The sequence below is a fragment of the Mytilus edulis genome, chromosome 3 (assembly GCF_963676685.1).
Source record: "Mytilus edulis chromosome 3, xbMytEdul2.2, whole genome shotgun sequence".
NCBI classification, from domain to species: Eukaryota; Metazoa; Mollusca; class Bivalvia; order Mytilida; family Mytilidae; genus Mytilus; species Mytilus edulis.
The window spans coordinates 24870233-25111690 of NC_092346.1; the positions used below are offsets into that span (position 1 = coordinate 24870233).

At 31.4% G+C, this 241458-nt stretch overlaps 8 protein-coding genes across 12 annotated transcripts; 4 read left to right on the forward strand and 4 right to left on the reverse strand.

Moving 5' to 3' along the window:
- Positions 1–236: 236 nt before the first annotated feature.
- LOC139514243 (kinesin-like protein KIF6) lies at positions 237–33009 on the reverse strand. 2 transcript variants are annotated; one of them, XM_071303125.1, is made up of 21 exons: positions 32802–33009; positions 28741–28850; positions 28425–28499; positions 25614–25656; positions 23821–23925; positions 23232–23341; positions 22563–22692; positions 22066–22184; positions 21423–21510; positions 20916–21059; positions 20364–20554; positions 18661–18766; positions 17940–18084; positions 16753–16971; positions 11661–11819; positions 8348–8398; positions 6565–6643; positions 5184–5319; positions 1358–1719; positions 1119–1213; positions 237–536 (listed from the first exon to the last, which is right to left on the reverse strand). In XM_071303125.1, exons 1-21 carry the CDS (start codon positions 32859–32861, stop codon positions 520–522), a joined length of 2544 nt encoding a protein of 847 aa, XP_071159226.1. In that variant the 5' UTR covers positions 32862–33009; the 3' UTR covers positions 237–519. The 2 variants fall into 2 exon arrangements, with proteins under 2 accessions (XP_071159226.1, XP_071159227.1); XM_071303126.1 differs by lacking the exon at positions 32802–33009 and adding an exon at positions 31838–31880.
- Positions 33010–37694: 4685 nt separating this feature from the next.
- LOC139514242 (disheveled-associated activator of morphogenesis 1-A-like) lies at positions 37695–92911 on the forward strand. 4 transcript variants are annotated; one of them, XM_071303124.1, is made up of 27 exons: positions 37695–37760; positions 55397–55573; positions 60811–60900; positions 62065–62115; positions 62960–63048; positions 63351–63486; positions 64063–64260; positions 64998–65108; positions 65703–65806; positions 66243–66309; positions 66653–66770; positions 67219–67354; positions 67802–67928; positions 68411–68521; positions 69071–69239; positions 69982–70094; positions 70998–71042; positions 72004–72246; positions 72786–72892; positions 73185–73273; positions 73750–73964; positions 74686–74747; positions 77832–77892; positions 81842–81973; positions 82154–82324; positions 88340–88412; positions 88895–92911. In XM_071303124.1, exons 2-27 carry the CDS (start codon positions 55421–55423, stop codon positions 89059–89061), a joined length of 3138 nt encoding a protein of 1045 aa, XP_071159225.1. In that variant the 5' UTR covers positions 37695–37760; positions 55397–55420; the 3' UTR covers positions 89062–92911. The 4 variants fall into 4 exon arrangements, with proteins under 4 accessions (XP_071159225.1, XP_071159223.1, XP_071159222.1 ...); XM_071303122.1 differs by lacking the exon at positions 37695–37760 and adding an exon at positions 44476–44919; XM_071303121.1 differs by lacking the exon at positions 37695–37760 and adding an exon at positions 44476–44608.
- Positions 92912–100930: 8019 nt separating this feature from the next.
- Positions 100931–106609, reverse strand: LOC139514250 (uncharacterized protein DDB_G0284459-like). Its single transcript, XM_071303140.1, has 3 exons — positions 106399–106609; positions 103013–103120; positions 100931–101567 (listed from the first exon to the last, which is right to left on the reverse strand). Exons 1-3 carry the CDS (start codon positions 106588–106590, stop codon positions 101001–101003), a joined length of 867 nt encoding a protein of 288 aa, XP_071159241.1. The 5' UTR covers positions 106591–106609; the 3' UTR covers positions 100931–101000.
- Positions 106610–110007: 3398 nt separating this feature from the next.
- Positions 110008–126556, forward strand: LOC139514248 (leucine-rich repeat-containing protein 74B-like). The gene is made up of 13 exons (XM_071303137.1): positions 110008–110289; positions 111601–111949; positions 114289–114461; positions 115174–115281; positions 115867–115960; positions 116222–116271; positions 116727–116808; positions 117574–117659; positions 117810–118004; positions 120812–120907; positions 122938–123213; positions 124126–124211; positions 126112–126556. Exons 1-13 carry the CDS (start codon positions 110242–110244, stop codon positions 126152–126154), a joined length of 1686 nt encoding a protein of 561 aa, XP_071159238.1. The 5' UTR covers positions 110008–110241; the 3' UTR covers positions 126155–126556.
- Positions 126557–138262: 11706 nt separating this feature from the next.
- Positions 138263–147793, reverse strand: LOC139516041 (proteasome subunit alpha type-3-like). The gene is made up of 10 exons (XM_071305848.1): positions 147668–147793; positions 144862–144944; positions 144368–144491; positions 142828–142929; positions 142247–142393; positions 141466–141531; positions 140411–140457; positions 139414–139481; positions 138942–139006; positions 138263–138432 (listed from the first exon to the last, which is right to left on the reverse strand). Exons 1-10 carry the CDS (start codon positions 147686–147688, stop codon positions 138388–138390), a joined length of 768 nt encoding a protein of 255 aa, XP_071161949.1. The 5' UTR covers positions 147689–147793; the 3' UTR covers positions 138263–138387.
- A 32-nt stretch (positions 147794–147825) lies between these two features.
- LOC139516040 (2-aminoethylphosphonate--pyruvate transaminase-like) lies at positions 147826–192017 on the forward strand. The gene is made up of 8 exons (XM_071305847.1): positions 147826–148127; positions 149221–149358; positions 150384–150484; positions 157002–157242; positions 158586–158750; positions 159237–159396; positions 159720–159880; positions 191856–192017. Exons 1-8 carry the CDS (start codon positions 147983–147985, stop codon positions 191996–191998), a joined length of 1254 nt encoding a protein of 417 aa, XP_071161948.1. The 5' UTR covers positions 147826–147982; the 3' UTR covers positions 191999–192017.
- A 2148-nt stretch (positions 192018–194165) lies between these two features.
- LOC139516039 (sodium-dependent phosphate transport protein 2B-like) lies at positions 194166–208967 on the reverse strand. The gene is made up of 9 exons (XM_071305846.1): positions 208619–208967; positions 205714–205767; positions 202702–202801; positions 202111–202239; positions 201519–201662; positions 200910–201101; positions 200026–200141; positions 197494–197689; positions 194166–197123 (listed from the first exon to the last, which is right to left on the reverse strand). The coding sequence occupies exons 1-9, from the start codon at positions 208649–208651 to the stop codon at positions 196240–196242; spliced, it is 1848 nt and encodes a 615-aa protein (XP_071161947.1). The 5' UTR covers positions 208652–208967; the 3' UTR covers positions 194166–196239.
- Positions 208968–218608: 9641 nt separating this feature from the next.
- LOC139516042 (uncharacterized) lies at positions 218609–231792 on the forward strand. Its single transcript, XM_071305850.1, has 13 exons — positions 218609–219317; positions 220766–221231; positions 221636–221722; positions 222219–222253; positions 222742–222832; positions 223201–223281; positions 223979–224066; positions 224459–224493; positions 224710–224806; positions 225131–225510; positions 225816–225992; positions 226506–226607; positions 227440–231792. Exons 1-13 carry the CDS (start codon positions 219067–219069, stop codon positions 231688–231690), a joined length of 6141 nt encoding a protein of 2046 aa, XP_071161951.1. The 5' UTR covers positions 218609–219066; the 3' UTR covers positions 231691–231792.
- Positions 231793–241458: the final 9666 nt, after the last annotated feature.

The following is a 241458-nucleotide window of genomic DNA, read 5'->3' on the forward strand; positions in this document are numbered from 1 at the left end:
AAAGACATGTAATTTGAATAAATTTATTTTTGAAAAGGCATTTATGCATTTTTTGCTTTTAGGGCAAAAGAGCAGTCTGTCCTTTTATTTTGGGCCAACAGGAGCACTATCATTATTATATTTTTCTATATGGCAGAGGAACGAATATCCATAAAAAAAAGGCTTCTATTAGCATAGTTTAGAATGTAAGAAAGAAAGTTAGTTTTCTTTCAGCAATAAATAAATCAAAGCTTTGCTTCCACGCACACTGTATGCTACAGCATTCATTTATTGTGTTTACACTCAAGAATTTCTCTCATACAAATGATGGTACACTTTTGCAAAACTAATGAATACTCATTTTGCCAAAAAAATTTGTATCTGAAATCCTGTAATCTTCCACACTGATATATCTTCTCAATATCCTGCTATGAATGAATGACGGATCTCTTTGCTGGCAAGATGTAGATCAGTTTATAGGAAGCACCAAAGTCATTAACATGGTTTGCTGGACTACTTCATTTGGTATGGTTACTGATGTCAACTTTTGTCTTGTGCTATTAAAAGAATATTTATAATTTATTTTATAAGGTATTAATTTTATCAAAGTATTTTATGATGTCTTCACTGTTTTAAATTCTATATATGCCAAAAAAATACAATAAACTCTATAGACTTTGGTTACAAGATAACCACAAGACTAAAATGTTAATAAATACAAATATGATGTTGAAATGTACAAACATTTGAAAAGTTGTATAAAACAGTGTACACTTGTGTATTGAAGTTATCTACATTTGTATTTGATACCATTTTGTTCCCAAAAAGAAAAAAAAATACATTAGCTGAGAATGACAGTGAATGTGTCCATAGTAAATGGATGTCCCAAACACACTTTCATTTTCTGGTCAGTGGACCATGAAATTGTGGTCGAAAATTTGTCCTTTAAATTAAAAAGATCATATCATAAGGAAAATGTATACTAAGCTTAAAGTTGATTGGACTTCAAATTCATCAAAAAATACCTTGACCAACTTATACTCACTGTAATAACAAATGATTTTCAAAACTGTGTTTTCTTAAGTAGTCGGACACATGTTCAGGGAATAAACATATTATTAATCTGATAACACTTTTACCTTGACGTAAAAGATTTTGTCTTGCTTTGATAAATGCCATAATATCAGCATCAGCCTTGGCATCTCCTGTCATTGGTAAATTTCCTGAATCTGACCTACAACAGAAAAAGTTCAATTACAAAGCATAAGAAATCTGGTATTTACTGGTAATTAGTGTTTTGTGTAGCCATATCAAATTGGGCAAGAGAAATTTGTTTAAAAAGATATAAGCAAAGAGTCTTATTTACTCAATTCAATACCTTGATTTTGGAAGTCCTGGTGGTCTTCTCTGTCCAGTATCATATTGTTTTCTGTTATCAGTGTCTACTGTATCATACTGCTTTCTACTATTGGACTCGTAAGGGCTTCTCTGAGATGGATCAAACTGTTTTCTGCCATCCATACTGAATTGCTGTGATGACTGGATTCCATTTTGAACTGACTGTTTTCTACTGTCTGCTGTATACTGCTGTGATGACTGGATTCCATTTTGAACTGACTGTTTCCTTCCATCTGGTGCATACTGCTGTAATGACTGGACACCATTTTGAACTGACTTGTTTGGTGTTGGTGTTCTCCAGGCTGATTTTTGCTCCTTTTGTTGTCTACTGCTGTTATTATTCTGAAATATACAGCTTGAATTTTTCACCTCCATTTTTCTAGGATCTTATTTTGTATCTTTCAGAAGTGAAAAACATACATAAATATTAGGTTTATCTTTCATTGTCCTATTAACACTTAACACGCAGGACCCGTCATATAAATCACCATTATTTGGCTCCAATGGCGTTCCATACTTTTAGAAGTCAGCTTTATTATACTTATTTTCGAAAGTTGTGCATGTTTCGTCAACCTGATGCTATCTATAGTCATGTTTCTCATGTATAAATTGCATTTTGAGCACAAATCAGACTTGGGGTAATTGTAATTGTAATCGTTAATCAGCTGTAATTGATTACAATTTTTCAAGTAATCAGTGTAATCATTAATCAGCCAAAAATCTGATTACATGTAATTTAATTTAATCAATTACTTTTCAAAATACCCTGTAATCATGATTACTTTTTGATTACATTCTGATTACAATGAAAAAATCTAAAATTGTGTTTTTGGTCATTAAATGAACCTCTTTGTTATTCATATTTGATAAATTTATAACATACTAAAAAGATTTGGTTACTTTAAGCATGTCTACTTCAGTAAAAAATAAACTGTTACAGTATTGAAAAGTCATCATTAGCCTAAGCAGAGACATATAATACAATTGTATACCTTTTATCTTAGTAAAAGATATTGTACATTTATGCATATTCATCGTTTTATAATGATCTTCATATTAATATTTGTTAATAACTGTTATGTATTCAAGTAATACTTTTCTTTAACCCTGAATTATAATCTTTTGTTAATTTTTGTGATTTTTGTCAACTTTGAATTGACAGGTAGGAGACTAATTAAGGTTTGTTTTTATTGCAATTACCAGTTGAGTATAGCTTTAGGGAAATATAAATGATAAAAGATAAATCAGACATGAAAATTTATCTAATTAGCACAAACTAAATTAAAAGTTGGACAAATATGTTGTTAAAAATTAAAAAAAATGTATTTGGACTGGACATGTAAAATGCAATGATTTTTAGTACTTACATATTGTTAACAATTTGATTAAACATTTCTATTAAAATTTAACATAGTTTTAACTGGTGACTTTATTTCATCCAAATTTAGACTTCCATAAACTGCAACTTGGAATACATATAAATTATGAAAGAGGTCAGAAGACAAACAAAAAAACTCTTGATTATGATATATCTTTATAAAATTTAATTCAAATTTAATTTAGAGATCATTGGTGATAAAGTGTAATGTACATATGTAGTGAAATTTGGTGTTTATTTAAATAGATGAAGTTTAATTTGAAGCTATCATTTTTTAATTGAACCAAATAAAATACTTTCTCAAAAATGCTATAGTTATATTGAACGTTTATTCATTCACATCATTCAAAATGTTTTGTTTTTAAATTCATTGTAATCAGATGTAATCATGATTACTTTGCCAATGTAATCATTAATTTAATCAGATACTTTCAGAAATGATGTAATCATTAATTTAATTTAATCGTACAAATGACAAAGTAATTGTAATTTAATCAATTACATTGAAAGTAATCGGACCCATCTCTGGCACAAATACAGACTTGGAAAATTGAAATCGGATGAAACTCAGTTTTCTGGAGGGGTGGGCTTTCCTTTTTACACATCAAGTTCAAAAGCCTGAAACTTGCAAAAATAGTGCAAACCGGTAGGTATATAACTACTGATCGTAATTATTATTAAAATGCGCATAGGAAATTACTACTTCGATTTTTGGGTCCATTTGAAGTCAAAAATTGGAAAAAATCGTGAAATTCCGTATTTTTGGTCCAAATGACCTTCTGTGGACTGCTGAACCAGTGTTCCAGCTAGGCCGTTTTCAGAGGGCGCGGCGCCCGCCCTTTTCCGAGTGGCGCCCTTTGCCCTTTTTACAGTTTCCAGGGCGCCTGCCTTTTTTGAAGATCGATTGCATATTAATTTGCGTATTGATATGATACGCTAATTACTTAATTTTACCTGGGGAAAAGATTATGACTTTGTTTACCACCCCAAGCTAATCAATGGTTACAACTGGTGTCATAATCTGTTGTTATAGGTAATCCGTTTATCGGATGGGTCATTAATGATCATCAACATTAATTCGTTCAAATAGAATCGGTCAGTCGGCAATTATCTTTGAAGAAATGTGCATACAACAACTTGGGCACAATTTGCGATGTTTACCGTAGTTTCATGGAAGAAACGTAATGACAGAAAGTTGGAAAACCATTATAAACTCGTTGAAGACATTGTTTTACTTGTTTTCTGTAAAATAAACAGAAAATTCAGACGTATTTGTCATTGACTGCCTTCATTTTTGATACGAAAATAACAAAATTGGCCGCCATATTGTGATCATATTTACATCATATTTACGTACTGTTTATAATCCTCCAAAGAAGGAGCACACCCGAATAAAGAATGATAACTCAATCTGATTTTTTCCTAGCATTGAGTAACCCATTTACATATTCTAAAATGTGTCTCCATACTTCTTGTTTAAGAATATATATGTTTAGGTATTTATTTTGAGTTATGGGAAAAGTTAAAGAGGGTCTTAGTAGCAGTGTTGGTAGGGTGCCTTGGTCATCTTTTTCTGTATTCTTTATTTTTGATACTATTTTTCACTGTTGCTTTATATCCTAAAATTGTGAATTTACTGAGCACAGCTGTTTTGTGCTGTATTGCCATCAAGCACAGCAGGGGTAGAAAGGTGAAACTGGTAAAATGTGGTAGACCATAGAAACAGTATGAAACAGATCTCCTTTCAAAACATACTGCATATAAAGTTCAACTGTGGCAAGCAATGATAAAAAAACTTGTGTGACATGCAGCCTTAAAAGTAGAAAGATAGAGTTCTATATGGGCTAAAAATGTTGTTCTTGTACATTTGTATAACCTGTGATTCAACGAATAAACACAAATGTTTGATTAACATCTTTTATTAAAATATGCCCTTTTCATATTATCATATCGCGCGTTAAATGCCCTTTTTCAGGATTGGCACCCTGCCCTTTTGAAAACCTAGCTGGAACACTGTGAACCAAGATCAGATTCACTCCCACCTTACAACTATTTGGGTCAATTTGTTAACTTGGGTCCGCTCTACATGCAGGCTACAGCTGGATACCTTTACCAGCATCTCTGGGTCTTCCGGGTCAAGTCAATGGATGAAAAATCATTAAAATTGACACTTTTTGCACCTGATGACCAACTTTGGGGCAAATTCCCGCCCAGCCTCCTTATTTTTTTTATAAAGAAGCTTTTCAGTATAATTTCTGGATTTTATCAACTAAGTCTTATAATTTTATGACATATGTAAATCTGTTCTATTGCTAAATTAGTGAAATTTACAGGACAAAAAAGTATCTACCTTTGAGGTACACACCACCACTATATAAAACAATAACAGTTGATGCTTTATCCAATTGTTATTCCGATATTTACTTACTTGTTGTAAATTGACTTGTTCTGCCCACCACATCTCAAAATCTTTCATTAATTTCACTTTTGACTTCTCTAACAAATGTTGTAAATGTTCTATTTCTGTCTTTAATGTTCTTAGTCTTGTAAAACATTCCTTGTAACTGTGAAAAAGAAAATCACCAGTAAAAGTTTCATTGCTTTTTTATTTTTTTCTTAACATCTAGTGGCAAAAAAACAAGAAAAAAACACCTGATAAGAGGTATACTTAAACAATTTTCCTGACGCAGCAAAAAGAAACAAGAATGTGTTCATAGTACACAGGTGCACCACTCACACTATCATTTTCTATGTTCAGTGGACAATGAAATTGGGGTTAAAACTCTAATTTGGCCTTAACATTTAATAGGAAGATCATATCTTAGGGAACATGTTTCTAAAGGAGTACGGGCAATAAGGCCCTTCTCAGGCCCAAAATTTACTGCAAATTTAAAAGTTATCATACATATTTTTAAATAACTGAAAATTTGACTAAGGTACAAGGTATTCAGAAAAAGAAAAAAAAATGGATATTGAACAAGTTACCATGGCAACAACTCATGACTTAATTTGCATATTTTGTAAAATTTCATGATTTTCCTTGTTTTTCATCAAATTTTAAGTATATTTTAGATTAAAAAAGTATGTGCGCACACAAGAAACAACTTTATATTTGGTGATATTTTGTCAATAGATATAATTAAGCTTGTGTTAAATCATTTTGATGTTTCTTGCTTGTGCACAATGTTTCCACAACGGAATTAAAGATAGAAAAACTGTATAAATTCTGTATTTTTCATCGTTTTTGTGAAAACAGTACATATTATGACGTAATTGTGACGTCACCACATAAAAATCTTAATGTTTTGCATTTATATTTCTTGACCAATTATGTGCTTATTTGAAAAAGTTATCAAACAATTTATTTTCTTGGGCCAAAACAAGATCCTTAATGCCCCTACTCCTTTCAAGTTGATTGGACTTCAACTCTATTTAAAAGTACTTTGACCAAAAACTTTAATGTGAAGCAGGCCAGACAGACCTTTTTTAAGGTCTTTAAAATATTCTGAACAATTTTGAAACATGATTCTTCAACAGCAAAACAATGATAAATTTTATTGATTACAAATGTATCATTGTTTTGCTGTTGAAGAAACATGTTACAAAATTGTTCAGAATATTTTTAAGACCTTTAATAGTCTTCACTTCTATTTTTACTTTGAAATTTCTTGTTAGTTCAAAGTTTTTAATATTATATTTTAATATCCATTTCAGTATAAAAATACTATTTTTTTTTAAAAGAATCATTTAATAAAAGTTATTCGCAAGTAAAATAGAAATAGAAAAAATAAAAAAATTATTTCTCTCACTTCATTTTTTCCTCTTCCATCTCGTTTCTCATTTCTTGTTCTTCTTCATCTGGTTCAGCATCTTCTGGATCAACAAGGCCTACAAATATTAAAGTAAAACAAATATTTGATGTTCTGTCTTCAAACCAAAATTCAATTTTTTCCATGTTAAGTTTGATTATATTCCATTATTCAAGCAAATGTTACTTGGCTCTATTTTAAAATCTAATAAAAACATCAATAAAATATCTTGATAGTAGACAATGAACCTTGTGAAATGTAGCTACCCTTGAAACCTATGAACAGAAGAATTTAAAGAAGGAACATGATGAATATCCACCACAACATTTAGCTCAAATCAATATAAAATATTTTCCAAAAGTTAATAAATATAATAGAATTTATTATCTGCCCCTTTTTCTTATGGTAAAAAAATAAATATGGGTAACCAACTATTATACAGAACTGGAAATTTAGAGAAAATATTTTTACAGGCAATATAGGAAACGTGTACTGACATAAGTAGTCTCTAAACACATTAGCTCCAAATGGAGCTTTCGTTAGTAGAAGCCATATTAACTATGTGTATCAGTGAGAAAAATGTAAAAGCATAAAAATATAGTATATACACCAATACACATAATTAACAGCGCCTGGTGATGTTTTATAGCCTGACTGGTTTCGGTCCGAAAAGGACCTTCATCAGAGGCAGAATGATGGATTAATGTTTGCACCCTATTTATATAGATATGGTAACCGGCGGTTGAGTTTAACCGGTGGTTGAGGTTAACCGGCGGTTCAGTTTAACCGGCGGTTGAGTTATCCGGCGGTTCAGATTTAACTGGCGGTTTGTTTAACCGGCGGTTGAGTTAACCAGTGGTTTAGATTTAACCGGCGGTTCAGAGTGAACCGGCAGATCAAAGTTATCCAGTGGATAAATATGTATCTTGTTGATATCTAAAAAGGTTCAATTACCCTTTCAGTGGGATTTTCCATGGTTACAGTTATCTATATTTAGCTAATGTACATGTTACAGTAAACTTTCTTTACATGTTACGGTAAACTTTTATACGGTAATCATGTGACATGATGATATAACCATATTTGGGCTTTAGCATTGGGTAAAGGGTGTTTTAATAATTTAAGAAGTACATGGTAATCATTTAGTCTTGATCTTTGGCTTATGATACACCTAAATATCAAGTCTTGGAATAGTATGTCATGGTAGTCATGTGATCTTGATATTTGGCTTATGATACACCTAAATATCAAGTCTTGAAATAGTACTTCCTAGTAGTCATGCAGTCTTGATCTCAGGCTTATGATACACCTGAATATCAAAGTCCTGAAATAGTAATTCATGGTGGTCATGCAGTCTTGATCTTTGGCTTATGATACACCTAAATATCAAGTTTAATAATAGTATTTCATGGTAGTCATGCAGTCTTGACGTTTTAGCTTGTGATACGCCAAAACATCAAGTCAAAACTATTACCCCCCCCCCCCCCCTAACCAAACAAAATTTGGTTAGGGTGGGGGGTTCTTATTGAGAATGCTTCATTTAAGCAATATTTTTACATTTTAATAAAAAAATATCATTGAATGAACTTCTTTTTTGATATCTCAAGTACAAATACTGCTATCCAATTATTGTAAACTATAAACTATATTTCTTTGGTACAAACTTCCAACACCCATCTCTTTTCTATGAACAAATTTGAAAAGTAGGATATGTATATTTACCTGTGACAGAATCACAATAACACAACATTAAGAAAGACATTTGATAGTTTTTTATACTTACCTCTCATTGCTAATTGCATTCTGTACTGTTCTATCTGGGACTTAACATGGTCTGTTAAAAACAAAATATGAAATATTTACAATTATTTCAAACATTATTATCTATACAATTATTTACAAAAGAGTGCACACACTGAAATGTCTCGCCTTCTTTACTAATCATTGATATTATGTTGATAGTCCTAAGTATAAAGCTTTATTACAACTGTCACATAAACTTAACATTAACCAAGATAGCTAAACAAAGACCAATGAACCATGAAAATGAGGTCAAGGTCAGATGAACCATGCCAGGCAGACATGTACAGCTAACAAAGCTTCCATACAACAAATATAGTTGACCTATTACTTCTATTTAAAGAAAAATAGACCAAAACACAAAAACTTAACACTGTGCAATGAACCATGCAATTAAGGTCATGGTCAAATAAAACCTGCGGGACTGACATATAGATCATAATATATTCCTATACACCAAATATAGTTTACTTTTGGCATATAATATTAGATAAAAAGACCAAAACTTAAAAACTTAACTTTGACCACTGAACCATGAAAATGAGGTCAAGGTCAGATGACATCTGCCCGCTAGACATGTACACCTTACAATCATTCCATACAACAAATATAGTAGACCTATTGCATAAAGTATGAGAAAAACAGACCAAAACACAAAAACTTAACTATAACCACTGAACCATGAAAATGAGGTCAAGGTCAGATGACACCTGCCAGTTGGACATGTACACCTTCCAGTCCTTCCATACACCAAATATACTAGCCCTATTGCTTATAGTATCTGAGATATGGACTTGACCACCAACACTTAACCTTGTTCACTGATCCATGAAATGAAGTCAAGGTCAAGTGAAAACTGTCTGACAGGCATGAGGACCTTGCAAGGTACGCACATACCAAATATAGTTATCCTATTACTTATAATAAGAGAGAATTCAACATTACAAAAATTCTGAACTTTTTTTTCAAGTGGTCACTGAACCATGAAAATGAGGTCAAGGACATTGGACATGGGACTGACGGAAACTTCGTAACATGAGGCATCTATATACAAAGTATGAAGCATCCAGGTCTTTCACCTTCTAAAATATAAACCTTTTAAGAAGTTAGCTAACGCCGCCGCCGGATCTCTATCCCTATGTCGAGCTTTCTGCAACAAAAGTTGCAGGCTCGACAATAAAAAAAGGGCACAGCTTGAGACAACCACAGTGGTTGAACTCAGAACAATTGGGGCCAGTATGGACACAACATTCAAGATTGATACAGCTCTGAATTTGGATTGTTTTTTTAAATATTTGACACAACATAGGTTTATGACACAAAAGGAATGTGGTCTAATGAACTTGAAAAATTTTGATTTATACTATTATGGTCCAATATCTAAAATATAAATACATGGATTGATTCAGCATATCAAAGAACCCCAAGAACTCAATTTCTATGAAATCAAACAAAGTTTAAAGGAGTTGGGGCAATAAGGCCCTTATTTGGCCCAAAAAGTTATCATACATATTTTTAAATTACTGTACAATATCTAAGGTACAAGGTATTCAGAAAAACAAAACAATTTTGTACATTGAACAGATTACCATGGCAACAAATCATGACTTACTTTGCATATTTTGTAAAATTTCGTCATTTTCTTTGTTTTTCATCAAATTTATAAGTCATTTTTAGATTGAAAAAGTATGTGCGCACCCAAGAAACAACTATATATTTAGTGAGATTTTGTTAATAGTTATAATTCTGTTAAAATATTTTGTTGTTTCTTGGCTGCACACATGATGTTTCCACAACAGAATTAAAGATAGAAAACTGCATAAATTCTGTATTTTTCATCATTTTTGTGAAAACAGTCCATATTATGACGTAATTGTGACGTCATCACATAAAAATCTTAATGTTTTTCATTGATATTTCTTGACCCTATGCATTTTTAAATATTATGTGCCAATTTGAGAAAGTTATCAAACATTTTATTTTCTTAGGCCAAAACCAGGCCTACTTCTTTGGACCCTTTTGACCTCATGATGGACCAATTTGATAACAGGGCCCAAAAATCAAAATCTAAATAAATGGTTACATTTAACATATCTAGAACCCCTAGAATTCTATTTTTGTTTCAATCAAACAAAATTAAATTTTGGACCCTTTCGACCTTTATGTAGACCAATTTGAAAACCAGACCAAAATTTAAAAATCTAAAAACACAATTAGATTTGGCATATCAAAAAACACCAATGATTTGATTATTGATCAAATAAATTTCAATTTTGGACAGTTTAGAACTCTATGTTGACCAATTTAGTAGAGGGCCCAAAACCAAATATAAATACATGTACATGGTTAAATTCAAGCATATCAAAGAACCTTAATTTTTGTTGAATTAAAACAAAGTTTAATCTAGGACCCCAATTTGGACCAACTTGAAAACTGGGCCCATAATAAAAAATCTAAATACATATTTTTGTTAAAACCGAACTAAGTTTAATTCAGGACAATTTGGACCTAATTGTACACCAATTTGAAAACAGGACCCAAAATTAAAAATCTAAATACATGGTTAGATTTGGCATATCAAAGAATCTCAATAATTCAATTTTTGATGAAATCAAACAAAATTTTATTTTGGACCCTTTGGATCTCGTGTGGACTAATTTAAAAACCGGGCCCAAATTCCAAAAACTTAATACACAGTTTTCAGCACATCAAAGAACCCCAAGAATTCAAGAATAAAACCCTATTGAAATTGGTCTAGAAATAAGTAATGTATACAAAGTATTAGAAAAGTATTGTTTTTGGCCCCTAATTCCTAAACAGTTTGGGTCATAACCCCCATAATCAATCCCAACCTTCCTTTTTTGGTATGGAACCTTGTACAATTTCAGAAAGATCCATACACTTACACAATTTATTGTCTGTAAACTAGAAAAATACTTATTTGACCATTTTTGGGTCCCTTGTTCCTAAACTGTTGGGACCATAACCCCCAAAATCATTCCCAACCTTCCCTTTGTGGTTTCTAACTATTTTGTATTCACTTAAACTAAAGTTATTGTCTGGAAACTAACTGTCTTCGGACGAAGCTGACAACGCTGACAACGACGACAACGTGATACCAATATGCAACCAAATTTTTTAAAATTTTTGCAGTCATATAAAAACTGAGTTTAATCCTTTAATCCATTGCTAAAATCTAGCCTAGTCGAAACTTATGGTTAGGAAATGTGGGGTATATGTCAATGAGACGACAATCTAACAACACAAAAACCCAAAAGAGATCTTGTTGTACTTACTTATTTTTGTCCTAGATTTGTTGACATATTCTCCCAATTTTTTAGCTTCCACATATTTCTGTTTTAGTGCGTCTTTATTGTCTTCGATGGCAGAATTATTTGGATAGTCTCTTTTAAATGTCTCAAAAGCTTCCTGTCTACCTGTAGACATGTCTCCCACTGAAAGATATATATACAGCAAAATAAAATATATTCCATTAGTCATGGTTAATTGTTTACTGAAGAAATTAATTGTCATCCTCTTCCACTCATTGGTCTTTGCTTCAGTTTCATATTTATAATTTAAAATACTTCTTATTAATCCCACAAATATTGGGTGAAAATAAGAGAGAAAAATCTGTAGCTGTTTCTGATCATGTGATGTTAACAATATTATAAAAACTTTGACAAAACTAACTGTAAATGAAAAAACAGTTTTTCACTTCAAAACTTATGATTCTTTTTATATGTTTGAGAAGGTAGTGTTATATACCACTGTAACTTTTACACATATAAGATCATTAATCACACCTGAACATATGCTTGCTGTTTTTAACATTAAATATTCAGGAATTGAACAATGAATCTGCCAACACCTTTCCTTAATCAAAGGTATATCATTAATTAAAACAGTAATTTGCCATTTATTGATTATCTTATAAAGCAGATAATTAAACTAGAGGCTCTAAAGAGCCTGTGTCGCTCACCTTGGTCTATGTGAATATTAAACAAAGGAAGCAGATGGATTCATGACAAAATTGTGTTTTGGTGATGGTGATGTGTTTGTACATCATACTTTACTGAACAGTCTTGCTGCTTACAATTATCTCTATCTATAATGAACTTGGCCCAGTAGTTTCAGTGGAAAATGTTAATAAAAATTTACAAATTTTATGAAAATTGTTAAATTGACTATAAAGGACAATAACTCCTTAGGGGGTCAATTGACCATTTAGATCATGTTGACTTATTTGTAAATCTTACTTTGCTGAACATTATTGTTGTTTAAAGTTTATCTCTATCTATAATAATATTCCAGATAATAAACAAAAACAGAAAAATTTCCTTAAAATTACTGATTCAGGGGCAGCAACCCAACAATGGGTTGTCTGATTCATCTGAAAATTTCATGGCAGATAGATCTTGACCTAATAAACAATTTTACTCAGTCAGATTTGCTCTAAATGCTTTGATTTTTGAGTTATAAGCCAAAAACTGCATTTTACCCCTATGTTCTATTTTTAGCCTTGATGGCCAGGTCACCGGACACATTTTTTTAACAAGATACCCCAAAAATGATTGTGGCTAAGTTTGGATTAATTTGGCCCAGTAGTTTCAGAGGAGAAGATTTTTGTAAAAGACAATTAAGATTTACAAATGGTTAAAAATTGACTATAAAGGGCAATAACTCCTAAAGGGGTCAACTGACCATTTCGGTCATGTTGACCTATTTGTAAATCTTACTTTGCTAAACATTATTGCTGTTTACAGTTTATCTCTATCTATAATAATATTCAAGATAATAACCAAAAACAGCAAAATTTCCTTAAAATTACCAATTCAGGGGCAGCAACCCAACAACGGGTTGTCTGATTCATCTGAAAATTTCATGGCAGATAGATCTTGACCTGATAAACAAATTAACTGCTGTCAGATTTGCTCTAAATGCTTTGTTTTTTTTAGTTATAAGCCAAAAACTATTTTACCCCTATGTTCTATTTTTAGCCGTGGTGGCCATCTTGATTTGATGGTGGGGTCACCGGACACATTTTAAAAATTAGATACCCCAAAGATGATTGTGGTCAAGTTTGGATAAATTTGGCCCAGTAGTTTCAGAGGAGAAGATTTTTGTAAAAGATAACTAAGATTTACGAAAAAATGGTTAAAAATTGACTATAAAGGGCAATAACTCCTAAAGGGATCAACTGACCATTTTGGTCATGTTGACTTATTTGTAAATCTTACTTTGCTGAACATTATTGCTGTTTAAAGTTTATCTCTATCTATAATAACATTCAAGATAATAACCAAAAACAGCAAAATTTCCTTAAAATTACCATTTCAGGGGCAACAACCCAACAACGGGTTGTCTGATTCATCTGAAAATTTCAGGGCAGATAGATCTTGACCTGATAAACAATTAAACTGCTGTCAGATTTGCTCTAAATGCTTTGGTTTTTGAGTTATAAGCCAAAACCTGCATTTTACCCCTATGTTCTATTTTTAGCCATGGCGGCCATCATGGTTGGTTGGCCAGGTCACCGGACACATTTTTTAAACTAGATACCCCAATGATGATTGTGGCCAAGCTTGGTTTAATTTGGCCCAGTAGTTTCAGAGAAGATTTTTCTAAAAGATTACTAAGATTTACGAAAAATGGTTAAAAATTGACTATAAAGGGCAATAACTCCTAAAGTGGTTAACTGACCATTTTGGTCATGTTGACTTATTTGTAGATTGTGCTTTGCTGAACATTATTGCTGTTTACAGTTTATCTCTGTCTGTAATAATATTCAAGATAATAACCAAAACAGCAAAATTTCCTTAAAATTACCAATTCAGGGGCAGCAACCCAACAACGGAAAATCCGATTCATCTGAAAATTTCAGGGCAGATAGATCTTGACCTAATGATCAATTTTACCCCCATGTCAGATTTGCTGTAAATGCTTTGGTTTTTGAGTTATAAGCCAAAAACTGCATTTTACCCCTATGTTCTATTTTTAGCCGTGGTGGCCATCTTGATTTGATGGTGGGGTCACCGGACACATTTTAAAAATTAGATACCCCAAAGATGATTGTGGTCAAGTTTGGATAAATTTGGCCCAGTAGTTTCAGAGGAGAAGATTTTTGTAAAAGATAACTAAGATTTACGAAAAAATGGTTAAAAATTGACTATAAAGGGCAATAACTCCTAAAGGGATCAACTGACCATTTTGGTCATGTTGACTTATTTGTAAATCTTACTTTGCTGAACATTATTGCTGTTTAAAGTTTATCTCTATCTATAATAACATTCAAGATAATAACCAAAAACAGCAAAATTTCCTTAAAATTACCATTTCAGGGGCAACAACCCAACAACGGGTTGTCTGATTCATCTGAAAATTTCAGGGCAGATAGATCTTGACCTGATAAACAATTAAACTGCTGTCAGATTTGCTCTAAATGCTTTGGTTTTTGAGTTATAAGCCAAAACCTGCATTTTACCCCTATGTTCTATTTTTAGCCATGGCGGCCATCATGGTTGGTTGGCCAGGTCACCGGACACATTTTTTAAACTAGATACCCCAATGATGATTGTGGCCAAGCTTGGTTTAATTTGGCCCAGTAGTTTCAGAGAAGATTTTTCTAAAAGATTACTAAGATTTACGAAAAATGGTTAAAAATTGACTATAAAGGGCAATAACTCCTAAAGTGGTTAACTGACCATTTTGGTCATGTTGACTTATTTGTAGATTGTGCTTTGCTGAACATTATTGCTGTTTACAGTTTATCTCTGTCTGTAATAATATTCAAGATAATAACCAAAACAGCAAAATTTCCTTAAAATTACCAATTCAGGGGCAGCAACCCAACAACGGAAAATCCGATTCATCTGAAAATTTCAGGGCAGATAGATCTTGACCTAATGATCAATTTTACCCCCATGTCAGATTTGCTGTAAATGCTTTGGTTTTTGAGTTATAAGCCAAAAACTGCATTTTACCCCTATGTTCTATTTTTAGCCATGGCGGCCATCTTGGTTGGTTGGCCAGGTCACCGGACACATTTTTTAAACTAGATACCCCAATGATGATTATGGTCAAGTTTGGTTAAATTTGGCCCAGTAGTTTCAGAGGAGAAGATTTTTCTAAAAGATTTACTAAGATTTACGAAAAATGGTTAAAAATTGACTATAAAGGGCAATAACTCCTAAAGTGGTTAACTGACCATTTTGGTCATGTTGACTTATTTGTAAATCTTACTTTGCTGAACATCATTGCTGTTTACAGTTTATCTTTATCTATAATAATATTCAAGATAATAACCAAGATAATAACCAAAATCAGCAAAATTTCCTTCAAATTACCATTTCAGGGGCAGCAACCCAACAACGAAATGTCCAATTCATCTGAAAATTTCAGGGCAAATAGATGTTGACCTGATGAACAATTTTACCGCATGTCAGATTTGCTCTAAATGCTTTGGTTTTTGAGTTATAAGCCAAAAACTGCATTTTACCCCTATGTTCTATTTTTAGCCATGGCGACCATCTTGGTTGGTTGGCCGGGTCACCTGACACATTTTTTAAACTAGATACCCCAATGATGATTGTGGCCAAGTTTGGTTAAATTTGGCCCAGTAGTTTCAGAGGAGAAGATTTTTGTAAAAGTTAACGCAGAACGATGAAGACGACGGACGACGACGGACGCCGGATGCCGAAAGCCGGACGCGGGATGCCGGAAGCCGGACTCCGGACGCCAAGTGATGAGAAAAGCTTACTTGGCCCTTTGGGCCAGGTGAGCTAAAAAGAGTCTTACATAAAGTCCTATTGGTGAATTGAATAGATTTGTTCTGATGAATTATAAGTTTTTATCTTGTTTGTGATTTTGTGGTAAGTGCAAAAGACTTATTTAATTTTCATTGATGATGTTTTTATTCATATCCTGCCATTTTTTTTGGGGGGGGGGGGGGGGGGGGGGATGTTATACATATTATAAAGTCTGGTAATTTTACTAGTGATTTGAAGTATTGTGAAATAGTCTACTGTAAGATTGTAAAATGAGAGAAATGCTAATCTAAAAGTCATTTTTCATATATTCTCATAAAATCACAATCAAATTATATTGGTAAATTTTCATTAATGCATTTTAACTGATTAAAAATTATTAAACTTTAAATTTAATCGTTTTCAAAGTTTCCATTTGATCGTTTTGAAAGGAAATATATAAAAAAAAAAACTTTAATAGAATTTCTCCCAACTTAAAGGGGTTTTTAATGACCTTGACTATCTATGAGGGTACATATTTGATTTGAGTTTAAACATCTATTAAGTTTTTGGTTGCTATGACACTCACCAATGAAATAAGATATAACATACAAGAATGGATTTACTTGTATTTAGTACTTACAAATTTTTGTTTTTGTTTGTTCATCCAAACTGGTACTACTACTGTTACGTTTATTAGCACTGAGACTTTCTGCTGTATTCATTCTACTTCCACGACTTCTTCGACCACTAGATGGACGACTGTTGTCTTCAAAGGATTTCATACGACCAAAACTTTCTACTTCTGCCATTGCATCTGCTGATCTTTTCTTTTCTTTCTTTAACATTCCTACTAAGATATCTTTATAACTGTTAAGGAAGAAAATTCTTACAATTCTTAAACTCATTGATACTAATAACAGGAGAGGTTGTTGAAAGACACTGAGACAACAACCTATGAAGATAACTGAAATCTGATTTATCATAACATGACAAATATAGGATCCTTATTCTTAATATCGAAACTAATAAATTAAGGTGGTACCTAACACTACAGGGAGATAACTCTGTAAAATCAGCTAAACGATTTAATTACGTTGGTTTGTTAAGGGAATATTAAGCTTCTCAATGATCAAAATTAGTGTTTGTCAAACTGCTATATAACCAGTGTAATTTTTCTGATAAATTCGTTGGTTCAAATTTTTTGAAATTTTTATATTTTTGTCAAAGGGTCAAAGTAAATATTTTGTCAAAATTTAAGAAAATTAAATGAGCCAAATAAATTTTAGTCAAGGTGTCTTTGGTACCACTTTAATACATAGAATTAGAATGGCAGACAGTCAAGTATTTTAAAAGGTCAAAGTGTACCAATTTCTAATTTTTTGAACAATGATTAATCTAACAGGAATATATCAAAAACAAAAATGAAGGAGCCTTTTTTTTCTTCCTCAGAAAGACTTGCAATTTTTATACATGTATATGTCTGTATCTAATTTTACAAAAAAATATTAAAGATGTAAAATATTTTCAATGTATGATTGTATAAGTATCTATATGTGTTTAACAGTAACTTAAGAAAATAACTTGTTGAAAGTTAAAAGTTTAAAACTTTATTTTAGCTGTTTAATAAATTATATTTTAGCTGTTTTTAGATAAACATTCCACGAAATGAAAACATTTAAATAACCACTGATCACCAGATATCATTGAATTAATACAACTTCATCTCAAAGTTAAATAATGACAATTAATATGAAAATAAAAAAAATCAGTCATAATTGTGTATTATTGATTACAGAAACAGAAACAATTTTGTGTATTAAAGGATACTGATTTCATTATCTCTCTGTAGTATAAGTTCTTTCAATCTGCCGTTTTCAGAATCTCTATAAGGACCAGTATCAACATCAGTGTAGGATGGGGATCTCTGCTGCGCTTCCACTTCAACAACCTTGGGTTTTTCTTGTACCATTTGCTAAGAAGAAATTTAAATTTGATTAATATATATTTGAAAAGCAAAGTAAAGTTATGAATATCATTTGTAAATAAACTCAGTTATTCCTGCTTGACCACAAATGTTTGGTGTGTTTTATCATTTGATTTTGCCATTTGATTAGGGACTTTCTGTTTTGAATTTTCCTCGGGGTTCAGAATTTTTGTGATTTTATTTTTTAATCATGTTTGAGTCCTTGGATATAAAGAAACCTTTTGGTTTCTGGTATGTTGAAATAAATTACACACGTAAGACTGCGATTATTATAGTTAAGAGAAATAATGTCAATAAAATGATAAGTAAACTAAACCATCTCTACTAGAATGATGTCAGAGGTTTAAAACCTGGGTTAATGGAAAAAAACTTATTTCATCAGTAATGTATTTTCATCAACCAATGCTTTCACACACTCCTTTTAAACAGAAGTAATTTGATCTATATAATCTAGAATCTTAGAATATCTTTACTAGAATGGTTTACACAACTGTGATACTTGGAGTTATCTCCCTTGATTTAGATCTACCTCCTTATAACAAAGTGTTGACTATGCATGTTTACCTTGAGGAGAGAATAACAATACTGGATCTTCCTCATATCAGCACCAATATCTAAAGTTGATTCTTTATCATTGTCAGCTAAATAGTTGTCTACTGCATATTTACATCTAAAATAGAAAAATAAGTCTAGTTAAATGATCTACAAACTCATCAAAATTCAGGCTTAATTTTTCTTTCATTAACATCTTTTATTTGCTTTACTACATGCTTTTAAGCAACTTTAATTATGGCAACAATTATCATTCATATTGATGTTTAACTGCAAATATAATTTCATGAAACTAGAGGCTCTCAAGAGCCTGTGTCGCTCACCTTGGTCTATGTGCATATTATCAATGGACACAGATAAATTCATGACAAAATTGTGTTTTTGTGATGGTGATGTGTTTACTGAACATTCTTGTTGCTACAGTTATCTCTATCTATAATGAACTTGGAACAGTGATTACAGTGGAAAATATTTCCTAACAAGAATGTGTCCTCAGTACACGAATGCCCCACTCGCACAATCATTTTCTAAGTTCAGTGGACCGTGAAATTGGGGTAAAATCTCTAATTTGGCATTAAAATTAGAAAGATCATATCATAGGGAACATGTGTACCAAGTTTGAAGTCAATTGGACTTCAACTTCATCAAAAACTACCTTGACCAAAAACTTTAACCTGAAGCGGGACAGACGGACGGACGAACGAACGAACGGACGCACAGACCAGAAAACATAATGCCCCTCTACTATCGTAGGTGGGTAGGTGGGGCATAAAAATTTACAAAAATTAACAAAAAATTATGAAAATTTTTAACAATTCACTACAAAGGGCAATAACTCCTTAAGAGGTCAATTGACAATTTTGGTCATGTTGACTTATTTGTAGATCTTATTTTGCTGATCATTATTGCAATTTACAGTTTATCTCTATCTATAATAATATTCAAGATAATAACCAAAATCTGCAAAATTTCCTTAAAATTACTAATTCAGGGGCAGCAACCCAACAACTGGTTGTCTGATTTGTCTGAAAATTTCAGGGCAGATAGATCTTGACCTGATAAACAATTTTACCCAGTCAGATTTGCTCTAAATGCTTTGGTTTTTGAGTTATAAGCCAAAAACTGCATTTTACCCCTATGTTCTATTTTTAGCCATGGCGGCCATCTTGGTTGGTTGGCGGGGTCACGCCACACATTTTTAAAACTAGATACCCCAATGATGATTGTGGCCAAGTTTGGTTTAATTTGGCCCAGTAGTTTCAGAGGAGAAGATTTTTGTAAAAGTTAACGACGACGGACAACGACGACGACGGACGCAAAGTGATGGGAAAAGCTCACTTGGCCTTTGGGCCAGGTGAGCTAAAAAGGCAAGACTCTTTTATCATTGCATTTCATTCAACTCATCCTTTTGAGCCTTCAATATGACAAATAAAATGTATATTTTCAAATTAAAATGCCTTTACAAGTTAAGGCTATTGAAGGTACTGTTCCTAAGTCGGTGTAAAGTATTGTCATGAACTAACACAGTAATGCCTACATTTCCACTACTTCAAGATAACTTCAAAATGAAGTTTTGAGTACTTCATTTTAAACGTAGACCCCCAAAATTAAACATTACCTAATTCATTAAATAGCAACTATTAAGATATCTATTGGTGAAATAATCTGCCTATAATTTATAATGGACCAAGCGGAGATAATTACAACATAATTACCTGCTTAATTCTTCTTCTGTAAGACTATCTGTTCTTTGTTCACCAGTAGCCATGGCCAATTCCTCTTTTAACTGTTGAACCTCTTTTTTTAATCTTGCTATCAGTAATTTTGGATCAAGTTCTTCATTGACCATGACGTCATTCTTAATCATTGCAACTCTTTGTGCAAAACGACAAGTTGAAATTGTCTCCTGTTTAAGAAGAAAAGAAAACCAATTACTAAAGACTAATGTTATTTTAAACAGTATTCTTTTCAAAACTCTAATATAACACATTATAATATTAAAGTAAATGATAAATTATATTCTTTTGTATTTCTCATATTATGTTTATATAATCTACATGGCTGTAAAAGAAATACCTTGACGCACTGTGCCTGTGATATTTGATGTCTTCCCAGTAGATAAAAAAAGAAAAATGTACCTGAAAACTACTTTCATTTTCTATCTTAACTGAAATAGACAACTCACATCAAACTTCTGATCACTAATTCAATATTTCAAGAAATTCCAAAATAAAATCATGGTCTCCAAAATATGTAAGTCAACTTACATCAACATTTTTCTTTTCCACAGAACATGTGGCTATCATGGTGGTCATACAATTTCCACCCAGACTGTCCCGTATTACTGAAGTCATCATAGAATTCCTGTAGGGGATGTGTTGACGACTCTTATCTGCTAAGGCTATTATCACCTGCAAAAGATAAACCTTCATAGTGAATGAGGTGAAAACTTGACCATATGGACCCCATTATTCTTAACACAAAGGAACAAGATGTTTTTTTTTCCAATTTTGGTCTAAGATCAGCAGTTAAAGAGTACAAATTTTCAAACATTTTCATGACTCTATCTAAATGAAGGTATAAATATTTAAAGAATATTTCACATTTCTACTTTATATTTTCCAAAAAAAAAACAAAAAAAAAAACTTTTCTTTAGAGAGTTTTGGTCGAAATAAATTCATTGCAAGTACAGTTTTATCCAAGTTTCCTTGAATCTAAAAAAAAAACACCATTATGTACCTTGACCCATATAAATATTTTATTTGAAGATTTACCTGTTCTAAAAAGTGTAATGATAAGTTGATATATTTTGCTTCTTTGAGTAGTACTCCATTAACACCAGTCTTTGATACCCTCTCAGATCTAAAATCAAAATTCTACAAATTATCACTCACAATTACACTACAAATCACATTTTTATTTTTCATTCTCCATGAGGTTTTATGAAATCATCAAGATCTCTGATTTACACATCAGAACTTTATACAAATATAAATGCAATTTATAAAGATAGTTCTATTATTCTATTCTGAATGGTTTTTTATTGATATAATATATACACTGAAAATTCTTATCTTCTAAAGACTTATGAAACTGTTTTCATTGCATTTAATCTTAGTTGTGTTTCCCATTTACCATGCATGTATAATGATGTGTATTATTATTGTCTGTTAATACTGTCTTTCTTAGGGTATTGTATAATTTTTCATGATTTCAGTAAGTTCCAGAAAAAATTGCAAAAAATTACTACATTTCCACTAATTTGTTATAGACTTCTTTAGTTTTCATAGTTTAATAGCTTTTTGGTTCCTTCAGGATTTTGACGGTTAATTCATTTACAGCTTGTAAAAACAAAGCAATACATCAACACTGATAGTAATGAACCTTTGAATATTAGAGTATAGTGTTATGTATTACCCTGCCAGATCCACAAGATGGAGTTTAGATCTTCTGATGGTAGCTGATCCAGTCTCTGTAGAAGTCAGATGGACAGTAAATATACAATGTGATCTTGTAGAGGCTTGATTCATAGGAGTCTGTAAAATAAAAATATACAAACACTTTACAACAGAAATTAATTAAAGAGAGAAACAGGACAAATAGGTAAATTTGTAAAACAAGGTAATTTTTGTTACTTTAAATAACTTAGATGCGAAGACAGGGGGAGAGGCCGTTTATTCCTTATTAGTTCTTATTATTTCATTAGCCAATGATATTTCAACGTTCAAATTTTTGAAGGTATGTATTAATGCAACAAAACTAGAGGATCCAGAAAGGTTTTTAAAACAGACGTAGAATGGCACCTTTTCCTTGCAGGCAAAACTTAGACACAGGATATGTATTTTAATCTGCTTGTGCATCAATTGCAATGAAAGGACAATTTATTAGAAACTGGGGTAACTATTGCACCATACCTCTGCAATCATTCTGTTGGTATCTCCAAGGAAGAGTAAATTCAATGCTTCCTCTTCACTGTTAGCAGGATGTACAGACAAATTCTTTAAATGGATATTCTGGTCTGTGTCCTCCATTAAACTCACTTTCCTACAACACAAAATCAAATCCATAAAATAAAATATGCTGCCAGAGCCCTTTATTGTATAATTTTGCATGAGGACTATTTTCAAGATATTTTCTATTTTATGAAAGTGTTGAAACATAAACTACTCAGATGGCTAAATTTAAGGTGAAGGAATCATAATAAAACTGCTTTGCATTGAGGATCACCATATATCTTCCTTATACAAATATTTGTAGATTCAAGGTTGGCAAAATATTACTCAGACAGGAAAATCCAGATGAGAAAACCATGGGAACCAAAATTTCAAGAAATAGCTTATTTTTACACAAAGTATGGAAGAAATTTTGTAGTTTCATATTTTTATTGCTAAATATACACATTTTACACAGATAAGCATAGAGTTATTTTCAGACAATGAAAATTTTTTTTACTCCCTTTCTTAAATAATTCTATAAAGTTTTTTCATTGGCAATCATATCACATCTCCTTATCTTCAAATATAAGATGTAAAAGATATCTTATTACAATAAGAACTTTTGTAATATATTTTATCAATACTTACGGAAGGTCTTCTAGCTTTGCTGCATCATGTTTAGGGTCTAATAAATCATAACCACTCTCATTATAGATTTCCAGGTAGGATATATGTAAAGTATAAGACCGACCTCCATCCTAAAATAATAACATTTTTCTACTTGAGAATGTCACAAAACTTAGTTGGTTAACAATGTACTGTAAATTCAGAAAATTTTAAGTGCATTTACTCTTGCAATTGTTGAATAATGGGGGAAAACTGTGAGATACACATGTTAATTTATCAACTTCACTAAATGCACAATACAAAATAATTATTCTAAAATTTAAATGCCAGATTTTAATATTTTGCCATAATAAAAACATTGCAGATATTTTTGAATTTACAGAAACAATTTACATACCAATATTAAGCAGTTTCTGATAACTATTTAACAAGTTTAAAAACTCTTTCTAAGACAATATTAATTGTGTTCTTTAAAATGTCTTCACTTGTTCAACTGATAATTTGGCTACCTATTAAAATTTTCCTTTCTACATTTTTTGTTCAAGAAAATATCAAAGACACAAAAGTCAATCTGAAAATACATACAATAAAGCTGTTATTGATATATTACCTGTTCAAATTGCTCAAAGAAATATGATAAGCACCTAGGAATTATTCCTCTGTCAGTATATCGCTCTGCCCCTCCAGTAATTGTGAAGGTTTTTCCACTGCCTGTCTGAAAAAATAATATTTTTATCATAAAATAAATTCCAACATTTCAGTTTCAAGTCATTCTGTTCAACTTCCAAAACTTTAACTGGACTTTTTTGTTTACAACTTTACAAATTATTATTAATATTTTGTTTATTTAACTAACATGCATTGGTAAACAAGAATGTGTTCATAGTATAATGTACACAGATGCCCAACTCCCACTACCATTTTCTATGTTCAGTGGACGATGAAATATGGGTCAAAACTTTAATTTGGCATTATGATTAGAAAGAAAATATAATAGGAAATATGTGTACTAATTTACAAGTTATTTGGACTTCAACTTCAACTAATAAAATTGAGAATGGAAATGGGGAATGTGTCAAAGAGACAACAACCCGACCAAATAAAAAACAACAGCAGAGGGTCACCAACAGGTCTTCAATGTAGTGAGAAATTCCCGCACTCGGAGGCGTCCTTCAGCTGGCCCCTAAACAAATATATACTAGTCCAGTGATAATGAACGCCATACTAATTTTCAAATTGTACACAAGAAACTAAAATTAAAATAATACAAGACTAACAAAGGCAAGAGGCTCCTGACTTGGGACAGGCGCAAAAATGCGGCGGGGTAAAACATGTTTGTGAGATCTCAACCCTCCCCCTATACCTCTAACCAATGTAGAAAAGTAAACGCATAACAATACGCACATTAAAATTCAGTTCAAGAGAAGTCCGAGTCTGATGTCAGAAGATGTAACCAAAGAAAATAAACAAAATGACAATAATACATAAATAACAACAGACTACTAGCAGTTAACTGACATGCCAGCTCCAGACTTCAATTAAACTGACTGAAAGATTATGATTTCATCATATGAACATCAGGCACAATCCTTCCCGTTAGGGGTTTAGTGTAATACCATCATAACATATATGAGAAGAACATAACCCGTGTCATGCCAACAACTGTTTTTAGAATAAATGTGTTTAGTTCCGATGCAAAGACCTTCCCGTTAGGAAGTGACGAAATACCTTCTGAAATCTAGAAAAGAAATATTCTCATATGTTAGAATAATAAGATAGAGTTGTCTCCCATTACTTTGAAGACCTGTTGGTGACCCTCTGCTGTGACTCAAAATTAACGCCAAAATATGCAATCGTTAATGACTTGACAACAGTATCATAATTATGTCCCTTCTTAATAAGTCTATTCAAAGGTTTTGTAAGTTTCTGAGGTGAATACTGACACCGTTGTGCTTTATAAAGAATATTTCCATAAAAAATTGGATGTGAAATACCTGAACGTATTAGAAGTCTGCATGTTGAGCTATATTTACGAATGATGTCTTTATACTGATGATAAAATTTAGTAAATGTTTTGACTAGTTTGTGATATCGAAAACCCTGGTGTAATAATTTTTCAGTAATACATAAATTTCTCTCGTTAAAGTCTAAAACATTGTTACATACACGAGCGAATCGTACAAGTTGAGATATATAAACACCGTAAGATGGTGACAAGGGAACGTCACTATCTAAAAACTAAAACTACCTTGATTAAAAAACTTTAACATGTAAAGGGACAGACACAGACGAACTGTCATGCATGTATCAACCTACCCAATTTTAATATCGGACCTAACAAAGATAAAAAAAAATAATAAAAAATTCTGTTAATACCTGGCTTAAAAATTTCAGTTAACTTACCTGGCCATATGCAAAAATGGTACCATTGTATCCCTGCATAACGCTAAAACAGAAATATCAAACTATAATCAAGAAAAATTTTGAATATTTGTTTGCGGTATAATTGAAACTAGAGGCTCTCAAGAGCCTGTATCGCTCACCTGATTCTACTTGGGTTTTTGAAATCATATAAAAAAATATAAATTTGGCTAAAAGTGACAACACAACCTCATTTATAAGGAAAGGAACATCTTTAATTTCATTCAAAAGTCCCCCACTGGCGGCCATCTTGGATGACGGATCGGCTACAAAGTAACAACACTTGGTCAGCACCTCATAAGGAACATTCATGCCATGTTTGGTTTTATTCCATTCAGTGGTTCTCTAAAAGAAGTCATTTGTATGCATTTCCCATAGGGTCCTATGTTAAACTAAGTCCCATGCTGGCGGCCATCTTGGATGATGGATCGGCTACAAAGTAACAACACTTGGTCAGCACTCATAAGGAACATTCATGCAATGTTTGGTTTTATTCCATTCAGTGGTTCTCTAGAAGAAGTCATTTGTATGCATTTCCCATAGGGTCCTATGTTAAACTAAGTCCCCCGCTGGCGACCATCTTGGATAATGGATCGGCTACAAAGTAACAACACTTGGTCAGCACCACATTAGGAACATTCATGCCATGTTTGATTTCATTCCATTCAGTGGTTCTCTAAAAGAAGTCATTTGTATGCATTTCCCATAGGGTCCTATGTTAAACTAAGTCCCATGCTGGCGGCCATCTTGGATGATGGATCAGCTACAAAGTAACAACACTTGGTCAGCACCCTATAAGGAACATTCATGCTATGTTTGGTTTTATTCCATTCAGTGGTTCTCTAAAAGAGGTCATTTGTATGCATTTCCCATAGGGTCCTATGTTAAACTAAGTCCCCCGCTGGCGACCATCTTGGATGATGGATCGGCTACAAAGTAACAACACTTGGTCAGCACTCATAAGGAACATTCATGCAATGTTTGGTTTTATTCCATTCAGTGGTTCTCTAGAAGAAGTCATTTGTATGCATTTCCCATAGGGTCCTATGTTAAACTAAGTCCCCCGCTGGCGACCATCTTGGATAATGGATCGGCTACAAAGTAACAACACTTGGTCAGCACCACATTAGGAACATTCATGCCATGTTTGATTTCATTCCATTCAGTGGTTCTCTAAAAGAAGTCATTTGTATGCATTTCCCATAGGGTCCTATGTTAAACTAAGTCCCATGCTGGCGGCCATCTTGGATGATGGATCGGCTACAAAGTAACAACACTTGGTCAGCACCCTATAAGGAACATTCATGCTATGTTTGGTTTTATTCCATTCAGTGGTTCTCTAAAAGAAGTCATTTGTATGCATTTCCCATAGGGTCCTATGTTAAACTAAGTCCCCGGCTGGCAGCCATCTTGGATGATGGATCAGCAACAAAGTAACAACACTTGGTCAGCACCTCATAAGGAACATTCATGCCATGTTTGGTTTCATTCCATTCAGTGGTTCTCTAAAAGAAGTCATTTGTATGCATTTCCCATAGGGTCCTATGTTAAACTAAGTCCCCCGCTGGCGGCCATCTTGGATGATGGATCGGCTACAAAGTAACACTTGGTCAGCACTCCATAAGGAACATTCATGCTATGTTTGGTTTTATTCCATTCAGTGGTTCTCTAAAAGAAGTCATTTGTATGCATTTCCCATAGGGTCCTTTGTTAAACTAAGTCCCCCGCTGGCGGCCATCTTGGATGATGGATCGGCTACAAAGTAACAACACTTGGTCAGCACCCTATAAGGAACATTCATGCTATGTTTGGTTTTATTCCATTCAGTGGTTCTCTAAAAGAAGTCATTTGTATGCATTTCCCATAGGGTCCTATGTTAAACTAAGTCCCCGGCTGGCGGCCATCTTGGATGATGGATCGGCAACAAAGTAACAACACTTGGTTAGCACCTCATAAGGAACATTCATGCCATGTTTGGTTTCATTCCATTCAGTGGTTCTCTAGAAGAAGTTCAAAATGTAAATTGTTAACGACGACGACGACGGACGCCAAGTGGTGAGAAAAGCTCACTTGGCCCTTCGGGCCAGGTGAGCTAAAAAGGATGATATTGATGAGATTTTTTAATATTTCTTTTTTAATAAATGTCCAGTGCGACCCTTTTGAAAAGTTAAAGATGAAAAAAATATAATTTAGGAGGTACAATGTACATAATTTTACTCAAGAGGGCCTGAAAGGACTGTCCGTCATCAATAATTTATGACAGCTATAAATTTAATCAACTTAATTTGATTAAATAAAATATCAATCTTTGATCCTTTGTTTTCTTGAGGGGCAATATTAAACAAAATGCTTTAATACCCTAGTAAGCTTTTCAGAACCAGCAAGTTCATTTTGACCAAGATTTTAAATATTTTTTACGTCTATTTATTCTCTGTTGAAGTTTGTGGTTATCTAATAGGTAGCTGTGCTATACAAGATTTTCAATATGTATTCAGATAGGTATAAGAGGTGTGTGGATAGGACAACATGGAAAACTAATTCATCCATACAATGGTTTGCCTATATAACTCCTTTCTCAGAAAATTTTGTAGTTTATTGGACGTTACACTGAAATTTTCAAGAAAAAATAATCTACCTTATAAGATTCAGTTGTTGTTGAATTCTGCTCTGTCAAATATGATTAAAGAAATGTCTGCTTTGTTTTGTGTGTATAAAGTATTAATAAAAGATAAAAACTGTATCTATATTTCAAAGTACATTGTGTTTAATAAATTATATAGGTACAAAATATACCTGTCTGCCACTGGCTTTGCAACATTATCAAATATTTCATCTTGTTGGCTGGATTGATCAAATACCTTCTGAAATCTGGAAAAGAAATATTCTCATTTATTAGAATAATAAGATAGAGTTGTCTCCCATTAGTATGAAAACTTGTTTTTTTTTCTCGCAGTATCTGTGAATAAGTGTTGATGAAATTTGATTATGCTTAATCCATGTGATTAGTTAAATCAGTCAATAGCTTTGGCAAAAAGATTTTTAAGGCCAAAATAAAATTTGAATTGTTTAATGATTAATATAAGCAGGTCACATTTTTAAAATTGTTTACCTAAATTTATAATTTTCCTTTTTATTATTTACAAAACCATCAGCAAGTTCTCTAGGTACAGTAATAGTCAGTCTAGGATGGCTCTCATCATCTTCATCAATTTCATAAAGCTGGAATAAAGAAAAATATACTATTTGTAACACAATATACAATCTAGACTACGGAAATGTTGTGTTGATAATTGTTGTAATTATCATAATTTCCAATTCAATGACTATAATGTAATGCCAATTGTAGAGACCAAATTTTAAGCATTTGAAAGGCTCTTAAATATTACTCGTGAACTGCACAGAGCCAAAAATCTTGAAAGCCATTAGAGTGAGAAAAAAAACATGAACTAACAAAACTATTTTACCAATGTCATTTATACTCTCTCTCTTCACTATACATATATACTGTAGATTTACAATGTAACAGTGGGATAGACGACTAGCTACCAAATCCAAATATACATGTTGTATTTTCAAAGTTCATAAGTACATTGTTGTAAGTCCTATTTCTCAAAAGAATTAATGGGTTCCACCAAATCTAGGGTCTCTGACCTTCTTTTGCTGTTAGTTGCAGGCTCAACAAAATGGGGAAAAAAATATTAATTAAAATTTTCCTCTAGATACTGATCATTAGAAGCTTCTGTCCAAGTTTAATAAACATAGAGTGAATATTTGTGGACGCTGCTGTCAACACCGAATGTAATATAGGAACATAGTGAGTCCCCAACTACAGAAGAAAAATCAACAAAAAAACAAACCAAAAAAAATTCAAAATTTCCTGAAAAATTTTCATTCTACTAATGAACTCAAAATAGTTAACTTGCTTTATCAGACTTTTTCAATTCTCTGCATCTGCGCAGATCGAAATCTACTTCCTTTTTCCGGTCTTGTTTGCATGAGACTTTGAATAAAATATATATTTATCAGTCTAGTAAAATATAGGAAGGAACTAAATACCAATTTCATTTTTAACCGGATTTTTGCGACAAAAATGTCGGTTATTGATTTGGGGATGTACAGCGGTCGGGCGGGCGGGCAGTCGGGCGGGCGGGCGGCAATCAAATGTTGTCCGTGCATTAACTCATGAACCGTTCAACCAAAGCTTTTAAAATTTTAATATGTTATTACTGACAACTATACGAAGGTCAAGTTCAATAATGGCGATTTTGACTTTTACCGTTCAGGAGTTATGGTTCTTGAAAGATTGAAAAATGGAGTTGTCCGTGCATTTACGCATGAACTGTTTTACCAAAACTTCCCAAATTTTAATATGTTGTTACTGATGACAAAATGGAGGTCAAGTTCAATAATGACGATTTTGACTTTTACCGTTCAGGAGTTATGGTTCTTGAAAGATTGAAAAATGGTTTTTCCCGTTGTGTCCGTGCATTTTCTCATGAACCATTCAACCAAAGCTTTTGAAATTTTAATATGTTGTTACTGATGACAAAATAGAGGTCAAGTTCAATAATGACGATTTTGACTTTTACCATTCAGGAGTTATGGTTCTTGAAAGATCGTAAAATGGCGTTTCCATTCAGGTTGTTGCATTTACTCATGAACCATTCAATCTAAGCTTTTCAAATTTTAATATGTTGATACTGATGACAAAATGGAGGTCAAATTTGATATTGACGATTTTCACTTTCACCATTCATCAGTAATGGTTCTTGTGATATTGCCAGGACACAAATAAATGTTAATAAATCCGGTTTGCTGTCGTTGTGACAGCCTCTTGTTAATAATTCTTTGATATACCTGATGATATTGTTTACATGTATGACGTCATAACTTAAGTAACGTCACAAATAAAATCCCTAACAATAGAACCAAAATCTGAAATGTCACATTTTTTCTGTTTCTTTTTTTCTATCAGATTTTAAAGTTCAAATATGTTTGATTTGGGAAAAAAATGAATCATAAAGACTTCATCTTCTTTCACAGGTAATGCCTGCCTCATATCATGGGGACAAAGTCCCCAATTACGGTAGAAAAATCAATAAAAAAAAAAAAAAATCGGGAAAATTTCCCAAATTTTTCATTCTACTAATGAACTCAAAATTGTTAACTTTTTTTTTCAGATCTACTTCCATTTCCGGTCTTCTTCCGTTTGCGGTCTTGTTTGCATGAGACTTCGAATAAAATGTATATTTATCAACATATCAACAAATATAGGAAGGAACTCAACATCCAATCAATTTTAATAATTGTTTGATATGAAAAAAAAAAACGTTACCTGGATAACAGCGTTTCTTTGTTTACATTGAATATGACGTCATAACTTAAATAACGTCACAACTAAATCCCTAACAACAGAACCAATATCGGAAACGTTACGGTATTTCCGTTTCTTTTATCAACATGTTCAGACTTCGTCCCCATTCACAGGTAATGCCTGCCTCATATTATTTATATGTATATATATACCTATTTTTTCAGAGAAAATGCTGTGCACATAATGTTTGCATTAATTATTATTGTTTACTCTGGCTATGTTGTGGGTGTGACAACTACATGAATATATATTTGATTATAATAAATTATTACATTGGTTGCAATGAATTACATTGATTTCCCAGTTAGATAAAAACCGATAATTTCACATGTGAAATAAACGTGGTTATTTCACTCTCTGACCTCATACAACAATAGGCGTTGTCAAGACGTCGATAACGTCTGATCAAAACAAATTGTCAATGCGTAGGAAAAAGATATAGTTTGTTACATTTTTTACATTAATTTCATAAAAAAAAGCCATTTGCCAATGTAATAAAAAGAATAACTAATTGCCGTATTTGAATATCAAAAATAAGACAACTTGTGACCGAACGCCGCTATGGATTAAACTCGTGCTGCGCACTCGTTTAATCCATGCGTCGTTCGGTCACGCGTTGTCTTATTTTTTATATTCAAATACGGGGATTAGTTATACTATAAATGTTATTTAGGATTTCTTAAGATTTTTTTTTCTATGGAAATGTCTAATCAAACATTAATTAAGCAGGCTGTCACTGTCAGGTTAAATATTTGACTATTGTCGTAGTATTGAGTATTGTGCATGAAAACACTTATTATCCTATAACAAAACATGTGGTGTAAATGTTTACCCCTGCTTTGGATCGAGTTGACTTTACTCTTCCAAATATCTGTATAGTTATAGTATACAAAACAAATTGTCAATGCGTAGGAAAAAGATATAGTTCCTTACATTTTTTACATTAATTTCATAAAAAAAAGCCATTTGCCAATGTAATAAAAAGAATAACTAATTGCCGTATTTGAATATCAAAAATAAGACAACTTGTGACCGAACGCCGCTATGGATTAAACTCGTGCTGCACACTCGTTTAATCCATGCGTCGTTCGGTCACGCGTTGTCTTATTTTTTATATTCAAATACGGCGATTAGTTATACTATAAATGTTATTTAGGATTTCTTAAGATTTTTTTTTCTATGGAAATGTCTTATCAAACATTAATTAAGCAGGCTGTCACTGTCAGGTTAAATATTTGACTATTGTCGTAGTATTGAGTATTGTGCATGAAAACACTTATTATCCTATAACAAAACATGTGGTGTAAATGTTTACCCCTGCTTTGGATCGAGTTGACTTTACTCTTCCAAATATCTGTATAGTTATAGTATACAAAACAAATTGTCAATGCGTAGGAAAAAGATATAGTTCCTTACATTTTTTACATTAATTTCATAAAAAAAAGCCATTTGCCAATGTAATAAAAAGAATAACTAATTGCCGTATTTGAATATCAAAAATAAGACAACTTGTGACCGAATGCCGCTATGGATTAAACTCGTGCTGCACACTCGTTTAATCCATGCGTCGTTCGGTCACGCGTTGTCTTATTTTTTATATTCAAATACGGCGATTAGTTATACTATAAATGTTATTTAGGATTTCTTAAGATTTTTTTTTCTATGGAAATGTCTTATCAAACATTAATTAAGCAGGCTGTCACTGTCAGGTTAAATATTTGACTATTGTCGTAGTATTGAGTATTGTGCATGAAAACATATTATCCTATAACAAAACATGTGGTGTAAATGTTTACCCCAGCTTTGGATCGAGTTGGCTTTACTCTTCCAAATATCTGTATAGTTTGCTTGACCATATTTTTTTATATTTGCAAATCTTTACTGGCTAAATTAGCAACAGGTTAATTAATTAGAAAAAAAACTTTGGTTTCCAAAATAGGCAGCCATTTTAAAACATTAAAGTACCGAGGAATCACATTCCTTCGTTTTTGATTGGTTAAATATAGTTTATAATCTTCTGTCCTGTCTCGGACAGATTACGGCACATGTTCCGAGATATCTCTTGAATCGAACACACGTATACATTTAAAGTACAATAATATACATTTAGGATAGAATAATTCATTGTATAAGGGTTTCATATACTTTTGATCACTGTTTTTTTTTAAGTTGCTTGTTTGTTGAAGAAAAAAGACCAATAACCAGTAATACAATATTTTGTTTTACTGAGATCGGACATTCCAAATAAAAAGATTAGTACTGTATAAGAACATATTGCGGTTTCCTTCAATAAATCAAAAGCACACAGCATTTCTCATTCCTAATTATCGTCTCTTTCTAACTCTTTATTTGAAGTACTGCTATTATATAGAACTGAGATGCTTTATTTCCATAAAATGGGCTCACAAGGAGTCATGATAATCATGATAATATCATTATAATTTTATTCTTTAACAAATATAATAAACAATACAGTATACATAATTACAAACACAAATAAGAAACAAAAGTTTTCATATATTAGTATATACAAAGGAGTATATGTAGGACTCGGAACCTTGCGCGATGGTACTCCGAACCGCGATGGTCACGCTGAAATGGGATTATGCGATGGTCTACGCTGAAATACGATGGTTAACACCAGAGACATATATGTGTATATATGTCTCTGTTAACACGCTGCAATGCGATGGTGAACACGCTGAAGTGCGATGGTGACATTGTGATGTTAACTTATTGATATCTACGCTGAAGTGCGATGGTGGTTACGCTGTAGTACGAATCGATGGCCAACCTAAGACTTTGAGTAAAAGCAACATATACATGAGCTGTTTTAAAAAAATAGCACCATTAAGATTTGACAAAAGTAGCTGCTAGCCTCTAATTTGGAAGATGTTTAACTTCTGTTTAGATCAAAACAAAGACTTTAATTTTTGTTTTAATCTCATTTTCCAAGTCTTCCATTTTCCTTGTAGCACGCAAGAGTATGAAATAAGGTGTTCAAGGGAGAAATAAACAAAAAAGACTCAGCGTGTAGGTCTTTATAATAGTACTAAAAAGTGTCTATCTCAACTTAAGTATTACAATAAAACTTAGTAATTGCTTAGAATATCTCAGGAATAAAACAGCATTATCAACTTGATATAGCAAAAACATTGAAACAATTGCTAATACTAGCATTTTATTTTATCAAATTGCCAAATCATGCATGTGACGCTTACGTAAAGATAAATTAAGGTTAATATTTAGATTAGTATACTGTATTTATCCTATAAAAAGTCTGCGGCATAATTCAGAATACTGATTAGCCCATTTGGGATTTGGTGACCAAGTTCATCTTTCAGCCGCTTTGCTGCCTAAAGTGTTTAAACATGTTTTGTAACCTCAACATGTATGTAATGCTTAACACTGTTTGAGACTTGAATCATTCGTTACTTTCTTTTCCCCTTACTTTCCTTTGTTAGCATGAAACCTTCATCTACACAAAACCAGTGGCGGATCCAGAACTTTTCCTAAGAGGGGGCCCGCTCCAGTCATGCTTCAATGATTCCCTATATAATCAACCAATTTTACCCACGAAAAGGGGGGGGGGGGGGTCTGGATCCGCCTATGAAAACCCTATTCTCTTGCCTGCGAATCCATGTTGTATTTTGAAAACGTAACAGTATTTAAACGTCATACACAAAAACCATCGCACTTTAGCGTACGGACCATCGTACTTCAGCGTGTACCATCGAACTTCAGCGTGTACCATCGCACTTCAGCGTGACCATCGCACTTCAGCGTCCCCATCACACCTCCGAGTCATACATATATATATATATATATATAACCTTCCGTTTCAGGCACACCTCTAGAAAGTAACAAAAAAGAATACTGTGAGTAGGCTAAATATATCTAGCTGAACTGCAGGAGGCACCAAGGGACGGTGCTATATGGCATGGTGGGTGCATATTAAAATGTGTATCGGGACATTAATGATATGGTAAGATATTGTTAGAAATTGGAGATAACTGGTATGTCATCCTCGTGCCTGGTGCAGAGGAGTCAGAACTATTTAAAGTGACACAACTGCAAGAGGCACCAAGGGACAATTAATGCTAATTGACATGCCAAACTGGTGCACATATTACGAAAAAGATAAAGTATTACCAGTTTAATAATTTTTTTTTATCACAAACAGAAAGCCAGTAACAGAACTTATACGGTGTGTCATGTATCCCATCATGCCAACCTCGTGCCTAGTGCCTGATTTAAATATTAACTTTCAAGTTATATTTTGTCTTCATCAACTAACTCACAGACAGATATCAAGATTCTCTACATTAAGAAGCCATATCAGTTTTTGACTAGGAAGCAAATGCGTAAAGTTTTAGCATAGTGAGTTAATAGTGGAATTTCAACAATTTCTCTTATCTTGAGATGATGTACACGAGAATAAAAAATGTTTTTCATCATCAACTTTATTTGAGGTGCACCTGAGACATATTCTGTCTTGTCGGAGAGTACCCTGACAGCGACCTTGTTCAATTCTTAGTCTGTGAGAAGAAATACGCAATCGAGTGAAATTTCTCCTCTGCTCAGGTGATTGTAATAAAGTAAGATATCTTTCATGAACAAAATGAGTCTTAAAAGTGCTATAGCTACAAAGCTTCCCATATATATGTTTGCTTGTTGTATGGCCTTTTTTAACAGACACCAGCTTCTGTTAAAGTAAATGGGTAAACAACATTACAGAAACAAATGTCTATAATGTTTTTAAATCAGATTTTGAATCTCTGGACTCATCTCGTTTTTTTTCTTTTTTACAAACTAACCATATCAGAACTCAATATAAAAAAGAAGATGTGGTATTATTGCCAATGAGACAACTATCCAAAAAAAAACCAAAATGACACAGACATTAACAACTATAGGTCACCGTACGGCATTCAACAATGAGCAAAGCCCATAAGGCGATTTAGAGCTTTTCGTCTGTATGACACCTGTTGACAATGTAAATGTATTGCTTGGTTGCTGTTTCATTGATGTTCTTTAATTCACAGTAAGAATCGATGCCGGTTGCTATTATATATTGCCAAATACATTGTCTTTAACACGGTGGGAGTGCATGCAGATGCCTTTTTCACAAAAACTACAGCGATAATCGATTTTGCAGTCAAAACGTTGAAATGTCTACCAGTTCTATTAACTTGATTTTTCAGTCGATTTAGCAACATTTGTTTTTCTTATCTATGGCTGTAAAAAAAATGTAGTTTCTGTCAATCAATTGTTCTTTATACATATATAATCTTGTTCTATTTCTATTTATCATGTCCTGTTCACTCAATTAGCTGTTGATGTCGGCGACTGAATGTTAAAGTGTTTTAAATCTTTGTAAATAAAAGAGCATTCAGTCGATATATGACAAACATGTATTTGGAGAACTTTCACAACTGTAACGGTCAGCAAAGTTTTCAGACCTTAAAGAGACGGTTATCTGAAGAAAAAATATGTTGGACTTCGTGTAACATAGCAGAAAAATTATGTATAGTTTAATGATTTTACTGAATGAAATCAAAGTATATTCACCACATTTGTGTCTATTTTGCGTACCTTCATGTCAAGTTTGTCTAAATGCATTTGTTTTACATATTTTTCACTTCTTATAAAATATTTACGGATTTGTTCGGTTCTGGCTGTTTAACCACAAGTCCTTAACTAGCATGCATTATGACTGACACTTCTAAGTATCTGATGTGAAGTTTTTGCATACAGATCGCATATGTATTCAAACTTAAAAAAACTGGTATGTAACTTGCGATCTTATAATTATGGGGGGAAATGGACACATTTTGTGATCATTTTTCCTGGCATTTTGCAACACTCATGATACTAATATTTGGTACCGTTACAAGCTTTTTTCCCCAAAGAGTTGAAAATTTAGTAAACAACGCACAGAAACTTTAGTGTACAACATGATGTCACTGTGAATCGGTACCGATGCATATACATGAACTTATTCTTAATATTGTGCCATCTTTATCTTAATTTAATCAAAATATGTTATGAAAAAAACTTCAGATTTGTGAAACACGTAAGTTTATTACGCAGACTGGTGCAACCTTTTTACTAAAATGCACAAGAGTATACATGAATTTGTGACAGACGGGGTAGTGCATGCTCAGAGTGCATGGCGTGCAATTTTGTAGTGAATATAAAATATGAAAGAAATCACCAAGACATAACTCGGATTCAATATGTGTTTTTATAGATAAAATGATATTTTTTCCATAAATATGTACAGAGGGGTCGTGCTTGCCATAAATTAATTTGGTACACGTGTATATAAATAATAAAATCAGTTACAATGTTACAATGAGCTAACTGCAGGGTCCAGTGCGAAAAATCGTATACTTTTTCACAAATAAATTATAATATGTCTCTTTTGTCTCCAAACATGATAAAACAGTATTGTACTGCAATTGCATTTGATGACATTTATCACTTTTTAACGAGTCTAGTCAATATAGATGATCACCACAAAATGACGAGTGACAATTTGTCTGTAGGGGGTACAGACAAATGAAACACAAGTATACCTGACGTAAATTACGAGGTGTTTTCAGGTAATACACACGCACCTCAATGGAAGTGTTAAGATGAATCACTAATTATTGTTTTGATTGTTTCATAGCACAGAGTGCATTTAACGCTTAAGTGTTTTGTGAAATAGACGGGAAATAATATATTTTACTTATAACTTTAATTTCAAGGTAAGACACTTAACATGAAAGAATTTAAGAAACCAGAGACATACATTTATATGTTTCTGCAGAAATTAAGAGAAATACTATTAGATTACTGGCAAATTTGTTAACGTTTTTAGTTTAGCTGATAATTCGTGAAGACAGTTCGATGTTAACACAGATTGCAAAAGTTGGGACACAACTATCTTTAAAGTCTATAATTTCTGGGGTCTTACACTTTGAACTCGTTGGATATATATGACATATATGTAACCCGAGGAATATGATTTCCAAGTTTTATAAACGTTTCCTGGAAATATACTAATTTCGGATAAGAAACATTTTTAATACTTCATAATTCTGAAGTCCATTTTAGTGAGATATATGCAGACATATATACTATAATATACTATGTATTCTCCGATATAGGTAAGCGACAATTAGTTCACGGCCGACACTCGGCTAACCGAGAGATAGTCGGTTAATCTATATTGAGTATGCGGCTATATCGGCGGTTGGTCTGTTAATCGGGTTGGTTATACGTCTGTTAAGAGTAAAACGCACAATTTTAATATTAAAATCTATTTAATATACAGATTTTAGGTACATTATAAGAATCAAATCAAAAAAAGAAAAGTGTCTGACAAAATGATATATATCATAGAACATTTTCCAACTGTAAAAACATTTCATAGTCTGCGCAGTTTTCAGTAAAACTAAAAGGCGTCGCGCAAGTATGTAGTATTTATGCTTATACGCATAGCAATTTTTGTAATGAAAGGCGAAAAAAACAATTTTAGATATCATTTAAAGGACACAAAATCGTACTTTGGTTCTAAAATATAAATTGAAATTAGTAAATATTTCATAATTGTAATATAACGTCAGTAATACCACGTTTTAGTGAACATTATGGAAATAAAGTCTGTTAATGGGTTGGACAATTGAAATTGTGTCAGTTAAGAGTTATTTAGCCACGACAATAGTTGTGCTACCTTTATATTTTCCCTTTGAAAAAGTTAAAAATGAGATGCTCTTGAGTAAAAAAAAATGACAGTATCCTTCTAGTAAGAACATTTTTATTTTGACTTCCTTTGCATTTTATTAAGGGGTGTTTCACTTCAATATATGGATATGGATTGCCTGCTGGAATATGCATGAATCTATTATTAACGTTTTCTTCAGCCTTAATTTTTGTGTCTGTTCAAAGTAGCACGTTCTCAAATCCGTCCGAAAGTGTCTTTCTAATACAACACAGGGTACATATAACGTGTTGTCGTTCTCATATGCACATGATATTTGTCACTGGACGTTAAACTCTAAATCGTCAACATCATCCGATTGGTTCTTTTCTTCTATTACTGAATCATCTGTTGTTTACAAATCAGTCTAAAGAAGTAAATGGAAAGGAGCGAATGCAGCTACATTTGGTTATCTTAAGTTTTAATTCATTTTATTCCGTTTAGTTCCTTTCTACATAAGTGCATAGGAGAACTGCAGTTGTCCGCATGTAAACTTTTAGCATTTATTACCAATATGAGTACATAGCAATCCGTTACTGTTTCAACACTCAGGGAAGTTTCATGTCTTTATTCTCAAACAGTTATTATTTTTTTCTATCTTTTTTTATTAATGCATCACTTCCTACTGTCCTTATCTATTATTCTATATATTCTATGTTTCCATCCAGATTCTCGTGTATACAATGAGGGTCCGGATTGGGGGTGTTGTTTATTTCTATATTCTTTAAATTGTCTGTTACTTTTCTCTACATTTTATTTTATCTTACTCATTATTATTTCTTTATTCTTTATATATTCTAGCATCCCAATATATTTTACTTACTGATGTTTAGTTACATTACGACGTTTATCTCTGATTTATATACTGGTTAATACCAATTTAGATACAAATTAGTGTCATTCATGACAACTAAACAGAATCCACATGATATATGCGACCATTCTTGGATGAAATCAATATGTATAGATTATAACATGCCCTTTTCTATATTAGCCCTGGTATCATCCCGAGACTCTCATATCGGCCTCGAGGCTTTAGCCGAGGGCCGATATGGGTCGAGGGATGATACCAGGGCAAATATGGAAAAACATGTTATAATCTTTAAGCTATTTATCACATATTCAAGTGTTGCAGAAAAGAGGGAAAAAAAGTTCAATTATAACAATTTAATGAAACATAACAGGTAAATCTTAAAAATGTATCCGTATCCGTAACAAATATGTGATAAGATATAAATAACACATAGCTGAGAGGGTGATAGAGCAGATTGGGTCCCGAGAAAAATGACAATGTTTTTTCGAGGGATACCGATCTGCTCTATCACCCTCTCAGCTATGTGATATTTGATTTATTATAATGAATGTCCTATCATCATTTTCTTTAACAGATGAGTTTTATTATAAAGTATTTTCTATGTAGTCACGTACTTGACAGCGAAACGGGTATTTGAAAAATCATCAGAAGTGAAGTAAATAGACAATAGTAGTGCATTGACTTGACATATAAACGATACAAGGATTAGGCCCGAAACGGGAAAAAAAGCTCTGCTATCAAGAAAAAAAAATATTTTCAATTGTTGTTATTTTGTTATTGTTATTTATTTTATTTAAATTTTGGGTAAATACCTCTTTCAAAAGGCCTCATATATGGCTGAGAAATATACATCACAATGAAAATGATGAAATGTACATCACCAGTTGAAACCCATCGATGGTGAACGAATGCGTTTAATATCAACAATAAGCATAACACACAATGATTTATAGGTTTTAAAGTAAAAATATTAACAAGTGAAATACGTTTTTCCAACAATTGTAAAAGAAATAAGTTTGAGTCGTTCCACGCTTCGTTGTATAGTAAATTAGAACTTTAAGCATTGTCTATAAAATAACTTGATGTAGATTCAATTCATTGTCGTTTAAACTGCCGATTTTTGATTGGTCTAGCCGAGAGGGTGACATTCCAAAAAATTGTCACCCGCTCAGCCATGTGATAGAGTAAATTAACACCTTCGTATTAGGCAATCAAAATATGGCATTTTAACATGATGTATAATAATACTTTAATATTACACTTTTTATATCAGTTTTCAATATTCATGGCCTAAATTCATTGTTCATGTCAGTGTTTCCGTATATATTATGTTTCATTGCTCATGTGTTGTTTCCGTATATTTTAGCCACTCGTCTTGAGCCTACCCATTTGATCCGATAACACCCCATACAGCAATAAAATTATACTTTTATTGCTATTCATAACTCTTAACAGACCAATTAACAGACCGGGTTTTATACATCCGACCCATCAACAGACCAGGTTTTAAATATTGATTGATTTATGTCACCAAAATACAGATTTTTGTGTAGATTTTTCACACAATGATATCAATTTGTTTGACAAACATAATGCCTGTCTTTGTTCGATGTTCAAAATATCACATGCAAGTAAATTCAACCAACGTGTCTTTTTGTGTACATTTTGTGTGTGTAAAATGTGTATAAATTTATTGATGAGTAACACGCCTTTTCATTTTATAGATCGTACATCGAAGCTAGAAAAATAATAATTACACCACTGGATTCGGTACATTGAATTGTTTTGTTAGACATGAATAATTTTTATGATAAACATATATTTAAACAGTTATACAATGAAACATGCAGAATTTCCAATGATTTCCTCGATAACACCTGATTAACAGACTTTAGCCAACCCGATTAACAGACCCACCGCCGATATAGCCACATACTCAATATAGATTAACCGACCAATCTCTCGGTTAGCCGAGTGTCGGCCGTGTAGTTACTAAAGTAGTTAAAAAGGTGTTTTTATTAAAAGCTTTTTTTCGCTCGTTACAGTGATTAACGACAATTTATTGCTCAATGTTAATTACATGTATTTTTCTTTATATAGTTACTGATATATTAATTGCAAGTCATGTGTTTATAGATTCAGATTCAATATTTATATCATACATAGAGAACTGATGTTTATATAAAAATGCTGCTTATATTGTAGCATATCTTCAGATATGGTACTATCTCTTTCCATCTAGGATTTTCAAATAAACTGATTTCTTTTGCATAAACTAATCACAGTTATCCGACTAAGCGTGCTAAAATTGCTCCTGGATGCGAAGAAACGGTCATCAATCATCTGAACATGCTATTTTTTGTACAAAGTTTAGTTTTCCCTAAACATCAGATCGCGTTTTCCTTACACTGCTATATTATATGAAACTGTTGGCAGTATGATATTTCATTGCAGGGGCGGATCCAGCCATTTTAAAACGGGGGTTCCCAACCCAAAGTAAAGGGGGGTTCCAACTTTCCACCCCCCCCCCCCCCTTTTGGATCCGCCAATGCATTGGACATACAATGATTTATAAGTAAACTAAAAAAATTCAATATCAACAAATTGAATGATAACTTCAGAATTTCATGCAAAAGTAACTTGTTTTAATACTTAGAGCACCTAAATATACGTCAAATGCACATGTGCATAAGTAAAAAGATATGATGGATATCCATGTACGTCAGAGCGAAAGCAACCCGAATATAAGCAACAGGAAATGAGACAATATAGAGGAGATGCTTTTGAATCATTATTTTTATTTAAATCTCTAAAGACCAAATGACACAAAAATTAACTATAGGTCACCGTACTGCCTCAAACAATGAACAAATTTGTCAGTTTTTCGTATTTCCTATTCATTTCGGCTGATTAAAGTCAGCACCAAGATTTGCATGTTTGCAAGCAATTTCAAGTATACTTTCCATGTCTGTAAACTGAAAAAAAATCTTTCTGTCTCATTCTTCATAGAAACACAGCGACCCGCGATATTAGAGGGAAAGAAAGCATAATGCATAATATATAATCAACCGATAATATATGTTCTTGAACTCCTTTGAAGAAAAGTTATATCATTATTGTAATTACTTTACAAGTATCTGTACTTTTGTTTGTTTCATGTATAAATGATTGTATTAATTGGATTGGGAATCTTTTCTGGATGACGTGTATTGGGTGTTTGACGTGTTTGATCCTCTACAGAACGAGATAATAGACGGAGGATTGCTTAATACCGACACATATGTTGTGTGCCTGTTCAAAGTCTTGCACTGGTTGTATCTGTCTCGCGGTCTCGTTTTATCATTTCACCTCAGTTTTCTTATTAATTGGTATGATGTAAATGACTGTAGCCAAACGAAGTCAGGCCAAGGAGGAATTTAATCAGACTAATCCGAAAGCTAATGTTAGCATTAATTCACAACTTGTCTAGAACAAGGATTTGTATAGTTAGACTTACTATACAAATCCTTGTCTAGAATATGACAACAGTGACATGTATGACCGGCATATATATGCAAGTTTCTATTAAATTGTACACAGGAAAAAATGCAACATATGTGTTTCATATGCTTTCAAAACATGAAAAACATATGATTTTTATATCATGTTTTTCATATCCAAACATATGAAAAAGATATGTTTACATATGTTTTAAAACATATTAAAACATATGGAAGCAAACTTATGTTTTCATATGTTTTATAAAATATGTTTACATATGTTTTCAAACATATGAAAAATTTATGTTACAATTTTTCCTATATGTATATAGTTGGGTTGCTTTCTCATTGACTTTTTTTCACCACGATTTATGTCTATCATGAGTGCATGGATTTAAGTCTAAAATATGTGCCTCTTAGAAAACACCTGACTCAGGCTATAGACACGGTTACATTGATGGGACTAAAAAAAATATATATAAACATCTTCTTAACGATGACAGGCACTACGATACATAAGTATGATAATGAAGATCCAAATATAGAAAAGAAAACACAAAAGCCCGAGTTATTAAAACATTTCCTTCCGATGACATGTGGATATAAAAAGGGGGCGAGGTGGGACTTGTTGCCGCTGTATAGAAAGTTCCTGGTGACACAGGCTCTTGTCTCAGATTTTTCTATCTATATATAAAATTGAGAAAGGAAATGGTGAATATGTCAAAGCGACAACCACCCGACCATAGAGCAAACAACAGCCGAAGGCAACCAATGGAGGAATTTAATCATCCAAATTTTCATATCCAAACATATGAAAAGTATATATCTTAATATAACAGCGGATGACATTTTTCAAAAGTCCTTGTGTTATATAAAGGTATATAGAAAAATACAAGTGAATGTGTTGAACAGTAGATCTCTACTGTAATAATTTATAAAAAAATTCAGACACATTGTCAAAATAATTAGTTTAAACATATTTATTTATAGTGGATTGGGAACTGACAAGTTTTGCAACTTATATTAACCCCTTTCCACTTTGCGGGTGCGAGTGATGCCTTGTAGCGGCATTAACATGCTTTTCGAAATCTACAAGGGTGTCTTTATTAACGTGGAAGAGATATGACTCTCTCTTAACACGGGTCAGCCATTTATCGTCTCCTTCCGACGGACTATCATCGTTTCCTCGAGACAAATAATTTGCCAAACAATCAATCGTGTTTGTTTTTTCCGCACATATAATATAAAATTGTGATTTAGGTGTTTTAAACACGGCATAATTTCTAATAAATATTTGTATCTTTTTAAATTTTAAACTTTTTAGGTTTACTCGATACCTAAATACAAAAAAAAACTAGTTTTTATTTTCTTTGAAATGGAAAGAGTCCGAAACCTATATAATCTTATTCGGAATATCTCTAGACTTTACTTAAAATCTACCTAACAAAAATTTGACAGATGGTTACAAATTGAGAGAACCACATGCACATAATCTCCTTCTAAGATGCTTATCATGTATCCTGTTTGTAATCTTACTGAGGTTATCACTTAACTTGGACGGTAAATTTATCAATGTACCTATTTTCGATAAAACATATCAATGCTGAAGATCGGAAAAAATACATAATTGTTATTGAATGATCGATTTTAAAGAGAACAATGTTGACATTCATAAATGTTAATCATATGTTGTCAGTAATGAGACAATGGTAGTGCCACAGGATAAATTAGATTTTACAGTCTATTACACTTGATTTAATCAGAGTTTAGATTCAGATTACAAAACACGATTTATTCTGGTACAGTTTTTACCACAGATGTGATTTTCTTCTTGGGGATTTAAACAGTTAAAACAGTCACCAGGTTTGTTAGTATGTACATTTTAAATTACAACTTGAAAATGGTACAAGCATCTCTGGTCTTTTTTGTTTTCATTGTGGTATAGTATTTCTCATAACATTCAACATGTAATATTGCATGTGGAGTTTAATTCTTTTTATTTAGTATAGCCAAGGATGTATATTATAGAGGTTAGCTGCGGAACTGTAGCTTTTAGGTCCTTATGTTATTTTATTACTATTTGAGGACCATACATGTAGGTCTACATGGTCTTTATGGATCCGCAGCTAATTAGACGTTAGTTATACGTCATTGGTATAGCTAATACTTATAAGTATATATAGAAGAATAGTTCTTCTATAAGTATATATGTTTATTAGTCATGTAATTATATAGTGTTCATTTCTTTATCTTCCACATCCAGCATTCCCTGTGTCAAAGACACCTGTTTAAGTGCACTGTGCAGTAAATGTTCCTATTTATTTTATGACGTTTTATAACTCCCGTCTTGGCAAGGTTCATTGACATGAGCGATAAAGAATTCAAAATGAATATTTCATGTCAATAAACATGATAAACGTAAACTGACTCTAATTTTGAATTATATTTTTTTTTGTACCTGATGTATGAATAAACAGCATGAACAGTATGCATTTGTATACATTTTGTACATATGTATCAATTGTAAGATACTAGTGTCTGAGTGCAACAGACAAATGTAGTGTCTTCATAGGAAAACATACATTGAATTCAGATCTAAACTGATCGAGGACCAGTTACATTTTTTTTATCATCAGATACCAGTTGCTGTCACCTGCCATCTTATTTTACATTGGATGCATTGTGTAAAAACAACATACTGCTAATATCATCAGACAATTGTTTTCACTTTTTTGTTTGGTTCAATTAAGATAGGGAAATGAACAATTTTCTTTATAAAATTGGACAATGTTGGATGAGTTACAGGAAGATGAACATGCAGGGGACATGATGTCATTGCTTTATGAAAGCAATGATGTCTTTGATTTTGGAAAAAAATAATTGGTAGACAAAGCAATGTCTAACCTTGATGAAGAATATACAATTTCTTTGAAAAAAAATTAAAACAACTTATAAATTACAAGAAAAAGTCTCTTTATATATATATATATAGATTGCCTAACATTGTAATTTTAACACATTAATCCACACTCCCTTAGATTTGTATGTCATGTGCTGCTATTTATAGGCACTTATATTATATATATATACCTCTCTTCAATACAGTGTTAGTGGTTATTTTCAAGTGACATAAAGTTTGAACTCACAGCAATAAAGAGATCTTTCAAATTGGACCAAATTAATGGTGATTTTTGTACGTGTACTAAGTTAAAAAAAAAATATATTGTGCATGTACATGTATTATAACAATAAAATAATGACCCGTTATATAAAAGGTCATGACCTCAGTATTTACTACATGTACATGTATGAGAGGTTGTCACATTGTTTTAAAAAACATAAAATTCATTTTGATGAATGACAAAGCTGCAGTTCCCTGTAAGTGAACAAAAATGCACATGGAGCAGTTGAGTTTTTGTTTATATTTGTGAAGCTTGCAATTGAAAAAAAATAAAATTATAAAAACCCATGAATATGTATAAACATCTGAAGATTTATAAATTTAATTAAAGGAAGATGATGATTTTGTGGGATTTGATTTTGTTAGGTAGTGAATTAAAGAGGAAATATTTAAACAGGTTTTAATTCTAATTAAAATTATAAGGAAGGTGAAAGGATAAGTATAATAGAGCTTTGTAGTACAGTTGTATTTATTCCTTGTACAAGTAAGTATCTATGTATTGACACTATTAGATATATGGATCATACCATAAACATGGGTTCATTTTTGATAATAGTCTTTACTATATCTTTTCAGTGCATTTTATAGCTGACTATGCGGTATGGGCTTTGCTCATTGTTGAAGGCTGTACAGTGACCTATAGTTGTTAATTTCTGTGTCATTTGGTCTCTTGTGGAGACTTATCTCATTGGCAATCATACCACATCTTCTTTTTTATATTAGCTACAATGTAGACATGGTAGATGTATATTTTTTTTTTTTAAGTTTTCACATGATTTTTGTTGCTGCCATTCTCTGGTTACAAAATGTATCATGTGTAATAAGAATAAGAAGATATGGTATGATTGCCAATGAGACAAATCCCAACTAGAGACCAAATGACGTAGATGTTAACATCTTTAGGTTAGCTTTATATACCACTGTTGTTTTGCTGTTTGTTTACCAATTTTTTGCTGTCATGTTTTTTGGTGTCGATGAAAAATCACTTTTAGGTTATCATATAAAAAAGAAGATGTGGTAAGATTGCCAATGAGACAACTGTCCACAAGAGACCAAAATGCCAAGACATTAACAACTATAGGTCACCCTACAGCCTTCAACAATGAGCAAAGCCCAGACCGCATAGTCAGCTATAAAAGGCCCCAATATGACAATGTAAAACAATTCAAACGAGAAAACTAACGGCCTTATTTTTATAAAAGAATGAACAAAAAACAAATATTTCACACATAAACAAACGACAACCACTGAATTACATACAGACTGCTGATGCATGTATTTGTTGTGTGTTATCTAGATATCGGTTTTTGGTTAGTATGTGTTCTGTTCTCAATTTTGTTGTTGTGTTATTGTCTCTGACATTCTTTTTTAACCCATCTTTGATCCAAAACAAAAATATAGTTTAAGCCCATTATTGTTGGGTTGCTGTCTTTTGGAATTTGACCTGATATCTAAGAAGATATATAGTTTTCTAACAAATACTTATGTATTTAAGAATATATAGAAGTGGACTCTTGATAATCATATAAAACTAACAATTTCAGTGCTCTCCCCTAGTTCTTAACCAAATAACTAAATTTTTGTAACTATAAACAGTGTTACAAACTTCGCTATGTTTGATGAGTTTTGAGGGATAAGATAGATAACATTATGTCTTAAATAGTAATTGTGTCAGAAATTTAGTATTATATTACTGTTTATAACTTTTATAAATCTAAAAGCTTCCGTAGTAAATAGAGCCACAAATTTGTGTCTATTATCTACCTGTCTTAAGGAATGTGATGTCTTTGTGATTGAAAAACAGGTAAATATTTATTTACCTGCATCAATGAAGAGACAGATAAACTTTTCATTTGGTGTCTAAAAAAAATATTCTGAAAAGTATTTCTACAATTAAATAACTAGCATTTCTTTCATCTTTTTTTTATTTATTAATAAAATGTTGTTTAATCTTACAAGAATCTTTACCGAGAAGTGTAAATATCATATAATAAATCATATCACAAAATCTTTGTCATGTACAAGTCAGATGCTTTCCAAATGCAATAAATTCCTATTGCTATTTGACATGTTGGAGAGAGCATACAAAGAACTGAATCTATTTATAGATACATTTTGATTCTTTAAGAAATCAATATATTTTCTAAACAGACTATAAGGGGTAGACTAATGTTATTATGCTTATTGTTTCCTACTAAGCCCCAAAATAAACAAGAAGAATTGCATATTATGATATATTTAATGTAATGGTTTTAGAATCATTGATTAAATACTCATATAATAGCACCTTAAATGATGTCGAATTCAGGCTTATTTATATATAGTCTGCAATTCAATTCTCTAAAATTGAACCTGCCAGACAGGGGGTGGACTATAGAGTTCAAAATAAGCAAGAAATAAGCGGCGTTTTGCATTTGCGCCGATCTGCATTTCATTTGCGCCGATTTTTTCTTTCATTTGCGCCGATTATTTTTTTTCATTTGCGCCGATTTTTTTTTACAGGTAAATTACAGGTGAATAGATATTAGAAGAAGTGGTATGAGTGCCAATGAATGAACTCTCAATCCAAGTCATGTTCTTTTTCATTTATCATTATAGACCTCCTCAGTTAGCCACTTGTACAAATTTAATGAATTATCAATCATAACTTGTATATAACTGTTGTCCCCTGCTCACCACGGGTAGTGGAAGAAGTCCTACAAGATACATCTCCAGAATTTACATTGACTGTACCCGCTGTCTTTCGGACATCTACCACATGGTTATGCTCGTTCTGTGTTTTGACAATATAATCCGTGGTGACTCTGGCTGTACACGATTTTATGGTACATTAGTAAAATGTGTTTCAGGACACTTATCTTTCGATATGTATGGCCCTCGATGATTAAAGAATTGACTCCTCGACTCGTTTCAGTGCGCAATATGTCTATCATGTTACTATGAAGTTTCAGAACAATATGAATCAAAATTAACATAAATGAACAGCATTTATAACCAGACTTTACCAATAGTATAGTACAGTACATAGTACATGTACAAGTATTATCTTACCTGTAAATCTAATTAGGAGCAAATATAAAATCGGCGCAAATGAAAAAATGAAATCGGCGCAAATGAAAGAATGAATATTTTCAAAATCGGCGCAAATGTCATACGCCCAAAATAAGATAGAAAAAAATCAATTTCATGAGGTTTGTTTATGTTATATATGCCAAGATTTCATGTCAGTGGCTTGAACAATGGACACAAATAAAACAGCCCTTGATTCATATGATCATTTTACTCTCTTTCTCATACATGCCATACATGTAGATTTTATTGTTCCTTCTTCACAAACATTATTAACACTGAAATGGCTAGGACAGAATTTCATAGTTACTTAATTGATAGGTATGTAAACCACCTACATGTACAATGTATTTATTATATTTTGGCCTTAAGGTAAAATATTCATTTTAAACTGAAAAAAAAATATAAAATTCTTCAAGTTCAGATTCCAATAAATCTTATTATTACATCTGTAAATGATAGTTTTCATGTAAAAAGTTCAAACAACCAAAGGCTTATTTTATGAGTTACTGAAACATTTTTAAATAAACTGTTCCTCAAAATATATAATTTGAGATTATGTTTTCTCAGTGTGCGTCTTATTAAACTAAATAAACTGTATTAAATCTCATGTAATGAATTATATACATTGTATACACCTGTTATTTTTAGGCACACCTAGCCAAGAAAGGGTCAATAGTATGCTTTTATGATGGATGGTATATATATTATGATAGCAATGAAATTAGAAATAGCCTATCAATAAAATAGTATATTGCCCCTTGTATCTGTTCATCATATTTTTTATCATCCAGATTATGATAAATGATAGATTATGAGGTCATTCTGTTGAAGGAAATGTTTAATTTTAGGCAATCTGACATTTGAAGCTGTGGTAACTGACTAGTATATCCCCAGCTGTGATTGTGTAGATATTGTAAATAAACAGTTCACTGAACACAGTCCTGCTGGACAACTTTTATGTTATTAAAAAAGAAAAACTGGTAATGTTAAAAATCTTATTAATGAGAAAATATAAGATATTTATAATTTTACAAACACCTGTGTCTTTCATAAAAAATGTTTTCTATAATGGTCCAGTACAAAGTGCACAAAAGGTTCATATATTAATATTCATATATCAAAGCATAGATGTAATACCCATTACATCTATATGATCAAAGTAACCTTTTCACCTCCTGAATAGGCCTGTAATGAACTATAAAACACCCCCATCAACACCCAGATAAAAAATCTCACAGTTTTGATTTTATATGTTTTTCAGTGCTGTGCAAATGTTACACATGCAGTTTAATTTTCAAGCAGTAACCTTGAAATAATACTGCTGTGGATATTTCCTGATTTACTATAGTTGCATATGTTCAGATAATAGGCTCACACAGTTTTAATATCTTTAACAGACTCTTTTTCATTTTCACACATTAACCCAACCCATCTTTAGTCATAGCTCATTTATATTTGAATATTTTGAAATCACAGTCTATTAACCTTTAGTTTACTGGGGTCTTTCATTTTAGTTTTGGTTGATACATGTAAATGTCTTTATTAGTCTTGTGTGTTTTTTAATATTGGTTGATTTATGTTTTGGATTAAGTTTGATGTCCATTTTCACTCAACTAAATTAATTAGTGCACATTTTTGTTTAAGGCACATCTGAAACCTGCCTCTGAGTGTGGGATTTTCTTGCTGTGTTGAAGACCCATTGTTGGCATTGGGGTGTTTTCTTCTCTTTGGACTGGTTGTTGTCTCTTCGATACATTCGCTATTTCCATTCTCAATTTTATTTAGATACATGTACATACATTTATATAGGATTTTATTTAGAAAACTTTCATGTATATATGGCCAGCTGTTCTACAAACTCACAGTATCTGAACACTGTGTGTTGCAAAGAACACTTGTTTGATTATAGGAGGTTTATTTAGATTCTAAATGAGTGGTCAATCATAAACTAACAAGTTTAGCTGGCTATTTTATTTACTGCTGCCAAGTTTTCTCTCTGGTTTATAGTTAAGTATAAAAATATGTTACCATTCTCTCATTAAGGTTGTGTGCTATAGAAGTTCGAAAACTTCAGAGCTTTTTCTGTACTTATTTACCAAACAAAATTTGATCTTAGAATATAATGTAAACAATTTAAATTGGTTGTTTTTTCTGATGTGTTAAAGATAAAGAAAGGAGACTGAGTTTTTTTTAGAAATTGATTGATTTGTCTGTACCTGGCAACTTGTAATTTGTTAGGTTGATGGATATTTTTACTGTGGCCAACTTGAAATATGAAGTGCTTTCATACATTTTGAGATAATAATACATTTGAATACTCTGACATTCAGAATTGAGAAATGTTTATATTTATTCAGACTCCAGTACTATGGTGTAGCGTGTTTTTATAATAATGCATTTTTTTGGTTAAGATTCATAGTCACTTTAATTTGAATTTCATGTTTTCACATTTGTGGTACAAAATGATGGAAATGTGCACTGGGTATATAAATAAATTTGATATAGGGTACCAGTTATGATCAGCACGACAGCAAGATTTATCTAGGGGTTAACACACAGGCTCCACCAATAAACAGGTGTCTATACAATGTATAATAAAAAAAATAACTTTCTTTATTGAAAAGCACTTTACGCCCATATGGACCAATGGCTTAAAACATTATACATAATATACAGTTTACATAAAACAATGAAAATAAACAATGGACACACTTTGAACTATAATTTGTCTTTTTTTTTTAAATCAATATATATATATATATAAGAGATTCAAATTATATCAAGGACTCCCTGCCCTCAGTCTTAGTGACTTTTTTAAAAAGGAGCCTAATTTGCAAGTGTCCTGTTTTGTTTCAGGATTGAGAATATGTTTTAATTTATCTATATCATTTAAGTTATTATATTTGTTTTCATTTAAAAATTCTTTTCTTAATTGTTCATTTATTTTACATTTAAAAAAGAAATGAAACTCATCATCTAGTACATCACAATGTGTACATAGTCTTAAATCTCTGGGAATTTTCCTGTATCTTCCAGTTTCTATTAATAAGCAGTGGTCACTTATTCGAATATGTCAAGCTCTAAATCGTCCTGATTGCATTTCTATTAATTTGTGCATGGCCTGTAAATGCAAAAATAAAACTGCTGTGAATAAATTTCCTAACTTATAGAGGTTGAAATTGTATTACATAACCATCTGATCCTGATTACACAAACAACATATTTTACTTTTTCTCACAAATTTTTACCAGACATCTTTTGTGACAACAGCAATTCTCTGATTCAATTTAGATTTTTTTGAATAGCATTAAATTGCATAGATCTGCTTAATATCCTCATTCTCATTCAAGTTTTGAGCTTTTAACATAAATTATTTACCAGTATCTCAAATCATAAATACATTTTTGTACTGGTTATGAGGATCTTGATACGGTAGGGGTGGGGTCATCATTTCTATATTATTAATTTTCTAAAAGAGTTTTTACTACTACCGGGTAATTATATTTTATTTGTATTTTAGCATCACAGTATTCTCTAATCATTATATTTATACCCCCGCTTTGAAAAAAAGGGGGGTATACTGTTTTACCTCTGTCTGTCTTTCCGTCAGTCCATCAGTCCGTCAGTCTGTCAGTCAGTCCGTCCGTCCCATGAATATTTTTCGTCACATTTTTCTAAGGAACTACACTACCAGGATTTCTGAAATTTGGTTTCAGGCTTGATATTAGTCAGCTATACCGTGTGAGAGCGTTTTCAGATTCATCACTCAACAACTTTCTGTTTACGGAACACTTGTTTGATTTTACACATGATAGCCAAGTTGAAAATTTTTCGTCACATTTTTCTCAGGAACTACAATACAAGGATTTCTGAAATTTGGTTTAAGGGTTAATATAAGTCAGCTATACTGTGTGATGCGTTTTCAGATTCATCACTCGACAACTTCCTGTTTACCGAACACTTGCATATTTTTACACAATTAATATTATCCACTTGCGGCGGGGGTATCATCAGTGAGCAGTAGCTCGCAGTTTCACTTGTTTAGTTCTCTTTTTTTTTTCTAGCCCATTTTCTTTAAAAAAAAATAATTTTTGGACCATTGTCTAGTATTGCCCATTAGTCTCTATTATATAAAAAAGAGGATGTGGTATGATTACCAATGAGACAACTCTGAACAAGAGACCAAATGGACAAAGAAGTTAACAGTCATAGGTCACTGTACAGCCTTCAATCATGGCCCATAACGCATAGTCTGCTATAAAAGGCCTCAAAATGACAAATGTAAAACAATGAGTAAACCTCATCCAGATCTCCCCTTTCAATATAGTAGATGATCTGTAGTAATTTTTTTTTTATTCTGCACCACTGTTTTATCTGTACACAGTATGCTACAAGGAATATTTGTTTGATTATAGCAGATTTATTTAGATTCCAAATGAGTGGTCAATAATAAACCACCATGTTAGTTGGCTATTTTATTGCTGTTCTATCACTCCTGGCAAGTTAGTTATAAAGAAACACGTTACCATCCCTGGCTTCACTCAGAGACATATATTGTATTTTATGACTCTGCTTCATTTAATCATTTTCAGAAGAAAAAAACGTGGAATATGCTTATGTACTTATTTACCCACTAATTTATTTTACAAATTTGTTGTAATATATTTAAATAGGATGTTGCACATCTATCTTTGTTTTTTTAGTAAACAATTTTCCAGGTGTATACCTAAATTACTTCGTTTAGTGCATTTACAATGTGTAATGTTAATAATTCATCATTTTAAGCCACAGGAAATTTATTTGTTTTTAAGAAGTTCCATCCTCATTAGTAAATATTATCTTTATGAGTTGGTTGACCAGAATGAGGTCTATATGTGGCAAATAATCACTAAATCTGAGACATATTGACCCATTACCACTTCCCAATCTCCTTACAATTTTTGAGTGTGTAACAAAATACTAAGGTTTTAAAATGATTTAGTTACTTAGTTGTACTATATATTACAACATCATTTTATCTTTCCTTTTGTTAACAAAGGATATATATATATTACGTAAATGTTATATTGCCCTTCAAATATGTTACATATTCATTTACCAATTGTCATGAAATATTAGATATTAGTTTAAAAAAAATATGATAATTGGTTTTGACAATTTTGAATTGGTTTTTAGTAAGTTTGGAGTTCAAACTTACTGTGTTGATTGTTAAGAAATTTTGTCTTTAATTCAGATCTTAATTGTGGAATAAAATAATCTCTGAATTATGAATCTGGTTTGGTTTTTTCGTAGGAAAGTGACCTATTATACAACACACTTTATGTTCTCATGTTGCAAATTTCTTCTAATTATTGATTTTAATTATTCTATTACATCACAGTTGTAGAAGGAATATAGTAATTCCACCATCTGTCTGTGTGTTTAGCCTTCTTTTTCTACCACTTTGTCTGCACTCAATCATGCAGAATGCAAGAACTTTTTCATTCATTACGTCAGAGATCAAGGCCGTCTGACCTACATTAATACAAGATTAAGGCTTTTATGAATATAAGACTATAGCTTTGCAGTTATATTCTAATATTGTCTACAACCCTGGTGAAGTGAAAGGTCACTTAAGGACCATGTAACAATGTACATGTTGACCAAAGGTCAAGGTCACATGAAAGCTTACTGAACAATGTCTGGGATTGTAGTGTCCTTTGTACTTTTCTTTGTATATATTCATTTCAGTGTTTATTTGTCTTCTTGACCATGTTAATTATAATATTATTATTGAACACACATTTTTTTGGCAGTTTTTCAACAAATTTGATGTCATTTGTTCACTACTCTTTTTCATGCTTTTGTGGGTTTTTTAAAGTCACAATATAAAAAAAAGTGTCTAAAAGGGTTCAGTATGAATAAATTGACTTCCTTCAATGTGGTTGGACAATTCTATCGGTAATTGAACAGTGTATAAAATGTTCTTATTGCTTAAATGCATTTATCGCCAATGGGTATAAAAATAAGTGAGAAATATATAATGTATTCTGTTCTGATTGAGATATCTATGTCATAGATGGTAATGATTTTTAACATCTTGTTTTATTTTTCAGTTGAAGGTTTAATTATCGTTAAAGATGACATCAAAGCAAAGCAGCTGGTGCTGCTGTTTTAGTGGACGTCCCCCAGAAATTACGCGTCTTGCAGCAGATCCTATCCAACCCATTCAGATTGACATTCCCATGCCAGATGATGAAAACGAGATCGATACAAAATTTTCGGAGATTGTGGTAAAGTTTATGTGGTTTTTATCAAAAATATTTATAAGTTTTATTACAAAATATTGCATAACATCTGTTTGAAATTATTGTAGACAAAGGCAATGATTTATATCATATAACTACATCTTTTAGTGAATCATTCACCTCTGCTCATGATTTTTTAATAAAAAAAATTTAGTATACGTTTTTATTATTAGTCGTGATCTTAAGATTTCACTTAAGATAGCCCTGTTACAATCTATTTGTATGATAAACTAGAGTCAAACAAAGTACCATCAAAGTATCTCAGCAATAATCCTTATCCCAGTAGGGATTTGATGTCCAGCGCTGATTTCTTATCTGGCCTAGGAAATTAGAAAAATAAGTGCTCTGCAGCCCATTTCACAAAAAATCTTTCAAATTAAGTGGCTTGTAAGATGTATATGTAAACATTCTTATAAAACTTAATATCATTATTACTAGTAAGATTTTGTCTGAAAATGGCTAATGGACAATGAATATAAATAAGGATTAGCAATTATCCATATTTTAAAGAGACATTTTGACGGTTGTAGATTATAACTTTTAAAAAAAAGTTTGCAATTGATAAATATGAATATATTGTTCTCTTCATTCATTTATTATCTGTCCAGCGATATAAGAAAAATAAAACTTATGATCATTGTTACTGGTTGGATTATTTATAATAAGGGCTAATGGACATTCGATATCAATAAGGATTAGCAACTATCCATATTTTAAAGAGCCATTTTTGAGGCTGTAGTTAAACCCAAATGGGATAAGTTGTACTTTATAACATTGCAATTTATAAAAAAGAATGTTTATACCTATATTTTTTCTTCATTCATTAATTACAGTTGTCAAAAATTATCAATTAAGACTTTATTTAGTATTAATAAATTTGTCTTCGTGACATGTTAGATACAAAAAACATACATGTAATGTATTCTTGAATGACATGGAAATCAACCATCTGTCAGTTCATCACACAAAACAAGAAAAAATACATGTTAAAATATTTTTGTGGTTAAGCATTGAATACATTATAAAGGAAAATAAACATGTTTGAGTGTTGAAATGTATCCACAGGAAACAGTGCCACAGGAGTAGAAAATCGTTATAAAAACACTGTACCACAACATTTTAATTAAACTTCAAATAAGATTCCGATTAATTTTATATCCATTTCACAAATATGGTACAGGGGGTGTCGGTGGCTGAGTGGTCTAAGTAGTTACTACTGAAATCACTAGCCAGTCAACACTGAGGTTGTGAGTTCGAACACCGCTCTTGCAGGTTCATTGGACTCCAATCTTAATTGACTAGGATTGTCAGTTTTCCTATCGCTGGTCGATGGTTTCTACAGGCACTCCAGCTTTTTCCACCAATAAAAACTGGCCGCCATGAATAGCCCAAATGCATTGCTTAAAAGTGGCGTTAAATTACCAAAAATCAAATCAAATATGGTACATATAGCTGTCATGTGAGATTTGAATTCAGATCAGAATAATTGATTGGTTGATGCTGTTCAATATGCAGCGACCAAAATTAAATGATTATTCATAATGATGACATTTTAACTTTATACATTTGACTTAAGACTTAAAGATTATTAACAGAAGACCTGTCATTTAAATGGGACACAGTATCCTTATCCCAGGATGACACATCAAACTTGTTGTACATGCTGCATGCATTGAGTAAAATAAAAAATAAACCATTTTTGAAGTCTACCATATGACCAGGCTGGGGATATAACTTGAAAATTCCCACGCTTGCAGCAGTATCACATCCACTAGACCACTATAGTGTCTTTCTCCAAGGGAAGAATTTTATATTATGTAATCTGGAATTTGTTTACAGAAGTAAATGTCTAACCCTATAATAATTTTCAACCAAAACAAACAAAATACCATAAGGAAAATGATTTATATAAATATTTAAATATTAAGAAAGAAACAGTTCTTTGAATTGCACAAGCTGCCAGAACAGGAAACAACTGTTTCTGAAATTAAATTATGAAAATTACTGAGAAATGTGCAAACTTTTTTGTAAGGTGGTAACCATGCATTTTGTGGATTTCATGGGTCATTATTAACTTCCAGACGAAAAGCTTATTTTTTAACATGCAAAGTTGTAAACCTGAAGAAGTGATTTGAAGAATTTTCCATAATTTCTTTAATATGATATGAAAATTAAAAAAAGATAAAAATAAACATGCATAATTTTTATGATCTCAATGCATCTGATAATGATTTACACACAGATGGTTAACTTTGTGCACTGAACGAAAAGTGCATCTTCACATCAATATGAGTGTTGACTTGTAAAAACTGTTATTTGGGGAATATTTAGAGCAATTAAGGTGATCATGAATTAAGACAAAATAACCCCTTTGTGAACATTTCTCATGTTAACAATACTGAAAAGTTTGACAAATTCATGTAAAAACTGTATAAAGATAGGAAAAAAGACCGGAGTTTAAACCAAACTTAATTATCTACCTCTCTGATCAAAACTGTATGAGATATACTTCCTTAATAGGATTAATTGTGAAGTTATTCTACTTAGGATGAAGTGGCAGAGGAAACAAGATAGCACCCATCTCAAGTTACTGTTTCATATCAAATTAAAGAAAACTTCATTCATAAATCAGTTAGACATAGGTAAAAATAGGATATATTTTCAGTACTTACATACTAAATATTGAACACAACACCTTATTTTGTAAATATTTAAAAAAAAAACACTTTTTTTTTTAAATATTTGTTATTATCAATTTAATGAGTTTTCTATGTTAAAAGGGTTAATAGATTCAGGTGTTGTTCCCATTTACAAACTGATGAATTTCGGATGAGGGACCACCCCTTTTGCTACCTTATAATAACATTTTAGATTAAAAAGAAATACTCTGATGTCATTCTGATATAAACATGGTATTCACGAAATGTAGAATATAGAATAGTTATGATAAATGTAAGAAGTGGACCACCTTTATGACCTTATGACATATGTTTTCGTAGGGTATAATTAATGTATTTGACACAGTGACTGGTTTACAATTCATGATGACATAAATGTTATCTAGACTAATCTGTGTAATAATCCATGTATATCCAGAGGCTGTCAACTCCTGATCTCATCAAACAATTACTTTTAAACGTCTTTTGTTTAATTCAGATAAAGGTTACTACAAGTTCAAATTTCTAAATAGGATATTATTTAAACAAATGAATCATGATAATTTGTATATTTTATTTATATTCAATTAATTGAGATACTAACCAGCGATATCACAGGTTTCCTTTGTGTTTTGAAATATTATTTTAATTTCCTAATTTTCTCAAAGTTGAAATGAATTTTACTAATTATCTATTTTGCTTGATTGCCCCACAGTTTCCTGTTGAAAGCCTGTGGTTCATTTTTGAGATTCCAGCGATATCACAGAACAGGTTTTCTTTGTGGTATCTAATATTGTTTTAAATTCTTAATTTTCTCAAAGTTGAAATGAATATATTTATTAATTATCTTTTTCGCTGATTGTCAGTTTCCTGTTAAAAGCCTGTGGTTTTCTTTTGGGACTCTGGCTTCCTGTACTAATTAAAAAGGACCCTATAATTTATGTTAATTTATGATTTATATGTCATTTGTCATTATGAGAATCAAATAATTGATTTGGTTTGAATATATCAAATGATCATAAATGTATTACTATTACCAGAGACATATATATGTGTATATATGTCTCTGCTATTACTATGAATATATCATAGTGTCAAAGGTTCTACTCCAAATACATGAATCTGCTGGTACTTTACGCAGGTACAGGGTCATATATATGGTGTATTTATGTACAGGCAATAATTTAAACCTTTCTTAAATTTAATAGTTTTTGTAGAGTTTACCTGATAATTTAAATTTTATGTGATTTAAAAGTGTAAGGTCAAAGACATTTTTATGAATAATAAATTGACACTTTTCCTCTCTCTTGATTTATGGGATGAACTCTGCTGTTTCATTTGAAAGTTAAGTTTTATAAACTTGAAAGTTTGAAATACCATACTAAATGTCACTGTGATTTAACATCAGCTCTTAATCTGTTGCCAAAAATATTTTGCAGCAAATTTTTCGGGGGATATTGAGGAGAGGGGTGAATTTTTAAGAAACAACCATAGTGATTGTGTCCTGTGAATTGTGTCAAGTTTGATTGATTAAAGGGTAATGACTTCATATGATTGATAGTATTTGATGTATTCAGTATAGAAGGTGGCAACTTCAAAAGTTGTTCTGTATCTCGTTCCTGGCAAGGACTATATTAGTTTTTATTGTGCCAGGTGAAAAGAAATAAGACATTCCAGATGCTTTCTAGAATAAAAACTTCACAAATATGCTGTATTATAAAAAAGTTATATTTGCTTCTTGAATTTAAGATGCAATCTGAATTGAAAAAAATCTCTAATCTAACAACATTAAAAATTATACATGAAACTTAAAATCTGCTGTAAATTCAGAAATTATTGCGATTTTTTTATTATTGTGAAAAATGTGACAGGGTTATAATCACAATAATTTGAACTCGCATTTTGAAATTTTTTACATAAATTAGACATGATTTTTCTCAATATCTCAAAAATTTAAATTGCATTCTTAAGTCTAAAATGACAAAATCGCAATAATAAATTTCTGAATTTACAGTATATTGTTAGTTTAAACATATTTATTTATAGTGGATTGGGAAACAAGTTTTTGCAACTTATATTAATCCCTTTCCACTTTGCAGGTGCGAGTCTTGTCCCCTAGGGGCATTAGCCTATTCCTTTGAAATCCACAAGGGTGTCTGCTACGTGCAAGAGATATGGCTCTCTCTTAACACAGGTCAGCCATTTATCGTCCCCTTCCTTCAGACAGACTATTATTGTTTCCTCAAGACCATACTTGCAAATGGTGTCAACAATGGTCAAGGGAGTGCCGAAATTCAGTTCCTGAAATTTTCATCCTGGAACGGGAATCGAACCAGGAACCTTTGTGTTAGTAGTCCGATGCACTAACCACTACACCACAGCTCTCTTCTTAGTCTCTTATTCCTGAAAATGAAATACAGATGAATTTTGGTATACTATTTAAGCTCATTGAGATTTTTTTGAGTTGTGGTTTTCGTAATAGAGTTGATCACTTGCCATAAAAATGTTGAAAAAAGGCATTTTAACACTTCATGTTTCTGAGTTTTTTTGTTATTATTATTTCAGGCTGAACTAGATGTTGACCAAGCCCACAGAGATGCTTTATTTAACTTGCCATCAGACAAGAAATGGCAATTGTATTGCAGTAAAATTCAGGTATGGATATATACTGAATTCTCCATCCAAACTGTTAAGAACATTAGCTGGACATAGATAAACCATCAGTTCATTTGACAAACAGACTAAGATGCATATTAAAAAACAAAAACGATAAGGTGCACAGCCAAAATACAAAAACTATAAGATGCACAGCCAAAATACAAAAACACAAAGATGAAAAAACCAAAAGACAAAAACACTAAGATGCAAAGCCAAAAAACAAGAACACTAAGAGGCACAGCTAATAGACAAAAACACTAAGATGAAAAAACCAAAAGACAAAAAACACTAAGATGCACAACTAAAATTCAAGAACACTAAGATGTATAGCCAAAAGAAGAATACACTAAAATGCACAGTCAAAAATCAAAAACACTTAAGGTGCACAGTCAAAATATAAGAACACTTAGATGGACAGCCAAAATTCAAGAATACTAAGATGTATAGCCAATAGATGAAAACAATAAGATGCACGACCAAAAGACAGGAACATTAAGATGCACAAGTAACAGATAAAAACACTAAGATGCACAACCAAAAGACAGGAACATTAAGATGCACAACCAAAAGACAAGAACACTAAGATGCACAGCCAAAATACAAGAACAATAATTTGCACAGCTAAAATACAAGAACAATAATTTGCACAACCATAAGACAAGAACATACAGATTTACTCTTTTATGTCTAACTTATATTTCAATATGCAAGACTTATATATGTCCTTATGTATATCAAGTACCAAATTTGGTACTGAGGCCATGTCAAGAAAACATCTATCAATCAATCATAAAATTTTGGTCACTTTCTTAACACTAGAATGAATTAGCTAAGTTTTGCATTTAGCTATAACACAGGGACATACTGGTATGGTAATTGATCAATGATTTATTGGACAATCTTCAGTGAAACTTATATTTCGGTCCTAATAGTGAACAGTTTTCAGATAGTGGTATGACATCTGCATCTATCTGTATCTTAACATATCTTATCACGATAAAGGTTTTCATTGCTTCTGTTACATCAGAATAAAACTGACTGCTTGTGTGGTGATAATAGAATCAAATCAGTGTGTTAATTTGGCAGTTGATTGACAGTATTTTTTTTTTGATTTATAAATTTTTTTTAAAATTTTACAATGATTTATTAATTGTATTACAGGACAGAGAAATGCCAGACGCCTATATAGATAACATTAACAGTTTATCGGATGTATGTATTATATTAAAATATATATATAATTATCAATATGCATCCTAGTTGTTACATATCATTAATCTTGTTAGTACAGAAAAAGCATAAAAGAAATACACTGCAATCAACAGGAAATGGATATCTCTTTATAGTTCCTTCAAAAGTAATGAAAAATGGGATCTGTGACTTTATTAGATTTGTATCTGCTTTTTATATGATCAAATTCAAGTACAGTTTATGTGTGGTTTTCATATTTTCCCACTTAAATAAATCTTCATCAGAAAGGTTCATAGTCACTACTGACAGATGCTGAAGGCTTAAATATTTTTCCTAAAATGATACATTTTCAAAACTCCATAATGTTCAGTGTTGGCCCCTGTGATGATGATGTATGCTGTCTAGCGGCAAACTATTATGCATATTCAGGACATGTTGATGAAACATAACTAAACTGACCTGCTGAGCTGCATATTTAATGGGCAACCTCGCAAGATAAAAGTCGGCAAGAAGACATGTCACTTTACCCAGACACATTATTCTGACTCCAAGCCAACCAGTCTTTGCACTTACTCCTTTATGCTGTGTTCTTGGTTGAGAGGCAGCAAATACAAATTTTAAAGTCTGGTTTTACCAGGCCAAGGTTCAAAACCACAACCTCCCGCACTCGAGGCAAACATGCAAATAGATATGTTTAAAAAAAAAAAAAGAAACATGCTACTATGAGACCACCAAAGCGATTGTTGGTTCCTTTGCCAGGTATCAGCAGTCAATGAAAAGTAAAGTGAAGAACAATACAAACACATTGCAAAAATTGTCCATAGTTTCATGTTGTTACTAAGAATAAACTTTTGAATTTATACAGACTAGAGTAAGTTTTGATGACTTCAAAGAAGATCAAGGGTTGGAAATAGTGGATGGTTTGAAAACAGCCCTCAGGACACAGCCTATGAGGTAGGTTAAATAAATAATAAATCGTTTATCATGTTAATAATGATTTTTACCAAACAGTAAAAGTAAACCATAGATTGGAAGTATTTTGTAATGAAAATCAAATAAAGTTCATGTACAATTCAGTTGAAGTGATAACAATCTCTGTGAATTTCATGTTTTAGCTTCATTTAGACATGTGTACACATTTATAATTACATTTGATTGATTTAAAACACTAAATTTAACAAAAAGCTGCAAATCATCAAATTTTGAGCAATAATCAAATGATTGATGTGTATAAATTTCTTATATTTTTTATTCAGTTTTGTGACAAGATTTCTGGACAAGGAAGGTTTAGAATGTTTACTGAATTTTCTAAAGAGAATGGACTTTACCACAATGGAAAGCAGTATACATACATCTGTTATAGGATGTATAAAGGCTCTTATGAATAATTCTGTAAGTTAAATTTATGTGAGCAAGGATAAAAGACAAGGATAAAAAATAATGGGCAAATTTTAGGAAAACATTCAGAAATAACGGGAATAAAAAATAACACATAGGATGGAGGAGGGTCAATTAGAATACTGTGAGGAAGGATTGTACTTTAATCAAAACAATGATATCTTGATGTTATAGAAGTAGTACCCACTTTGTGCAGTGGAATGACAGACTGAGCTTGCAAGCTCTAAGGATCACTTGAAGATTTTCAGCCTCATTTTCATTTCATTTGTACAGAAAAGTCTTTTTATTGCAATTATATACTTAATGATAAATAAATATCAATAACATAAGGTATTACAAACAGAATTAAATTCCTGAGGACAATTTTCAAGACTCTTTGTCCATATAGACAGGCTAGTTCATAAAAAGACTATTCAAATAACCAGTATGGCTGCTTTTCTTCTGACAGACAGTCACTTTTTAAATGAGAGTAATGAGAAGACCCAATTTTTATGGCATCTTAATTCTGCTTATAATTTTTGTTCATATAATGGTATAAAACTATTTTTTATAAATATTATTATATTGTAGCAAGGAAGAGCTCATGTATTTGCTTTCCCTGATAGTGTCAACATCATTGCTCAAAGTTTATCAACAGAAAACATTAAAACAAAGACTGCATTGTATGAAATACTTGGTGCAATGTGTCTGGTTCCTGGTGGTCATAAAAAGGTTCTAGAGGCAATGTTACATTACCAGAAATATGCTGCAGAAAGAACCAGATTTCAGGTAATAGTCCTTTCAAATAAAGCAGGTTCCCTGGTGGAATTTAAAAATATCTAGAGCAATAATGCATTAAAATAGCTTCATTGCTGAAAACAGATATTGTATACTGCTAAGTGCAATTACCATCTTAATTTTAATAACAAGATCCAAAGATCACAATACGTAATTTTTAAAGAGTTCATATATTGAATACAGAAACCTTGCACATCTACGAAAAAGTCTCTTATAAACATCACAAAATCTCAATCTGATCAACAATAAAAAATAGTAATCAAGCATCTGCAAAATATATACAAAACATATTAATTCTTTACATACAACTTCAATGCATTAAGCAAATAATTCTTAATGAAAATTAGACTTAAATACTAAGCAACCATACCACAATGGACACTGTCCAAATTGATAATTGAATCTCATGCATACTTTATTTATATACTGACCTCCAAAACCGGTTTACAATATTGTGAAAACACAATAGAATAAATTTCATACTTCAAAAATCATATGCGATCTGCATATCAATATATATAATATTGATGTGTTTACAGCAGCATTTCACAGTGTTTTAGAATCCACTATCTTTAGGTATCATGGAGTCATTCATCTTTTTCTGTTAAATAATATAAAAAAAAGTGTGTTCATAGAAATTATAATAGTTCCAATATTTAGTTACATGAAATTTGAAAGATGATATTTTTTCCTTTGCCTTAATTGAAAATATTGATTTCTTTTTACAGAGTTTGATATTTGACCTTGAAAGAAGTACAGGACGATACAGAGAGGAGGTGAATCTGAAGACAGCCATAATGTCCTTTATAAATGCTGCTCTCAAGTATGGTCCAGGGCAGGTAAAATTCTTATTAGATCTCAGTAAAAGCTAACAGCTGTTCTCAGATGTGGTTGTAACCAGGATATTCTCATACATGTTTTCAATCAATCATTTTTAAAAGACTTTTTTTTCTTGTCAAATATAATATACATGTAGGAATTGGATCTGATTGATGACAAATATATTTTGATTTTGAGGTTCAGGATGCACCTGTTTACAGTTCAGCATAGAAAATACAGGAGATGTTAACTTGTATAAATCCTTTTCTCATGATAGTCTCTATTATGGTTCATGGGAATATGTGGCACTTTTTATAGACACAACCACCCATTGTATAATGTTTTCATTTTACTTATATTTTTTGCAATTTTGTAAGAGAAAATGCAACTCCCCACAATTAATTTATTTTTGAGTGTGGCCCATATGTTTAAATCTGGAACAGTCCTAAATATAAACCATATAATTTTTATTTTGTTTTTCTCTATAAATGCAAGTATACCACAAAAAGCAACAAAGGATTATATAAATTTTACTCTAACTCAAATACAGAACATTAATGATTGAATTTCTGTATTTTATTGCAACAAAATGTATTGTCTGATCTATTTTACAGGAAAGTTTAGAATTTCGTCTTCATCTTCGATATGAGTTTCTTATGCTTGGTATACAGCCTGTTATAGATAAACTAAGAAACCATGGAAATGCTACTTTAGATAGGTAGGTATCTTAATATTTTCGAAATACTGATTCAGGATAGAGATTGGTTTGAAAGAAACTAAAGATAAACTCTGATGATTGCAAAAATGGAGGAGAAATATCATTAGTGGCCTATGCTTCACAAAGGGGAAACAGGATTAAGCACGGCAAAAATTGGATTTGCTAAAACTTAAAAAAACATAGGTGAAAATAGAATAAAAGAAAGTAAAAAAAAACCTTCATCAAAAGGAATTTCAAATAATATTTACAGTTAACTTCATTGTAATTTCATTGAAACCCATTGATGTACTCATTCAATACTGCATTAACCAAATTTTTGTTCTTGGAGCAATTTATTTTGCCGGAAGCAATGTGGTTTTTATATAGATGTTATATGATATTTAATAAAATGATGATGAAAAATATTTACTTTAAGTTTTCTTATGTTTTTTTCCAGACATTTAGACTATTTTGAAATGATGAGAAATGCTGATGAAAAGCAGTTATGCTCAAGGTTTGAAAATGTAAGTTATTTAAGAATGGATATATATCAATATTTGACAGCTTAAAACTACTTGATTGGATTAAAATAGGTGTCTAATTATTGTAAGCAATGAGTGGACACAGGATCCGGCAAGTTTCTGTTCTTCTTTCAGTTTTGTGCACTGACCAAGGTATGTCATGACAGGATTAAAAAAAAGAAATATTTTGTTCCTGTTACAGAATATAAAAAGCAAACATACCAAAAGGGATTAAACAGTGTAATTATACTCTTTATTAAGTCTATAAAATCAATTGATGGACAACTCTTACATTTTGCTTGATATGTAAAAGACATTACCTTAAAAATATGTTTTATTATTTTAGGTACATGTAGATACAAAGAGTGCTTACAGTATGTTTGATGTACTGAGGAAGAAGTTAACCATGAGTAGTGCTTATCAAAACTTTATGTCTATAATGCAGCATCTTATTCTACTACCATGTATGTTATAATTACGTTATTATATGATTATAGATTTTTATTGTGTATTTATTAAAAAAATAACCTTAACTACATTATTTTTTTGATGAATTGAATTTAATTTGAAAATGCCAAATTATATTTTGACCCCAATTTCACAGTCTACTGAACATAGAAAATGAGTGTGAGTGGGGTATTCGTGTACTATGGTCACATTCTTATTGAATGAAAGAGTCTTAAAAGTACAGAATTTCAAATCTTCCTGGTATTTCTCTGCATTTTCTGCTTCAATACAAAAGCAAACAAATTATAGAGGATTAACATAAAAAGAAGAAAATACAAATGAAATAATTTGGATTTTTAGCAAGGAATTCAATTGGAATTATTGTTATATATATGAATCAATGTACATTTCATTTATTAAAGTCCCGAATGTTTTCAAACATATTTTTGTTGGTATTTTTTGTAGTTGGCAATGATATGAACATAGTTGGATTATGGAAAGTAATTGACCAGATTGTGCAACAAGTAGTGCTACAACAGAAGAATGGCAAGGATCCAGATGTGGGAACAGTAGAAATGAATGTCAAAAATATTGTTAGACAGTGAGTCACATAGATATTGTTATTTTATTCAGCCTTTTTTTTTTTGGTGGATGATCCAAAAAAGGGTGGGTGGGGGCTAGAGGTTGGAACTCCCATTTGTTTACTATCAATGGTTTTCAAAAGGGGAAATATGGTTTGAACCCCCTCACTTTTTGTAGATGAATAAAAAAAACTCTTGGAAATGTAATACTTCTGTCAGTACAGGTTTTTGGATACTTTTCAGTAAACAGATTGGTAAAGACAAGCTACTTTCATGGATGAATAGTTGACCTCAACCAAAACATTTTGTTAACAATTATAAAAATGAAAATTAATTAGGCAACAGTTGCATTTTGTAAACGATTGTAAAAAAGTAAAATAAGCTCGCTTCAGTTTTAACCAGACAGTTGTAATGCTAGGAAACTCTCGTTTCTTTTGTTTCTAATTTTCTAACGGCCTTCTTTGTAGAATGACCAGCGAAACAGACCTTCAGAGTTTACAACAGAAATTAAAAGACCTGTCTAAACAGAATGAAGAAATGGAAAGTAAACTGGCAAAGAAAGACCATGAATGTGAAATCAAAAATGAAGAAAAGGTGATATAACATAAAAGTCATAAAAATTATTAAAAAAAAGTATTGATCGGAAGATATACAAATTATCATACCCAAAACCATTCCATGAAATTTTATAAATCCACAAAAATTTGTTTGGTTCTTTTGAAGCAAATTCAACAAAGCCATACACACATAAAATGAGAGTTTAGTGTGCTTTTTGTTTTTGTTTTTTAATGCATCACTTACTCTGGCTATCTATTTTTAACTATTTTTTTCCTTGATCCTGTAAAGGAATTATCAGTGCCTTCAGTCAAGTTATTTTGTATTATGTATTGCCTGTACTTGACCTAGAGTCAGAAGGATCAACAGTCAATCATAACTTAAAAGATATCTTTCATAAAAACATTTTATGCATCATATTTTGTCTAATAAGTTTGATTCCTCATATGATATAAATTATTTTTGTATGAATAGGAAAAACAATATATATCACATTTAAATATACTGGTTTCTTTTATTAGGCTGAATTAGCAGCTACAGTAACCAGAATGGTGGCAAAACTTGATAGTCAAACAGATTTAAAACAAGTTATAGATAAACTCAATATGGAAATTGAAATGCTCAAAGCACAGGTATGTAAAAATCTGTCATACAAATTCACAAATAAGTTGACAAAGCATAGCTGAGTAATTTGGTAAAAATATACCATAAATATAGACAAAAAGGTTTATTTTGCAGTTTTCTTGGACAAAAATACTAAACAGAATTCCAAAAACTTTGGTCTAAAGTATTACTGGTGATACAAGAAAGTTGTTCTATTAAATTAACATGTCTATTTATATACAAAAACCAACAAACCCTGATCTACCATCACTTCTGCCAGCTTTTTTTTGTGACTTCATAGAATTTATTGATAGACCAATATGTTTATACATGTATTTGTACAATTTTATATTGGTCAGTTTTCCAAGAAGAAGTTATTACTCGAGTGCCTAGTGTGAATCACTGATCTCCAAAATGTGATTAAAAATTTGCCTCTTTTCATTTCTAGCAGAATCATATAAAATCTTATAATTCATTAGTCCTGTTGTGACATTAATACAGTATTCTTATTCTAATATTACTGTAGCATTTCAAAAACACATCTAAAGTGACATTTTTTTGTAATTTGTATTTTACAGTTAGCAGCCAAACCTACAGACAGTAGAATATCAGACATGGTCATCAACTCTTGTAGTATACCTGATGATGCGAAAGTAGGAATCTCAACTTCAGCTGCCGATGCATACTACAAATCATTAGCTCCAGCGCCCCCACCCCCTATGGCTCCACCTCCACCCCCAGCACCAGGTAAAGATCATTCTTAATTTAGTTTCCTACGGATAAACATCTAAACAACTAGCTGTTACCACTAATTCAAGGAGGTTACCGGGTAATGGTTTAAATGCACATTTGGATTATTGGGAAGTTATGAAATATGAAGGAACAAGCTTGTATTTTCTTTATTTCACTATGATAATAATATCATTCTAGAGTAGTTGAAGTTGAACCATGAATCTTAAGTGCATAACAAAATGCTAATTCAATATAAATTGAAAATTATAATCCACAAAAATTAATGTAATTCACTGACAGTTTACTGTATTTTTTTACTTCTTTTTTTGTAGAGTTTTTTATTTTGAACCAAGTCTTAATCAAATATCACGAGTTCACGAGACAAATTTGATGCAAAAAAAATTGAAAACAACACATTTAATAATTTCATGCGTCCGAAGCGCTTTCCTGGATTTACCTTCATCAGGAACGTTAAAAGCCAAACATTTGAAATCTGAGGATGTATAAGTACCGAAACCGTTGAAGAGCTATGTGTCAAAAATACCTAAAATAAATTGCCAAATTCATCTAAAGTCCACTTTGCCTGAGGGAGTTAAACCCTTAGTTTCTTAATAATTTAAAAATTTATAAACGGACAATTTTAGAAAGGTTTGTTAAATCATGTCAGTACCGAAGTACTGACTACTGAGCTGATGATACCCTCGGGAACTGATAGTTCACAGCAGTTTTATAGTAACATTTAATTTGTTGTTTACAGGTGCTCCCCCTCCACCGCCAGCTCCAGGTATGATGTCAGGAATGGGTCAATCCAGTAATCATCCTAAACCTAAAAAACCTATGAAGTCATTAAACTGGGACAAACTTCCAGATGTAAGTTAAAGATAAACATCTATTACTTATTGTGAATGTGCCTGTGTCTATAACATATTTTCTCACAGCTGGTCAGTGAGATTTATTTTGTATCAAGAACATCGGTAAATTTATAATACTTTGGTCAGCTGTTCTGTCCTGAGCTAGTTTGATTTAAGTTGATGTCAAATGTCTATATAGCTTTTGATGAAATTAAACTGATCTGTTATATGTACTGTAGTAAAGGTTGTGGCATATTTTTGTCAAGCATAAGGTATGGCAAAAAAATGTTTTCCATATTATGCATATTTTTGTCAAGCATAAGGTATGGCAAAAAAATGTTTTCCATATTATGCATATTTTTGTCAAGCATAAGGTATGGCAAAAAAATGTTTTCCATATTATGCATATTTTTGTCAAGCATAAGGTATGGCAAAAAAATGTTTTCCATATTATGCATGTTTTGTTTGTGAAGAGGAATTAGAAAAAGTAGAAAAATTGAAAGGCTTTTTCAAGCACAATACTGCTTTTTATAGTCTAATGAAACCAACATTTACAACGTTTGGAAGACAAAGCTAAGTTGTCAATATATTATTCTTTATCTGTTAATTATTTACAGTAATATCTGTCAATATATTATTCTTTATCTGTTAATTATTTACAGTAATATCTTTGGTTTGTTTTGGAATAAAAAATACATTAGAAACATAGATATATTGAGACATATTTGTGATAAAAGGGATGAACATCACTATTATAATGAGAGATATATTTTGAAGTAACAAAAAAAAAATGTATAAAGTCATTATCCTCTGGCAGCATGATTTAGAGATCATAGATTTATTTCCCATTTTTCTTTCAACAAAAAAACATGGTGATATGAAAAAATATTTTCCTGGTCTGAAATGAAATCTTTTATTTCAGATGGTTGTTTCAGGGACTGTTTGGAATCGTTTGCAACATGAAAAGGTAAGAATTTAATCTGACAGACTTCAATTCTGTACAATGTACATTCCAATATACACAGATTTGTTTTGTAACTTGGATAAACATGTTTCTTGTTAAGTGAAAAAAATAGAAATAATGGATGAACTTTGCTGAATATGGCTGAATGTGTTAATCACAAAGCACAAATATGCATGGTTGAAATGTAGATTATTCTAATATGACGTGCCTCTTTCGCTTTATGAATAAACCCATGCTCTTATTCCAATAATTATTTTTTGCACATGCATATATTGACTACTGCAGAATAATGAATTTTATTAAATTGTCATGCATTTAATATATTTCATTAACTTAAATCACTTCCAAACTTTTAAATGATGCACATGTTGTTATTAGTTCATTTATTATGACTGTTATATGTTGCATTCCGAAATTGACATATTTGACCTAGATAAGACAACCATTCATGCTGGCTGATCAAAAACTCCTACCTCTGAAAAATCACAGTGCCAGCCGTTTGCTTCTTTACAAACAAAAAGAAGAAGAAGCCTACACTATCACTTTTACCCTTATACACATCGGTCATAGAAATTACATTAATTGTCCTAATCAGAATCGAAATAATTGATGCAAGCTATACTTTATTGTAGTTTTAACATGGGTAGGCATTATATTTGTGTTATTTTAGCCCTCACTATCGCTCTGGCAAAAATAATCACAAATGTAATGCCTACCCATGTTAAAACTACAATAAAGTATAGCTTACATTAATTATTTCTTAATCATTAGCTAGTGAGACTTTTTACACTTTTAGGTACATATACCTTGTTAGCACTTTATTTTGATCATTTATTTAAAGCTGAATTCCTAAAACCAAGACCCTATTTGGGCCTTATGTTCCTGACAGTAGATAAAAAGAATTGAAAAAAAAACATTTTATTTATATTCTGCTGATGTTTAATGTAATATTTTTTGTTCTCAGGTGTATCCAAAATTAGATTTAAATGATTTTGAAAAGACATTTTCTGCCTATCAAAAAAAGATAGAAGGTGAAGAACAATCTAGTAAGACTAGTAAACACAAGGAATTAGCTTTGATCGATGGACGTCGTGCTCAAAACTGTACAATATTGTTATCTAAACTGAAACTTACCAACGAGGAAGTAATAAAGGCTGTGACAGACATGGACAGTAGAGAGGATTTACCAAAGGACATGTTAGAACAGGTATACAGGTCATATGAGATATTAATAATGCATATAGAAAACATAAACAGTGATAAATATAGGAATTATTGCTTTAGTATCTGCCTCATGCATAAGTGGTTTTTTGGCTATACTCTTGGTCAGTATATTGTTATCAGATTTTAATTGAACGGTTGGAAAATCTGAACTTAACTTGACTTGGATGTAAGATTGATGTATAAGGTTAAAATAGGACCTGACCTTGTTGAACTTTAAATGGATCTTTTAGATAAAAAAAAATGAGAAAGTCTTATATCCATTTAAATTTTCATGAGGAAATGTATTGATGTTTTACTTTATTTCCATCAAATTGTTAACAGGCAACTTACTTCATTTTTAATGCACATAGAACTGTTAAGTCCATGAAAAACCCCACACACATTTGTTTAAATAACAAAGCAAGTACAACATGACAGAATTACTTTTGGAACTGGAGAAATCCTGAACCGTTGTAGTCAACATATTTTGTGACCAATTTGTGTATCACTTCTTGCACACACTTTTCATTGTTTTTTTTACAGCTTTTGAAATTTGTGCCAACTACTGAAGAAATCCAAACATTAAATGAGCATTCACAGGAAGTAGATAACATGGCAAGAGCAGACAGATTCTTGTTTGAAGCTAGCCAGTAAGTGGACCATTGATTACCAAAACAATTTACTTTGACAGTTCAAGACACTAAGTAAAATGACTAAGGAATTACAAATAAGGATCCCAATGCATATTTGTTGACCAAGTTAATCTGAGTAAATCAAGTAGAGCTTGTATGTACCTTATCCATTGTTTTTAACAGGCTACAACTTCAATTGATATAGTGGAATGTTAACCATTTTGAATTATTGGTGAATTCTTTTATTGATCATATGGAGCTGAAGTTGTGTAGTGATCTTGTAATCTTGAAGTCAAACATTTTTTTTCAGAGTTTTCCATTATGAAGCCATTTTAAAAGCACTTTATTTCAAGAAAAAGTTCCCAGAAAGATTAGGTGATATCAGACCAAAGATTAATGGTAAGTTTTCATAATAGGGAAAGAGAATTTTCTTCAAAAGGGTATGAATATCTGATGGAATACAAGTTACAATAACTGATATATTTCTCTTATTAGTTTAATTAGTTATGAACTGATGGAAAAACATGTATGAATTGTATATCTGTACAAATTAGTGAATTTAATTAATTGGATTCCATAATTTTTGCTTCAGTGGGAAATATGGAGGTTTATTGTTTACAATAATTAGTTTGTACTTCAACATTTTGAACACATTATACATAAGAGAGATCTTAATTTTCTTATTGAATGATATTTCCATCTATTTCTAAATGAAATTAACATAAAGCTACTAAGAAAGTAAGGCAAATTACATTCCAGACTAGAAAAAATTGAGTCTTTTTAAGGAAATGTTTGATACAGTGTACATGAGTCTTGATATATCCATACATTGTATTTTATGCTTATTCATCTTTCACAATAAACTTTATTTTCAGCTGTGATAGATTCATCAAACACAATGATGAAGAGTACAAAGTTACGACAACTCCTAGAGATAATCTTAGCCTTAGGTAACTTTATGAACAGAGGACAGAGAGGGAATGCCAAAGGATTTAAACTGAACAGTCTAAACAACATGTTAGACACTAAATCTAGTATGGACAGAAATGTTACTCTGCTACATTATCTGGTGGACGTACTGGAGAAAAGGGTGAGAAATTTTTATAAATTTTAGAGCAAATGATAAAAAAGATTTATAAAGAAAAACATACATATTACCAAGTTAGAAATTGTGAGCTTAAGTTTTATAGTTAAGGTCTTGATCGGGTTGATCCAGCAGAGAAAAATTGTCTAAAAAAAGGGTGGGAAAGAATAATGAGGTGCTAAAATATGTAAAAAAAAAATATACAAAAATACAAAATTACATAGAGGAGATGGCCTAAAAATTTAAAGAATACAGAAATAAATACCCCCATCTTAACCTTTAAAGCTGATAATTTCCTAAGAATTATGAAATTCTAATATAGCATGTCAAATGGTTTGTGCATCAAAACCTCATATATTTGGAATAACATTGTCCATTTTGATGTGAAGTGGCATCAGTTTTTGACATATTTCTGTATTTTGATAAAAATAATCATGGAAAGCAGTGTTATATTTTACTAATTCATATAGAGATATATATTTGGCAAAACTATTTTGTCCCATACTAAGAGTTATTAAAACATTTTGTGAAAATAAAGCTTTAATATATTCCAATAAGCTGAGGACTTCCATAACTTATTCAGTCATATAGTGGACTAAGGAGTCTGAGGCGGTTGTCATTTCGAAAATCAAGTATGGATTACACCGTCACAGTGCATTTCCACATCCAAAGCAAACTTCTTCTTCAAAGAAAACACCAGTAATATTTTTTATGGATTTTATTTTAGTTCCCCAAGATCATGCCATTAGAAAGTGAGTTGCCAGATGTAAAGGTGGCTTCAAAAGTCAAGTAAGTCGGATTATATATAAAGTTATGCTATTTTAATAAAGCCAGTTTATCATGTGATAAAGCTAAGGGTATTAGTAAAAAAGTGTGATTTTTTCAGAAATCAGCATTAACCTTAGACAGTGGTGTGACAGCACAAAATTAGAACAAACAGTTAAAACTCAGTTAAAAAAAAATCATGATTAATCAGATCGATACAAATCAGAAAAATAAATAAAATGAAAAAATACACAAACATTACTCAGTTACTGAAAGCTAATCCAATGCCCATTTAGAAGATGAATAGACCATGATTTCCCATCTAAAACATGTTTGATGGATGAAAAATCTTCAGAATTCAGACCAGTCACAGAGACTCTACAAAGTATTGCAAAATGAAAAAAAAAGATGATGGGGTGTATGTCAATTAAATAGCACACCAACATAGTTTTAAACTAGAGGCTCTAAAGAGCCTGTGTCGCTCACCTTGGTCTATGTGCATATTAAACAAAGGACACAAATGGATTCATGACAAAATTGTATTTTGGTGATGGTGATGTGTTTGAAGTTCTTACTTTATTGAATGATTTTGCTTCTTACAATTATATATATAATGAACTTTGCCCATTAGTAACAGAGAACTATATTTGGTAAAAATTTACATAAATTTACCAAATTAATGAAAATTGTAAAAAAATGACTATAAAGGGCAATAACTCCTTAAGGGGTCAATTGACCATTTAGGTGATGTTGACTTATTTGTAGATCTTACTTTGCTGAACATTATTGTTGTTTACAGTTTCTCGCTATCTATAATAGTATTCAAGATAACCAAAAACGGCAAAATTTCTTTAAAAATTACCAATTGGAGGGCAACAACCCAACAACCAGTTGTCCAATTCATCTGAAACATTCAGGGCAGATAGATATTGACTTGATTAACAATTTAACTCCTTGTCAGATTTGCTCTAAATGCTTTGGTTTCATAGTTATAAGCCAAAAACTGCATTTTACCCCTATGTTCTATTTTTAGCCGTGGTGGCCATCTTGGTTGAATGGCCAGGTCATCGGACACATTTTTCAAACTAGATACCCCAAAGATGATTGTGGCCTAGTAGTTACAGTGGAAATTTTTGTAAAAGATTACTTAGATTTATGAAAAATGGTTAAAAATTGACTATAAAGGGCAATAACTCCTAAAGGGGTCAACTGACCATTTCGGTCATGTTGACTTATTTGTAAATCTAACTTTGCTGAACATTATTGATGTTTACAGTTTATCTTTATCTATAATAATATTCAAGATAATAACCAAAAACAGCAAAATTTCCTCAAAATTACCAATTCAGGGGCAGCAACCCAACAACGGGTTGACCGATTCAACTGAACATTTCGGGGCAGATAGATCTTGACCTGATAAACATTTTTATCCCATGTCAGATTTCCTCAAAATGCTTTGGTTTTTGAGTTATAAGCCAAAAACTGCATTTTACCCCTATGTTCTATTTTTAGCAGTGGTGGCCATCTTGGTTAGTTGACCGGGTCACGCCACACATTTTTAGCTCACCTGGCCAAAAGGCCAAGTGAGCTTTTCTCATCACTTGGTGTCCGGCGTCCAGCGTCGTCCGGCGTCGTCATCCTGCGTTAACTTTTACAAAAATCTTCTCCTCTGAAACTACTGGGCCAAATTTAACCAAACTTGGCCACAATCATCATTGGGGTATCTAGTTTAAAAAATGTGTCCAGTGACCCGGCCAACCAACCAAGATGGCCGCCATGGCTAAAAATAGAACATAGGGGTAAAATACAGTTTTTGGCTTATAACTCAAAAACCAAAGCATTAAGAGCAAATCTGACAGGGTAATATTGTTCATCAGGTCAAGATCTATCTGCCCTGAAATTTTCAGATGAATCGGACATTTCGTTGTTGGGTTGCTGCCCCTGAAATGGTAATTTTAAGGAAATTTTGCTGTTTTTGGTTATTATCTGGAATATTATTATAGATAGAGATAAACTGTAAACAGCGATAATGTTCAGCAAAGTAAGATCTACAAATAAGACAACATGACCAAAATGGTCAGTTGACCACTTTAGGAGTTATTGCCCTTTATAGTCAATTTTTAACCATTTTTCGTAAATCTTAGTAATCTTTTAGAAAAATCTTCTCCTCTGAAACTACTGGGCCAAATTTAACCAAACTTGGCCATAATCATCATTGGGGTATCTAGTTTAAAAAATGTGTCCGATGCCCCGCCCAACCAACCAAGATGGCCACCATGGCTAAAAATAGAACATAGGGGTAAAATGCAGTTTTTGGCTTATAACTCAAAAACCAAAGCATTAAGAGCAAATCTGACAGGAAGTAAAATTGTTGATCAGGTCACGATCTATCTGCCCTGGAATTTTCAGATGAATCGGATAATCAGTTGTTAGAATTCTGCCCCTGAATTGGTAATTTTGAGGAAATTTTGCTGTTTTTTTGTTATTATCTTGAATATTATTATAGATAGAGATAAACTGTAAACAGCAATAATGTACAGCAAAGTAAGAACTAAAAATAAGTCAGTATGACCAAAATAGTCAATTGACCCCCTAAGGAGTTATTGCCCTTCATAGTCAATTTTTAACAATTTTCTTAAAATTTGAAGATTTCCAATAACATTTCCCACAGAAAGTACTGTTATAGATAGTGATAATTGTAAGCAGCAAGAATGTTTAGTAAAGTAAGATCTACAAACACATCACCATCACCAAAACACAATTTTGTCATGAATCCATCTGTGTCCATTGTTTGATATTCACATAGACCAAGGTGAGCGACACAGGCTCTTTAGAGCCTCTAGTTTAAACTAGATACCCCAATGATGATTTTGGCCAAGTTTGGTTAAATTTGGCCCAGTAGTTTCAAAGGAGAAGATTTTTGTAAAAGTTAACGACGACGGACGACTACGACGGACGACGACGGACGTCGGACGCCAAGTGATGAGAAAAGCTCACTTGGCCCTTTGGGCCAGGTGAGCTAAAAAAGGAAAAGACAAAAAACAACAACAAAAGAAAAGTGTCTTAAACCAAATATGTTTATTTTGTATATAATATCTTATTTTTCAGCATGGGAGAGTTGGACAAAGAAATAGTTGTTTTGAGGTCAGGTCTTTCAGAGATAGAACAGGTATTTATTATTTTTGGTGGAAGAAGACGTCAAGTCTTCTGAAGACCTATGGGACCGACTTTAAACTCATTGAGCCTCCGTATGCCGCATTCGTTTCTGTGTATTACAATTTCATAACAACTTAAGATTCCTGACACCGATTTTTACACATGATTAAGCATCTGAATCATTTAATTTGTAAATTAGGATTGAAAAACAATCACTATCGTAAATATGACCTTTTTATTTATGTAAATTAATAGATTTCATCTCATCCACATGAAATCCATGAACGTTTAATATTTGTTTACTTGTAACCGGATGTTTTTACAGAAGATATTTGTAGTACGCATGCGTGGATTTGGTATCGGGACAACTCGCCCTGTTTACAAGTTCGCCCTTGAAGTTACGAATTTGCAATCTTGCAGACAAGAAGATTTTGTTTTTAATAAATAAAAAGGATCTATTTCTTATTAAATTGGTGTCTTTATTCATTGTTTACCTTGTCATGTGAATTAGATGCCTTTCTACTTCAAATGGTTTGAATCTATTTATAAAATTATTTAAGACTCAGTTGACAAGAGCAGTACGTTACTGTTGGGAGAATTTGATTAAACTCTAAATGCTCATAGAATAAGAAATATAATTGAAACTGAATGTACCTCCTTCTGAATAATTTATTACAATATAAATATAAATCCCTTTTGACAAGAGAAATCTTACTTTTGTCAGAAATATTTTTTTCACATGTGCAAAGGTAATCACGTGTGGCGGCCATATTGGTTTGTTTACAAATATGGGAAGTAGCCTGTAGAACCATGACATAAACATAAATAGTCTCTGAAAGCGTAAACTTTATGCAATACTATTTTATCAATCATGATTATTTTCATAAATTTAAATTTGATTATTTAAAGAAATAAAATTATAACAATTACGATTTTAGATAAGAGATTCTACTCAGACATGCTGTGATCTATTTATAGCCAAATTAGTTTACCTGTGTGAAAATGTAAATAATTTGTTTACTAAACAAGTAAAGACAAACTATGGATGGAAGATAATAATTTACATAAATATTTCAGGACATTTGATTGATTTTAATAAACATAGGATTTAAAAACTGCAAGTGGAAACAAATTTAATCATTAGCTACATAATCAGCTGATAATTTTTCTCGCAAACATCGTGGTGATGTAACTGATAAAAATCACTCCATCAATCCTCCAGCCCTTTCACATATTAAGCAATAGGTCTACTTATTATTGTAGAATATTAATTGAATATACATTCATCGTCTAATTGAATATATCGGGTAATCAGATATTTTTGCTGAAATTTTGGGTATCCGATTGTCCGGAGTCTACTGTACTACAATAAACATGATAAAGATAGTAAATAGTTTTTTTTTCTTCACTAATTTATTGACATACTACTGGTTGTAACATATTTTATTTTTGTATTCAGGTTGAGACCCCCCCCCTCAATTATGAGTGGTGTCCCTTAAATAAGGGACTGTTCCTAAAACAAGGGGTCATTTTACTGTTGAAAAAAAAGAAAGAACATTTTTAAGATTTTTATTAAACTCAAAAGTGGGAAAATTCTTATATTTGGAACAACTTTTCTAAATGAGGGGTCAAGTTAATAAAGAAGATATCAGTTTAGAAACAACAGAAAATTCTTTTGACATATTTTGACCATTTAGTACTTAATAGATGCATAGTTCTTGGGGGAAAGTTTCATCAAATAATATGAATTAAAATGTGCTCATTTTTTACAGTGGGTTGTAATCTTCTTCCAATAAGGTTACCCCTCATTATGAGTGTTGTTCCCAACCTGTTAAAGGTCCATATTTGTGTGCATAATTCAAAACTGGAAATTTCAACAAGCATCTAATATTCTTACGCAAGAAAATAAACACTGATCTGCTAGCTTCATCTCTTCTACCGATTTAATAACTAGAATCATGCAAACAGACTTAAGAAAAAGGCAAGTTCATCATACAAATATGACACTTTTTCTAGACAATCCAGATCGTGCAAAATACTTCGCTTAAAATTGTAACCTTAAAATTGTTGTTGTGCACTAAAAACCCCTATGGGAACTTTCAAAAGTTGGCGGGTATGTAACAAGCCTTACTATTTTTATGCTCCATTTATGGGCATTATGTTTTCTGGTCTGTCCGTTCGTCCTGCTTCTGGTTATAAAGTTTATGGTCGAGGTAGTTTTTGATGAAGTTGAAATCCAATCAACTTGAAACTTAGTGCACATGTGTTCCTTATGATATAATCTTCTTAATTTTACTGCCAATTTAAAGATTTTACCTAATTTTCACAGTCCACTGAACATAGAAAATGATTGTACGGATGGGAAATCCATGTACTTATGACCTTTTCTTGTTTGAAGAAAAAAAATTACATCAAACGATAATGGATCAAAGCAGCCTTGGTAAGTGGGGCTGCTTTTGTGGTAATTCAGGTTACCTTTTATTCACCTTCTTCCACCTCAGAGCTATCAGCTCTTTGATTATAAGCAATGATCAACTTGAATGCTTTGTTGCCAAAATACAAGGTGAAAAAGTAGACCTAACAATATATCTATACTATTAAACGAGAAGACCTCATTTTTGGTGTCGCTTCTCTTCTTTCCACAATAAATTAATCAACACGCCTCTGTTTCCTATAGGTACAGTGCATAGTCGCATTTGTCATCCATTCATATGATTATTCAGATTGCGTTATTTTAGGAGAAAAACGTGAAAAAAGGCATCCGGGTATTGTCCCGTCATTGTAGGAAATTTTAAGTCAGATTAGACTTCCGGTTTGCGTTTTTCTGTATACTTTGAACGTACATATACTACGAATAAAGTGTATTTTCAGAATTTTATCTGCTATCATTTTCAAGTTTACTATCCACGGCAGTCACAGAGTTTATTAAATAGAGAGGGTCTGTATACTATATCAATGATCACCATGGATCGATTAGTAAACTTAGAATTGAAAGTAAATACGCTTTATTTATATTGTAATGAATGTTCATAATATACAGATAAGCGCTAAAATTATTCATGTGAACTTTTGATACTTTTTCTGAAATTCTCCAGTCATTAAATCTTTTACAAAATTCATTGATTACAAAAAAAAAAGAAGATGTGGTATGATTGCCATGTTGAGACAACTCTCCACAAGAGACCAAAATGACACTGACCGGCAGAAATTAACAATTATAGGTTACCGTACGGCCTTCAACAAAGAGCAAAGCCCATACCGCATACTCAGCTTCAAAAGGCCCCGAAATGACAATGCAAAACAATGCAAACGAGAAAACTAGCGGCCTTATTTATGTACAAAAAATGAACGAAAAACAAATATGTAACACATAAACAAACGACAACCACTGAATTACAGGCTCCTTACTTAAATAAATGTTCATAACATACTAAATGTATGTTCATATTGAAATTGATAGAAAACCAAAAATTGGGAACTTTGGAAATAAAGGTGGAGGGTAAAAAAAACATTGTCCTGTCCCCAATAACCTATGACTTAGGATACTTTTGCTGAAATTCTCCAGTCATTCTGTATTTAACAAAATTCTTCCAACAACACTTTACATACTGATACTTTAAACTACGCTCTGAATGCCCGCGATTTCGCGGGTGTGTTCTAGTAATATATAATGCCAAGACAGCATACTTTATATGGGGCAATTGAGTAAATAAATCAGATGACAAAATATTTAGCAATGAGTTTATGTATTTAGGACTATGCAATAGCATAACATTTGTAAGAAAGAAAGTGACTTGTTGCAAGAGTAATGTAGAATGTTCAGGCATGAGGAAAGAAGTAAAATCATCTTAAACTCCACCTAAAAATTGCATGATTGTTAAATGGACTTATACTTGATAATCGGATCAATATGCAGATTGGAAAGTTGAAATAGGTGCAAAAAAATCATTTAATCTTTGTAGGAGATAGTGTTGTTTGAGAAGCAGTCCATGCATGGTAAAATGAGATTTGTCAGTGTGATGACTGATTTTGTAGCAGTGGCATCTTATAACGTCTCAGAAATAGAGGAAGCGTATACAGAAATGATAAATAAGGTATTATAAAAAATTAATATATCTTTTAACTTTTTTGATAGATTTAAAATTAATTTTGAAATATGATTTTTTTCTGATACAAATTCATTGGATTATTTTAAAAATGTAATAAATGTAAAAGATATTATGTAAATAATTTAAAAGAAAGTGAAGGTAAATCTATGATTTGTTGTATTACAGTTTAAAGAAGCAGCAAAATCCTTTGGAGATATCTCAGATGATTCTAAACCTGATGATTTCTTTGGAATCATGGATACTTTCATAAATTCAATAAACGATGCAAAACAAGAAAATGAGAGAATAAGACAGTTGAAAGAAGAAGAAGAAAGACGGGCAAAATTAGAGGAACAGGTAAAATTAATTGAAGAAACAAGATTTTTTGGCTATTTGCAAAACATGCAATAAGAATAAGAACAAACTGTTGCATAATTTTCACAAACTACACATCTAAAATGTAGTTTTGATATATGTTTGAAAATTTCTATTTTAGCAATATTGTGGTTTTGAGAATATGATAAGTTAATTCTATAAATGCTTGTGGTATGGCTTCATAAATTTTTTTAACTAACTATTTATATGCCGTTTAACAACAATTTGAATGTCTGTTTGTTGTTTGTACTGCATCTGATTAGGGCACTAAGTTCCTGATATGAACTAAACAATTTTTAGTCTTTAAAGGGAAACTTCGCAAAAAAATCAAAAATTGATATTATGTTCATTCTGTATAAAAATGCTCAAATTCATAGATATTAAAGTTTTATTCCGCTAGATAAGCGATCACCATCGATTTAAATTTAGAGTATCAATTCTCTGCGATCCGCCATTTTGTCTTCTTTCCCGATTAATAAAAACGATATGTCTATAAACCACAAAGAAACAAAACTACAGTAACCGATGTAGTCGTAATTGCGTGTCGATATCTTGTCAATCGTACGGTTGTTTTATCCGACTAACTAACTTGATACGAAAAATACTCTTACTTTTTAGCTCACCTGGCCTAAAAGGCCAAGTGAGCTTTTCTCATCACTTGGCGTCCGTCGTCGTCCGTCGTCCGTCGTCGTCCGTCGTCGTCGTTAACTTTTACAAAAATCTTCTTCTCTGAAACTACTGGGCCAAATTAAACCAAACTTGGCCACAATCATCATTGGGGTATCTAGTTTAAAAAATGTGTCCGGTGACCCGGCCAACCATCCAAGATGGCCGCCATGGCTAAAAATAGAACATAGGGGTAAAATGCAGTTTTTGGCTTATAACTCAAAAACCAAAGCATTTAGAGCAAATCTGACATGGGGTAGAATTGTTAAACAGGTAAAGATCTATCTGCCCTGAAATTTTCAGATGAATCGGATAACCCGTTGTTGGGTTGCTGCCCCTGAGTTAGTAATTTTAAGGAAATTTTGCTGTTTTTGGTTATTATCTTGAATATTATTATAGATAGAGATAAACAGTAAACAGCAATAATGTTCAGCAAAGTAAGATTTACAAATAAGTCAACATGACTGAAATGGTCAGTTGACCCCTTTAGGAGTTATTGCCCTTTATAGTCAATTTTTAACCATTTTTCGTAAATCTTAGTAATATTTTACAAAAATCTTCTCCTCTGAAACAACTGGGCCAAATTAATCCAAACTTGGCCACAATCATCTTTTGGGTTAGTAGTTTGAAAAATGTGTCCGGTGACCCGGCCATCAAACCAAGATGGCCGCCATGGCTAAAAATAGAACATGGGGTAAAATGCAGTTTTTGGCTTATAACTCAAAACCCAAAGCATTTAGAACAAATCTGACATGGGGTAAAATTGTTTATCAGTTCAAGATCTATCTGCCCTGAAATTTTCAGATGAATCGGACAACCCGTTGTTGGGTTGCTTGCCCTGAATTAGTAATTTTAAGGAAATTTTGCTCTTTTTTGGTTATTATCTTGAATATTATTATAGATAGAGATAAACTATAAACAGCAATAATGTTCAGCAAAGTAAGATTTACAAATAAGTCAACATGACTGAAATGGTCAGTTGACCCCTTTAGGAGTTATTGCCCTTTATAGTCAATTTTGAACCATTTTTCGTAAATCTTAGTAATCTTTTACAAAAATCTTCTCCTCTAAAACTACTGGGCCAAATTAATCCAAACTTGGCCACAATCATCTTTTGGGTTAGTAGTTTGAAAAATGTGTCTGGTGACCCGGCCATCCAACCAAGATGGCCGCCATGGCTAAAAATAGAACATGGGGTAAAATGCAGTTTTTGGCTTATAACTCAAAACCCAAAGCATTTAGAGCAAATCTGACATGGGGTAAAATTGTTTATCAGGTCAACATTTATCTGCTCTGAAATTTTTAGATGAATCGGACAACCAGTTGTTGGGTTGCTGACTCTGAATTGTTAGTTTTAAGGAAATTTTGCTGTTTTTGGTCATTATCTTGAATATTATTATTGATAGAGATAAACTGTAAACAACAATAATGTTCAGCAAAGTAAGATTTACAAATAAGTCAACATGACCGAAATGGTCAATTGACCCCCTTAGGAGTTATTGTTCTTTATAGTCAATTTTTAACAATTTTCATAAAATTTGTAAATTTTTACTAACATTTTCCACTGAAACTAATGGGCCAAGTTCGTTATAGATAGAGATTAATTTTAAGCAGCAAGAATGTTCAGTAAAGTAAGATCTAGATGTACAAACACATCACCATCACCAAAACACAATTTTGTCATGAATCCATCTGCTTCCTTTAATATTCACATAGACCAAGGTGAGCGACACAGGCTCTTTAGAGCCTCTAGTTTTAAATTACCATGGTCTGTTGTTTTTAAACTGTTGATATTGGAATTAGGTGAAAAGTCAAAGTTGAAATCATAAATAAGTGTTCCGTGAAAATTGTTTTCGAAAATCTAATTTGTTCATAATTCTTTAAAGTAATAAACAAATATATTTTAATCTTCCCTCATCTGATCACCAGCATGGCTAAAGGTATTACTTCCAAAGGTATTGTGAGGGGTGTGAGGTGACACGTCCAGGTATTCAAGCGATTTACGGGCTTGCAAGTTCATGCATCGTTTCACTTCTGCAGGTATTGATCCGTGTACACAGCTGATAACTTATAACTTATAACTTTCCATTTTGAACTATCAGATGAATAATATACAACTCTGTCTTACTTGTCATTACTAAACTCATACGCTTGTTTATAAATAACATTTCTGGTGTAAAGAATATAATTCATAAACATATAAATAATACCCAAAAAATAAGATTTGATGAAATTAAAATCTATTTAAATATTTTTTTCAAAGGTGAATTTGGGAAAATGTAATATATAGTCATTGTCAATAGTGAAGGACAGATTGGAACAGACCAGAAATATTGATTTAAAAAAATGTACGCACTTGCCGACGATTTATACGACTGGATAGAAAGTTACGGAACTATAGCGCAATTTAAAATATATACATGTATACATTGAACATAAGAAAAAAACATATATTTTGAATAAATAAGGGTAAAAGTGTTGTAAATAGACTAGTCCACGTATGCCAACAGTATGTAATCATCGAATGTCGATAGACTATTGTATACCAGAAGAAGAAGAGAACCAATTTGATTTAAATACAGGTCGATGTATAACTTTTGCTTTGGTTCATTGAAGCTGTGGACCTAGTAAAATCACAGATTTATATTTCAAAAAGATTGTTCTCGAACAAAGGAAGTAATTCGTCATCACAATTGTTATATATGCCACTGGACGAACACTTATCTAATTATCCCCAGGGAATGTGAATATTTTGCTGGGAAACTTTTGAGTATCAAAGTTTTAAATTAATTTCGGGATTTATTTTCTTTCTTGGTATTCAATAACAGAAAAAAGAATAAATTACTTGTTCGCTAAATAGGGGTATTCTTGTCAGATAAAAGACTTTTAGTTATATTTAAAAAATAGGGAAATATGACATTAAATTGGTTCTGTCTTTTTTTTAAACATTGTTAAAAAGATGTGTGTCTAAGGTGAACGCCACAAGAACCCTGTAATACTAGTACGAGAGTATAGCATGTAAACATTCCTTCTCAATAATATGGTTGTATTGGAAATCTTTTCATACAGATTGACAACTCATTGTCTGATATGCATGTAATATTTGCCACATGACGCCTATAGTTCTTTCTACCATCATCATCTCATTCTGTGATATTGCTGTAAACATCGATGGTTCACACCCAAACAAAATGGGAGTAATGGACCTTCAGAGCTTCTCCGTGTTATACACTTGTGAAATATATAGACGAAATTTCTGTATTGAAATGAATCTACATCTCACAAACAGGATTTTCAAATAACGATTGTGAGTAATCACCTTACAAACCAATATAAACGTATGGCAAGATATAACCATGAAGGAATTTAGTTTTTGTCAGACGCAAGAACTCATCACTATATATATCATAAACGTATAGTGTATATATGCATACAGTTTCAAATATTAAGAACAAGCGGTCGATGTGTTTTCTAACTGTTCAGAGTTAGACATGTCACTTGTTCATTCTTGGAAGCCTTCATATTCCCCGTCTAACGATGGGAACTCTTTCTGATTGTGTTGAATATAAATGCTTGTATGGTAATTCTGTCGTTTATCTGTACAAGCGGTTGCATTTCCTCTCCTTTCCCAACAAACAAACGAACGAAACGCCACTAGTCTGATTTCTCTGGAGCTCATCCTCAATGGCTCTTATACGTCAGGAAACTTACATGTATACTAATAATGATTGTTTCATGAACAACGATGTATCGACGAACTATTATAAATTCGTCAATATCAGTTATGCATGACTAAAATATAACTTTTATTACAACAACTGTATTACTTATTTGGATTAATGACGGCTATCATGTTCAACATTGCACAAATATTATCATAGTATTTAAAAAAAAAATCCTCAAAAATCCTCAAAAGAAATAATGCCTTAGCTTAGATAATTGATATTCTTTTCACAAAAAGTTCGTGTAAATGATTGTCAAATGAATTTAATTATGTAAGAATAAAATGTTAAAAAGAAACTAAAAAAATCATGCATGTTGTATGTTGTATTTTTTTGTCAATTAAAAACTTTAAAATTGCAATAGTTTTATTAGCATTTAAACACAGCCAGATTTGAATACAAGTTAAGAAATTCCGGTAAAGTCAATGATATCAAACAGATGTACAATGGTATATCAAATTGGGTAATATTGCATTTAGATTTTATAAAAGATTAAAACTACTATTTTTTGCTTCATATTTGAATCTTTACGCCAATTGCCGCTAAGAAAGTAATCAAAAATTGTTTCCTTTTATTTTTATACACTTTCGGAATTACGAATCTGAATTTTATTTTCAATTAATTTACACAATTTAATTATTGTATCTTTATTCTCATCGTGTATTAAATCTTAGTGTATTAACATCGTGACAGCATACTCTTTCTAATCCTTTCTGTTTATCCTTTCCAAATAACAACATTTATACCTGTGTACGCTTGAACTCACACCTGCGGCTAAATAGCTACAAGGTAAACGAATTGACCTCAAGCCGAGAAATATACAGTGACCTTTACAAAATAATATACACACTCTGCTCACACATTAGTTGTATTGAAATGATTATCAAAACAATAACGGTAAATAGAACTGAAATATTTTCAGTTCAATATCAGTAAAAATGTTCAATAAATATTTTATGAAAAAAATCTCAACAATAATTAATAAAATTTATTCAAAAACATTTACTAGAGATAATTTTATAGGAGTTTAATTCAATCAATACAAAACGGTATATGCATATTCATTTTCGTTCATTCTTATATTGTGGTTCATAACTTCGACCATTCGTCAGCTGTGCGCTTTTAATTACGTATATTGTCGATAAGCTATAAGAGTTAAACAGATTTTATTTTTTCCCAGAATTTAATAAATCGGGCTAATACGTCACGACCCACTCGAGAATTCAACCAAAAAAGTTACAAATACTTGATTTTCTCCGTTATTAGAAGGAATATAAATTTAAAACTTTGCAAATGTGTTTTTTATGTGAAGATGAACATAATTAGATGATAAGTAAAAAATCGCGGAATTTCCCTTTAATAAAAGAAAGGACTTATTGTTTTTTAATTGTTCACCACTGCAATGTTTATAATCAAAAGCAACAAACATATTTTTCGTATCTGCATTTTTGTATTTGTATCCTTCAAGCAAATTAATGTTCTGGAGAAATCTTTGAAAAACATTGGCATTTTGTTTAGAAGAGAACGGTGATATATGTGTTTTGGGGGTCTATTTGTTTTAATGATAATACAAATTGTATTGATAAATGTCCAAATGTCTTATTTTTAGATGAGAAGAGAAAGAGAAAAATCAAGAATGAAAAAAGGGGAGAATTCAAATGGCAAAGCTGGGTCTGCCAAAGGTAATCTTGCAGTAAAATAACTACTCAAAGTTAATATTGCTCATTTTATATTGGCAATAAGAGTTCAAGTAGAACGTTTTTTAGGGATCTAGCTTGCATGTGGTTAATTTTAATGTAAATAGTAAATTAAATTAGGTTGATCTTTACTTAAATTAATAGCCTTTTCAAGAAACATTATATGTGAAAAGTTTAAATTTTTATAAAAAAAATTCATAGAATTTCAATGTTTGCAAAACAGTGCAATAAGACAGTTTTCAAGCACTACTTATCTGAACATAACATCACAATTGCTTTTAGCCACCTACCCACCTTTAGTTATTGCTCTTTTACCACATATTAAATTTGATAATACTTTTTCTAGACTAATTAATTTTTTTACTAAAAAAACTCATTGATAAGTAAAATTTGTTTTCGGTAGCAAATTGTAACCTTGCTATCTGGATAAACCACTCACATTTTACATATTGTCTTTATTGCTGTAGGCGAATTTGACGAGCTTATATCAGCGTTAAGGACAGGAGATGTATTTGGAGAAGATTTGTCAAAGATGAGAAGAAACAGAAAAAGAGCTGTAACTCCACAAAGAGAAAATTCAAGAGAAAGAGCTGGTGCAATGAAAACTGCCAGAGCCATACTTACTGAACAATAAATGTCAGTTTTCAAGCAATGTATGTCATGTGGTCTTAACCTGTATTGGTTGTGTACTTAGTGCTCTCATTAGTTATTATAACAAAATAATTTTTTTTTAAATTATGCACATCAATAGTAGAATTGTAGTTTTTCATTACAAACAAGTTTTCATTGAAATTTGTATGGAAGGAATGTAAAATTGAATGAAATGGAATCCACATTGTTCAGCTGTTCCAGGCTTTGATATTCTTACTGCAAATCAAAATTATCTTGACTTTGAAATGGCATTCATTTAAGGAAAATAGAAATTTATTGAAGAGAAGATCTGAGAATTGTGTTCTCATCTCAGATATAATTGCAAAATGATATTAGTTACCTTTAAAAAAATAAGCAGTATTTAATATTAGATTTAAAATTTATTTTAAAGAATGCTGTATATTTTTTTTCAATTCTTTATAGACATAATATATATTACTTTCTCTATTTATGAATATTAATTTATAAACCTGATATACTTTATTAGAATATCACTAAATTACATCTACACAAATAAAATCTCATGAAACAGTTTGAATTTAATTTAGAATTAAATCAGAAAAATAACATGATATATTGCTGATGAGCCATACGAATCTTAATAATGATAATAATACAATCTTGATTCAAACTGAAATAAGTATACAAATGCATGATAGATGAAATGAAAGGCAGAGTTACTTAAATTTTTTTTTTACACAATTCACTAAATGTATTATTGTAGTTGTTGTTCCCTGATATGTTGTTATAGTAATGACTGTTATTAGTATTATATTTATATTTAGTTTCCTATCTTGTTTATTTAATTGCTCATTTATTCACAGGTGTAAAAAGGTTGATATTAGACATTTTCCTTAAATCGGTGGGATCATGTAGATTAGTCTACCGAAATTTCATTTGCTTACTTGATAAATTTTGTATTGATAGTGAAGACCGTTCTATCTTCAAATTCAGTGTTTATATTGAAAACCAGTTGTTACATATTTTCTCTAATTAGCATATTCTGTTTTGATATTTGTAGTAGCTTTTAAAGAAGCTGTTATGTATGCGATTAAATCGTAATGTCAATTTCTATTTTTTTCAGGTTTGATTTTTTTAAATAGAAATATGTTACAACATGAATGACTCAGTACAAAGTAGAGCAATCTTTGTATTTACAATCAAAATCAGATATCCTAGTTTCACATATAATTGACAGTTCTATATTTGGTCATGTATATTTCTTTCTTATCATTTGTAAGCATTGGTTTGATTTTCAGGTATATGCAGATTTCCAAGATATGCTACCTCTGTAACATTCATATTGTACTTAAAGTTTAACTTTGTTAAGTCATTACCTCAGTGAGGACCAAACTAAAATTCCAGTGAACAATTTTAAATGTTGAGAACAAAATTGAAGTATATATATATCAAGTACTTACGATTGATAAAAAGATTTAATTTACAGATTACTCAATGTATTGTTTAATTCATATAAACCATCAAATTTGTCTTGTGATTTATAAACATATTTATAGAATTATTAAAAGTTCTTTAAGTAATTTTGTATTTTCTTGTACCTAAAATTCATAGATTTATTTATTAAGTACTTTTGTATTCTCGTATACCTAAACCATGACTGTACTTGTAATCAGTATTATACATAGTTTATTTACTATTAGTTACAATTAGTTTGTATCAGTATAGGTTGTATTATACATAATACACATTTATGTTTATTTTATTGAAGGGGGGTGCAAATAAAGAGGTTATATCGAGGTTGCAGTCTGTCATCATATTAAATGTATTGATAAATTTAAATATTGACACTGCATAATTATAGATTTACTTTGAACAGTGATATTTGTTTATTTTATGTGTAATCTTTTGGAACAGCAAAAAGAGAAAAATTTTTGACATATTTTGTTGTATGGTGCTGCTGCTATTTAAAGATGGACAATTTATTATACTTTGATTTAATTATATACTATATAGGTTTAACAAGGCTGTACCTTATTTCAATAATATATGTATCTGACAATTACATAATATAACAATTTTTAACTGCTGATATTATATCTATAAATCATGTGCCAATTAAACCTATTCAATATAATTTCAAATGCTGCTTCATATATAACATTTTACATATTTAAAAAAATAGATTGTATTCCAGTATATTACCTCAATTTCAAAACATTGAAATCCGATATTCATAAATCACAAGTTTCAGATCAAAAGATATCAGATGTTCTGCTTATTCGTTTGACGCAATAGCTCAGTATTTGTAAAGGTGCAATATTTGATTTACATCAGTCATCTGAATATAGATGTAGAAAAAATTCCCTATTTGTTCAAAGTTTTCAGCTTTTTAAAAATTTTGATTTTTCAAATTTTGTCAATGTGTTCATACTATATCTTGCCATAACTTAAAGACCAGTGAATCATTTTCATTCATAGTGTAGATATATGTTTTAGCAATATGTACCAAAAGACATACAATCCAAGAACTCTATATATTTTTCTGGATGAAAATTTATGTTTTTCTCAAAACAAACTAGAGTTAAAAATTCTGTACTTTTGATTTTCATCAGGTCATAAAAGTTGGTTAACTTTGATAGCATAAAAATTTTGCAATTTCAAACACAAATTTTCATAACTAAAATATTTTGATTTTCATTTTGCACCTTGTAATATAATTTAGTTTTGAAATGATTTGTCCTGGAATATTCGCAATTTACAGCTAGTTATATATAGTATAATAACACTATTTATGCAATACAAAACTTTTTTTTCTGATTATATATTTCTGTCGAACTACCAGTCACATGTTTTGACTTATTGTAAAAATGTGGTATAAATGTGTATGCATGCTATAGGATATAGTATTCTTACAGTACTATAGAATTGTGTTCTCTGTGAAATGTTAACTGCTATTTTATTTCTTTTGTGTATCATTATTTCCTTTACTTTATTTAAAAATAATTAATTATTTCCTTCCTTTTCTAATTACAATTCTATGGAAGTTAGGTGGTTCTCTCCAAGCAATCCTGCTTCCTCCACAAATAAATCTGTCTGCAATGAAATAGCGCAATGTGGTGTTAAACGCCAATCAATCAATCTGTTTAGAATTTAATACATACACATTGTTTTTAAATATGTACAAGTATTTTGTATAATTTAACAGTTTTAATGACAATGTTTTTGCACTTGTACTGTTTTTTAGCTAAGCTTTAGATGTAAAGAAAAAACACTGTTATGTTAAAAGTTTACATTAGAAATACAAATTAATGAATGGAACAGTTTCTCCCTAATTGGTTTTGTTTTTTCCATATTTTCATGTGAGTCGCTCTTAGATATCTTACCATGTCTTACATGGATATCTGTATATATTGATATTAGGAAGTAATAGAAGCAATTTGGAAAATCCAACAACAGTGTCATTAGAACAGTTCTATTTTAACATATTACATCATTATGGAAAAAAAACAACATTTTAAATTTGCTTTTTGATATATTTTAACAGATTTTGAATGACATACGTAAGTAATCAAAATTAGACAAGAAGTGTTTAAAATATTGAAATTCTTTCTTTTCTTTTTTTCGAATCGTGCTCAGCAGTTAAAAAGTTGCAGGATTTTTCAATTTGTTTTTGATTGGTGATTGTGCAATGTGTTATAAGGGCAATAGAAACCAAACCACCTGATCTGATTTGTGTGTGTCTGTGGTATGATTTTGTTATTTTGTACTATTTATACAGCATTTATTTTATATAATTTATATATTTACATTTATTGTGTTATGAAAGTTTTCTTTTGTTAATTTTGTAACAATAAATTTTGTAACCATTGAAATTCAAATAATTTTATTTTTTGAAACAACTAAACCTAAATTATCTGAAAGTTTGAAAATTAAATCTTAAACAGGATCAAATAAATACATTTTCAAATCTGGGCCCCTAAACAGGATCAAGTAAAAATTAAACATTAACAGACACAACATTTAGTGACAGGAAACAACATATCTAAATTTGAAAAGATTTGTCAAAGCATTTTCATGTTAACGAACAGACACTCCTTGGCAGCCGCCCGCATGTCTCAAATCCCTAAATCAATCACAGATGTTTTTTTCTTTCCAAAATCTGAATAATGAATTAATCTATCAAGCATACATACTGAAAATAAACAGAATTCTGAAACTGTACTCACTAAATATACAGTTATAAATGAGACCAATGCCATGCATGTATGATATACCAAACAGAGATTAACATTCAAACAAATAAAAGTAACAAGAGTGCACACGCTGAAATGTGTTGCCTTCTTTACTAACCATTGATATATTGATAGTCCTAAATATAAAGCTTTACTAAAACTATCAAATAAAATTAACATGATCTAAGAAATGAGGTCAAGGTCATATAAACCAAACAAGAAATACATGTACACCTTACAATCATTCAATGAACTAAATGTAGTAGACCTATTGCTTATAGTTTCTAAGAAACCGACGTAACCAAGAAAACTAAACTGACCAATGAACCGACATGTACAGCTCACAATCCTTCCATAAAACAAATAGATGTTGACCTATTGCTGATAGTTTAAGAAAAACATACCAAAACACATAAATTTAACACTGAGCAATAAACCTTGAAAATGAGGTCAAGGTCAAATAAAACCTGTGAGACTGCCATGTACATCATAAAATATTCCATACACCAAATAAAGTTGACCTATTGCATATAGCATTTTAAAAAAAGTCCAAAACTCCAAAACTTAAATTTGACATCTGAACTATGAAAATGAGGTCAAGGTCAGACCAACCTGTCATTTGGACATATACACCTAACAATTATCCCATACACCAAATATAGTAGACCTATTGCAAACAGTATAAAAAAAAACAGACAAAAACACAACAAGAGGCCGTCAGAGCGACAGCAAACCAGATTTATTTAACATTTATTTATGTCCTGGCATTTTTCAATATTTCAAGGACCATAACTGGTGAACGGTGAAAGTGAAAATCATCAATATCAAATTTGACCTCCATTTTGTTATCAGTAACAATATATAAGAATTTGAAAAGCTTTGGTTGAATGTTTCATGATTAAATGCAACAACATGACTGGAAACATAATTTTTTCATCTTTCAAGAACCATAACTCCTGAACAGAAAAAGTGAAAATCACCATTATTGAATTTGACGTCAATTTTGTCATCAGTAACAAAAAAATTAAATTTGAAAAGCTTTGGTTGAACAGTTAATGAGTGATACACGGACATGACTGGAATCACCATTTTTCATCTTTCAAGAACCATAACTCCTGAACAGAAAAAGTGAAAATCGCCATTATTGAACTTGACCTCAATTTTGTCATCAGTAACAACATATTAAAATTTTAAAAGCTTTGGTTGAATAGTTCATGAGTAAAGCCACAGACAGGACTGGACACATCATTTTTCAATCTTTCAAGAACCATAACTTCTGAACAGTAAAAGTCAAAATTGTCATTATTGAACTTGACCTCCATTTTATTGTCAGTAACAACATATTATAATTTTAAAAGCTTTGGTTGAACAGTTCATAAGTAAATACACAGACACGACTGGCAACACCATTTTTCAATCTTTCAAGAACCATAACTCCTGAACAGTAGAAGGGAAAATCGCTATTATTGAACTAAACCTCAAATTTTGTCATCAGTAACAACATATTCAAATTTGAAAAGCTTTGGTTGAACGGTACATGAGTAAATGCACGGACACGACTTGAAACGCCATTTTCAATCTTTCAAGAACCATTACTCCTGTATGGTAAAAGTCAAAATCGTCATTATTGAACTTGATCGCAATTTTGTCATCAGCAACATGTTAAGATTTTAAAAGCTTTGGTTGAACAGTTCATGAGTAAAGACAGACAGGACTGGAAACACCATTTTTCAATCTTTCAAGAACCATAACTCCTGATTGGTTAAAAGTTAGAATTGTCATTATTGAACTTGACCTCAATTTTATTGTCAGTAACAAGATATTAAACTTTTAAAAGCTTTTGTTGAAAGGTTCATGAGTAAATACATGGACACGACTGGTAACACCATTTTTCAATCTTTCAAGAACCATAACTCCTAAACCGTAAAAGTCAAAATTGTCATTATTAAACTTAACCTCCATTTTGTTGTCAGTTACAACATATTAGAATTTTAAAAGCTTTGGTTGAATGGTTCATGAGTTCATGAGTTAAAAACTTAACTATAACCACTGAACCATGGAAATGAGGTCAAGGTCAGATGACACCTGCCCGTTGGACATGTACACCTTACAATCCTTCCATACACCAAATATACTAAGACCTTTTGCTTATAGTATCTGAGATATGGACTTGACTACCTAAACTTAACCTTGTTTGCTTATCCTTGAAATGAGGTCGATGTCATGGGAAAAATTGTCTGACGGGCATGAGGACCTTAAAAGGTACACACATACCAAATATAGTTATCCTAGTATTACTCATAATAAGAGGGAAATTAACATAACTTATTTTCAAGTAGTCAATGAACCATGAAAATGAGGTCAAGGACAATGAACATGTGACAGACAGAAACCTCATAACAATAGGCATCTATATTCAAAGTATGAAGCATCCTGGTCTTACACCTTTTAAAATATAAAGCTTTTGAGAAGTTAGTCAACGCTGCCGCCCTGGTTTACTATCCCTATGTGGAGCTTACTAAGACAAGTCGCAAGCTCGACAAAAATGAGAATGGAAATGGGGAATATGTCAAAGAGACAACAGACGAAAGTCCACCAATGGGTCCTTAACGCAGCAAGAAAATACACACCAGAAGGTGGTTCTCAGCTGGCCCCATAACAAAATTGTGCACTAGTTCAGTGAAAATGGACGTCACACTAAACTCAAAAACATATAAATGAACCAAAATTAAAAAGTTTTTAAATTGCTCAGTCATGTTTTTTTTGGACTAAATGATGTCATACAAGTGAGGGGTTGAGCGCTATAAAACCAGGTTCAATCCACCACTTTCTACATTTGAAAATGCCTGTACCAAGTCAGGAATATGACAGTTGTCCATTCGTTTGATGTGTTATATCATTTGATTTTGCAACTTGATTAGGGACTTCCTCTTTTGAATTTTTCCTCGGAGTTCAGTATTTTTGTGATTTTACTTTTTTACACTAAATCCATTGATATTGGATGTGTACCGATAGATATTTAAGTTTAATATACATATTTTTTTTCATTTACAGTTATTGGATTTGAACTAGCTGTCAGTAACTGGGAGTATCCTCAGATCTGTACTAAGTGTGATCTTGTTTTTGGGATGTATAAGTATCCTAATGTCCACTCTGTATTTTTGTTAGATGTATTTCAATTTGTATGCATCTGATGATTTTAGCCTTTTTCAACTGAGTTTTGTAGTTTGATCTTGTGTTGTGCTGGTACACGACTGTCCCAGGTTAAGGGAGGGTTGAGTGTCATAAATATGTTTAACCCCACTATATTCTTTAGAATGGGGCTGTCTTAAGTCAGGAACCTGTAGTTATTAAGTGGTTGTTGCTAGTTGAGGTCTGTCATATTTGTATTTCGTAAATTGTTTTGATAGGAATAAGGCTGCTTGTTTTCTCAATTGAATTGTTTCGTAATTTGCATGTGGGGGCCTTTTATAGCCGACCAAACAATATGTGATTTTCTCATTGATGAAGGCCATACGGTTAATTCAAATTGCTTACCTCAACTTCAATTGAATTTTAGTGGATAGTTTCCTCTTTGGCATTCATACCAAATGTACTCTAATCACCTGGTGTCCGTCATTGTCATTGTTTAACTTTTTACTTTTTGAACATCTTCTAAAGAACCACTTAATGGAATAGAACCAAACATGGCATGAATGTTCCTTATGAGGTGCTGATGAAGTGTTGCTAATTTGTTGCTGATTTACTGTTCAAGATGGCCACCAGGCTGTTTTTTTTAAATCATGGGTCCAATATTAAACCAAATTTGGCCTCAAGGGTTATGTTGGTATCTGTTATGATATTTATCTTTTTTATGATTCCCAAAAGCAAAGTAGTCAGGTGAGCAACACAGGCTCACAAGAAACTCTAGTTAGAACAATGGAACAATCTTTTTTTAAAACTGTGTCACAAGGTCATGGAATAACTTGCATTGGTTTTTTTCCAGATTTTTAACTTAACTGTATAACATAAAAAAGAAATCAAAGACATTAATATAATATTCTTTATTTTGCACTTTATATTCATGTTACTGCAATTCATGCATAAAAGCCATAATATAAACAAAGGTAATTTATGATTACAAAGTGTATCTCATTCTACACCATTTGATTAAATAAATCAATGTTAGAAAAGCAACATAATACAGAAGCACCATGGGTGCATTTGCAAAATTGTGATCTTTATAGATTACTGTGGATAAACCAGTTTTTCTGTCTATACAATGAATAACATAGACCTGTAAAGTTTACTTATAATTAACGTCCAATGATAATTAAAAAAAAAAAATGCCTAAATTTCTGTTTATTAATTGCTGCTGTAACCTTGACCTTTGACCTATATACCTGACAAGCATTTGGGGGTTTTCACCCAAAGGTGCATTGTACACTGCAGATAAGGGCTCAACAGGTATTGTTCTGAACAACACAAAAGTTCAGTCTATTTGTAGGTTAGTCCAGTGACTTTAACCTTAACCAAGGTTTACTGATTTACTGACCAAGAATCAAATTCATGTTTTTTCTGCAGAGTTAGGTGAAGGTTGGACATATGGTTCAAAGGAAATCCTACTGAAAACCAGTTTTCCCCAAAATTCTGTTTAAGAATTCCTGTTGTGACCTTTGACCTCTGACCGAGCAACCTCAAAATCTATGCAAGTTGTTTTCCATTTGTTTTCAAGGGGCATTATCAAATTAAGTTTGGTAAGCGTTAGACATGGTTCAAAACATAACATACATTACCCAAAATTTTGCCAAAGTTTCACTCTATCAAAAGTGACTGTGACCTTGAAATTTTAACATGATTATCCATAGAAATCATCTTTGTCTCATTTGCATCATTCAACCAAGATTGGTGAAGAATAAATGAATTAATGGTTTCAAAGATTTTGTCTATAAACCAAAATGTTGGAAGTCCAGATAAAATTCACCTAATAATGCACTAGTTGATTCTACTACTGCATGTAAAATGTATGTTCTGAAAAAGAAGTTTGACTAAATCAAATCAATGAAGTTTAAAAAAAAAGTTTCAGTAACTCAGAATGCTGATCTACAGTAAAGGATACATATTTACACTAATATAATGGTCCTTCTATGTATAGTGAGAGAGGGACAAACAATCATAAGAAATATGGGTCAGATGATCTTCTCCTTAAAATATATGAAGATTAATTTAAATGCACCTAAAACCAAATATTGTTGGTTGCAAAGCAGTTCTCAAAATCTGACTTTTGAAGAAGATGTAGACACACATATGTATGCACATGATACTCCATTGTTTTCCTCAACTATATTTGGGCAAACTTATAAAATTCAGGACAATCATTTCTTAATTAATTTAATCTGATCAGATGTGTTTGAAATTGCTATTCAAAAGAGGTACATTCTTTCTTAGAAAACCTGAAGTTATTTACATTTTTAGATCAGACATAAGTCCCATAATGTTAATATTAATTTTGACTATAACTAATATGAATTGTTTGATTCTGTATAGTCCTGATAGACTAGTAATGGCTATTTACATATTTCTCAAATAAAATATCCCTCTAATATCATGTGACAATTAGATGAATTAATGCAGTAATACATTTGAATGACAAAGCATACATAACAAGCTGCCTGTGTTACTTATAAATATACAACATATCAATACTTATTCTTGAGCAGGTTAAATTAAGGCTGAACTATCACTTTCACTTTCAGAAAGGTTCATTAACATTTTTTAATAAAGTCTATATATATTCTACAAGAAGACCTCTGGCTATTTGCCGTCAAAATTGTGTAGTTCTTACACAACAATAAAATATATCAACAAAATTTCAAAATCTATTATAAGAATTTTATTCTTATATTGACTAAATATGAAAATTTACCATTTGTTGTCCACAATCCAGATGATCTTAGAAAAAACTTTTTGTGATTTAAGTCATAAAACAAAAATGGAAAAGAAAACTATGATCAACCCTCTGAACTATCTTTTACCTGAATAAAGCATAATAATAGTGCCCTATAAAACAGTTATCACATAAAAATAAAACAGCATGCATTTTAATCAATATGTTTTTTCTTCAATGAGAAAACCTTATTTTTGCAGTATAAAAGAGGGGGGATAGGAGGGGTCCTGATCCCAAAATCCCGGACTTAAAAAAACGAATTCCTGAGGTCCCAAATTTAAAAAAAGTAAATCCTGAAGTCCCGAAATCCGAAAAACGATTCCCAGATCCCGAAAGGGTCAATCCCGAAATCCTGAGCTTAAAAACACCCGATCCCAGAGTCCCGATAAAGGTCCTATCCCCCCTCATAAAAGGTACAATTCATAACAAACTTTATTATTAGCACTTAGTTTTTGTACAATAAAACAAAACCAACATCAAAGGCCACTGTATATATCATTAATACAATATTACTTTCATATAGTATTCCTTTTATCAAGAGACCATTGCAGCCTTTTTGAACGCAAAAGCAAACTACAAAGCTTTGACTTATTCACCATTTCCTTTCTCAATTTTACAATCAATCAACCACAAAAGGAAATTCTATGATAGGGATACATATGTCATTACTGTGTTGACTATATTCTGTTACTTTTGAAACACCCTTTACATCATGTACATCTAACATGTATAATAAAGTTTATATAATATTTAAGATTAAGTCATCTCTTCATAAAGTATATATCATTTATTCTGGTATCACCTAAGTTGGACAAAGGTATACAGAAAAACACATTAGTTTACATTACATTACATATAAGTACATTTGTTGAGGAAGTATTAAATATGAGTTTTTTTACAACGGTATGATCAGTATAGCCGACAGGTTAACATCAGAGAGAATCCAGTTTGTCATTTATAATTCTAATAAATTGGCACAATTTTCGGAGTTTCGATTTCTGTTTTTGGTTCATAATAGTATTAAATTTTATAACATTACAGTTCGTTAGGTATTTATTGTCAATATGTAGTGTTCTATCTGTCAGGAAGTAAAGTTAACAATTAATTATTAAAAAGCAGGATACTGAAAGTACTAAAGCCATAAATCATAACAATCCATAAATTAAATTTCATGAACAGTATTATTCAAATGATAAGTTCATTTAAACACATGTTATCTGGACATTTCTTTGTTTGTAAGTAATATACAGGATTCCTGAGCAATAAAGACAAAAAAAAATCTACTTGGCTGTTGTCTTCTGAGGCTGCTTTTTTAATTATGCATCACCATAAGATTACTGTTAAAGCTGCATTGTGCCATACATTATATAACCAAGTAACTGTTTAAATAAATATAAGCCACTTAATTTTATCATAAATAAAAAAAGAATATAACATTTATACAAAAAAATGGAATCATATTCCTAGGTATATACAATAGTATCTAAAACTCTGTTTATATGCCCTGTTCTATAAAATACTGGTTTTCAATGGTTTTAAACTAGTTCCCTTTTTCTTGAAGAACATAAAATGTCTCCATCTAAGGTTATGGTAAATCTGCTTTGTATGGTAGTATACCTCGTCATGAGTTTTCAAGCGGTAACAACACTAAAGCTATTTAGAGCTATGAGGCTTTACTAATCTTTAAACACACAAAATCAAAATAACAAATTCTATTTTTCAATCTTCTAGGATTGAGTGACTTGACTGCTGAGTAATAATTTGATTTAAAGCACTTTTTAATAATCTAGCAATAACAATCTGCTAAGATGACTGACTGTTGCTGAACATATCAGAATCAGACTCACTTTCATAAATCACCAAATATCCCTCGCTATCGCTACTGTCGGAATCACTATAATCATCATATTCATCAATACTAGAATAATATTTATTAGACTGACTACTGTCCAATAAAGAATCTTTATCATTTGAGCAATCATCATTATTGCCTTTCATTTTCATGTAATAGTTGAAAAAGGCAAGTCTATCGTCATTATCTAAAGAAGTTTGATTTGGTGTTTGTTTATCACATGACAGCCTCTCTTTGGCTTTAAACTGGCATGGTGAATTTTGATTACAATTCTTTGGATCATGGGACTGATTTTCACACTCGCAACAAATATGAGATTTGCTGTTTTGTAAAATGCATGATTTCCCCATCATTGATGAATTACTTCCTTCAATACCAGTGTTGGGTTCGCTTTTTATCACAGTCATTTCTTTGTTTCCATCTTCCCTTAGTGTTTGAAGCAATGTGTCTTTTTCTTTTTCTAGTGAAATTAAAGTCTGTTCTAACCACTTCTTCCTCTTTTTTAACTTATCTTTTTCCTGTAAAAAGTTGATAATGGTTTAGACAAATTAGAATTGATCCTTGAAATTTTACAATTTAAAATTTTGTTAGTAGAATCTTGTTAAAGCAATATTAAGAGCAAACATATCTGATACCAATTATCATTAACTTATAACTAGTGGTTCCCCATAAAATTGCTTAATCAAACTAATACATGAAAACTAAGCAAAAATTTCAAAGTCAATAGATCATAACAGAGAGGGCAGGGCCAAATAATCTCCATGGTAATGAGATGTGCCAATACTAACTTATATAACTGCATACCAAATATCTTTGAATTACCACTAGTGGTTCACCATAAACTAGACCTAATCACAAACTAATGCTGCCAACACCGGAAACAGCATACCTATGTCTCGCTTTTTGACTCAGTCAAGCGAGACAAAAATGATGTGAACTTTGCATTTTAAAAGTTATTGAAAAATAATCAAAATGTAAAGTCTTAACTGTAATATTCTGATATTGAGACCTGGTATGATAGCCAATGATACAAATGCATGTATACACTAGAGACAAAAGACTGTGGATATAAACACTGTGAGGAATCATTAAGTTGTTTATACTTGAACTAACTGATAATTACTTGAGTCAATTTGATAAGCAAATAGAAATAATTTTCATTTTCCCATATAAAGTGCAATTTTCCAGATACCAAGTGAGATTTAACTAGTATAAGCAATTTATCAAACCCAAACTAGAGACTCTAAGAGCTGGTGTAGCTAACCTGTATTTACTGATGCTTTGAAAATCATGTAAAATAAGGTTAAAATCATAATTAATAGTATTTGATATCAGATATTATTAGATACTGTAATCATGGTAATGGTATCTAAGATAATATTATTAAAAAACTGAAAAATTTCTGTTAATTACTAACTCAGGGAACAACTTTGTTAAATGTTTTTAGTTGTTTTGGGTTAGCACGGTTAGAAAACTACGATTTTGGGTCAAAAAGTCAAATTTCATAAGTTTTAATAGTAAACTTTGATTTTTTTTTCTGCCAAAATAAATATCAAAACATAGACAAAACTGTGTCTCTGGTGTAAGTGAATAAAATAAAGACATATAAAACTACAGAAGATCTCTCACTTGTGTCACAATAACCATGGAAGCCATTGTCACATACACAAACGTAGAAGCTTCTGTCAGGTCAGCTATTAGTGAAAGGGTAAATAACTCCCTAGTTTTAACATCTTTATTATAAGGTCTTCTGCTTTTCATTGCACAATTATGTTTGGGTGATCATATCAAAATTGTGTTTCTCAACATATGAGGTGCATTTTCCCATATTGGGATATTAACCCAATTATCTCTAAGATGATTTATACAGTATTTTTGAAGTTAAGTCAAGATTTCTCTGCCTTTTCTGTAGTTTGTTTTAATTGTATCTGCAAATGTATGTTAGACAAATGTGTAAACTTACCACTGTCAAATATTCAAGCTTATGTTTTTTCTTTTGTCTACATTTATGAGCAGCTCTTCTATTTTGCTCCTTTCTTTCGCTCTGTCGTAGTTGCTCCTCTTTTGTAAGCTGAAATTGTACATGATAAGGGGTCTTTAAAAATGATATGGATAAAAGGAAATTTTGGGTATACATTAATATATTGAAATAGACCCACACTGTAAAAATTATTTAGTTGTTCTTATATTCAGTCTACATTGAATATTCAAAGACATTCATGAATTTATCAAAATCTGTAAATTTTCATGAAAATCATAAATGCTTTATATAAAGTGACTTTTCTATGACTTTATGACACAAGTTATTAAATGTTTGAAACAGTGTCATGGCTTTCCTCTACCTTTCTGCAATTTTTTGGTATTCTCAGCAATTCTTTTTTTTTTTTGGTATTTGCAAAGTACATGAAATACATTATCTCCAACATGTCTAACATGTCTAATGTCATCAAATAGTGTTTTTTTTTTACAGGTTTTAACATATAAATTAATAGCTTTATACAAAAGTTTTGTAAATACTAAGGATTAACCACCACAGGAATAGATTATACTGTATTTGGCAACCCTTTCTGAATTTTTGGGCCTAGATGCTCTTCAACTTAATCATGTTTATTTGGCCCTTTTCAATTTTTTCATTTGAGCTTCACTGATGAGTAAAAGTAGACAAATCACTTGTCTGGCTTACAAACTTTTTAGCCTGCTATCTATGAAGAGTTTTTCTGTAGTTCACACCTTATAAATTTACAGCACAATATGGCTATATAAGACTACAGAAAATTATCTCCATTTGAAATTAAAGAAGAAATTTCCGTTTCACACCTACTATTTGAAATTGTGATTTAAATCTGTATGTGCAACTTGAAGAATATAGGTTGGATATAGTTTTATCATGAGTGTTTGCATTTTAGAGATGTTTTTCCTTCAAAGGAAATTTAAACTAAACAAAAAATTCCAAAAATTAATTTACCCAGCGCTTCATGTACTAAATCTTAATCAGAACTTAAAAGTTTCAGGTTCATGCAATATACATAATTTATTGAAAATAATAAGTGAGAAATTTCGCCATAAATTTTCAAAAGGGAGACAACTTTCTTGGGATGGCAGACAAAGAATTTTCAGCTAGAACCAGTGGCGGATCCAGGGGGAGGGTTCTGGGGGTTGGAACCCCTCCTTTTTTTTTTTGGACGATCAATGCATTTGAATGGGAACATATAATTGGACCCCCCCCCCCCCCCCCCCCGTTTTGTCATGGGTTGGGAAACCCCCCTCCCTTATTCAAATGACTGGATCCACCACTGTGAACTATGTTTTTCAGGGATTGCCTATACAGTAGTATAAAAAAGGTCTCTGGTTTATTATCAAAATGTAACTGAAATTTTTATTGGATCAAAAAAGATTCACTAATAGAAGTTTTATAAATATCTGAATAACTATGATTTAATGCATTGAAAAAAGTGGAGAATGATTATTAAAAATAATTTTAATAAAGTTTCAATTCTTTTTGTATACATGTGGAAATATTGTCAACCATGTTTGACTCGTATCGGAGTTCTGACAGATTCACTCTTTCAAAACTTTGCATTTTTAAGACAAATTCAAAACATTTTTAGGTAACAGGTTTAACAGGTTAGGAATTACCATTATTTTAATTGATGGATTATACTTCAATTGAGGTATAATCATGATAATCCACCATTTGACATATAGTGAGATAGACCAATTGAGGTATAATGCAGTTTTTATCACACATTATTTTAAAGAGATATTTGAGCATCTTTTAGACATTTTGCATTTAGTTATTTTAGTATCATAAGCTTTGACAAGTTCTTTTTGGTGACATGCAATTGTGTCTGACTCCCTGTGGTGTGCTGCGTTTTGTGAAAATGTTATTAATTATACCTCAATCAACTAGTTCAGTAGTTGATCATGTTGATAGATATTCACAAATGGCTAATTAACATGATTAAAGTCTGCATCAGTAAGTTGATTTGTTAGTTGAATTTGGCAAGAATAAACTGTGGAACAAAAAGTGCCAGTATGAAATGCATTTCATGACTTAGTGGTCATCAAAGCTTATTATGGTAAATGCAAACAGATGCTCCATTTTTTCCTGAAAAAAATTTGTGATATAAACTGCCTCAATTGCAAATTTGGTGGATTGCTTTATATTTCAAATGGTGGATTATATCTGAATTGAGGGGTCTCACTAATTAGCGACAACAAGCGTCAACAAGCGACAAGAAGCGACAACAAGAATTATTTTAGCGACAACAAGCGACAAGAAGACTATTTAGCGACAAGAAAACATTTTTTTTTTTAGATAATAAAGAAATTTGTATTTAATGGTTTTTTTTAAATATACGAGCAGATATGTCTAATTAAAATGTTTTATTTGATAGACGAAGAAATGAAACATTTATGAGGAAGAAAGAGATTGTGAAGTTTATATTAGTATATTGGTAGATGAAGAAATTTAACATTTGTGAAGAAGAAAGAGATTGAGCTTCTTTTTTTATTTTTAAATATGAAGAATATGTATAAGATAATGTATGTATCTGTTTTTATCAAAGTCAAAGTATGAATAAACGAATGGATATATATGGAGCGGGCATAATGGAATCGATAATATTTGATTCATTTGCTTTATACTATGCTCTAAGTGTACTCTTGTTATGTCAATTCGATGCTTTATTTGTAGAACTCTCAGCCACGCTTTGCCATCTTTATTATTTAAGCGTGTTTCCAGATCCCACGACGAGGACGTGGTTCTACCTTGGGGTCCATATATTTTTTTTTGACTTTCTTGTCGCTAAAATTATTTTCTTTTGCATATTCTTTTAATATTTATTGCAATAATTAATTTTAATTAAAAAAAAAATGTTTTCTTGTCGCTAAATAGTTTCTTGTCGCTTGTTGTCGCTAAAATAATTCTTGTTGTCGCTTCTTGTCGCTTGTTGACGCTTGTTGTCGCTAAAATTCTTGTTGTCGCTAATTAGTGAGACCGGAATTGAGGTATGATCCACCAATTAATGGTTATTCCTGACCTGTTTAACTGTACAGTAATGAGTATCAGACTTTCAGAGACATAGGATACACCACAGACATATATATGTCTCTGAATACACATCTTGGGGTGTAATCTGTAAACATGGCCATATTTTTCAGATGAAATTAAAAAATAACCGGGATAACAAATAAGTGTGTAACATATGCAATTAGCCGATTTGTTTTTGGAAATTTTCATCAATTTGAAACATCGCGGAAAAACCAGAAAATGTGCTATTTCAGTAGCTTTGTTTTCCAATTTTTCAAACTCCGGCCGACACTATCAGTTCCGTTCCGAAACAGTACCTCATGAGCAGCCGCCTCTTCGTGGGTGAATGTAACGTTCAAAAGTCCCTTGCCTTCTGCAAGTCGACGTGTCTGAATTAAACTTTTGAGCGATTGCTTTATAATGTTTTTATCATTGTGCGGTTTTGATAGATCTAGAGGCTGTTCGCTTTCATGCAATGCATTAGATTTTGCAACTTTATCTCTGCTCATATTCAGGTTGACAACAAAATGAATGAATAAAGGCAAGATTTCATTTTGTGAATATTATTTTTTCATTCTATTTCAGTTACCACTACTGTTGCATTAGAAGAAACATGGTAGTTGACGATTTTTTTTTATTGGTTATTTTTTTAAAAAGTATATCAAATATATTTCATCACAAATTAATGTCCTTTATTATCCGACCTGGCAACACGGTTTATCGATGACCTGGTAGTATCAAGTCACACCAATTTTGATCAATATAATATTCCTGATCGGTATGGGTTTTGTCATTTTAGCAACGTTTTGTCATTGTAGCGAAATTCTTTTACATTGCCATATAAGCGGGAGGTTTGGGTAGCCATAAAATCAGGTTCAACTCATTTTTTTTTAAATGTCATTTACCAAGTCAGAAATATTGCAGTTGCTATCGGCAAATACGTCGTTTATATGCACAGGCGCGGATCCAGAGGGGGGGTTCCGGGGGTTGGAACCCCCCTTTTTTTGGACGATCAATACATTTGAATGGGGACATGTAGCTGGAACCCCCCTTTTTTTGTCCTGGGTTAGGAACCCCCCTTTTTAAAATGGCTGGATCCGCCCCTGATGCATGATGGTCGCGTTGTTTTTCAGTTGCACTCCAGTTTTCCTGTTGTTCCTTTGTTTTCCCCTTATGAAATTGAGAACGGAAAATGGGAATGCATCAAAGAGACAACAACCCGACCAAATGAGTAGAAAAAAAGCCGAAGTCCACCAATGGGTCTTCTCGTATACAGCGAGAAAATCCCGCAATCGGATGCGTGCTTCAGCTGATCCCCAAACTAACAGAAACGTGTACTAGTTCAGTTATAATGGACGTCATACTAAACTCCAAAATATCATAAAAGAAATTAAAATCAAAATTAGTACCAGAGACATTGTATTATATGTCTCTGTTCATACAAGACTAACAAATTAAAGGCCATAGGCTCCTGACTTTGGACAGGCACAAGCATTCGGCCTGGTTAAACATTTTTTTCACCTATATTTCTTTAGATAGGTAGAACAGCGCGGTTTAAATTACTACCGTTACCTTTATTTTTCTCCTTGTTGCTGCCTATAATACTGCTAACACCTAATTCGTTGAAAGTTGGTGGATAGTTGAATCATTGGTAATCATACCACATCTCATTTATTTATACAAAAAAAAAAAGCTTAACAAGTGGGCCAAGACTGGTGGCACTATCAATTACTTATTAAGTGTAGCCAACATGAAAAGTATACAAGCTGTTTAAACACTATGACTATATATAGGTTCTTGTTCAAAACTAAACCATTATCAACCTAAAATGCAACTTAGTATAAGATTACTTTACTTAAATTAGAAATATCTAAGGGCACCATTCTCAACCAGTTTAGTCATATTAGGATACTAAAGATCTGTGTCCATAGAACTTCCGTCTGAAAACTGACAGGTTCTGAAATGATTGCAAAACTTCATAAATATTAATGGATATCAATTAATTGTCAAATCGTGGAAGTCCTGAAATATATACATTTCAGTTATGGAGGTCATGAAATACTAACCATGAACGGTCCTGGAGGTAGAACGCATGTATTCAATCGAACATAGAATAAAGAATACCATGCAGTTTAGTCATATTTTGACTTTACATTTGGAAATTGACCATGACGGTCGACGGAGAACGAAAACTTACAACGAAAGAGACGATCTTAGCTTTCTAATTGTGAACTTTCCATTTCTATCTTGCAACATTCAAAAGGGCCTGCATGTGAAGTAAATATCTCCCAATGGATACGTTATTCTAGAGATCATGATTTCCTACATAATTTGAAAGTACGACGGACGCCTTCACAAGTTGGTTGAATGGAACATTTGTGTCACAGATGACCAAAGATATGTCCCGATTGTCATTACCACTAGTACGTACGTCCTCTTTTCATTGAATAAGACAGCATCGAATGAGGGTATTACTCGATTGTGTACTAAACATGATAAACACAACGGTTGTCATTATGGATCAGCATCAGCTAACCCATCGCAGCACCTGAATCCCACCCCAGTTTTGGTGAGGTTCGTGTTACTAAGTCTTTAGTTTTCTATTTAGTGTTGATTGAACTTGTTTGTCATGCAGTTTCTGTTCGTTTTAACGTCAAATATAAAAAAAGAAAATGTGGTATGGTTGCCAATGAGACAATTGTCAATGTCTATCAATAGTCACATTTACTTTGTATTTATTTAATACTTATACTTGTAATTGATTATTCTTTACATGAGTTGATACTGCGTAGTGTTTTGTGTTGATTTTGAGACATAAAGGTGCTTGTGATTTTGCAACTTACGTAAAAGTTAGCGACTAAATACAGGTGGCCTCACTAAAAAATGTATACACATGAATTAACATTCTTGTTAAATTCATATTTTGATATAAAATCTTTTAGCGGTCAACCCAGTAGCGGATCCAGTCATTTTCAAAAGGGGGTTTCAACTATATGTCCCCATTCAAATGTATTGATTGTCAATTTGCCTCCTACCTATACATGCTATACATTCGCATATGCGTTTACAAAAGTTGTTGACAGACAAACGGACTCGCGAATAATGTGTAAATTATAGCTCTTCCGATCATGTATGCGGCACATTAAATATATAAATAAATGTAAGAATGCATCCAAAATGATCCACCCAAGTAGTCTCCGACAACAACAAAAGTGATGACGTAACAGCCTCTGAACAATTAGGTCGCCCCGCTCTCCATTTCAAGATTAATTAAATAAAGATCTTTTTTAAAGTTTGAAATCATTGCACAGCTAAGAAACCAAATAACCTGCAAAAACATTATTTGGTGTGTTAATAAATCTTGTGACGTAACAAAACTAGGTAACTATTGACTTGGATAAAAGTGTCACGTCTGAGTTACCCTTCCAGTTTAATTGTTTAGTATGATATCAATGTAAGCTACGCAGACCTACATCTTACCAGAACAAATACTCTTGACATACATTTCATATTTTAAAAGAAGATAAACTAGCTTCGCAGGAATGAATGCAGGTGTAAAATTTAATCATTATATAGATAGTTAATGGTTGTCTCAGAAAAAAAAATCTGAGACAAGTGCCTGTGTATACCTGGGTTATACTAACAGCTTCGGAATCCTTTATATCAAAAAGTTATCAATTTAAAGCCTTACTGATTGTGTCTTCTTCAGGTTATAATAATAACATTTTATCTATTTTTTATTTATTTTTTTAATTTTTGCCTTCTTTATTTTTTCTTTATTTTTGTTTTTCATTTTTCTTCGAATACAATTTTGGTAAATTCTTCCGAAAAAAAAATTTGCTATTCGTTGACACACTCATTTAAATGCACAAACTACTTTTCCCGATGATTTTTATTTTCTTTAAAGGAATCTAACTTAATTACAGGTATGAAAGCGGATTACGTGGTAATTTAAATGTATAAAGGTATACTATCAAAACCTGATCGAACCTGTCGCTGTCAACCATTGCCATTTAATTGAATGAATCGATCATAGGCTAAAAACTACACTTGACGAAAGTTTGTTTATATTAATGGCTGACAGTTGGCATACAAATATAAAACATATATAACAGTGATATGAAATAAAGTCGAAAGAAAGGATGAAATAATTGTATAGAATGATTATTCAGGGGGAGATGGAGAACCAAGCAGAAACCCCTCAACAGGTACGTGCTTAGTAGTGTATCAATTTACAATTTTATTCTTCAAAAGGTCATCATTGCGATCTAGCACATTGTTGATTAGTATTGTCATTATTCAATTAAAACAATGTGTTAATTACACGTTCCATGTAATGGTTAAATTTTAAATGCTTATGAAAAGAGACGAGACACTGAATGATCTAAATAAAAGATGTACGTTTTTGTTTAAATGTTTATATTTATATTTATAGCGTATATTTCAAAGATATACAAATGAATGAATAAACAGAAAAAAGAAAATAATCTTTTTCTTCTATATGCCATAGCATATCTGCTCTTTTGTCGGGTTGTTATCTCTTTGACATTTCCCCTTTTTCATTTCCAAAGTTTATTCAAGTTGTATGAACTTTGTAATTAATTAAATCCGCAAACATTGAGAATTTTAATCCAGATCATGCTTTGTATGGCGTCAATATCATCATGGTTACTTCCAAGTTCTCGACCTAGTCGTTATTTTAATCCTCCTGTATGATGAAATTTTAATATGTATTAAAAGTTTGAAGTTATTTTATCCCAAGATAAAAACAAATATATCCGTCTGAGCTTTTGCTGATTGGAAGAAAAACATACAAGCCAATCAATGTTATTTTGTTTTTTATGTGTTGAACATTAAAGTTAAAAAAAAAACAAAAAAAACGTCTGTATCCTGGTTTGAGAAAAGAAATATATAATTCATTCAATTTTCTTTTATATTTACTTAAGAGCATCAAACTTATTAGCAACCACCATTAACACTTAAAGTATACGAACATTTGTATACATAAAGGAAATTGCATGTCTTTCAAAGTTATTTGGTTATTGTTTATTTGAGAAACATTAAACTTTAAACTAACATGTATTACTTCCTAAAATGTACATTATGTTTTTATTTTCTTATTTCTTTCATCCATGACTATTAAATGGTTCAGTATTCTCCCCAATTTTTCTAATGACTATACTTTTACTTTGTGATTAAATACAACTTAAGGTTTTATTTTATATACAACAGATATGCAAATTCACAAAGGATCAAAATATAACGAAATATAATTTGTTATAATGATTAGGCGTCTCTCTTCTTAAAAAATATTATTATATTTACATATTCAAGTAGTTGTAACAGTTAATGCTCTTTTCACACTTAAAGGACCCGGTAATCTCCTTTTTGTCTGAATAGATGGTTAAAATTATTGACAGACTTACAAAAAAAAAGAATTAATAAAACGATATGTATAAAATAATCACGCTTAATGTCATTTATATGAACCAACAATTGTTTATATGTCATCTTTATAGGTACATTTCCCTTTGGAATCAGTCCAAGAGGAAACAGAAGATGAAGAACAAGATAAAAACAACAATAAAAATGAACTTAGTCCCAGAGATGACCTTACTCAAGGTCATACACGTGTTCCTTCACAAAGGTCGCGAGCAATGTTAATACGCACACCGGCTAATGACTTCGAGGTTTCTGAATCTCAGCTTGAGTTAGAAAAAGACTTTTTAATTACTGAATTGAAAGATGATGGGGATTATGGAAGCGATATCAGTGAGAGTGAAGAGGAAGTGGACATTGTCTTGCCACAAGAAACAAACAAGCCTCAGTTAACAGAGGACGATTATGATACAGATTTAGAAGTTGATGGTAGGTAGTGTCGGAATTTATACTGCACTCGTTCTATTTGAGCAGTCAAAATACGTGGACCGTATATTTTTATGTCATATACAGTCACTGACCTGATATCACTTTTCCTCATGAATATTTAATGAGAAATTTCCGAAATTATAATTAATTATTCATACGACCTATTCAAACTGTTCTTGTTTCCAATGTATACAACGACTCAAACTTATTTCTTTTGCAATTTTTAGAAAAATAACATATTTCATGATTTGTTAATATTTTTGGTTTGCAAACTATAAATTATTATGTTTTATGGTTATTGCTGATATTTTAACTCTCAAACAAATTCGTTCACCATGTACATTTCATCGTGTTGTATATTTCATCGCCTGCATGATATGAGGCCTTTTTATAAAAGGGTGAAGTTTCCCAATATTTAAGCAAATAATAACATTAACACATTAAACAACAATTGAAAATGTTTTTTTTAGATTGCAGTATAAAGACAATAATAGTGCATTGACTTGACATATATATCAACGATATAAGGATTTGGCCCGAAACGGGGGAAAAGCTCGGCAGAGCCTCGCATTTCCCCGTTTCTAAGCCTCTTCCTTATATCGTTGATATGTCAAGTCAATGCACTATTATTGTCTATATAATAACAAGTTTGGAATTTGTTAAGAGTACCAACTAGCTAACCGTGGCCAAACATGACTATCCCAAACTAATCTAAGTTTTGCAGGAAAAATTACAGATATATTTTGTCTGAACCACCTGTGCTTCATAAACCCTAACTATTGAAATAAACATATACATTTATATACAGAACCATGGTTTATAGATCTATTGATTGGTTGATTTTATGTCGCTTAACGTCCAGTGGCAAATATTTCAGGCATGTTCAGGACGACACTATTAGTTACACAGTGTGCAATTGTCCTAATACGAGAATTTATCGGGTCAATAAAATTCATATCGGGTGAGGCGAAGCCAAACCCGATATGAATTTTATTGACCCGATAAATTCCGTATTAGGACAATTGAACACTGTGTAACGAATTTATCCTGATTTTGTTATATTACATATTATTATATTCAAATTCAATTTTTGGACACTATCCATGATATCAATAATATATTTTAGATATTTAATCTAAAACTGTGAAAAATTAAAAATATTATGACCATCAATGACTATAGCAACTCAATTTTTTATTTTTTTTATTAGGTCAATAGTATAAGGGAGATAATTCCAATTGACTTAATAAATAAGGGAGATAATTCCAACTGACGTAATAAATAAGGGAGATAATTCCAATTGACGTGATAAAAAATTGTACTGAAATTTATTAGGACAATATCAGCCAATCAAAATGCGAGAAATTACTCTAAATCAGGATAAAGGTCCATATTGCGTGTGGTATTTGGGTGGTATTTACTTTCTCTATTTTCAGAATACAAAATCGTGCGAACATTTTGATTAAATACTCTTTTTATAGCAACCAGAAAAACAAACTAAACATGCTCATTTGATATTCTTTTATTTTTTCCGTTAAATTTAAATGAATGGCTTTTACGTCTTACAGTTGACCGGAATTTTTTTTATTATGAAAATATTATAATGGAAGATATTTGTTCAATTTATATTTCAAGTTCACGAATAAAAAACTTCGTGTTGTCTGGTTTAAAACATTTCTTAACAGATGGTCGATCCACAGACAAACTGACAGATATAAAGAAGGATTTAAAATCATTATTAATAACTGATAAGAAAAAAGATCAAATCCTTATATTTGAAAAGCCTAAGCTTAATAATTACAATCGATCCCATCGCACTGATGTCGGTACGATCTTTGTGCTTTTTCTCCATGGAAACGAATGTAGCTACAGCTAGTTTGATGGTCACCTGATTTGTGAAGAATTTAGATAAAATATTTGATATATATGTATTAATAAATTACATATCTGTAAGTTCCTTTTGAATAAAGTTCCTGTAAACCAACATGACAATACAATGGAACATATTTGTATTTCACTTGCTTAGTAATTTTATTGTTGTTATGTATGAATTTATAGAACATCAACATTTTTTTCCTGGCTGTATGCATTCTGACAATGTGAAAATCCATACGAAAGAAAGCTAGATTTTAAAATTTAAATTTATGAATTATCTTTCACAAACAAGAACTAACAAAGATCATATTTTCATTTCATGAATATTTTATAATGTTTAAATTGTATGGTTGTCAATATTAGTTCAGTTGAACAACAAGTCTTTTTAAAACCCACGAAATCATTACGAACTTGTCTTTTGAAGAGTTTTAATTTTAATGGTATTTGTGTTTGTCTATTTTCAGAAGAGATTTTCTACCACGATACAACAGGGAAAAGTAATTACTTAAAGATCTGCCAACAATACGGACTTGTCCCTATATCGTATTTTGTTCGACATATAACAGACAATGAGATCACCATGCGATACCACGGACTAAGTCCAACAGCAGCTAAGGCTATTGCCCTCGTGTTGAGAGTAGGTACAATTATAACAATTGATTACCAATAATGAAAATCGACTCCTGCATTTCAATTTTTTTAAATAATGACCTAGTACGATAAAATAATTTAAGTAGTTTAAATAATTATGTTCAAACTAATTGGTTTAGATGAAACGAGAACTGTTATTATAAAGAAAGAAAAAACACCACACGGAAGGCTTTCAATATGTCACATTAAACATACGACACTGAATGACTCGTTATTCTGGAATATCAAAACCATAGGTTTGAAATAATTAATTACCAAAACAAATTCTTTGACCAGAATAATAGCAATAAATTAAAAAATAAAAAACCCGAAAAAAACGTACTAAACAAAATATCTATATTTATTTGCTTACTCTGTTTTTTTAATTATCAGATCAGGTTTTTCCTAACAAAACCATAAATGCAAGCCTGACTTGTATTGAAAATTATGAAATAATTGTATTTGTGCTTTTCTTTTTTGAAAGCTTAGTATGCTGTATATATTTTCATCGTTGATATCCCCCCTAAATTGGTCATTTAGGAATATACCAATAACATCTTGCATTTATATACACAAGTTGAAGTGAATCAGTAAAAAGAAAATTAATTTTCGTTGTAATAACTAGCTACGAGGCAATACTAGCTAAAGGTTGAATAAGTACTATTACTAGTATAGATGTTGCCACCTGAACATCATTGTAAGTTTCTGATGTTTTACAGGATAATATATCACTAGAAAAACTAAACTTGGACGGAAATTGGATACAAGCAGAAGGAGGTGAAGCTATTTCCAAGATGTTGGAAGAAAATGAATACATAACAGATCTGGTAATAACAATTATAATCTGCACAAAACAATGTTCATGATAAAAAGTAAAATCACAGAAATACTGAACTCCGAGGAAAATTCAAAACTGAAAGTACCTTATCAAATGGCAAAATCAAATAATAAAACACATCAAACGAATGGACAACTGACATATTCCTGACTTGGTACAGGCATTTTCAAATGTAGAAAATGGTGGATTGAACCTGGTTTAAAATATTTAATTACTCACAAAATTATGAAGTCATTTTAATTATTCATTGTTTAAAAAAAGAAACACTTCAAAAACGCTTAGTATTTTTACTTTCCATAAAATAAAGAAAACCTTTTGTATTTGACTATTTTAATGTATTCATGATTTTTTTGGTCTAATGCTCATCACCTATCTGGTGCTTGAAATGGTTGCCTCTTTCACATTTTCTCTCGTTTTACATGACAGGGCTGCCTAATTCACAACTTTCTGAAACATCCTGGTTTTTTTCTTTCAATCAGACTGATGTTTTCTAGCATATTTTGTCAATTTTCAAAGCAAAATGTTCATCTTTTATAATCGCTATAGCAAATGAAGAAAATTTGCTCTTTTACAGAGTTTGGCAGACAACAAACTAGGATCAGAAGGAGCACAAAGTATTTGTCGTATGCTGAACGTGAATGCAGGTCTTCGAAAAATTAATTTGTCTGGTATGTAGTTCAGTTTTTATATAATTTGGATACATGGACATTTTCTGTCAAAAGTGATACGTATTTGCATACCAGTAAAAAACGTACAAGTGAATTAAGTTCCAAATCATACCATCCTCAATATAACTTTATGTGTTTTATAATGAAACTTCCTTTTCAAAGAAATAAATTGCAAAGGGTTATTTTCTTGTCAAAAGTAATTTCAGTAGCGTTACTTTTTTTTTCCACTTTCGCAGGTATATGTTTTATTTTTACTTTCAGGAAATGGTTTTATTGATTCCGATGCCAAGTTTTTAGTTACCACTTTAGAAGTAAGTATACACCGCTCTACATAGTTACAATCATATTATTTCCACTAGTATATTATAACTTATTTTAGATAAAAGACAATGCTTTGAAAGCATACAAATTCATTTTGAAATAATTGTTTTTAAGTTTTCAATTCTAAGGTAAATTCAAATTGTATAAAGACTCAAGACGTTTATATAAAGCTTTAATATCATTTATTTGTCTGAAACTAAATACACCAACAATTGATGAACTATATTTGGAAAATTATTTATATTCCAATTATTTTTCTAACAATTTACATTAAAAAATAATTCCTTGAATTGCCTAATCATATCCAAGGAAGTGAAAGAAAAAAAAACCCCAACTCAAAATGAAATACGAAGTGCAACATAAAACTAATACAGTACAATCCCATACATGAATATGAATGTGCAACTATGACTACATTGTTAAGACTTTTTTTTCTGTTTTGCAGAATAATAAATATTTGAAAGATTTAAATTTAAGTCATAACTTATTTGGTGAAGAAGGCGGAGAGATATTAGGAGCTGCTATAGGTAAATTTTAAATATTTTTTTATACTTGTACTGTCTCATTTATTGATTTACGAGATTGGGACATTGGTAAACTTCTGTCGACTTAACTGGCTTAAGTAATATTTACAACTTACATTGACACGTTTTCAACTTAATCAAAGTATCACACACATTAAGTTGTCGTTTGAAAACCAGTGCGTGCCTTCGTAGTACTTTATGTAAGTCTAATTGGCAACGCATGTTATTTTGATAAAACAGATATACAAGCTGCTTTTAAGCACATATAAACCGTTAAAATATATAATATATATTTAAAATTTGCACGTTTTGGTGTTGTTAGAAACTCTTGATAGAATACCTTTATCTGTTTTGTGCGAGAAACAATAATGTAATAATCATATTTGAACAAAAGACAAACGAAGATGATTGAGCTAAAAGTATTGTGAATTGCTTTTATAAAGTACGAAAACATTTTTAACTTTAGGAACCTTTTTGTTGACACGAAAATAAGGATAGATCCATTGGTGGCAATCGGCTGTTGTCTGCTCTATGGTCAGGTTGTTGTCTCTTTGACACATTCCCCATTTCCATTCTCAATTATATAGACATACATGAAGAGATATCACAAAAATAAGTCAACTTCTACGGAAGATTTGCCATATCTAGATGCATACAAAAACATTTCATATGCTTTTGTTTTTTTTTATTTTCCGCTGAACAATGAAATAATCATCTAATGTATAGTATTTACAGAATTCATATTTAGTTAACTTTCATTCAAAACAGGTGCTAACGATATATTAGATGTAATTGATTTAAGCTGGAACCATCTTCGACAAAAGGGAGCTATTGCAGTTGCCAATGGAATAAAAGTAAGTTTAGTTCTAAAAGATAATTACTTTTTTATGAAATGTGAAAATGAAAAAGAAAAACTTTATAATTGAAATACACAAATTTTTAATGTTGATAATTTAAACGCCTTTTGCCAATACTTTTGAAGACGTCGTCTAACTCTTTTACAGGAGAATGTTGGACTGAAACGAATCAACCTTAGTTGGAATGGCTTTGGGTCTGAGGGAGGATGTGCGATTGCAGATGCTCTGGCAACAAATAATTCACTTTTGGAGATTGACATTAGTGGTAATCGTCTCACCGCCGAGGCAGCGATCAGGATAGCCAAATCGATCTTCTCTAACGACAACTTACGCATACTAAGGGTAAGCGAGTGCTTTTTAAACAAAAATCCAAGAAAATACTATCCGGTCATGTTTGATCAATCGTTATATACTTTTTATATTCTTAAAGATTGGTTTAACGACGTGTAAATTGTTTAATGCTTTTGGGGAAATCAGAATGCATGTAATGTATTATGCAAACTACTTCAAAGAGTGTCTAATCACGCAAGTAAATAATGATTTAATAACTTTAAATTGATTTTTGTAATTATGGTAATGCATTATTGATTAAATAACATTAAGATGTAATTAGTTCACATCCTATTTCAAAGAGTGGACGATTAAACACTTCCGGTTTGCAAGGTTTTGGAAATAAAATTTCCTATAATTACTCATATAACTGTTTATTACAATGAGTTAATCGAATTGTCCCAGGCAATCTTATTATTCCTATACCTTTACTGATTCCCGGTTCCTTCTTGAAGACAGATATTAGAAAATTTAAAAAGAAATGGAAATGGAAACAGAATATCATTCAGCAGATGACCCATTGTAGGTCGAGTTGCCGGAGTTTCATATATGTTTCGAACAAGGAAAAACAGTCCAATCTAATTTACATGTGGTGTCATTCTTGCTTAATCGTTTAGGAGTCTTATATAAACATTAGAAGATGTGTGCACACTCCAGGACTCTTTTTTCCCTTGAACATGGGATTCTCTGTTACGACTCACCCATTTTTCTTATATTCAGTGTTTTGTTAGTCCTTACAAATTTAACTAAATAAATATATATGTAAAAGGAGCCTTTTGTTCAGTGGTTATCGTTTATTTGTGTGGTTTACTAGTGTCTCTTATTTTTTATATAGATTAGTGGACCAGCTGAAGGACGCCCCAGGTGCGGGAGTTTCTCGCTGCATTGAAGACCTATTCGTGACCTTCTGCTGTTGTCTGTTCTATGGTCGGGTTGTTGTCTCTTTGACACATTCCCCATTTCCATTCTCAATTTTAGTTGTTGGTTTTCCAGTTTGAATTGTTTTACACTAGTTATTTTGAGGCCCTTTATAGTTTGCTGCTCTGTGTAATAAAATTGAGAATGGAAATGGGGAATGTGTCAAAGAGACATCAACCCGACCAAATAAAAAATAACAGCAGAGGGTCACCAACGGGTCTTCAATGTAGCGAGAAATTCCCGCACCCGGAGGCGTCCTTCAGCTGGCCCCTAAACAAATATATACTAGTCCAGTGATAATGAACGCCATACTAATTTTTAAATTGTACACAAGAAACTAAAATTAAAATAATACAAGACTAACAAAGGCCAGAGGATCCTGACTTGGGACAGGCGCAAAAATGCGGCGGGGTTAAACATGTTTGTGAGATCTCAACCCTCCCCCTATACCTCTAACCAATGTAGAAAAGTAAACGCATAACAATACGCACATTAAAATTCAGTTCAAGAGAAGTCCGAGTCTGATGTCAGAAGATGTAACCAAAGAAAATAAACAAAATGACAATAATACATAAATAACAACAGACTACTAGCAGTTAACTGACATGCCAGCTCCAGACTTCAATTAAACTGACTGAAAGATTATGATTTCATCATATGAACATCAGGCACAATCCTTCCCGTAAGGGGTTTAGTATCATACCATCATAACATATATGAGAAGAACATAACCCGTGTCATGCCAACAACTGTTTTTAGAATAAATGTGTTTAGTTCCGATGCAAAGACCTTATCAGTGACTCAATATTAACGCCAAAATATGCAATCTTTAATGACTTGACAACAGTATCGTAATTATATCCCTTCTTAATAAGTCTATTCAAAGGTTTTGTAAGTTTCTGAGGTGAATACTGACACCTTTGTGCTTTATAAAGAATATTTCCATAAAAAATTGAATGTGAAATACCTGAACGTATTAGAAGTCTGCATGTTGAGCTATATTTACGAATGATGTCTTCATACCGATGATAAAATTTAGTAAATGTTTTGACTAGTTTGTGATATCGAAAACCCTGGTGTTATAATTTTTCAGTAATACATAAATTTCTCTCGTTAAAATCTAAAACATTGTTACATACACGACCGAATCGTACAAGTTGAGATACATAAACACCGTAAGATGGTGACAAGGGAACGTCACCATCTAAAAACGGATAATTAACGATAGGAAATGAAAAATCATCCCTTTTATCATAAATTTTAGTATTCAGCTTTTCATTAGTGATATAGATATCAAGATCGAGAAAAGGGCAGTGGTCATTGTTAGTATTAGCTTTATTTAAAGTAAGTTCAACAGGATAAATTTCATTAATATACATACTGAAGTCGTCATTATTGAGAGCCAAAATATCATCCAAATATCTAAAAGTATTATTAAATTTGTTTATCAGATGTTGTTTCGATGGGTCTTTGCTTATTTTTGTCATACATTGTAACTCATAACAATACAAAAACAGGTCCGCAATATGTGGTGCACAGTTAGTCCCCATTGGAATTCCGATAATCTGACGATATACGGAATCCCCAAAGCGAACAAAAATGTTATCTAGTAAAAATTCAAGGGCATATATAGTATCAAAGCATGTCCAATTAACATAGTTTTTTTGTTTATTGCTACTAAAAAATGACCTAAAAGAGTTTGAACATATATATTCACATTCTGATTTTAAGCCAAGTCTGCGTGTTTTAGGTCGTACTTTGACCTGTAACTGTTTACTTTTAATACTTTGTGAGTTGGGTGGAGAGTTGCCTCTATGGGACTCTTACCACTTCTTCTTATGCATATGATTGACTGTTTTAAGCATCTTTAAAGATCGTATATTATTTGTATTTCGTTACAGATGGGGAATAACCTATTAACTACTGCAGGAGCTATTGCGTTGGCTAAGGTTATCAATGAATCTGAAAGTAGTGAAATGGAAGAACTGGACTTAACAGTTAGTATTATATTGATATGTCAACAATAATTTTAAAAAAACAAATGAAAAGAAAAAAACTTTACTTTAAAGTTTTTAAACCTAAAATGTAGAATTTAAAATTTAAAGTTTTAGATTAAGTGGTCTGTAAGTTACCGATGTTCAAATCTCGTACATTAAGTAGGAAGAGACAAACAGAAAATGATGGAACTGCAAGAATTCAAAAAGTTGCAAGACCGAATGGGTCGACAGAAAACGGGTGTCCTCCATGCGAATTCACACTCAGTACACTCTATAAAAATATCACTATCGGGAATATGACAATTATTGAAATTACGGATCTAATGATTTTTCTAAGTTGGTATCTAAGACCGCAAAAATATGTCGTTAATGAGTTAAGACACTCACGCATCGTACCAGTCAACAAATTTGTGATGTCGACTAAAATTTATGAAGTGTCAATTTCAGTCGTTCTTCCTCATTACTGTGTTGAAACTGTTTTGGTAAGAAGCACATACTTGTTAAATGAGCCCGTATAATGTGAACATGCACTAACGTATTAACTGAGATATATTGAAGTCGTACATCTTTGCAAATAGCGAGGAAAATATAAAAAAGAGGCAAAACTTCTATTTTTGTCAGTATCCTTTATTTCAAGTATAATATGAAATGAAAGTACTCATTGAAATGCAGTTTATTGAGAAACAGAATATCATCATTATATCTTAAAATGAAATCAAAGAACTTTGCAAAATATCTTTTCTATTTATCTATGAGAAGGTTCATTGTAAATTTGTCTTCATATGAGTACAAGAGCAAATCGACCAGCAGTGGTGCACAATTAGTTTCCATAGTAATACAGACTATCTGCTAAACTCAATCAATTCGCTGTTGATAAAAAAAAGTCCAGCGTTTAAGTGACTCAATCTTCGATGTGTTTGTTGTGGTTATCAATGTGGTTCTTCATAAAGTAAAACTTGCAATGACCTTAAACGAGGAATTTGTATCTATGGTTCCCATTTATCGTAGAAAAGGCTTTTTTTAATGAGATGATGTAATCGATTTTTCAATTGATTTTTGAAAGCAGTGCGAAATGTAACAAAATCAAAGGTTTTGATATTACTAGACACGTGTAAAAGCACTTGATATATCTATTTTAGTTAAGAAAGAAATTATTAAAATTTAAATATTTAACAACTACCCTGACATAGTTATTTTACTTTTCATTCTGTAACCCCATATTCACAATAGGTATTTTTAAATTGTGGCAACAGTATGTAAAACTTAATGTTGTTACAACCTTTGACATCATATATCAATGCAAATAATCTGTTGTTGTCATGCACTTTATATATATAGCACTGGTTAATTTGCCGAAATACAACCAATACTGTTGATCATTTACCACATTCATGATATTAAAACAAAGAGTAATGAAGGCATTTTTTATGCAATAAGAACACAAATGGCTTTAACAGCATTTAATGCATTAGAGGCTTTTGTTCAAATGCAAATTATTCTTTATATCACCTTTAAGTGTTTTTGTTTGTTTCTTCTCTGTATGAAAACTTAATTTCGAGTATGCATAGCTTCCAACTACAAAACATAAGCACTATGAAAGAACTTTTATAAGCCTGGTACCTTTGATAACTATTAATCGAACGCATACAAACGCATACAACAAAAAAAAAGCACAAGCATGCAAGTAAAGTGAAAATGGAGAAGCACACATAAAAGTAAGCACAGCACAAGCTTAAAAAAGCAAATAAGACTAACTCTAAATCAATCGTAATCTACACATATCGTTGATGAAACAAATAAAGGATATCGAAAACATAAAACAGCAACAAATACTGTGTATACTAGTAAATAAAATGAAGAGACGAATTTATTAGCCTAATGTCAGTTTTTATTTTGGTCCAGCGTATCGATAACGGTTACATAAACTCACCAATGGTATATAGTTTTTGCAACATGCTCACTAAAGACTACTTACTGCTTACTGGTATTGTCAAAAGAACATTTTAAGTTAATGATTTTCTTTACGTTAGGATGTCCCAGTTGAGTACGAGTTCTTGAGGATTTGTGAAGATATAAAAATGAAGAAACCAGATTTTAAAGTGTCGTTTGGACCTGTTTTAAGAACTGGAAACACATCGGATGATCTAGGCAAAATGGGTATTGATCCTAAAAAGAAAGTGGCTCCCATATTAGTGTTAGAAGAACATATAGTTGTGAATGACATGCGTTTGTTAGACATTTTAAAGAGATATGACTCTGATCAAACATTATTAGTTACACCGGAAGATTTCATGGCAGCAATAGAGGTATGTTACTAGTACTTAAAAATCTATACATTGTCTCGCGTCGGAAAGAAAATATGTGATTGTCTCAATTAGAAACAGAAAAAACATTCGAGGATCGGATTTTTTTTTTGTCAAGTATTTTGTCGATTCTACCTGGAGCTTATATACTGGTATCTGATACAATGTACGTTTCTTTGTTTTTATACTGCAACGCTTTTGCCTAATAAATGATGATGATTTCGGTGAAATTTGTAATCTTTACACTTACCGTGGATGATGTGAAAATCACATGGTCTTTTTACTAGAAAGACGGTCATAAAAATTATTCGGTAACATATTGAATTTGATAAAGTAGAAGATAAGCAAACACCTATGAGGGGGATTGACCGAATGAGCGTTTCTAATTCAAACCAATATATATGTGTTGAGGCTACAAATCAGGGGAGGGGATTTTCTGTAAGTTTGATCTTATTATAATGCAAAGCATGATAAATGCAAGGTATCCAATTATATTGAATGATTATTAAAGTACATCTGGGTATAAGTTACTGTAGTATTATACGGTAGACACAAATGTTTATACAGTCATCTCAAATGGTATTTTTGTAGCATAAAACATACAATAGTAAGATAAATAACAATGCAAATTCGTATAGAACATTGTCAAGCTGATAAATTTAAATACATTGAAAATATGAAAATGTAATCAAGATAAGAACTTTTAAGAAGTGATAAATATTATTTACTTTGAGATTAAATGCTTGATACCTGGTATGCACTTCAAGATATATATTGTTTTGGTTATAATCAAGTTCAAAAGTGATAAAACTGAACAGTATTATATCGGCAATCTTGACGTTTGAAAACAGTATGCGATCTTTTAAACCTTTAATAAGTAGATAACAAACGTTTACACTCTTTACAATTTTACAGGAACTTGCAGTACCATATGATAAGCCAAAAGTACAACAAGCTGTTTTTAAACTAGCAGATGACCAGTCGGGGAGAATTTATTTTGGGTGTGTATTAATCAAAGAATATGCGATACTCCAATATATGGGAAAACCCGTGAACATTAATTTAATGCATTACCTGTCTTGTGAAGTATATATTCATTTGCGTTGGATTATATCATTATGCAAGATCCAGATTTCAGAACACAACTATGTCCTGCCAAAAACATCCATGCTACTTAAATCGTACATCTTTCTTTTTCAAGAAATAATTCTACGTGATGTTTTATCACGTTTTTTAAGAAGACATCTTTAAAAATTTCAAAGTCCGTATCCAAAAGAGGGGCGCAAGATACCATAAACATAAATGTATTTTAGACTTGTGATTACAAACCAACCACTCGATGGGGAAATTTTGATGTATATATATATACAACTCGTCTAAACATCAACCCAACAATGTTAGATCTGTAAATTTGCTTTCGCAAAATTTTTGTTCTTCCCTCGCCAGGATTCGAACCCATGCTACTGAGATATCGTGACACCAAATCGCCTGTACTGTAGCCGTCCCGCTAGCCACACGACCACCGGGGCTTGACTACTATTCAGACGTTTTGTATATATATATATATATGCGAAAGCAAATTTACAGATCTAACATTGTTGATCATTGTTGTGTTGATGTTTAGACGAGTTGTATATATATATAAATATATACAACTCGTCTTTTTTACAATTTCTGTTTATACAGTGTAATGCTGTTTTAATATTATTTTATTGCATAAATTATTTGACTTTTATTCATTTTCTTTATAAATAAAACTATTTCTTCATTTCAGTTATTATATATAATCCCTGACGTTTTTTCTAGTGATTATACATAATCCCTGAATATTTTAGTGATTATATATAATCCCTGACGTTTTTTCTAGTGATTATACATAATCCCTGAATATTTTAGTGATTATATATAATCCCTAAACTGGCCAGTGATTCTACATAATCCCTGAAAATTTCAGGGATTCTACATAATCACTGATTATACAAATGCACTGTAACATATATATATATTTACATATAATTGAACTTTTCTTAAGAATTTATGTAAATTTTAGTGATACGTCTTTTATTTTGGTAATATCATTTTTTTATTGGTATCTGGACAATATAAGATATGCACCTTTTGGTGAATTTTAAAGCACAATTAAATGCATATTTATTTACACATGTAAAACCAGTATAAACACAATGGGAAAGGAATCACACCTATAGTTATACACCCACATTCAAACGTTGAAATATTCACATATATTTGGCAATGCATGCACGCAAAAGGTTTTAGCTTGTGAGGTGGGATTTGTTGTGTTTGTCTAAAGATGCATACATAAAATGATATACAGACAAGTATAAATTGTTATCAAAGGTACCACTGAGAGTTAGAACTTAATACGCCAGACGTGCGTTTCATCTACATATGACTCATCAGTGACGCTCAGATCAAAATGATTATAAAGCCAAACAAGTACAAAGTTGAGGAGCATTGAGGACCCAAAATTCCTAAACACGGCCAAACAACAATTCCTACGTACATTCAATCTTTGTGTGACGTCATGATTGTTTCAATTTTTAAATGACCGAGGGGCTTACTGCTCTGAACCGTTCAACAAATCTGAAAATGGACAATGATAAATATTGCTTTTACAAAAACAACTGTCAAACACGAAACAAATGCAGTTAAAACTAAATAACATTGTTAATATTATTCTGTCAGCAGTAAATAAATACTCTGGCAGAGTATAATCAAGCCTCAGTATCCGTCTGTTCCTTATAAAAACGAAATCATGATTACGTTCCTTGCTAATAAAGTAACATTGAGCAGACTATTATAAAAATGTAATTACACATTAAACTACTATAATCTGTATTTTGAAGATATGCTGATATCATCTTTTTATTTAAATTTCAGAGACTTCTTGAAGCAACAAGGGAATCAAAAGCCTGAGAGTTAACAGCACAATAAATAAGCTCATATTGACTGCTCACTTATAATATAAACTGGCTCAAAAAAGACTTGGACACACTAAAATCACTATATGTAATATTCATGACAAATTTTATGTTTATATGTAATGTCAAATGATTGAAATCAGCCAAAATGTGGATTATATTTTTCAGTGACAATGAGATAGCATTAGTTACTTTAAAAAGTTGATTTACGCTAGAAGAGGCATTTTTTATTTTTATATATGACCAAATGCATTTGCTTAATGTTCGAATGTCCCGTATTGTCATAAATTTAAATTTGTTTTTGGAAAATGTTGTGTATTGAGTTTTATGATCTGTGATGCAAAATGTTCCGTCCTTATGCAAGTGCTGTTATATTATATTGAAATAAAATATAGTTATTGTTATTTGTCTACATTTTTATCGTTATATCATAGCTGCGTAATTATGTACATGAATATACTTAATCCCTACAGGGACTATAATGTGGGTGTCAATTGTTAATATAAAACTTTATGAAAAAAGGGATTATTTCCAATCCCATGCATTGGTTAATTTTTCATTTTATTGTACGAACATTCCTGCAGCACCTGCATGTAGAGTATATAATACCAGTTTATAACATTTTCCAGAGCTTGCGTTCCTTAACATCATTTCATTGATAGAAGGTTGTTGCATTGAAGTTATTGAACTAAGAGTGCCAGGTGGAAAGTTGGAGTCTTCCGTATGAAGGTTTAACAGACGCCATCAGGATTTGCTTGAATACCGTTCGAAATAACTCACATGTAAACCGGGATGTGCTTATGTAACAGTTTATTTCTTCCTCTGTGATATTTTATCCTGAGGATAATTTGTCCCGGTAATTTTTTTCCAGGCATGGTATTTCACAGGTTGATTTTTTCCAGAGGAGTGAAAATCTATTTGTGTTATGCGTATAGTATGTACTGGTATATATTTGCCATACAGAACCGTGTGAAATAGAGTCCCCTTAACTACTATGTAAGTTACTCACAATGAATATATACCTGACTATAATTATAAAATGTTTTACAAAGGTAGACTAAATTTGCATAATTTATCAAAGGGAGGTAATTATGAGCAATTTATATTTTAAAGACATTAATATAATATATTTCTGAATCTATTTTATAGCGAAATTTTTCTTTGAATCTTATTTTTATATATATTCATTTATATAAAAAGATGACTTACAACTTGATTTTATAAGACAGATAACATTTCACAGGTAAAACCTATCCAGCTGTTAAACATGCTATTGTTCCAATATATTGTTATGCTATGATTTATCTGATTTCCATATAATCAACAACTACATCTCTGTCCCCAGACAAAACTGTTTATATAGTTAAAAATATCATCATAATCAAATTCTTCTATTACTGTTAACAGAGCAATATGCAACTATATTTCTACCTTACTTTTAAATTTATATTTGTACTGAGATTTGAAAACAACTCACTTTTACATGAATTTCACTAACCTTATTTAATCATGATATTATTTTCACAATTAGGATCTTTTAAATTACTTCTGATTTTCTTCCCTATGTTTCATGATAATTTTCTTTTTAAAAGGATGATATTGACTTGAATATTTCAGGAAATTTTTTCAAGGATAATTTGTGAAATTATTTCCCATTATAATATATTTTTTTTTAACAATTTCGCTTTATTTCAAATACACTATTATTATTTCATTGTCATTTCTTTTGCTTTACACTTAAACCCACAATCCCGCCTCATATTCCTCTATTAATTAATCACGAGCAACATGATGTGTACTACTACATTGTATTTCTTTTTGGAATGGGGTTATGAGTTTCTCTTTGACTTATGAGTTTCAGTTGATTTCCACATGTTATCTTTCGTCTCACCTTACCCAAATTAGCAAGTGAGCTTTACTCAACATCGTTATGCGTCCGTCGACGTCGTTCTGAATTTCTCCTGTATTTTGAATATTAAAAAACATTCTCCTCTTAAACTGGTGGAATGATTTGAATCAAACATAGCCAAAATCATATCTTGGTATCTTATTTAAGAAAATGTGTATGATTATAAAATGACATAACTTGAAACCCGCCAAATAAATAGAAAATCTGACATGAGAAGAAATGCCAGAATGTTGAGACTGACTTTAATATTATCCACTACTCCAAAACTGTCAGACAACTTCCTGTAGAAGTTATCACATCCAAATGGCGATTTTTACCATATTAAACTATCACTCGACTCCTTATAGGAGTTATTTCCCCTAAATGAATATTTTTACCCATTTTTGATGAAAATTTAAAAAGATTAAGAAATTTGTAAAATCAAAACATAATGACCAAGACAAGCATCTACAAATATAATTCTACATTACCGAAATTGTCAATTTAAAATTGCTCGTTATAAGAGTAGCTGGTCTTAAATAACGAGTCAAGTTAACTCTATAAGAAGACAAAAACTTAAAGAAATTGTAATCATAAAAAAATACCAGCTATACAGGATCTACAAATAGGTTAACAAAGCAGAAATTGTAAGTTAGTCATTGCCTTTGAAAGATGAATCTCCCCTCTATTTTTGTATTTTGGAACAAAATTTTAGCAGATAGAAAGATACCGAAAAAAGAAAAAAAACATCAGCCATTCCGTATCAACAAAAAAGAAGTCTTAGTAATATTTGTTCTTGTCTTCAATGTTAAAAATGCACATATATCCAGGAAATCGATACTTGATCTTTAGACCCTCTTATTTCGCCTTGATTTTTATATTTGATTTTTGTTGTATGTATTTTTGCTCAGAGTTATGGTGCAATAAGCCATATACGTGATTTCTTTGGATCCCTGACCATGATAGTAACTGAAAATGAAAGCAAATCATGTTAAGGTATATTAAACAAAATACTTTGTGACCAGATCTCTATTTCTAACATTATACATACATATTACTCTAAATCTTTCTTTTAATTAATGCCTCAACCCCTTGTGATGCAAAATCTGGTATCCCGCACGACACGAATACATTCGATTAAAATTAAAATCCGGAAACTTTTGACTAAATAGCTAGTATAAATTATATGGTAGGAATTCATTTTAATCATTTTTGATATAAATCTATCGTGGAGAAAATCTCCATAAGCATTTTTTTTTTTTTATCTTAAGCTTGCATATGATCGAGTCTCAAAATCTGCAACACTGAAAACTAGGAACAGGTGCTTGAGAAAACGGAGCGATGGAAAAGTCTGCTTCTGTTTGATATAAATAGATTATGATTCTGTAAGTGTTCCTTCCTGCTTCCGTGCATGACATTATTTCAATTTTGGTAATAACAATTCTCAAAAAAGTTATTTTGATTTAATACTTTTACTTACAGTTGATCGCCTTTACTCTGCTTCAAAATCGCCAACCCGCGACAAACATATATATAGGCATGGTAATATATGGATAAATTTCTTAAACTACATTGCTTAATGTAGTGATATGTTGTATAAATGCTTTATTTATATAAATTGCTTGTTTTATCATTTCACATCAAAAAACAATTGCAGACAGAGTACGCTTCATGTATGTAGAGACATATAATTAATATATGTCTCTGATGTATGTAAATTCGATTACTATATAACTTTTTATGTAAAATTACATAATAATGAGCCTATAAACTTTAATTAAATGTGTAGCACTATTACCAAATGGGAAACACATCATTATAAGATTCACACGACGATACCATTTTTTTTCAATTTGATTAAAATTCAGATCACAGCTCGCATGCTCTTATCATATAAGGACAACAGAATCAGAAATCTGTATTTTAATTAAATTGTTTATATTTTTGTTGTTGTTATTGTTTGATTTTGCCACAATTATCTTGTTTACTCGTATGACAATATTGAAGATTTATTATAAAAAGAAATTATGATCCAATCGTTTAATAATTGTGTATTGACAAAAATACGTTGATATGAACTATATAGGACTGGAAATTTTTGTCGAGTCCACGTCATTTATGTCCCGAAAGAGAGACATAACAATCCTAATTTTTGTCGTCGTGCAGCGTCAGCTAGGATTAGTTTGTGGTTAATTTTTTTTTAGAAAGCTATATATTAATCAAACCTTCATGGAACATGGAACTTTATAAAATATGGACAGAAGCTTTTTTATGAAATATAACTGTATCTTTTGAATCTTTTTCCCCTTCGTTTTTGACGTATTTTACTGATAAGTGGACATTTACATAGAAGCCATGTGTTGTTACTCTGAAATCATGGTATTTTATCTGCCATTGTCTGTTAGGTTGTTAATCTTGCACATCAGAACAATGCAAAAACTTGAATTTTCCAACTTCATGTCCTGTTGCCATGGTAACCGTTGTTCATAGAAACCAAAAAATTGTTCTCATTGGATTGCCTTGTGAAACTGTATTATTCTGTGTTAGTTTAACAAAGGATATGACAACATATGTCACACTTTGATCACCGATGATGAAAGATATACAAAAAACTGCTGTTGGTCACTGTTTCGTTAGGGGTCACAAAAACGTTTTTCGGGCAAAAAATAGTCTGGTGACCCATATTTTTTTTAATTTCTTTTTAAAGCTCATTGTTATGACCATCTTATGTCAAATTTAAAAAAATATTCATTGGACCATTTTTTTTTAAATTTAAGAAAAATAGAAATTTTTAACAAAATCTGTGGTTTTTTTGCGGAGCAGTGTTGATGAAATTAGAGCCGAAATCAATGAAAATGAATAAAACTCCCATTATTTGTGTTTTATTTACATTTTAAATAATAATTTTGTAATAAATGAAGAACAAACCTTTCAAAATACTTTCAAAGGCTAAAAAAAAATCCAGAGTTTCTACATCAGGTATGTATTTATGCATACACGTGATGTCTTCTTTCTTCTTTAGTTACCAACTTTGGTGACCGTTACCATGGAAACGAGTCTGGTGACATACTATTTTTAACTCAAATTTTCATAGAGGCCATTGCATAGTATATGTATGCAAATTTTAAGAAAAATTCAATGGTGAAAAAAAATTTGCTATATCTGTAGGGATCCACCTTAATGTATAATAAGAGCAGTAAATATGTAGATCTAGTCATTTGTGTTCAAGAAAAATGAGAAGTGCCCCAAGCGCCTGTGGAATAATTTTGTAAGAATACAATGATTAATCTATTTAGCCACGTTTTAGCTAAATGAAATGCGAATTCAATAGTTGAAACCCTTGAAAATTTCGTCTGATGGTTGTCATATGGTCTATCGTTGACAACTCGATTTTGAAATCTTTCCCGTCTTCAAACCGGAACTGTCACGCTATATTCGTAAACAAAAAATTAAAAAATTAGGTGCTTCAAAATGATTGGGACGTTAGTTAAAATTCGAGATTTCTGCTCTTTCTGGTATCTGCAGTACACTTTAATTACTTCTTTGTACATGTTAGAACCATTGGAGAGAATTGTCTTCAGTATCCTTTGTTTTATAATCTAATATTTGAACTGAGGTAGATCTTGTAAAGTATTTACATAATATTTTCTATGCCTATGGTGTATGGACCGCAACTAAGGTGGGCCATAGGTTTGAGGTACACTGTAAAGTGTCTGTCGAATGATTAACTAGAGTTCTATGTTCATTTCTTTATTACGATAGCTCCTCAATATGTTAACTTTGAATGTTTCTAAAACTCAAATAATTAAATTTGTATAAGAAAGTGACCATCCCCCTTTTTTATGCACATATGAAAAAGAAGATGTGGTATGATTGCCAATGAGACAACTCTCCACAAGACACAATATACGAAATTACATGTGTGAAACAATACACTTAATCGCTATTTATTCCATTCCGAATAAGTTCTAAAATTACACAACTTTTTCATCCAGTTGAAGCTATCTGGGACCCTGTTTAAACAATTCACCATGCATGATACTTTTTAATGAGACCTGTTTAAACTACCGTAAATACTTCAAACAAAATATTTTTTTACTTCAATTTTAATTTTGAAAAAAGTGGATCATACTATATCAAAGTTTCCTGATGATCACTTTCTAAAGTTTTTTCTCCCTCAACTCACTACTGATGACCTCCATTTTTCGGCCGGTGACCCAAACAGGAAGTTGTATAAATGACTGTTTTTCCCGGAATGGACGAAATAGCGATAAGGTGTATACAAACCAGAAAACTTATGGCCTAATTTATTTATAAAAATTGAACAAAAACAAATCTGTAACATCAACGAAAGAAAACCACTGAATTCGGGCTTCTGATTTTGGACAGGCACATACATTTTACATACAAAATGTGGCTTAATTTTTCAATTGTATTAAAAAGCTACATCTACCAAAATATCATTGATCCATATAGATAAATCATACAAAATAAGAACAATTTATTATTGTAAACTGATATTTTGTTCTTCAGTTCTTTGTTTTGTTTAATTTAAGATTGAAATACAATGTACATGTACATGTACATCTAGCTTTTAACAGACTAACATAAAATTGAGAATGGAAATGGGGAATGTGTCAAAGAGACAACAACCCGACCAAATAAAAAACAACAGCAGAAGGTCACCAACAGGTCTTCAATGTAGCGAGAAATTCCCGCACCCAAAGGCGTCCTTCAGCTGGCCCCTAAACAAATATATACTAGTTCAGTGATAATGAACGCCATACTAATTTCCAAATTGTACACAAGAAACTAAAATTAAAATAATACAAGACTAACAAAGGCCAGAGGCTCCTGACTTGGGACAGGCGCAAAAATGCGGCGGGGTTAAACATGTTTGTGAGATCTCAACCCTCCCCCTATACCTCTAACCAATGTAGAAAAGTAAACGCATAACAATACGCACATTAAAATTCAGTTCAAGAGAAGTCCGAGTCTGATGTCAGAAGATGTAACCAAAGAAAATAAACAAAATGACAATAATACATAAATAACAACAGACTACTAGCAGTTAACTGACATGCCAGCTCCAGACTTCAATTAAACTGACTGAAAGATTATGATTTCATCATATGTACATCAGGCACAATCCTTCCCGTTAGGGGTTTAGTATCATACCATCATAACATATATGAGAAGAACATAACCCGTGTCATGCCAACAACTGTTTTTAGAATAAATGTGTTTAGTTCCGACGCAAAGACCTTATCAGTGACTCAATATTAACGCCAAAATATGCAATCTTTAATGACTTGACAACAGTATCGTAATTATATCCCTTCTTAATAAGTCTATTCAAAGGTTTTTTAAGTTTCTGAGGTGAATACTGACACCTTTGTGCTTTATAAAGAATATTTCCATAAAAAATTGGATGTGAAATACCTGAACGTATAAGAAGTCTGCATGTTGAGCTATATTTACGAATGATGTCTTTATACCGATGATAAAATTTGGTAAATGTTTTGACTAGTTTGTGATATCGAAAACCCTGGTGTAATAATTTTTCAGTAATACATAAATTTCTCTCGTTAAAATCTAAAACATTGTTACATACACGAGCGAATCTTACAAGTTGAGAAATATAAACACTGTAAGATGGTGACAAGGGAACGTCACCATCTAAAAACGGATAATTAACGATAGGAAATGAAAAATCATCCCTTTTATCATAAATTTTAGTATTCAGTTTTCCGTTAGTGATATAGATATCAAGATCGAGGAAAGGGCAGTGGTCATTGTTAGTATTAGCTTTATTTAAAGTAAGTTCATATGTTTAATATACATATTCAGGGATTGAAGTTATAATTTTGGAATACTAGCCTACATCTTATCTTTTGTACACTATATATGTAGTTTCTATACAAGAAAAATAGAAATTTTAGTAGCCCACACCAAATTTTAGGGGCCATTGGCGAGTAGGCCCCTGCTAATTTCAAACCCTGATATATCCAATGCTGAGCACTGGATAATAAGTTGACCTTAACCCAACTAAATCTGTACCAAACTCAGCCTGCCATCATTTTAAATTTATATAAAGAAATATAGTGAAAAATTTGACATGATTTGTAGGTTGTGTTTTTACTATTTCTTTTCTACTTTAAAAAAACTCACTTTACAAATCCTTGTTTTAGGTACTTAATTTATCAAAAATTGAGTGAAAACTGAATTAAAAGGTCTTCTGATTTCCAAGTATATTCAATATACAACTTGCATAATTATACATGTATATTTAATGTGCATGACATGTATATTAATTTAACTTTCGTGACTATTCTTGTATATATTTAACATGCATGAATATTCATGTATATTGAACTTGCATGATTATACATGTATATTTAACTTGAATGAATATACAGTACATGTATTCAGAGGTGCATTAAGGGGGGGGGGGGTTCTTGGGAAAATTTGGTTGCTTATGTAGGGAATCACTGAAGCAGGACTGTAGTGGGCCCCCACTTATGAAAATTTCTTGACCTGCCACTGGTATTTTAACTTGCATGAATATACATGTATCTTGTATTGTCAGTCCTTAAAACTTTTCCAGTTGCACAATTTTTCAGAAGCTATTAAAGTGAATGTTGTGTCAGTTAAAATGAATAGTAATTATATACATGTAAAGGTATATAATAGGCCTGATTATTCATCTGCATTTTTAAATACTCTATAATTTTCTTTGTTTTCAGTGTTTGACACAAATTGTTACCTTAACACTTATTCAGATACTCTTTTAGTTGTGATTACAGCAATGTTTATATACACCAGTTTCTACTTCATGCAACCATATATGTTCAGTTTTGTGACCTATCTGACTAAGAGAAGCTCTGAATTTATTCCACTGTGATATATAATAGGCTACAAATATGTGATATGAATTAACCAGTGATCATTGGAGGTGCTGAATAATATGTGGTTTCTGCCAAAGTATTGACGACAATAAAGATTGCATCCTGAAATACATGTATGAATAGTGTGGATTGCCTGACAAATGAATCATTCTTTCAGAGAATATTTCAATCTCTTAAAATATTTATTGACATGCAATATGTAAATAAACATTAACAGTGATACATGTACATATATATTTCTCCATAGGTTGTTGGTCATTATCAGTTTCCAGTGTGACTGTGTCTAAGAGATTTATAGGTGCTGTAATACAGTATTTTTAAAGTATTAAATACCAATAATTTATTACATAATTTTGTTCAAATTTTTCCAGTAAAAATGTATATATACAATGTAGTGTATATACAACAAAAGTTATGAATGTTATAATCTTGATAATATTATCTGATTATGATGAATTTGATTTGTCTGCAAAAATATCTTTCTAGCTAATTAGGATGTTACTGTCAAACATGTGCATTTTAAAAAAAATACTCTTGCTGGTTTTATAATTTACTACAGGGTAATGATTGTTGTTGATTTACAGTGAAACTTGATTTCCTCCAGGGCTACAAACAAACAACTTATGGAATAAAGTGAGATATGTTTTAAATATAATCAACTGCAATAACTTTGAAAAATCACCAAGAGTAATTAAAAAAAAGTTTATTGTGTATAATGTATTATGATAAATAGATCTCAAAATGAAAGATTTTTTTAAAGATTTTATTTTTAAATGTTTGGAAACCTAAAGCAAAAGAACTGAAGCAATAAGGGATTTTAAACTAACTTTGAACTTTCTATTTCAAGTTTTCAATTTATGAAAGCTACATGTAATGTCTGGTTTTAAGTTGAGGTAATGCAAAATAAAATAAATAACAAGTGTATTTTTTTTATACCCATGGCATCTGACACGATAAATGTTACATTTTTCATTTTCATTCAAACAATATGAAATATTGTAAAGGTCCCTCAGACTTCATTTTGAAAACATGAAAGGTCCTTTTTGAAAGTTCCAATGTCTCATCTTCAAACCATCATATTCTTTTAGACCATATTTTACAGTTTGTTGTATTGTAGTTTATTTTGTCATGATCATTTATTTTTATTTTTTACCTATAAATCAGAGAGCTTTGTGAATACCATCAGACCAAATGGTTGATTATTATTTGCACTGAAAACATTGTATTGTATGCAAACATTCTTTTGTATCATTTTGTGATTAAAAATATGGGAAATTTATATTTTTGGTGGTGCATTATTAATTTATTCTTGTTATGTAAACAGTTAAAGATGTTGTATGATTACCAGTGAGTCAACTCCACCAGAGACCAAATGACGCTCAGGTAGCCACCTCCTATATATACAAGGTGATAGGACATGCTGAAATAGATCACCTTTTCAAGCTTGAAAATATATGAGTAGGTAGGGAAAACTATCAGAAATATATGATAAGATCAATAAGGTTCCCATGATGTGTTTTTCTGTCATCATTCTTGATGTTCCAGGTTGCAGGATTAAACAGTGTCATCTAAAGTCTCATAGTGAGGTCGATTGTGAGCTTCAATAGTCTTTGTACATTTTGTAGTTGTTCAAATAAAAAGTCCAGAATAAAGAAGGGGGTTTATAGTTGTTGATTTACATCATGTATGCATTAATCAATAAAATGCTCCACAATGCACTGCTAGATACAGCTGAAGAGGTAAAGCCCTGAACAGATGGGGCAAGTATGGACACAACACTCAAGCTTGATACAGCTCTGAATTTGGATTGTAATTCAATATTTAACACAGCATAGGTTTCTGACACAGAATGCATAGGAACTGAAAAAAAAATGATTTGGAAATTTACCTTTTATATAAATGGTCCAATAGCCAAGATCTAAATACATGGTTACATTCAGCATATCAAAGAACTCCAAGAATTAAATTTTTTGGTGAAATCAAACAAACTTTAAATTTAGAACCCTTTGGACTTCAATGTGGACCAATTTGATAACAGGGCCCAATATCTAAATTGCAGTTAGATTCAGATTCAAAGAACTCTGTACATTAAATTTTTGTTGAAATCAAAGTTTTAATTTTGCACCCCAGTGTGGACCAATTTAAAAACGGGGCCCAAAACCTAGATACACTGTTAAAATCACCATATTTATGAACCTAAAAAATATTCAACCCCATAAATTTATCAATAAATAAGCAATTTATACAAAGTATTAGAACCTTATTGTTTTTGGTCCCAAATTCCTAAACCATTAGGGGTCACAACCCTGAAAATCAATTCCAACATTACTTATATTGATATGGAACCTTGTGGTACAAATTCATAAAGATCAATAGACTTTTATATATGTATACAATTTATCGTGGAGAAACCAAATGTCCTTGGATTGCAACATCATCGCCATACCATAACAGGGCAGCAAACATTGTGCTATTGCATAACAACAAACAGAAAGATAAGAGTTTCAATCATGTAGATGAGCAATGTGCCTCTCTACCATACAGTGTGCAAAGATTTTATTGCCTTGCTTGCAATGAAAGAATAAATTTTGAGATAAAGGGTTTACAATTGGGCAGCAGTATAAACTATTTGCATAAAGCTTTATATCTAGAAGGTAGGGGACCAAGATGCTTCATACCACTAAACCATATATGCTAGTGCCTTTTGTATCGAGGTTTCAGTCTGTCCATTGTCCTTTACCTCAATTTCAGTGAAAGCTTTAAAAAAAAGTTAACAGTTTCTCTTTGTCATGTGAAATGCTCACTTATTATTACATGTACATACAAATGTAACAGGATAACTGTATTTGGTAAATGGAATCCTGGCATAGTCTACATGTCTGTCGGATAAGACAGAAATTGCTTCTGGCAGCTGCAATTTTCAACTGATTAGATTGAAATAAAATGACAATTTTATGACAGCGCTGATCCTTTACTTTTTGGTTTTTCTGGAGTATATGTGATTGAGTGTTGTGAACTGCTTTTTGATTCAAGTACATAATTCATTCATTTCAAGTATTTATAAAATTTAAATGGTATTTTTTCAAGAAGATGAAAGTTTAGTTTCCCATACTTTTCTTCCAATCTATGCCCAAATGCTTGCCACACAATCATCATTGAATGGGGAACACAGAATTGGGTCTTCTTGCAATAAGTTTATGGATGACAGACACAAGACAATAGATGCCAAGTAAATGCTCACCAATCTTGCAGGTGAGTCAAATATTCCTCTATGCAAGCTTGTAAGGTATCACCATTAAGGAAGAACTCAAATATATTACTTCAAATTTAATGGACACAATTCTAACAACATGAGTACAAATTGGTAACTGTTTATGATGTAGATGATGTCAAGAGCACTATTTTAAGAGTTAATAATGATATAATAAAGTCATCAATATCACAGATCTTCTTCATCTGAATCGTCGGATTCTTCTAGAGCCTCCTGAAAAAACAGAAATATTTATTTAATAACCAGCACAGATAAAAAGATCTGAAAAATATCAAGTCAAGTTGAGGTAGTTATTTCTTTTGGTAATAAATTGCTTTATTAAATGCCTTCATTTAATTGATCATATGAATATTTGTTTCAATCTAAATGCATCGAAAGTACATGGTATCAATGAAAATTTGGTAACATTTGAATCTAAATGTTTCGATAAGCATATTTTTGTGAAAAATTTGGCATGTGTACTTAATAAAATATCACATTTCCTGAAAGCATAATTACATTTCTAAAATGATTAAAATCAATCTTTAATAATAGAATTGATCTGAATTTGTTACAACTAGGCTAAAACTCGGCTGTACATTGTTCCAACATATTTAGCTAATTTTTTAGGTTTTTTTCTAAATGAAAAAAAAAAAATCCCAATATTATTTTTGCATATTCAAATATCTTTTTTTTCTCAATTTTGACTAAGAATAGAAAAAGTATGGACATAATATACTCACTTTAGCGAATTTTTCTGCTTCTGCATAAACATTTTTTGGAACAAATTCATGTTTACCGCCGGTCACTGAAAAAAGTTAAATATTATCACTATCCTTAATTATGAAACTTCTGAATGTTAAAAACAATTGACTGGTAGTAATTTTTTAAAACTAAAGAAGGATGTAAATTTTATCACAAAAAAGCCACATCTTTGAGAAACTTTTTAATATATAACTTTATATAAATCTTATCCAAATAATTGACAAATTATCTCCCTTTAGAGGCATTTTCAGTTTTCTAAATTGATCATTGCAGAACGGCTTTCAATGTAAATTAAAATAACTTTTCTATAAAATTCTATTTGTGTAATGCTGTGAATGATTCTCCATAAATCTATCAAATAATCTAACACTGTATGAATGCTGCAGCTTTTCAGATGTGGATTACACATATAAAGATACTTAAAGATAATACAGCTATACAAATACTTACTTTCTCCAACCCAACTCAATTCTAGCTCAAAGTTTTTATCTTTAACTTCATCATGAACAATATATATTCTAGAGAAAAAAGAATAAAAAAAATTAATAAATAAACAGGCAATGATTCTAATTCAACTAAATCATAGAGCAGGGAAGACTCCAAAGAGTATATAAATGATTTTATTATTTTATCCATATTTTTATGAAAATGGATAGAAATGTTTATTAAGGAGCTGAGCCACAAGAACATCATACACTGTTACTGCACATATTGAATAATGGGATATTAAAGGCATTTACAGCCTATTGCATTGAGTGTGTAGGCAAAGTTATATCTTTGGTTTGCTTGCCTACTAGCTGAACCGTGAAGTCATTATAAGGTAAGGTATACTAACCTCCTTTTAAAGTAGCTTAGTCTTACAAACAGATAGATTGGTTATCTGTCGGACTAGTCTACTCTTAAAGTAGGGTAGTTTACCTCAACTTATAATGACATCACGGTTCAACTAGCAAGCAAGCTAACCAAAGATATAACCTTTGCCTACACACTCATTGCAATCGGCTGTTAGAAAACCATCCATGAGGATACTATTAGGCATAGAAATATTGTGTCAATCTAAAGGTAATTCCTGTTAATAATGACCACTTTCTTTTTAACAATTCTTGGTTTCAATCATGGAAGATTTTTAAAAACTAGACTAGCGTAAAAGCTCAGTCATGTTAGGTTTAAATTCTTTCTGCAAACTGGTGAACTAGCATGTTAAAATCTTGCTCATCATCTAAAAATAAATTAATTGTGTGATATTTCTTTATCTTTACTAAAACATGGAATTCGAATGTAGGAATAATTTGAACCTACCAAGGATCTACTATCACAAGAGCCTGTTCATGGCAATCATGTGCCATATATTGAATAATTGTTGATGGATAGAGTCTCGCTATTTATAGGTGCCTGTGAAGGCAGAGTATGAATTTACTTAATAATATCCAAGCTTCATTGTACTTACATTTTTGCTACTTCCTTCACCAAATCAACAATGGGCATGTCTTTCATCTAAAAATATTATAAATACAATGTATAATTGAAAAATTTGAAAAATGGAAATACTGAATGTACATTCCCTTGAAAAACTGCTGATTTCCTAATGTTATACGACTTATTTTTTCATGTGTATACATTCATTATCATACATGCATCTTTAATATGCTCTTTGCAAACATGGAAATGCCAAATGTATTCAATCATTATTACTTAGTAAAATTACATCTATTAATATAATTGTTCACTGTCTTTTGCCATTTAAACTGCACACTGATCAAATATCAAAACTTTATAAGAAGGTATAAATTCTTGGGTGTGTTATTTTTTTTTGCCAACATGAAGACATAATTTCTTATAGCAGACCTTATTGTCTCTATATTTCTTTATTTACAACCACTGGGTCGATGCCACTGCTGGTGGAGATTTATTTCCCCGAGGGTTATCACCAGCCCAGTAGTCAGCACTTTTGTGCTGACATGAATTATCATTGATATGGTTACATTTATAAATTAACTGTTAACAAAATATTTAATTTTTGAAATACTAAGGCTTTTCTACCTCAGGCATAGATTACCCTAGCTGAATTTGGCAAAACTTTTAGGAATTTTGTTCCTCAATGCTCTTCGTACTTTATTTGGCTTTTTTTTTTTTAACTTTTTTGGATTTGAGCGTCACTGATAAGTCTTTTGTGGCGTATATACAAAATTTAGTCTTGGTATCTATGGTGAGTTTATTTTAAACTTTCATATTTATAAATACTTTTTTATGTTGCTTTTTTTATTATTATTTTTTTTTATATAAAAATCAAGAGTGAAATCCTTGAATGAGGAAGACCTTAAGTCATCCAGTCAGCTCTCTCATTTTTACCCTTCACAAAATTATCATACATGCCATATTTCTTACATTGCAAATGAAATGTGTCAAAGAAATATATGCATCAAACAGATAAGAATTGGCTAAAGTGTTATACGTGTTGGTTCTCTTAAAACTGTCTAGACATAAGAAATTCAGAAATCATACCTTTAATTTTTCTATTTCTGTCTTAGCTGCTTGTCTTGCCTTGCCTGTTGCACAACCATAGTATCCCTAAGTAATTATAAAAATTATAAATCATGTTTTTCAAGTGTATAAAAAGATAGTTTAGAGAGCTAATAATCAAATTGTGTCATACAATCAAAGGTATCTGTTTTCTGGAAATATCATTGACGACATTGATGCATCATAAGTGATTTTTCCATGTTTGAAAGCTGAACACAAAACTGTAATTTAAGTCTATAAGTGTAAAATGTAGGTCATAGTGGCCAAATTATCATAGCAAAATCTTGTTGTAAGGAAAATGTAAAATTGAGAGATTAACGTGTTTTTTTGTTTTGTTTTGAGAAATGGAACTAATCAAATTCAAATGTATACAAAAATAGCTCTATCAACACAAACAAAGAGTTTAATCTTTCAGCCCAAGAAATTTCATGAATAAGAATAGAAAAGTGAAATGTAAAGTTGAATATCACTACACATTTCTGTTGTTTTAACCTTTGTGTGTTGTTTAATAGTCAAACTTTCAAGTATTTTTCTCAGTCTGGAGTATTTCAAACGGCCCTCTGATTAATTCTTAAATGCATATGTTTAACTTGAATTTCAACTTAGATCATAAAAACTATGTACAAAGCATTTAAATTTGAGGAATTCTTAGAAGAACAATATATCTGTAAAATGAAATGTTTGGAGAATTTTTACATTCAATTTTTTTTTATGTTTTGTTGTTTTCAGTTGTATTCTTATTATAATTAATAAATAATATTACCCATGAAACACCAGATGGATCTATAAGGTACATCTGAGGACCATCTTGTTGATCATATGAACCAAGGATAGCACTAACGCCAAATGGTCGCACTGAACTGTATAATGTGTGAGCATGAACATACATGGCAACTCTGTCTACTAAATGCTGAAAAAAAATAATCATGAACTAGAGTGAAATATCTCATAACATAAGAAATAAGTAATTTTAAATTTTTGACTGTAAGTTCTTTTCTAAAAAAATAATCCCTAATGTCTGCCATTAAATTATTACAAAGTAAAGAGGAACGTAAGATGAAGTATTATTTATGCCAAAGTCAGGAAAGGTAACAAACTGTGATTTTGCAAAATGTTAAACTGCCTGGCCTACAGGAAGCAAAATTATGGATCTGCTACTTGTCTCTTGTTAAAATTATCAATTATACATTTTTAATTGTGGCACAGTTGATGACTTTAATAGTTTGAAATTACTATTATAGAAAAGGAGTTAGGCAGCAGATCTTAAATGCTACTTTTTCTTTGCCAACTTTTAAAGGTATAAATGACTGCAATTAGTACATAATTTTTTTTTTTATTACTTACTCTTAAAGGTATAGGTGAACCATAATTTGATCTGTAGTTTGATGCTTCATCTCTTGAAGTTTCTACAATAGATCTGGCATCAGCTAATAAACCAGCTACAGCCTGAAGATAAACATAATAAAAGTATTGGAAACAAATAAATATAATATATTTGGTAAGTGGAAAATGTCAAGATTTAAGATAAATAAGAAACCTTAACAAAACAAGCTTAATATATTTGTATTATATTTCCCCAATAAACCTCTTACTTAAAAGCACTTATCAGAATAACTCCAGTTCCTCTTGGTTGTGGTGCTTAGTTATTAGTGCTTTGTTTAATAATTTTGTGGAAAGTTGCTGGCCTGTATGATCTTTCTTTCTCCTTTTGTATATATAATTTTGATTGGCCCTTTAGTATTTTCAAACTTTTCTTCACTTGCAATGTACATGTATCAATGGTCATATTATACAAATATTTTTAACAAATAAGTGATCAACTCTTTGGACCAGGGCTTCCAAAACGGTCATATATTCCGGTCATTTGTATAATGTCCGGTAAAAGTCCGGCTGGGCAAAGCATGAAACGGTCATATACTTTTTAGTTTTCAAGGCTTTTTCGGTCATTTTTACATAATTCACGATCTTTTTGACCCAACCTTTTGCCTTTAACATCAACTCATTTCCGGTCGTAAATGTGACATGATGATTAATTACTATCAAAACAACACCTAATCCAATACTTTCTAATTTTAATCGAGGCTAATTAGTAGTTGGACAGCTGAAATCTACCTGTTCAGGTGACAGGTGAACTATGTTCAGTACCGGACATCGTATAAATTGATCGGTCTATTCACAATTTTTTTCTTACTTTTCAGCGGTTTGTTTCTAATTGATTTAGTCCAAAAGATTAAAATTATTAGAAATTAGTTTATCAACATGATTTGATGAAAAATTTAAAAAGGTTTTAAATGAAAAATCGTCAGAACTACGTCGTATGAACTAGAACATGTGTGCGCATGTGCACAGGTGGGAAATTTAATTATGCATCCTACATTTCTTCAAAAATGCTAAAATTATCATTGATACCTGTATCTAACTTTCATTTCAAGTATTTTGTTGAAGAAATAACGTGGAAAAAGCTTCTTCACTCAGTCGTGCTTTGTAAACATACACGGATTTTACGTATCCGTTTATGGTCCATGTTTTACCATTGTCAAGTCAACATCCGGTTAGAACAATGTGAAAACGAAACTAAAGTTTTTGCACAAATAAAAAGTCTAAGGCAGATATGAGCACGCTGATGTGCACACTTTGAATGATGCACTTAACAGTTGATCCAATTTAACAGTTATATCCGAACATCAAATTCATATCATATCAAAGTAAAGTTTAAAATCGTTTTTTTTTTAATGTAATGTCAATCATTGGAATGGCCATCTGATTACCATAATTGCCTTTTGTGACTAAGTCTTAAGGAATAAAAATCGGGATCAGATATGAAATGTCCGGCTGGCTCAAATATTTTTTGGAAGCCCTGCTTTGGACCTCAAGAAAAATTTACCATTCCTATATGTCTGTCTATATTGAAGATCCTTTTGTTAGCTCCAGCTTCATATAGTTTAGATGTTACTAACTTCTCTACACCAAATACTACACCATCTTTTCCCTGTATTCCTATAGCAGTGCTGAAATGAAGGGGAAAACACATGTGGGTTGAAATTTCCTAAGTGAATATTTGTAGTGTACAATACTTAAAATCTCTAAAACATCATCAACAACAAAAACAAAAGTTGATTTGCCCATTATTTCACACAATTGCAATTAATCTTGAAGAAATTAGCTTTTAGTTCATGTGTATAAATGATGCTTTGTCGGATTCTGGTTCTGATTTCCAGTTTTTCACAATTTGAAACGGAGAGTTTGCACTTGCACTTTGCAAATCAATAAGCCATTTATGAATGGTGCTGTTCAATCAAATTCTCTCATGAAATTTGCCAATGAACCAATAATCTTTTCAAACCTTGATTATGTTTGGTATAACATAAATACACTTACCCACTGTTTTCAACAGCCTTTAATGCATATTCCACTTGAAACACTCTTCCATCAGGTGAAAACTGAGAAGCTGACAAGTCATACTGAAATATATTTATATATATATTTAATTAAAACTTAGGCATCTAGTAAATAGTTGACTGTTGTTAATATTTTTGTTTTTACTTTTTAAAATTCATATGCATTCATTAGCATATATAACTGCAAGATTTGGTTGGTGCCTAAAATCACTGATAGGTTTATTTTCTTTGCTCAAAATCATGATAATTCTTGAATACATATTTAAAGCAAGACCAAGCAAATTTCAGTGCATGTTTCTATATCTATTTATTTCAAATAAAAATTACGATTTAGATATCTTGGTGCTAAATTTATTTTCTTGTCGCTTAATTAGCTTTTTTGTTGCTTTAATTATTCTTCTTGTTGCTAATTTGTGAAACCCATTGTTTTGAGTTAAATTGATTGCTATTTACAAAGATAAGGTCCTAAAATGGCCCCATTTTTTAGTGTAAATTTCAAATTCGGATTTATTGACCAATATCTGAATATCACAATTAATTATAGCTAATACAGTGACTAGATAGGAAATAAGCCATTTTGTTGAAAAATTACGTTCCTGTGTTTTATTATGACGTCAAGTTGTATTCATGTTGATTTTCCACGAAAAAATCAATGAAAATTGGTAAATTTCCATAGATTATTGGACAGGAAACATAGAGCATTTACGTCAACAACAAAGATCTTTAAAATAATGTTTGTGACAACATTTCACATGTCTTTTTTTAATATGTATTTTGTCAACGCCTCCACTCTATGTTTCCTGGTTCTAAATTTGGTTAAAATTCAGCTGATTTTGTCAAATTTCACAAAAATCTCTTATCTTGACCATTTTGGGGTATAAAAATTGAAGTGTTAGAATTAAACTTTGTTAAAAGTAGTTTTATTTAACTTTATCACGTCTTTAAGTCAACTTAAAACATTTTTTGTCTTTTAACATTGAATTTTAAAATCACGGCCAAATATGGCCCTTACCGAACTTACTCCTTTTTAAAGCTATTTCAGAATTATTATTATATGTTTGAAAATCATTATTGCTGTTATTGATGTTCCAGTTTTTGTGTTATTCATTTTTGTGTGTGGCAATGTCATTGTCACCAGTTTGATAGCCTTATGGTATCTTCTTTATTTCTTTTACAAGTCATAGATGAATGAACTTGACTTTTGATCATCAATACAATATTCTTATTCATTTCAGCAAAACATGGACTATATTATACTAACATTATCAGTATGTCCTAGTTTAAAATAATTCACAATTTGACACAAAGCACTAAAGGAAATGTGTTAAAAGTTTTTGTAATGTCACTATTTTAACACAATAAAATAAAAGCCTATTATCTTATTTAATATAGAGCCAATTACGGTGCACTGTCTGGGAACTCTGCCCACCTAAGGCTTTAATCGTGTGCATTTCTTCTTTAATAAATGAAAATTGCATCAAATTTGATTTATATGTATTCACTGAAAACTCAATGTTACATATTTTATCTAATTTCCGTATACTGCGCATAGATATATCTGAAATGATTTGAAAATCAATCAGACTAATGGGTCACCTGTGTTTTTCACTGAAGTGTGGTTGTGACTGTCCGGTAAGTCTGCCCATGCGTCGTAAACATATATGGATGACCGGTTTATCATATATTAAAGTCATATGAAACGAGTGAGTGGTGAAAAATAATGTTTATCCAATTCTTGAACCAATGCATGTATATATCATAAACTTAGTCCTCTGTGCACGATTTTTCATTATTTTCGCAAATATATCCTATAATCGTCAATATTTTTTCTCTCTGTTTGTTATGATTTAAAAAATATGGCTGCTCATTAAATGCCGTGTTTTGAAGCCGAGTTTTAACGATTGTCATCTTAAAGTAAACAAATCACAAAAAGCATGGGTATTGAGCACGTGTTTAACATGTAAACTCAGATATTTGTTTATTTCAATACAGATCCATGCGTATTGCGATTACCAGATTTTTACGAGGAGGGTTACGCTCGGGTCACTATGCATACGGAAAATATGTCGGCGAATTGCTTCCTGGAAGCAAGCAATTAAAAATAAGTAAACTTCTAAATGTGGACAAATTAAAGAATTTTCCTCAGAAAAATGTATATGTACATAAGTTGTATAATGAAAACTATCCATTTAGTTATAAAAAATATATGCATATTTTTTTTTTAATTTGAGGTTTCTTATGACTTTAATGAACAAGAACATAAGGAAATGATGTTTTATTAATGGACCCCTTATAGGCTAGTACAATACACCTTATCGCTAATCCCGGCTGACCCAGCCGCTTGAACTTTTGACGTCAACAACAATCACTTTTCCATTGTGGCGTCAGATATTTTGTTTTATGACGTCAAAATTTTACGGGAATCTGTGTGATTTCCAGCAATGGCGGACAAATAGCGATAAGGTGTATAAGAATGGAACATTCTCGTTGTCATGGTTTTCTGTAGACACATTTTGTGTTTGAAATTTGAACTCTCATTTTTTGCAAACTGATCATCCAGAAATGTGTTTTAAACTGACAATTTAATTTTCAAAACTAATAGATACATGTACATTTGTACAAAAGTCATGGATGGAGTACGCAAATAATATTGGGTGAAAATTCCATTTATTCCTAAAACCAAAGTAGATAAATGACACGCAGACCTTGAAAAATTATCATAAATTGTATTTTGAAGATGTACACCGAAGTGGACAATTCACTAAATGGTGCGGTTTTTAACTTACACCAGTTCCAATAGAGCTCATGTTGTTGCTTTGTCATTTACCGACAGGAAGTTTCAATCTAACGTGGTCCCTCGGTAGTTTTCTTTAAATTTCGATGAAAAGAACCGAGAAGCAATAAAAACTAAATCCCAAATTCGGGAAGGACATGACAAATATTTGTGTAGGTAAGTGCTTCAATAGAAAAGTTTGAGTGGAGTAATCACCCCTTGCATAACAAGATATGACTAGATAAAATTCAATATATGCAATGTGTCACTGACACTGGTTGTAATCTTGGTGTCATTAACATTAGCACCCTGAAACTGATCTATTAGGATGAACAAAATCACTTGCAATACATTGAGAAGTTATGTTGCTTTTACTAAGTTTCAACATAAAAGTTACCAGGTACCAAATTTCCTCTCTGTTTTTAAGATGTCTCATGTAAATCATCAGAAGTGTTACACAAAAGATGCACCAGGTATGTGTACACCTGAACTATTTATCGCATTTCCTTATCATTTATATTTCGTTAAATTATCTAAGTGATGTAAGTATTCAAGCGTATTGTTATGCGTTTACTTTTCTGCATTGGCCAGAGGTATAGGGGGAGGGTTGAGATCTCACAAACATGTTTAACCCAGCTGCATTTTTGCACCTGTCCCAAGTCAGGAGCCTCTGGCCTTTGTTAGTCTTGTATTATTTTAACTTTTAGTTTCTTGTGTACAATTTGGAGTTTAGTATGGTGTTCATTATCACTGAACCAGTATATATTTGTTTAGGGGCCAGCTGAAGGACGCCTCCGGGTGCGAGAATTTCTTGTTGCATTGAAGACCTGTTGCTGACCTTCTGCTGTTGTCTGCCCTATGGTCGGGTTGTTGTCTCTTTGGCACATTCCCCATTTCCATTCTCAATTTTAAGTAATATAATATGTGAGGAAAATGTGTAACAGCAATTTATTCATTTAGTCTTTGACAGTTTCTTGATATTTGTTGCTATGGTCAGTATTTCCCCCTTTTTTGTAATGTAAAAAGGGAGCTTCTGTATGAACTATAATGACACCTTTATTATATAACATCAATTACGGTATCAGAACATCCAAATACAGAGTACAAAATATATATACACAAACAAGAAAATCAAAAGCAATGGTATCTTCTTACATAGGCGGATCCAGCCCCCTCCCTTTTGTTGGAAATATTTGGTTGATTATATAGGGAATCACTGAAGCGTGACTGGAGCGGGCCCCCTTACAAAAAGTTCTGGATCCACCACTGTTCTTATGCTAGACATAATCAACCTTACATGTTTAAATAAGAATATGTCAACACAATTTAAAGACAACAATACCGTTTTTCTAATAACATTGATTCAAATTACTTATTTTCTTAAAATTCTGACATGATTTTGTGCATCATAAAGGCCAACACTTATTAATGATGATCAAAAATACCTTTTAATGTGATTCAAATGTATGCCTATAGTCATAACATAACTACCAAATGATTTGCTGAACAAAAACCTTCTGTATAGGGAAAATGCACAAAAATATGATACATGTGTATTTTTTTCAGAAAAAAAGTTATTTACTCCAGGACCATTATCGACCTCTCCTACAGTCAGACAAGCAGCATTTACAGAATATGGTTCAAGAGATGTAGCCTTTATAGAAGCAATTAAAACTCTCAGATCAAAACTAGTAGAAATAGCAGGTATTTTAAAATATGGGTAATCATAGGTCCCCTCAGGTGTATATCCAAACACAATTAATATTTATTTTATCTCTGTTTTAATTGATTCAACTTTTAAGCAATCTTATTGAAATATTAACCCTGTGTCCACACTTTTTCTACAAGGAACTGACAACACTCTGTTCTACTATCATTTTTTAAGGATGTTCTTACATGTCTTAGGTGAGGTTAGTTAAAAATTAAGAAATTAAGAAATGAAAATTGATATTATTAGCTGGTAGAGCATCAATTAAGGATAAAGATAAGCTAATAATATTGATAGGTCATGGACCTCCTTTTCAAGATATTTGAGTATTAAAATATGTTGGGAAAATGCTGACTCGGACTTTTACCTTATATTTGCATTGGTATAATTTGGGTCTCAAAACAAAAAAGAAAATCAAGAATCTTCTAAAATTTTGGTAAATGACCTTTCATGAGCTATTAAGTCTAATATGAAAAAATAAATTGGTGTTATGGGGCAAAATATTTTACATTGTATTGTATGGAAAACACCAAGGAGTCCGAACATTTGACACAAATTCCTCACCTAAGTACATCCTTAAGACCTTTCTGGATTCTCAGGTTTTGTCATAATGTTACACACTTTCAAAATTTTGATGGCTGTAATTTCATTGGCTGTTGTAATATTTACCAGAGCAGAAAGTAAAACATAGTGTTCTTAAATCCTTCTATAAGTGAAGTGTGGACACTGGATCTATATTAAGATCAGATTGACCATTGAGATAAAACTTGTGAAAAATATCCCTTCATGTAAATTAAATCAGCTGATCAGAATCAGGACAAGAAAAACATGAAAATAAGACCTTTGTAAAAGAGGTTTGACCTAGAAATATGTAAAAAAAATTGTAAAAATAAAGCTCTTTACAGTATAAGAAATGAAAATAATTGTTTTAAAATAACAGTATATATTTTTTGTGGAATATACCAAGGAAAAGACAACTCACTTGCCACAAGTTTTACTTGGCTTGTTTTTTTGCTTGTAGAAGTATCCAAAGATGAGTTCACATGTGTTCCAATACAGGGAAGTGGAACCTTTGCTGTGGAGGCTGTATTCCAAACAGCTGTCCCCAGACAGGGAGGCAAGGTAGTTAATACGCTATAAACATTTTTATGTTATTTATTTATTAATTCTGTATCATCTAAGCTATTAATATCCTGTTGGTTTTTTTTTTTATTTTACATCGCCAAAACTTTCGCCATAACAGTCTAGCAAAATAATAATTTTATAAATGTGACTTGACTATTGCACTTCTTCCTATTAAACCTAATTATTGAGCTAGTGAAAATGGAAAAACCTTCAATGGTAAAGCTGCCATCACATTATAACTTGACTAGTGCAATATTTACAAATCTCTTCACTGGTTGTTTCTGTTTTTTCTATTTCATGTGTTTCTTGGCTTTTAATTTTATGCCACAGATGTTTGTTGCTGTCTCTTCTTTATCCTCATGTGTTCTTAGCTTTTAGTGTGCATACCACATATGGTTGTTGCTGTCTCTTCTATATCCTCATGTGTTCTTAGCTTTTAGTGTGCATACCACATATGGTTGTTGCTGTCTCTTCTATCTCCTCATGTGTTCTTGGCTTTTAGTGTTCATGCCAAATATGTTTGTTGCTGTCTCTTCTATCTTCTCATGTGTTCTTGGCTTTTAGTGTTCATGCCAAATATGTTTGTTGCTGTCTCTTCTATCTTCTCATGTGTTCTTGTCTTTTAGTGTTCATGCCAAATATGTTTGTTGCTGTCTCTTCTATCTTCTTATGTGTTCTTGGCTTTTAGTGTTCATGCCAAATATGTTTGTTGCTGTCTCTTCTATCTCCTCATGTGTTCTTGGCTTTTAGTGTTCATGCCAAATATGTTTGTTGCTGTCTCTTCTATCTTCTCATGTGTTCTTGGCTTTTAGTGTTCATGCCAAATATGTTTGTTGCTGTCTCTTCTATCTTCTCATGTGTTCTTGGCTTTTAGTGTTCATGCCACATATGGTTGTTGCTGTCTCTTCTATATCCTCATGTGTTCTTGGCTTTTCGCGTTTATGCCACATATATTTGTTGCTGTCTCTCTTATATCCTTACATGTTCTTGGCTTTTAGTGTTCATGCCAAATATGTTTGTTGCTGTCTCTTCTATCTCCTCATGTGTTCTTGGCTTTTAGTGTTCATGCCAAATATGTTTGTTGCTGTCTCTTCTATCTTCTCATGTGTTCTTGGCTTTTAGTGTTCATGCCACATATATTTGTTGCTGTCTCTTCTATCTCCTCATGTGTTCTTGGCTTTTAGTGTTCATGCCACATATGGTTGTTGCTGTCTCTTCTATATCCTCATGTGTTCTTGGCTTTTCGTGTTTATGCCACATATATTTGTTGCTGTCTCTCTTATATCCTTATATGTTCTTGGCTTTTAGTGTTCATGCCACATAAGTTTGTTTCTGTCTCTTCTGTCCTCAGGTGCTCTTGGCTTTTGGTGTTAGGTTACATATGTTTGTTGATCTTTTCTATCTCCAAGTGTGGTCTTGGCTTTTGGTGTTCATCAACATGCCACATATGTTTCTTTCAGTCTCTTCTATCTCCTCATGTGTTCATGTTCTTGGCTTTTGGTGTTACTGCCACATATGTTTCTTTCTTTCTTTTCTATCTCCACATGTGGTCTTAGCTTTTGGTGTTTAGGTTACATATGTTTTTTGATATCTTTTCTATCTCTGAGTGTGGTCTTGGCTATTGGTATTAAAGTCACATATTTTAATGACTCCATGAATGTAAAATTCAACCCAAATATTAATACATGTATAGAGATATAAATTTACAAAAAGCATTTATTTAATTATTTAACCAGAAAGCAATTAAAATGAATATTATAATGTACAGCTTGTAAAATGAAATTCATTGCATACTGACAAATATAAAAAGCGAAATCAAAATATTCAATTCTTTTACATTCAATTAAAATTTGCTAAATTTTAAATTGAAATGAGTTTAATCCTTATACATTATTAGCTCATTGGGCATAATGAATTGACACTTAACAGATAAAGGTTTTTAATAAAACATGGTCCCAAAACATATGTTTCACTATTGATTATTGAAATGTTGCATTCTTTTGTTAAACAGCTTTGATAAATTGATCATTGAAGATTAATGAATGCTGAAAGCAAATAAGGAATTATTTTGCCTCATACTGAATAAAGCTGGTACATCACAGTAGTTTAAATTTTTAATGATTACTTAAAAATGTTTTTATCTTCTTTTTATTTAAATGAATTGAACGTTCAAAAATTATAAATGAAGCAAGAATGATGTAACATATTTGAACTGTAAATTTGAATTATCTCTGACTAGTTAAGTTAGGGATAGTTAAGAGTATGACAATTATCTGCAATTGGGTCATTCATTCATTTGGAAGAAAAAAGTATTTTTTTTAAATGCTTCTTAGAGTATTGTAAAAATGTCACAATCTTTCAAAACGTACCTAAAAATCAAGGGCCTTCACAGATTTGCTTATGTTTTCAGTGATGAGCATTATTTTGTATAATACATGTGTACTTGATAGACAATTAACAGATATTGATAACATTTCTAACCCATTTCAGATACACTGTTGTTTGTTATAGTACTGCAACCAGAGTTCATTTTTTAAAACTTTAATGGTCCGGAAGAACACACACCTAAATTATATATCGATGGAAAGAGGACAACGTGTACAATAAGAAAAGTTGGGTCGTAAAAATCCAGAGTGGTCACAATTTTGTGAAATTGAGGTCAAAGGTCAGACCTAAAAATATCAATATTTCAAACACAAGAACAAAAAGGAGAAATATTCTGATATTTATTCAATAGAATGCTACAAAAACGAATCAATCATAAGCATATGCTATAAACGATGTTAAAACGACAAATTTGACTAATTATATGAAGAGCTGCCATTACAAAATGGCGTTGATTTGGAACCTTCTGATTTTTTTCCATTTAAGACATAGCAAAAGAAGAAGTGGCCTTGACCTTTTCACATCCATAAACGTTCATATTGTGTATAGTATTTCACTATAGTATATTACAGAATTATTTTCTAAAGTATAAAACACCAGTTTATCAAATTATTTCAATATTTTTTCTATCTTTGAAAAAAGCAAAATTCAAGCGCTGAAACAGTGTTTTTAATTTTGCATCTTAAAGGTTGTGTATTTTGTGAAAATTAGTATCTAGTTATAGATAAATACATATTGTGTATTTGCAAAGTCTTGACAGAGCAGTAATAACACAAAATATACTATAGTCACCCGAGGCGAATGCGAGGTTTAAAAAAAAATTGAGTGTAAAAAAAGTCAGTTTGGTTCATGAACATTTTTTTAGTAGGATAATCCTGGTAAAAATGTTAACTCATTGATATTTTAAGGGAAGGATGAAAAATTATACAATGCAATGCCAATTTTCTAATGTTGTAATTCAAATTCAGTCATGATCCTTATATAACTTTTAAAAGTGACACACAATAGCTCAAGTATTCATAAAATAGGGACATGAATCAATCTCTTAGTCATCATATGCGGATTCAGTACGCGTATTAGCATTACAAGACACTTCCCTTTTTTATAAGAACAAGTTCGGCGCAGGACAGAGTTTGTGCAAAGCAAACACAGTTTTTCTTAGTACAAATGCTATCTGGAGCGTAAATATCGTCATGATTTGGTCAAACTCGTCAGATATAGTCTTCCCTTTGCATAGGAAACACAAAAGAAATGTGAGTACAAAGTTTCGATCAATGTTCGTAACCCATATTCCCATATGCATATGCATGATGTATCTGCACTGCCAGTCCCAAATGTAATGGGGTGAATGTTGCTACAAAAACGATTGATTTTGTAATAGCCATACATTTACGAATTTTTGTTATCTTTAGGGACAATATTCGGTTCAGAAGCGCCTTTGTGTTATTTTTCATCGATTAACTATCAAATGAACTTTTGAGCCTAGGCTCTGTGTTGAAGACCGGACCGTGACCTATAATGGTTTGCTTTTACAAATTGTGACTTGGATGGTGTGTTGTATCATTGGCACTCATACCACATCTTCCTATATCTATTAACAAGCTATGCGGGCATCATTTCCATAGAAATACCAAAACGAGGACATAGCTCATAAGACCAATGGTGGCAGGATGAAGTAATTGTTCTTCTTTTAATGTATCCTTGATATTTTCAGACACACCTTATTGTAATTCTGAAAATCTTAATATAGACTTCAATTTTCCTGCAGCAGATATGGCATCCCCTAAATTGAGTTCAGAGCTAAACTCTATAATTCATATCCCTTGGCCCCACTGTGTCTGAATTGTAAGGTGTCACAATATCTAGTTAGTTCTGGAGTTTGGCAGTTTGGTAAGCATCAGAGACAATCTTGGGTAAAATTGATCGGTATATATAGAGGATGTGCTACATGAGAAAGGCTTTTTCTTATGGAAAAACAAATCACATCACTAACGATCGTTATTAATGAACTGACAGCAAGTTCAAATTCTATTTTTTCAGTGACTGTTTTACTTAATTGCACAGGTGTTGACTTCAATAAGTACTTGGTTATGCATGGATAAATGATTACTCACATTAATTAGCACAACTTAAAAGACTGTTAACACGTTAAGAGGACTCAGTCTTGCGTAGTTTTCTGTTTTTTTGTAAGGTTTTTCTTTTACACAAAAACTCTGTTTTCATATCCAAACTACAAGGAAGAAACTGAGCGCGAGATCGTATAAAAGTGTCAGGTTGTGAGGTTACATGTCGATCAGTTTGATCACATATATGGATTTCTGTTGTTTCTAATTTAAAGTTCCCCAAGGGTGACTGGGGAAACGAAATATGGTCACTTGGTCTTCCCCCGACCGGCAGTAAAACGAAGTTGGGCGTCCGTTTTGCTGTGCGGGATGTATCAAGTTCACAGTCACGTCCGATCAGAATGGGGACGTTAAATCCGCTGCCTCGTGTAAAGGGAGTGTCACGTTCTTTTCACGTTAAAAACCTTTGCATCAACTCTTTAAGGGGTCCGTAGGTGGCATGTTGCAATGGAAAATTTCTGTCCCAATCAAATATCCCATCATTTTCCAGTGGCAGTCTAAATGTTCCCGATCATCATCCCGAATGGCCTCTATTATGACAAAACCTACCTATTGTTTTTATTGTTAGCTTGTTCTCGTCCTGAACATGCATGAAATATTTGCCACTGGACTTAAAGCAACCAATAATCAATCAATCAATTTAATTTAAAGACGCACCAATTTTGCCTTCTGGTGCAAGTCTCATAACATCACTGATGATTCGTCCACGGAAAGCAGAATATCAAGATAAGTTGGTTTTAGCATTACCTTGTCACACACCAAATCTCTGAGAAACTTAAATAGTACTTTTCCCCCGACCACTTGCATGCATATTTATTGCTCTGAGGTTAAACATTGACATACAATGTATTTTCACACAATGTCAACTATAGTCATTATCCGGAAAAACCTCTTATCCGAAGGATTTGGTTAACTTTTATATAAAGTCAAAATTTTATTAACAAAAATATAACTTATTTACAGAAAATACACGAAAGAACTACTATTATATATATTCAAATCACTCAAAAATAAATTAACTTCTCCTACAAAATCGACATAATCACATCGAAACTATCAAATTGATTGTGAATGAAAAAATAAATGGTGGAGCTGATTGACGGATAGGAAATTTCCGTAATTAAAAAAGGTACAAATGATGTTTTTATTTTTGACTTTTTGACAAAATTGTTTGGAATTTGCCCAACGAAATTTGCATGCAGTATCGCAATAATATGTTGTGTCCTCTCAAATGTCAAATACTGTTTTTGAATCATATGTTTTCTCGTTTTCAAAGAAAAACGCGTTAAATTTCTATCTAAAAAACAGCCAACTGTAAGTTTGAAAGTTTTACTTGGAGATGGTATAATATTTATGTCTTCATCATTCCGATGATCCTTGATGATATGTGCATAGAAAATATTTACGAAAATAGCGGGAAATTTAACCAAAAAATATATTTTTGGATTTTAAGGTAACTACCCAAAACCGTAAATTGAGGGGTACCCCCATTAAAGGGATAAAATATAAAAATGTGACCATAGAAACTTTTTACGACCCGACGGAAATTAAAATATAGATATTATTCTATCATTTAAAACAATTTGCAGCCGTGTGTTATTCCGGACCATTAAACTCGTTAACTAAGCGTCTTTTTCGATGTCAGTTGCAGTACTATTAATTCCAGGTGAATATCAGGATGTGTTATAGATATCTACTATGAATATATTTGATGCTAGTCCTATGTGACCAAAATTGGCCAGTCATTCTTTTAATTGTAGAGTACTGTGAAAAAGTTTTATGACAGGTCTCAATTTTTGGTAGATTATTGACAAATCATTGATTCTTACTGTATCTTCCTGAATTTGAGAATTTTGGTCCAGTATTGAACAAATGTTTCAATGTATTGGATTTCTTTCATAGTTAAAAACCAATGAAAAATAAAATGATAGGTATTACCATAATCTTCAGATTTTCAATTATTTATTTTGACTTCAATTGTATGTCGTTATTTTTCATTTCGATAGGTGCTGATACTACAGAATGGAGCCTATGGAAAGAGGTTGGCAAAGATTTGTGATGTAATGAGTGTACCTTATCAATTAGAAAGTTTTTCAGAAGACTCTAAGGTGGACGTTAGTCGGGTAGCAGACATTTTATCTAAGGACAAATCATTTACAATGACTAGTATAGTTCACTGTGAAACAAGCTCAGGTGTTATAAATCCTGTAGAAGATGTAGGAAAGGTTGTCAAGCAAATAATTCCAGGTATTTTTATATGTTTGTTCCTTAAGCCCTTTTCCAGTTATTAACATTTTTACAGGTCTGCTATTTTTAAAAACATTTTTATTTGCTTGAAATCTGTAAGACATGTTGCCAAAAGCATTATTCTACTACTTTTTATTTTGAATGTTCAATGTAATTGTAATGATTACACAACTTGAAGGTTGTTTACATCCATGTCATTTGTATTCTGGCAGATAAGGTTAGCAGTTCCATCTTATGACAAACGAAATTTACATTCTATGATTTCTTAACAAGGAAGTGATAATGAGATTGAAGCTATAACAACGGAACATGTCTGTTGTTCTGTGACTCTGGTATTCTATAATAGTCAACCAAATCAAATGTTTTGCAACAATCCCAGAAAATTTCTTTATATTCTTGCTGACAGGACAAAGAAGTAGGTTCGATAAGGCCCTTTTAGGGCCCCCTATTTTAGCCTAAATTTCAAATTGGCATTTATTGACCAATATTACCATGAATAATAGCTGATACAGTGACTAGATAGGAAATAAGTCTTTTTGTTGCAAATTTACGTTCCTGTGTTCTATTTATGACGTCACAAATAGTACTCATTTTGATTTTCCCTGAAAAAACAATGAAATGGGTAAATTTCCATTGAATATTTGGACAGGAAACATAGAGCGCATACGTCGACAAAAAAGATCTTTGACAATAATGTTTGTAATGACGTTTTACATATTGAACTTGAATATTTAGGTTGTCGACGGCTGCGCTCTATGTTTCCGGATCTAAAATTTGGCCGAAATCCCGCCGATTTTGTCAAATTTCGCCAAATTCCATTATTTTGACCTAAATGGGATGTGAAAATCAACACTGTAGAATAAAACTATGACAGAAATTGTTCTTTAAAACTTTCTCACATGTCTTTAAGTCAACTTAAACATGTTTTATCTTGTAGCATTGAATTTTATAATTGGGGCCAAATAACCCTTACCGAACTTACTCCTTTAGTGACAAGTTATTTTAGATAATTGTAATTGATAAAAGAGGAAAGAAGAACGAGTTATGATTGCCAAAATATGAGCATAAACATGGTCATCTGTAACACAGATACATATTCCATTATAGTCAAAAGATGAACTTTGAATAGATTACCTCAACTTTACCATTGACAACCTTGAACCCTTATTGCTTCCTTTAGTAGCAACCATTCATTAAGGACATCCTGGTGGCTATTACATACTCTTGAAGGTGATTTAAATTATTTTACCATTATATGACAAAAATTTGCTTTATACAGGTACATTATTTGTTATTTTACATCACATTTCATTATTGTAAACTTCTTGTCTTATATTTTTCAGATTGTATATTCTTTGTTGATGCTATGAGTAGTTTTGGTGCTGTACCACTGGACATGGTAAATGGAAACATTGATTTTCTAGTTAGTTCTGCCAACAAATGTCTTCAAGGAATTCCAGGATTTTCTTATGCTATTGCTAAGAAATCAGTATTAATGAATTGCAATGGTAATTTTATGAAACTTGCTTTGCACTAGAAATTCATTTACCCCAAAATTAGAAAGCATCATTTTGGTGAAATTATTTCATGATTTTAAATCAGAAATCCATGTGTAAATTTTTAATTTAAGATTTATGAGTCTCAGAGCTAAAAGTCATGGAAAGGGAGACCAGGGATTGCTCTTCCAGCGACGTCAACAATTATTAAGTTTTCTGATTAAGTAAGTTTTGATAGGAACTTCTTGTGATAGCTCATTGATATGTAATATAAGTTGCAATACTATCAGTACATATCAGTTCAGCAGTTATTTGCTTGTCACACAGATTTAAAACTGTTGCTCTGTTTGACTTTTTTTTTAGACTTCATGTTTTAAAAAGTAAACATTCCACTGTACAATTATTTTGTATGGGGGCATATTAGATACATCGTAAAATTATTTTATTTTTCAAATTAGGTTATAATTGTCACATTTAATGTACCAATTTGTTTTACAGGTAATTCTCGTAGTCTCAGTCTAGATTTATTTGACCAATATGATAATTTAGAGAAAACAAATCAGTTCAGATTTACACCTCCTACGCATACAATGCTGGCATTTTTACAAGCTGTAAAAGAGTTTGAAGAAGAGGGAGGAGTCAGTGGCCGAGGAGACAGGTATGCAGTAAAATTCAGAATTGAGCTCTTTTAATGTCAGTAATGACATTTAATGTGATTCATAACATTTACAAACGTGAAAATTTATTTAAGTTTCTTATTGATATATACTAGATAGAATATGTCATCACAAAAAAATAATTTCCTACATTTAAGATATTTTCAGATTATTATTTACCACAGGTTTTAGTATTTTACCATTACCTTAGGAAAAGACTGACTTGCTCACACTTGTTGAAAATATCTGATCTCCCATATCAGCTTTTGTTAGAATTTGATTTTTGATTTTTTTTAAATCACAATAATTTGTTTTCTCTCAAAAGGTACAAAAAGAACAGAACCATCCTTAGAGAAGGAATGAAAGACTATGGTTTTGAAGAATTTCTGGACAATAGCCATGAAGGTTATATTATCACATCATACAAATATCCTCAAGATCCAAACTGGAATTTTACTACATTCTACTCAAAACTGAATGATAGAGGTATTTTGAATATAATTAACCAAACAGAAATTTTTCACACCCCATCTCACTGCTGTTATATTTTTGACAGAGGCAGATTTAGAGAAGGGGGATAACTTTTTCTGGGGAAAATTTGGATTGCCCCCACCCCCTTTTCTGGGAAAAATTTGATGGATTATATAGGGAATCACTAAAGCATGACCGGAGAGAACTTCCCTCTTAGGGATTCAGTGAGCCCCCACTCAGAATATTTCTGAATCCACCACTGAGAGTCTTATTCAAGTTATTGATGTAATTGTAACTAATATTAGCAGTGTTTGCAATAGATACACACATGCTATTTACCTTTTTGTGATCTCTTGATAGTTCTTTCTTTAACCTTTGAACATTATTTATTTATTTATATTTTTATGCCCCCACCGTAGCTGAGAGGGCATGAATAAAGGAGTAAGTCCGGTAAGGACCGATTTTGGCCTCAAATTTCAGGTTCATCTTACGAAAGATTTTGACCACTTTTTAAACACTTAAGTGTCTATTTCATTTGAATCAATTAGTTTATGTGAAAGATTTTAACTGATTTCGTCATTAAAAATGACCCGATTTAAGCTCAAATATGAAAAATGTACCAAATATGTCGAAAAATGTCACTTTTCAGATGGTTTTTGTCAAAAACGAAAGTGGCCGCATCAGTGTTCATCCTCAACCTTTATATATATTATGTATTATCATAAAATACAACTTACATTTCAATATTAAGGATGAACACGAATGCAGCCACTTTTGTTTCACACGAAAACCGTCTTAAATTTAACTAAAATGCTAGAATTGTGAAGATTTCAGTAATTTTTTGGGGCCAAAAAGGGGTCTTACTGGACCTACTCCTTTGGGTAGCGTCACTTTTACAGTTTTTCAGTTATGTCCCTTTATAACTTTATATGATATGCAAGCAAATTTTATTTTAACTTTTTGAATATCTGTTCAAATGGCAAAAATTAAATGTTTTGCATGTAGCGTGCTGTGATCAATTTCTGTTCAATTTGATATTGATTTTGTAGAATATCTGTCTAGAGTGTTATTCCATAGAAAGCCAAATATTATTTGCATTACAAATAAAAACCAAAGATGCCTTGGATATAGTTAGAAAAATTGAAATGAGCGAAAAATGAATTTTAAATTATCTCCCTTGCAATGTAAATTCAAAATTTCTTTAGAAAGTTTTCTTTGCATTATCTACCTTATATCAAGAATAAGTTGTTATTTAACTCTTCCTTCCAGTCATTATTTGATATTTTATGGAAATCAAAATACTTTATGTAACTGAAACGTGCAGACCTAAAAATTAAAAGCATTGTTGGCCATAGATATACACATACTATTCAACCTGTTGTCATCTATTGGTGTTTATTGTCCATCTTTATATACATACTATTCAACCTGTTGTCATTTATTGGTGTTTATTGTCCATCTATATACACTATTCAACCTGTTGTCATCTATTGGTGTTTATTGTCCATCTATATACACATACTATTCAACCTGTTGTCATTTATTGGTGTTTATTGTCCATCTATATGTCGTTTTTAGCATTTGATCATTGATTTATTTATTTATCTTTTTTACTGTACAATGCACTTTTTTATGTCATTTCTAACATTGTTGCAGATTTTAGTTAATTTGTTGAGTATCTCATCAAATGACAAAAAGTAAAATGTTTGCATACAGCTTGCTTCAAACCAATTTCCATAGAATTTGACAAAATTTTGTTGGATGTCTGTCTACAGTGTTATTACACAAATTATTTCAAATTCAATAAAGGCGATATATCAACTTTCATCATCATACTTTTCACAAATATTACCAAAGATGCCTTGAATGAACGATGAATTATTTTTTAAAATTATCTCCCTTGCAATATAAATTCAACATAAAAAATGATCTATGTATTATTTATCCTACTTCAAAAATATGTTGTTGAACCATTACTTCAAACAATTATTTGATATTTTATGCAAATAAAAAATACTTTATGTAACTGAAAAGTGTAGACTTTAAGTTGGCATTTGATGTTTTTTTTTAATAGTAGTTTTATGACATATAATTATCATTTAAATTTAAGAATTTGATGACCACCTTTAAAACGGTGGAATGATTTTATTGAGAGATTTGCTATAAAAGCTGGAAGTAATTTTGGTTTACTGTATTTTAAGTAACACATTCAAAATTTACAGATTTATAGGACAATTAATCATAAATAAATGAAATAATGGTATCTAAAAGAAACTTTCAAGTAGCTTATGCCCTATATAAAAGATAACATTTTGACGTTATTTTGTTCATTCCAAATATCAAACACTCACATATTATTATAAAATTCAAATAAGGGTGACTGCAACTAGAAGATGCAGAAAGTCTAATTTGTTATCTCCTTGCCATTAAACTTGACCTACAATGGAGATATTTCTACATTTCTGAAATAAATGAATGGAATCTTAATCCACAAGCTAGAGAACTCAAATTTGTGAATTTAAAACATAATTGAAAGTAGTTCATTATTCTGAAGTGAAATATTAATATATTTTCAAAGTGAAAAATCACCTTTGAATGATATTTTAAAATTCTATGGATAGTCAAGTCTCCTAGTAAAAAAGACAATTTCATAATTGTAACTTTGCTCAGAGCAAATGATAAGAAAGGGAAATAAGTAGACTGAAAATAGCATTATTTATCAAGCTACAATATTACTACACATATGTTGTTTGGTAAGGAGATGAAAATCACCAAATGTAGTAGCTATTTGTATATAATCATTTGATATTTGGTCTAAAAAAAGTATGCTCTGTTAAAGAACTTGACAAAAAAAAAAAAATTGCATAAAATAAAACTACTGCTACTGAAATATGGTATGTTGTCATTTGATAAGAAAAGTGAGTAGATTTAGTCAGTTTTTGACAGTTTTTTCATGTTAATGTCACACTTATTTGTCATGTCAAATTGGTCTCTCTTTACTGTAAAACATCTGTACTTTATTCATATTAACCAATTTTGAAAAGGAGAAGATGACTCGAGATAAAAGATTAATGAAGCATACTTTTTAAAAGCACTGATGTATAAACTTGTAACTTTTGAAATGAAAATAGGTAATGACCTTGCTATGTCATTCATGACCATCAAGGAATATATTTCATGTTGTTATGATGTATTTAGTACATTCACATTAGCAATTTTTCAATATATTAGTGAGATATCATCTTCATGTGGATGCTTTGATATGTTGTTGATTCATTGATGTCTTTTGCCATTCATAAGATACAAATTGTCATTTTTTAAGTACGAAATATCTTTTAATGATAGAAATGCTCTTCATCTTATGACTTGAGAAACAGAAATTTGATTAGAAAATTGATTTTCAAAAAAGCAAATTGTGCAGTTTCTAATGAATCATATACGCTAAAACTGCAGATTTACATAACATGTTAAGTACTTGTCTAAAGCCATGAATTGTCTCGATGGTTGAATGTCTTGTCATGTTTTGGTCTATTGTCTCAGTGGTTGAATGTCTTGTCATGATTTGGTCTATTCCGTATTGATAATTTTGTGTTTATACTTAAGGGTCAAATATTTGACCTGTCTTTGATGAATTTATCTAACAATTTATGTTATGTCAGACAAGAAAGAAGACCTCATACCTGTTAACCTGTAGCACGTGTGTAGAGGGAATCTCCCCCAATTTCTCTTCTCCAGCGGTGATTATTTTTTAGGCAATTTATTCATCATTAATAATACTATATGATAGGTATATTTGATGTGTATTGACTTCAGCATGTTATATAATTAGGTAACATTATTTACAGAATAAGTAATTATAACAGCATGTCTATGGTTTGAATTGATTTTATTTGTGGACAAGAAGCTGGTTTAATAGTGATAATAATTGTAACTATATTATGTAATAATGATAATAACTGTCAAGATTGATAAAATTAATTCTTTTTCTTCTTCATATAAATGTTACCACAAATATTTGTATGGCTAACTTTCATTCTCCCCTCAGGGCCACAGGAAATACAATTAGTTTATGCAAAAAAATCAAGAAAACACATAAAAGTTGCAATAAATGTTAAGTTAACTATGTAAAATAAAAGAATTAATATATAGTATACATTTTTATGCCCCACCTACGATAGTAGAGGGGCACTATGTTTTCTGGTCTGTGGCTCCGTTCGTCTGTGCGTCCGTTTGTTCGTCCGTTTAGGTTAAAGTTTTTGGTCAAGGTAGTTTTTGATGAAGCTGAAGTCCAATCAACATGAAACTTAGTAGACTTGTTGCTTATGATATAATATTTTTAATTTTGAAGCCAAATTAGACTTTTGACCCCAATTTCACGGTCCACTAAACATAGAAAATGAAAGTGGGAGTTTCAGGTTAAAGTTTTTGGTCAAGGTAGTTTTTGATAAAATTGAAGTCCAATCAACTTGAAACTTAGTACATATGTTCCCTATAGTATAATCTTTCTAATTTTAATACCAAATTAGATTATTACCCAATTTCACGGTCCATGGAACATGGAAAAGGATACTGCGAGTGGGGCATCCGTGTACTTTGGACACATTCTTGTTTGTACATATATAAAAGGGACATTGATTTGATTATCTTTTCATTTTATATTATGTACTGTAATGTAATGACGAAAAAAAAGTCTTAACCTATAATGGTTTACTTTTTAAATTGTTATTTGTATGGAGAGTTGTCTCATTGGCACTCACACCACATCTTCCTATATCTAATCAGTTTGACAAAATACATATGATGATTTAATATGTGTAACATCTTACTGTTATTATCAATAAGATATACCCTTTTTAAATAATTTTTTATGAATAGGGTCATTTAGGGGGAGGGGGGGGGGGGGGGGGGTAGTCATATAGGACTTTGTGAAGTGAAAGTTTTTGTTTTTAAACTCAAATTTCTCCAATAAGATATATTGATTGTATTTGAGGTTGATGTTTTCAAGGATGATAATAGCAGTGTTCTAGAGAGAAGGTCCAGAATATAAACCTCTCTGATTTGGGTTTTTGGCTATTTCTAGGTGTATAATCAATATTTATTATATATTGATTGGAAGATCATGTTTTATGTATTCCATGTAGTCTCAACTCACTATCACCTATCATTCTAGAATGTGTGTATATATAGATACAGTGAAGATGTGGAACTGATTTTGTGTAACATTTTGATAATATTTGCTTGTGAATATGGCGAAATTAATAAATTTTTTGCAGCATTTTTGAGATTATAAGCTCCTCTAAAGGTTTTAACCAAAAACTTTCAAACTTTCTAGATTGGCTGTATATACATTGAAAAATGGCATCTGATTTTGTTACACTTTTGAATGGTTTTTGCTGATTTTCTCTCAGGATTAATTACCACTCTTCCCTTGCATCAAATACTGGATCTATGCCTGCTAACCCTTCCTGACTAGAATTTAAATTGATTTTCCCTAGAGCATATCATATAGCAGACAGTAAAGCTACGATTATCACTGTCTTTAAATGGCCTTGTGACAAACCATTAGTATTGCATCCAGGCCAAATTTTAGTCTTTGATGATTTTTTTTGTTTAGATTTGGTTAGATTTTTTATCTGTATTGTCTGTATAATTTGTGTGTTGATCATCATGCATTAAGTTCAAAACACATTTATTTACAAAGTTGAGTTGAAAAATTTGTTAACTGAGACTAGTTTCCAGACAACGATAAGTCTCAAAAGAGTAGGTTAAATAATGCCTTAAATTGTTTTTTTGGACAGGAGGGGTACCGGTAAAGCCCATTCATCACCAACAAAGATATTTTCACATAATGTTTGTTGTAAAATTTTACATATCTGAAATGCATATTTAGTATGTCTTTACTGTGCTCTAGGCCTTTATTTGATTGGGATCTGGATTTTCTTCCATTTTTGGATTTAAAAATGAATGCTTTGAAATAAGACTGTGACTAAAAAGTTCTATTTAACTTTCTCCTGTGTCTTTTCATCAGCTTAGATTTTTTTTTATCTTGAAACATTGAACTTAAAAATGAATATGGCCATTACGGAACTAACTCCTTTACCCTCTTTCAACTTCCGATCTGATAGGTTTATGTTTACCACTTGCTATACACTCAGTAAAAAATTAAAGGCAAAACATCATCACATTTTAACAATATATCCAAAATGTGATATAGGAGCCTATTATGAAATATGTATAAAGAAATATGTTATACCCTGAATTAAGTTTAAAATAGTAGCATTTATGAACCTAATTATACATTTTGATATATTTTAATAAATTTGAAATTCAAGGCCATACTCGGCTAAAAGTTAACCTTGTCCTTCACTTTCCTTGTATAATATATTCATAATACCTAGAATACCTTAGGTTAAAATGACTATGTAACAAGTCTTATGAGGAGATTTAAATTAATTTGGGGATGGTTTACAGATTTGCAAGGAAGTTACTTAAAATAGTTCAAAACCATCTCAAATGTTCTTTTGTTGTTGATGAAAAAGATTGAATAGATTTCTCAGTATGACAATAGTTAAAACATAATTGTGAAAGTGAAGGATATTTAGTTTTATGATTTGTTTGTTAAATTTGCTCCCAATGTTTACTTGTTTACACAGTATTGAACCTATGAGAACTACTTTTTCGACAGACAAGAATTCTATTTGAGATCATCTTTTTTTAGATCCTTTAATTATATAAATAATGCCTTCCTAATATGCAGTTTTTCAGTTCAATGTTGTTGTTTTTTTAAACTTTTTTTTTAAACCATTATGCCAACATGATGTAGTGTCAATTAGACTAAGTCAACATATATTATAGAACATATTATCTCTTTTAGACTATTGAAATACATTTTTTTTATTAAACATTTCAAGACTATTCAAAAATGAAGTTTGTTTTATAAGCTGATGCAAAACTTATTTTGTTACTGTTTACATAATCTTAAAAACTATCATTCAAATAGGTGACACAGTACACTAGACTTAATTGTGTTAGATATATCTTTATAAATCTTAAAAAATAGTTTTATCTAGTTTTTGTTAAGTATTCTGTAAACATACTTGATTTGAGTACTTTCATGGTTTGATTATGATACCTCGTCTACATTAATAGGGGCATTATGTTTTCTAGTCTGTGCCACCATTCATCTGTTTGTTGGTCAGTCCAACCATATGTTTGTTGGTCAGTCCATCCATCTGTTTGTTGGTCAGTCCAACCATATGTTTGTTGGTTAGTCCAACCAACTGTTTGTTGGTCAGTCCAACCATCTGTTTGTTGGTCAGTCCATCCATCTGTTTGTTGGTATGTCCATCCATCTGTTTGTTGGTCAGTCCATTCATCTGTTTGTTGGTCAGTCCATCCATCTGTTTGTTGGTCAGTCCAACCATCTGTTTGTTGGTCAGTCCAACCATCTGTTTGTTGGTCAGTCCATCCATCTGTTTGTTGGTCAGTCCAACCATCTGTTTGTTGGTCAGTCCATCTATCTGTTTGTTGGTCAGTTTAACCATATGTTTGTTGGTCAGTCCATCCATCTGTTTGTTGGTCAGTCCATCCATCTGTTTGTTCAGGCCATCCATCTGTTTGTTGGTCAGTCCATCCATCTGTTTGTTCAGGCCATCCATCTGTTTGTTGGTCAGTCCATCCATCTGTTTGTTGGTCAGTCCATCCATCTCTCTGTTGGTCAGTCCAACCATCTGTTTGTTGGTCCGTCCATCCATCCTGTATCTGGTTAAAGCCATGTTTGAAGGTAGTTAACCATGAAGTTGTGATCGTATCAACTTGAAACTTATTATATATATGCATCATGATGGGAATCTTCTAAAAAATTGTCAAATTAAGGTTTTGACCCAGATTACCAAATACTCCAAACAGTTGTCAGAGGGGAGGGAGTATGTTGTCTTATGGACACATATTCTTGTTATTGTATGTTTTACTAGTATCTTTTGTTTTTCAACTGAAAGATAACTTCCAAAAGTTACATAAAAACCCTATGTTAACGTGTCTGTACCAAGTCAGATCACAGTGGTTTCACAGTCTCTTCATGATTTGGAGGGGGTACTGAGATTTTGGTATTTGTCTTATCTTCTCTGTTTAAGCACTACTACTACTGTAGACCCAAGAATTTTATGTTTTATCTTAAGACGTGGGCAGTAGACCCGTTTAAATACCATTTGGTAATCTCGTAGATAACTCTCCTCGGTTAACTGTTGGTGTTGTGATGCGTTTCAATAAATTTTACTATGAAAGTATAAAAGAAAGTATTCTGAACAATAAAGTAATGTTGGGAAATATGTTAAGCAAATAGATTAAGTCCATTGTGAAGACTTTTTCTTAAAGTTATGTGTCCTTCATTCTTTTTGTTATGTCCTCATTTGAATATGCAAAATGTTTGTTTACAGCTATAAAATTACAAAAAGAGTAGGGCAGTAGGTCATTTATTCTTAATATTTGTTAGTTAAACTTTCTTAAACTATTGTGACTTTATTCTATTTGAAGCTCTTTGAACTGTAGGATAATATATAATGTTGAAAGACTAAAGTTCTATTTGAATTTATCATTATAAGAATATGAAATTGCGGTATGATTGCCAATGAGACCACTATCCACCAGAGTAAGAATAAGTGAATATAAGCAATTATGATTTATTTTCCCTAATGTATTTTTCACATCAATGTCTACTAATAAAACTTAGGTCTATATCAATAGATAAAAAATTGGAACAGGATATAGGTATATGAATTATACCTCATATTAAAATATCAATTTTTGATTGGTTAATATAAGTTAAGTGTTATTTATTTGAAAAATTACTTGATTACTATTTTGAGGTTTAAATGGAGATTGAAATTGTTTTTTTTTTATATAACTCCTATATAATAAGGATCAATAAGGGTTTTTGATAATTATTTGTTAAAAAAGATTATATACTACCATATGTGCAAAGTCCTTCAACTACACACAAATTACTCTTTTGTACTACAAAATTATCAAATAAAAATTGATCAAAGTTATTCATTTTAACCTGATTTACTAAGTAAAAACCAGTTATTGATATTTGTATATATGGCGGGCAGACATCTGTGAGAACATCTGGGCTGGTCCATCTGGATGGGTGGGCGATTGCCAAACAGTGTCCGTGCATTTACTCATGAACATTTCAATCAAAGCTTTTCAAATTTAAATATGTTGTGTTAGTGATGACAAAATGGAGTTCAAGATAAATATTGACGATTTTCACTTTCACTATTGAGGAGTTATGGAATGTGATATTGAAAAATGCCAGGACACAAATAAATGTTAAAGATCCGGTTTGCTGTCCTTTCTTGAAAATGTAGGGCTTTTTCTTTGATGTAATAACTGCATTTGAATACAGGCATAGTTTAATTTTTATATTATACATTAATTGTAAATCTTAGACAAGAGTTAAAATTTCAGTAAAACAATAAGACCTAATAAGTCCTTCGTTGAACCATGTCCTCTATGTAGAGATCAAACAATAGATGCTTCCAAACTCTTAGTCATATAAAGTTGTGGTAAAAAAAGTATAGGAGAAACAGACTCATACATAAAATTAAAATGAATTTATCTTCTAAATGTGTGTGTCCACCGTTTAATATGAATAAATTTTAACCACTGTTTAGAACCAACTATGAATGTAACCATGGATGACTACATGCATAGATATTTTGAGTAGTACCCTGATTTCAGGACAAACTTTTGTTGTTGGGAAAAACTATTGGCGGAAAAATGTGGCATTTTTGTATGCTTAAACCTTTCATTTAAGAGTGAAGATGTAGTGTTAACTTTAGTGAAACAGAAACCAAACAGCATGATAAAAAAATTTTGAGGTAATCATGCAGTCTTCAACAATTTAAAAGTGTCTTTACCATTATCAAATTCTGAATATAAATTTATAGTCTAAACAGAGACATATAATATGAAATAAGTATTATATGTCTCTGGTCTAGATAGACTATAGATTAGTAAAAATTATCATAGCCACAATCCTCTTTTCTTTGATTGTGACATCACCCAATATGATTTATCACCAAATATATGTATTTCCATGGGCAGTGCAATGGGTGCCACTAGTGGACCAGGTTAGTTGACCCTTCAAAAGCACTTACAGTTTTTGTGGGGATCATGTTGCTTAGTGTTTAGTTTTCTGTGTAAGGTTATTAGTAGATTGTTGGGTTTTTTTTTCATCATAAATTTTTCTTTTCCTTATTGGCCATGTTTTTGTCTGTTTTTCTTGAACTTGTGCCTTTTGATTGTTTTTGTGGCATCTTTTGCCTATTTTTTCACCTTTTTTTGAGTCAGAGGAATAACAACTAAGGTACTTAAAGAAAATGACACATTAAAAGTAAGTTAAAAAATTTGCTTAATATCAGAACCAAAATACCACAAAAACATACCCTTGTTATTTTGTCCCTGGTGGATAGTTGTCTCATTGGCAATCATACTACATTTCCTTATTTTCATATACTCATAATAAAGAATGAAAGCTAGTTCAAAGTATTTCAACTAATGATGTAGGAATCATGAATTACTGTTTTTTTATGGTTTTTTATGTTCAGTTAAAAGTCATACAAGAGGTAGATAAGTAGTATTCTGTGAGATTCTGCTGGATTAATGTCAATAAGTATATTTTGTTTACTAGTAACTATATGAATTAATAAAAATATTTTTGTACTACGCAGATCTTTTAACATAATCCATATGTGTCTTGCATTTTTAGTTAATTCCTTTACAGAAACTGAGTTTTAAATCATCTTTTTTATGTTGAAGATATAGGAAGTAAGTGTTATAATACTTGGATTACATCACAGAAGATTCATTGAATTATTTGCACTGCGATTATGAGTGACATTACGAAAATGCAATATATAATGAATTCACATCTTAATACAAATTGTACATGTTATTGAAATTCAAAGGACTTTTGTCAATTTTTAACTATAAAAGGGTGTAACCATGCACATATGACATGCTTTCTTTGATTTTAGTGTAATTTGTGGTTTGAATATACTTTTGAAGATCAAAGATCATCTATTTATATGCATGTTTATTGCACTAAATTTCTACAAAGTGCATCTTTAAAAGCATCCAGTGAATTATTAGGGAAATCATGCATCTAGAAATAAGTTTATTTGATTTTTTTTTTAAAGAATTAATTTAATCCCCACTTGTAAGTATTTCATGGTTTTTGACAGATTTTCTATTGGAAATTTCTGTTTTGTTGAACATTTGGATTCCTGGTTCATCTTTTCTTATCCTGTAATCAATTTGATTGATTGAAAAATGTTTTTTTTTATGATTTTCATGAATAGAGGAACACATTGATGTGAGCATATAGTGAAATAATAAAATTTGAATATCCTGAATTTAGTTTATATTGGGTCTCATTGGGGTCTAAGCGTGACATGGGATTGCTGATTTTTTTGTAAACGTGTCACGTAAAAGTCAAATTATTGTTCCGTGAAAACGGGAAATGAAGTAAAGTTGGACACATGAAATTACAAAAAAAATGATAATTGCTTAAGTACATATTGTAAGCGGAATACGGGAATCTGACAAAACAGTTAGCAGGATCTGGGATTAGAAAAAATGAGACCCCTATACATTTTATTTTTACCACAAACATTGGTACATAAGACAGGGTTTTAATTTAATGTTTTGCCTGTGTAGAAAGTCACGAAAGCTAGACATATGTATTGCTTTTCTGCCCACAATGACATAGTCCTATCTTGCAATTAATGGGATGTGTGGTTGGGCTATTGGTACTTTACGGAACGGAACGGAACGGAACGGAACGGAACAGAATTTCATTTAAGGTATCCAAAGGGGGCATTTATCAAAATTTCGAAAAATCTTTAAAACAAAACAAACTTTAAAATTTCTGTGTTTTACGGTTTTCCATATACAAATAACACAAATGTATACTTAATCTCATCTTCACAGGTGAAATGTGTAATAATGTATAACATCGGGAAATATTCTGTAGACGAATAGGTCGGATTGTCCTGATAAATTATCATGAAATTAACGCATTTGCAAGTCATGCATTATGATATCTAGACTGACCTCACGTCGTCCTTGATTAGAGACAGTGATCAAAATGAATCTGATTTAAACTTTTTAATTTATTTTTCCGTTCCGTTCCGTTCCGCAAAGTACCAATTGCTCTGAGGAATTGGTATTTAACGGAAAAAACGGAAACAGACATCTTTAATGTAATTAAAGCAGTATGATAAAAAAAATTGTCTGACACCTCTTTTTGCATGAGTGGTATGTGTTTTAGATAGCATTTTCGACTTGATCCATTATAAAATATTTAACACAAAGGCAGGTTACACAAAAAGTCTTTCTCCTTCCATCGGTAATTATATTTTAAAAAAGGGGCCTTCAACAGCCCGTTCCGACGATGATTAGAGACAGTGATCCAGTTGAATCTGATTTTAACTTTTTAATTTATTTTTCCGTTCCGTTCCGTTCCGCAAAGTACCAATTGCTCTGAGGAATTGGTATTTAACGGAAAAAACGGAAACAGACATCTTTAATGCAATTAAAGCAGTATGATAAAAAAAATTGTCTGACACCTCTTTTTGCATGAGTGGTATGTGTTTTAGATAGCATTTTCGACTTGATCAATAATAAAAAATTTAACACAAAGGCAGGTTACACAAAAAGTCTTTCTCCTTCCATCGGTAATTATATTTTAAAAAAGGGGCCTTCAACAGCCCGTTCCGACGATGATTAGAGACAGTGATCCAGTTGAATCTGATTTTAACTTTTTAATTTATTTTTCCGTTCCGTTCCGTTCCGCAAAGTACCAATTGCTCTGAGGAATTGGTATTTAACGGAAAAAACGGAAACAGACATCTTTAATGTAATTAAAGCAGTATGATAAAAAAAATTGTCTGACACCTCGATCTTTTTGCATGAGTGATATGTGTTTTAGATAGCATTTTCGACTTGATCAATAATAAAAAATTTAACACAAAGGCAGGTTACACAAAAAGTCTTTCTCCTTCCATCGGTAATTATATTTTAAAAAAGAGGCCTTCAACAGCCCGTTCCAACGATGATTAGAGACAGTGATCAAGTTGAATCTGATGTAAACTTTTTAATTTATTTTTCCGTTCCGTTCCGTTCCGCAAAGTACCAATTGCTCTGAGGAATTGGTATTTAACGGAAAAAACGGAAACAGACATCTTTAATGTAATTAAAGCAGTATGATAAAAAAAAAATTGTCTGACACCTCTTTTTGCATGAGTGGTATGTGTTTTAGATAGCATTTTCGACTTGATCAATAATAAAAAATTTAACACAAAGGCAGGTTACACAAAAAGTCTTTCTCCTTCCATCGGTAATTATATTTTAAAAAAGGGGCCTTCAAAAGCCCGTTCCGACGATGATTAGAGACAGTGATCCAGTTGAATCTGATTTAAACTTTTTAATTTATTTTTCCGTTCCGTTCCGTTCCGCAAAGTACCAATTGCTCTGAGGAATTGGTATTTAACGGAAAAAACGGAAACAGACATCTTTAATGTAATTAAAGCAGTATGATAAAAAAAAAATTGTCTGACACCTCTTTTTGCATGAGTGGTATATGTTTTAGATAGCATTTTCGACTTTATCAATAATAAAAAATTTAACACAAAGGCAGGTTACACAAAAAGTCTTTCTCCTTCCATCGGTAATTATATTTTAAAAAAGGGGCCTTCAACAGCCCGTTCAGACGATGATTAGAGACAGTGATCCAGTTGAATCTGATTTAAACTTTGTAATTTATTTTTCCGTTACGCCCAGCAAACATCCATGTAATCTATATTTATTGTAGCATGCTAACATAAGAAATCAGAGCTATTTAAAATGTTTCTTAGGAGAGGATCTGTTTTTGCCAAACTTTTAACAATTATTTAAGAGTGCTCAACTAAATAGAAATTTGTATAGTGAAAAAGTCTTCTCTATAATGATAACAATTATCTTTGCTGTTTCTGAACACCTCAAATATATGTACACAACTCTTAACATGGGCGATCTAATATTAAACAGAATTTTAATTTAACTAAACAAGTTGTACTATTACACCATTGCTCTTGAGGGGATAGAGCGCTCACGGCGACTTGAACAGCGCCTCATTATATAGATCAAGATCCGAAATCGGCAGCTTTTAATTATGCGTGTTATATTTGTTTATTGCTTTTTTTTCTAGAAACCGGAAACGCTGTTTTTCTCGCTTTTTATTGGTTTACATTTAATAGTGAGTGCAAGTAAAGGGGTCTCTTATAACTTACTATATTGGATGTGCTTTGTTCATTGTTGAATGCCATTAGGCATACGATGTTTTATTGGGGTATACATCTTTATTAGTTCGTCTTTTGATAAAAGTTGTCTCATTTGTAATCATACCCATTATGTCTGCTATGTTTATATAGACTACACTGCATTGGCTCTGCGATTCCAGTTTCCTTCTGTCGTCGTCAGGCAAGTATAATATTACGAAATTGTCTAAAATGCAGGTTGCGGGTTGCCACAAGGGTATACGCATGGAATGGTGTAATCTACATAATTTTACTTGTGTTGTACTGACTTTCTGCTGCTGTGTCTGATGACTTTTAGCGCGTGTAAAACAAGAGAAAGTTCTAGTAAATATAGATGTTTATTTCTTGAAATCAGTATTCAAAGTGCTACAGATTTTACACAATAAAATAGCAAGTCTCACTTGATAATAAATTTAGAATTTCAAAAATGAACTAAATTAAGGGACATAACTCTATGCAAATTTTAACTAATTAAATAAAACTTGCCCAAACTCTATTTCATCAAGTGAAACAGCTTTACAAAACTTAACGTACAGGTTAATGCATAATACAATATGTTAAATAAACCGAATCATTTTGACTAAAAGAATACTTAATTTCAAATGTTTTGCATAATAATTTGTTGTTATGGAAACAATAAACTTTTAAAATTAATAAAATCATTGCCATACTATCTTAATATTTAATCGCATAAAATCTAATACCAAATACAATTTATTTCTGAATAAATTGGAATGTAAAATAACTTTGCATAATTCTTAAACAGTATTTACTCTTTTTGCAAAATATTAAAATAAAGAATATACCCATGTTGCTTAGCAACAAACATGTACTCCTGTCACGAGTTCCGTGTATGTGTGTATTACAATAAAATTAACTAAATTCAATTTAAATATAAGTTCTAAACGTTCAAACAATTTGTAAACAAACTAAAATCTTGCGGACAAGTGTCACTTTCCAAAACCTAGTTTACGAACTTAATATGCAATCTATTACAAAATATAAAAACACAACTTACAGAATAATAAAGAAGAAAATAAGGTTTCATGTCTTTGTTATTTAGCTTTCAATTTAACTCAATAATCATTGCTTTATCAACAAAAGACATTTCTCCCGGCAAATAAAAATTACAAATTATCTCCCCTGGACATTATAATACTTAAAAGTTAATACGGATACAATATGAAATATTTCCGGACTTTAAATAAACTTTTAAAAATAACTATTATAAAATTAACTAAATGTTTCTAAACATAGAATAGATTTGAATTAAATAAATTCTTGAAACGTTTCTCAATTGTTTACATAAATAATGTAATATTATACACACATTTTCGTATGAAAAAAGAAAGCTTAACAAACATTTGGGTAAAACCTTCAACAAACGCGTAGATTCTAACCACTTACTAATACATATTAAGCATCAAGACTTGACACAGTTTTAATTTTAAGTGGTAAATTAAAGACTTTTTGCCTTTAAACTAGATATATATGTATGTATATCATTGTATATATTTTTGATTAACAGTGTTTCTGGATTCTTTAGCTAAGTTCTATTGCATTCGTAGCAAGGGTCCTCCTCAAAAGTCTACCTATTCGAAGTCTTGTTTTCCCTTGATGCTCTTTAAAAAAATTTATAAATACGCTATGAAACTCAAAGGCATTTTTTAGTAACGTGTTGCAGGGGAAATAGAAATACCTAGCGTCTGTTAGTCCTTTCTTTGCCGATCTCAGTGAGTATCCGGCTTTTGTTATCGCTCCCACGTGTACAACTTTTGCATTTTTTTTTTATAAAACTATTCTATAAATAGGTTATAATAGGTTAATATCAGCAACATCTATGACAAGTTCTTAAAAGGTTGACGTATTTAAAAGAGTAATGCCCCTAAGAAGTATTATTTTTTTTAGAAAATGTCCTGTGAGCTGAACATATACATGTATCTCTGGGATTTTTTGTTGCTGTCCTTGAGTATAAAAGTTTCAAAGAAACAAAGTTTTAGTTTGACTTGAGAGTTGAGAAACTATGATAATTGCAAAAGACAAGAAAAAATTCTGAATCACTGAATATAGACCATCAAACAGAGCTGCCCCTTCTCCCAAAACAAATCTCAATTTTTCGGAAAACATTTGAAATACTCTGTAGAGCCTCCAGGGTTACTATGACATGTCTTCCCATTTGAAAATTTCTGTATTCGGTCCTGTCTTTCATGTATTGTCAAAATATTAATTTACATGTATATATATAAGAATTGCACTTCCAATTTTAATCAGGACGCAAAAATAAGCCAACTTGAAGGTTCTGTGTTGAAGGCTGTATTGTAAAATAATACTGCTTACTTTAACTTCATTGTCTTGGATGGAGAGTTGTCTCATTGGCACTCGTACCACATCTTCTTATTTGTGTACTAGTGTTGTACTCATGTTGTTTTTGTATCAGGATTATATGTTCTACTAACCTCTAGTTTTCAGTAAGTGTTTATTTCTGCCAATTTAAAGCACAAAAGTGCACACGCTAAAATGTATCGCCTTCTTTACTTGTCAGTGATATTATGTTGATAGTCCTAAATATATAGCATTATTGCAACTGTCACATAAATTTAACATTTACCAAGAATACTAAACATTGACCAATGAACCATGCCAGACAGACAAACATGTACAGCTAACAATTCTTCAGTACAACAAATATAGTTGACCTATTACTTATAAATTAAGAAAAACAGACAAAACACAAAAACTTAACACTGACCAATGAACCGTGAAAATACATATAATATTTATGGATGACCTGCAACCTGCAAACTTCAACCCGCAACCTGCAACCTGCAACCCGCAACCCGCAACCTGCAAAATAGCACTTCCCACATATTACATGAACATTCCTTCTGTCATCGTTGATTGAATTTATTTCCAAAAGAAGAATCATGAAATTTATAGTAGGATAAACAAAGAAGATTAACACATAAACTTTTATTTATATTCAAACCAATTTGATCAAAATTCAAATCCCGTGTCTACTCTTAAAAAGTTTGCGTACAAGGATCTGACAACACTCCGTTTTACTTTCTGTCCTGGTAGTTTTTACATCAGCTAATAAAAATTTAAGCTTTCAAATTTTAAAAGTGTGTATTAATCCGACAAATTAAGAGAACCTCAAAAGATCTTTAAACAGAAAGTAAAATTGAGCGTTTTCAGATCCTTATAAGCAACGTATCGACACATTTTATATGATCTTTAGGGACGGACCATTTAACTTGCAGAGGGGGAGGCATGCGCGCATTTTTTTTTATTTTTGGGAAGTGGCGCGACAAATTATTTTTTTCAAATTTAACATTATTTTTTATGGTAAATATCCTCTGTCAAAATTTTTTTTCTCCCTTTGCTGGCCAAATTATTTATTTTCTCTATTCAGAATCAACATATTTATTTACGAAAAAAAACATGCCCCCCCCCCCCAATTGCAAGTTAATTGGTCCGTCCCTTAGTTTAGTCCGATTGTGTTCAAACTGACGAAGAGGTCAGTCATTCGATTTTTTGGCCTTCGCAATAAGGTAATATGTCCCGGGATATTGAATTTATGTCAGTTTTCAATTTCTTATGAAAATGAGATGAAATAATGAATTTATTTTTCTTTCAAACCAAACCCCCAATAAGGTTCTCGTATTGCTTATCTTTTTTTAAAAGATAGCAACCTGTTTTAATTACGGAGTGCAGGACTCCTCCAAATACACGCCTGAATACAGTGTTTTTACTTTTAAAATTGCATTAAGACAGTACATATTCCAACTTGTTTGAGCACGCCTAAAGATTTTTGACGTGAAATTATAAGTGTATAATGATAACTTGCAGATTGGATGCATTTTATGTTATAATTGGCCTTATTGGAATTACGATCCATGTCAACTTTAACTTGCATTAACCTCGGGGTCATTCGTATAAATAAATAAATAAATAATTAAATAAGAATAAATAAATAAATCTTTATTTAAAGAGAGTAACTCATTTGGATTAAATCAATTTTCAATAAGGCTCTCTATAGACACAATATTAACAACATGAATAAACATAATCTACTACTACGGGGTTTTTTTTTAACGACCTTGACAAAAGCCCTTGCACGGTTGATATAAACCAAATCAATCTAGCAATACACAATGATGAATAATAGTATAAATATTAAATTACATAAACAAATACATGAACAAAACGGATTACATGACTGTGTTTTGAATTTATTGTTAAAATATATAATGATTTGTAAGTATACTTGAATGACGATACATTTTTTTGATTTTTTGATTTCTTTGGATAGTGAATTCCACAACTTTTGACCACTAAAAGAAAAGCTTGGTTTGTATAATTCTGTATTTGATTTTGGAACAATAAAATTATCTGAAAATGAGAGTCGAGTACTGTATGACTGTTTGCTATTTGTAGTTACAATAAGATTTGACAAGTATTGGGGTACCAATCCATTGTTTTATTCATACATTAATAAGGACTTGTGGTATAATATTCTATTACATGTATTTACTGGAATTATTCCAGATTCTTTAAAAAGTTCAACAGATGGTTTTTGAAAATCGTGTTCATTTAAAATAATTCTAGCTTCCCTTTTTTGTAATTTTAGCAAACTGTCGATTAAAAATGTGTTACAGTTGCCCCATATTGAACAACAGTAGTCAAAATTTGGAAGAATGTATGCATTATAAAATTCTTGCATTATGATTTAAATATTTCTTGATCCTTTTTAGTAGAGCTAATTAAAGGAAGAATTTACCTTAAAGTTTTTAATAACATATTTGATATGATCAGACCAAGACAGAGTTGCGTCCACAAAAATACCAAGGACTTGTTCACGCTGACTTTCATTAATATATTGATTATTAATGAAGATATTAAAAGGTTCATTACACATGACAGAAAGTTTGTGTTTTGAACATATTAAACCCATTTTCTTTGTTTTGGATACATTGATTAACATTTTGTTTTCATCACACCAATGAGAAATATTTTCTAACACAGTATTTAGTATCTGGCTATACAACTTTTGTTTTTACCAGTAACAGAAATAGTACTATCATCAGCCAAAAGATCACTGTTATGATTTGGATTACACAAAGGCAAAAAATTAATGAATAATAAGAATAATATGGGACCTTAAACGAACCCTTGAGGTACACCTGTTTTTACTTTTAATACACCTGAAAAAGTATTTGAAATGTATACAACCTGCTGTCTATCAGTCAGGGATGGGGTAATTAAAAATGTAATGGTAATTAAGTGTAATACATTACAATTTTCCATGTAATTGAATGTAATGTGTAATTGAGCATTTTTTGAATTACATGTAATGGTAATTTAATTAATTACATTGAAAAAAGCATGTAATGCTCAATTACTTTTGAATTACATTCCAATTACATGTACTGGTATGGTGTTACAGTTAAGGATTAGTGTTTAATAATATAAATTGTAAAATTATATATATTTTTGAAATATTAATATCAAAGTTTTTTTAATATATGAAGTCTATAATTTATTCTGAAGTTTTTATATCATTTATTTGACCTACAGATTTTTTTTAAATAGTCTTATAATTTGAAAAAATGTGATAATCATATTAAAGGGTTGTTCAGTTTTTAAGAAAGATCTTTAACTAAATAGATTGAAGTAATAAACACCTTGTTAAACAAAAACAAAAAAATGTGTCACTGTGAAAATCTTTCTTAGACAGTTCATTTAGAATTTAAAATCACTGCATACAATCATTTTGTCAAATTAGTATACACAAAAGGATTATAGAAATAAAAATTAACAGCTGTAAAAACAAACAGCAATTAATCAGATTAAAATGTCCAGGGGCAATGCCACTATTACAGATATTTTATCTAATTAGCAAAATATTAGACATTATATACATTGTTTGTACTAAAAATTATTTTATTATTGTGACAAGCAGACTTTTTAATATTTTTAAAGTAAAATAAAAAAATATATATTTTCAATTTATTTAGAATTTCTTAATTTTTATTATGTTTAATATTATGTTTAATTCAAATGAGTTCATTTCTGAGATGCCAAATAACCCCTTGATGTATTGGTAAGTTAATAGAAACAAGTTCCCTTTCCTTTCCATATAATGATCTTCTAATCATAAAACTTCCAAGTCCTGATCGAGCAATATATTGCACAACATTAGCTCCTGTAAGACTATTTACAATTGCTGTTTTCAGCCCAGAAGATTCAGACTAATTGACAAAACATTAAAATAACAATATGATTATCAAATGCAACACTTAAACTATGCCTACATGAATATTTTACACATGCATTAATATATAAACATGTAAATTATTGTTAAAAGATATCATAATGAAATGTAATGTGTAATTTAATTAATTACTTTAGTAAAGTAATTGTAATTTAATTAATTACATTTCAAAAACTGTGTAATGTGTAATTAGTGTAATTGACCATTTTTGCAATGTAATGTGTAATTTAATTAATTACATTCCAATGTAATTGACCCCAAGTCTGCTATCAGTTAGATATGAAGTAAGCCAGTGCAGTGAAGAATAAGAAAATCTGTATTTTTGTAATTTCTGGAGGAGCAGTTTATGATGAAGAACATCAGAAGCTTTACAAAGATCCAGAAATACTGCTCCTACTAATTCGCCTTCATCAATTGCTTTTAACCATTTATCTAACAAAGTTGTCATGGCAGTTTGACAGGAATGGTTCAAACGAAAACCTGATTGCAGGACATACAACAGATTATATGTGTCCGTATAGTTCATTAAATAAGTTTTTACGTGTCTCTCAAGTATTTTAGATACTAATTGTAAAAATGCACTTGGTCTGTAATTAAATACATCATTTTTTAACATTTATTTTCAAAAACTGGTATGACTTTAGCTAGTTTGAATAATGATGGATAAACTGATTTTTTAATGCTTGAATTAAAAATTTGACATAAGGGAACTGAAATAAGATGAGAAGTAATTTTTAAAAACTTTGCACTGATATTATCAAGACTGCTTTTATTACATTACAGATGCCTGTTTCCGTTCGATTCCGTTAAATACCAATTCCTCAGAGCAATTGGTATTTTGCGGAACGGAACGGAAATCAGATTCAACTTGATCACTGTTTCTAATCATCTTCGGAAGGCCCCTTTTTTAATTTATAATTACCAATGGAAGAAGAAAGACCTTTTGTCTAATCTGTCTTTGTGTTATTTTTTTATACGTCCGTCAATTTTGACGGGACGTATTATGGTATAGTCCGTCCGTCCGTCCGTCCGTCTGTCCGGTGTAAACATGTCGCACCGTAACTTGAGAACGACTTATCCAAATTTCATGAAACTTAATATAGTTGTTTCTAATGATGGTAAAATGATCTGTATACTTTTTTGTGAAAATAAGATTACAACTTTTTGAGTTACGGCACTTTGTAACTAAAACAGGGGTGTGTTTTTTTCACATGTCGCACCGTATCTCAAAAACGATTCTTGATTATGGCTTAAAACTTTAAATACTTCTTAGTTATATTAATCTTAATATCTGTATACTTTTTGGTAATGATTCAAAATTTTATTTTTGAGTTATTGAGTATTTTGTAAAAAAAAAGGGGGGGGTTTACATGTCGCACCATATCTCAAAAACGATTTATGATTATTGCTTAAAACTTTACACACTTCTTTGTTATATTAATCTAAAGATCTGTATACTTTTTGGTGATGATTCATTTTTATATTTTCGAGTTATTGAGTTTTTTGTAAAAAAAGAGGTTTTTTTCACATGTTGCGCTGTATCTCTATTGCTTAAAACTTAACAGGCTAATGTTGCGTCGGGTTTCCAAATACATCTTGTACAATCTTCCTATTGAGCGGGAATAAGGAATGAGTCAGGATATACTAAGCATGACATCCTGTACAACCCTGTGTTATTCAAAAAAGATTTATGTTTTTTCACAAGACGACGGGCGTATCATGCGCTCATGGCGCAGCTGTTTATTTAAATATTGATCAAGTCGAAATGCTATCTAAAACACTTACCACTCATTCAAAAAAGAAGGGTCTGACTTGTTTTTATCATACTGCTTTAATTACATTAAAGATGTCTGTTTCCGTTTTTTCCGTTAAATACCAATTCCTCAGAGCAATTGGTACTTTGCGGAACGGAACGGAACGGAAAAATAAATTAAAAAGTTTAAATCAGATTCAACTGGATCACTGTCTCTAATCATCGTCGGAACGGGCTGTTGAAGGCCTCTTTTTTAAAATATAATTACCGATGGAAGGAGAAAGACTTTTTGTGTAACCTGCCTTTGTGTTAAATTTTTTATTATTGATCAAGTCGAAAATGCTATCTAAAACACATACCACTCATGCAAAAAGAGGTGTCAGACAATTTTTTTTTTATCATACTGCTTTAATTACATTAAAGATGTCTGTTTCCGTTTTTTCCGTTAAATACCAATTCCTCAGAGCAATTGGTACTTTGCGGAACGGAACGGAACGGAAAAATAAATTAAAAAGTTTAAATCAGATTCATCTGGATCACTGTCTCTAATCATCGTCGGAACGGGCTGTTGAAGGCCTCTTTTTTTAAATATAATTACCGATGGAAGGAGAAAGACTTTTTGTGTAACCTGCCTTTGTGTTAAATTTTTTATAATGGATCAAGTCGAAAATGCTATCTAAAACACATACCACTCATGCAAAAAGAGGTGTCAGACAATTTTTTTTATCATACTGCTTTAATTACATTAAAGATGTCTGTTTCCGTTTTTTCCGTTAAATACCAATTCCTCAGAGCAATTGGTACTTTGCGGAACGGAACGGAACGGAAAAATAAATTAAAAAGTTTACATCAGATTCAACTTGATCACTGTCTCTAATCATCGTCGGAACGGGCTGTTGAAGGCCTCTTTTTTTAAATATAATTACCGATGGAAGGAGAAAGACTTTTTGTGTAACCTGCCTTTGTGTTAAATTTTTTATAATGGATCAAGTCGAAAATGCTATCTAAAACACATACCACTCATGCAAAAAGAGGTGTCAGACAATTTTTTTTATCATACTGCTTTAATTACATTAAAGATGTCTGTTTCCGTTTTTTCCGTTAAATACCAATTCCTCAGAGCAATTGGTACTTTGCGGAACGGAACGGAACGGAAAAATAAATTAAAAAGTTTAAATCAGATTCATTTTGATCACTGTCTCTAATCAAGGACGACGTGAGGTCAGTCTAGATATCATAATGCATGACTTGCAAATGCGTTAATTTCATGATAATTTATCAGGACAATCCGACATATTCGTCTACAGAATATTTCCCGATGTTATACATTATTACACATTTCACCTGTGAAGATGAGATTAAGTATACATTTGTGTTATTTGTATATGGAAAACCGTAAAACACAGAAATTTTAAAGTTTGTTTTGTTTTAAAGATTTTTCGAAATTTGGATAAATGCCCCCTTTGGATACCTTAAATGAAATTCTGTTCCGTTCCGTTCCGTTCCGTTCCGTTCCGTAAAGTACCAATAGCCGTGTGGTTGCATGGATGTTTTATAATAACAATAAGTTTTTTGCTTAAGTTGGTTTGATAAGAACTACTTGTGAAAGATCATTGATATTTGATATAAAGTTGCATTACTATTGGTACAAAATATGTTGCTGACCATCATGTCTTTTTCTGAATATTATGCCAACAGTCGAGACATATCTCTGTGTCAACAGTTTATTAGCAAAGAAGGTGTTGAAACTACTTCCTATGTTATACTGAATGAATACAAACTATTTATGTAGAAAACTGTCTTAAATTCCTGATAGTTTTATCTTCTGTTCTGTTTAATAATATAACTTTTTCTGCTTACAAGACATATATCTAGTAATACATTTAATGAATTCTTATGAACTTACAGTGATAAGTCAGTAGATATGAACAGTTGAATAAATTTCTGAGATGTGACAGTTTTACATGTTTTGTAATTATATACAATTCTTTAATGAATCTTTTCTCACCCTTACTAATATTGTTTACTTTTTATTAATATTCTAAATTGAACTTAATGAGCCGAAGAGCATTCATACAAAGTGGAGCCTTGGAAAGATGGAAACATTCCAGTATATACCAACCTGTAATGAAAGTGACCTGTTTTACAAATGTATATTGTGGTCACCATGAATAATTCAAATGTGGTCGACATATTTCATTAAGGCTGTTTCGTAAGGGTTATGTTTATCACCAAGGACAATCATGTGTCCTGTAGTTCACATGTTTTGTTTTCCGATTCACAATGTCTTACTTGTTGTGTAATTTGTTAAATGTACAACTACTTTTATATGTGCATTCCAGTTTTAGTATGGGTCAGAAAGGTTGGTTTGTGGTTCTTCTTGTGTGGGGAAAACACACTTTTAAGATATTTCTTTGATCGAAACTACAAATTGCACTAGAAGCAAATATGTCATGTCAAAATTGTATATTGCATGGGCATGATTACATATTTATAATATACATATCAATACTTGCAAAAGAAATACCCTAAAGGGGGAAAATCTGATTCACCATTGATGGTTTTGTCTTGACTAAAAAATGAATCACAGAATGTGGAACATATTGACGCTATAAATCTGTCAGGGTTGACCACCTTTATTAATATATCAGAAGAGCTGGTTTTTATACGAACGCAATCGTATATTGGTATGACGTTGGCGTTGTCATTGTCCTTGTCCGAAGACACATTGGTTTTTCGCACTATAACTTTAGTTTGAGTAAATAGAAATCTATGAAATTTAAACACAAGGTTTATGACCACAAAAGGAAGAATGGGATTGATTTTGGGAGTTTTGGTCCTAACAGTTTAGGAATTAAGGGCCCAAAGGGTCCAAAATTAAACTTTGTTTGATTTAATAAATAATTGAATAATTGGGGTTCTTTGATATGCCGAATCTAACTGTGTATGTAGATTCTTAATTTTCGGTCCCGTTTTCAAATTGGTCCACATTAAGGTGCAAAGTGTCCAAAATTAAACTTAGTTTGATTTTAACAAAAATTGAACTCTTGGGGTTCTTTGATATGCTGAATCTAAACATGTACTTAGATCTTTGATTATGGGCCCAGTTTTCAAGTTGGTACAAATTGGGGTCCAAAATTAAACTTTGTTTGATATCAACAGAAATTGAATCATTGGGGTTCTTTGATATGCTGAATGTAACATGTATTTAGATTTTTGATTATAGGCCCAGTTTTCAAGTTGGTCAAAATCGGAGTCCAAAATTAAACTTTGTGTGATTTCAACAAAAATAAAATATTTTGTTTTTTTTTTATATATGCTGAATCTAACCATGCTGTTAGATTTTTGATATTTGGGCCCGGTTATCAAATTGGTCCAAATTGAGGTCTAAAGGGTCCAGAATTGAACTTTATTTGATTTCATCAAAAAATTTAATTCTTGGGGTTCTTTGATATGCTGAATCTAACCATGTTGGATATTGGACCATAATAGGTAAATGTCCAATTTAAAAATTTTAAGTTTTTAAGTTTAAGTTCTTGTACACATTCATTCTGTGTCAGAAACCTATGTTGTGTCAACTATTTAATCACAATCCAAATTCAGAGCTGTATCAAGCCAGAATATTGTGTCCATACTTACCCCATCTGGTCAGGGTTCGAACTCTGCGGTCGTATAAAGCTGCACCCTGCGGAGCATCTTGTTGTACAATGTATATCAAAGGTTTATTGTCTAAGTTCCATCTATAATCTGTTGAATGTCCTTGCTGGTTTGACATCATTTTTTAAGTTCAAATGACAGGGTTAAGTTTTTGAGTCACTTTTTAAAATTGGTCAAAGAAGGAAGTGTAATGCTTCTGAAAGCTAAAGTTAAGTTTTCTCTGTTCTGTTCATTTGTTGACAAGAATTTTGGGAACCGTTTTGTTTGAGACTGTTTTTGGAGCAGATTCTTTTTACTGTAAATAATCATACAAGGTACCCAATTTCTATTCTTTCCCTTAATTATCTTTTATTATTTTGCACATCTAGGATTCAATATGGGGGTCTCGAGGACACAATAGCCCTGTGTTAAGAAACTATTTGGAAAATCATGTAAAAATCCCACTGAGGACTCCATACTTCTTCCTTTTAGTTAGTATAAAAACCAGAATCCCTTCCCACAAAATCCATTGAAATTTGTATTCCGAAATGATAATGCATGAATCCAAGTCTACAATAATCTTAAAGTTTGTTTGTTAAATTAGAACAAATATTAGCTTTTCTAACCGTTAGATCTTAAAAATAATTTCTTTGTTAACAAATTTTAATAATTTTGAAAAGATCCCTTATAATTTTTTTAATTAGGTAACGTTTAATCTTTTATTATGTAATAGCAATTGTGTACATTAGTGTCTAACAATAAGCCTAATACATTTAAATCCATTGGGGAGCATAATCAGGGTGGACAGTCATGAGTGTATAAATTCACTTTCACGATGTTAACTTTCTTATTTGGATAGTGAATAGACATGAATTGTTTGAACTTCATATGAGGGTAGGGTCTTATTAAAGATAGGATTTGGACTTTGATGCATAACACATGATAAAATACACTTATATAAAGTTGGACTCATTTATGTCATCCTGTCTTACAGTTATTCTGAAATCAAATAGTTACTAGTATTTATATATTATTTTTATGTCTGTAAATATTGAAGAGCATTTTCAGATTTAGGTCTGTTTTGGTGTGGGTGACCTGCTTAAATCAATGAATTATGACCTTTTGAATTTGGAAGCAGACAGGAACAATTTATCCTGTAGATGATGTAACTATACTATAGTCTAGACAGAATAAAGACATTTTTAACTGAATAAAATCTTGTAGATGTAAATGAGACACCTGTTCAATATTACTGATGGTATTCAATATGGATTACTGGTTTTAATACCAAATTAACTACTCTATCTGAGATTTAATGCTATTTGAGGCTGAAAATAACATTATTATCATCAAAAGCTCTTTGATTAGAAAATTTACAATACATTTAAATATGGAAAGAAAAAAAAAATTAATATGTGCTTTTAATTGTTACCACATCTGGCCCTATAGGTTGTGTCTTGTTTTTCTACAGTCTTTGTTCTCATCCATCATGGTGAACTTTTTTTTTAGATATTCTTCTCTGAAACTGCAGCAACTGTTTCAATCAAACCTGATCTGAATGAGCCAGTGACCTTCTACAGTTTCTTTAAATAAATAACCTTCTAAACTGTAAACTACATTGTAGAAATGTCTTTGTCACAGTGTTGAAGATGTTTTACATTTACATTTAGATCCTTGCAAGAATCAAAATGTATAACATCTTATTGATAGTGAAAGTGACATATCTACCATGTAGTTTGAACGGATTATTAGAAACTGAAGAAGGCCACTGGCTGAAACATCCTTAAAACATGCTTTAATTTCACAATAATGTAACCTATTCCCTATTGGAATTTTTAATTGAGAATGCAAATATTTAGACAAAAGTTAAGATTCATATCCTTTGAAAAATATTGACAAATGTATGGAGAGATTGTTTGGCAAAATTTTGAATTGCAGTTCCTTTGAAAAAGACATAAGGGTTATGTAATATTAAAAGGGGAATTTAACAATGTAAACTTGTAACAATCATCCTCATAGATTGATATAATTCTTTTGAATAAAGATTGAAATTTATGACAATATTTCTGCACCATATTACCATTATTAATGAGGGAAACACTGTAAATAGTAGGTCCGAGTACACAGTTATCGTCCCTTGATTTTCGTTGTCCGTTATTGTCCCTTGATTTTTGTTGTCCGTTTTCGTCCCTTGATTTTTGTTGTCCACGAATAGTCCCTAGTGTGGACAGTGTGTTACTGACCAATCTTTTTTATACACCTTCCAAATTTATTTCTTTATGTTTTATGCCTCAAATAGCAAGTAGGGGGATAAAATTACACTGTGAAAAAGTTTGATTCATGAATTTTAAAGTAAAGTATAGTGATTTGGTCCAGCTGAAAAAGGTTAAAAATAAGTATTTCAGAAGCTGTCAAAAGATTTCAAGACCCCCTGACCATAAAATTGTCCGTATTTTGAGTTAGAGCCAACAAGTTGTCTATAATTTTGATATAATTTGTCCCAAAAGTAGTACATAACACTGTAAAAATATTATTGAGAAAGCCCAGGTGGGATTTTTTTTATTTCCATTTATTGTCTAAAAGAAATGCATGACGAAATAACTGTGTAATCAGACCAGTGAACATTTTTGAACACTAAAAAGATTAAAATGTAAAATCTTGCTATTGTATGAAATCTGTATTTTGTCAACATAAGGTGTGACTTTATGCAATTCAATTGATGTTTGCTAAACACCTCATGGTTACCTATGAAATGAATAATAGGGAGATGTGGAGTGTAAAAATGAAATTTTGAATCATCACCAAAAAGTATACAGATATTAAGATTAATATAACTAAGAAGTGTGTAAAGTTTTAAGCAATAATCAAGAATCGTTTTTGAGATGTGGTGCGACATGTGAAAAAAAACACACCCCTGTTTTAGTTACAAAGTGCCGTAACTCAAAAAGTTTAAATCATATTTTCACCAAAAAGTATACAGATCATTTGACCATCATAAAAAACAACTATATTAAGTTTCATGAAATTTAGATAAGTCGTTCTCAAGTTACGGTGCGACATGTTTACGCCGGACAGACAGACGGACGGATGGATGGACAGACAGACAGACGGACAGACAGACAGACAGACAGACAGACAGACAGACAGACAGACAGACAGACGGACGGACGGACGGACGGACGGAAGGACAGACAGACAGATGGACGGATGGACACCAGACATTTGTATACCATAATACGTCCCGTCAAAATATTGACGGGCGTATAAAAATTGAGCGCATTAGTTAAGAAGTTGACAAAATTTAGACATATAGTTAGACTTTGGAGGGCAAAGCTGAATCACTTAAGCATACCACTTATATTTTGGTTGTAGGTAGAGATCCTAATTTATATTGTCTTATTTCATAATAATTACTTTTGTTGTATTTTTGCCTCTGGCTATTTAACCACATCTATATTTACTATAAAATTTATTGTTGTTGTCTGTGGTGTTTTCGTGAGGCTACTACTAGATCTATGTGCAATATGTAGGTGGATCAGTGCTTTTAGTTAATGTGGATTTCCTTTAAATTAAACAATCTTATTAAAATGCTAGTGGTTTTAGGTTTTCTGCATTGAGTCATTTTTGTCTGTGCAGAGGTTTAGATTTATGTTTCCTTGTCCTTCTGTATACATGAAGGGTTGGATGGGTTTACAGAATAGAGTATAAGATCTGTTGAAATAGGTACACAAAAAAATACGGCAAAAAATTAAAGACTAGAAAATAATATGGTTCTTAAATATAAAGATTAGAGAATTATGTGGTACTAAAATATAAAGAATAGAGAATAATAGACAAAATATAAAGAATAGGGAATAATAGACAAAATATAAAGAATAGGGAATAATAGACAAAATATAAAGAATAGGGAATAATAGACAAAATATAAAGAATAGGGAATAATAGACAAAATATAAAGAGAATAGGGAATAATAGACAAAATATAAAGAATAGGGAATAATAGACAAAATATTAAGAATAGGGAATAATAGACAAAATATAAAGAATAGGGAATAATAGACAAAATATAAAGAATAGGGAATAATAGACAAAATATAAAGAATAGGGAACATTAAAGAATACAGAAACAAAGGACCCCATCCAGACCATCATCCATCGCACCTTACATGGATGATGGTCTGGATGGGGTCCTTTATTTTGCAACCCCCTTACAGCCATCAATTATACTTTCATATGAATAAATTGTAATTTCTGGACCTTTTTAATAGGGTTAAAAGATATCAGACCTTGTGTATTGTTATGATTCTTACAAGATTAGAAAACTTGTCAAAAATAAAATGTAATAATAATAAATTCCAAGTAAGGTATTGGTTTTACTGATTGTTGAAGGTGTACTGTGACATATACATGTAATTGTTAATTTTTGTGTCATTTGGACTCTTTTGGAGAGTTGTCTCATTGGCAATCATACCACATTTTCTTATATTTTAAACTATTCAGTATTTTATTTGTACATGTATTACCATTTAAGCCTCTAAGATTTTTGTTTTGTTCTAAAAAAAATTAAATTACAGTATTTTTTATCCATTTATTAGAGAATGAACTTGAATTCAGTAGCGATATTACTGCTTAATCATGTCTTAGTATAAAATGATTAAACATTTACATCAGGTGAGTGACACAGATTCTTTGAACTTCAAAGTTTGAAGTCTCTTTTTTTTTAATGTAATTCAATTTTATTATCAGTTCGATGTTCAAATGTTATGAATGACTAAATTTTGTATGGTTGTTCTGACCTAGCCGGCCTTTAACAGGGACAAATAAAAATACTAGGTATGACCTTAAATAGGAAAAGTCTATACAAGTTTTGTCAGGCTGAACCAGAGACATATAATACAATGTATTATATGTCTCTGGCTGAACTAAACAAGTTCAGTCATTATAAAATTAAAGAGAAAGAGGTATGATTGCTAATGGAACAACTATCGACCATTGATGTTTATGTAAGCAAAACCCATATCATTTAGATATATTAAGTTTGTAAAAATATGGGATCACCTTAATCAATACATATAGTGAATTCAAGCTTGCTTTTATGTTGTGTGAAACTGATGCATAAACATAAGGTAGCATATACCCAATGAAAATGTGTATCAACAAGTTAAAATCATTTGTTCTGGATGTTAACTAACTGATTTATTCTAGAACTATCTCCTATAAACTATTAAAAGTGTTGATTGAGTTACACAGCAGCAGTGGCGGATCCAAAGGGTGGGTTCCGGGGGTTGGAACCCCCCCTTTTTTTAGGCCGATCAATGCATTTGAAGGGGAGCATATAGTTGGAACCCCCCCTTTACTCTGGGTTGGGAACCCCCCTTTTTAAAATGGCTGGATCCGCCACTGAGCAGTTACTGTATGCTGTTATGGAAATTTATGCTGATTTTTTATTCAAATTTTAAGTTTAAGAATTTACCCAATCTCCATCCAATAATAATAAAAATCTGCAAAAGGGTTAACAATCCCATTAACAATCTTTAAAAAAGAAAATGCCTCAGATATATATATATATCAAGGCCATACCAAAGGGGTTCTTAAGTTTAAAAGCAATACAACTAAAAATCCCTCAGACATATATATTATCGAGGCCAAACCAAAAGTGGTTTTTAAGTTTAAAAGCACTAGAATTAAAAATGTGATATACCAAAGGGGTTCTTAAGTTTAAAAGCACTGAAAACTAAAAATGCCTCAGACATATATATTATCAAGACCAAACCAAAAGGGGTTTTTAAGTTTAAAAGCACTAGAATTAAAAATGTCTCAGATATATGAATCATTTTAATAATATCTTCAGTCTTAAAGCTCTAAAGTTAATGTTGCATTTATTGTAGTGCTCGACCTGGTTTACATCTTGTTCATCATTATTGGTTTTGTAAGTTGAAAAGTCAATGTCGATTTCTATTTCAGGTTATGTTATTTACCCTGGAAAAGTATTGAATGCAGACTGTTTTAGAATAGGAAGTATAGGACATATATACCCAGAGGACATGAAAGGATTGTTAGCTGCAATTAAACAAGTACTTCAAGAAATGAATATAAAAATGAAATAATAAAAAAGGAAAAAAACTATTTGTTTGGTTAAACTAATATTTAATATAGAAAAATGTCATTCAGATTGGTGCATTCATACAAATTAGTGCAAATGAAATTGAGAAAGGAAATGGGGAATGTGTCAAAGAAACAACCGAACCAAAGAGCAGAAAACAGCTGAAGGCCTTTAATGGGTCTTCAATACAAAAAGTTGGGGAGCATATTGTTTCACACCTGTCATTTATACGTCCCATTATGGGTATACAATTTAATTTTGGATGTAACACGTCTTCTGATTGGTCGACATTGTTTTGTTTATCAGCTCAGACATAATTTTGTCATGTGACCGTGATGTCATTAACGGTTTTTTTTTCATGGTTTACTCTGGTTTAAAATGAAATTTAGAATTAAAATTATAAGAAATGACTGCAATATTTTTATGTCTATTGAAATATCATAAAAAATGTGCACACTTTAAAATGACCAGCTATGCGGGTTATTCAGTGTGCACCACATTTTTTATGTTATTTTTTCATAGACAGAAAAAATATTAGTCATTCTTTAAATACATGTAGCTATACCAGATAACTCCTATAGTTTGAATGCTAGGAAATTTTCACTATGCTGGCTGTTTGTACATTTATTGAAGGTGTGCTTTTTATCAGGGTTTTGATTTTTATTGATATTTGCTCTTTTGTGCAAAATTGTACATGGAATGTGTGGGCATCACTTTGTCTAGTTTTTCAAAGGGTTCCAAAAAAGGTCTAACTAATAAAATAAAATTGTTGAAAATTACTTGTGATAATTATCTAGCCTTCCTGAGAACAGGAGTCGAAAAAAACAACAAGGAGAGTATCTTTAATATGCATGATCTGCAATCATTGTCACAAAAAAACTTACAACTAAGATTGGTCGTAAGTCTACTAAATTGTTCATGACTGACGATCAATCTTAATCATAAGTCATTTTGTGAAATAGATTACAGATCGATCATGTGTATTGAAGATAATGTCCTTGTTTTTATAATCCAATAGAAATTTTGGTATGTTTTATGTATATGAGTTGAGCAAAGGTTTCTTAAAACTTCTAGTTTCAGTTTCAAGAAGTAAAATAAAGATATCTGTGCTTCATTGTTGGAGTTGATGGTTGTAGGAATGCGACTTTGTCTGTTCTATCCCTATTAGCATCAGGCCACAGCAATATGGTAATGGCCTTTGTCCAAAACACATCCAGTCTCCGATATAATTTGTAGTTATATTCTCTTCACCCTGCTATGTCATCAGTTTGATTTGACTATTTTTACAGGAGTTATGGGACTTTGCATTTTTTTTTTAGTATTGAAGGTCAATCACCTTGTGAATGCAACTCCACAGTGACTATTTGACAGAAAGCTCTTATACTTGGTAGGATTGTTTGTCATCACGTGTTGCTGACCATATTATACTGTTGTTTTTATTTGACTATTGTGATGCAACATTTCCCATATTTTGACTACTGTGAATTCAGAAATTATTGCGTGAATTCAATAGTGATTTTGTCTTTTTAGACTAAAAGCAATTTTAATTTTTGCTATATTGAGAAAAATTCTGTTTTATTTATATAAAAAATTCTACACACGAATTTCATGGACATTGGTGAAAGCCTTTTTGAGTTATTGTCCGAAGTGTTGAAAATCCCCCTTTTTTTATGAATAAAGCCCCATAAATCCAAAACTTAAAATCTGAAATTTATAAAAATTGAAAGGGAGCTTACATCAATAGATATAAACAATTCACCAAAGTTTCATGGACATTGGTGTAAGCCTTTTTGAGTTATTGACCGAAGTGTTGAAAATCCCCCCTTTTTTTTGAATAAAGCCCCAAAAATCCAAAACTTAAAATCTGAAATTAAAAAAAAACGAAAGGGAGCTTACATCAATAGATATAAACAATTCACTTAAGTTTCATGGAAATTGGTGAAAGTGTTTTTGAGTTATTGTCCGAAGTGTGGACGACGGACGGACGGACAAACGGACAACGGTATACCATAATACGGCCCGTCTAAAAGACGCCGGGCGTATAAAAACCAAGTCAATTTATTAAAACTTGTATGGTTTATAGTCTGTAATCCATCTCATTGATGTGTACCCCAAATCTCCTTTAAGTCAAATTGATCACTGTCTGGCCATATATTCAACATCAAAAAGTATGAAAACCTATAAAGTTTTATTATAAACATATATGGTTTTTGTACAAGTACAACCAGCATACTTAGTACTGCTAAAATTAAAAATTACATAAAATTATTTAAAATATATATATAATATCTAAAGCAATGAGTGAAATAATTTTATTTATAAAACCCAAAGTTGCACAGATAAAAAAGTTGCATATAACAAAATGCAAATTGCACAATTGCACTGTAAAAAAGTGTTTAATGCCAAGTTATGTAACACATTGTGTGCATATATCCTTTAATTTAATGTACCCTGAATAGAAAATGGCAGCATAGTGAATGTATAATGTATGGTATGTTACAAAATATGGGTAAAAAATACCACTTACAGTAATAGATTGGATGTGTCAGAACCACTTTTCACCAGGAACTCCCAAATTTAAAACTTAAAAAGCAATAAGGATGTATCAATTTATGATAGAAAACAGTATATCTCTTTAATATAAAAATACATGTTATGTAATAAGAAACAACCTTTATCTTATTTTTATTCTCATTCATATGAAAAAAGTTAACAAAAACAAAATAGATTTTAAAATATAAAGGCAAGTGAAAAAATAAATAAATACAGAATGCATGTACAAAAGTTATAAGCTAAATCATGTAAATCAATTATTTTGTAAGTGGTTTACTAGATAATCTATTTACAAAAGATTTACAATGTTCAGAATGCACACCATTTAATCCATATACTGGTACGAGGACCTTTTTGATAACTACTTTTTTCATCATGGGACGATTCGTGGCACTATATACACATTTTTTTTTATATTTACACAGATTTTCATTCTACTCTATAGGCTTTTGTTTACACAAGGGGAAAAAAGGTTTGGTCATACATGTGCCATAATTAGTCCAATCTTAAAGTAGCAAAATAGCTTTTCTGAAGCTTGAAGTACTATTGTTGGTGTCAAAAGAAGGAACATGACCTGCCAGCAGGGTATCCATGGTCTATTTTCATTACCCAAAAGGTGTATCAACCATGGGAACAATAGATGGTAGTTTTGACTTCATAAAATTTGCATATATTCACTATTTCAAAAAGAAGATTCCAGTTTATTTTTTTAAAGAGATAAAACAATGAGTGAAATAGTGTAGACAACAACCCATCAATAAAAGCTATTAAAAAGTATACATTATACATGCTAAGTCCCATTTGTTATACCAGTATTATAGGTCCCTTTAAAAGATTTTAAAACCATCTTCTATAGATCTATCATTACTGATTCAATTTGTAACTGTCAATCATCAAATTAACCAGTGTTCTTTGTCTCTTTAAAAGATTTTTTAACTGTTTATAGACTTTTTAACTTATTCAATTTGTAACCGTCAATCATCAAGTAACATGGTTGTATTTTATGTACGTCTGTCACTGTCCATCACCTAGATGTACATGCCCATCATCATAATGTGTCTTGCTTAATTGACTTTTGATGTGTTTGATTTATACTAAAGCACTGGAATAAGAACTTGTGTGACTGCAAGCTATATAATTATCAATTTCAGAATGGAAAAAGGTCCATCTTGTTCCCAACTTGATGTAACAGGCTGATAAATTTAAAAAAAAATTAAAGTTTGACCTTTAACTTTAAGTAACAGATAAACAATTATAGAAGACCAATTATGGATTCAAATTAGATTCAACATTTAATTGTGGATGTCAATATTAGGGCTTTATAATTTCCCACACTTTCAATTTAGCAGATATACAAAGATTATATAGGCTATCAAAATGTTTAACCTTGAGGGAAGTCCTCTACAAAAACAAAAACAATATCACATTCTTAGTTTTGGCTTCTATGATCTCTGAAATTTATTAAATGCATTATGGATTGGTCACATTCACCTTTTTGCACAGGTCTTAAATTAGAGTCTAATATATCTACACAAATGTTCATAGAATTTGTCAGTTCTCTTGTAAAGTTTTTAGTTTTGTAGGTTGACAAGATGTTATTTCAAACTTGGCCTAATCTCAAACCTGAGACAGGGCAAAAATGTCTAAAATTCATGCATTGATGAGGGATATTTCTTTAAGATGTTTGTTATGTTACAGTCTTGTATTGTCTGAACGTGTTGGTATTCCATTTTGTAGATTGGCGTCAAATGATACTTCCTCATCTTCATATTTATTATTGCAGCTTTTGCAACAGGTAAATTGTCCACAAATAGTTCTGTCTATTGGTTCCAAGGAACGACAACACACAGGAAGAAATTTCCAGTTCTGCAGTGTCTTAGGCAGACATGATTGTTTTTTATGCTGAATTACTTTTATTACACCCACAAATATAACAAGAAGAGCTATTGGTAGCAGCACTGCCAATACCACATACCAACCTGCTATGGATAGAGCAAACACACCAGCAGGTAACAGGCCAAACATGGCGATTAAGTAAACCAGAGCAAACCATCTATACTTGGATGTTACCATACCCAAATGTTTGGCCATTGGAATTGGAAATCGCATGAATGTTAGTGGGTAAAAAATGAGAATTCCTGATAAATTGAAGAAAAGATGGCACATTGATACTTGTAAAGGTAGTCTAATATCATCTGTTGCCAAGGCTGCAAGAATGGAAGTTGTTGTTGTTCCAATGTTTGACCCTAATGTCAGTGGGTACATTCTTTCCAAACTTACTACTCCCACTCCAACAAGTGGGGTCAAAGTTGATGTAAAGATAGAACTCGATTGGACCAAGAATGTCAGTCCTGTACCAACCAGGATAGCTATGTACCCTGTGAAGTAGGACCATCTTCCTGGAAATTCATAGTTGATGAATTTTCTGATGGCTTTACGGATATTTCCTCTCAAAACTGAATTCATAGTTTTGACAATTCCTAGTAAGCAGACACACAGCATAACTAAGGCACCAACAAGAATTATAGCACCAATTTCATGATCATTCAGTCCAGAGTGTTTGAAAGCAAATTCACCTAAAAATAGAATACAAATTTTAAAACTTTTTTTTAAATTTACACTTAGGATGTGCAAAATATAATGTAATACATTTTTTTTTTAGTTTTTTTCTTTTTATTTTCAAATAATGGACCATGCTGAAATGTAAATAATTTTATATAATCAACTAAAATGACAAAAGGTTGTGCTGGAAGGAAATTTCTATTTAAAATATCTGTCCTTTTATAATATTACAAAATTTGCTTTAACTGGTAGAGGTGTAAAACATCTAAATTAAAATGATGCATGTATGAGCAGCAAAATACTCTGGACTCTTAAAATTATTCAATGCATTTTATAATATCCCCCTCAGTAAAATTACGCAGTATTATTGCTATAAATACTTACATTTTTCTACACACACTTTGACCTTTTCCATGCCCCATTCTGTTTTATTCACCTCCACCACAGAAGCCTTAATTGTTTCATTGACCGTCACGAGTGATGATACATTCTGCATTACTGTGTCTTTAACACAACAGTCTTTCAATAAAGTTTTCACATCTTCACCTTTGGCAACATTTGTGATCTGCTTTGAGTCAAGCTGCAATTGAAATCGGTTTTGATTTAAAAATACAGATCGCTTAAAAATACTATTGAAAGTCTTATGATCAATTCAACCAGATTGTATTCTGGTCAATGGATTGGTGATATACATGTACCAACAATGATAAGTTAATATTTTACCGTAGTGATTTTTACTGTGTATTATGTTGATAAGTGGATTTAATTAGTTACAAGCATTAATTTTATCTTTATTGGTGATATACATGTACCAACAATGATAAGTTAATATTTTACCGGTAGTGATTTTTACTGTGTATTATGTTGATAAGTGGATTTAATTAGTTACAAGCATTAATTTTATCTTTATTTTTATTTTTATTGTGTATTCCTAAATTTACCCTTTCTTATTCCACTGATTTAGATTAAAAGAGGGACTTATGAGAAATTAGAAAAATGGTTTATTTGCTTGTTCCAAGTCAGAATTCTCTTCAATTGCTATGTTCACTTTTATTTAAATGAATATGTCAATGCTGAAATTGGTTGGAATTTTTTTAACCTCACCAATTTAGTGCTTGACTTACTGTTTAGACACTGATCTTATCTGATCTATAGTTGAAGACAGTATATTGACCTAGTATGAGTTTTGCTCATTGTTGAAGGCCATGTGGTGACTTCTATGTCATTTGATCTCCTAAGTGTGGAGAGTTAATGATGTCTCATTGTCAATCATACCACATCTTCTTAATTTTTTGTTACTATATATATGTCTTTTTTAGCTCACCTGACCTGAAAGGTCAAGTGAGCTTTTCTCATCACTTGGCGTCCGTCGTCCGGCGTCCGTCGTCCGTCGTCCGTAAACTTTTACAAAAATCTTCTCCTCTGAAACTACTGGGCCAAATTCTACCAAACTTGGCCACAATCATCCTTGGGATATCTAGTTTTAAAAATGTGTGGCGTGACCCGTCAAACCATCCAAGATGGCCGCCATGGCTAAAAATAGAACATAGGGGTAAAATGCAGTTTTAGGCTTATAACTCAAAAACCAAAGCATTTAGAGCAAATCTGACAGGGTTAAAATTGTTTATCAGGTGAAGATCTATCTGTCCTGAAATTTTCAGACGAATCGGATAACCTGTTGTTTGGTTGCTGCCCCTGAAATGGTTTTTTTAAGGAAATTTTGCAGTTTTTGGTTATTATCTTGAATACTATTATAGATAGAGATAAACTGTAAACAGCAATAATGTTCAGCAGAGTAAGACCTACAAATAAGTCAACATGACCAAAATTGCCAGTCGACCCCTTAAGGAGTTATTGCCCTTTATAGTCAATTTTTAACAACTTTTCATCATTTTTTGTAACTTTTCTAAAAATCTTCTTCTCTAAAACTACTTTGCCAAATTTAATCAAACTTGGTGACAATTATCATTGTGGTTTATAGTTTAAAAAATGTGTCCGATGACCCAGCCTACCAAACAAAATGGCCGACATGGCTAAAATTAGAACATAGTGGTAAAATGCAGTTTTTGCTTTATATCTTTGAAACCAAGACATTTAGGGCAAATCTTTCAAGATTTTTATGTCCATCAGAATAAGATATATCCCCTCACAAATTTTCAGTTGAATCGTACAACCTGTTGTTGGGTTGCTGCCCTTAAATTGGTTATTTTAAGAAAATTTTGCAGTTTTTGGTTATTATCTTGAATACTATTATAGATAGAGATAAACTGTAAACAGCAATAATGTTCAGCAAAGTAAGATCTACAAATAAGTCAGCATGATCAAAATTGTTAGAGGACCCCCTAAGGAGTTATTGCCCTTTAGAGTCAATATTAAACAACTTTTCCTCATTTTTGTAACTTGTATAAAAATCTTTTCTAAAACTACTTGGCCAAATTTAACCAAACTTGGCCACAATCATAATACTAGGGTATCTATTTTTAAAAAGAGTGTCTAATGACCCTGCCTACCAACAAAGATGGCCGACATCCGTAAACACATTAACAGGTGAGCGACACAGGCTCTTGAGAGCCTCTAGTTTTTTGCTGTTGGATTGTTGCCTCATTGATATACATTGTATATGCATTATAATAATATTGTGTTAGTAAATAGTTTGGGAACACACAATGAAAGCTTGGTAATCATTTTCTGGAGTCCTCACTATTATGAGCAGATTAGTAAATGGTTTTGGTGACAAAACGTGAAAACTTAGTTAACATTTCTAGTGACATACTATTATAATCAGGTTGATAAATGGTTTAGTTTCATAACAAGAAAGCTTTGTAAACCTTCTGGTGGCATACTATTGATCCAGTTAGTAAATAGTTTGGTGACAAAACATGAAAGCTCAGAAAACATATCTGGTGACATACTTACTATTATGATGAGGTTGGTAAATGGTTTGGTGATTTTTTTCAGAAATTCTTGCTTTTCAAAATCTTGATTCAAGTTGATAGAATTTACTATTTTCTCACTGAGTATATATAGATAACCTGAAAAGAGCATTTATGTGTTACATATTTGTTTTTCATTCATTTTTTGTACATAAATTAGGCCATTCATTTTCTCGTTTAAGTAGTTTTTATAGCTGATTATGCGTTATGGGCTTTGCTCATTATTGAAGGCCATACAGTGACCTAAAGTTGTTAAGTTATGTGTCATTTTGGTCTCTTGTGGAGAGTTGTCTATTTGGCAATTATACCACATCTTCTTTTTCATATTCTGTGGTGATTTCATTGCTTTAAATTTTAAAACTGGACAAGCTGTTACAAATGACAAAATACAAATAAAGTTTGATATTGACAATTATCAATTGCATTTTTTAAAAGTTACTTCTTTGGTCCTTGGTTTACTGATTTGAAAATAGTATTATAAGTTATTTTTGTGCAATTAGTTGAGAACTGCCAACGCTTTTAAAATTGTGATGACAAAATTGAGGTCAAGGTCGATATTGGCAACTCTCACTTTTGCCATGTAGGAGTAATGGCCCTTGATTACTTTAACAAATGTAATAAAATTATGATTTGATGTCATTAAGATAGCCTCTTGCTTTTCTTTTAAGTAATATTTTATATCTCTTAGACTTATCAATGCCCTTAGGAATATTGATAAAATTGAGAATGGAAATGGGGAATGTGTCAGAGACAAAAACCCGACCAAAGAGAATAAAACAGCCCAAGGCATTTTTGAAATTATATTCATATTTTTCTATCAGTATTGACATCTAAGGTGAAAAGGTAAAATAATTACATAGAATTTACCTGTTATTACTTCTATAGGTAAAAGTATGATAACTGTTAACCAGTTGAACATATCATGGACTGTTGCTCCAGCAAAGGCTCTTCGAAAGTCATCTTTATTTGCTATCTGTCCCATGGAAACAATAGTATTGGTAACAGAAGTTCCAATATTGGCACCCATCACTATAGGGATAGCTGTCTTGACATCCAAAACTAAAAAATAATTTAAATTAAGTAAAAATAATTAAAACAGTACTGGAAAGAAAAGATATATGGGGTATCCATCCATTACACAAAATCAGTATATGCATAGCAAAAATAAGCAAAGGAACAGTGCATCTATTGCTGTTCTTCATCTTAAAGTATCAGTGAGACTTTCTAGATAGAGCAAAAAACTCTCACATCACTGCAAGTTAAAGACGCCCCTATCCCCAAGTGGAATTCTTTGAAAAATAATTCAAGTCGACTTTGTACAATGTAAAACCACCAACTTGGGGTCATGACAGAATTTTAAGGCTAAATTAATTATTATTTATAAATGAAATATCTTATGATTTCAATTCTTTAACACATGTTCAATTAACATTAATGATGGTTAAGAATAAATGAGCAAATTATTTGTGTACATACGTTGTCCCCCAACCATGCCAACAACAATAGAAGTCGAGGTAGAAGAACTCTGTACTAGAACTGTAGCCAGGACACCAATCATTACTCCTGCCACCGGATTCGATAGAATTTCATTCTTTCTGAAGATTTCTCCTGCAGACTTACCTAAAAAAAAGTTTTGCATGTTAAGTTTAAGTTACTGTTGTTTGCTGAATGTCCAGTGACAAATATTTCATGAATATCATGAATATATCAAGGACAAGTTTTGGCTGCTTTGAAAATGGAACTCTACAGTGTACCCTGTAAAATCTTATGATTTTCTTATTAAAAAAATAAAAAAAAAAATTATTTGTATACAAAAAGGAAGAAAAGACAAAAAAATCGAAATGTTAACTTGTTTCACATGTTATACTTGATTCAATGAATGTTTTTGCCTCTGAAATTTCAAGCTTTTAGAAAACATATGTAGATATCTTTTTGTTTTTGTGGTTTTGTGGTGCTGTCACATTGATTAATATATTGCCCTCCCCCTTTATTTTAACATAACTAATGTATCTATCTGCAGACTGCTTGTTCTATCTTTAAGAAACCGATAGCTACTTTAGTAACTTACCTCCAACCAACTTGAATCCATCACTAAGGAAAGTGAGAGAACAAATAAAGAAATACAGGAAGGCAAGAAACATTATAATCCTTGTAATAAGCCATGCCACTCTCAGTATTTTCCCACATGTATCCAATTCTGAAATGAATCAAGATCTTATTACATACATTCATAATTCTGATTTTTTTAAAAGTTTTACTTCATTTTGATAGACTTGGAATAAATATGAAAGATAGCTGCCATTTATAACATCCAGAATATGCATGAAATATTGGGCACTGGACAAGGAAACAACACTGAATCAATTAGTTTTAACATAAAGTCTGATTACTGTTTGGTTAATACCTTGTGATAAATATTACAAACACATTATTGGCAACATGCTTAACGTGAATTTCCTTTTATGTGTTGGTATCAACCGTATAAAGTGTCTCAGAGACGTTTGAAAGGTAACAACAAACTCCCTCTCGGTATATATTTCTTACCAAGTAAAAGATAAGATACGAAAGCACAGGCACTTGTCTCTGATTTTTTTTTCACCTGTATACTCTAAGAGACAAGGTTCTATGTCAGAAGAAGAATTATTTCAGAAATACGAACCTCCCCATGGTGTTTCTGTATTTTCCAAATCAGGTAAGGCCCAAGGATCTTCCAATTCCTTTTCCTTTTGTAGTTTTCTATTTTCTTCGGATTTTCTTCCCTGTAAAGTAAGCAATAAGTTTTTGGTCTACACTTAATTAGACATGGACAAAAGCCTCCACATAAGGGAGCTTATTTAATTTGTATATTGGAAAGTTATGTCCTGTTTAAAAGAGGGGCGAAAGATACTAAAGGGACAGTCAAACTCGTAGATCGTAAATAAACAAATAACGCCATGGCTAAAAAAGAAATAGACAGACAAATAATAGTACACAACACAGAAAACTAAAGAGTAAACAACAGGAACCGATGGACTTTCTATAACTCAGGGACTTTCTATACTCTATACTAAGTATAGAATGTCCCTGACGAATCCCACCAAAAACTGGGGGTAATCTCAGGTGCTCAGGAAGGGTAATCAGAATGTTGTCGTAGCATTTAATATACGATGCAAACCATCACCATCTATAGAAAACAGTGACCATGATATCTTCCCGTATTAGATTTGCCATGCAACCCCTTTGGACCAAAGCCAGTGGGAAGGAAAATATGACCTGGGCCATTTCAACGCAACTTTCGAAATCTTCTTAGGCAAAATTGATTAATCTATCATATGTGGGAAGCATTAAAAAAGCCATATAGTGAAAACCCATGGAAAAGAAAGATCACACAAAAATTTGTCTTAGAAAGGAAGACACATACATCATTGGGTAGACACTACTATCACTACTATTAGACGGAAAATAAATCAGTAACAATAAGCCCACACGGAGACCAATCCGAAATAAAATAAGAAAAGAAAAACGTATAGGTATGAGAGATTCAAACTAGAAGAAGTTGAGAACCATGGGAAGTCATGCAGGCTGACTAAAAGTACATTGAAGAAGTCTGCACAAATTTATATAAAGGTTACTCGACAAAAAACTTCGCTGTTGTACATCAAGAGCACAAGTTTTGAATTCCAGGAGTAGCACCATTAAAGAATTGACATAACCTAAGCCTTCATCACTGATCTAACGGAATAGGTCGGATGAATCCTGTAACGAAGATGACCTTGTAGACGTTGCAAAGAACCCATAGTCAAATATCCTCAGTGTTACTCATATATACATACTCATGGCAAAAAAATATATTTAATTTTTGTTCAACTTTGACAATCGCTGAACTATGAAAAGAGGTCAAGTACAATGAACATATGACAGACTGAAACTTCGTCACATAAGGTATCTACAAACAAGGTGTTTATCGTCCAGGTATTCTCCCTTTTGGAATATATAGTAGTAGAATTTAGTTATGTCTCCCATAGACGAGACAAAACTTATAGTTGAGACATCGTAAAAACTTCCGATGGACATGTCCTTCACAATGTTGAAGCTGTATAAAAGTTCCTGGTCGAAGCCAACAAATACCATCACCAAAAACTTATCTTAGGATTGACAGTATTGTCCGCAAATGAAATAACAGATTGTGATTCATCTGCCGAAACCTGAAAGATTCGCTAAACCTGAATGTAAAAGCAACCGCATTGATTTTTAACACCAACAGTGGAATATGCTTGCACCGTTTGGAAACCATCATATCTTTGTCCCAGGTTGAAGCCAGAAAATAAGTAGGCGTAGCCATTACCAAAATTGTATCCGAGGATTGACAACATTTTCGGCAAACGGAATAAAGACCTTGATATATAAACCTTAAAGATTCGCTGTAATAGCAGTAGCATGTATAGCCAGGGCAAGACCCACAATGGAATATGGTTGCACAGTTTTGGATCACAAAGAGACCTATTCGATAGAACAAATGCATCTTCTTTTTCCCTAAGGCCTTGTAAGCGATCACAGATGCAGAGAAATGCCAATATGAGACTACTGTAACATATGGTAGTCTCAGACAACATATATATATCTGACAGCAAACTAATTACCATCAGGTGTTAATCAGTACCTTTAAAATTTTCTCTTAGCGCAGCTAGATGCACTTAAATATGCACCATTTATGTGCAGGGGCGGGGGCTTAACATTGATTTTACGAAATATATAACAGATGGTTGTATAAATAATTCATTCAAAATTCAATTTCAATTTTTTTTTAAATCAGTAATCGCTTTCTATTGAAAAGACTGTTGGATTTTATGTAATCTTATTTGTTAAATCGCACAATAACTATATTGGGCAATCAACACAAAAACATTTCAATCATAATGACAAAAAAGTCCAGGTTTTTCTTATAATTCATTTCCAGATGTAAATTCATTTCTTTATCACCTTTGACAACCGGTGTGACAAAAGGAGATGTTTTGACAGAAGAATACGTGTTAAAAATACTTCCATGGTTAAACGCAGAGATCTTTGTTGTATGGTTATAAAATAGACATGGTCTGCCAGATGACGATTATATATAAGAAAGGTTTGACTTTTTTAAAAAGAAATAATGTGTATAATACACGGCCTCATATTTTATTACCAGCAGAAACAGATGAAATGGATACCTTATGTCCAGAAGTAGACATTCAATTATTCTTATCGCCACCATATACAGAGTCCGTTAAATTAAGTGGCTTTAAAAATCACACATTTAAAACTACCATTAAAGCAAATGCCCCTAAACAATCTGGATTAGAATATAATGAATGACTGTAGAAAAAGAATGGACTCTTTATTTGTGTGCGATAAATGTATGTAATGTGACATTTTCTGTTTAGTACTAGAATGTGCGGTGTTTTTGCATCAAGTTAATTTACGGACTACAAACATTTTCGCCCATGTTTTAATTGAATTATAAATTGAATTTTACTATCAAATCAAACATTAACTAATTATTAGTTTTTACATTAAACAATTAATTAGGCAACCAGTTGTCAGACACTGTCATTTTTTATTGCTTTGCAGTCAATTAGAAATTATAGCACATGTTGTGAATTTTAAACTATATTGTTTTATGCGTATTCAGTATTATTTCAAAAATGTTCAAACTCACCTCAAGTTGAGCAATGTCTAATGATCCATCATAAGCCTTGTTGTAGAAACCATTCTAAAAAATAAATAAACATAATTTAGGTGAAAGGAATGTATCGAAATGACCGGAAAACAGATCAAAATGAAATATACAAATTTTAATCAGACTGGCTCTGCATTATAAATTCTAGCAATACAAAGGGTGGTAAAAATTAATCAATTCAATCTACTCCTGGAATCGAGTCGAGATATGACTCCATTGATTCACCTGATCGATTAATCGCAATATGAGTACATTGATTCATCTGATCGATTAATCGCGATGACTACATTGATTCATCTGATCCATTAATCGCGATATGATATAATTTGATTTGATAGGGTAATAGCAATTACCATGACCTCATTAATTTCATTTCATCCTACATACGGTAATCGCGAAATTACTTTTTTTCATGATGAAGCTACTGACATTAACGTTAAAGCTTGCATTATCTATAGGACAATTATATTCAAGAAAAGTTAATAGTTCTGAGTCACAGAAAATTGATTTTTTTCAAGCCAACTTTTTCAAAATAAGTGATTTTTCTATTTCTATTAATTTAAATTATTTTCGCGTTTTTTCTGTTATAAATAAACTTAGATTTACTTGAAATAACTTGCATTTGCAATTTACTACCAATTCCAAGTTTATAATCCACAGCGGTCACTGATGGCTCATACTTTATAATGGTCTTAAAATTAAAATAATCAGTCGAGAAGAAAAGTCATTTCCCTTATGTGTATTAAGTTGAACTCTATCCTAAAATTGAAATATGTCGTCAACGTGTTGCTTTACACACCCATTCAAGTGTTTGTTTTACACTTTCTGCACTAAATCTGAGACGTGATTCAAATTAGATGCAGTGGTGAATTGGTGCAGAAAGAAAAAAATATCAAATGAATTCAAATTGCGCCATTTAAAATCCTTTCTCATCTTTTTTTATGTGAACTGTGCTATTTAAGGACAACTTTGAGGTTAACCTTTTAAAAATTTGATCACGTCTCCCTGTTTTAACTACATTTTGGCGGTTTTTTAAGAAAGAAGCGGAACTTAAGACGAACCCTTATAATCATCCTTTTACACATAAAACGTGTTTATAATCTATATAAAAAACGGTGTTATTGTAATTGGTATCATTTTCGCATTTGTCATAATTTGATGACTTCTTTTATTGCGTAGATTACCCACAAAGAGCTTTATATTGACGGTCTCGTTTTTTGCTATGACGTTGGATAAAGTGATTGTCACTCTGATATTACATACGTTTTCTTTCCCTTTTACATACTTTAACATTTGTATTTTAACACATGCTCTGTGTCATCGTTTTATTGTTTTATATGTCAAGTAAAATGAAGCATCCGTTACCTTAAAATTAATTATACATGTCATCATATTTCAATTGTAAAATAATAATTTCTTGTTCTTTACATAATATATTTTCTTTTGTGAATGACTAAATATTTAATAGCTGAAAATTAAATTTGACCAGAAGTCATTTGATTTGACGAATGACCCATGTAAGAAGAGAAATGTTCTGGTCGAAATGACCACCTAATTAAACTGTTCAAGAAATGATATATCATCTTACTGAGCAATAAAAAATAAAAATACATTTACATCGTATGACGATTTACTAGCACATTGACGGCTGCAATTTTTTAGTCGGCGCATCACTAAACGAAACTAAAGAAATTTAATTCTGTGGACTACAACTTGACAAAGAAATTATCATGATAATTCATATAATTGACCCAGATAAGCCTATTAACATAAAAAAGTGGGAAATATAATAAAGTTTCAACAAGGCTTTGTATAGTAAAGATTTTTACTTTACAAATCTTTGGTGCAAAGCATAAGTTAAAAGTCTTAAACATTAGCAAGGATTTGTATACTATAAAAATCCTTGGCATTAGTGCGCAAACTTTCATTATATAGCTGAGTTACCATGGTTATGTTCATTTAATTATAACAGACATGAAGTTTTCCTATTTTGCCGACATTACAAAGTGTAATGTTTAAAAATTGTCTGATTGATTGCTTGTTGCTTAACGTCCAGTGGCAAATATTTCATGCATATTCAGAACGATGACACGTTAACAATAAATACAATGGGTAGGTCTTGTAATAGAGGCCATCCTGGATGATGGTCGGGAAAATTTGGATTGCCACTGACAGGAAAATGAGGATATATTGGATAGGGTGAGAAGTTTTGCCTTGCATTAGGACACATACGAACCCCCTAAATGAGTTGTCGCTAAAAAAAAAAAAGAGACTGCTACTGGTGATTCAGAACAGACTTGACAAAAAGGTTGCTACTGATCATATTTTCACTGAAATACATGAAAATTCTGTACATATCCATGGCGGTTTAACAGTTGTAACCGTTAGGATGACTGGTCTTAACTGGTTAGCTTAAGCTGATTGTTGATAATTGTGTTCTTTGTATTTTAATAGCAACAAGCTAGTTCATGCTTTTAATCTTATGAAAATGTTTATTACTACTTCCATTATTAATAAATAAACAACGAATATAATAGCTTGAAACAATAAAAATCCGACATTTGAAAATCTTGATAGAAATTATACATGAATGTTGTAAAATGTGGTCTGAAAGTTTTAGGCAAATTTGAAAATTTTATAATTGTTTGCTTTAATTAGTATCAGAAATCTATAAATTGATTTGAAAAATAAGAACTTATATCATTTTGAATCTAGAAGATTTTTTTTTTTCATTTGTTTTAGCACCAAAAACGAAAAAAGGACATCTTTGCTTTTTCATGAATTTAAGAAATTTAAGGAAATAAAATAAAGATAAATTAATTTATTGGCACATTGCAATTATTTTATATCAAAGGAGGCTATGTAATATGTATTATAAATTTACCTTTTCGGAATATGGCGGTGGTTTGTCCTCCATCCTGTTCACCAGAAAATATTTGTCCAAAAATTGTTTTCAGTCAAATGCTCTCGGCTTTATATAATATACAGGTATGAATTTTGATCACTCATGTCACTTGTGACAGGTATTAATTATATTCACTTGGAAGGCCTCGGACTCGGAACACACTGATGTTAAAGGGATTTCTATTGTTACAAAAGTTTGTTTATATTTATACAATGAAATATGTTTGATAATTGGCAACATACCACATCTTCTCATTTACATTTACTGATTGATTTCAAATGGGATTTTGAAAATGACCCCACTTTTTTCAATATAAGTATTTGTTTGTGTTGTAATCGGTTTTTTTTTATTTAATTCTTTTATGCTTTATCTTATTTTCACCTGGGAAAATAAAAGGGCATGGAATATCGTATTGATTGGTTTAGAATAAGAATCCATTACAAGTTAAAAAGAAAAAAATACTTACTAAAACTAATTAAAACATTTAAAAACATATAATTAGAGAAAAAATAGTCAGTAGGAGGTCAATCGCCTAAGCGCCTTTGGTTGATTTGAATGATCGTTTGTTGTGTTGCACCAGAAAGGGGACATATTCCAGCAACGAACATTACGAATTAAGTATGATGAGGGCCATTTATGGTCCCTGAAATCAATGATTTATATAGTACGATGCATATCATTGCTGACATCAATACTATTTTTCCAGTCAGTTCCAAACGAATTTTAGCTCTCCACCCAGGTCACACTTTGTGGGAGTAAATCATTATAGGTCAAAGTACGATCTTCAACACAGAGCCTTGGCTCACACCGAACAGCAAGCTATAAAGGAACCCCAAAAATGACTACTTGTAAAACCTTTCAAACGAGAAAACCAACGTTACAATCTAAAATTGAGAATGGAAATGGGAAATGTGTCAAAGAGATATAACAACCCGACCATAGAACAGACAACAGCAGAAGGTCACAAACAGGTCTTCAATGCAGCGAGAAATTCCAGCACCCGGAGACGTCCTTCTGCTAAACAAATATATATACTAGTTCAGTGATAATGAACGCCATACTAAACTCCAAATTGTACACAAGAAACTAAAATAAAAAATAATACAAGACTAATACAGGGACTAACAAAAGCCAGAGGCTCCTGATTGGGGCAGGCGCAAAAATGCGGCGGGGTTAAACATGTTTATGAGATCTCAACCCTCCCCTAAACCTCTAGCCAATGTAGAAAAGTAAACGCATAACAATACGCATATCTGTGTATATAAAACGAGAAACGAGAAACCCTTATGAACCACATCAACAAACGAAAGCTTCTGAATTATTATTAAGCCGGTTATCAGTTTGAAAAATCTTATATAATAAGCTCACAATGTATATTACACAAAGTGATGCGGAAGGTACTAAGGAAACAATCAAAACTCAAAATTCGACGAGAAACATGAAAACACCATGACTCAAAGAAAGACGACGACGAAACTGAGATATGGTCAACAAATTCGGAATGGTAAGCAGCCGGATCTTGCTACATTAGTCAAGTGACACCTTTCATGTTGCTCATGGCAAAAACAAATTCGGATGGTAAGCAGCCGGATCTTGCTGGATTCGTGACACCCTTCATTTTGCTCGTGGCAAGAACAAATTCAGAGATCTCACCATCGAGAAAAAGAAAACAAACAGGATGGTGGTTACGACGATTTGGGACATATCCATGGTCACCTGTGACACAGATATCCTATATCGGTCAACCAACTTGTGATGCTGTCCGTTAAAATTTCAAATAGCCTTCGATGCTAAAGGAGTAGGTTCAGTAAGACCCCTTTTTGGCCCCAAAATATAGCAGTTTTACAAAATTGTGAAAATGTAATCTGTAAGCTATCTATTGGAAAGTAGAATGCTTCTGCTACATAAATATGAGCTGTTTTTGACCATGCAATGTACATATATCGCGGACTAGCATCATTAAGTCATGCTAAATTACTGAAATCTTCACTATTTTAGCATTTTAGTTAAATTTTTGATGAAATGAAAATGGCCGCATTCGTGTTCATTCATAATATTGAAACGTAAGTTGTATTTGATGATGATACATAATATATATAAAGTTTGAGGATGAACACGGATGCGGCCCACTTTCATTTTTGACCAAAAAACATTTGAAAAGTGACGTTTTTAGGCACATTTGATAATTTTTCATATTTCAGCTTGAATCGGAACATTTTTAATGACTAAATCAGTTAAAATCTTTCACATAAACTAATCGAATCAATTGAAATAGACACTTAAATGTTTAAAAATTGTATAAAATCTTTCGTTAGATTAATTTGAAATTTGAGGCCAAAATCCAGCCTCACCGGATTTACTCCTTTTACAATAAAACTTGTATTGATTGATTTATTGTTGGTTATTAAACGTCAAGTGGCAAATATTTCATGCATGTTCAAAACGACAATAAAACTTGTAAAATTACAAAAAAACTTGATTTGTTGTACTGAATAACATTTAATTTTATGAAAATATCTAAAATATTGACAGTATAGTATAATGATTCTTTATCATAAATTTTCAATTTGTAACCCTCTGTGCGAAGTTCACTTAAGCGTATCGTCTTGCCCTAGTACCTCGAGTTTCCTTCCATCAAGATAGATATTTTAAAGTCGGTTAACTTTTTGTTCGACATATTATTTTCTAATAGCGTTTTGATTATTTTAGATTTATTATATTTGTGATTTTGCCAATTATGGCATTTAAACTGATACTCATAACCTTATAATTAGCCCAGGGACGACCATATGTCTCCTGACCTTCTCAGAAACAAATGGTTGTCCGTTAATAGACCATGCAGTATTTACCTTCAGAAGCTATAGAAGTGCCAGTCATTGAAAGTTGGATTGAATTTCATAATAACAACCAAGAATAACAGAGATAGAATAACTACCATCAGTGCAGAAATTAAATGCAAAATTCGTATCACTGATGTTATTTCTAAAGAAAGTTATTTAAAAATGACCCAAATGTTAATAAATAATTTACATAAAAAATCTTATGTATGGGATATTTGATCTTTTAGGCTATGAGTTCGGATCAATTAAGACCCTTTAATATCGATCTTCGTCATATTTACCATTTTCATATTTTGCTCTATAGAGCTACACGCAGACCTTTTTAAGTTGGAATTTGATTACCGACAGCAAAAAGAACACAAGAATCATGATTTTGCCAAAAAATCGTTTAAAAAATAAATGAAATATGTAAACGATTGTTGTTGGAGTAAACTTCCATATGCATGCGCTTTTTTAGTATTTATCCTTCTTGTCGTATAAACATAAATTAGTATGTGATAAAAAAAAAAAAAAAACAAAACATGATATAGCACAAAATAAATTGCATTATACAAGGAATGAACACATAACAACAGAGTTGAAGAACACTAGTATTCTCGTTTAAATTGATTTACATTTGTTACTTCTATTTGGTATTGTTTTTACTCATTGTTTAAGGCCGCACGGTGACTTATAGTCGCTTACCTACTACGTCCATTGATGCCTGGAGAGTTGTGTCGTTGGCAATCATACCATATGATTCATAAAGGAACATACCCCAAGTTTTCCCGGAAATATAGTTGCCATCAGACATCAAATGAATTTTCTTTTTATTCATATTGACTGTTCAAATCATATTTCAACCCCAAAAGCTTGATATAAAATTTTGTTATTTATAATTTAATGAATTTCAAGAAAAAAGTAAAATCACAAAAATACTGAACTCCAAGGAAAATTCAAAAAAGAAAGTTCCCAATCAAATGGCAAAATCAAAATTTCAAACACATCAAACGAACTGTTGGATAACAACTGTCATATTCCTGACTTGGTACAGGCATTTTCTTATGTAGAAAATGGTGGATTGAAGAAGGCACTGGATTCATGTTAAGAGACTCTTGGTTAAGAAGATAAGATCAAGCCAAATGTTGCTTCTTATATTTATAAAATCCACAGTTTAGATATTATGCATATATCTATTTTGTTGTGTTAAATAACTATTTCTATATTTTTTTCTATTTACATTTCATAATCAGGACTTTTTATCAACATGTTTTGATATGTTATTTTAAAATTCTCATCTTGAACTTTCAGTTATTTGTATGGTCATGTTTTAATCTGCTATCTAATTAGAAACAAGTTATTTTTAGTTCGTAAATGTAATTCTATGTTCTTTATTTTGATAATCTGATTATCAATTTACATTTATTTTTTCCAAATTCTATGATTGATATAATCCTATACAGTGAACAATATCACTCGGATTAATAGTCATTTGATATGTTTGCGACGAATAGTTCAATGTATTAGTCCTAAAAGGCTGAATTATGATAAGAAAAACAAAGAATATGAAATATCCATTATGACACAAAAATATAACATGCACAACACAAACACACAAAAACCAAAGTAGCAGCTCTTTTAATGATGTGCTCACTCTCAAAGTAAGATCAAGTAACAGTGAGGCCTTTCAAAACGAAGGGAAAACAAAACTTTTACCTCACTGTAATTTAGGACGACCCCTAGCACCTGTTAGAGCGAATTTCTTTCAAAAGAATGTTGTCTTTTATTTGACTAAAAACTTGTTATTTTTATTTAGGAAAAAGAAGATTGGACTCGTGTCCGTGAAAATCACAAAACACAGTAACATGCAACCACTATATCAGGTTCTGGTTACACAAAATCTTCTCATCACCACTTTCACTGGTGATATATACAACTACTAAACAACTGTATGGCACGCCGTTATTATATTTATTCAATTTCGAGATATCTTATTTAGTTAAATAAGATATCTTATAAACTAATTGAGATATCTTAATAACAAAATGAGATATCTTATATATTAATTGGGATATCTTATATATTAATTGAGATATCTGATTTATTAAATAAGATATCTTATATATTAAATAAGATATCTTATTAAAATGTTAATTAAGATATCTTATTAAATATATAAGATATCTTATTTAAAATATAAGATATCTCTATATATTTATAAGACATCTTATTAACTATATAAGATATCTTTTTTTATAGTTAATAATACAGATATCTTATTTACTTAATAAGATATCTCCATAAGTTAATAAGATATCTCTATTAGTTTATAAGATATCTCTATTAATTAATAAGATATCTTATAAAATAGGTATTTAAAAGATATCTTTATAAAGAAGTAAGATATCTTATATACTTTATAAGATATCTTATTAATTAATAGAGATATCTTATTAACTTATAGAGATATCTTATAAACTAATAGAGATATCTTATAAACTTTTAGAGATATTTTATTAACTTATAGAGATATCTTATTAACTTATAGAGATATCTTATAAACTAATGGAGATATCTTATAAACTTTTAGAGATATCTTATTAACTTATAGAGATATCTTATTTAATTGGTTATAAAGATATCTTATTTAATATATAAGATATCTTCATAAGTTAATAAGATATCTCTATTAGTTTATAAGATATCTCTATTAATTAATAAGATATCTTATAAAGAATGTATTTAAAAGATATCTTTATAAAGAAGTAAGATATCTTATATACTTTATAAGATATCTTATTAATTAATAGAGATATCTTATTAACTTATAGAGATATCTTATAAACTAATAGAGATATCTTATAAACTTTTAGAGATATTTTATTAACTTATAGAGATATCTTATTAACTTATAGAGATATCTTATAAACTAATGGAGATATCTTATAAACTTTTAGAGATATCTTATTTAATTGGTTATAAAGATATCTTATTTAATATATAAGATATCTTCATAAGTTAATAAGATATCTCTATTAGTTTATAAGATATCTCTATTAATTAATAAGATATCTTATAAAGAATGTATTTAAAAGATATCTTTATAAAGAAGTAAGATATCTTATATTCTTTATAAGATATCTTATTAATTAATAGAGATCTCTTATTAACTTATAGAGATATCTTATAAACTAATAGAGATATCTTATAAACTAATAGAGCTATCTTATTTACTTTCAAATTAAATAAGATATCTTATAAAAATTAAAGATATCGTAATACTTAATAAGATATCTTAATACTTAATAAGATATCTTGTTAAATAAATAAGATATCTTCAAATTTGAATAAATATAAAAACGGAGTGCCATACAACTGGTCCCATTGTGAGCGCAGATCCCTCCAAAAACCTCGCACAGTGGTGTAACAGCATGACATAAAAACAAGCTACAAAAATCAATTGGAAATGGCCGAACTCAACATATCGGTACGAAGCACACGCAGAGTTTTTGAAAATTATGCGGTAAAAACTAACGTAATTTGTCCTTAAATTTAAAAAAAAGGCCCATTACAATTTATATGTGTACTAAGGTTACATAAAAAGAAAATGTGGTATGATTGCCAACGAGACAACTTTCCAACAGAGACAAAAATGACACAGAAATTAACAAGTTGATGAGACCACAACTTTATCATGTTCCTCGTTAACAACCTAGACAAAAAACCAATCCAACCAAAATTCCTATTATTAGAAATTACATCATATGAGGAGAATGAAATCAGGGATCTATATTTTTAATAAGATTGAACCAAAACTTTAAATCTATATGGAACCGGCGAACGAAATTTCGGACTGATGGATTATGCAAAGACAAGAATAAAACAACACCTCACTATTAGTGTAGGCGGGGCATAAAATCAATTTAAGACTAGTATTGATGCATGTTTGCATATTTTTTTTTATATACGTGCATTTTAATCTTAGCATCTCACTCATATTTCCAGAATTAGGATAAATTCTGAAAATATATATTTTTTTATTTCTTGATCCCAAAGTATATCTTATAGTTTCAAACTTTCTATTTGTTTTTTTAAAAGTAATCTGTTGAAATAGTTACCTTATTTTTAATCTATACATTTCTAACAACTTGTAACCATGATAATATCCACTTGACATGCTTGAAATTCTATCAGATTACTTTTGGAGCGGTTATGAGTCTTTGAAACATGCTCACAAAGGTTTTTTTGGTGAAATCATTGTCATATTGGTCAAAAATTTTCTTTGCTTCAACCGGATTTGGAGGCGATATTATCAAAGAATTGATAAAATCAGCACAAAGGTTTACTTCCTAGATCATCTAGCCTCAAGCATCATGTCAGGCATTGTCATTACTATAAACCAATAAATGTATTCTAATCTGAGGAACAGTTTAACAAAAAATTTTACTAATGATACTGATGATCCACCACAAAATAACATAAGTAGAACCATACAAATAGTAAGCAAATACATATAAAAAAAGATGTAGTATGATTGCCAATGAGACAATTCTCCACAAGAGACCAAAATGACACAGAAATTAACAACTACAGGTCACCATATTGCCATCAACAATGAGCAAAGCCAATACCCCATTATCAGCTATAAAAGCCCCCGAAATGACAATGTAAAACAATTCAAACGGAGAAAACTAACGGCCTTATTTATGTACAAAAAATAAACGAAAGGGAATATGTAACACACAAAAGAACCACAACCATTGAATTACAGGCTTCTTATATCATGTTATCAAATCTATATATCATCTCCCATTTAGAAAAAACACACGAACAAATGAACCTATAATGTGTTGCTCTCCTATCTACAAAATGTATCCAAAGACAAAGATGTGGAACATATTCTATCATAATCATTTGGCAACTAATGTAATTACTGTCTCTTCCATGCCCGTCTTGAACATACAAAATAAATATTAAATAAACAATACTCCTAATGCTCAGGTTGGTTGTCATCGTGCGACACAGTTAATAACACCATATAGGAAAACATAGAACTCCCTTTTGTCATAAGACACTGTCAAACATCCAAACATACTATCCACACTCATCTGTGTCCACACTTGTAACATAATAAAAAATATGACTGAATTTCGTCAAAAATATGTCAAGCGAAATTAAGTTAATAACATCATATATTTAGATATCGAACATTTGAATATTAAAAAAAACCAGTTTATGAATACGTTTTATAAGTTCAAACGTTTAAGGCCGATCACCCCTAGTTTATGTATTCGTTTTATAAGTGAAATTCTTAAATACTCAATTTAACACGCAACTGACAGCGTTTATATCAAAATATATATCCTTATTTTAAAATCTACTAAAAAGTTACTTTATATTTGTTTAACCAGTCTCTCCAGTGATTTTCGAGGCCAAAATATTCGAAAGTCCAAAAGTAATACAAATATTTCCGTTCTCAATTACTGTATACTGTATACATTATTCTACTTGGCGACATTCCGTTCAAGGTTATGGTTGTTTTTCTGAATATTTTTTTTTAACATATATCACTAATTATTTTTTTGATTTTGTATTTCCATTGTATTATCAAATCTATTCGTTCAGTGTATGTTCACTTGTATAAATATGTCTTTTGATTGAGTTCAGCCATTTCAATTGATATTTTATAGTGTGTCTTTCTATATGTTGTGATGTTATGCTATTGTTTCAGGAAAAGTTGAAGGTTGGTACATATCAAAACTTATTAATCCGCTGCATGAATGAGCTCCGATCTACGAGTCCTTATATGGAGTATAGTAAGATGGTATATCCGAACAAGGAAGCAAGGAAACTGTATCTATACTTTTTATTGTCGAAATAAAATCTATAAAAATCTGAAAATGACATATAAATGATCATAAATCTAAATTAAATATGGTCAAAGTCAAATGTTCTTTTTAGAAAATGTTGTCCAATCTTACTACGAAACTAGACATAGAAGAAGAAAAAGAAGAGGAATCCTTCTATTCACCTAAATAAAGTGCGTGCCTCAAAATTTCTTAACATTGACCAATACACCATTTAAAATGAGCTCAAGGTCATATGAACCCTGTCAGACAAACATGTACAGCTTATAAACATTCCATACACCAAATATAGTTGACATAGTACTTTTAGGAGAAATAACACATTGTTTTCCCCCCTTTTTTTTTTGAATTGTCCTTTTAAGTTTCCAAAATATTTCATAGAAATACCAAAGTAGAAAAGAAAGGTTGCTTTGAAATACACAAGGTGTATGTTATGACGCAGCATTTTTCTGCAATGAAATGCATGGTTAACTTCCCACAACATTCAATTTCAAAGGAATATTTTTCTATCCTTTTTCATACGAAACCGGATGTGACGGACTATGATTTAATGGTATTAAACCTAAAGCCTCCGGGATGCACATGATGGGTTCCATATACTGGATATATTCACATATTACTCATTATAAGGGAGATACCATTTGATTTTTATGGGGGGGCTAGGATGAAAAATTTTGTCCTGCATTTTTTTTTAGCTGTAATCTCTGTCCTGCCTTTTTATTTTTCACTCTGTTCGGTCCTGCCTTTTTTTTTTTTAGTTTATCCTGACTTTTTTTTTTACCTAAATTGTCGTCCTGACTTTTTTTTTTGCAAGTGTCTCATCCTGCCTTTTTTTTACTCAAAACTCCTGTCCTGCCTATTTTTTTCAAATTTCATCCTAGCCCCCTACCCCCCCCCCCCCCCCCCATAAAAATCAAATGGTAGCTCCCTAATCGATTTTTTTTTTGTACTTGAGAAAACAAGTTAGTTAAATAAACTGTTATCTCAGAGATATGTCTCGCTTTTTTATTTCGATAATGCAAATGCCAAGTTGAAATTAAAATAGCAACACTGTATTATGTAAATTTCGTAAATATTCAAAGTCAATGAACCATGACTGAAAGTTCATGGCTAAACGAACTCCATGGAAATGAGATGTGCCAATGCTGAGACTACTATAACAGGGGTCGGATGGGAAATATTCTGCATATGCCCAAATTAATATTTAAATTAGGTTGAGTTGCGACGGCGGTTTCCATTGGCTGCTGAAAGGATGCATGGTGCTTTCAAACTCCCATCATCCTATGCGCCTGTATGCTGCTTCCTTTAGCATCCATATTGCACATTTCTCACTACGAAAAAGAAAAAGCTATATTTTGTCAACATTTTGATAACATATCTGAATAGAAATTGAGAGTCTTTGTACATATATATATTCTTAATTACACGCCATCGTCTTTTGGAGACGAACTAGCAAGAAAACTACGACGATAGCGTATTTTTGTGTCTGAATACTTTTGTACCAAACCAAACTTATTTCTTTAAATTTTAGATTTGTATATATTTGTAGATTATATAATTGTTGTACATAAAAAGAGACATAAAGTAGCCAGTTTAGTTTTTGTATCAATACAGATTATAGTCTTGAACTTTTAGTGTTACGGTTTCAGTGTTTTATATTGCCTGCAGTTAAATTTTTGTAGCATTAAATTTTTTTAACATATTTGGTCAATATAATTTGTGTCATACTTATATTATAGATATGTTTAACATTAATCTTGATAAAGGTTTGAGAAGCGTTTTAATTGCAGGGGATTCCAACCTGAAGCAGCTTAAACCCATGTTTGATTACCCACTTAGAACACTGTGCATACCTGGTGCCAGAGTAGTACAGAATGACCGGAAAGAATTCTATTCCCAACTGATGAGTGCAATGAAGACGGAAAACCCAGACGAGATTGTTCTGCATCTAGGTTCGAATGATGTTTTCGGTGATGTTGAATCAACTTTGAGGTATTTTTACAAAAACGATAATTGGTTTACGAAAGCTTAAATATAAAATTCATGAATTTATTGTTTAGCTGCACCATACGCAATTACTACTGGATACAATTATGAATGATTGCATATGTTTGCCCTCTGAAATCATATTTATCTATGATAATTATTCATTGATATTATATAAAAACCCTATAAAAAAAATTCCCTTGTTTTTATGATACATCATGACATGTAATACAAGGTTACCGTAATACAATTCATGTACAATTATTGAAAGATGATCACAATCACAAAATAATTCTGAAGAAATTGATAGGACGACACTCGCCCGAAATTATATTTTAAAAAGAAACATATCAGGAAAAACATCGTCTTTTTCGGTTCATATACATGATGTCTATTATCTCGCCCAAAAAACCTTAAAACATTTTGTATGGCCCCACAAAGCTTTGACACATCTAGTTTTCTACTCTTTTCACCCTATTTATTGTCTAAAGAAAATGCGTAAACTTTATTGAAAAGTCCAGAGAACTCGGAATGAAATCTTGACCTGCAGAAAAAAAAATAACACCATAGATAAGTGATAGGTTAACCAATAAAATGGAAAAAAAAACTGGTATTTAGTGCATGTTAGAAGGAGGAACTTATTTAAAAACAAAACAATTCCAAAAATCTTGCCTTAACACATGGCATACATTTCGTAAGGCCAAAATAAAACATATGTCTGTTTAAGGTTACATACTTGAAATACATAGGGTAGGTATTTCGGTATTTCCATTTTATTTTACTCTTTTGAGTCATGTGTTTTTTTCTTGTCATGGTCCGAGTTGAACATGGGCCGAGTTACCTGTAAATTTAATTATTGGATTATTTCCCTTTGATATTGGTTAGAAAACATGGGGACAAAGTGTTTATTTCATCACACAAGTCGCAAATGGGCAGAGTTACCCGTAAATTTAATTATTGGATTACTTTCCTTTTATATTGGTTAGAAAACATGGGGACAGTGTGTTTATTTCATCACACAAGTCGCAAAGTTCCTTTAAACAGCTGTTATATCATGATTGTGAACATGAGGATTTATTAGGCAATTGATTTATATTATTGGCAACACTAACTTCACCTTTATGAAGAACAATGTTAAAAATTCTTGCCAAATGATGTTAAAGGTAATTTTTTGGTGCAAATGATAAAATTTACATGTATTTTACAAATCGATGGTAAAAATTGGCCAATCATATTAATTTTTTTCCCAAATTAACAGTAACCCATATTTGTTTGAGATCTTTGACAAATCATGTAATTTGCTTGGCTTATTATTATGATTTAAAAGAAACATTTTTGTATAAAAAAATTCCTAGTTTCTAATGTTAAAGAATTCAGTAGATATAGCTTATTTACTGTAATGAATATGATGAATATTATTTGCCTCATGTACAAGTTTATTATTTTGTCTTTAGATCTTATAGATTCCTGATAGAGAATTTACTGCTGGAATTTAAATCTTTGCAAATAGGTATTTGTGGCATACTTCCCCGTGCAGTAAACCACTATGAAAGTACTTATTGGAACATGTCAGCATTGCCAAGACTGCAGAGAGATGTTGAGAAGTTGAACGCTGGTATACAGTCTTTAACTGGTGGTTACAGTAGATGTTTTTTTATTGATTATGCCAAGCTCTTTCAACCTGCTGTTCATCTTGGAAGGGACGGACTTCATGTTAATAGAAATGGTGCTTTTATTTTGAAGAGGACTTTAGAGAACTATTTAGCAGAGAGACAAAAGTGTGTGACATATATGAATGCAACCTTATTATCTCCTGTACAGATACCTGATGTAGAATCTTTATCACCCAAGATGACCTATGCAGAAGTGGTGAGACTATCAGTACCTTCATCTGATACAAGGAACAGACCTTTTGACAAGGTATTTGATAATTATATGTATGAATAGAAAATATGAAAGCAAATACATATTTGTCTATCACCATCTTGCATTAGAAAGTAACATTTTATTTTCTATGATGTTTTTTAAATTGTCTCCCTGGCATTTTAATGCAGTTTATACTTTGAAAAAAATATAGTACATTTGTTCATAGCACATACTGATGTCCTAGATAAGAAGAATAAAATATAAGCAAATCATTGGAATGTAATGACATAAGTATTACAAAAAAAGGGATATTATTTGAATATTATCTTTTTGTAAAGTGTGTATTATACTTACATGACTTAACGCAATTGAAACTGTTCATGTAACTGATGATTTTATATTATAAGTACATATATAAACATTTGCTGTTGAGAATAACATTTGAATGTTTATTACAGGATGTTTACCATCAGAATTCCTCTAGAACCCCTTCTAACAGGAAGAGATTGTGTTTAGCTGGGGCAAGAAGAACAATTAAAAGAAGAGTAAGTGAACAATTAAAATTTGTACCATTTAAAATAGAAATATATATCATTTTATGATACAAAATAAAGATAATATCATAAAATTAAAGATTCTCTATAACTTCTTATACAGCTATGATGAAACTCAATTTAATGTTATAGGATAAATTGCTAAAAGATTAAAAAAAAAAAACAACAACAAAAAAACTGATTAATGGTATGTACCCTTGTTTTTTTAAGATGTAAGCCATTTAAGATTTGATGGCAAATATTCCCTCTAGATTTTCTATACACTTAACATTAGCACAGGTGATTTTCTTTTAAAAACTATGTAAAATAAATAAAGAACAGGCTTTTAAACTATATTAGAAAAAGAATTGACAGAGTTAGCATTCTAACTTTTTTATGGAACTAAACGAATAAACCAGAGGATTACTAATATCTGTCAAAAACAAAGACAAGAGAACATCCTAAATGTTATATAACTGTATTTGTTTTCATTACCTTATTAATTTAGTCTCAGAGAAAACCAAGAGGAACTTATAAAACAGGGTTTGTTATCATTGCATTATTGTTGATTTTTCATGTGTTTTGTTATTGTAATTATGTTTTTTCGTTATAGCCTGATTTAGTTTTAAATGCACATAAATTACCATGGCATGCTTTTAAAAAGTTAACATTCAAGTTTATTTTTAAATGTTTGCATGCTTATGCATGTTTTATGCATGTTTGTGATGATGTTAAACAAATAAAAAATAAATTTCAAGGCAACAACAGTTTTAGTGTTACAAATTTTAAATACTATCATGGAGCTTTTGGTTTAAAGGAGAAGTTATATATAAGTGTGAAAACTAGTACACATATGATGTATATATGAAGGCTATAGCACGTGTGAATTTATATTGTATTCTTAGAAAATTTACTTTCACATGCTTAAAAGAAGGTTGAAAACAATGAAATATGAATAACAAATTCCATTAATCCCAAAATCACAGTTTTAAACTGTTTTATTTTTCTAATTCTACTTCAACTTTTTATAGATACAGTATAAAGAGGAATGAGATAGTCCTAGATGTTACTGATGATGTTGCTGTTATCTTGTCATCCTCAGTCATTTGTACTTTTTATCAGGTATTGTTTTGTTTACTTAAAGATTTATGCTGATATTGAAATGCAGAAAATTAAAATATCATTTATCAATTTCAACATTTACATTTTTAATTCTTTAATATAAAATATCTGTAAATATTAGTGAGACTTAAATTTTGAATTATAAGGGGAAAACATTTATAGAATATAATAGGTCAAAAGTACTATGTTGTTTGAATAAATTTGTTACTTTATCCCTTCTTGTGCATGAATTTGTAAAGTTAAGATTTAAAAAGCTTAAATTATTCATTAACCCTGTGAGATCATAGGAAATTTACTAATTATTGAACTTGAATTTTTATTTCATTGCATAAAGGCAGATATTTGATTAATTGTTGTACTTTTTTTAGACTGACACAAGAAAGCAACCTGTAGAATCTGTACAATTCAAGCAATCAAAGAAAACAGCAGTGACTAAGAAAGAAAAAAAAGTAATCTTGTTACATAGCTTCTATTCTGTAACCTGTTCAAATATTTACACCAACAAAATTTTAAAAGAATGAAAAAAGTAAATAAGTTGGTAGCTTATGATATATAAACCACAAAATGTAATTACTTATTCGTATTATATTAGATTAAGATTCTTCAAACTTTATTTTTCTTTTACATGTTCTGTTCAAAGTTTCAGTTTTAACATGCACAAATTTCTAATTCATTTTATGTTTGATTATGACCTATGCTAACAGTCATGAAGTGTTATAGAAAAATATTTTTCAACCAGTTTAAACTTCTGTTTGATGATGGGGAATTGATTTTTCCATGATAATACCTATTTTTCCATGATAATACCTTTATCGATCACACAACATTTGAATTACAAGAATTTCATAAAAATTTTGACCGCTACAAAAAGTTTTCAAATTTGTGGCGGGAGTAGAGTTCTTACAATGGACCAGAGCGATTTATACAAGCTTGATAACGGTATTTTAAATTTTCAATAGATTGATCAGAAAAGGCACATACAATAGTGTTTTTTTTTAGTGGGTGTTTGATTTCTTTTACCCAGCGAAAGGTGTTATTAATTCATGTTTACCTACAGACATTGAAATTTCAAATCATATCAGATTGATAGATGTAATATATATCAAAGGTTGTTCATTTAAAGTTCAATATTCAATATCTTTTCAGAGCACATATAATTGTCCTGTTTGTCCAGTAACATGCTCCAGAGAAGATTTTCTGATAGACCATGTTATTTGCCGTCATGCTAAAAAAGGTTTGGTATTACCAATTCTAAGAATTTAGATATTGTGATTTTCGAATTTGATATTTTGGTATATAGAAGAAGGAATTTGGAAACCTGACTGACAATAGGCATTTTAATATTAGGTTGATATTAGGATTAGTATAGGATTGAATGAGACTTCTCTGGGTATAATTTATCATAAATAGAACAGCAATTATAAAATATTGATTAAGTACATTTTGATGATCCAAAAGAATAAGCAATTTGTCAAAGGCACTTTCCAAGTTATTAAATATATTACTGGTATTAAAACTTTAAATTCCCTATACTTAATTTGTGTTAAAAGATTGATATGTACAGTAAAATAGGATTGCTGAATGAAAATCGATATGTATATATATATGATGTATTTTTTATTCCAGGTCAAACTCACTCAGTCAAAGAAATTTCTCTTAAGGTTTGTAATGTTTTGAATTCATTATGTCTGGTGATAATCATTTGAATATGTGGCGAATCAGTTTTTTTTAATTATTTTGTGCTTACTATAAGAAATGTTTGAATTATAGGTAGTTTATATATACAGAAGGAAAAAAGAAGAAATACATGTACCAATCTGACAATTTTTTACAAATTGATATATGTTTTTGAAAAACTTACTCTTTTATCTTGATAGGTACCAAAAACAGAAGAACCTGTGGAGGAGCTGAGGAGTTCCTTTGATGAGAATGACAAAGACATACATGACATAGAATATGTTAGTGTAAACATAGGTAAGAGTGTTATCATTTTTAAATGTGTTGGATGGCATAATCTTTTCAACTGCATATAATATTGCAATAGATTTAGTGAAAATGAAATAGTTTGGGCTTCACTTGTGCATTTTGTCTATCTAATTACCTTTTAAATTAGATTGCTGTTGTATTTTTCCCTTGTGTACAGATTCATTTTAAGCCAAAGTGGAACATTTATGCTTTGTTAATGATGTATTAAGAATGTGCTATGTACCTATTTCAGCTTTGTTTTTTTTAACCACACTACTTCTAGTCCTATATTGATTATATAGTTCTGAAACCATAAGTCCATTATTGTTACAGAGAGTTATGAAGGGGATTGTATTATTCCATCAAGAACAGAATTTGAAGAGAGTGATGAACTGGAGTGTAGCAGTCCAACAATAGAATTTGCAGAGATTGGTGAAACAGAGTGTAGCATTCCAACAATAGAATTTGCAGAGATTGGTGAAACAGAGTGTAGCATTCCAACAATAGAATTTGCAGAGATTGGTGAAATAGAGTTTAGTATTCCACCAACAATAGAACTTGCAGAAACTGATGAAATGGAGTCTTGTAGTCCAAAAAGAATAGAGTTTCCACTACCAACTCTGAAGGTTTTGGCAAGCAAATGTTGGAAGAACTTTAAAAGTTTTATCCTGCATCTCTGTGGGGATGTTGAATTGAATCCGGGACCAACAATGGTAAATTTAAAATATATTTATATTACTTGATTTTTAAACATAATGTCCCTTTACGACAATTTAACTAAAAACAATCTTTGACTATAAAATGTACAGGATGATAATCATGAAGAATACAACAACTTCCTAAAATAAAAAGCAGACAGCAGATTCCAAATAATTTATGTTTTTTATGATGTAACAGAACATGTATGTAATACAGTAATACATGTTGCATAGATCCATATATTTTTTATGAAGTGATTTTCAGGTAAATTAACTTCTATAACTATTTATTTATTATATATGCTTTTATATTCTTTCAGCTTACATGCAAGTGGGAACAGTGTACAGAGAACAAGTTCACTGATGTTCGACTGTTAGCCCAGCATGTGATTTCACACATTTCTCCTGGAATTGTGTGCCAATGGGAAGAATGTGTATATTGTTGTCGGAATGATCAACACAAACTGGAAAGTCATGTGCTAAAACATATATACTTGGTAAATATCTCAACAGAAGTTATATATAGAATTAAAAAAGATGTATAATTGCCAATGTGACAACTGCAGGTCACCATATGACCTTCAAGAATGAGCAAAAACCAAATCATAGAGTAAGTTATGTACGGCCAAAAGTGAACAGTATATAACAACTCAAACAAGAAAACATACAGCAATAACGTCCAACAATGAATTGCTGGCTGATGCCAAACCCAACACTACCCTCTCCCCTTTAACTGTGGTATAAAAGTACAACATCAGAACAATCTATAAGCAACAGTGGAAAAGAACTTAACTCATCAGTGCAATCACTAGTTTCTCAAGCAATTTTATAGGGAAAAGAAAAAAGATGAAAAGAACATCATAATTTTACCCAAATGAAAAAAAGAAAGTATCTTTGTATGGCATGAGGCTGATAGTTATGTCTCATTGTTGGATATTGTATATATATAGTACCATGTAAATTGTACCAATTTCCTTTAAATGATGCATATAAATTGATTTAATTTATAGGAACAGTTTGCTTTTCATTCAATTGAAGAATGGAGAAGAGCACTTCCTTCAGGGCAGTTTTCAGAGACTTGTACAGATCTTCACTTGTGTCCTTCAAATTTGGTAAGGTTATTTCCATTTTAGCCTAATATAAAACTTATAAACCTTTTCTTTTGCACAAGCATTTAACATTACATGTTTTATATCAATTTCTTATTTATTAGTATTTCAAATATGTAGTATGATTGACAATGAGACAACTATCAAACAGAGTCAAAAGATGTTGATTTCAGCAATTATGTGTCGCTACAATCTTCAACAATGAGCAATACCTCAATCATATATTCAACTTTAAAGGCAACAACATTAAACATGTGAAATTAAAAAACGTTCTGATATATGACAAAATCTATTGTTTACAGTATATAGAAATATGAAGATGTGGTAACATTGCCATTGAGACAAATCAAAATGGCCACTAGAGATGGATAGCTATAGAAAATTAAAAACTATAGGTTAACCAATAGGTATGCCTAAATGTTTATTACAGCTAATTTCCTATTGCATGTAAAGCAAAACCTTGGTTGGCTTGCTTGTTTTGATTGTATAATTGTTTATACAGACTTTGTAAATAAGATTAACATCTTTAAACAATATATATAGGCAGAGTTTAACCTGTATATATAATTTTTGAATTTAATTGGGTGTTATCCTAATGATTGTACAATATAGAAACAAAGCAAGCAAGCTAACTAAAATCTTGCATTACATGCTTTAGGAAATTAGCTGTAATGTCCTTCACAATAGACATGAAAGAAAATAAAACTGCTATCAAGGACGCACTTGTGTTAATACAATATCACAAATTTGCATTATAAGATGTCTCAAATACTAAAAACAAATACAATAAGTAACAATGTGCATATATATTTTTTCATACCTATTTTTGTTGCAGAAGATGAAGTTAAATCTCCCACTGTTAGATGAAGAATTCAGTATGCCTTCTCAGTACCCATATACTGTTAGAGATCATCAGCTTTTTATACTACAATTAAAGACAAAAAATCCAGAAAATTATGAAAGATTACTGTCTGTCTTTCATCAAAAGGTTGAAACCATGAGTGAAGATACTACAGCCAGTCAATCCGGAACTGAGCCCTCAACTTCCAACAGTGGTAATAATACAACAGAGCTGACAATCCAGGGAATTGATCCATTGGCTATCTTGAACTCTAACATGACACGCTCAAGTCAACATGTAATTGTGACAAACCGTCCTGAGCTGACCAGTACCAATCAGAGTACAGTAAAATTTAGACTCCAAGATGAAACAGAAATAGTAACAAGGAAGTATATCTCAGGCAATTCTAAGAAGAGAAAACATGCAGCCTCAAGCAGTCAAAATTTTAATGATGAAAACATGACCGGAAATGATCTTATAACAAACTTAAATATATGTAGACAGGCTATTTTGGTGGAACATAATATAATCACCAAAATGCAAGATATGAAATTTCTTGATCCAAAGAATAAATTTCTTTCGTCATTTGAGGAAGCTGCTATTAATATGTCAACTTATCCAGACTGCTCTGAAGGAGTTTTCATTTTTTCTATCTTTGATATTGAGATTGAAAATCACAATGCTCCGGTACATTATATACGATACATAGAATCCGGATATTACAAACATTTCATGGAAGAGACTTTTCTTGAGGTAATATGTCAAACCTTGGGAATTCTGCAAGATAATGTCTTTTTATGCAACATATTAACTGGTGGAGATCAGCAGAGAATGCTTATTGGAAAGAAAAACAAGGACTTAAGAAAATCTAGAATACGCCCTGACAAAATTTATGGCAACAATTTAAAGAGCTTAAAATCTAGAAGACAACAGTTGTGTGAAAAAGTTAAAGACTTTTGTGACATTGAACTAACTGCTTGCTTTGTGCACACTGCTAGGCATGGTTATAAAGTAAACATAGATTCAGATGCTGGTGATGGTCTTTACTTTTCATCTAACAATGAACTATTCCACACAGAAACCATTCAGAACAAGATACTTCATTACCCAGAAGTGAAAAATGCAGAAGTTAGTGAAAAATTCTCAGATGACTTTATGAAGCCTCTCCCTGCTTGTAATGTGAATAATCTATGTTATAAAAGTTGCATGATTAACTTTCTATCAAATGATCACAACAGATTCCTTGGAAATGAAAATTTACGCTATCCATACAGATTTTCAACCAGTCCAAAGGCCACTTCTCTGAGAAATCGTGTATTGTACTTGTACAAAAATCATCAGCTGAATGAACTTAAGATCATTTACTCATCTTTCCAACAGGTAGACCAGAATCAAGAAATCATTAATAACGAAAATATGATTGATTCCAATGGAGAACCTAAAACCAAAAGAACAAGGACATTTATTCCACGGAAGAAAATTCTGACAAAAGAAATGGCTTTGCAGACTATTACAGGACAAGATGTGGAAAATATGTTCAAAAAAGTAAACTTATATGATAACTACAAAAAAAATCTTTTACAGAACAGAAGTTTTATTATCCAGGTTTACGATGACGTGAAAGTTATTGCAATTATGAATGATTATGATGATGAAAGTGGAGAATTTAGGAGCTCTGATTATGTTAAAACATCAAGGGATCTTTTCGAAAATGGTTATTTTTACACTTGCACCTGTCGTATCTATTGCACCTTATTGGAATCCCTGGATAACGATATGCAACAGTATGATGCTCTGGATGAAAATGGTATTAAATGCATGCATTGTCGTTTTTTGCATCAAGAGGTATCACCAAACTTGCAGAGGGATGAACAAGCAACCTTAACAAATATTCAAGAAGTCATCCAAAATGCTCTGTTATATAAGGATAGGAAAATTATTGAATTGCCAACTGCAAGACCAGGAACAAAAAAGTTTTCAATTTTGATAGATGATGACATTTCAATAGTTCACTTGACATTCAATTCACGTCTTCAGCGGTATGTTGTTTCCTGTTTAAATGGATTATGTAAAAGTAAAAAAGGTTGCAAGAAAAATGTTGACTGTCTTAACACTGATCAAAACTTATGTGCTCACTTGTCTGAACTGAAGAAGGCTCCTCATTTTTGGACAGAATTTATCAAACCTGAAGCTGCAGTGAATACTGAAAATGATGAGAATATTCAGCTTATTGACCAGGAATTTGAAGAAATTACTGGCAATGACATAGAAGAAGAAATTCCGGCTCTGAATCCAAGCGACTCTAATTTTGATGTGACTAGTGGACTTTGGTCATTTCCTTGCGTAAGTCGTCATAAACCACGGAAACAACAAGATCCCAATCTAGTTCGAAATATACAACAACGTTATATATTGGGTGCTCTTAATTTGAACAATGTTGAAAATGGATGCATCAAAGGTCAACATCTTATTCCAGATATTCCAACTTCAGGTTGTCCATGTGGTGCAGGCTGGACAAGTAATCAGCAGCTAAATGGTGTAACTACATTTTCAAGAGTACTCACTGTCTTTACAAAAATAGCACCAGTACAGTGTCAGGTTTATAGCAGAAGCTGTGTAAATGAAGCATCACCATGTAAAAAAGACTGGGATGAAGGAGATAAAGAATGCATACATGTAGTTACTCGAGATACTGCAGCTGGAGATGAAATTGGTTGGGCATTTGTAAACCAGGTTTTGTCCACTAAAATAACCTTTTCAGCGTTCTGTGATTTAAAAACTAAAGACTACAAAGAATGCAATCCTAATTTCAGGTCATTTATGGATTCATCTGTATTTATAAAGTGGTGGTTTAGTTGGGCATCAAATATGAAGATTGACTTTAGGAAACCTTGTCCTATCTGCAAATTTAGACCTAAACAACTTGCCTGTGATGGAACGAAAGTTGGTATTGGATTCAGACATGCTTCTTTTGAGGAAATAAGTAAACCAGATAATCCTAACAATATAATGCCTACATTACATCGTAGAATGGCCAGATGCTTCCTTTTTGACAGAGTTGGAGATAAAGAACAACTTACTACCGCTAGACACCATTTGAACTACTTAGCAAAGTTAAATCTTGATAAAATTCCACCTCAAGAAATATTGTCTGGTGAAGATACTCAGCAGAGAGACAACATACTACTAGAAATATTAGACAACTCTGTAAGGCCTTCTTTCGGACGCTTTCTTAATGACATGCCAGACGTGGAAAAGATATCTTATGCCCTCATACTACATATGCTTTGCACTACTGCACCAGTTATCAGTTTAATTCCATATTCTTACTTGAATGATCTGACTGAGTTATTAGACCACATTAGTGGCATTAATATAAATGCAGCTGGAAATGGCTTTTACAACAGAAAAATGTATGAAATGAGAGAGTATTCTCCGGAATTGAGAGATTTGATTGCTTCATCCATGCTTAGTCATGCCGATCCTCAAGGAAATAATTTTATTCCGGATGATATCATTGCATTCATTCGATATTTGATCAAATGTATTGCAGACATGGAGATTACACAACCAGATCCAGCAAATCCACAACAGGGAACATATAACCCAGCTAAGTATGGAAGAGCTTACTACTTTTCAGAAACAGGTGAAAAACTGCGCCCTGTTAGAAAATTTACCATTGATGGTGAGAAGAGAAAAAACCCAGCATATGATGACCCACCTCTTCCCCATGACAACTGTGAGAAATATTTTTCCAAAACTCAAATTTCAGCAAGAGGTACTTCAACATTATTTTTATGGTTTTGTCCAAGTCATGGTCACTGTTATGGGTTTCACATGACCAATGCAGAAGGCAGAAAAGATCCATCAGCCTCCCTTTACTCACATTTGGAGCATCCACCAACAGATATCTTCTATGATTTTGCATGTAATCTACAAGAGTATTGCCTAAACAGAGAAAGTGGCTACTACCGATGTGTTCGTTTCTTCCATGATATTTTCCATGGGTATTCTCATAAATGCTCATGTGCCTACAGATCTTCAAGACTCCAAGGATTTGACACAATAAACTCTGAAATATGTGAACAATTCAATAGCTTTATCCAATGTATAAAGTCATCAGCACGGCAAATGACCCAGGAACATTTTTGTTTTTATCTACAGTTTTTTTTACATGAATGGAATGAGAGAAAAAGGGAAAAATATCAGAAACGAATTGCAGTGGCAGTTGCTGGAGCTCCATAACTACAAACAATATCCATTTTAGTCATCAAAATGTAATACCAAATAATTTAAGTTTATGAATCTCTCTTTGTTTTAAGTCCTTTAATAATTATTATAGTGTCATATATTTTTGTAGTTTTTTTAAATGCCCCTTAGTAGTAAAGTGTTTTATGTTTTGGTTGAATCTCCCTTAGTTTTATAAAGAAAAATATTTTTTGTCAAATCTCTTTGTATGTAGTCCCTTTATATCATTGTGTCATATATTTTTGTATTTTTTTAAAAGCCCCTAAGTATTAAAGTGTTATATGTTTAAGTTAAATCTCCCTCAGTATTATAAAGTAAACTATTTTAAGTTAAATCTCTCTTTGTTTGTTAAAAGTCCCTCAATAGCATAATGTCCTACATTTCTTGGTTAAACCTCTCTTTGTTTGTTTAAAGTTCCTTAATATCATAGTGTTATATTTTAAGTTAATTATCCTGTAGTTTGTTTAAAGTCCCTTAGTAGCATAGTGTCATATTTAAATTGAAATCTCCTGTAGTTTGTTAAAAGTCCCTTCTGTAGTTTGTAAAAAGTCCCTTAGTAGCAAAGTGTCATACTTTAAGTGAAATCTCCTGTAGTTTGTCAAAAGTCCCTTCTGTAATTTGTTAATAGTCCCGTAGTAGCATAGTGTCATATTTTAAGTGAAATCTCCTGTAGTTTGTCAAAAGTCCCTTCTGTAGTTTGTTAAAAGTCCCTTAGTAGCATAGTGTCATATTTTAAGTGATATCTTGTGTAGTTTGATAAAAGCCCTTTAAAGTTCCTTGGTAGCAAAGTGTCATATTTTAAGTTCTATCTTCTGTGATTAGTTAAAAGTTCCTTCTGTAGTTTGTTAAAAGTTCCTTAGTAGCATAGTGTCATATTTTAAGTTAATTATCCAGTAGTTTGTTAAACGTCCCTTAGTAGCATAGTGTCATATTTTAAGTTATATCTTCTGTAGTTTGTTCAAAGTCCCTAAGTAGCATAGTGTCATATTTTAAGTTATATCTTTTGTAGTTTGTTAAAAGTTCCTTAGTAGCATAGTGTCATATTTTAAGTTATATCTTCTGTAATTTGTTAAAAGTCCCTTCTGTAGTTTGTTAAAAGTTTCTTAGTAGCATAGTGTCATATTATAAGTTATATCTTCTGTAGTTTGTTAAAAGTCCCTTCTGTAGTTTGTTAAAAGTCCCTTCTGTAGTTTGTTAAAAGTACCTTAGTAGCATAGTGTCATATTTTAAGTTAGTTATCCCGTAGTTTGATAAAGTCCCTTAGTAGTAAAGTGTCATATTTTAAGTTATATCTTGTGTAGTTTGTTAAAAGCCCTTTAAAGTTCCTTGGTAGCAAAGTGTCATATTTTAAGTTATATTTTCTGTAATTTATAGTTAAAAGTCCCTTCTGTAGTTTGTTAACTGTTCCTTAGTAGCATAGTGTCATATTTTAAGTTATATCTTCTGTAGTTTGTTAACAGTCCCTTCTGTAGTTTTTTAATCTGTAGTTTGTTAAAAGTCCCTTCTGTAGTTTATTAAAAGTTTCTTAGTAGCATAGTGTCATATTTTAAGTTAGTTATTCCGTAGTTTGTTAAAATTCCCTTAGTAGTATAGTGTCAATTTTTAAGTTATATCTTCTGTTGTTTGTCAAAGGTCCCTTCTGTAATTTGTTAAAAGTTCCTTAGTAGCATAGTGTCATATTTTAAGTTATATCTTGTGTAGTTTGTTAAAAGTCCTTTAAAGTTCCTTGGTAGCAAAGTGTCATATTTTAAGTTATATCTTCTGTAATTAGTTGAAAGTCCCTTCTGTAGTTTGTTAAAAGTCCCTTCTGTAGTTTGTTAAAAGTTCCTTAGTAGCATAGTGTCATATTTAAAGTTAGTTATCCCGTAGTTTGTTAAAAGTCCCTTAGTAGTATAGTGTAATATTTTAAGTGAAATCTCCTGAAGTTTGTCAAAAGTCCCTTCGTAGCATAGTGTCCATATTTTAAGTTATATCTTCTGTAGTTTGTTAAAAGTCCCTTAGTAGCATAGTGTCATATTTTAAGTTATATCTTCTGTAGTTTGTTAAAAGTCCCTCAGTAGCATATTTTCATTTTTTAAGTTATATCTTCTGTAGTTTGTTAAAAGTTCCTTAGTAGCATAGTGTCATAATTTAAGTTAGTTATCCCGTAGTTTGTTAAAAGTCCCTTAGTAGCATAGTGTCAATTTTTAAGTTATATCTTCTGTAGTTTGTCAAAACTCCCTTCTGTAATTTGTTAAAAGTTCTTTAGTAGCATAGTGTCATATTTTAAGTTATATCTTCTGTAGTTTGTTAAAAGTCCCTTAGTAGCATAGTGTCCATATTTTAAGTTATATCTTCTGTAGTTTGTTGAAAGTCCCTCAGTAGCATATTTTCCTTTGTAGCATAGTGTCATATTTAAAGTTAGTTATCCCGTAGTTTGTTAAAAGTCCCTTAGTAGTATAGTGTCATATTTTAAGTTATATCTTCTGTAATTAGTTAAAAGTTCCTTCTGTAGTTTGTTTAAAGTTCCTAAGTAGCATAGTGTCATATTTTAAGTTATATCTTCTGTAATTAGTTAAAAGTCCCTTCTGTAGTTTGTTGAAAGTCCCTTCTGTAGTTTGTTAAAAGTTCCTTTGTAGCATAGTGTCATATTTAAAGTTAGTTATCCCGTAGTTTGTTAAAAGTCCCTTAGTAGTATAGTGTCATATTTTAAGTTATATCTTCTGTAATTAGTTAAAAGTTCCTTCTGTAGTTTGTTAAAAGTTCCTAAGTAGCATAGTGTCATATTTTAAGTAAATTATCCAGTAGTTTGTTAAAAATCCCTTAGTAGCATAGTGTCATATTTTAAGTTATATCTTTTGTAGTTTGTTAAAAGTTCCTTAGTAGCATAGTGTCATATTTTAAGTGATATCTTGTGTAGTTTGTTAAAAGCCCTTTAAAGTTCCTTGGTAGCAAAGTGTCATATTTTAAGTTCTATCTTCTGTAATTGTTAAAAGTCCCTTCTGTAGTTTGTTGAAAGTCCCTTCTGTAGTTTGTTAAAAGTTCCTTTGTAGCATAGTGTCATATTTAAAGTTAGTTATCCCGTAGTTTGTTAAAAGTCCCTTAGTAGTATAGTGTCATATTTTAAGTTATATCTTCTGTAATTAGTTAAAAGTTCCTTCTGTAGTTTGTTAAAAGTTCCTAAGTAGCATAGTGTCATATTTTAAGTAAATTATCCAGTAGTTTGTTAAAAATCCCTTAGTAGCATAGTGTCATATTTTAAGTTATATCTTTTGTAGTTTGTTAAAAGTTCCTTAGTAGCATAGTGTCATATTTTAAGTGATATCTTGTGTAGTTTGTTAAAAGCCCTTTAAAGTTCCTTGGTAGCAAAGTGTCATATTTTAAGTTCTATCTTCTGTAATTGTTAAAAGTCCCTTCTGTAGTTTGTTAAAAGTTCCTTAGTAGCATAGTGTCATATTTTAAGTTAGTTATCCCGTAGTTTGTTAAAAGTCCCTTAGTAGCATAGTGTCATATTTTAAGTTATATCTTCTATAGTTTGTTAAAAGTCCCTCAGTAGCATATTTTCATTTTTTAAGTTCTATCTTCTGTAGTTTGTTTAAAGTCCCTAAGTAGCATAGTGTCATATTTTAAGTTATATCTTTTGTAGTTTGTTAAAGTCCCTTAGTAGCATAGTGTCCATATTTTAAGTTATATCTTCTGTTGTTTGTTTAAAGTCCCTAAGTAGCATAGTGTCATATTTTAAGTTATATCTTTTGTAGTTTGTTAAAGTCCCTTAGTAGCATAGTGTCCATATTTTAAGTTATATCTTCTGTAGTTTGTTAAAAGTCCCTTAGTAGCATAGTGTCCATATTTTAAGTTATATCTTCTGTAGTTTGTTAAAAGTCCCTTAGTAGCATAGTGTCCATATTTTAAGTTATATCTTCTGTAGTTTGTTAAAAGTCCCTTAGTAGCATAGTGTCCATATTTTAAGTTATATCTTCTGTAGTTTGTTAAAAGTCCCTTAGTAGCATAGTGTCAATTTTTAAGTTATATCTTCTGTAGTTTGTCAAAAGTCCCTTCTGTAATTTGTTAAAAGTTCTTTAGTAGCATAGTGTCATATTTTAAGTTATATCTTCTGTAGTTTGTTAAAAGTCCCTTAGTAGCATAGTGTCCATATTTTAAGTTATATCTTCTGTAGTTTGTTAAAAGTCCCTTAGTAGCATAGTGTCCATATTTTAAGTTATATCTTCTGTAGTTTGTTAAAAGTCCCTTAGTAGCATAGTGTCCATATTTTAAGTTATATCTTCTGTAGTTTGTTAAAAGTCCCTTAGTAGCATAGTGTCCATATTTTAAGTTATATCTTCTGTAGTTTGTTAAAAGTCCCTTAGTAGCATAGTGTCAATTTTTAAGTTATATCTTCTGTAGTTTGTCAAAAGTCCCTTCTGTAATTTGTTAAAAGTTCTTTAGTAGCATAGTGTCATATTTTAAGTTATATCTTCTGTAGTTTGTTAAAAGTCCCTTAGTAGCATAGTGTCCATATTTTAAGTTATATCTTCTGTAGTTTGTTAAAAGTCCCTTAGTAGCATAGTGTCCATATTTTAAGTTATATCTTCTGTTGTTTGTTTAAAGTCCCTAAGTAGCATAGTGTCATATTTTAAGTTATATCTTTTGTAGTTTGTTAAAGTCCCTTAGTAGCATAGTGTCCGTATTTTAAGTTATATCTTCTGTAGTTTGTTAAAAGTCCCTTAGTAGCATAGTGTCCGTATTTTAAGTTATATCTTCTGTAGTTTGTTAAAAGTCCCTTAGTAGCATAGTGTCCATATTTTAAGTTATATCTTCTGTAGTTTGTTAAAAGTCCCTTAGTAGCATAGTGTCCATATTTTAAGTTATATCTTCTGTAGTTTGTTAAAAGTCCCTTAGTAGCATAGTGTCAATTTTTAAGTTATATCTTCTGTAGTTTGTCAACGTCCCTTCTGTAATTTGTTAAAAGTTCTTTAGTAGCATAGTTTCATATTTTAAGTTATATCTTCTGTAGTTTGTTAAAGTCCCTTAGTAGCATAGTGTCCATATTTTAAGTTATATCTTCTGTAGTTTGTTAAAAGTCCCTTAGTAAACTTTTTATATAAGTATATATAGTATGTGATTACGGTATCCTGAATAGAATCAAGGATGGATGGTGGAGGGTTTACAATACTAGAGTATCTGCAAGTTAATTTCTGCTGGACAGCAAGGTGTGTCTTTAACACACCAGCAGTTTTCACTGCTCAGATCCTTAAACTGCAGGTAGACGATACAGTATGGTGGGGTTTTATAATAGTTTTTTGTGTTTTTTTTTTCAAATATACTGTTTTATTTGAATGTACTATTATTGATGAAATCTTTTTTATATCTTTTTATTGTATAGATTTTTTTTTAAATACTGTGAAAGTGATATAATCAGTTTGTCTAATGAAATATATTCATATTTCACCATAAGGTATTACCTGATGTTATATATATAAAAACATTTCTTCAAATACTGCATACTCAATTTCAAATGAAAATATAACAAGTCTGACAATTACTTGCACTATGATTATTACTGAAATAAAAGTCTTCCACAGTATTTAAAAGGGGTTTTGAGTTTTTAAAGTTTATGTACCACTTTACTGAAAAACATGTTACTATTTACAGGTTATAGATTATAAAGTACCATTAATAACCAGAACCTTTACTTGATTAAAAAACTAAAACCCCTTAGAATATTATGAGTGGCTGCTGTAATATTTGATCAGTATACACCATATGTTTTTATGGGTTTTGGTAGAATCTACAAGCTGCATCTAATATAAAGATGGTTCAACTGTACAAGTATGTATCCAAAAACAATTCCAATCAATAAAGTTGGTTGATTATAAATATACATGTATGAAAATTTGGAAACCTGGTCGTGATAAACCAGTATGAAATAAGAAATATTTAAAAAAACAAAAACAATTAGTGATGTAGGGTCATATTGTTCAATTCAAAGTCTATCTAAAGGAGATTTTCAGTAATGTTGCTACACAAAAAAGCTTTATTATTTTCAAATCAAATGCAATAAAAATATATATATCAGTCTTGATGGCCTAGTGATCCAGAGTGATGGATAATGTGCAAGCAATGCTGTTCTGCCTTGATGTCCCAATAGAATAAGGTTCTTATACCAATGAGATGAGTATACACCCTTTATAACATTCATACATCAATGAGACAGGGTTAATCAATGGCTATAAACCCTATACAAGGTTCATGCATGAATAAGACGGAATTATTGATAGGTACACACCCTTTATAACGTTCATACATCAATGAGACAGGGTTAATCAATGGCTTCAATCCTATATAAGGTTCATATATCAATGAGATAAAACTTTTGAGGGGTATAAACCCTATTTAAGGTTCATATATCAATGAGACAAAAGTTCTTCGATGGGTATAAACCCCATATAAGGTTCATACATTAATGGAACACAGTTATTTGGGGGAGACAAAGTTAGTTGATGGGTATATTCCCTATATAAACAGGCATATATACATCAAGGAGATCGAGTAATCTAATGGGTATAAATCCTATATAAGGTTCATACACCAATGAGACAGTTCTTCAATGGGTATAAAGCCTTTATAATGTCCATACATCAATGGAACACAGTTATTCAGGGGAATATACATCAAGGTGACAAAGTTCTTCGATGGGTATATTCCCTATATACCGTGCATATATCAAGGAGATCGAGTAATTCAATGGGTTTAAACCCTATATAAGGTTTATACATCAAGTAGACGGAGTTGTTCAATGGGTATAAACCCTATATAAGGTTGATACATCAATGGAACACAGTTATTCGGGGGTATATTCCCTATATACCGTGCATATATCAAGGAGATCGAGTAATTCAATGGGTATAAACCCTATATAAGGTTCATACATCAATGGAACACAGTTATTCGGGGGTATATTCCCTATATACCGTGCATATATCAAGGAGATCGAGTAATTCAATGGGTATAAACCCTATATAAGGTTCATACATCAATGGAACACAGTTATTCGGGGGTATATTCCCTATATACCGTACATATATCAAGGAGATCGAGTAATTCAATGGGTTTAACCCCTATATAAGGTTTATACATCAAGTAGACAAAGTTATTCAATGGGTATAAACACTATATAACGTTCTTACATCAATAAGACGGAGTTGTTCAATGGGTATAAACCCTATATAAGGTTGATACATCAATGGAACAAAGTTATTCGGGGGTATATTCCCTATATAAATTTCATATACCAAGGAGACCGAGTTATTCAATGGGTATTAACCCTATATATAAAGGTTCATACATCAATGGATCACAGTTATTCGGGGGTATATTCCCGATATACCGTGCATATATCAAGGAGATCGAGTAATTCAATGGGTATAAACCCTATAAAATGTTCATACATCAATGGAACACAGTTATTCGTGGGTATAAACCCTATATACCGTGCATATATCAAGGAGATCGAGTAATTCAATGGGTATAAACCCTATAAAATGTTCATACATCAATGGAACACAGTTATTCGTGGGTATATTCCCTATATACCGTACATATATCAAGGAGATCGAGTAATTCAATGGGTATAAACCCTATAAAATGTTCATACATCAATGGAACACAGTTATTCGGGGGTATATTCCCTATATACCGTGCATATATCAAGGAGATCGAGTAATTCAATGGGTATAAACCCTATAAAATGTTCATACATCAATGGAACACAGTTATTCGGGGGTATATTCCCTATATACCGTACATATATCAAGGAGATCGAGTAATTCAATGGGTATAAACCCTATAAAATGTTCATACATCAATGGAACACAGTTATTCGGGGTATATTCCCTATATACCGTGCATATATCAAGGAGATCGAGTAATTCAATGGGTATAAACCCTATAAAATGTTCATACATCAATGGAACACAGTTATTCGGGGGTATATTCCCTATATACCGTGCATATATAAAGGAGATCGAGTAATTCAATGGGTATAAACCCTATAAAATGTTCATACATCAATGGAACACAGTTATTCGGGGGTATGTTCCCTATATACCGTGCATATATCAAGGAGATCGAGTAATTCAATGGGTATAAACCCTATAAAATGTTCATACATCAATGGAACACAGTTATTCGGGGGTATATTCCCTATATACCGTGCATATATCAAGGAGATCGAGAAATTCAATGGGTATAAACCCTATAAAATTTTCATACATCAATGGAACACAGTTATTCGGGGGTATATTCCCTATATACCGCGCATACATCAAGGAGACCGAGTTATTCAATGGGTATTAACCCTATATAACGTTCTTACACAAATAAGACGGAGTTGTTCAATGGGTATAAACCCTATATAAGGTTAACACACCAAATGAGACAGTTTTTGAATGGGCATAAACCCTATATAATGTTCATACAACCCTATAAAACTATCATATACCAAGATGACACAGTTATTCGATGGGCAAAAACCCTAAACACCAATTAAACACAGGTATTCAAAGGATATAAACCCTATACAACGTTCATATACCAATTATACATATTTGCCACTGGACATTAAGCAACAGACATTCAATCACCAATGAGACACAGGTATTCGATGGGTATATACCCTATAAAACGTTCGTAGACCAATGAAACACAGTTACTCAGTAGGTATATATACCCTATAAAAACATTCATACACAAATGAGACACCGTTATTCGATGAGTATCAACCCTATAGATCGCTCATATACCAATGAGATACAGTTATTCATCGTCCTTAACATGCATGAACTATTTGCCACTGGAAATTAAGCAACAACATTCAAACACCAATGAGACACAGTTATTTGATGAGTATATACCCTATCAAACGTTCGTAGACCAATGAAACACAAGTATTCACTAGGTATATACCTATAAAAACATTCATACTTCAATGAGACGGTTATTCGATGAGTATAAACTCTATAGAACGTTCATATACCAATGAGAAACAGTTATTCCTCCTCCTGAACATGCACGAAATATTTGCCACTGGACATTAAGCAACCAACATTCAAACTTCAATGAGACAGTTATTCATCTTCCTGAACATGCACGACATATTTGACACTGGACATTAAGCAACAAACATTCAAACTTAAATGACACAGTTATGCATCGTCCTGAACATGAATGAAATATTTGTCACTGGACATTAAGCAACCAACATTCATACACCAATGAGACAGTTATTCGATGAGTATATACCCTATAAAAGGTCCATACACCAATGAAACAGTTATTCAGTAGGTATATATACCCATATATCAATGAGACAGTTAATTGTTGTCCTGAACATGCCTGAAATATTTGCCACAGGACATTATGCAACCAACCAGTTATGGGATGGGTAAAAACCCTATATACTAATTAATGAATGAAACAGTACTGTAGTTGAAGAGTTGGCACTGTCAATTGTAAATTTGACGGTCCCAAATGCAGTTTTACTGGCGACACTTAGCGTAGACTGTCAAATCAAAATTGATGGTGGCAACTCTTCAACTACAGTCCTGTTATTCCGATTCTAATGCATTTCAAAAAGAAATAATATGATAAAACTTGGAATAATGTCTAGATTTGACAAATAAAAAAACATCCACGAGAAACTTCATGAATGATTTTGGCCCAAAGACGTCATACAAATGAAAACTTACAAATTGGAGGTTATTACGTTACCTGTACGCTTCAAATTCG

Coding starts and splice junctions, on each gene's coding strand:
- LOC139514243 (XM_071303125.1), bottom strand. CDS start 32,861: ATGGTCAAGCAAACTATACAGATATTTGGAAGAGTAAAGCCAACTCGA. Junction 25,657..28,424: donor GCAAAGCCAGTGGCAGACAG/GTATATTTTGTA, acceptor TTTCTGTTTTAG/CGTTATGCAGGGATACAATG. Junction 23,926..25,613: donor CCATTTTTGCATATGGCCAG/GTAAGTTAACTG, acceptor TTATTTTTTCAG/ACAGGCAGTGGAAAAACCTT.
- LOC139514242 (XM_071303124.1), top strand. CDS start 55,421: ATGACATCAAAGCAAAGCAGCTGGTGCTGCTGTTTTAGTGGACGTCCC. Junction 68,522..69,070: donor TTGAAATGCTCAAAGCACAG/GTATGTAAAAAT, acceptor TGTATTTTACAG/TTAGCAGCCAAACCTACAGA. Junction 88,413..88,894: donor CAAAGCTGGGTCTGCCAAAG/GTAATCTTGCAG, acceptor TTATTGCTGTAG/GCGAATTTGACGAGCTTATA.
- LOC139514250 (XM_071303140.1), bottom strand. CDS start 106,590: ATGAGCAGAGATAAAGTTGCAAAATCTAATGCATTGCATGAAAGCGAA. Junction 103,121..106,398: donor AAGAGGCGGCTGCTCATGAG/GTACTGTTTCGG, acceptor GTACAATTTCAG/CTTACAAAAGAGGAGCAACT. Junction 101,568..103,012: donor AGCTTGAATATTTGACAGTG/GTAAGTTTACAC, acceptor AACTTTTTACAG/GAAAAAGATAAGTTAAAAAA.
- LOC139514248 (XM_071303137.1), top strand. CDS start 110,242: ATGATTATTCAGGGGGAGATGGAGAACCAAGCAGAAACCCCTCAACAG. Junction 115,282..115,866: donor ATGAATACATAACAGATCTG/GTAATAACAATT, acceptor GCTCTTTTACAG/AGTTTGGCAGACAACAAACT. Junction 120,908..122,937: donor TGGAAGAACTGGACTTAACA/GTTAGTATTATA, acceptor TCTTTACGTTAG/GATGTCCCAGTTGAGTACGA.
- LOC139516041 (XM_071305848.1), bottom strand. CDS start 147,688: ATGAGCTCTATTGGAACTGGT. Junction 140,458..141,465: donor CAGAAATAGAAAAATTAAAG/GTATGATTTCTG, acceptor TAATATTTTTAG/ATGAAAGACATGCCCATTGT. Junction 138,433..138,941: donor AAGCAGAAAAATTCGCTAAA/GTGAGTATATTA, acceptor CTGTTTTTTCAG/GAGGCTCTAGAAGAATCCGA.
- LOC139516040 (XM_071305847.1), top strand. CDS start 147,983: ATGAACAAAATCACTTGCAATACATTGAGAAGTTATGTTGCTTTTACT. Junction 150,485..157,001: donor TCCCCAGACAGGGAGGCAAG/GTAGTTAATACG, acceptor TCATTTCGATAG/GTGCTGATACTACAGAATGG. Junction 157,243..158,585: donor TGTCAAGCAAATAATTCCAG/GTATTTTTATAT, acceptor TATATTTTTCAG/ATTGTATATTCTTTGTTGAT.
- LOC139516039 (XM_071305846.1), bottom strand. CDS start 208,651: ATGGAGGACAAACCACCGCCATATTCCGAAAAG. Junction 201,663..202,110: donor TGGATTCAAGTTGGTTGGAG/GTAAGTTACTAA, acceptor ACTTTTTTTTAG/GTAAGTCTGCAGGAGAAATC. Junction 197,124..197,493: donor CAAAGTGTGTGTAGAAAAAT/GTAAGTATTTAT, acceptor TTCTATTTTTAG/GTGAATTTGCTTTCAAACAC.
- LOC139516042 (XM_071305850.1), top strand. CDS start 219,067: ATGTTTAACATTAATCTTGATAAAGGTTTGAGAAGCGTTTTAATTGCA. Junction 221,723..222,218: donor GAAGAACAATTAAAAGAAGA/GTAAGTGAACAA, acceptor TTATTAATTTAG/TCTCAGAGAAAACCAAGAGG. Junction 222,254..222,741: donor AGAGGAACTTATAAAACAGG/GTTTGTTATCAT, acceptor AACTTTTTATAG/ATACAGTATAAAGAGGAATG.